The 241,748-nt window shown below is 41.3% G+C and overlaps 3 protein-coding genes and 1 long non-coding RNA gene across 6 annotated transcripts; 3 read left to right on the top strand and 1 right to left on the bottom strand.

Moving 5' to 3' along the window:
• Window positions 1–14,392: 14,392 nt before the first annotated feature.
• On the top strand, window positions 14,393–25,251 carry LOC116423644 (retinal-specific phospholipid-transporting ATPase ABCA4-like). Its single transcript, XM_031968701.1, has 4 exons — window positions 14,393–14,398; window positions 14,816–14,905; window positions 23,123–23,363; window positions 24,780–25,251. Exons 1-4 carry the CDS (start codon window positions 14,393–14,395, stop codon window positions 24,977–24,979), a joined length of 537 nt encoding a protein of 178 aa, XP_031824561.1. The 3' UTR covers window positions 24,980–25,251.
• Window positions 25,252–25,332: 81 nt separating this feature from the next.
• ABCA4 (ATP binding cassette subfamily A member 4) lies at window positions 25,333–144,178 on the top strand. The gene is made up of 41 exons (XM_031967109.1): window positions 25,333–25,646; window positions 26,330–26,527; window positions 47,914–48,119; window positions 48,909–49,085; window positions 52,161–52,383; window positions 59,982–60,203; window positions 62,808–63,012; window positions 65,635–65,700; window positions 69,517–69,606; window positions 70,974–71,148; window positions 74,984–75,115; window positions 75,366–75,505; window positions 76,247–76,384; window positions 77,082–77,275; window positions 78,667–78,748; window positions 81,295–81,500; window positions 83,126–83,174; window positions 83,743–84,008; window positions 85,183–85,307; window positions 86,053–86,151; window positions 88,578–88,764; window positions 90,936–91,030; window positions 92,265–92,297; window positions 93,164–93,269; window positions 93,388–93,462; window positions 93,710–93,879; window positions 95,389–95,566; window positions 101,133–101,248; window positions 102,559–102,706; window positions 109,509–109,632; window positions 112,317–112,446; window positions 113,683–113,827; window positions 116,485–116,547; window positions 118,155–118,261; window positions 119,752–119,893; window positions 121,342–121,476; window positions 123,679–123,782; window positions 123,865–123,957; window positions 125,518–125,767; window positions 126,548–126,634; window positions 143,750–144,178. Exons 1-41 carry the CDS (start codon window positions 25,440–25,442, stop codon window positions 143,849–143,851), a joined length of 5,790 nt encoding a protein of 1,929 aa, XP_031822969.1. The 5' UTR covers window positions 25,333–25,439; the 3' UTR covers window positions 143,852–144,178.
• LOC116423387 lies at window positions 126,932–129,421 on the top strand. The gene is made up of 2 exons (XR_004233983.1): window positions 126,932–127,300; window positions 129,062–129,421. It is a non-coding gene; the product is annotated as an uncharacterized LOC116423387 (long non-coding RNA).
• LOC116423386 (very-long-chain enoyl-CoA reductase-like) lies at window positions 127,533–209,646 on the bottom strand. Of its 3 annotated transcripts, none has more exons than XM_031967107.1 (13): window positions 209,529–209,646; window positions 164,196–164,246; window positions 163,450–163,501; window positions 162,557–162,601; window positions 157,958–158,061; window positions 156,026–156,141; window positions 154,597–154,702; window positions 134,609–134,681; window positions 134,441–134,484; window positions 131,199–131,256; window positions 129,897–129,985; window positions 129,377–129,422; window positions 127,533–129,224 (listed from the first exon to the last, which is right to left on the bottom strand). In XM_031967107.1, the coding sequence occupies exons 3-13, from the start codon at window positions 163,463–163,465 to the stop codon at window positions 129,097–129,099; spliced, it is 825 nt and encodes a 274-aa protein (XP_031822967.1). In that variant the 5' UTR covers window positions 163,466–163,501; window positions 164,196–164,246; window positions 209,529–209,646; the 3' UTR covers window positions 127,533–129,096. The 3 variants fall into 3 exon arrangements, with proteins under 3 accessions (XP_031822967.1, XP_031822966.1, XP_031822968.1); XM_031967106.1 differs by having other exon boundaries at window positions 209,533–209,646; XM_031967108.1 differs by lacking the exons at window positions 134,441–134,484; window positions 134,609–134,681 and having other exon boundaries at window positions 209,533–209,646.
• Between the last annotated feature and the right edge of the window lie 32,102 nt (window positions 209,647–241,748).

The raw sequence follows: 241,748 nt of genomic DNA, 5'->3' as shown, positions 1-241,748 counted from the left end.
CTGACAGCTTGTACAGGGTGGGCAGGTTTCCTAGGTCATGTCCAGGAGAGACTCTGAGCTGGAGCCAAGGGGTATTTAGCATATGTGCCTGTGGGCCAACGGGGAGGTACCCAGTGAACAAGCAGGTGGGAATCAGCATGCCTGAGCTGAATTTCACAGAGGGATTCATGTGTTGGAATTTGGTTGGAGCTTGGTCCCTTGGAGGCCAGGAGTCCTGGTCCCCAAAAGTGCAGTCCCAGCTGCTGGGCTAAGGTAACCCTTTGGCCCAGATTTGTCCCTCTCCCTTGTTTCCAGTGCCTACGGGTTCTCACCTGCACTAAGATGAGAAAAGCCTTTAAATCATAAAGGGGATATACTGTTACTCTCCACAGTTTGCCTACGGTGTCCCAGACCTGATGCTGAAAGACATTGCCTGCAGTGAAGCCCTGCTAAACCGGTTCATCATCTTTGGCCAGCTACAAGGGGCCCAGACTGTCCAGAGAGCCATGTGCCCCCTGTCCCAAGGCAGCCTGCAGTGGGTGGAAGATGCCCTGTATTCCAATGTGGATTTCTTTAAGCTCTTTCAGCTGGTAAGTGAATGGCTTGGCTGGTGCCTCCAGGAGGGGATCATGCCCCAGCTAGGGGCATGGCACCAGCTTTTTTTTTTTAATTTTTTATATTATTATTATAGCTTTTTATTGACAGAGCCCATACCTGGGTAATTTTTTACATCATTTTGCCTTATACTCACTTCTGTTCCGACTTTTCCCCTCCCTCCCTTCACCCCCTCCCCTAGATGGCAATCAGTCCTATACATGTTAAATATATTATAATGTATCCTAGATACAATATATGTATGCAGAACCGAACAGTTCTCTTATATCGCTTTTTGATGGCTCCTGACTGAAGACTCAGAGAATGTCTTGTGCAAGATGATGAGACGAGGTAGCATCACGGACTTATGGGGCAAGAAGAATAAGCCTTGAGAAGTCATTTATCTTATTCTGTCTTTAGCTACATTCTGTAGAAAGCCAAAGCTGCACGAGTGGCTTTACACGTGGGGCAATGGAAAGAATGCTTGATTCAGAGCCGGGGTCTGGGTTCAAATTTTCTCTCTGCCACTCATTCCCTGTGGGACAGTAAAGGTCACTGAATTTTTCTCAGCCTCAGCTTTGTTCTATGTGAATTAAGGGGGTTGGACCAGATGAGACCTGAGGGTCCCTCCCAGCTCTGAATCCAGGATCCTGTGAATAAGACCCTTGAGTTTTATCTGTAGGAAATTCTCTGAAGAAATCCCCTCCCCTTATGCAAGTCAGCCCCTTGTCTGTAACTTGCCACCTTAGAGAGTGGCCTAGTGCCCTTAGACCCTCGGTCACAGAGTCTGTGTCCCAAAGACAGGAGTGGAGCTGCCCTGGGAACCAGGGAGACCTGGCTTGGAGCCTTGGCTGCCAAGACTGACATTATTCCACCATGGTAGGGATAGACAGGCCTCATGAAGCCAAAGAGCTGAGACCTTCCCCACTAACTCTCCTTGTCCTGCCCTTCCCGTTTTTCCTGAGACCTTCCCCACTAACTCTCCTTGTCCTGCCCTTCCCGTTTTTCCTGAGACCTTCCCCACTAACTCTCCTTGTCCTGCCCTTCCTGTTTTATCTAAGTCCATTCTCTGGGGTTGCCTGTCTCCTCAACAGGGGCGAGTGTGCTCCCAGTTCATCGATCCCTTCTCCATCTCGGGTTCCTGAGAGACAATCTTCTTTTTGGCTCTCATCTACGGGGTCCCCCCAAGAAAGGCCCCCCAGAGTACAAACACAAATCAAGTATTGAACATGCTTCCCTGCACTGAAAGAGATTGCTAAGCAATAAAGAATCATAGAGTTGCCATCCATTCTGAGGATCAGAGTCAAAGTTCCTGGGATGTTCTAGATAGCTCTCGTCTTTGTAGGAATTTCCTCCTACCCGTCCCCAGCACAGCCTGATTATGCCAAGTGGGCCCTTTCTTTTTGCAGTCTCTCTGTGGGCTGCTCTTTTCCCTGTGTAGTGCTGTGGGTAGACAGGGGTGGGTTGGGGGGGAGGCAGCGTCCTGCTGCTGCCTCTGCTGTGGCTGGTCCAAAACAGCTGCTGCCTTTCAAGGTCAAAGCCTTATACCGGAGGCAAGGAGATGCAGATGGGAGGTGGCCCTCTCCCAGACACAGGCCTGTGAGGTCACTGATGGGGCCTACTGGGCTAGGGGATATCAGAAAGTCATATTTAAACCTCAAGGAAAGAAGGAAGAGGAAGCCTGAGAGGGAAACATGGTCTTTCTTATATCATGGAGTTTCAGCTCATTAGTCAATCAGTTCTTTGGATGGCAGAGAATAGGGAATGTCTACACTGGCTCTGAAGTGGGGGTCTAGAGGGGCCCCCAACACCCTAAGGGTTGCTAAGAATATTTACTATAGTTTTACTCTTTATTATGTTTTAAGAATAGAAATTCCTTGAGGGTAGGGATTATGTCCCAGCCCAGTGCCTAGAACTGAGAATTTAGTTCAATTGAACTGGATGGATTATGGTGGAATGTTTCCTGGAGAAGCTTTTGAGTGTTTGGATCTTTTGCAGGGCAGGGAGGATGACATTTTTCTTATAAGTTCCCAGAAATGTTCCCCTCTCCTGCCTTAAAAAGCATCCAGTAGAACATGAGGTCCTGTGAGCAGGGGCTGTTTTGTTTTTGGTCTTGTGCATCCCCCACCCCATCTCTAGCCTAATACAGTGCCAGGTCTGTCGTAGGCACTTAATAAAAGCTCTGATTTGAGTTTCATCACAACCCTGGAGCTGAAATTCTTTCCTTTGGGTTACAAACATTCAGCTCATTTCACCAACCATGTCTGAAGTACCTGAACCAGGGTACAAAGCAGGGGCCCCCAAAGAAACAGGTCTCTGCCCTTAAAAGGAGCTGTATTCTGCAACCTTGGGTCCAGAAGGATCCTGGAAGTAGACCACGTCGGGACACAATAACACAAAGGAGCCAGTTTTATTCTATTCTCTCTCAAGAGTTTTTTCCTTGACTCGAGATGGATGATGAGACTGTGGGAGACAGCTTTTCTTTTACTTAGATGGCATAGTGGATGGAACATTGCACATGCAGTCAGACCTGAATTTGAGCCCTACCTCTGACACTTAGTAGCTGTGTGACCATGAGCAAATCGTCAAACCTTTCTCAGCCTCAGTTTCTCCATCCAGAAAATAAGGATAATAATAGTACTCCCCTCCCAGGATTGCTGTAAGAGGCTAGTGAGATCACATATGCCTTGGAAATCTGAAGGTGCTCTATAAATTTCAGCTGTAATAAGAACAAGGACAAGAGCATTAGTGATTATTGTTGATATTATTACTCCTCCCCCTCCCTTTTTCTGGCTCCTGGATTGTGCAAACCAATTTACCAAGATAGCCAGCTTCTGGAAGAAGGAAAGAACAGACCCTTTATTCTCCTGGTGACTCCAGAATGAGTCTTTCCTTTTGAGGAATCTGGGATGGCAGCTTTGTACATTTTGAGCCACGAGTGAGGACCTCTTTATTTCTCCTCAAGGGACCACCATGTCACTTGACAAACAACATGTACCCCAAAGAAACAAAGGCATGGGAGTGAAGAGGAAAGACCAGCAAGACCCAACAGTGGGCAGGGGGCCTTGGCTTGTCCTTGCAGGCCCAGCTGGGTGCTGCCATCAAGGGAAGGGAACCTCTTTCTGGAACAGGGCTGTTATTGCAGCTGGTTGGCGGGCTGCCATGTTTACCCGTCCCCAGAGTCACTCAAGCTTTAGAAGCTGCAAATTCAGAGATCCAGAAATCTGTTTATATATGCTGTTTCTCACACACAAATACAGAAATAGTTTTTATTGAATAACAAAAAGTTAATACTTATTTTAAAAAACTTTTAAGTAAAGAAAATATTGTTAAACTACTGATGGCACCTGCCAGCTTGAGCTCTGGGCCCAGTGCCAGCATCTGAAGCCCAGAATATTAGGGAATTAACTTGCCCCAACCTGGGGTTGAGAACCTCTGAGAGGGACCAGCTTTCCTTCTGGAATGGTCTGGAATGACCCTTCCCCTTCTACATCAGTGAGATTGTCCTTGAAACCTTCTCCTCAAGACTCTCAAGTCCCCGAAGCAAGGAACCATGAGATGATATTCTTGAATCCAGAAGAGACCTTAAAGGTCGTCTTGTCCAACTTCTTCTCTCTGTAGATGGGGAAATGAGGCACATAGTGGGGAAACGTGGAAGAGAAGGTCTCCTGGGCAGAGCAGAGAGAGAATTCTTATCTAAGGATTTCTTGTCCTTCTGGTTTGGCTTAGGTCAGCATGGTTTAGTGGTATCGTCTTTATCATCATTGTTGTTCTTGTAAACTAGCATTTAGATAGCACTTGGAGGCTTCCAAAGCACTTAAAATACGTTATCTCATGGGAACAGAAAAGCTTGAGAATTATCTCCCTTTTACATATGAGAAAACTGAGAGGGGTTAAATGGCTCATCCAGAGTCACAGAGCTAGGGAGAATCTGAGGCAGGATTTGAATTCAAGTCTTTTCTCAGGCACTTTACCTACCAAGGCCACAGGACTCCCGGCTTGTTTGTATCCCAACCCCCAAATTACTTTGTTTTTACTCAGTCCCCCACTTCATTTTGTCTTTGTAGCTCTAGGCCCTCAACTTGACTTGCTCAGGGTCACATGCCTCCTAAGTGACAGAGGCAAGATTTGGATCCAGGTGTTCTTGGCTTCTAGTCTAGCGCTCTGTCTTCTTTCCTACCTAGATTAGGGTTGAAGGTCAGTCATGTGTGTCTGAAAGCAGGAACTCCAGAGTTGGACAAGGAGATGATTCTTGCCCCACCTGAGTTGTTTTCACACCTCATGAAAATGAAAAAAATTTACATATATATATATATATATATATATATATATATATATATATATATATATTTGCTTTAGTTTCAGGTGAGGGTTTTAGAATGATTCCTATCTGATTTGGCCCAGGATCTGCTCCTCCTCTCCCTCCCCTTCCTCCTTCCCCTACCACCCCATCTCCTCCTATTCCCCTTTCCTCCTTCTCATCCTCCTTTTTCTTCCCCCTGGCTCCTTCCTTCCTTCCCTCCTTCTCCCTCCTCCTCCTTCGGACTATTCATCCTGTATTCTCTTGGCTATGGCTGAACAGCTTTGAAATCTTGCTGAGAAGCAAATCAGTCCCTTCTGTGTGGAATGTTTATTTGTGGAAATTCAACAGGGAAACTGAGCTTGGTGCCAAGATCTTTCACACTGCTGGGAAACCTGAATTTCCCCTCCCCTCCCCCCAGTCACTAGGAGCTGATAGAGGGAATCTGGCCTCCCTGGAGGGTTGGCTCATGGTTTCTTCTCCCCACCCCCCACCCCACCTTTTTCAGAAAACTTCTAGTAGAGTGTGGTTCGGACTCCATTCCTTTCCCTAAACCACGCCATGGGTCTAGGTTTGGTTGTTTCTGACTTAATTTTTGCCCTTCTTAGCTGGGGAGGTTATATGTAAAGCAAAGACTGGAGGAGTGGGAACCTTAAAGGGCTGCTACTTTAAATGCTCAGCAATGTCAGTAACCTTCCTCTCCCCATCCTCCCAAATGCTCCGACCTTCTGTTCATCAGAAAGCAAGCTTTGTGGATTATCCCACTAAGAGCAAGTTTCTGCCCTCTGGGAGGTCACTAGAGCTGGTTAAAATTCAACTAGCCATTTGAAGTTGCTGTTAGGAAATGCTTTTGTCAAGGGCAAAAGAAGATCAGAAATCTGTTGGAAATGCCCCCAAATCATCAGCATTTGGAAATGAGGCTCTTTATTGTTTAGCTTTCTTACCTTTTAGCTTCTCTGTATTCTAAACTTCTTACCATTAAGTATAGCTACAGGCTTAAGGAGAGTCCAGAGCTCCAGCTAATGCTTCTGGCATTTTGGAGAAAGCAGAGGAAGCTTTGAATAACCTTTCCTGAGAACTCAAATGTTTCCCATCCCCCTCTTATTGAACCTCTATGTCAAGTTTAGAAGGAGACCTAGAAATGAGGGAGTAGGGAGGTCATTCAAGAGAGGATAGTCTAGTTCAAACAACAGTTTCCAAAAATCACGGCCCTCCTGAGTCTCTCCCTTCTCAAATTATCTTTTATTTACTTCTTTTAAAAATTATTTGCTTTCCATATGGCATGCCTCAGAACAGCATCAGCTCCTTGTTGATTTGCTCCCTTTCACACTAAAATGGTATACTTGCTGATCTCTGTCAATTCAACATCTACCTCCTCCTCTGTGACTTTGCATGTGCTATCTCCTCTCTGCCCAGAATGCTATCCCTCCACCCCTTGACCTCTGGGGATTCCTAATTTCAGGGAATCTAGATGGTACAGTGGGTAGGATACAAGCCCTTTAGTTAGGACTTAAGTTCATACGCAGCATTAGACACGTTCTGTGACCCTGTGCAAGTCACTTAACGAAATTGCTGCCTTCCCTCCCTCCCCCAAAATAAAAAGGAATCCTTAATTTCCTTCTAGAATCAGTTCAAGTGCTACTTCAGATATTCAACAGTTTTTAACTCACAAGGTTATTATGAGGATCAGATTAAGCCGCCTAGGTGAATCAGGTATAGAGCTAGATTCTGGGGAGACAGGTATCTCTTGTTTGGTCATTAATTCTTTCCTTCTTCATAGATCTGATAGGTAACCTATTCCTTGCTCTTGTAATTTGCTCTATGTTCAAATCATGTACCCATGTTGACCTTTTTTTAGTATATGGTATAAGATACTAGTCTTTACCTTGTTTCTGCCGTACTGTTTTCCCTGCAGTTTTTGTCAAATACTGAATTCTTGTCCCCAAAACAGGGGTCTTTGGGTTTATCAAACACTAAATCATATTTTGTACCTAATCAATTCCACTAATCCACCACTCTATTTCCTAGCCAGTACCAAATAGTTTTAGTACAATTTGAAAGCTCTTATGACTAGGATGACTAGGCTTGCTTCATTCACATTTGTTTTCATTAATTCCCTTGATATTCTTGACCTTTTGTTTTTCCAGATTAATTTGGTTACAATTTTTTTCCGGCTCTATACAATTATTTTTGGGTATGGCACTGAATAAATAAATTAGTGTTATTTTTATTATACTGGCTCAGTCTACTCATGAGCAATTATGGGAAACAAACATAAAAATTGAAACAAATTCTACTTGCTTATATTCTAAATGGGGGAAACAGTAAATACATAGACATATACAGATTTTACAGATGATGAAACTGAGGCTGGGAAAACTTTAAGTGATTGCCCAGGGTCATAGCTGGTGTGTGAGATAGGATTTGAACTACGGTTCTTATTGAACCTGCAAGTTGAGCACTTTCTCTACTCTATCATCTAGTTGCCTTTCATGTATAATCTATGTATATGCATATATGCACACAATGTATAGACATGTATATATCCATGAGTGTACAGATATATAGATATAAATAGATATGGATATATGCATTCACACATATGAACTAACTCAGGGAAGAAACGGCATTTGAGCTGAGTTTGAAAGAAGCCAGAGATTTCTTCTGATACTCTGACTTGGAAGGACCTTCTGAGGCCTTCCTACCTGAGGTTATCCAGCTTGTCTGAAGCCCTCCCATGAGGGCACAGTCCTGTCCTCCCAAAGCAGCCCACTGTGGTAAAACTCTCATTGCTAGAAATGTTTCCCCGACACCAGCCCTACACCCATAGGAGATGTGTGCAACCTCCCCAAGACTTGAGTCAGGAGGATGTTTCAGGGATGCAGTGAAAGGAAGAGTAGAAAAGGCGTCTGAGCCCTGGCTTTGAACACTAGCTGGGTCCCTGAGCTCTCTGGGTGGCTTGGAGAGATCTCCCTGGCTCTTAGTCTCCTCACCTGTAAAAGAAAAGGGCTGCACTGGCTGATCTCTGATGCCCTTCTAGCTCTCAGAGCATCCTGTGACCTCCTGACAGCACCCATAATCGGACCCGCAGGCTGGTTCCCACAAGCCCCACATACCAGAACTCAATCTCCACAGAGAGTCAAAGGCCCCTTTGCCCAATTTCATGTGAGAGCATCTTGTGGCCAGTCTGTTCCCAAGCCCGCCCTGGTCAGTCAAAGGGACTCTGTTCGCCCAAGCCTTTAGAAAACAGCTCGTCTCTGTGGCCCCTCCTGGAAGGACAGATTGACCTTTTTGTTGTTGTTGCCCCAGAGTGAAATGACTTAGTCTGAATTCTCTCCTCATGACGCATTTCCCAGCGCTCAGATTGTCCCTGTTTGTTGCCCCCTCATCCCGCAGCCAGTTTCCTCTCTTTTCATCTGACACTTAACTGCTGTCAGGTCCTAACAAACATTCCTCAAATCCACAGTTCTCCCGGTTACCCAGCAACACACTTCCCTCCCGGATAAAGCTGGCTTCCCTGGAACAACAGGTCGGAGCCCAATGCAGTTGTCCACACTGGAGGAGGAGAAAACCATTTGATATCATTTCTTTTTTCTTTTGGGAGGGAAGAGGCAGAGAATTACACCTCTTACAAATCAGCTTAATCCCATCACTTTTGATTTTTACCATCAGCTCAGAAGTGGCCACTTCCCTCTCAGTAATGGCCTGTTTAACTTGGGGTTGCTGCCCAAGAGCCAAGGCATTTGTTTGTCTCAGCCACAAATTCAGCTCCAAAGGCTCAGAACTCCTTCCTACACAAGTAGAGCTTGTTTATTTTTTTAACCTGATTCTTTACCTATAGGTTCCTGTGCTTGAGTGCATGAGAAAATGTATTAGAATTCAGCTCCAACACTGAAGAGTATATTAGAAAGGGTGCTGGATTTAATTGTCAGGCAAGTGCAGTTCAGAGCTTAAGGGAGATCCAGGGCAGCTGGGTGGGGCACTGGGCCTGGAGTCAGGAAGACTTAATTTCCTGAATTGAAATCTGGTTTCTGGCACTGCCTAGCTGAGTGATCCTGGGCAAGTCATGTCACCCTGTTTGCCTCAGTTTCCTTCTCTGTAAAATGAGCTGGAGAAAGCCATGCAAACCACTCCAGTGTCTTTGCCAAGAAAACCCCTATTGGTCACAGAGAGTCAGGTACAAGTGAAAACAACTAAACAACAGTAAGTCCTGAAGACATTTAAGAACTGTGGGACTTTGGGTGAATTGTTTTGATTCTGTAAACCTCAGTTTTCTTTAGGGGCTAAACGGGGTTGATGAACATAAATAATGGAATCTTAGCCCCAGAAAAGAGGGAGGAAATAGGCTCCTTTCTTTCCTTAGGGAGATGAGGTTGGGGGCAATGTGTGCAGAATGTCACTGTTGCAGTTAATACAGTCCCAGTGTCAGCTTCCTTCAACTGTGTTTCTTTGTTACAAAATAAGGCTACATTGGGTGGGGATTGGGATTAGATGGGCTAGTGTTAGCTCTGAAAAGAACCAAGCTGGGACAACAGAGGCACAACTTAGAACTGAATGAGGTATCAGGGCATGGTGCATAAAGGTCTCAGCTGGGAACAAGTCCTCCCTCTCAGACATGGTGACTTTGTGAGAAAGCCACTCAACTTAGTGTTTCCAGACAATCTAAAACGAAGTCCCTTGGAATATATCCATGGAAGGAAGTTTCCAGAGGAGTTTCCCATCCCCACTGAAGGGGGTTCATGAGACTCGAGTACCTGTCTCACAATATGGTTGTAAGAAAAGTGCCTTGTAAATCCTATCAGTAGCCTATTTCCAGAAAACAGCACCAAAATACCTGCCACCCTCGTTTGTCTTCAAAAAACATGTCTCCTGAGAGCTTAAATAGACATTGTCCCAAGGCAGGAGCTGGAGCCAGCCTGCCAGTAAGCACATGTATTGCCTGAGAGCTGGACAGAGACCTGAGCATTTCTCACAGAAGATGAGTAATAACAGGGAAATGATAAAAATGCATCTACTCCCTGTGGCCTGTTTTCATAGCCTTTCTCCTTATGGGGCCTGGATGCCTCCTTTGGGCTAGATAATGTCTGAGAATCCCATCAGTCTCATTTACCTGTGAGCCAGAAGTCTTGGCTCCCGGGAGAGCATTCAAAGAGGGGGAGTTGGATTATCCCCTGACATGCACTTCCAGGCTGGCCCAGTAGCCCCTCCTCACACCATCAGAGCCAGAAAGGGCTTTCGAGGTCACCAAGTCAGTCTCACTCATTTTACAGAGGAGGAGACTGGCCCCCAGGGGAGGGACTTGCCAAGGTGGCAGAGGTGGGCTCCTGCCTCGGGTCTCTGTCTTCAGACCAAGTCCAGCATACTTTTCATGTTACCACAGGGCCCTCTACTTTACCTCTGCCCTCACTAGCCCCAGAAGCATTCTCTTAAGTTCTTGATGAGAAAGATGCTTAGGAACACTAAGGAATTTCTCGCATTACAGGGGAGATGTTTGAAGCTCCTCTTGGTATCGCCATTGGACCATCGATTTGAACTGAAATGGTTCTGGGAGGCATCTACTTGCACACTTCCATTTTACAGATGAGTAAATCGAGGCCCACAGAAGTTGTGACTTGCCTGAGGTCACAGACCCTGGCACATAGGAAGCACTTACTAGATGTTGGTTAAATTGCATTTCCTGGAAGAGGCAGGGAGAGTGATTGATTATCTTTCATTCTGAAAGAGGGTCATGATATCAGGGAGGCAATGCCATGACATGGAAGTGAATTAGATTTAATGAGAGTTCCAGGAAGGAAGTTCCAGAGTTCCTTCCCACTGTAAGGGTAATAATGAGACTGGATGACTGTCAAAATATGGTTGTGTAAGAAAATCCTGGTTCATATCCTAGTAGCTCCTATTTCAAAACTTAGAGCAAAATACCTGCACCACGTTTAGTCTTCAAAAAATGTCGAGGAAGTTAAATAGACATTTTCCTCAAGGATGTAGCTGAGCCAGCTCAATGACAGTGTTCCAATGAAAGGCCTGGAAGGATAGGAGAATGTCCAAGGAGAGGATATCAGAAATGATAAAATGGATGTAACTGTGGCACTCGGTTCCTAGCCTTTCTCCTTAGGAGCTGGATCCTCCTTTGGAACTAGATGATGTCTGAGGATCCTGTCAGTTTCACTTTGCATGTGAGCAGGAAAGTCTGGCTGCCGGAGAATTAAAGGGGGAGTTGGATTATCCCCTGGCATGCACTTCAGGCTGGCAGTAGCCTCTCCAGCATCAGAGCCAAAGGGCCATTGGGGATGTACTCAGTAGTCTACTATTTCAGAGCTTTGGTTATGCTAGTGCAGACGGAACAAGGTGGCAAGGTGGGCTCCTGTTAATCTTGTCTTCAGATCCAATGTCCAGAATACTTACAGTTACCACAGGGCCCCACTTTACCTTCTGCCTTCACCTAAAATCCCTAAAGCATTCTTTAAGTTCTTGATGAGAAGATTTTTTTGAACACTAAATGGAATTTTGGCATTACAGGAGATGTTTGTCTTCCCTTAGTACAACTTCATTGGACCAATGATTTAGAACTTGAAATGGTTCTGGGAGGCATCTACTTCACTTCCACTTTTACAGATAAAAAATCGAGGCCATGTTTGCTTTTTGAAGTAGTCAGACCTTGGCAAATAGGGAAGGACCTTCAGTGCCAATAGGTCGACTGATGAGGTAAAAAGAAAATGGAATGGCCTCATAAGATGGTTTTAGATGTATAAAACCCCAGACTTTCCCACAAAGCCCTAAAGAAGATGCTATTTACCGTATGTCCTATGTCACTGAATGGGGGAAAAAAATCCTTTTTCATTCTATTCCTATTCATTCATTTCAATTGTATCCAACTCTTTGTGACCCTATTTGGAGTTTTCTGGGCAAAGATACTGCAGTGGTTGGCTATTTCCTTCTTCAGCTCATTTTACCGATGAGGAAACTGAGGCAAACAAAGTTAAATGACTTATCCAGGGTCGTAGACCTGGTAAGTGCTGAGGCCAGGCCTTCCTGACTCTATCTAGATCAGGTGCTTTACCCATTTTATCATGTCATTGGCCCAGAGCATCTACCTCCATTTTTTTCCTTAGGTAGTGATCTATGATTGTGGAATACTCTGTACTACTTTTAAATTTTTATGTTTTTATTTTGCTTCAGAATGTGTGTCTATCCGGTTGAATCTATTTAGTTTTTCATTATTATATGGGGACTGTTTGGGGAAAAGAGGAGATGTTAAACCAAGTAAAGGAAGCAGGATGTCCATAAATTTAGATTTTCAATCAAACATGACAGATAATATTTTAATTGAAAAGGTCTCTAAATTTGTTAAATTTTATTTAGGATTGAGTTCATTTTCATAAATTTCCTAAAGGTCCATATGAGGTAGGGAATTTGTAGTCACAGATCATAATTTATGAGATGAGTTTATTCAAGTCAGGTTTTAAATTTGTCTTCCTGGAATACTTGAAGTCTAGAAAGCAAGTTTCGTAGCTCCTACTGAAACTATGTCAGAATTCACCAGAGCTTGCGCCATGCTCTTGGCGCCAAAGGAGCTGTAATGGCATTTGGAATTCTTCTAGGGTGATTCTTCCCTGATATCCTATGCGCAAGAAAAAAGTCAGAAGGAAACATGTGAACCAAAACCCCAGGAAAAAGGGAAGTGATTGAAGGGAAGAGGGTTGACTAATGCAGAGAACTCAGTTGAAGAAGATGGAACAATCTCATGGAAAGTCAGAATGGATGGAGAGAGCCATGGTGTGACAGGATTGGCAGCCTCAATTACATTCATATCCTCTTGTCACAGCTCTCTCTTTTGTCTTCCTCGTAGTCTTGCTGTGCTCTAAAAGCTCCAGGATTGTTTGGTGTGTTTAATGTCACCTGTGAAACTATTTGTGATTGACATGTTCAGTGGGATAACTTGGAATAAGGTCCTTTGATTTTTAACTAGATTAGTAAAGAGGGCTTGATTCTGGAACAAATCTTTAAAAATAGGTTTTGCACATAGGAGGAATGCTTTTTTTTATTTTTGATTTTATGAGAAAGGAAGTGGGTGACTGTGTGTGTGTGTTCTGTGTATATGTAATATTCAAACAATATACTGAAATTATTGCCCTTTCTATCTTAAACTTTCTAACTCTTACTGTGGAGTTGCTAAGAGTATGAAATCTGAGATCCTGGGAAATGGAATTTGTAAATTTCAAAAGTTAAGAGGAAAGTTTTGTTCTGTAAGAAATACAAAGGTGCAGACCAAGAAACTGATTATGGTTTTCCAGATTTGCTAATGAATGACAGAACTCAAGAGATCATTATATATGTCAACAACGATACTGTATGAAGATGTAATCTGATGGAAGTGGATTTCTTTGACAAAAGACCTAATTCAGTTTCAGTTGATCAATGATGGACAGAAGTAGCTACACCAAAGAAAAAAACACTGGGAAATGAATGTAAACTGTTTGCATTTCTGTTTTTCTTCCCGGGTCATTTTTACCTTCTGAATCCAATTCTCCCTGTGCAACAAGAAAACTGTTTGGATCTGCACACATATATTGTATCTAGGATATACTAGGACATATTCAACATATATAGGACTGCTTGCCATTTAGGGAAGGGGGTGGAGGGTGGAGGGAAAATCGGATAGAAGTGAGTGCAAGGATAATGTTGTAAAAAATATTACCTGGCATGGATTCTGTCAATAAAAAGTTACTATAATAATAATAATAATAAAAAGACACTGTTGAGTAAAGGGAATACATAGTTTGATAGCCCTTGGGCATAGTTCCAAATTGCCTCCAGAATGTTGATCCGCTCACAACTCACTAACAATAATATTAGGTTTTTTTGATATATTGGTTAGTTTTGCTCAACTGTGGGGAGGGGGGGAGGATTTCCTTTTTTTTCTCATTATTATATGGGGTGACTTTTGGGGAAAGAGGAAAAGGAAATGTGATTAATATAAAAGCAAAGGATGTCCATAAATATTGATTTTAAAACACCACAAGTATGATGCATTCCAAAATGCATCAAGAAAAGGTCCTGATGTAGTTTGTAATTTAGTCCCTCAAAATTGGAGTTCAGTTTTCATTAAATTTCCTGAAAGGTCCATATGAGGTAGGGAATTTTGTTAGTCACAGTCATGACATTTATGGAGACTGAGTTTGTTCAGTCAGGTTTGGCTTTTGGTCTTCCTGGAATACTTGGAGGTTCCTGTAGCCAAGTCAGGTAGCTCATTGAACTACTGAAGTGGAGAATGCAATCAGAGCTGGGCACTGTGGCACTGGGCAAAGGAGCTTGTTGGCATTTGGGAATCCGTAGGAGTGATTCTTCCCCTGGATAATCACTAGCGGCAGCCGTTCAGACGGATCATGTAACCAGAGAACTCCCAGGACAAAAGAGAGCCAGTGTTGAACAGAGGAAGAGGGGTTGACCTGAATGCAGAGAACTCAGTGGAAGAAAAGATGGGAACAATCTGCAGGAAAGTCAGAGAGGATGGAGAGAGCCATGGAGGTGACCGGATTGGCAGCTCTCCACTCACATTCTTCCTCTGGCTCCCACAGCTGCTCTCTGTTTGTCTTCCTCCAGGAGTCTTGCTTGGTGCCTCTAAACCAGCAGTCAGGATTGCTTTGGTGTGTTTAATGTCACCATGAAACTATTTGTGATTGACTTGCTCAGTGGGATAACCTGGAATAAGGTCCTTTGATTTTCTCAACTAGATTAGAAAAAGAGGGCTGTGATTCTGGAATCAATCTTGTAAAAATAGGCTCTGTGATCAGAAAGCAGGGAGGAAATGTTTTGTTTTATTTTGTTTTTATGAGCATAGGAGAGTGGAGTGACTGTGTGTGTGTGTGTGTGTGTACATACATGTATATATTCAAACACATGTATAACTGAAATTTTCCCCCCTTCCTTTCTTATCACTTATAGCTTCCCACACTCTTAGATGGCAGTTCTCAAGGTATAAATCTGAGATCCTGGGGAAAGGCCTTATCTACTATATCTCCAAAAGTTCAAGAGGTAAGTGGTCTGATGACAGTAATTACAATGCAGACCAAGGAAACATGATTATGGTTTTCCCAGATTTTCCCACACTTAATCCACCAAGTAGTTGATCCCTGAGAGCAACACGACTCCCTGGCCTTCCAGTTTGTAGTGTGACAGTTGATGATCCCTTTTAATAGTCTTAAAATCTTTTTACCTCCCTTTAATTTTTTTTGAATCTCTCTCATTTTACTCATTGAACAAGAATCCTGTGGCTTTTGAGTGCAGTACAAGTGGCCCTAGGACCAGAATATAAGCCTCTTCAGTTGGTGAATGAGTTCCAGGCTGCTAATTCATCTGTGATTCTTCAGTCCTGTTTTTTGTTTTTGATTTTTGAAGATTGTTTTCTTCTCTCACCCAGTCTGGAAATTCAAGGGTGATTCATGGACCAAATGGCTCTGAAATTTTGACCTGCTCTGTGTCAGGCCTGGGCTGGTTTATTTCTCCTTGGAAAAACATGGTGACTTCTTGTTCCCCAAAGGCTCACTATATTGATGCCAGATAGTGTGGATACCCTGTTGGTATCCTGGAAATTCTAAATGCAAGAGATCTACCAGGCTCAGTCTCCCTTATAATGGAAAGTATAGGCAGGTACTACTAGGCATAACATGAAGTCCTATAATGCTGTGACCAAGCCATATTACCACTAAGTCTTGCTCTCCAGGTTGGACATTTTTGTCTGTAGCAATCACCTTTGACATGGACTCCAATCCTGATCCTCTGCTCAGTGACTCTGAATCTAGCAAGTACCTCATCCTTCCCTTCTCCCCCTCAGCCAACAAGGGTTGAAACCCATTTTATCTAGAAGTTTATTCATGATCAAAATAATTCATCTTCTGGTAATTCTTCAAAAGATCAACGAGAGGATGTGGGATGAAATTAAAGACCCCTTCATGCCTTGGTAGAGAATATGAGAATGGCTTTGGCCACAAAAACAAACAATAAAAAAAAGAATTATTTAGGGGAAAAAAGAAAAAAAAATCTTCCATTGACCAACCTTCTAGAGATGAACTTCTTCAAACTCTGTAGTCTGATCTTCTTATCTATAAAGTCCATCACTGAATATATATTTGAAGCCTAACTTTAAATCTGGTCCTACAAGAACTTCTGCTGAGACTGCCTTCTAGAGCTCAGGATATTTCAAATGTTATGCTTAAGCATTAGAGTAGGGCTTCAGTGGAGAATTCATAAAGGACAAATATATATTTAATAATTATATATAAGCTCAAGATCAATCAGAAATCTACCCATCCAGGTCTGAGTTGCTCCCAAGATCAGTAATCATCTGTCTTCTCTTAATTAAAAGCTGACCCACTACTGGGCCCCATCTCCTCTACTGCTGTGACCAGAGGAACTAGAAGAATTTGTAACTAGAATTTTGCCGATTTAGGGTTAATTTCACAAAGGACCCAGAGCTTGCATCAAGAAAGTGGTACATAATTGTGAGCATACTCACAGTTAGGTGTGTGTGGAGAGACTGCCCCATGGGGGCCGGGGATGGATAGAGAAAAGGGAAGGAAGCAAATGCCATTTGGTGGTTTCCTCTTTCAATGAGTTGTTTTTATTAACCAGATATTAAGCTTGGTTGTTTCTAGCACCTAAGTGATGGAGATGCTTTTGGAGTTCATTAAAATTTGGTCCTTGAATCAATACCCTGGCCTTCTAGTTATAGCTCTGCCTATTGTGTTGTTCAGTCATTCAGTCATATCTAGTTCTTCCTGACCCCATAAATCCATGTCTTCCTGACCATAGAAGGTTAGCACTTTCTATACTATCTCTCAAAGTCCATCCCAGTTCATTTTTGTTTTTTTTTTAAGATACTGTCCCAGACCCAAGAATGGCCCATTTTCTGTATTTTGTTTTTAAAAATGTGCCAAGGAAGCTAGCTAACCTTCAGTCCTTCCCCCATTCACTCCCACTTCCCAATCTTCTCAGCCCTGAATATATCAGGTTGTGTTCCCCCAAAACCAGAACAACTTAAAGTTGGATCTTGCCTTTGCAGACTGATTAACCTTTCAATCGAGTCATTCTTTTGTGGGGAAAAATGAGCATAGAGCAGACATAGTAGCTATGCTGGTAGGATGTGGAAATTGAGGACACTGTATTCAACCCATCACCCAGCTCTTTAAGGTATTTTACTTAATCATACTTTGCTTTATCAGGATTCAAGAATTCCAAATTGGTGCCTATCAACATAACAAGCATGGGGCAGATAGTACATAAAGGAATTTAAGGCATATCAACATTTCTCATTCCTGAGTGGTTGTCAGGGGATTGCTTAGATTGTTTAGAATGTAAGGCAAATCTCTGTGTACCCATGTAGAGGACCCAATAGGTAGTAACCATTGCTGATGACTGACCTTGTATGAGTCTCGGATTTGGATAATCACGAGGGAACTCAGAGGACATCTGGATCAATCCGTGTCTGAACCATAGTTAGCTAGCTTTTCTTGAAGATTTCATCTGTGTGAGCCCTTTAGCTGCTCTGGGCCCCAGTTTCCTCGTCTATAAAAAAAGAGGTTTGTCTAGATGGCTTCTGCTCTCCCTTCCAGTTTTCTAATTTTGAGACCATATCTTTGAGCCTCTTCTCCTTTTGGAAAGCACTAACTGTTATGTCGGGATAGCTAGGTGCCCCAGTGGCGAGAGCTCTGGGCCTGCAGTGAGGAAGATCTGAGTTCAAATGTGGCCTCAGTCACTTACTGTGTGATCCTAGGTAAATCCCTTAACCTCTATTTGCTGTAATCCACTGGAGAAGGAAATGGTAAATCACTCCATATCTGTGCCAAGAAAACCCCACAGACATTATGATTCAAGGGGTCACAAAGGCTCCGACTTTACTGAACAACAATAAAGCATTAGGGAAATCTTCCTCTTACCAAGACTTGGTTTATTTCTCTGAAACTTCCCACCCATTTGTCCCAGTTATGCCCTCTGGGACCGGGCAGAACAAGTCTAGTTCCTCTTTTCTAGTGAGAATCTTTCAGCATTTAAATCCAATTCTTATCAAGTCTTCTTGTCAGCTGAAAGGACCCATAGGTGGGTCCGCTTAGGGCAGAACAGGTGAGATGATCAATGACTAATTCATGGAACAGTTGCATCCTGAGTGCCATATTGTTCTGTTGCCCCATATTGAGTTTGCAGTCCATTAGAAGCCCCGAATCTTTTCTAATTGTAACCATCCCTTCCTCCTCTAGCTTGTACTGATGATAGGTTTTTCAACCTCAGTGCAAACTTACCATTCACCCCTGTTAGATTTAATCTGATTCCATTTGGGCTAGTGCTAGAACCTAGGAAGACCTTTGTGAACGTGTCTTCTCTTAACTCCCCATCCCAACTGTGCAAAATCTGCCAGTATGATAAGCCACCATCTCTTCCCTGTTGGTTGTTATGGCCAGGTCCCCAGTATTGCAGGAAGCCGTTCCCTTTGACATGAGTAAGGGGAGCTACATTCCCTCCGCGTTGCCCATCCTGTGTGGTTTTGGCCAAAAGGGCAAATATAATAATGACCATGAGACTAATCCCTCCCAGGGCATTGTGAGATTCACAGTGGTAGAAGGACCCCGGCATCTTCTCTTTGGTGACTGTGACTATTATCACAGGCGTGACTGCTCAGATTCTCTGGAACAGTTGTCATTTTACAGAAGCGAGGGTTGGCATGTGAACCAAGAAGGGGTGACAAGTAAACTTCCCAGAATGTCTATGGAGGACTGATTGCAGACCCACCCCACTGAGTTCCAGTGATAGTTTTAAATCCCCAAATGCTTTTTAACACATGTTGGGAGGTATGTTTGCAAGAAGTATGTCCCTCCTTCCCCAAAGGCTAAGCAAAGGGGGATCCTGGGGCCTCTCAGATAAACCCTGGACATTCTTCTTACTGATGTAGATCTCTCTTCTTCAGATTATGGTGGTTTGTTGTTCTGAAACAGAAGGGGAGAGAGAGGAGAGAAAAAGGGAAGAAGAGAGAGAGTGGGAAAGAAAAAGAGGAAAGGAAGAAGAGGGAAGATGAGGGAAAGAGAAGAGAATGAGAGAGAAAATAAAGAGACAACAGGGGAGGCAGGATGGGAAAAGTTTGGGAGGAGAGAGAAAAGAAAGAGACACATAAAGAACTAACTTTCTGTGGGTCATATGCTAAATTTTATCCTGGAATCTCAGAGAAAAGAATTTCTCAGTAGGGCTGAGAGTTTTCTCCCTCCAGTTTACTTCTTCATTTCCTACAAGTTCTCAGCAAAGCAAAAGAGAAGCCAAAAGTTCACAGTGTATGAGACTGCTTCTCAGGGGGCTGTTCTTTCCAATCTATAAGCTTTGTGCTTAGGTAGCCTGCGCTGGCCAGCACCACCTTTCTTGTGGAGGCTCTTCTCCGTCCTAGAGGAGATATTATAGACTTCTCCCTGTGCTGAGTAGACCAAGAGTCCCCATCAGCTCTCCCATAGCCCACCAGACACATTTCCAGGAAAGACACACAAGGGGAATTGAAGGAAGAGAAGGAGACTATTAATAGATTCTTTAGGTCCAGGAGTGGACACCACTCCTCGCCCACACTCCCGGCTTCCTCCATTCCTCTGGGCACATCAGTCTGTCTTTATTTTTTGTGAAGATCACGTATTTTTAAATCAGCAAGAGTCAGGAATTCAGGTTAGGGGAAAATCGTCAGTCTTTATTCTCAGTGAAGAAGGATGAGGGGAAGAAAATTTGGAGAATGTGGCAGCTGAGTCAAAGCTAGGACCAGCAGCCACATGACCAGCAGCAGGAGTATGGAACCCCGCCCAATTCCTCCCAGCTTCTCTTCCTGTGTCCCTCTGCTCCACCCACCAAAATCGTATTTCCTGTACAAACATCAGACTTGAGGAGAGTGGAGGGACCATTCTTTATTAATCATGTATAAATAGAGTAAGCCCAATTACTATTTAGCCTCACATTTTAATTTAGACAACTCAAACCCCAACCCATTACATCTCCTGCTTTCTTTTATTTTAGAACACAGGTGGTCATACCACCCTGACCAGGGAGGTCAGGCCCCAAGGGAGGTGATCACAGCCTCCCTAACTTCTCAGGAAGGAGGGAAAGACCAAAGGAGGTGATCAAGCCTCCTGATTTCAGGAAAGGCGGGAAAGACCAAAGGAATACACGCCCTCCTGACATCTCAGGAAGGAGATGAAAGCACCAAAGGAAGTTTTAGGGGCCTGGGCTGAAGGGTCTTATTATACAAACCCATCAGCATGGGAGGTATTGCGTTAATTTAAAAAACGAGAGGTATTAGGGAACCTCCCCACAGTCAGTGCAGGCTCGATGGGTGTAACAAACGGAATTGTACACGCAAGTAGCGGAATAGCAAACAATATAAATCAAATGGTGTTGGAAAAGATCATCAGAAGTCTTAGAAGGAGGGTATAAACAACAGTCACACAAACTTTCTTCAGCGGCCAAGAGATGTCCAAACCAATCTATTTCCATTGTTTCAATGTCAGGGAATCCAATGATCCCCTGAGTTTTTTGAAGTCCTGCAAAGTCTTTTTATGTGTTGGGAATCCAAATTCCAGCAGATTTTTGAAGTCCTGTAAAGTCTTATTTATTTCAAGAATCCAATGACCTGAGAGTTTTGTCCTATGTCTCAGAGAATCCAATGATTCCTGAGCGTTTTCAAGTCCTATATCCGAAATCCAATGATTCCTGAGGGTTTTCAAGTCCAGTTAAAGAATCCAATGATTCCTGAGGGTTTTCAAGTCCTACAACAATCTTATCATGTCCAGAGAATCCAATGATTCCTGAGGGTTTTGGTCCAATCTTGATGCCATGAGTCAAATGCCAAACTGCCAGTTTTTAATGGTGAGACAATCAGCAACAGAACCACTCAATATTTCTTGGTCTTCCTTTGTTTCAAGGGTTCCTGTTCTCTCTGGATGGACAAGGGGAATATTGTTGGCACCCATCTGATTGATTCCTTCTCCACCCAAGAACAAGCAAAACCCTCTCCCAAAGCAGTTAGCCTATCTGGTCCTTTCCATTCACCACTTTCTGGGTCCTCACCTGGCGATTATCTAAAGATAGTGGAGCTGCTCACACTGGACAGACCTTCCGGGGTTATAAAACTTTCGCCGGAGCCAGGCATCTTTGTCAAAAATCAAGAAGTTTAATAAAGAGCTGATTTAAAGTTCTCTAGGGTTACCGGGCTCCCCCTTTTTTTTGGAGGAGTGTCTTTACCTGTTTCCTCCATATTTGTCCTTGAGGATTAAAAGATATGCCCGTGGGTGTAAAATTCATACTGTGCACAAAAAGTGTGCAAAATGTTTTAAGTTAAGCAGGACCATTATCTGTTTTATTGTTGTGCACACCCCTGCTTAAAAAACCAAGTACCATTTTAACCCCAAGTGTAAAACGCCTCTTCCGCACAGATAGATGGGGATTTTTTCAACTATGGAGAAAAACTCCGTTTTTTCAAAAGTCCACCTTAGGGGAAGCACTAACTCCGGCTGTTGATCCTCCCACACCAGACATGTAGGTGTCTGTTTTTAACGGCCAATGATGGGCCCCCCCTTAATGACCATCCGATCTGCACCAGTGTTCAAACCAGTCCTTCCAATGGAAGACCATTTTAAGATTGTGAGATGGTCGGCCATTGTAATTGCTGTCCAATAGATTTTGTGATCTGAAATCAGAATCTGGGTGACTATTACCAAACTGCTTATTAGGATTCTGTATGAGTAAACCTGATGCTACTATTTCTCCTGGGTCACACATTGTCTGCCTGTATTGGTGACTGGGATATTATCTACACATTCCCCAGTTTCCCACAGTGTGTGGATAGACACTGTTTTGTACGTACTCTCAGGAGGTAAAATGGTCAAGCCTACTGTGCCTGGAGGCAAGGGATCCATAGGCTGGAGAGGAACAGATTTCACCTCTCCAGGGGGTATCTCAGTTGTCTCAGCTGCATACAACTCTATTCTCCCTAATTGTAATCCCTTTCTCCCATCAGGTTGCTTCCTGGCTGATTGATTGTGTAATCCCTTTCTGCCATCATATGGCTTCCTGGCTGATTGGTCATGTCTGGGTATTGGACTTCTAGGCACTCTCTGGGTGCACCATTGGCTGCCATCATGCCCCAAGTGTTTTTTGCCTGGGGCCCTGGGGCTGGGCCCCTCATTCTGTTTCCCTGAACCTGTCTACATTCTGAGGCCCAATGGAAGCCTCTGTTGCATTTTGGACATGGGGTACCTGGGTCTTGTTCTCCCACCCTGCTTTCTCACTCTGCCTCTACCCACCAAAAATCTTCATTTCCTATACAACACATCAGGACTTGCATGGAGAGTGGGCAGGGACCATTCTTTATCCAATCATGTATATTAATAGAGTATAGCCCAATTACTATTTAGCCTCACGTACTTGGGACCTCAGTGTATCAACTCAAACCCCAGCCCATTACAATTTTTGTTGCCTAAAAAACTATCCTTTGCCTCCATTGTCAGCTCTGACTCTGCTGGCTAATGAAGCAACTTGGTATACAGGACTCAACTTAATGCAGGGGAAGGAAGCTGGGATCTGGAGTCACAAGATTTGGATTCAAATCCATTCCCTGTGTTCTTGGGCTAGTTACTCATTTCCCCAAGTTCATTCTCCTCATCCGTGTAAGGAGGATATTTGGGTTAGATGGAAAATCTGCCCCCTTCCAGCTCCAGAACTATAGTGCTCTTACTCAGGAAGGAACACTGAGCTTAAGAGTTAGGAGGGACTTGCATTTGATTCCTACCTCTGGCCTTACTGCTTGTGTGACCTGTGCAAGTCACTTAACCTCTGCCTCAGTTTCCTCAGCTATAAAATGGGCATAATAATATCTCCCAAAGTGGTTGTGAGGATCACATGAGAAATTATTTTTAAAGAACTTAGCACATAGTAGGTACTTGTTAAATACTTTCTTCTTGCATAGAAAGAGTAAATGAAAAATTGTCATGATACTTGAATTAATTAAAATGTTTAGAGTTACTATGCAAGTTTAGTTGTTGATATTGATTGCTAGGTTTTTAATATGCCCTATTAAATCTTTGTACATTTAAATTATGTAATTGTAACATGTAGATGAATATTGTGATAATTATATAAACATTATTAAATATTATCAAGAATCCATTTCAAAACTGGAAACGACTTATAAATGTCAGTTATTATTTTTACTAATTTGGGGCCATTGTTCTTTCGCAGCTAGCTGTGCGGCCAAGCGTCCAGGACCTGCTGTGGGTAACTAGACCTCTCCTGCAGAACGGGGAGCCAGAGTCAATTAGCCAATTGATGAGGATCCTCTCTGAGCTCCTGTGTGGTTACCCAGAGGGGGGCGGCTCCCGAGTGTTTTCCTTTAACTGGTATGAAGACAACAACTACAAAGCCTTCCTAGGCATAGATCCTTCCAGAAAAGATCCTGTCTATTCTTATGATAAAAGGACAAGTAAGTTTTCTTTTAGGCCTCTGGGTGACTCCTCATCTACCATGTTGGTCAGGCTGTTAGACACTCTAGGCTATGGTTGGGAATCCTGTTTTGGCCTGAATACAGTGACTTCCTCGAGTGACCACAGTCAAATGGCTGCACCTTTGTTGGGCAGGTGGGTGTGGGAAAGAGGGGCCTCTATTTTCCCACTGATGAGAAGATAGCAGTTGTGGAGTTATTTGGACATCAGACACAGACTCAGCCAAGACTTGGTTGAGAAAAACAGAGGGGACATTGGTCTCTGATCTGTTTGAAGTAGGGTTAAATTCTAAATGAAAAATTGGAGGAAAGTGGGAAGCGTGCCAACATTTCAAGCAAAGCTCAGGTTGGAAGGGCCCTGGCAAGTCAGCATGACTGTGGGTGTTTTGACAAGCACAATGCAAGAGAGATGTGTGTGTGCAGCCCTGTCTAACTTTCTAGATGCCAAGGCCCTACTAGGGAACTGTCCCCACCCTTCACTATTTCTTTCTTGGCTCTTGTAACAACAGACTGGCATGAACTAAAAAATAAAGTAAGCAGAGAGAGAGGTGCCAGCTTTACACCAGCCTCGCCACACTGACAACAGTATCGAGTCAAGCCAAGTCAGGAAGCAGTTATTCTGTGCCAGGCGATGTGGAAAATACCGTAGTTATAAGGAAAGGTGAAAAATGCCCCCCAATTATTCTTGCCCTCAAGGAGCCGACCTTCTAATGGAGGAGACCTGGTCCACACAATCAGATCCACACAAGATACACAGGCAGTAGGTAAAAGGCAGCTCAGAGAAGTTTGGAAGGGAGCCACAGAACTGATGGAAAATCAATGATGGCTTCAGTTGTCAGAGTCCTTGTATTATTCCTGGGCTCTGTACCTCCTGTTCTTGGGGGATAATGCCCTTTGCCTCTTGGCCTAATCATCAGCAGTCTTTTCAGTTCTTCTCTTCTAAAGTAAGAAATATATCAGGGGGCAGCTGGGTGGCTCCGTGGATAGAGCACCAGCCTTGAAGTCAGGAGGACCTGAGTGCAAATCTGGTCTCAGACACTTAACACTTCCTGGCTCTGTGACCCTGGGCAAGGCACTTAACCCTGATTGCCTCAGGAGGAAAAAAAGAAAGAAAGAAAATAGAAAGGAAGAAAGAAAGAAAGAAAAAATATAATAGGTAAGCCCCAGCTTTCATCTCTAGTGGGAAAAGTCTTGATTGAGCTGTACTGGGGCATTTGGTTATTTCCTAATGATGAACTTGATATTGTATGAGCCCAGCTTATTAGCTCGGCTTATTTGTTCAGGCCTCCAGTTCTGAGTGAATGGGGCCTGGGGTTTGGACATGATCGTGACTGTGCTTGGTGAAAAGCTTTGGGGCAGAGCCGATACCAGGCCATTAACCGTCTTCTCTCTTTGCAGCATCTTTTTGTAATTCATTGATCCAGAACATGGAAGCAAACCCTTTAACTAAAATAGCCTGGAGGGCAGCAAAGCCCTTGCTGATGGGGAAAATCCTTTTTACTCCGGATTCTCCTGCTGTTCATAAGATATTAAAGCATGTAAGCCTCTTCTCTCTTCAACCCTCATGCCTCCTTGTCTTGGGTCCCTCAAGAGGATAGGCTTTTTTCCTTCTGTTTTTCTGTTCTGTTTCTGGTGGGATGTTTCTTGGCGGGCCGCCTCCAGGACCCCTAGTTGTCCTTGCCACAGTGTACCAGGCTGAGCATCTCCATCAGTGACGGGCTCTCCCAGACGGAGCCCTGTGCTTGCTCTCTGATGGCAGGGCCTGCCATTCCCCCTGTCAGTGAGGTCAGATGGCCATTTGGTCTGCCCTGGCTGCCCGGGCTCAGTGTTGAGAAGGGAAGGGGAGGGACCAGCTCCCTAACAGGGGGAAACCAGAAATTTTCAGGGAGTGCAGTAGACAATGACACTGTCAGCATCTCTGCACAGCAAGAAAGCAGTCGTTTCTGTCAGTGTGGGAGAAATGGTAGCTGCTCTGAGAAACCTCCGCAGATGGAGGAACCTTCAGCTCAGTGAAGAAGAGGAGAAAACTTCTGGGAAAGCCAGGACTGCCCCAACGGGATGTTAGAAAGCACAAAGTGGACTCTTGTGCTCCCTCTTTTTCTCCCCCGCCCTTGCTCCTCTGTCTGTCTGTCCCTCCTTGTCTCTCAGGCCAACTCGACCTTTGAAGAGCTGGCACGTGTTCAGCAGTTCCTCAAGGCTTGGGAAGAAGTGGGGCCCCAGATCTGGCATTTCTTCGACAAGAGCACCCAGATGGCCATGATCCGAGTAGGTGGGGGGAGCTCTGGAGAGAGGGTCTGGGAGGGGAGCAGATAAGGAGGGAAATTGTCTGCATTTCACAAGAAAGGCTTCCTCAGGTTTTAGCATGAAGGCAGAAATATAGCAAGCACAACCCCCCTCTAACGCTGTGATGGTGTGGGATCCAGGGAGTGGGGCAAGGAAGCATGGCGTGGTCAAGCCTCCAAGCATTTATTAAGCACCCACTGTGTGCCAGGCACCGTGCTCAGTGCTGGGGATACAAAGAAAGGAAAAAGATGGGCTGCTCTTGAGGAGCTCCCAGTCTAGTGGGGAGAGAAAAGGAGACAGCCAAGTACAGACAGGAGTCAGAGAGGATAAAGCACTAAGAGAGGTACACTTCTGTGATTCATTGAGACTTGAGGGAAGCTTGGGAAGTCAGGAGGCAGAGACAGAGAGGGAGAGGGCTCTAGGCGTAAGACAGATTCAGGAAGGTCCTTTTGTGTTGTGTGTGATCTTGATTCATATCCCCACTGATAATTTCTACCTACATGACTTTGGCCAAGTCACTCCATTTTTCTGAGCTCCAGTTTCCTCATTGATAAAGTGAGAGTATTAGATTGGAGGACCTCTAAAGTCCCATCTATATCAAAATCTAGGATATAGGGGGAAATGCTATAGAAATTCCCAACATACTTTTCCTGTTTCTTTCTTAGGATACTCTGGAGAATCCAACAGTGAAAAGCTTTGTGAACAGACAGCTTGATGGGGAAGGAATCACAGCTGAAGTCATTCTCAACTTTCTCTCTAATGGGCCTCAGCAGGATCAGCCTAAAGACACGGTACACTTTGGCTGGAGGAATATCTTCAACTTCACAGACCGTACCCTGCGTCTGTTTAATCAGTACATGGAGGTGAGTCCTTGAAGTTCTCCATAATGTACTTACACTAAGGAACAAACACCCTGGAAAGTAGAGAGAAGAGATTCCATTAGCCAACAGCATGGACTTCCAGCTTAGAGATCCATTTTCACTGCAGAAGGAAGGCGTATACTGCTCAATAAAGAGAGGAACCATGGTTCTAGATTTCAAGAGCAATAGACAGAATCCTGGAGTTCAGGTCAGGTAGACCTGGATCATAAACCTGTTTCAGATATTTCTATCTGAATGATAATGGGCAAACCACTTCACACTCAGTGCCTCAGTTTCTTTATATGTAAATGAGGAAGGAAGGAAGGAAGACAGGCAAGCTAGCTTGGTCATTTCATCCTAGAAATGACCTGGTTGTCTGGGGAGGATTAGCATTTGAGAGTGTGCAGGTGACTGCTCTACCCCCCAGCCAGGCATGGACAGGGACTCTAGAGCTGGAGCTGTAAGAGACCTTGGAGACCTCTAGTCCAACCCTCTCCTTTTAGATATGGGGGCTGGGGAAATTGAGGGAATTGCCTAAAGTCACAAATATTGCATCTAAGGTAGGATTTGAACCCAGGACCTAGTGCTCTTTTCATTATTATATAAATATTTTCTTTATATAATCATTGGACCAAGGATATATGTAAAATGCTTTGTAAACCTGAAGGTTTAGTAAATGCTGGCCATATCATTCTTCTTCAGTATTTTTTTAATTGCATTTTGCTGTCTCCCTAAGATAGAAAGAACAGATAGGGACGTAAGTACTCCTCCAGAGGTAGAGAGGAAAGGGACCTTAAAGTCCACTGAGTGCCTGCCCTGATTTTACAAATGAGGAAACTGAGGCAGACAGTGGGTAAGTAAAGTGCTCAGGGACACCCAGATACAAAGTGTGAGGCTCCTGTGCAGGGCTTTTAAGCCTGAAGGCTGGAGAAGAATGCTGGAGCCAGGATTCCTTTGGGTAACAGGCTGCATTCTATGGCCTCTGGTGCCCCTTTCCCTTGAGATTCTGTAACTCTGGAACCGCCTGAAGACACACCCGCAGCTTCTCAGGTGGCTGTTCTGTGGGTGCTCAGGCATCTAATGCCCTTGATGCTTTCCCTGCCAAATGCCTTCTGCAATACTGACTGCTCAGGAGTGCGCTGGAACAGGGTTACTATCTGGCTCTCCAGAAAACCAGGCACACTGGTAAGTTTAATCTGCATTATGAACATGTTCTCCAGGATCTCTCAAGTTAAGATAATGAACAAAACAATACACGTGTGCTGTGATTTGTAGCATTTGCTGATTTTTTAAAGGGTAAATGCTCACATTGAACATTAGACAACCAGCCTTTAAGAGGTCCGAGCTGGCTTCAGAATGCCCCTGTGTATGCCCTACACGACCCTCTCTGTCTTTTCCCACTTACTCTTTCTCTCCAGGAAATAAAAAAATACTCTGAGCCACTGATTAGGTTGCAGTGTCCTGGGCTGGGAAGAAAGGCCTTAAGACTATTCAGAAACAGCTGCAGTGTGGAAGTACTCCATGAGTTTATCCATGTGTTATCGAACAGTTTCTGAGGATTTCTCCTCACCCCCAACAAATTCTCTCCCCAACCAGTGTCGCCGACCAAGGAAGAATCGAGTGGTCAGATCTGCGATAAATAAAGAGGCATAAAATAAACATATCACCAATGTATGTGATATGTTGTATATATAAATATATTTGTTTATTAATTCAGTTTGATCTTTAATTAATTCAATAAGCACATCATGTTCTGCTATATCTTTCTTTCCAAGTTAAACATGTCCAGCTCCTTCAATACATACACAGACACACAGAGGCACACACACACGGGTATTTGAAGCAAGGGAGGACAATTAGAAAATTCATTAGTTACCCTTCTGGTTACTCTTGGGTTTGAAAAGTTATCTTTTTTTGTTTAACTTAGAGGTTATTCCTGGAACATATGAAACCTTGTCTAGAGTTTGCAGTATTTAAAAATTTCACAGTATATTCAGATTACAAAAGTCTTGAATTTCATACCAGGAAGCCAAGATTAAAGAAAACTTTCATATGAAAATATCCACGAACAAGGCATAAAAGCTTACTTTAACCAACTTTCACCTTCCCTGCACCCCCCCCCCCTTTATGACTGAGGGATAAATAGAATATTTGTTTATTAGCTGTTTTTGCCTGCTGTGGACTCAGTTAATATAGAGACCTAGTTAAAACATTGGTTACAAACTTCATAAACCTGTGTACCTTCTTCATTTATTATCTACTTAGTGCGCTCAGCTTCTCAGAGCCGGAGGTTTGGGCTTTGCCGTGTTGTGTTTTGGGACTAGCCTCTCTCCCCAGCCTCGCACACTCTGGGTCATATTCCCACCACCACCCAGTTGGAATGTGCTTAAGGAATGTCAGCTATTTTTAATGTTAGCCTAAGCAAACCTCGATCAGGCAAATAAATCTGTGGGGGGAAAGACCACGCAATGTACCATGAAACCAAGTACAAGGCATTTTGGGATTACACATCGTTAGTTATCTATGTGAGATCTCTCTCCCTGTTAGTGCTTTGGGTCAAAGAGGAAGAAGTGGAGTAGCAGTAGAGAAGTCTGACTCTAAGAATAATAATGATAACTAACATTTATATAGATTGCTAAGATTTGTGAAGCACTTTACAAATATCTCACTTTATCCACACAACAATCTTTTGAGATAGGTGCCATTATTATTTCTATTTTGCAGATAAGGAAACTGAGTCAGGACATTAGGTGACTTAACCAGGATCACACAGCTACCCAAGTGTCTGAAGCAGGATTCCTCTTCAAGTCTCTCTGACTCCCAAGTCCAGCACTATACACTCTTGCCATTTAGATGTCTCAAAAATACAAGTGCTGCCACTGGGAAGGCTCCTTGGCTTTCCCCACACTTAGGTCAAAAGACTTTACAGGAGGCATTTCAAAAACTCTATTCACAATCCAACTCCAGTCTGTCTTTGTGGACATTTCATATCATCCTTCCTCAAGCACTCTCCATTCCAGCAAACTGTCCTCTCACAAAAAGTAAAATTTGCCTTTATACCACATTCCATTTCCTGCCTGTGCACCTCTGTCTCAGCTGACCCACCATACCTGAAATGCTTTCCCTACTAGAATCCTTAATTCCATTCAAGGCTCAGTTTAAGACCCACCTCCAGAAATAATAACTAACATTCATATAGCACTTGAAGGTTCACAAAACCTTCAGAACCCTGGAGATGGGTGCCACTATTATTCCCATTTTACATATGAGAAAACTAAATTTTAGAGGTTAAGTGACTTGCCTAGGGTCACATAGCTCCTGAGAATGTAAAACAGTAGATGAACTTCCACTTTTCTGACTTTTGACTTGGGTACTCTAGCGACTGTGCAATGTATCCCTTCTCAATTGCTGGCATTTTCTCTCTCAAAACTGCTTATTTCCATTTTCATTTTTGTTTTTGTCTTTGCCCAGCACAGTACCTGACACTTAATAAATGCTTGTTGGGTTGAATTGAATTGAAATAAATATGATGGACTAGACCAACAATGTTGTGATGAAGATGTCTTGACTTCACAATGGAGTTTAGTCTTGGCAATGATATTTTCTGCCTCTTGAGACCCAGGCTCAAGTCCCTTCTCAGACACTTATTGGTGATATGACCTGGGGCTAATTTCCTATTACCTCTTAGTGATAAAATGAGAAGGTGGGATGTGATGGTCTTCCCAAAGCACAGATCTGACCAAGTCACCTGCAGCTTCTTATTCAGCAAACTCCCATGGCTTTCTCTCAGCCCCAGGGTCAAATATATAACCCTCTGACATGCAAAGCCCTACATACTTTGTCTCCCTGGCTTTTCTACTAACATCTTATTTCTCCAGCCCTACCCCCTACTCTGTTATCCAGTGACCCCAGCCTCCTGGATTTTCCTGCAGCAGCACATCTATTAACTTTGGACACTGTCTCTGACTTTCCCAGGTCTCAAATTTTCTTCCTCCTCACCTCTGCCTCTTGGCTTCCCCAGCTTCCTTCAAATCCCAGCTAAAATCCCACTTCTACAGGAAGCCTTTGCCAATTCCCCTTAACTCTAGTGTCTTCCCTCTATTGGTTATATCCAATTTATCCTGTACGTAGCTCATTTGAACATGGTTGTCTGCATGTTGTCTCCCTCTGTGAGCTTCTTAAGAGCAGAGCCTGTCTTTTGCCTCTCTTTATATTCCCACAACTTAGCACAGTGCCTGGCCCATAGTAGGTGCTTCATAAATGCTTATTGATTAATTTCTAAGCTTCTTTTCAGCTCTCCATCTATGACCTCAGACTCAGTTTCTTAAATTGTGGGTTCCCCTATGGGGTCTTTTAACTAACTGAATGCAGGGGTTGCAAAATCATGGTTTATTATCACTAAATAATTTGGTTTGTATAACTATTTTATATACCTGTATACCCAGGATCCTGTAAAACTTTTTTGGGTGAAAAGGACTCACAAGTGAAAAAAGTTTAAGAAGCCCCAGTCCAGGAAATGTTTTTATAAAATCACATTGTCTGATGAGCAGGATGCTCTCAGAAAAACTTGGAAAGTCCTCCATGAATTCAAACAAAGTGAAATGTACTGTGTGAAAAGTTAAAGCAATGTTCTGGGATGATCATCTGTGAATGACTTTGCTGTTCTCAGTAACACAATGATCCATGACTATTATAGACTTATGATGAAAAATGTTATCCATACCCAGAGAAAGAACTGATTATGTCTGAATAGAGACTGACATATATTCTCTTTTTTTCTTGAGGATTGTTTTTTTTTTTTTAAAGGGGGGAGATTTGTGTTTTCTTTCACAATATGACTTTTATTGAAATATGTTGCACAACTTCACATGTACTTTTTTAATGGGGGGGGGGGAGTAAAGATAGTGAGGAAGAAAGAGAATCTGGAACTCACAAAGTTTCAAAAACAAATGTAAAAAATTGTTTTAAATGTGGGGAAAAATAAAATATCAGATATAAAAAATATTTTTTTAAAATTACATTGTCAGGGTAGCTAGGTGGCTCAGTGGCCCTGAAGTCAGGAAGACCTGAGTTCAAAAGTGACCTCAGATACTTAACACTTTGTAGCTGTGTGACCCTGGGCAAGTCACTTAACCCCAATTGCCTCGGGGGGGGGGGGAAATTACATTGTCTGGGAAAACCTGACACCCATCCTACATGACTGTCATTATTTTGCATTTGTTACTAGATCTGTCCCTGATGCTAGATTACAACTAGATTTACAGACAAGAACCACATCATGTACTTCTTTTGTATTGTTAATGGTGCCCAGTATATGCACTGCTAGGCTCATTGTAACTTATAAAACCTGTGTCTTCATTGAGCTATTGAAGGATATAAGTGTATCCTGGTGACAAATGGCTACTATTCTGTGACAGTAGCTTTTAAGAAGATCTGCATGAATCTTTCCTTTGACCAAACATCTGGGAAGAACTGGACAGCTTTTGTCCAATAAGAATTTTTGGACAAGAAGCTTTGTCCAAAAGAAGTTTTCTTTTCCTTTTCTTTTCTGAAAATGGACAGAACCTATTTCTTGAGTCTTGTGATGTAATTTGTACTTCATGACCAGGTGACAATGCCTAATGGGAGAAATTTTATTTATTATTCAATATAATTCAACATGTATAGTAGGTTCCCTTAATTCTTCTCTTCTCCAGATTAAATATTCTTCCAATGATATGATCTTGAAACTTTTTAGCCACCTATTATTCTTCCTCCGAAAACTCTTTAGTCCATCAGTGTCCTTTCTCAAATGTGGCACTGAAAAAATGAACATTATATTTCAAATTTGTACTCTGATCAGGGCAAAATACAGAGGGTATCTCCAATTTACCCTGTATACATCATCTTCGTGCCTAATTGTTTTCATTTATCTCTCCAATAAGACTGTGCGTTCCTGAAGAGCTTAGGACAGTTCCTGGCACATAGTAGGTGCTTAATAAATTCTTCTTGATTGACTCATTCACTCACTAGTTCTAAACGTTATATTTCTCTTAGTATCATCTAAAATCCCATTAGTTTTCTTGACTGTTGCCTCTTCTTGAACTTGTAGCCCACTAAAATCTCCAAATTTAAAAAAAAATAAAATAACAAAAAACCTTTCTAGACATGGTTCTTATAGTTGTGTTGATTTTTTTCTACTCAAGTTTGACTTTACATTCATTCCTATTATATGTCATCATAGTCATATTGATCCAAAGGCTTTTCTTAAAAGTGCCTATAGAGATTTAATGTTATATATGTGCTGTTATGTGAAACACATTTCCATATTAGTCACAGTTGCAAAAAAAGAAATAGATCAAAAAGAAAAAAACATAAAAAGAATAAAGTAAGTGAAAAAGAAATGTGCTTCAATCTGCATTCAGAGTCTGTCAGTTCCCTCTGGATGTGGATAGTGTTTTCCTTCTTGAATCCTTAGATCCTTGTTTTACTGAGAAAAGCTGAATCACTCAGAGTTGATCATGATACAATGTTGCTGATATTGTGTACAATGTTTCTTTGGTTTTGCTTATTTCACTTTGGATCCCTTCCTGCAAGTCTTTCCTTGTTTTTCTAAAATCTGCTTGTTCATCATTTCTTATTCCACAATAGTATTCCATTGTATTCATATATCCCAGCTTGTTCAGCAGCTATTCCTGAGTTGGTGGGCATCCCCTCAGTTTCTAATATTTTGCCACCATGTAAAGGGCTGCTATAAATATGTCTGCATATGTGAGTCATTTTCCCTTTTTTATGATCTCTGTCACACAGATCTTGGAATGGTTTTGCTACAACAAACAGTTGGTTGCCCTATCCTTTTTTCCACATTAACCAGTCTGGTAGGTGTGAGCTAGTACCACAGAAATCAGATTTAGAGCTCTTTTTTATATGCCTATAGATAGTTTTGATTTCTTCATCTGAAAACTGCCTGTTTATATTCTTTGACCGTTTATCAATTGGGGAATGATTTGTATTCTTATAAATTTGACTCAGTTCTCTCTCTCTCTCTCTCTCTCTCTCTCTCTCTCTCTCTCTATATATATATATATATATATATATATATATATATTTGCTTTTTTTGCTGAGGCAATTGGGGATAAGTGACTTGCCTAGGGTTATATAGCTGGGAAGTATTAAGTGTCCTGAGGTTAGATTTGAACTCAGGTCTTCCTGACTTTAGGGCTAGTGCTCTATCCACTGCACCACATAGCTGCCCCCCCAGTTCTCAATATATTTGAGAAATGAAGCCTTTATCCAGGACATTTGCTGTAAAGATTGCTTCCCAGCTATCTATTTTTCTCCTAATATTGGTTTTATTAGTTTTGTTTGTGCAAATGCTTTTTTATTTAAAAAATCAAAATTATCTAATAGATTCTGCTTCAGTCTCTTACCTTTTACTCTGTGTGTATCTTTCTGCTTCAAGTGTGTTTCTTATAAACAACATATTGTAGGATTCTAGGTTTTGATCCACTCTCCTTCCATTTTATGAGAGTTCATCCCATTCATATTCACAGTTAGGATTTCTAACTGTATATTTCCCTCAATCCTATTTTTTCCTCCTATTCTCTTTCTCCTTTGGCAAGATTTGTGGCAAGAATGGGTTTATTTACACTAAGAAAAAAAGCTTTCTTAGCAGACAAACTCCCGATTAGGAATTAGCAGAGATGATTGATAGGCCTTCAGTTTCATTGGGTTTGTCCTGGTCCTGAGTTAGAGAGCTGTTTCGCAGAGATTTCCAATTGAATGAGATTACTTATCTGGGAGTTTCCATTAAGAATGTGTGTGGTCCCTCCTAGAGGCTGGGAGGATTGAGATCCAAGAGCATCCTTCCCCCAAAGGTTCCTTTCCAATCCTCCCCCCCCCAGATTAAAGGGGACACAGTTTATATCAGAGCCCCCCCCCAAGATTAAAAGGGAGACAGTTTACCACATTTTCACCCTTTCTTCTTTTCTGCCTTCTCTTTTGTTAGTTCCCCCTCTCCTTTCCCACCTTTACTTAATCTCATCTCCTGCTTTCCTGTCAGGTAACATATTTCTGTATTCAACTCATTGTGTATATCAATCCCACTTTGAGTCAATACTGACCAGAGCAAGAGTCAAATGATGCCCATTGCCCAACTTCCCAAGTTTTACTCCACTGTAATAAGTGCTTTGTGCTTCTTCATGTGAAATAATCTACCCCATTCTATCTCTTCCTTCTTTCTGCAACCAATGTACTCCCCTTTCTCATCCCTTAATTATTTTTTGTCATTCCCTCCAATTTACTTTAAAACTGTACTCTCTCTATGTATATTCCTTTTAATCATACTATTACTGGTACAATTTTTAAGAATTAACAAGTATCTTCCTATACAGGGGTGTAAAAAATTCAGCTCCACAGAATCTCTTATTATTTTTTTTTAACCTTTTTAGGCTTCTTCTAGGTCTTGATATTAGTGATCAAATTGTCCAATTCTGGTCTTCTCCTTGTGAGAACTTGAAATTTTTCCATTTAACTTAATGACCATTCTTTCCCTTGAGACATTATTCTTAATTTTGCTGGGTAGGTGATTGTAGATTGTTGTCCTAGCTCTTTTGCTTTTCAGAATATCACGTTCCTTCACTGGAAGTGAAGTCCTTTAATGTTGCCGCTTCTAAGTCTTGTGTGATCCTGATTGTTGCTTTTCAGTATCTGATTTGTTTCTTTCTGGCCATTTGAAGTATTTTTACCTTGATCTGATAGTTCTGTAATTTGACTGTGATATTCTTTGGAGATTTTATTTTGGACTCTCTTTCCCGAATTTATTTGTGGATTCTTTCAATATCTATTTTGCCTTTTGATTCCAGGATATCAGAGCAGTTTTCCTTGATATTTTCTTGAAAGATGATGTCCAGGTCTTCCTTTTGATTATGGCTTTCAGGTAGTCCAGTGATTCTGACATTGTCTTTCCTGGATCATTTTACCTCATTTGTTGATTTTTTTCGTAATGAAGTATTTTATATTTTTTCCTTTTTTTCTCCCATTCTTTTGAATTTGTTTGATTCTTTATGTCTCACAGTCATTAGCTTGCACTTGCCCAGTTCTAACTTTTAAGGAGTTGTTTTCCTCAGTTAACTTTTATACTTCCTTTTCCATTTGGCTAGTTCTACTTTTTAAGGAGTTGTTTTTTTTAGTGAATTTTTTAATCTCCTTTTCCATTTGGCCAGTTCTATCAAGTGGTTGTTTTCTTTTTCTAAACTATTGACTCCTTTTCATAATTCTTTTATAACACTTTCATTTCTTTTCCCATTTTTTTTTTTGTATCTGTCTTATATAATTTTTAAAGATCATTTTTGAGTTCTTCCGTGACTTTTTTCTGGACTTGAGACCAATTCCCATTTTTTCTTCCAGGTTTTCTTCATAGGTGTTTTGACAGTGTTGTCCTTTTCTGAGTTTGTATCGATCTTCTCTGTTAGATTTGCTATGGTCATACTTTCTTTTCTTTCTTTCTTTTTTTCTCTCATTTTTGGGGGGGTGGGGTGGGGAGAGGCTCTTTTACTTTCTCTTAAATTTAAGCTCTAAAAACAAATTCGTGCTCTACTCCCGGTGTGGAAGGAGCACTGTTTCAAGTTTCTTGGTGCTGGGGCCCAGGGTAATAGAGTGTTTCTGTTTTCCTAGGGCTACAGAGAAACATGTGGCTGGCCTAGGGCTGGTAGCTACTTATTTGCTTAGGCTTGTGTCTATTTGTCTGATGTGTGGGACAGCCTCGACCATGAAAACAATCAGAGACTCTCAGAGTAGAAAAGCAAAAAAGGGTTTATTAAGACCTTTCTTGAGAAAGGGCAATTCCCTTATGACAAGGTGTTTGTCAGTAAAGAAGTGCAAACCACAAACTGAAAAACACAAGATTAAATACCCTTTGACCTTTTCTCCCATTGTCTGGGGGAGTCCAGGCTTATACTCTAAACACAGAAATCTATCCCAGAAACAAAAGAATAAACTGCTTTTAAAAGAAGTACTTAAAAGATAATTAAGAGCTGATGGGAAACAAGAGGAGAAAGTTCATTCAAGACAATGCAACACTTTTTAGCTATAGTTTAACTTGTTATTACAAAATCTCAAGTTATAATTCCTGGAAGCCTCATCCTAAGGAGAGAGTCTTCACTCAGTTTAGTCCATACACTGAGACTATGTTGAAGCAAAGGGAGGCCTGGCCATTGGAGGTTTCCTGTTTGCCTAGGGCAGTTCTCCAAACTGACATCTGCCCATTCCCCTAGCCATGCAGAGGCACATGGGGGTACTTCACAGCACTACGTTTCAGGATCTCCCACTGGATTGCTGAGGTGCGGCTTGCAACTGGGTAGCTGGGACTTCCTATCCTGCATTGTGCTCCCCTTTTATTCAAATGAGATGGATCTTTCTTGCCAATTTTCTAATTTGGGGGGGGCTAAAATATTTTATCACTCCATCTTTTTGCTAGTTTTGCTGGTCCCGAAGTTGTTTTGTGGTTGGTTGGAAGTGAATATGGGAGAGTTATGGCAGTTTACTACTTATCCTGCCATCTTGACTTTCAGAAGCACACTAATTTAAATAATTTTTTAAACAAGAAATTTAACTAAAGGTTTACCTACCCATGTTTACTTAAAGATTCATATGCATATACATACACATACCTCTAAGGGACCCTATGTTAATTTCTAAGAGATCATAATGATTTCTGATAGCAGCAAGCTTTCATTTATCACTTTAAGTTTTGCAAAACATTTTATGCATTCACCTCATTTGATCCTTATGACAACCTGGAAAGTAGTTGCTATTAATGTTCCCTTTTTACATATGGGCAAAGCAAAACTGACAGAACCTAACACTTTGCCCCGGGGTAGTAAATGTCTGAGACAGGATTATACATGCAAGTCTTTTTGACCCTAGGTCCACTACTCTATCCACGTGTCACCTAGCTGACCCATAGAGCATATAGGAACCAGATGTGGTTTCCTGGTTTTCTTTCTCTGTGGATAGCTTGAAAAAACACTGGGCCCTTAAAGTAAACCTAAAACAGCTTCCTGATGAGCGGCTTTAAATTCATATCCTAATTCCTATTGAGATACAAGAAGGGCTTCTGGCTAGAGCTCATGGAATGTTCCTGGGACATATATCAAGAGTAGCCTAGCTCAGCACAGAAGCTAGGCTTTGCCCAAGGAGCTCACTTCCAAACAGAATGCTTTCTCCTTCTTTTAAGTGATTTCTGTTTCCATATTTTACCATCCTCTATCAGATAGTTCTATTGCATAACTTCAGGCCTTTCTTTTCATCCCCAGTGGAATAAAGGTGAGAAAGACTATTGCTTCTTCTATAGGCTTCCATGTTGAGACTGGCTTCTTTGGCTGCTGTCACCAACAATTCAACTGTTTTTGCCTCAGGGTATAGCTCTGGCTTCTACCCACTGTGCTTTTCAAACCAGGAAAAGTATGTGAGGAACAGATGAGGACAGGATACATTCTGAATCTTTTGATTTAAAGAGAAGAAGGTCTATTTTCTGTCATCTATTTGGAATGACGACATGTGTGAAAATTCCCCCTTTTGATAAGTCAGAATTTTTTGTAGTCAATAGGAGGAATTATCAAAACCAATCAATCCAGTAAGACAGTAGGGAGTTGGATGGAGTGTTTTAAGCTTGCTGGGAAAAAGTTAAGTATATATGATATATTTTCAGTGAATATTCTTGTAGAAACATGAGGTTTTTAGAGCTTAGAGAGATCTTAGATATCAGTGTAATAAAAACCTAAATTCCTATACCTCATTGGGGCCAAAGAATAGAATGTGCTTTTGGTTCAAAATAATAATAATAATAAATTATCCTAAAAATCAGCCTTCTGCCTAGGGAGTGGTTTTTTATGGCAGACTCAGATCAAGGTCTGATCTGATCAGATCAAGTTGACAATAGTTGTACTCTTTAAATGTCCAGATATTTAAATGTCCAGGCATTTCATAGGATTCCAGGTAGGATCTAAGATCTAGATATGGAAAGGATCTCAGCGCTCATTTACTCATTTTTAAAATGAGGAAATTGTGACTTAGGGATGTTGAGGTGTGATAAATGAGGGTTGAGAGATCCCCTGACAGCAATGGGATCCCCTTGGCCGGTTCCAGGCTTTGTAAGAGGCCAGGAGGATTTAAGAAAACCCAGGACCACCCTTCCCACCTCTACCCAAGGTCTCAATTTATATTAGGGAGATGAAATAACTTATCCAAGTCCACACTGTTAGTGTAATGCCAGAGAAACTGAGGCAAGATAGAGATTAGAGAGTTATAATATTTTATTTGAAAGGGAGAGATTTACTGGGACCACATGGATCCTAGGCAAAGGATTGGTCCTAGGCAAATTGGGATTACAGAATGGGGAGAGGTACAGGACATTCTAATGATGTCTAAGATAGAAGGTCTTTCTCCTTATCTGGATCATCATGATTGGGGGGGGGGGGTGTTGCAGGATTGACCAGAACAATTAGAAATTGAGGCAGAACAATTCAGGGAAACAGAGGTAGGAGAATTTAGGGAAACTGAGTCAGGACAATTAGGGAAACTGAGTCAAGAGAACTGTGGCATAACATTAGTAAGTAATAAAAGCCAAAATTTACACCCAGTGTTCAAAGTACTTCTAAACATGATCCTTCTCACTAATCCCCAATCAGGATTTCTGGACATTTTTTTTAAAATCCCATATACCAGGTACATGGGGGTCTTTAGGCTTTCACTATTCTAAAACTACAACAAAAATATTGTAAGTTACCTACATATGTGTGTATATATATATGTATGTATGTATTTCATACATACATATACACACACACACACACACATATATATGAAATATAACAAGTTGCTGACATTAGACTATGAGATCCTTGAGGGCAACAACTGTCTTTTGCTTTTCTTTGTATCTCCAGCATTTAGTACAGTGCCTGGCACATAGTAGGTGCTTCATAAGTGCTTGTTGACTGATTATCTGACAGATGGACATTTATAAAATCCCAGCTGGTTAACCCAATTAGCCAGATCCTATTCCAGTTTAGCCTGTTGCTATTTCTAGTAGAAATAACTTTCAAAAATACAGCATCTCTCCAGATTATATGGTTTATAGGAATGATATTATGATTTTTTTTTAAAAAAGGAAACAATTCAATTTCCTTAGATAATAATGATGTTCTTAGCCCATTGTCATTTCAATCTCAGGCACTTCAATTTTCTCATATACTAGGTTTTCTTTTTCCTATCTCTTGGCCAGTTGACAAAGCTTCCTTTGTTTTCTTTCTTTTTATCTCTCAGACTGAGAAAATGGCATGTGGCTGTCTCCCAGACTGGAGAACTCAGGAGTGAGACTGGGGCCCTGGGGGGGTGGGGCAGGAGGGTTAGATGGGGCTGGCTGCAGTCAGAGCCTTGTAGTTTCTCACAGGATGGTTGGAAAGTCCTGACACTAGATAGACCAGGCTAGGGATAGGGTTATTGGGAATAGGGAAAGGAGAGGGAAAAGCTGTTTCCAATGACCAAGTGAGCTTTCAGCTACTCAGATGCATCACGGTTTCATTTATGTGGTTATATTGTCCCCTCTTCCCCTCCCTACTGCCTCCCCCAGGACAAATCTTGTCAGTACCTTCCTGTACCTCTCACTTTCCAGACCAATTCAATGTGTTGAAAGCCTGTCTTCCTTGAGATTTTGTGAGACCTTTGTTCTAGATTAACACTTCCATTATAATCTTGCTCTGGTCAGATCACATCTGCAAGACTGTATGCAGTTCAAGACACCACATTTTATGAGTAATGATAACTAGAAGAGTATCAAGGAAAGGATGACCAGGAGAGTGAGGGGCATGAAAACAATGTCACATGAAGAACATTTGAAGTAACTACAAAGAAAAAACTTAATGGATAGATTTGCACCAGTTTCAAATATGTGAGAAGCTCTCCTATAAAAGCAAAATTAAATTTAAATTAGAGGTTAAAATTAGAGCTGATGGATTAGAGCTATGAGAGGAGAATTTAGGAAAATGGAAGACCTTTCCAACAAGGAGAGCTTTTCTTTTTTTTTTTTTTTTTAATTTTTATTTAATAGCCTTTTATTTACAGGATATATACATGGGTAACTTTACAGCATTAACAATTGCCAAACCTCTTGCCAATTTTTCACCTCTTACCCCCCCACCCCCTCCCCTAGATGGCAGGATGACCAGTAGATGTTAAATATATTAAAATATAACTTAGATACACAATAAGTATACATGACCAAAACATTATTTTGCTGTACAAAAAGAATCAGACTCTGAATTATTGTACAATTAGCTTGTGAAGGAAATAAAAAATGCAGGTGTGCATAAATATAGGGATTGGGAATTCAATGTAATGGTTTTTAGTCATCTCCCAGAGTTCTTTTTCTGGGTATAGCTAGTTCAGTTCATTACTGCTCCATTAGAAATGATTTGGTTGATCTCGTTGCTGAGGATGGCCTGATCCATCAGAACTGGTCATCATCTAGTATTGTTGTTGAAGTATATAATGATCTCCTGGTCCTGCTCATTTCGCTCAGCATCAGTTCGTAAGTCTCTCCAGGCCTTTCTGAAATCATCCTGTTGGTCATTTCTTACAGAACAGTAATATTCCATAATTTTCATATACCACAGTTTATTCAGCCATTCTCCAACTGATGGACATCCATTCAGTTTCCAGTTTCTAGCCACTACAAAAAGGGCTGCCACAAACATTCGTGCACATACAGGTCCCTTTCCCTTCTTTATAATCTCTTTGGGATATAATCCCAGTAGTAACACTGCTGGATCAAAGGGTATGCAGAGTTTGATAACTTTTTGAGCATAGTAAGGAGAGATTTTCAACAACTAAATGGATTGTCTTGTAAGAGAATGAGCTTTCCATCATTTGAAATGTTCAAGGAGAGAGAGGCTAGGTGGCTGCCATTCAGGAGAGTAATAAAGGGGAATGCTGATAGAACATTAGATCCATTAATTGTAAAGATCCTTTTCCACTCAAAAATCCATGTGATATAGTGGGAGAGCTCCCTGGTTCATGAATCAGAAGGCCTAGGTTAAAATCTCCCAGGTGACACTCTCCAGGTGACCTTTGAGAAGTCTTTTCATGTGCCTGGGACTCTTCTTTTTATTTTTCTTTCTTTTTATTTTGTGTTTTTAGATTATACATGTACCTTAATTTTTTACACATTTCCATATGAGTCATATTGAAAGAAATGGGAGACAAATGGGAGAAACCACAAGAAAAAAAAAACAAAAACAAAAGAAAAAAAGGTGAAAATAGTATGCTTCAATCTGTGATCAGTCTCCATAATACTCTTTCTGAATGCAGATGGCATTTTGCACTCAAAGTTTATTTGAATTGCCTTGGATCACTGAGTTTCTGAGAAGAGCCAAGTCTATCACAGTTGATCATCACACAGTCTTACTGCTACTATGTGCAATGTTTTCCTGGTTTTGCTTGATTCATTCAGCATCAGTTCATCTAAATCTTTCTAGGTTCTTCTAAAATCGGTCTGTTCATCATTTCTTATAGAATAATAATATTCCATTACTTTCATATAATTTATTTAGTCATTCCCCAGTTAATGGACATCCCCTCATTTTTCAGTTCATTGCCATTATAAAAAGAGCTGCTACAAACATTGTTGCACATGTGGTTCCTTTTCCCTTTCTTATGATTTCTTTAGGATACAGACCCAGTACTGGCATTGCTGAATCAAAGGGTATACTTTGTGCATAGTTCCAAATTGTTCTCCAGAATGCTTGAATCAATTCCCATTGCCAATAACAATGCATTAATTAGTATCCCAATTTTCTCACCTTCCCTCCAGCATTTATTATTATTATATTTTTCTGTCATATTAGCTAGTCTGGTAGGTGGAAATTAGTACATTACAATTTGTTTTAATTTGCATTTCTCTAATCAATAGTAATTTAGAGCACTTTTTCATAAGAGTATAGATGGCTTTAATTTCCTCATCTGAAACTTGTCTGTTCATATCCATTGACCATTAATTAATTGGGGAATAATTTGTATTCTTATAAATTTGACTCAATCTTCTATATATTTTGAGAAATGAAACTTTCACCAGAAACACTGTCTGAAAAATTGTTTCCTAGCTTTTTGTTTCCCTTCTAATCTTGGCTGCATTGGTTTTGTTGGTGCAAAAGCTTTTTAATTTAATGTAATCAAAATTATCTACTTTGCATTTCATAATGTTCTCTTTTTCTTATTTAGTCATAGATCCTTCCCTTCTCCAAAGATCTGACAGGTCAACTATTCCTTCCTCTCCTAATTTGCTTATAGTATTACCCTATCATCATAATGTACCCATTTTGATCTTATCTTGGTATAGGGTGTGAGATGTTGGTTGATGGTTAGTTTCTGGCATATTACTTTCTGATGTTCTCAATAATTTTTGTCAAATAGTGACTTCTTATTCCAGAAGATGGAGTCTGGGTTTCTCAAACACTAGATTACTATAGTTATTGATTACTGTGTCTTGTGTACCTAACCTATTCCATTGATCTATCATTTCAGTTCTTAGCCCAGTACCAGATAATTTTGAAGACTGCTGCTTTATAATAGAGTTTTAAGTTTGGTACTTCTAGGCCACTATCCTTTTTGGGTTTTTTTTTCCCCATTAATTTCCTTGATATTCTTGACTTTTTCTTTTTCCAGATGAATTTTCTTATTTTTTTTCTAGCTTTAAAAAATGACTCCTTTCTTTATGGGTAAAATAAGAGGTTGGATTAGGTGCTATTTCTCAAATACATGTCATCATTGATAATATTACATAGGCCTGCTTACTCCCATATTTTGCAATAGGATCATAGCCAAAAAGGACATCAAGTCCAATCTCCTTATTTTACAGATAAGGAGACTGAAGCCCAGGGAACTGACTTATCCAGCTTCCCAAGGTACCATCTGAACCCAGATCCTTTTATTCCAGAGTCAGCTCTCTTTCTGCTGTACTGATTTGCCTTTTGGGGTTTCGCAGTTTGGATCCTTCAGAAAATAATGCTCTTGTAGCCCTGCTTTTCTTACTACACCTTCAGGTATATTTTCCCCTCAAAGTGCTGAGGAATACCTGGGCTTCTGAGCCTATTTGCCCTCTCACTTTTGCCAAGTTCATTTTCCTGACTAAGTTCTCATCCTGGCATAATTCTCCAGTATTATGACATCCTGGCCTTTTTTCAGAAATCAGTAGCTTTTCCTGTCTCAAATCTGTGAATTTGGAGTTACACTCCAGGGCTTTCCTCCCTCCCAGGAAAATATTTGCAATCCGTGCAAATCAAACTGGGTATTCAGGTACATGCACCGGCCATCTCATAATCAGTATTAAGCATATAGCCTAACCGCAGGTAATCATCCCGAATACCCATACAGGTATAAAGTACATAGCATTCCCCTGAGAGCTGCACGTTGATGCCATATGCAAAGTACATGGTAATGCAGTCCATTAAAGGTTTTATTATTTGGCTGTACTGGTGATCTGTCTGAAGCCATTATCCTTGGGTGATTATTTGCCAGCCAGGTCTTTGGTGACCCAGAATCTCTCCAGAATCTATAGATTCACCGGCTGGTAGTCTCAGTGCTGGGTCCATAGAGGGCCAGGGCTGTCTCAATGTCTCTAGGCCCTAACGACTTAGTTTCTATAGATGACATCCTGTGGTCTCCCTATGGCTGAAATATTGGGCAGAAAGTGAGTGATGAGCCCTGGATTCAACCCTCTTTCTCCCCCAGTCGTGGCAGAATTCTTCTAGACTCCATTGGGCCTTCTGCTCAGGCTGCACCATGTTTGGGAATCTGCGGGGAAAATTCGTTGGTTGTGTCCTGTCAACTTGTTATCTACAAGAACTCCAGACTTCTCGGTTCCCAGTCAGGATAATGCTTCCTTGACTTGCCCGTTCTCAAATTCTCAATGTTGGTCTGAACAGAAAGTGTTACATGGAGAAATACTTCTCTCCCATAACACCCTGCCTACAATGGTAATTTCATAGCTCCTGCTTGAGTAAGCCTGTGCATGCCAAGTAAAATGGCATATTATCGTCTTAGTGGTTCCCATTTAGTGGTTCAAGAACCCTGGGGGTTTTGTAATGGTGATCCTGGGCAATAGTGTCAAAGTTAAAAAAGAAACAGGGGTCACTGAACTATACATGGGGATTTCTATGGGCCACATAAAGACTTTGAAAAACATTTATTACTTACTATGTCCATATTTTATTGTATTTTTAAAATTTTGTCACATATTTCCTAATTTTTTAATTCATTTTGGGCTATTTTCTGGAGTGTTGTGGGCCACATGTGATCCATGGGTTATGTATTGGACACCTCTTGTCATTTAGTGTTCTCTTGTACAACTCTAATTTATAATCCCTCCAAACAGTTGGGTGTCTAATGGCATGGAAAGCTTGAGAATCTGAGGGTCCTGCTACCTTTTCTTGGCCTGGATCACTTAGATAACTTTATCTCATAGCTACTCTTGCTACCAATCATGAAAGACTAAACTGGGTGGCCACTTTGAGGATTAAGCCAGTGCTACAATACTTCTATTCACCAATGTCACGTACTCTAATGGAAGTCTCCAGCTCTCAAATGCATTTACTTATATTCTTACTTCAGCTCCACAGATGACAATTGTTCCATCTTAGCATGATAGATTCCCAGACCCTATGAACAGGGTATCTACATCCATGCTGGTCTTTGCTGGCCAGTAAGATACATACTGAAGTCATAGTTCTCTAGACTCAATTCTAGATGACAAGACCTTGTCAGTATATGTCAGTGGAAAGCTGTGCATTGTATTGGATGAGCACTAATTCAGACCAATCTTGTACTTTGTATCCAGGATTCAAAGAAAATGAGAGATCGTTACACCATCTTTTTACCTCATTTGATATCTTCAACTAATCAATAAACATTATTATTTTAATATATAATTATATACAAAAATATAAATAAAATAAATATATAATAATAATAATTATAAACATTATTAAGTTTGGGCCAGGAATAGTGCTAGAATTGAGAATACAAAGACAAACAAAGAAATAATTCCTATTCTGGAGGAGATATATTATTTTATTTCAACTTCACAGTCACCTGGTGTATATTCTTCATTTTTCAGATGAAGAAACTGAAGCTAACAAAGGTTAAGTAACTTGATTAAGCTCACACTGCCAATAAGTGTATGAAACAAGATTTGAACACACGTTCTAATGGAGAAGAAAACAAAAATGTAGGCAAGCGAAATATATTTATCCAAAATATTTAAATACCTGGTAGAGCAGGGCACTAGATTTGGGGGAATTAAGAAAGGCTTTGCAAAGAAAATGGCTCTTGAACTTTGTCTTAAAGGAAAAAGAATTCCACGAGGCAGAACTGCGGGGAGAGTGCATTCCAGGCCCTGGGCATGGCGGTGACAGAGAGATAGGAAGTATGGGAGTATGGAGATGGGAGTATTGTGTGTGAGAGCAGAGATAAGGCCGGTTTGGCTGCATCCTAGACTGCGGGATGGGGAGCAGTTGCCAATGAGGCTGGGTCCATGCTGCGAAGGGCTTTAAACACTAAATCAGAAAGTGTCTATTTTGTCATTGAGGTCATGGAAAGGCAGTGGAATTTACTGAGTAGCAGAGTGACATGGTCAGACTTGGTCTTAAGGAAAATCTCTTAGTAGCAGTGTGGAGGATGGACTAGAGTGGGGAGAGGGGAGGAAGGGAGACCAATATGGAGGCTATTGCAATATGCTAGGCAAACTGCAGAAAGGACCAGAATTAATATGGTAACTGCATGAGGAAAGTCAGGCTTGAGTACCTACTGTGTGCCAGGCAGCTACTAAACCCTGGGGATACAAAGAAAGGCCCTGAAGGAGCTCATTGTGTAATAGGGAGGTCAACATGAAAACAATTACCATTCAAGACGCCATATACAAGATCAAGTGGAGATAATCAACAGAGAGAGGAGAGAGTTGAATACAAGAGGGGTTCTGGAGGGGAAAATTGCACTATGTGGCAGAACATTTGATTCTAGCTGATGTAACAGCTTCAGTAGCCTGTCAGCTAGGTACTAGCATTATCTCTAGTTTACAGATGAGGAAATTGAGTTTCAGAGAAATGATTTGTCCAGGGTCACAGAGCCAGTAATTAAGGCAGGAGTCAAACCCAGCTCTTCATAACTTTGAGGGTTCTGCCTCTCTGTTTTCTGACGAGTTTAGTTGTAATTTAGTTGTATCAGTTCTTTCCTATTTAAATGGTTAACTTGTATAAGCCATTTCACCCCGGCCCATCAACACGAATCTTGGAGAGTCTGTGGCTCTTTTCCCCAGAGGGAATAAAGGAATTCATTCAGGGCCCTTCACAGCCTCTAGCAGCTCCTATGAGCACTAATGAGTCAGTAACTTCCTGAGTAAGCATGATATCCTGAGAATAGTGTAACCCAGTCAGGAGCTAGACCTCCTGCCTTCAGGGAGTTTATGTTCTAAGATGGAAACATGGACCCCAATAAGACCCCAATAACCATTAAAACACCACAGTGATAAGGAATTAAGCAATTAAACAAACATAAGTGCACCAAGATATTATGAAGCTCTGTTAAAATAGGTGTTACCTAACTTTTTTTTTTAAGTTATCCATTTTGCTATTGGGAAGGATAGTCTGGTGGGATGCAGCCAAAGGGAAGAACTAGGCTTACTGGACAATTCCAGGTTTCTTCTCTGCCTTCAGTATCTGCCTTGAGTTGGGATGGGAACTCATTTCTGGAACTATTTAGCTCTGTATTTTCTTCCTCCTCTTCCCACTTCCTATTCCAGCTGTTTATATTCTGTATGTTTGTGCTTAGATAAGAATGAGCCACTTCCAGAAATCTTTTTCTTTTTTAATGGAATAATGACAGCATTGCTAAACTAGTCCACAGCACACAATAAAATTCTTCCTAAATTCATGATATAAGTAGGTGAGTTCTATCCGGGGGACCAAGTCTGGCTTTTTTCTAATCTTGAAAGCCCTGTATCCAACATGACCCCAGTCCCTCTCTCCTCCATGCTGGATAGGGAGAGGCCTTAACATTCTTATCACTCAGGGCAATTGCTTATTTGTTCAGCTAGGAACAGCTGCATAAATGTAGTCCTCCCTGAATCTATTGCAACCAGAGAGCAATTCAGCATTTCCAAACATCTTTCCTATTCTTGTTTTAGATGACTCCCACTGCACTTTGGACCTAAACAAACACTGATTTGGGGCTCTCCTTGTATCCTGGTCAGTCTCCACAGGGCAGGAGCTCTTCCCTCCTGCTATTTGAGCGAGGGAGAAGGGAAGATGAGTCCTTGCTCCTTGGAGTTCCTCCAGCTCTCTTAACTTTGTTATTATCTGCAGTGCTTGATCCTGGATAAATTTGAAAGTTATGATGATGAAATCCAGCTCACTCACCGAGCCCTCTCCCTACTGGAACAGAATCGATTTTGGGCTGGAGTAGTGTTCTCTGATATCTCTCCTTGGAACAGCTTACCACCACGCCATGTGAAGTACAAGATCCGCATGGACATAGACGCAGTGGAAAAAACAAATAAGATCAAAGACAGGTGATCCTCTCATCTACTTCCAATGGATTCCCCCACGTGTGGTGATGGTGCCTGCTGTCCCTTGCCCAAGTTAGCGAAGCCTGTGGCCTTCACTACCCACTCCCCTTATGCCAACTGCAATGGGTATATCAAACACAAAAAAACTCAGAATTTGCTGTAACCAAAAGGCTTGTTTTAATGTGAGTTAATATCTAAAAATAGTCAAGACCCATTGCCTTCCTTAGTCCTTAGCACTTGCAACAGATATTTCATTATATATGCTCTATGTGTTGAACCTTTCTTTAAATGACAATGATGACATTCCTGAATGAATGAGAAAGTATTTATTAAGATTTACTATGTGCCAACACTGCACTAAGCCCTTGAGATAAAAGTTGAAATAGCCAGGTAATCCCTTTCTAAGCAACCCTGACTGTAACTGATGATGAGAAGACCTGGAAGTCCTAAGGATATTGCATCAGGACAGATAGCAAGGCCTAGGGCTCCTCCAATTTACCAGAAGGATTACATTTAGTGACTCCCAGCTTCCTTGAGTGAAAGGAATTGTAGGATAGTGACAGCATTGCTAAATCAGTCCACAAAGTACAATGAGTTCTTCCTAAACTCCTGATGTAATTAGGTGAGATCTAAACCCTTTTCATTTCACAACAGAATTTGAAAGTCTCAGGGAAAGAGTTTGAGTTGAGTTTCTAACTGCTAAAATAAGAGCCTCAGGAGAATAGAACATGGCAACACTGTGCACAATCCATCCCACTGAAGCTGGATCTTTTCCACCTTTGTTTTTATCAGATACTGGGATCCTGGTCCAAGAGCTGATCCAGTGGAAGACTTCCGTTACATTTGGGGCGGCTTTGCCTACCTACAGGACATGATTGAACAAGGGATTATAAGGAGCCAGACCCAAGCAGAAGTGCCCATTGGAATCTATCTGCAGCAAATGCCATACCCCTGCTTTGTAGATGACGTGTGAGTCAGAGCCTTCCTTGATCTTCTTCATGATCAGCTAGTTGGGGCAGCTGGGAGGTACCTGTGGTGTCAGGAAGTATGAGCCCCTTTCAGTCTTTGATCTTAGTCAGGGACCAGAGAGAGAATTCCTGGGGGGAGAGGGGAAGAGAGGAGGGAGATGGCCAGGTGGCCAAGCTGGGGAAAATGAGTGATGTTCCATGGAACCATTGTTTCCCTGCTCTGATGGGAAGAACATCAAAGAAAGTAGGATGGAAGAAAGTAAAAGTATTTTTGTCCATTTGATAATCATGGAACCAGAGAATTCTAACAGATCTTAGGAAGAAAGGTGAAAGAAGGAAAAACTAAAACAACAGAAGTTAGATTCACAAAATACATAAGTAGAAAGTCTTAAAGGGTGACCTTGGGGAGAAGGGCCAAGGCTCATGAATTTCAGACTCTCTAGTATATTTGGTCTTTTTAAATACACCAAGCCTTTCTCCACCAAACCAAGGCTCTGCATTGAAATTCAGTCTGGTTTCCAGGAGCTACTGAATCATGCAGCCCCTTCACTAATTAGCTTCAACATGGCGGCTGTTTGATGAAAAGGTGAAGGAATGGGAGAAAGGCCACAGACCACAGAGTCTGTCCTGAGTCAAGAAGACGGGGTTCAAGTTCAGCCTCTGACATCTCCTGGCTACATAGCCCTGGACAGCATAGTTTACCGCCCTGTGACCATGGTCAGCAGTATAAACTCTCTGTGGTCCAGTAGATACTGGTCAGCCTGGCTTGAGAGTTTCCTCACTGGGAATTTTCTACCCAGTGAAAGCACAGGTCTGTTCCAAGGATAGAAGGAAGGCGCGCCTTTAGTTTGTAGGGCAGTCCTTCCCCTGCTAACCCATGCTCACTATTAAAACCCTATCCTTGATGCCAGCAGCCACTCAACAATTGGCCTTATGGTTCTGCTTATGGGGATGAGTTCATTCCTTCTAGCCATGGCAACTGCACTTCCCGAAGGTGGTCGGAGCCAGCACCTGGTGGAGATCCCTAACACACAAGCAGAGATACCTGGAGGGTAGGAAGGAAAGAGCACTGGTCAGGAGTCAGGATTCCAACTCATTTCTGCAGTGACCACCTGTGTGACCCTGGGAAAGACACAATCCCATCTGTGAAACAGGGTCGGACCAAAGGCCAATGAGGTCCCCGCCGGCTCCTGCCCTGCAATCCTATGAAAGTTTCCTGAGCTGTACGTGTTACAGTACTGTGTGGGGCAGGGCAGGAGTGAGCCAAACCCAGGCTGGCATGTGATTCCATCTCTTTCATAGCCCAGTAATTCTTCTTACAAAGGGAGGACTTCAACCCCCAACACCAGCTACCTCTGGTCACATCTGTTGTCCTTCCTGATAGGGAGGAGTGGGAAGGGTTCAGGGGAGGCACTCCCAACTAGACATTTCCGAACCATGTTGGGAGGGAGAGAAGATGGTAGGGAGGTGGAGGCAGTGGGGAGGAACAGTAAGAGGAGGACCCCAATCGTTAAGATGAGGATTGTGAGGGACTCCTTGTGTCAGATCCCTGTGGTACAGGCTTTGTGAGCTTTCTAGAAGACCAACCGGTTTCCCCAGGCAGCCCACAAGAGTTTATTAAGTGCTTACCATGTACTGGGCACTATGATGATGAAACTTTCCCATGTGGGACTGTTACATGATTTAACCATTTTAAATGATAAATAACATCAATTTAGGGTTCTACTAACAAATTGAACACATGTTTTGTCACACATGGAAAACTCACATTGTGTTTTGACTGGAACACTAAATATTACATTGATTCTGGACAACAAATGTAACCTTATTCATTGAGGATTTCCAATAAATAGTTAAAGTGAAGACAACCCTGAATTCAGAATCAGCTACAGTCTTAAAAAAATCTGTCCTAATTAGGCATTTAACATCCAGTCCCCCAGAGAAGTAGGTCTTAATGGGATTCATGGGGAAGATTCCATTTATTCATAGGATGATGAATTTAGAGAAGTGAAGAAGCTTAGAGATCCTTATTTTACACATTAGGAAACAGGCTGAGAGAAGTAGCTTGCCATATTTGAACTTCTTGACTGTATTTTCTGTACTATGTAGATGTCTAAATTCCCTTTAGTAGAAGGTGGAAGGGCCTAAATGCTTTGATTTACCACCAACTTACTCTTTGTTTATATGACTGTCCACTTGGATTCTAGTTGAGAGGGCTTCTCAAATGACCTCAATTTAATTGAGAAGCAATTACTATGTGCAAGACACTGTGCCAGGCACTGGAAATACAAAGATTAAAAAAGTGTTCAGATTTCTTCTTGGGGTAGTAATAGGAAATCATTCTTTGCCCTAACTGCCAGCCCAGATGGACACAGTATGTAGTTGGTCACATTATGTTTGTGAATGTAAATATAAGCTCAAACAGGGATTGGTTTTTTGTATCTTTGTATCTTCAGTGCTTAGCACAATGCTTTGGCCATCTTTTACAATTATAGTGATAGAAAGGATCCTAGAGATCATCTAGTCCCAATGCCTCATTTTACAGATGAGGAGCCTGAGTCACAAAAGTGAATCAGCTTCTTCAAGATCACCGAGTCAGTAAGCAGCAGAATCTGGTCTTCTGGCTTCATACTTCATGTTCTTTCCCACTGGACCCTTTAGCACAAGGGTTCTTAACCTGGACTTGTTTTTTAATTGATAATTGTTTTTTAATATAATCAATTTCTTTTGTAATGCCTTTTATTTTATGCATTTAAAAACATTATTATCACTAGATTGCCAGAGGGGTCCATAATATAAAAAAGTTAAGAGCTCTTATTTTAGCAAGAGTTTAACAAATGCCTATTGAACTGGATGAAATATACTGACCCTAAAGCCAGAAGACCAGCCCATTCCAAAGAAATAGCAACATCTCTGGGAAGAAGTCAATGGGTCGTCCTATAGATAGAGGTGTGATTTCATTCTAGTCATTGCTCTGGAATCCACAAGTGTACTGCATTCCCAATGGTGTTCTTTGTACATTCTCTCCCATGGCCTTGGTCTGTGGGGGGCCTCCTTTCTTCCTTGGTGTCAGCAGCTTTATGATCACTCTGAACCGCTGCTTCCCGGTCTTCATGGTGCTGGCTTGGATCTATTCCGTGTCTATGGTGGTGAAGAGCATCGTGCTGGAGAAGGAGATGAGGCTAAAGGAGAGCTTGAAAAACAGGGGGGTCTCCAATGCTGTAATCTGGTGCACCTGGTTCCTGGACAGCTTCTCTGTCATGGCAATGAGCACGGTCCTTTTAACGACCTTCATCGTGGTAAGGATTAGGAGGGATTCAAATGCTCCACACTTCCCTAGATCCTTCCTTCCCTTCCTTCTATAAATGGGCCTGCCCCATTAGCAATCTCCTTAAAACAAATCTGGGAATACAATGCAGATTGTTCAGCCCCACCAAAGCAGGAAGACTAAGTCACTCCCTTGGGTTCTTCTACCACTCTAGAGACAGACCCCTTTTAACCTATCCAATTAAACTCGGTTTAATTCAATTGAATAAGAATATACAGGAAATATCATGGCATAATGGACAGAGGCATGGACTTAGAGAGATCTGGGTTCAAATCTTGCTCATGATATACACCAGCATGTTTATACACTGACTGTGTAACCCCGAGTAAGCCACTTGTCAGTTTTAGAGGAAGTTCTTTCAGACTATAAATTGCAGAGAAAATACCAACCTGCATCAAAAGACAGTGTTTTCTCATTGGAGATGTTCCCTACATCAGTGAAATCACAAGTTTGGTCCCTCATCTGTCCCTGTTAACCAGCATAGGCAGAAGACTATATGGTAACAAAAAACCAAAACAAAACAAACAAAAAAAAAAAACCTAACCCTGGGTATAGAGAACATGAATTCTGTTACCTGTGTGACCTTGAGCAAATGACTTCATTTCTTTAAAAAGACAAAAAAACTTTCATTACTTACTATTTTTCCCCTTCCCTAACCTCTAGAACCCCAACTCACCTTATAACAACTAAGGAGAGTCAAACAAGTAAAATCAGTCCAGCTGTCCTGTCTGAAAATGTAGGTCTCATCACTCCAGGAAGCAACATGGAGATCATAGATTTAGAGATTGGATGAACAGACCTCTGGAACCATATTTCCCAGGCCCTTCATTTTATAGAGAAGGAAACTGAGGCCCAGGACAATTAAGCTAATTTCCTTGACTTTCACACATGTCAGTACAAGTGGGATTTGAGCTCAAGTACTCTGATCCCAAGAACAGTCTTCTTTTCATCATACTATGTAAGTTGACAGTTTATAATAATTTCGATGGGGAAGAAACTCTAAGGAGTCGCTCATAATTTGGAGGATCAGAAAAGTTCTGTACAAAAAGAGATAGCATCTGACTTGTGACTTGATGGAAGTAGGGATTCTAAAGGTGATGGGAAATAACACTCCAGGCATGGAGCATATTCTGTATAAGAATGTGGTGGCAGGAGAATGCCCTTCATGGAGAAGAGAAATTTGATCAATTGGTGAGGGAATTAGAAGGAATAATGGGAAATAAGTCAAGAAAGCACTAGGCCCCACCCACCCCAAGACAACACCTTGGAGCCTAAGTAGATTAACTAACTGTGCATTCTACAAAATGCCTGACTGGTTAAATAGAACCAAGTTTGGGGCACTTGACTATCCTAAAATCTTCATTTCCAAACATGGAAGAGATAATTGTAAGAAATTCTCTTCTCCTAGGGAATTCCCCAATTACTGGCTTAGTTTGGAATATGGAGAGTGTCCTGTGTGGTGTGATTATCAGGTTCATTTTTATTCTTAATTTCCTACTGAAGACATTTTTCTTTCTAAAGGAGTGATTCCTGTTTTAATGACTAAATATGGATACTTGGAGTTTATCTAAACTAATAATAATAATAATAGCTATTGTTGTTGTTGTTGAAGGCACAGAAAGTGCCCACTTGCCTCTTTTTGTATTCCAAATGTTTAGCAATGTCTGCCACTTAATAGGAGCTTTAATAAATATTTATTGATTGATTAATAATAGCTAACATTTATATTGTATTGTATTGTAAGGCCTACAAAATGCTTTGAATATGTTATGTCATTTGAAACTTACAACTCCTTGAAGTTAGTGCCATTGTTATCCCTGTTTTTCAGATGAGGGAACTGATAGGGAGAAAGTTAAATAACTTGCCCTGGGTGAGTTAGCTACCAAGTGATGCAGCACCCTCTTGCTTTATCCCATGGATACTATCCAGTATAAGAGCCCCTCCAAACAAGATGTTCATAGTGTCTTCGTGTGCCATCTGAGACCACTGGACCACAGACTTATAGGTAGATGACCTCAAGGTCATTATTGCCTTCAGGTCATTGTTAAATCCTCCTTACTAATAAGTAGAGAGGCAGTGGACTCCAAATCCAATTTTAGTTTTGTTATTTTTACATTGACTATGAGGCCAAAGAAAATAATTTGTTTTATTTGACTATACAGGTTTTGGATTTTGTTTTTCTTGCCCTCTCAGTGGATTGAAAGAAAAAGGATATAGCAGAGAGAAAATGCAGACCTGAAAAAAATTTTTTTGAATTAAAAAAAACTTTTTAAGCATTTGTTAAATGCTACTCCAAGCTTGGTCTCAAGCAAAAGTTCTGCAGATGCAAGTATAGTGGATAGAGCACTGGACTTTGGATCAGAAAGATCTGAGTTCAGATCCCACCTCAGACAATTCAAAATAGTATGTGACCTGGGACTAGTTACTCAGTTTCTTGATACCTCAGTTTATTCATCTGTAGAATGAGAAAGGGAGAATGTAGATAGCTTTTTAAAGGACCTTCTAGTCCAAAATCTATGATCCTATGTTCCTGTATTCTCCCTGAGTCATCATATGGAGTCATATGTTGGGTCTCCTGCTAGAAGCCTATCTCACCCCCAATTACTTAAAATTTTATTACTGGGATTGGATCTTATTAATATCAAATTCCTGCTTCTGGTCTTGTGTTAGACTAAACTTGGGAACAGCAGAATAATCATTTGTTTTGGAGCCAGAAGCCTCAGGTTTGAAATCTGGTTCTATCACTTCCTATCTGAGTATTCTTGACCAGCAGCTTCACTTTGCTATACTGAACATTTCTCTGTAAATATCAGGGTTGAACAAAAGTATATCTAAATTTGCTTCCAGCTCGAGAAGCTAGAATCCTAGGCATCCAAGCTAAGAAAAAGACTGAATTCTTTTCTCATAGGGCCAAACTAATCCCATTCCCTTTAATGTTTTGGGTTTTTTTTATTTGTTTTTAAAGGTTGTTTTAAGACATTCCCCCCAGGATTATAATAGAAATCTAGGGAGATAATGGCTTTATTTTAAGTTCTGTAATAAGGTTTTTTAAAAAGCTCATAATTTATTATCACTCAGGCTAGTCTAGCTAGTTAACCAGCTTGAACTAGACTTAAAATTAACATTAAATTAATTTTAAATTAAGGTATAATTAAAGTTAATGCTGCATCAGGCTTGAAATTTCCACGTGATTATGAGACACCCTCTTAGATGAGTAGAGAATCTTGCTTATTTGGGCCTCCCAATAGGGTAGCTCTTGTTCCTTTCTTCCAATCTTTTATTCCACCCTTTCCCCTTTACCCAAATTCTGAGTTTTCTCAGTATAATAAAAGCTTAGTGAATGCTTGTTGACTGACTTAAAAACATTCGAACAAATATCTGAATTGGCATTAAGACTTTGCCCTGGTAGATGCTGATAAACACTAAGATTCCAAAGTTTTGAGGAAGCAAGGTGAAGAAAAGTTCACTAGAAGTTCCTTGCCACACATGCAATGCTCCTTGTGGGAATTGAAATGTCATTTGATTGCAGCCAGAAACAGAGCTTTCCAAGTGGAAATAGCTTTCCTTTGATTGATTCTGCCATCTTTCCCTAACCACTCCCTCCTCAGCTCCAGCAGTCTGGAGGAAGGCAGGAAGCAAGAACAATGGGAATTCCTTTTGGTTATTCCAGCTATTATTAAGAAAAAATAAGTGCTGACATCATTTTAGCAAATGGTATATGGTAAGCTAAATTAGCCAAGGATGGATAGGGAATATCTGCCTTAAACCAGTTAGAACTTTCTTGATATTTTAATTCCCTGGAATCATAAAACTTTGGTTCTCAAATATAACCTTAGATGTTTTTTGGCACTGTGTCTTTATTTGAAGAGTTTTTGCTTTATGTGAAAAATTTCCTTGATATGAGAAAAAGTTCAGAGAAACTGATTTCCCCTAAGCTTAAGAAGTGCCACTGTTCTGTGTTCTATTGTGAAATACAGTGTTTGTGTGTGTGTATACATATGTGTATACACATAAATATTATATATATATATTCATATATATCTTTATATATATATGAAACATGTATATATTTATAAAATATGTGTTATATATATCTCTCTTGAAGGCAGCCAGGTTGTTCAGTTAATAGAGCGCTGGGCCTAGGAATCAATTAGACTCATCTTCCAGAGCTAAAATCTGGCCTCAGATAGCTGTGTGACCCCAAGCAAATCATTTAACTCTGTTTGCCTCATTGAGCTGTTGAAGGAAATGGCCAACCCCCATCCATTATCTTTACCAAGAAAATCCTAAACAGTGTCCTGAGGAGTCAGACGGCTGGAAAATGACTCAAAAGCAATAAATCTATATCTGTACTTACTGTATTTAAAATATTTACATATATAATTTTATTTAAAATATATGAAGATTTAAAATAAACCTAAGACTGTACTTGAGATTTATTTTTGTTGAGATATGTTGAACATCTAAAGCCTGAGGTTCCGTGTCATATTGCCTTTTCTGGTTGGATAGACCATTTTACCAATGGCCCAGTTAGCCAAACTTGCTTCTCACTGTGAAAGGCACCACGCAGGACCAAGACCTCACTCCTTTTTCCTCACCCGTACATCCCATCACTCAGCAATCTGCTGCTCCCATGACTTTTCTCACATCCCCCCTCTTCCCTGGACTCCCAGAGCAGCCTCCGGCTTGGTTTTCCTCTCTCACACCCCTCCCATTCAGTGTCTCCTGTGGCCTGGCCCATAATGCTTTTACCCAGGTGCCATGCTGACCACATTGCCCCCCTGCTCAGGAGGCAGCCCTGGCTTCCTGTCACTTCTAGGGTCAGACGTCAGCTGGCAGTGGGCATTCAGAGCCCTTCACAGGCCATCCTTGCCTTTCCTGGCTCATCCCACGTTTCTCCCCTTCTCCTCATAGATCAGGCCCATGGTCTTTCTTAGACAGTTGCTCATATGACTGCCGCTCTCCCTCCTCCCTGCTGTCTTCCTGCTAGCTCTCACCTTTCCTCTTAAAATCCCTAATTTCCTCCACAACTCGGGGATGGCCCGAAGCCTTTCCTGATTGCCCCCAGCCTCCAGCGCCTTCCCCGGCACATCCCCTGGCATCCCCGCTGTGTCTCCCTGTATGTGCAGACCGCCTTCCACAGTTAGCCCTGTGGGACAAAAGCTGCTTTGGTTCTCCCTTTGTGTCTCTGGCACTAAGCACAGGGCCTGGCACATCCCAGGCGCTATGTAAATGTTGATCACTGACATATTCAAGGCTTTTCTCAATAAATACACCTTTCTGCGGAGTTTGTTTCCCTGAATTTGAGAATTTGATGTGTTTCAAGTGGCTTTCTTCCCCAAAGCAACCTCCTACCCTGGTATTTGAACTTAGAACATTTGTTTATTCAGCGCAGTGATGAGACTAGCATCCTAACCTCCCATGACAAAGGAAGCAAGTGACTGTATCACTGACAGGATCTAGCCAGGGAGATCTCAGTTCAAATCCCACCTCCACGTATACTATGTGACTTCTCTGAGTTTTCTCATCTATAAAATGGAGGAAACGGTAGCAACTGCTTCAGGGGATCAAATGAGATCAAGTGCCTAAAGCACTTTGCAGACCTAAGGAGCCCCATGAAGGAGTTACTGCTACTGCCAGTACTTCCAGGGAAGGATGTTTCTTAACTCCTTCTTCCAAAACGGTCCTGTGTCACTCTTAAACCCCAAAACTCTGGTGGTTCCGGTGTTGCTCCCATAAAAGACTCAACAGCAATCACAAGTTTGTTTCCAGAAGCGTGGCTGTGCAGGTTTTAGGAGACCCAGTTGGACAATCCCTGTCCTCAAGGATGCAGTTAACACTGACCAGTTCCATATCAGTGCTGGGCCAGTGGTTCGTGTCTTGGTAATTGAACTGCTTCTTACTAAGTAACCAAATCCATTATCAAGCATGAAAGATATCAGAATGGCATCCTCATGTTTCAGAGAGCGATTTGGATTATTTGAGCTGGGGAAGGGATAGTGAATCTGTAATAAGAGGATCTCAGTTCAAATCTCTGCTCTGTGACTTACTATCTATGTGACTTTAGATAAGTCACTTAACTCCTCTGAGTGAGCTAAGGTTCTTTTCCAATCTATGATCTGACCAAATTTTAAATGACCTGATTTATCCATTGAGGTACCATGGCATAATGTAGAGTGTTATAAAATATTTAAGAATCTGTATGAACTATGGGAAAGGACTAGATTTGGAGCAAGAAGACTTGGCTTTTAGTCCAGTTCTGATGCTTACCAACTGTGTGATCTTAGATCAATAACTTAACCACTCTAATCCTCAGTTTCCTGACTTGTAAAATGAGGAGAATTACACTTATTCTACTTTCTTCATGGGGTCATTGTGAGGAAACTGATTTGTATGCATTCTAGTATTATGGAAATGCAAATTATTATTTTGTAATATATGACATTAACATGTTATGAAATATTATGTCATATGTTATATAATATAGTTACAACAATTGTTATTATTTAATAAAACCAACAAGCAGATCTATCCTCATTTTACAGATGAAGAAATTCTGGGGGATTTGAGTGACTAGTTCAAGGTCACCAAGATGGGGAGTATCAGAAGCAGGCTGTGACCCTCAGACTTTTGAACTAGTTTTCACTATACTCAACTGCCTCCTGGGTCAAAATAACCTAGTTCACACTAAGATGTCAAAGGAGAATATAGATTTCTTCTTTTGTCCTTTGTTCTTTAAGAGAACCATGGCATCAGGGAGGGATGACATGACATGCAAATGAGTTGTATTTAAGTGAGTTAGGGCTGTGCAAAGTTCATCAGCCTCAATTTTTTCTCCAAAGCTGCCCGAGTCCAGTGGCCAGATATAGATCAGGATGATTGGAGATGGTCCTGGATGCAGTAGAAGGCCTTGGCCTTTTCCAGCTAAAGTCTTTAACTAGTTTCAGTTTGAATGAGGCAATGCCCAGTCACTGAATAAGGCCCGGTAAGAAAGGAACTCCAGAGCTCTGTCCTCCGCACACCCAGCTGCCTCATAGATGGTGGCATTTGTTGAATGGTCCAATTAATGGCTAATAATTTAGGTAACGTATTCCTGAGTTATATATTTCCTTGGATAATAAACTTAGACCTGGAACGGATTTTATTTATTTACTCTTAGGTCTTTTTTGAGACTAGGTCTCCTTATCTGTCAAGCTAAAAGGTCAGCTGTCCCTCCTTGACCCTGTGGATTAGCAGGGAAGCTTTAGCCGGTGGCCCTCCCACCCTGGACTGGTTCACTTCTCCCTAGGGGCAGGAGGGCTCCCTGCTCTGGGGCTCGCTGGGTGGGTGTCAGACTCGGAGGATCCCCAATCACCTCTGGCTGCGCTCGAGTCCAGAACTCCCCACCAAGAGGTCTGGCGGCCTCAGCCTCCGGGAGCAGACACTGTCCTGCTGCCCTGGGGAATCTTCCTTCAGTGGGACAAGGTGTCTTCCTCTAAGGACAGATTCTCCAGTGAGGGCCAAGCCTGGCAGGGTTGGGGTGCTGCTGAGGGCGGGGGCTCACCCACTCTGTGCCGTCTCTGCTTGCAGCAGGGCCAGGTCCTGCACTACAGCAATCCGGCCATCCTCCTGCTGTTCCTCCTGGTGTTCTCTGGGACCACCATCACGCAGTGCTTCCTCTTCAGTGCCTTCTTCTCCAAGGCCAACCTGGCAGCGGCCTGCAGCGGCCTGCTCTACTTCACCCTCTACCTGCCCCACATCCTCTGCTTCGCTTGGCAGGAACACATGACCGCCCAGATAAAGGTGGTGCTGGTGAGTGGCGATGACCCAGCCGTTCTCTGAGAAGGCCCCTTGCCCCGGGGCCCAGAAGTCTCCCCTGAGAGCAGCATGCCCAAGAGAGTGGTTCCCACTTAAAGCTCGCAGCACGAACCAACCAAACAGAAAGGGAAACACCCACATTTAAGGAAGGTGGGGAGGTATGGGAAACCAGGAATACTCTGGGAGGGGAAGTAGAAAAGAGAATGATAGAGAGAGTTCATCCCAGCCTCCTTTCTGGTAGCCTCCTATTCACACTAATTCTATTTACTGACTAGAAGCTAAGTTCTGCTGTTTCTGTGCTGTTGAATCATTGTTGTGTTGAACAACTGAAACCCTATTGTCAGTATTCTTTAAAAATGGTGCCCTGGAACAAAACCCTGATAGCCCTACCCTAGTTTGGCCACTTGGTTTTAGAGAACATAGGGTTAAAAGCCACAAACGGAGAGAGTAGAAATAAATCTCTTGTTTTGAGGCCTTATCCTGACCTGCTAGATCAAACTGAACCAGAAACAATTTGCAAAACTCAGTTCCATTTTGTGGCCCATGGAGCTCATTTAAAAGTCCAGAATGGCCCTTTTCCTTTATTGTTTCCTTTCCCTGATTTAGTGGTGACATACTACTGTGCTCCTGAAGCAAGAGCCCCTAAGTCCCACTGAGTTCCTCAAAACGTTCAAGGCCTTTTAGTAAGTGAGAAACATGTACAATGGCCCTAGATGAGTGGTGATACAGGCCAGGGGCTTAGTGGACCCCTAATTAAAGAGATCCCACTTGCCTTCCAAGTTTCCTGTGTTGAGACCATGGGGAATTCACCCACCTGGCTTGTCTTCCATGCAAACAGCCTGAGCAAATAAACACAGTGGTCTTTAGTCTGAGGGTGGCAAAAGGTGAGCAAACACTTACTATGGGGCTTTCTTTGATGGCCATTTTCCCAAAAAATGTCTCCAGTTTGTACCTGAGGCTGCCACTGCTGTGGCAGTTCTAACAAAGCACACCTGAGCTGCTGTGTAAATTCTGGGCAGTAGGGAACAATATTTCAGTTAGCTCTAAAACAAGTGGAAATGCAGCTCTTGTCCTGGAGAATAAAAAGTGATTTTAAATTGGCACCATTCTTGAAAGAGCAGACTTTTCCACTTTCTTTGACAAACTTGCTGTCCCCTGAATAAAGTTATGGTTCTCATTTCCCTTCCCTCTCTGCTTGGTTATTTTTGTTCTAGAAACATGAAGGGGTTAGAGTGCTGGACCCAGGGTCAGAAAGACTGAAGCTCCATCCCTGCCTCACATTAGCCTTGTGACTCTGGTCAAGTCACTGAATCTCCCTCCATCCCACTTTCCTCATCTGTAAGATGAGTTTATTAATAGCTCCCTCCCTTACCGGAGTGTTGCGAGATCAGATATTTGTAAAGTACTTTGCAAACCATAAAGCACCATTTAGAAGCTATATCTCATAGGCTTGCATGGAGCATGGTCCGGGACACGCCAGGCTGGTCCCGCATGTGCTCCAGCCCATAGTCCAGCTGCCCTCGCGATCCCGCCCTGGGCCAGGGACTCTCTCCCCAGGACACTTCAGTGTAGGGCGTGTGGCCTTCCTTCCTTAGTAGTGGGAACTACGTCTACAACTGGACCGGATAGTCTGTGTTCGACATGATCTGCAGGAGGTAGGAAGGAGGGGCAGTGGTGAAGCAGCCACAGAGCCCCAGGGCCCTGTGTTCCTTCGGTGTGTGTTTGCTGTTGTTTTGGTGTGGGGAGAGGAGGGAAGGAAGTTGGAAGTTCCTGAGAAAATACCAACATGGAAGTTCCTTCTACCGATCAACTGGTCCACAACTTAGCAGTCCTGGGGGGTTGCCTCGAGTAGCAGGAAGGAAAAATGGCTGCCCCAGGACTGCCTGTGCAACGTGAGTCCTGATTCCAAGGCTGGTTGTGTGGGCCGTATGCTGGAGGCTATGCTGTTTCCAGGATTCAGTGCCACAGAGTCAATGTGATGCATGAATTTAGAGCCACAAAAACCATGGAGTCAGTCACTCAAACCATCAGTCAGCCAATGTTGATGGGCCTTTTATGTACCAAGCACAGTGCTAGGCGTTAGGGATGTACTGGTGCAAAGAATGAAGCCATTCTTATTTGTGACAAGTCTGCAGCTAGAAGGAAGCTCAAGCCCAGAGGAATTGGGGACCATGCCCAAAGTCACAATCTGGTAAATATCTGTGCAGGACCAAGAATCCTAAGATTAATAACAGCCGGCCAGCATTTATACAACATTTCAAAGTTTGCAAAGTGCTTTACAAATACCTCATTTTGTCCTCACAATGACCCTGGGAGGCAGGTGCCCTATGCCCATTTTACGATGAGAAATCTGAGGCACAAAGATGAGTGACTTGCCCAGAATCACCTGGCCACTAAATGTCTGAGACTGGATTTAAAGTCGGGTCTTCCCGACCATGGGTTCAACACTCCAGTCACTGATTTCACTAGCTGCTAAATATACAGACCTTCGCCTGGCCATCTTTCTACCCTGCCCACTTGTGTTTGCCATTGTTACATGAAGGATTGTGCTGCAGGTCCTGGGAAGCCTGCCCTAATCTCTGTGACTCTCTTGCCTAGAGCCTGCTGTCTCCTGTGGCCTTTGGGTTTGGCACCGAATATTTGTCTCGCTATGAAGAGCAAGGCATCGGACTCCAGTGGGACAACATTGGCAAGAGCCCCATGGAAGGCGACGAGTTCAGCTTCCAGCTTTCCATCAAAATGATGCTGATTGATGCCATCCTTTATGGCTTCCTGGCCTGGTACTTGGACCAAGTAATTCCAGGTAAGTGAAGATCTCCCTAGATAAAATGTTGTTTCTCGTTTCCTTTGGACACCTGATAAAGCAATCTTCTGAAATTTCCTTTTTTTGCCTCTTTAAAGGAGAACCTCCCAGCCATGCTTCCCTTCAGTTGTTATGAGGGTGGTATTATTTTGTTGTTTCCAGTCACATCTGACTCTTTGTGACCTCCCTTGGGGTCTCTTTGGCAAAGATAGTGGAGTTCTTGGCCATTTCCTTTTCCAGCTCATTTTATAGATGAAGGAACTGAGGCAAAGAGGATTAAGTGACTTGCCCAGGATCACGCAACTTAGAAAGTGTCTGAAGCTGAATTTAAACTCACAAAGAGGGGTCTTTCTGATACCAGGCCCAGTACTCTACCCACAGTGCCACTTAGCCACCTCACTTTAGTGGTATCTTCCTAATGTTCTAATTTATAGAGGTGTTGGCAAAATGGAGATTTCTATCAGCAGTATGTCTGCTCCGTAGGCATTGGACAAGAATCTTATATGAAAGAGAACTAATAGTTAAATTTGTGTCCACCAATGGTCAAATAACTGAGATTCTTTGTACCCTTTCCTTTTTTTTTTTTTTTTTTTTTTTTTCAATTCTGCCCCCATCACTGCAGAAGCAGAAATAGAATATCTTTGTCTCATGATGATCTTACTTCCTTCAGAGCAGACATATTCTGGCTTCTTCCATTTCTCCCTCTTTTCCCTGCCCTTTTCACTGTTCCTCATGTTTCATGGTAAGGTACTCATCAAATGATGCTATCTGGAACAGGAAATCCAAAGGCAAATATAGCCCATGAGAGAGTCATTCTGCCCACTCCCCTGTTAACAGGAGAGAATCTTACAGAATTTTATAGATTCTATAGTCTTAGGAAAGGAAGGACCTTCCGTGGTTAGCTAATTGTTTACTTTCTGCTGATACAAATAGAAAAGTTTTGGGGGGTGGGGAAGACCCATCACAAAGGAGATTTAAGAATGGGCAATGGGTTGTGCTAATTGATCCTGAAGGTCCTGTTTGATTTAGGGACTGTGCAAGGGATATTACTGATAAGAAAATTGAGTTCCAGATAGGTGAAGGGACTTACCATCCATCATAAAGTAGTTAGGAAGGGAATCTGGAGACAGGCTCTTTGTGTTGTTAGCTGGTCTAGTTCAACAGAGGCAAAATTGCCAGATGCCTTAATGGTGGCTAAGAAATAGCCACCATCCTTGGTAAATTTCCTAGAAGGCCTAAGATTCCCAAAGCCCTGCATTTTCCAAAGCCCTGCATATTCTAGCACAATGACATACAATAGACACCTAATAAATGTTGATTGATTCTTCCTACCTACAGCACAACTCTTTTGTCGATGCTGAACAGCACAATGAAAACATTTTTGTTAAAAGTTTTATTTAACTCTTTTTTTTTAATAGCATTTTCCTGCAGATGGAAAAGGCCTACCTTGATTTAAGCGCCATTTAAGTCACCTAGAAAACGAGCTTCAGTGCTTAAATAGTAACTGGATATTTTCCCCATTGATCTCTTGCCTAATTCATTGTGTCTTATTAAAGGATACAGGTCACCAGCAGGAGAGAGTAACTCTGGACTTTAGACTGGGGACTGGTTTCTGTGAATACAAAACTCCTGGTTTTTTGACCATTTTAAAAAAAATCTTAGTATAGAAGAGCCATTGAGATAGAATCAAGGAGCAGCCGTGGATCCTGCTGCAGAGTGAGGACTGCAGGGAGATGCAACTGGCTTTAGAGCATCGTTAATAAGAATAATTAGTATGGGAAGCTACAAGATGGCCCACTTCCTCTCCAGGACAACTGCCTCTTCCGTCTCCTCACTTTCTGACCCACTTTGCCCTGTTTCCTCCCATTTTTCAATATGTATATCCAAGTGGTCTACACATACATGAGGAAGTCCTAGGGGTTTTGTCTCCTTCCCTGGGACATTTTCCCCAGATTCTTTCCTAATTTCCAACCTAATTTATGTGAAAGAGGTTTTTTGAGGGCACCTTTCTTGATTTTTGCCCCTAATGTGTTCTCTGAGTCTTATCTTAGGCACAGAATGGCCTGTTACAGCTTTGATAAGCAGACAGTTCCAGTCTGGCTTCTTTCTCTCCTACGTTCCACTGAGTAGTTCCACAAAGGCAGCAGAATGATTGGCCAGACGACAGATGTCCAACTTTGGGGCGTCCATTCCCGTGGGCATCCTGTGAGCACAGTCTGGGGCTGGAAAGGAGACAATCTCCCCAAGCCCCCTCATTTTACATATGAGAAAACTGAGGTCCCAAGAGGTGGTGACCTGGGCAAGGTCTCATGGGTAGCGTGTAGTTGGGCTGTGATTTAACTGGGGACCTTCCCACTGCACCAAATTGCTCCTGCAGCACCCCAACTTTGAAAACATAAGAAGGCCAAGGTTCTCTTGATGGGAGCCTGCCGAGAGGTCAGTCCTCATGGGAGGCTGTAGTTGGGGTGTGTTATGGCTAGCGAAACTATAAATATCTATAATTACAGTCTGAGATTTACATAGATAAGTCCCAGGCGCTGCAAGAATGTAGTTGGGTGGGGTCCCAGTGAGAACATTTAGTCTACACCTCCTTGTTTATGTGTGTTTGTGTGTATTTTCCAGGGGACTACGGAAAGCCACTTCCTTGGTATTTCCTTCTGCAGGAGTCCTATTGGCTTGGAGGGGAAGGTGAGTCCGAGGGCCTTCTGGAACTCATCCCGCTGTCCCTCCTGCTGGGGGGTGCCCGGGAGGCCCGGCCCTGTCCAGAGCTGCTGCAGGGATTCCAGTGGGAAGCTTTGAACCCAGGCAGCCCATCATTAGCTGTGTGTCATTAGTAAATGAGTCAGTGTGCCCCCTGAGGGCCCTCTGCCGGATTGCAGAGGCATCGGGCATCCCGGTGTGCATGAGAGACCTCCTAGAAGCCCTTTTATTCCTGACGACATGAGGGAGGGAGATGGAGTGACTCAGGGGAAGCCTCAAACAGCAGCCCCTTCCCTACTGCCTTTGATTGTTGAGGCTTTGGGATGGGAGCAAGGGGGGCTACGGAATCCACGGCAGGTCCCCTAAGCAAACGGGACCTTCCGCATCAATTAGCACAACCCACTGCCCATCTTTGACTCTCCTCTGTGGCGGCTCTGTCCCACCCCCCAACCACACGTCTCTCCGGAAAGGAGACAAACATCATTAAGCTTCTCCTCAGTGTCAGGCGCTGCACTAAGCACTTTTCCAGTGTTATCTCATTTGTCCTCACAACAACCCTGTGAGGTGGGTCTTATCATGATCCCTATTTTATGCCAGAGGAAATGGAGGTCAGCAGAGGGCTTGTCCAGGCTCACGCAGCAAGTAAGGGGGGTTGGTGGAACTCAGGTCTACCTGACTAGGCCTGGAGCTCGTCCTCTGTACCACCTCATGCTTCACACGTAGCAAGTGCTTAATACATGCTTTTTCATTCACTGATTCCATTCCAGACTTCTTGAATTGTTATGTGTTATGGATCCCTTTGGCAGCCTAGTAAAAAGACCCTATGGGATGGACCCTTTTCAGAATAATGTTTTTAAATGCATAAAATAGAATACATAGGATTACCCAAGAAACCAACTAGATTGAAATAATATTTTCCACATCCAAGTTTGTGGATCCCCTGAAATCCATCCACTAGTACTCTGGAGCCCCAAGTTGGGACTCCCTGGTTCTAATAGTCTCCTCCTCTCTGCTCCAGTGGACTCTCCCCCTTGTACCCCTTAGCTTCCAATAAGTCTTAGCTTAAATACCACATCCTCCAAGAGCTCCATACCAATCTCTCATATTGCTAGTATCTTCCTTCACATTATTTTGTGTTTACTTTGCATGGATTTTTATACAGGATTAGGCGATATATAGAGTCCTGTACCTACTGTCAGGAGACCTGGATTTGAATCCTAATGATGCCATATACTGCTCATGTGATTATGGCAAGTCACTTTAATCTCTCTGGGTCTCAGTTCCTTCATTTGTAAAATCAGGGAATTTGCCTAGATGGCCTTTAGTTCTACATCTATCTGATCCTGGGTTTTCTCCAGTCTAATGTAAGCTTCTTTATTACATCTTTGTCCTGTATCCCCAGAATTTATACAAGTGCCTTGTATGCAGAGGTAGATTAATAAATGCTCTGTATCCCCAGAGCTTATACAAGTGCTTTGTATGCAGAGGTAGATTAATAAGTGCTTGAGGAAGGTAGGAAGGAAGGAAGAAAGGAAGGAAAGAAGGAAGGGAGGGATAGAAGGAGGGAGAAAAGGAAGGAAAGAAGGGAGGAAGGGAAGGAAAAAGGAAGGGACAGAGGGAAAGAAAGAAGGAAGGAGGAAAGGAAGGAAGGAAAGAAGGAAAGGAGGGAAGGAAAGAAAGAAGGAAGGAAGAACTGAATCTTTCTTTAAAACCTCCTCCTTTTTCCTATGCACCTGGTCTTCATCTTCTCAAACTTTTTAAAGGAACAGGTTGTTCTCCCAAGATGAAGAGGCTTCCAGAGCTTCTAGGGGGTTAATCCTCAGAACAAATATTCTAAGGTCCCTTCCATGTTGACACAAGTACACATAAGGCCCAAAGTGAGGAGAGATAAGGGCATTTGTTCTGCCATGAAGCTTTAGATAAAAGTTCAGCCTTCTCACTGATAGAGGACACCTGGCCAAGGTAGGGTTCTGGAATTCAGGAAGGACACCACCTTCCTCAACCCCACTCCCACCCCCTATCCCCACCTTCTTTCTTTTTGGTTTCTGGGAAGGAAAATAGAGAAAGAAACTTCAGGGACAAGGCTTTAAGCAGGCCTTGTGGGCAAAGGAAATCCTTCCCAGCTAGAAATATGAGAAGTCTTGCCTTCCCCTCCCCCTCTCACTTCCCCTTCCCCCCTCCCAAAGAAGTACTTTTTGGTATTCACTCTGTACTTGGGCTTAGGTTAGCCCCCGACAGGAAGACTCTTTAAAACCTCCATTTTCTCTCTTAGGTCTCACTCTAGGTCTTTTAAAAGGCATACATGATTTTTTTAGAATGACTTAAGCACAGAGCCTTCAGACAGCTTGTTGTTTTCCCATACAGCTTCTTGTATGTATTTTCTTAGTCAATAATTATTTATGAAGAGTTGACCATATTCCAAGCACAGGGATAAGCATTGGGTGTATAAAGGAAGGCAAAAATCAATTCCTGGCCTCAAGGAGGGAACATTCCAAGGAAAAGAATGAATGAATTTTTAAAAGAACCATAGTGAAAAGGTAGGATTCCTTCAGAGATGGGAATCCTTCGTTCAAAAGAGTGGCCTCTGTGAAGGCGGGAGAAATCCTTGTTAGTTAAAGAAGGCAGAGAGCTGGTGTCTGGAGCCTCCTTGTAAACAAGTTGTCCATCCTTTATGACTTAATCAACCACAACTTCACCTCATCATGAAAATTCTAGTCGTGATCCTTCATCTGAAGCTCAATAGCAGAGGACACACAGAGAGGTCCCCGCCAAACACATATGCCCCCCTGCAGTGATCCTGGTTGGGATGCTCAGGAACAACTGGGCTCAGAATTATAGAATTCAGGGGGCTTTAAAATCATTCATCTCCCTCCCCCCATTTTAATAGATGAGGGAACCAAGGCAATCGTTTCCTTTTCCTAAGGAGGAGAAAGGTCTTGGCCAGAGTCACAAAGATAGCAGATGTCAGAGCCAAGATTCCACTTCCTGGGGCAGTGTTTTCCTGTTGCACCCTTTACCCTCCCAATTTCTCAAGGGAATCATCTGCTATGTTAAAATACATAAGACCCAGAGAGTCAATAATGAAACATCCCTCCCCCTTCCAGGTGGAGGATTAGGGGCTACTACAGCAGAATATTCTGTGCAGATTCAGGTGAGGTAATTGAATTGCATGACTTTGTATGAACTATCTGTGTGATAGTGGGGTGGGAAAGAGGGCCCGAGGGGAGGATTTTGTATTCCTCCAAAAGAAATAGCTGTGACATCCAAACAAAAGACACCAGCAAAGCCTAAATTTAAAAATAGCAGAGGAGTCCCAGTGTGGGAAGACCACCTAGACATGCCCCCCACCCACTGTCTTAATGGGGCCTGGTCTGGGGACAAGAGCAGTGAGTATCTGAAGAGCAAACAAACCTTGTCATCAGATCAGAGCTGAAAGCCCCCTCCCGACAGGCTGTTCCGCTTCCTGGCACATCCCAAAGCACTGAAACTGTCTGACTTCAACGAAGCTTGTGTTACCAAGCCCTCTGGGCGGCAGTGACTCCTGGGCACAGATTGCGCAAGGGGCACCCAGAAAGCGCCAGTGGTTTCAGTACGTCACGGCCCGTGCTGAGTCGGGGAGGGGAAGGGGTGGGGGGGGGCGGTCCCCTCAGGGGACCTGATGCTAAGAGCGCTGACTTGGCTGTTTGTGGCTGTTTGTGGCTGCTTCTCACGGAGAACACCTCTGCCTCTCATCTCCTCCCCCGCCCTGCAGCCCTTCCCAGAGCTTAGTGAAAGAGAGTTAACTTGGAGTTTTGGTTCCTGTAGGATGTTCAACCAGAGAAGAAAGGGCCCTGGAAAAGACTGAGCCTGTAACAGAAGAAATGGAAGATCCTGATCACCCCGGGGAGAGACATGGTATAAATGCCAGAGCACGAGTTCTTAAATTTATTTTGTGTCTCAAATCCTTTGGCAGGCTGATGAAATCTGTGGACCCCTTCTCAGAACCATGTTTTTCAATTCATAAAGTAAAATATATAGGATTAGAAAAGAAACAAATTCTATTGAAATTGTGTGTCTATGTGTATGTATAAAATTCACAGACCCACAATTAAGAATCCTTGCCCTAGACCAAGAGAGAAACACAAGCAAAGGAAAGAGGAAGTCTCTGAAAGGTAGAAAAGGCCACAGGGACATGTCTAACTTGGATGAAAGGGGAAATGAATGGTTTTCATTGACAAAAAGTAAAACTGAATTCTTTGGAAAAGCCCAGTAGCATGTGTGTAAAAAAGCATGGGGCAGGGGGAGAAGGAAGGGGGACGCCCAGACATGAGCACATATTTCCTAGAGAAAGCTTCTCCAAAAGTGGGTAATGTGTTTATGCCCTCATAAACGAATCCCAAGCGAGTTGTACAAATATACTGACTTCACTTCCGAGGATTTAACAAGAACAATTAGTTTGGGTCACTGGGCCCTGAGACGGATGTGAGCTATGAGAAAAAGCAGAAACTACAGCCAATGTCCCGACTGTGTGTGCTGGGGGGAGAAGACTACCCAAGAGAGCATTATCCTACTTTAATTGTGGACCAGAAAATCTGGGAGTCCCATCACACTACTCTAAGTTACCTAATGATTCCTACCTGATTGGCCCAGGTTCAGAGTCCCTATTTCCCTACCCAGATTCCCTTCTTTTATGTCAGCATGACATTTGGACTTTCTTTGGAGTGGTCAATTAAGCAGCCTTGAAGTTGGCAAAATCTGGGTTTAACTTCTGTCTTAAACACACAAAGTTTATGTGAATATGAGAAAATTGTTCAAACTAAATGTTTCAGGAATATATATTTAGTGCTAGAAAGTATCTGAGAGGTCATTTAGTCCATTTTATAGGAAAATGTTTTATAATCAGCTCCCCAGATAAAAGAATATACTCATGACAGAACTGTTAAGTTATATATCCTGAATGATTAAGATTTTCTTCATGGTGTTCTTTTAAGTCTACACAGTCAAAATATGTTAAACCCTAAATTCTGAATTAGAATTTTTGAAGTAGAAAGCTTCACCCTAAAAATTTAACAATCAGCTCTCTGGAGTCAATAGAAGCTGGTTCCAGCACACTGCTGCCTATGGAGATCTGGTCTGGTGGGAAGAGCTGTGAGCGAGACCGCTCTTACCCAGCTAGAAAGCAGGGCTGAGGTGGCTCCCCACCAGGGGATCTAAGCTGGAGACGCCATGCTAAGGGACAGGGCAAGACCTAATCGCTCTTTGTCAACCTCTTTTCCTCTAAGATACCTTCTTTGAGAGAGAGCTCCCTGGACTGGTCCCCGGCGTGTGTGTGCAGAATCTGGTGAAGGTCTTTGACTTCCAAAGCAAGCCAGCAGTGGACCGTCTGAACATCACTTTCTACGAGAACCAGATCACCGCCTTCCTTGGGCACAATGGCGCTGGGAAAACTACCACCATGTGTGTACCTGGGGAACCATCCACAGCAGCATCCGCCTTTCCACCTGGGGACGGGGGCGGGGGAGCGCACTCCTTTCCCAGGGACTCCCCTTATGATCCCCACTTCCTTCAGCGCCCGGCTGTTAAATGGTTTCAGTTTTCAGTTGGGGAGAGCTGCATGGTACAGTTGATAAGTGAATTGGGTCTGGAATCTGCAATTCAAACCCAGTCTCAGACACTTTCTATCTGTGTATAAGTCATTTAATTTCTACCTACCTCAGTTTTCTCAACTGTAAAATAGGGTTAATAGTAGTGCCTCCTCCCAGGCTTGTTGTGAGGATCAAATGAGATAATAACTAGAAAATGCTTAACACACTGCCTGGCACACAGTGGGTGCTGAACAGTGTTTGTCCCTCCCCACTGATTCTCCTTTATTTTTGTTGGGGGTCGAGAAAGTAGGGGAGAATGAATCTGAGATTCTATTGGTGCAGAGAACTTCCAGTAAGGAAACCCCCTTCTGCCAATGCAAGCTGGCACCCACTTTCACTCCTCAGAGAGGATCATCTGGGCATCGAGAAGTCATTGGACTTGCCCGGGTTTAGATAGCTACCGTTAGTCTCAGCCCAGACTTCCAGGCAGTTCCTCCCGTGCAGAGACCCACGCTCTGTCCTCCTGCACCAGGATACTGTTGGCTTGACTTCCTCAGAGCAACTTCTGTTATCTCGGAAACTTGCTCTGTCTCCTTAGCAGACAGTGAACTCTCTGAGGGCGACAGCTTTGATTTTGTGCCTTTGACAATCACCTGCTTCATTCGTAGGATTGCAGATTTAGAGTTAGAAGTGAACTCCAGATGATCCAGTTCCCCATTTTACAGGTGAAGAAACTGAGGCAAAGAGCTCCAGATGATCCAGCTCCTTATTTTACGGATAAAAAAGTTGAGGCAGTTATGTGACTAGCCCAGGGCCCCACATCTAATAAATGGCTGAGGCTCCAGGTCCAGCACTCTATCCATTGAACCACCTGGGTACCCCTTCATGACCTCATTTGAGCTTCACACTAAAGGTCCTTTGTAACATAGTGGAGTCCCTTCCTCTCTTTCTAGTCCCTCATCCTTCCCCTCATCCTCTACTTCAACAACACTGGTCTCCTGCTCTGTGCTTCAGCTCTTGTCCCAGAGACAAGCTGACCCTCCTCCCCACGGTGCTCTGTCTCTTCCCCATGTGCTCCCCGACTTCCCTCCGATTTCCTTGCCATCTCCGGGCAGATGCCCCTCTGGCTGGCTCTGCCTTCCCCTCTGGGGACCCTGTTGACTCTCTCTCGGGTCTGCCCCGGACTTCACATCTTGTCTCCCACTGAGCTCTGGGGGGGTGGGGGGGGATGGGGGTGGTGGGGAGGGGAAGGTAAGTGATCCCTGTACCTTTCCTGCAGCCACCAGGGCCAGCCCTTGTAGGAATCACTCTCTCCCAGTGTCCCGTAGTCATGGAGGAGTGAACTACGTTTCCCCCATAAATCACGTTGCTTCCTTCTGGCCTATGGTACAGAGAGGAGAGTCACGGGAGCCCATAGAGTCGGAGCTTTATAAAGGGCAGCTTGGCATGGCCCCGACAGAGCTGGCCCAGGCTTTGGCATGAAGATAACTTGGGTGGGCAAGTCGCTTAGCCAGGAAACCCTCTGGGAGTCTAAGCGCAGAGAAGGGTCCCCCCGAAAGTCACTGAAAACCAGATCAAGACTAGAGCAAAACGGGAAAGGCCCGGTGGGGGGATGGAGGAACTAATGGACTCATGGCCCAGGCTCAGATTCCAGCTGTGCTGCTTTTTTTTTAAACAATCATTGAAGTTCTCAGAGTCTCAGTTTTCTCATCTGTAAAATAGGGGTGATAACTCCCTCCCAGAACTTTGTAAGGTGTATGTGAAGGGAAGCCGTTGCTACAGCAACCAGCCTCTGAGAGGCAGAGGGTGATGTCTATATTTGTTACTATTCTTTATAATGAAAAGCAGTGTGAGGGAGTGAGTAAAGGTTGGACTCAGAGCCCGGAAGACCTGGGTCCAAGTCCTACTTATTAGACATATAACCTTGGGCAGTCTATGTACCCCCTTTGAGCCTCAGCTTTCTCATCTGTAAACTGGGGACAGGAACAGCTCTAGCACCTCCCCATTGGGATCATGGTGAGAATCAAGTGAATCACTAGGTGAAGTGCTTTGTTAACACTAAATCATGTTATGAATGTAGGCTATTATTACGGTCAGATGATAGGTAAATGGCCGTAAGGCCTCACCTTTGTGTAATCGTTTTCGGGGTTTTAGAAATTACTTGGGGTGCACCCTGCCTGGGTTTAAGCATGTTCTTACCGAGCAGACCCTTAGATGGGAACAACTTGGAAAGCAGGACCGTCCCGGGGCACGCGGGAAGGGGCAGGATGGCCCGGAAGAGCCCTTGGGCGTCTCCCGACCAGCTCTCAGGCTCCCGGCCCGGAACCACGTCCCGGGGCAGCCCGGGCTCTGCCGGCCCGGGAGCCCGGAGCCCAGCCTCTGGCGTCCAGCCCCAGATAAGGAAGGAGCCGCACAGGCACACGCCCGGCCCAGGAATGCTCCTGGCGGGCCCAGGACTGTGAGCCCGGGCCGGCCTTGCCTCTCCTGCCCCCTCGTGGCCTCTGCGGGCCCGAGCCCCGGAGCCTCGGATGCAGCCCGTGTGGGGTGGGCTACGGGATCCGCGCCTGCCGCCCCAGGCACGGGCTAAAAAAGGGCAAACGGCCCCTGCTCAGGGAGCCTCTGCTGCTGCTGCGCAAAGCACGGGCAGGTGCCCGGGTGGTTCTGGATCCTGCTGAGCTTGTCCTTGTGCTGGATCCGGACCGGTCTGGGAATTCTGAGCCTAGAAGGAGAGGGGCCTTTCCGGGCACGGACAGCGGGCAGTGCCAGAGGGTCCCCGGGAGATGGCCGGGACAGCGGGCAGGCTGGGGCGGACGGGGCAGGGCGGGAGAGGCGCCTGGCTAGCCCGAAAGCCAGGGGCCCAGTCAGCGCGCAGGTCGGGTGCCCATTGGGTGTCAGATCTGCCCAGGAGCTGGAGGGAAGCTAGGTCCCTCACACACTCTAGGCTGGAATAAGCTGAGTCCTGGGGCAGCGAAGTCAGCTTCTCCAAGAAACCCCAGGGAAGGGCCCGACTAGAGCCCAGATTCTTAGACTTCCCATCCAGTCTTCTTTTCATGTGAACCAGCCCCTTTCTAAAGGAAAAATCTTTTTAAAAAATATCTTCCCTAAAAGTTGATCCAGAGGTACCATGATATTATGGGCAGAATATGAGCCTAGAGTCCGGAAGGTTTGGAAGTTCCACTTCGGATACATATCGGGCATGGCCTTTGGGCTCATAGGACTCTGGACCCCTCACTAAGGCTGAAGTGATAGAAGTGACCTGCCCAGGCTTACACAGGCTGGAAACATCTGTGATAAGGATCTTTCCCCTGCATCCCAATGACTGCTTTTGCTGCTTTACCTAGGAGGGAATTAATAAACTTCATAGCATTACAGGTTTAGCGATAGAAGGGACCTTAAGGCCTACTGAGCCCAACTCCATCATTTTTACAGATGAGGAAACCGAGGCACAGAGTGGCTCAGTGATTTGCCAAGGGCCGTGAGCTAGTAAATACCACAGTCAGCATTTGAACTCAGTTCTCCCTGCCTCCGAATCCCAGTGGAGGGAGATAGATGTGATTATCTGAAGTAGGAGATAAATGCGCACTGTTGGTGGCTGTTTGCAGTCTCTTTTAGTGAGTTCAAATTAGAACAAAGGGAAGATTTCTCCTTGACTTGGTCTGAATGGTTCCCCCTTTCTAGCATGTTTACATGTTGGTCTACTTCTCCAGGTCCATCCTGACTGGGCTGATCCCTCCTACTTCTGGCACGGTACTGATTGGTGGGAAGGACATCGAGACCCACATGGACTCCATCCGGCAGGACCTCGGCATGTGCCCACAGCACAACATCCTGTTCCACTAGTAAGTCCAACCCGAGCAAAGACTGAGCACTCCAGGGCCCATCTTGGGCATCTCTCCTTCCCAAGCGCCATGAAAGCTGTTACTCAGAGGCAGTTAGCCTTGAGGCTCTGGCTGTCCTTCTACAGGAGTCTTAAGTCGTTCACTTGAATAGTTTTTCTAGGGGAGAATTAAGTGGAGGTGACCATGTTTTCCTCAGCGCAGCTCCCTGGCCCCCGAATTCTGAGGCCGTTCCTCCTTTCTGTTCCCACAGTCTCACGGTGGCTGAGCACATCCTGCTATATGCACAGCTGAAGGGGAAGTCCAGGAAGGAGGCGCAGCTGGAGATGGAAACCATGTTGGAAGACACAGGCCTGCACCACAAAAGGAACGAAGAGGCTCAGAATCTGTCAGGTGCACCTTGGTTTTAAGTCGAGGGGGGGCGGGGGGGACAGTCACAGTGTGGGGAGCCTATTAAATGGGATTGGGTTTGAAACAGATGAGCAGCCAGGAACTCAGAAAGTTCCTTAAAGATTTCCTCCTCTTTGGGAAATATCCTGGGAGTAACTCCTCTCCATCAGTTCTCATTGAGGATGAGCGATGGAAAAGATCAGGCAGCCAGGTTCACTCTTCCATCCGTTCATTCATTCAGCCAGCGTTTATGAAGCTCCTACTATGTTACAAGTTAGGTTTTGTTTGTTTTTGGAGTCAAAATGGTGACTTTGATGATTTGAGGAACTCCTCAGGAGTTTCCTCCTTGTAGCAGTGCAGTTCAGCACCCTCAACTTGGTCGGGGACCACCGAGAGATTAGGGATTTGTTCCCAGTCACACAGTCACACAACCGGCACCTGGGAGGTCACACTTGAAACCAGGCCTTTTTGCTCTTGGGATGGCAGAAGAACGCCGCCTCTGCCAGGTTGTCTGATATTTATATGAGTTTGGGCTAAAGTAGGAAGGAGGAGATGGAGGCTATTGGCCAGAGAGAGGGGGGAGGAGGGTTGCTCTTCTTCAGATGACTTGCTCCCGGGAGGCCAGGGTCCCGAATGCCTTTTGTGTTAGATGAGCTTCTCTGGCGAGCTGGGAATAATTCTAAACGTCGAGGGATTGCCCTCCTTCGCAAACATTGTGATGCGAGGGTCTTCTGGCGTCCGCAGGGGGCATGCAGAGGAAGCTGTCAGTGGCCATCGCTTTCGTGGGAGACGCCAAGGTGATCGTTTTGGATGAGCCCACCTCTGGGGTGGATCCCTACTCCAGGCGCTCCATCTGGGATCTGCTCTTGAAGTATCGCTCAGGTAACGGACCTCAGCCAGGGAGCCAGGGGGGCTGTTCTCTGCGTGCCTTACCCCCTCCCCCTGCCCCGCCCTGTGGGGTCAGCTAACTGAATGGAGAGTGGTGAGCAATAGTAAAAGGGTTCTGGATACACAACCAAAAATCAGCTTGAGATCTGGATGATTCCTGATTTCCTGACCATCTGCCACCACATAAGCTTTCCATGTGCTAGTCACTAGTGGTTTAATAGCCCAGAACTCTACTTGCCTCCTTTGCTTAGCGTTTGTCGATCATGCATGTGGGCCCACTTCCCAGAGATTCAGAGAGAAGCATTTTTGCCCGCCACGAGGGCCCACACACACATAAAGTGCCCGGGTGCAGGAGGCGCAGTCGGTGCGTTATTGGGTCCAGTGAACACCGACGAGATGTCACACAGCACTTGGCTGGGCTCCCATAGGTAGGCCCTGGGCCTGCTCTTAGATCTGGATCTCAACCAGATTTCTCCTGGAATCGGCGCCACGGGATGAAGCCCTCCTCTCTCAGTTTGCCTGGCTGGTGTTATACACAGAACATTCACGCCCGTGTCAAATCCAGTACGATCCTTCAGTGTTACCGAAAAGTCCACCTCTGCAAGATCACTGTTAGAGGGAGCTCCCTGAGGAGGAGTCCCTGGGAGGGCGGGGTGGCGGCTGAATGGTGTCTCTTGCTCCTCCCCCCCAGGACGAACCATCATCATGTCCACTCATCACATGGACGAGGCTGACCTCCTGGGGGACCGGATAGCCATCATTTCCCAGGGCAGACTCTACTGCTCAGGGACTCCCCTCTTTCTGAAGAATTGCTTCGGCACAGGTTTCTATCTAACCTTGGTGCGGAAGATGAAGAACATCCAGAGCCACGGGAAAGGCTGCGAGGTACGTTTCTGTCCGGCTCCCTCTGTCCTTCTGGAGAGATTTCAGAGGCCCATGATCTCCCAGAAGGAATGAAATCAATGCAAAACAAGATGTCCGACCTCGGCTCAGTGGGACGCATGTTGGGCGGGAAGTCCAGAGGCCCACCCAGATGCTTGCTTCGGCTGTTTGGCTTTATAACTTTGGCCAAGCCATGGTCCTTCTCTTGGACCTCAGTTTCCTCATCTGTAAAATAAAAAGGTCACACTGGTTGGCCTAAGATGTTATTTCCAGCTCTAAATTATAGTCCAGGAATATGTGTAAGTAGCATATAAAACGTATAGTGTAAAAAATGTATAGGGAATCAATGCAAGGAGTCCCAGTGTGGAAATTCCTCACCAATATAACAGCAATTCCACTGTTATCTAGCTTTGGGGAGCTGCCTGGGACCCTGAGACAATAAGTTGTAATGTTCTGGGCTAGCTTTCTGGGCTTTGGTTTCAGCAGAATAATCACTGCAAGAATAGTCAGGAATAAAGTCCAAAATTTATCTTTATTATCTCCTTCAGAGTCTGTCCCCCCTCCCCTGGGACTGGGCTAGTTTTCTAGGGGACCTTCAGGTGAGTCTTGGTCTCAGTGGAGAAGTGAAGGGGGTAGAAGAGCGACCACATGGTGGGAGATGGAATGTCTCTCTTCCAGGCCTTATTGGTTGTTATATACCCTATTACAATTACATCATTACAGCACACTATGCATATATGAACTAGAGAACCCTTACATCACCATGCTAAGTACTAAGTATATGTAAACTAGAGAACCATTGTTTCATCGATTCCTCTGAGTTAACATCTTGTTTCAAGTATACTTCTCCAGAGTTCTGGCTCTCTACAATAAGTGATTCACTCAAGATCCCCTGAGTGTCTCTCTCCACCCCCCACAACTGGTTTTGTACGGTTGTGTGTATGTGTGTTTTACTAAGTAAAAGAGGCCATTATTTGTTCCATTTTTTATTTTGTCTTAATCACTGAATGGGCATTGCCAAGATCAGGAAAGAAGAAGATTGAAGTCTAGGAGAGGGAATGGCCTGGGAGAATAAACACTGAGGAATGCTGAGCCCAGAGGTCCTGGGGAGGATGAAAAAGGATGAAGGTTGGGAAGGAAATATAAGCCTCGGTGTAGGCAGAGAGAGGATGATGGGGGCTTCCTTCCCTTCCTCCCTACCCTCAGCCCAGTAGCAGCTTCTTCAACGAAATGCCCAGAAATAGCCTTCTGATGGTGAGGAGAGATTTTGTTGTTCACGCTCCTAGTTATGGCAAATAGGTGTTGGGATGGTAACCGAGGAGAACAAGGGCCTGCTGGCCACAGCTAATGAAATGATTGCTCTCTTCTCATTCCCTTTCACTTACCTGTTACAGAAGACCTGCAGCTGTACATCTAAAGGTCCGTCCATCAGCTGCCCAAAGGTTGAAGAGATAACAGCAGAACAAGTATTGGATGGTAAGCAGTGAAAACACTGGTGTGCTGTACCCGGGGCTGCTGTCCTTCTGTCCGTAATATTTGTCATCCCTGCCTCATGTATCCTGCTCAGTAGAACTTTAATGAGAAGAAAAAAATGTTCCCCTCGTACCTCTCGGATCCAGCCAAAGCCAAGTGTTTTCTTCCTCCCCTCCCAAATTAAAAAGATCTTGAGTTCTAGAAATGCCATCTAAGGTCCTGACTCATATGATCAGAGCTCTGGAGCCAGAAAGGAACTTAGAATTTACAAATGAGAGAATTGAGATACTATTAAATGACTTGCCCGGGGTCATCAAGCTAGTCTCTGAATGGGAATTTGAACTCAGGTCTCTCATGACTCTATGTCCAGTGCCCTATCCAGTGGGGCCCACTGCCCAGGTTCTCCTGACGTACTGTTTCTCAAAAATCAGTTCTGCTAATATCCTTGGAATATCCACTTTGCCTGCTACCCTTTCCTAGAGAAGGAGGCATTTGCCTATTGCTCAGAAAGAAAACAAAGAAAGTTCCTAGTTTAGAACAGACTGTCCACCCCCCCCCACCCTGAGATTTAGAAAATATATTTTTTTGAAATCTAGATTATCAAGGGAAAAAAAGGAAAATGTAAATGATGAGTTTTGCTTAATTACTTAGAGAAAGTATTTAAAATCTATTTAAGGGTATGTGCTACCAAATCTTCATACTGCTTTGAAAGAATCTGAGGGGAGTTGGAAATATTTTCTATGGTCATGCCTCTTGATTCTGTTCATTTCACTCTTCATTATTTCATGCAAGTATTGCTGGGTGAAAGAGTATACACAGTTTTATAACTCTTTGAGCATAAATCCACATTGCTCTCCAAAATGGTTGGATCAATTAATTCACAATTCCACCAACAGTGAATTGGTGTCTCCTCAGTTTTTCTATTTCCTTCTTTGAGAGAGACACAATTAAAAGGATTTTCAATGCTGTAGCTATGTATAAGAAGCTGGTAGTCAACATGTTCCTGTCATCCACCTGCCCTCCCACTTCAGAAAGTTCAAAGAGAACATTTTTTCTTATTGCCATCAGGGCAATTTCCCTTGTGAAGCTGAAACCTTAGGTAGACATTTCACTCTTGAATATTTTGTAATATATTCTAATCTGTAGAAATGTTTCAGTTTCTGTCTCTTGTTTTGCATAAATGTTTTTTCATTATAGTTTATTTGTGATGCTGTTTTATATAATGAGCATTTAGTGGGAAAGAATTAGGCTGGTGAGTTTATGTAAAGAGATACCCTTACTCTTAAGGGGTAGGGACCAGAGAAGTAGCTTTTGTTCTGAACCAGACTTGTACCTTTAGACAAGCATTATTTAAGGGGGGCAGATAGATATAAATCTAAACCAATACTTTCTTGGAGACAGGCCATGACCTCTCTTTTCTTCCCCATTAAAAGTAGAAATTGCAGTCTCTCTCGTAGAAGGGGGAGTCAGATTCCAAGGATTTCTATGCATATCACCCTTGAGTCATGTCTAGACATTTAGACATCCCATGTAGGTATACGTGTTATTTAGTCATTTTTCTGTCACGTCTGACTCTTCCTGACCCCATTTGGGATTTTCTTGACAAAGATACTGTAGTAGTTTGCCATTTCCTTCTCCAGCTCATTTTACAGATGAGGAAACTGAGACAAACAGGGTTAAGTGAACTTGCCCAGGGTCACACAACTAGGAAGTGTCTGAGAACAGATTTGAACTCAGGAAGATGAACTCTCCTGACTCTGTGTCCCAGAGATCTATCTACTGTACCACCTAGCTATCCCATAAGGATATGTATCTTATGACAAAAATTATTCTATCCCTGCTTTTGAGTAGTTTTCACTCTATCAGAGGAATATAATCCATAAGATTGCCCTTCTCCCTCCATTTTCATTTCTTGTTACCCATTTTAAAGTTTAAATATGACACGAAGGTTATTTGTGTCTTTGGAGGCAGAGGCCATGTGTATTTTGCTTTCACATTTTTGAGACACAGCATGGTATAATGGCTAGAAGGCTGCCTCTGAGCCTTGAAGAGCTGATTATTGATTGGTTGGTTATTTCAAGGTACCCTTTATGGACATGTTTATCACCCTGCCTCTTGTGGCTTTCATGGAAATAATCAAACCAGTGCAATTTAATATGAGCTTTACACCATGTTCTGGTCCCTACTACTTCACATTTTCAAAAGTTCCAATAATGAGGAGTGAATTAGCTAAAGGATAGAAGGGAGAGGAGGAGAAAAAAAGGTAACAAACTAGAAAACCAGTGTCTGGATATGACGTTCACACGTAAAGCTGTTCCTGTTATCCCCAGGAACTCTAGTATATCTCCTCCCAACCCCTTACTTCACTCTTACTCCTTAGTCCCTCCCCCAACTATTACCTTGTATGTAGTTTATACCTTGTATTTACATCCTGTGGACAAGTTATCTCTCTCCAATAGAGCTTCCTGAAGGCAGGGACAACACTTGTCTTTGTCAGGGCACATAATTATACATTATTGATTGATTGGTCATGTTCTGATTCTTTCCAGGAGATGTAAATGTGTTGATTGAAATGATCCACCATCATGTGCCAGAAGCAAAGCTAGTAGAATGTATTGGCCAAGAGCTTATTTTTCTCCTCCCAAATAAGGATTTCAAGCAGAGGGCCTATGCCAGCCTCTTCAGAGAATTGGAGGAAACACTCCCAGACCTGGGCCTCAGCAGCTTTGGGATTTCTGACACTCCCCTGGAAGAGGTAAAAGAGGCTCTGCTGCAGTTTTTCAGAGTATCTTAAGAGATTCGATGAGATTGTGCATTAGAATTATCTTATCTTGAGGGGTTCTAATTTGATGAGATTCCCCAGTGTACCTGAAGATATTACACACTGTTGCCTATAGGCATCAGAAGGTATTTTCCCCAGAGGCGGGCATGCATCCTGACCCCTTACTGAGAGGACCAGGCAACTCCTATGGTGGGTCCTCAGGAACTAGGACCTGCTGCCAGGTGATTAGTGACTGAGAGTCAGAGGGCAAGGTTTTTTGGAAGAGTTATCCTTGCCCCATGGTCTGTAAAATGGAGCTGGTTGAGATTCTCTCTCACATTCTGTCTCTCCATCTCTATCTTTATCTCTCTATTTCTGTCTGTCTGTCTGTCTCCTCTCTTCTTGTTTTTTTCTGTCTCTCTTTCTGTATGTCTCTCTGTGTTTCTGTCTCTTTTTCTCTCCCTCTCTATTCTATTTGCTCTCTCTCTGTCTTTTTCTTGCACTCTCCTTTTTCCCTTTCTTTCCCCGTAGATTGCAGACCAATTTAAGCTATGGGTAAGAGGGAATCGGGGATTTCTTTTTTTCCCTTTCCCAAGAACAGAAGCCATTGGCAAATACATGCTTACATATAGCCTGAAAGAGCTTGGCTCTTGAAACTAACCTTCTGTTAAGGACAACGAGTATTTTGAAGTTCCTAGGCAGTGCAATCCCAGAATCTTTCTCTAAAATAAAGAAGGAATTCCTGAGCAGTACAAGCTTTGGGAATTTCCTTGTGTATAATGTCAAATTTGAGAGTTTCTAACTTCAAGCAGTCTTGTATTAGTCTCCTAAGAGTTTTCATCAACAGTTTGCTTCTTGGAGATGAAAGAGGCTGGCCAGTGAGGATTGCTCTGTGGGTTTGAGGCAGGAGCTTTGGTCCTTGACAACCCCACTATTACTATGAGTTACTCTGACAATGCAGGTCTGTGGGAAGGGGCTGCTTCTGGAAGCTCCTGGGGAGTCTGTTAATCTATTTGAATGTTTGATGGGCTCCAATATCTATTAATGATTTCAACGAGTACTTTATGTCTTCTGGATATTCTGTAGATGGGGGTGGCAGGCAATAAATAAAGGCTATTCCATACTTGTTATGCATTTAGTGACTTAGCTGTAGTGCACCCCAGGTGGGATTTTATAGCTTGCTTTTATAGAGCATAGGGATGGGCAGATGATTTTCAGTCAGCTAGTCACTGGAGGCAGCCTCAGCCCCTGAACCCAGGCAATATGGCTCCAGTGGATCATGCTCACATTCCATGAAGAAATGTCCATTAGCTTCCATCCAATTATTGCCCTTGCCATCAGGTTGCTTGAGGAACTTATCAAATTGATCTGGGATTCATTTGACTAATCCTTCCTTACACAGGTCTGTGTCTTATCAACATACTAGATTGTAAGCTGGAGGCCAGTGTCTGTCCTTTCTAAATTTTTTATCCTTTAGACATTTTTGTTAACTGATTGAATAAATGAATGAAAAGCTAGAACATATTTTCTCCTACATAAAATGTAAACTTAATGAAACCGAACTATTGGACATATAGATACAAATACCCAACTCACATCCACAATTTTTTTCTTGTCAGATTTTCCTGAGGGTCACAGGAGATTCTGAATCAGGAGCACTGTTTGTAGGTAAGGGGTTCATATGATGAGGTTTGTGTTTTTGTTTTTTTTTTTAACTTAAAGACTCTCTTTCTGTGAGAATCATGTAAGCCAAAGCCTTGGAGAGCCCAGAACACTGGGTTTAACTGTCAAGAATACATTTGGTATTTGCCATTGTATGATTATGGTTATTCAGTGTAAATTTGAACTAATAGGTTCAAATGCCTCCTCTGCTGCTTACTGCTATGTGACCTTAGGCAATCCCCTGGGCCTCAGTTTCTTTGTCTATAAAAAGAAGAAAAATGAAGAGGTTGGACTCTATGGCTAGAGACTTCTATCTCTAAATCTATGATCATGTAATCATCTGCCATTGTTCACAATGGCAAGGAGAGCTGTAGGTAGAAACTGTTGAAACCTACCAACAGACACATGCTTGTTTTCTCTCTGTCTCTCTCTGTCTCTGTCTCTCTCTCCATCTCTGTCTCTCTCTGTTTCTTTCTCTGTCTCTGTGTGTGTGTTTGTGTCTTTGGATGAAAAGTTTTTTTTATCTTATGAGCATTTTTCCAAATGATTCCTTCAATTCAATTTCTAAAATCAGGTGACAGTTATCAGACAGGACCAAGTTTTAGCTTCAGAAACCCCGGTTTGAATAGCAGTGAGAAAACCACAAGAGGATCCCAGACCTTGAACGGCTCCCCAACTCCAGAACCGATCCCTCCTGCTGAGGGCCAGGCCAGCAAGGAGGCGGAGGACGCCGGGATGCCGCTGAACAAGGGTCCTCAGCTGCTCTGTCAGCACGTCCAGGCTTTGCTTATCAAGAGGTTCTACCGTGCTGCCCGGAGCCACAAAGACTTCCTTGCTCAGGTATTCAACCCTTTGGTTTGGGTCAAATGTTCCTTAAGACTTGACACTTATGAATGGTGAGACAGTCCTAAGGTTTGTGATCCCAATCTCTCAATCTTTTTATCGTGACTTACACATCACACACACACCTTCTCATCTATGGGTTCTAGCTCTCTTTCTTCTCTCCTCACCTCTTTTCTTTCTCCTTTCCATCTTTTTCTTTGCTTCTCTTTCCCCTCTCCCTCAATCTCATCTGTAAAATGGGGATAATAATCGCATCAACCTCACAGGGCTTTTGTGAGGATCAAATGATATAACTTGCACAAAAAGCTTAGGGATTATTATTATTCAGTAACACAAACTGGTTTCATTAAAGTCAAACTCAACTAAGTAGTAAAATTAGTGTAATTTATGTTATATAGGCAACTCCCCAAGACTCCATGTTGTAGAATAAGTGCTCATAGATGTTGATAGAAGAATTTTTCTCACCAAGAGTTTCCTACAGCAATAAAAACAACAGATTCAAAACCCCTCAAAAGTGATAGAGTTTACGTTATTATTAAATTATTTAAATATTTGCATTAATTATAATATATATACTATATTAATTATACTTAATCCTCACACTATATTGGGCACATTAGTGCTATTATTATCTCTCTTCTTACCCAAGGGGAAACTGAGGCACAGAGGAATATAAGGTGTGTAAGGTGAAGCAGCTAGGTAGCACTATCATTGAAATGTGGGACCTGGCCTCAGGAAGCACCGAGTTCAAATTCAGCTTCAGATACTTACTGTCCAACCCTGGCAGTCTGCCTCAGTTTCTTCATCTGTGAAAGGGAGACAATAACAGCATCCATCTCCCATAGTTGTTGTGAGATAGCATTTGTAAATTGCCCGGCACATCCTAGGTGCTTAAAAAGTGTCAGCTGGTGTTAAGTGATGACAGTGGGAGGAGTGTCGGGCTTGGGTTCCAAAGACCCGGTCAGAGGGGACCATTTACCAGGTTTCAGAAAAGGCCGTGGGGGGGGGGGGGGGGGGGGGGGGGGGGGGGGGGGGGGGGGGGGACAGGGGGGGGGGGGGGGGGGCGCGGGGGGGGGGGGGGGGGGGGGGGGGGGGGGGGGGGGGGGGGGCGGCTCCAGCCGGGGATTTTGTGCCTGCTCGGGAGGTGACAGACACCTCTGCTGTCCCACAGATTGTGCTCCCAGCCGGCTTTGTGTGTATGGCGTTGCTGCTTGCCATCAGCATCCCCCCCTTTGGAGAGTATCCCGCCTTGCGGCTTCACCCCTGGATTTACGGACAGCAGTACACCTTCTTCAGGTCAGCGGTCCGAGGGTCACGCCAGGTCTTGCTTCTCCCGTTCTTTCCCCGGTCCATGGCCCGTGTTTGGGTGCCACAAGCGTGCCCAGGCTTTGCTAACCGGAGCCACAGGCTAGTCTAAGGCCCTCGACTCACCCGGCCTATTGAAACTAATAGACTCATGACCTTAGACGTCTGAACTTCTGCTTTTACTTCTCAGAAAGTTATAACACAGGCAGTGTCCAGGACCAGGCAAATCCCATAGAAAATGACTGGCAGAGCGGGGTTGAAGCCAAACCTTGACAAGTTCCCCTTTGGCCCCTCCTTGGATGCATTAGGATTTGAGGGTTCCAGATCTGACACTCGTTGGTCTGGCGATCTCGGTCCTTATGGCGCAGTAACAACAGAACGAACAAAATCTCCAGATTGAGAGAAGCAGGAGAGCCGGGTCTGAATCCTGATTCAATACCAAACACCTCCTATTTTCTAGCAGATCTTTCACTCTCTCCCCCTTTGCAAATAGAGGTTGGGTGATTCCTGCTCTCTGGTAGTATTTTGGGGAGGAACAAATGAAATGCCATGTATAGCATGACTTCCAGAGCTGATCGCGTTAGCTGTTGTCACTGTTAATGACTCTGATCCAGCATCAGAGAGAGAGGGCCAGGCTCCCATGGGCTACTTCAAGCCAGCTTCCTCCCCACATGATCCCAGGAACAGCTGCCACAGAATTGCTTCTGGAAAATAAAGCTTTTCCCAATCTGCTTAGCTCTGAACAGCCGGACAACGAGCAGCTGTCCACCCTTACTGAAGTCCTCCTGAACAAACCGGGGTTCGGGAACCGCTGCCTGAGAGACGCGTCGCTCCCGTAAGTCTGAACCCTCTTGTTTCTGGTTTTCTAAATGGAAAAGAGATGGGCAGAAAGTCCCTGGGACCTGGGCTTGTGTAGGAACTTAGCACTGAAAGGCAATCTGGGGAGTGGAACAAGCCCTGCACTCCACAACAGGATCAGGACACCTGGTTCAGCTTCTTCCTGCCGCCGTGACATTGAACAAGGCATTCAGTCTTTTTGGGCTTCAGTCTCCTGTCCTATAAATATCTTTGAACGAAGGCAGAGTTACACTAGATGGTTTTCCAGAGATTGATGGGACCTTCCAGCCCCGAATGGTCTTATGGAAGGTTGTGTGAAACCCCAAAGGGATGGAGACCAAAATCTTCTCTCACCCTGTGGCTCTTTTCAAGGAGCATGAAAGGACATGAAGGGTGGACTACAAGGGAACCAGACTGAGGGGGGCTTCTGTACATAAACTGCTGCCACTCAAACATCAGGGTCGTAGGAATTGGAGAATCACGAGGTCAAGACCCAAATAGTGGGGATAGATCTCAACTCCCCCACTCCCTGAAGGTTCTTTGAGAAGAAACTGGATGACATCATGTCAGGCAAAGCCAGGTCAGAATCCTTTTCTGTGTGCCCTGGATCAGACGGTCACTGGAGTTTCTTCCTGTTCTGTGAAGGGGGCTCCTGGAGGCAAATCTGGGAGCAATCCCCAAACCTCCTCATCATATCCCCATTTTGCAGACTCTTCCACTGAAGCCCAGAGAAATATGCCCAAGACCATGAAAGTAGTGGGAGGAGGGGATATGATAAATATACTAATAATATAATAATAAGTGCTATATTAGTACAAAATGCTTTGGATGGTTAGAAGAAAGAAAAAAGATAAGCTATTAGTTCTTTTTTTCAAGGCTGCTAAGTAGCCAAATAAGCATGTCAGAACTTTATCTTTTTTTTTTTTTTTATGTCTTTCACCTCCTAAAGGGAGAAGGAGGGGGAAAAATGGCCAAAAGGAGAAGATAAAGGGGGGGGGGGAAAGAATCTGGACAATCCAGAAACTGGATAAGATGTCCCAGAAAAATTAGTGAATCACGCAACCCCCAAACAACTCTTACAAAGCATTGCCTAGGCCCTGTGGAGATGAAGAATGGGGTGGTAAAAAATTTAGGACTTTACCTCTGATTGTAATCTTTGAAATGTGATCTCCCTGAGGCAGGCAGGAACTGTTTCATTTGTGCATTTGATATCACAGTATCTAATATAGGTCTGTATATATAGTAGGTACTTACTAAAAATTTGCTATATTGATTAATTTGGTTGTACAAACATAAATGATCCTACAGCTTTCAAACTCATGCATTATTGGGGTTTTCTAATTGAAAACTATCCTTTGTCTAAAAAAGGCAGTACATCTGTTTGTTGAAATCTTATCCATCTATCAAAATCCAAGTCAAATATAGCATTTATATCCTATAGGAGCTATGATTATTAGTATATTTAATCGTGTCCCTTTCTCCCACAATTTTCATGGTCTTGGACACATCTCTGAACCTCAGTGTCAGAATCTACAAAATAGACATAATAATGAGACTCAAGTTACATAATTTGAGATCCTTTGCCAATCCTAAAGTGCTCTATAAAGCAGAGTTGTTATTAGTGAGAGACAGCATGGAGAATGGGATAGAGAACAAACTTTGAAAAGCCAGGTTCATTCCCTGCTTCCAATTTATTCTAGCCATGTGACATTCAGTGCCCCCAAGCAACTCTAAGGCTTAAAGTTAATTATTATTGATCTTCCTTGGCAAAGGAAGTTTCTGTACTGGGAATTCCCAGACAGGAATGAAATACAGGTATCAGGGAAATATCAATAGTCAATAAATACTTATTAAACTGCCTACTATGTGCCAAGCATGATGCTAGATGCTGCTGATACAGTTGTGGAAAATGAAAGACAATTACTGCCCTCAAGAAGTCAATTGAGAGAAGATACCACACTAAAGAAAACTGAAAAAAGGAGGGGAGGAGGTACCTGATGCTGGGATATGATGGAGAAGTTCAGAACAAGGTAGCCAGATGGGAAATGAAGAGATAGTTGGCTGGGTACCTTCCTTAAATAGAGATGATGGGAGAAGCTTTTTGCAATCAGAGGGTAATGAGGATACTGATGAAGCGGGAGTACCAAGGCTGATAAAGTGTTGAGAAATAATGAGGTTCCTGAGAGCATTTTAAAAAATTGTTGTTCTGGTTATAGATCTCTAAAAAGTAAATGTTCAACCCATCTGCGTATTTCAGCATCCCCTGCCCAGCATTGTGGCTTGCACATAGTAGGTGTTTAATAATTGCAAAATTGACTTGAGAGTAGTAATGTAATAGGACGTGCTCCAGTGTTTCATACTGTTTCTGAGTATTTTATGAATATCATAATTGGAATTTAAAATATTCTCTCTTTCCTGATCCAGGAATTATCCCTGTGGCAATTCAACATCCTGGAAGACCCCCTCTGTTTCTCCTAACATGACTCATCTGTTCCAGAATCAGAAATGGACAGCAGACAACCCGTCTCCTGCCTGCAAGTGCAGCACCCAAGAGAAGCTCACAATGCTCCCAGAATGCCCTGAGGGGGCAGGGGGGCTCCTTCCTCCTCAGGTACCAGTCAGCTCTCCTAGAGAGTCTGATCACTGAGCATAGCATCGAGAGAATAAGTACATGATGCGTCCCAGCCAACAGAAGCTGAATAATGGACCATGCTGGACCTTCGTTTCCTTTCATCGAGAGTTACCCAGAGAGAACTATAGGAAGTAATATAGAAAAAGACCTCTGCCGAAAGGCAGAACAAGTACTAAATCTACCCTCCCACTCTATCACTCAGCCAGTATTTCCTGAGGGTTTTACTATGTTATGTTATTCAGCATTCATTATGTATTCAGTATTCCTCATTCACACACTCATTCTCTTTCTCTCTCTAATCATTTATTTACCAATTTATGGTGTCATTCCTATGCCCACATCAACCATGTCACTCCCTGCTCAAGAAGCTTCTGTGACTCCCTATCATAAATTAATATAAAAGAAGCCTAGAAAGCTGTCTGAGGTTGGTGGGTGTGAAATATGATATGAGGTCAGCAAGATTTATTCTCTTAGGCAAGTTTGTACTTATTTGTCAATTAAGTTCAACCCCAAGAAGAAATTACAAGGTATCTCAGAGGCCGGGATGGCCTACCTAGCTCAACAAGGTAGCTATTAAACTGAAATTTGAATCTCATCTGTGACATCTCATGATGAGGAACTGAGGAAGCTGAGGAAGCAGCTCATTTCATTGTTCAACAGCTATTCTTATTAAGACTTGTCCCTGAAGTGAACTGGAAGCTATGTCCCTAAAAATCTATGAAATCGGTGCCCCTGAAATCTAAGCCAAGCAGAAGAGATCTAACCCTCTCAGCAGAGCCATTACTGGGACCTTAATTAGCTCCAAGTACCCAGGGCAGATTGTATTGTGTGGGACTGGTTCAGGAGAAAGATGTCAAATTTGGGGTTAGGGACCTTGGGGTTTGCTTCCTTTGTGACTGAACAAATAACTTCACTCCTCTAGAACTCAATTTCTTCATTTATAAAGTGAAGGGCAAGTGGTTGGGTAAAGTGGCCACTAATGCTCTGCTAGTTCTAAATCTTTCTAAGATTCTGAACTCTCTTTCTAAGAACATTATACTGGGAAATATGGATGGGTAGGGAATATCAGCCCTCTCACTTTTGTTTTAGTGGTGGTGAAGAGCTGTCCTGGCTAATTAGATTATCTCCAAGGTCTCCTTTAGCTCTAATTTTGTTTAAACAATCTACTCTTTAATCCTAAATATACAAATCCAGAATTCTGGATTAGACTCTTAAGTAACAAAGAAGGCAAAGAGGGATGGCTGATTTATCTGAACTACAAAAGGAAGAGTCAACATTAGGGTTACTTAACTCTGTGTGTGTGTGTGTGTGTGTGTGTTGTGAACCTCTTTAATCATCTGGTAAAGATTGTGGCCTCTTTTCAAAATATTGTTTTAAAATGCATAAAATAACATATATACAACTTAAAATAATTATATTGAAATACAATTATTAAAACATCAAATTATCAAGAAACAAGTTCGCCAACCTTGATGAAGTAGCTCTGGCTTAGATCAATCAATGAGCAAGTATTTATTAAACATTACTATATAGTAGACAGTTCACTAGATCCTGAGTACACCGAAAAAAGGATTGATAGTTGTCTACCTTCAAGGAGCTTATATTCTCCTGACAGAACCAAGATAAACATATATTAAATATATAAAAAAACAAAATACACAGTTGTGGGGGTTTTGATAGGGAAAACAGGGATGGGTCAGAGTCCGAACCTATTTGGAATAGACTGTCCCTGAGGTCAGCAACCTTTGGCAAGCAGGGCAGTTAGCAATACCTATGGATATCATTGTCAAGGGAAAAGGAAGTAAAAAGAAGGGGAAAAGGAAAAGAGATGGGGAAAAAAGAAGGGAAAGATTAACAGAAGAGAATTAAGCAATTTAAAGTACATGTTGATGGGACATGTGTACCTTGTTTCTAAAAGCTGATTCTGACAGATTAGGGGGAAAAAATTATTTGCTACTAAATTTGAACCAATGCTCCCCTCTGGTGGCTAAACATACACACTTCAACCTTCACTCACATTTTGCTATGTCACCAAAATTCCACAAGATAATAGAAAGTTTTTTTCCACTAGGTATGAAATTCTTCCGTTAATTAGAGGTAGATTCTAGATTCCAAAATAATTAACGGGGCTTCCTTTCTCATGTCCCCAGAGAGTACAACGAAGCACGGAAATCCTACAGGACCTCACGAACAGGAATATCTCAGACTTCCTGGTAAAAACGTATCCCACGCTTATAAGAAGCAGGTAAGGAGAGATTAATAGGATCCTGTCAAGAGAGGTTGTAAGGATCCCCACTTTAGAATTAAAAGGGACCTTGAGGACTTCTAGCCCAAAGTGCACATGTCTTATATAACCTGATTTTTTTTTTAATAATTATAACTTTTTATTGATAGAACCCATGCCTGGGTAATTTTTTACAACATTATCCCTTGCACTCACTTCTGTTCTGACTTTTCTCCTCCCTCCCTTCACCCCCTCTCCCGGATGGCAAACAATCCTGTACATGTTAAATGTGGCACAGTATATCCTAGATACACTATATATGTGCAGAACTGAACAGTTCTCTTATTGCACAGGGAGAATTGGATTCAGAAGGTATAAATAACCTGGGAAGAAAAACAAAAATGCAAACAGTTTATATTTATTTCCCAGTGTTCTTTCTTTGGGTGTAGCTGCTTCTGTCCATCCTTGATCAAGTGAAACTGAGTTAGATCTTCTCTTTGTCGAAGAAATCCACTTCCATCAGAATACATCCTCATACAGTATTGTTGCTGAAGTGTATAATGATCTCCTGGTTCTGCTCATTTCACTTAGCATGATTTTTTTTCTGTATAAAATTCAGATTTTGCTCTTTACTTGTGGCCAGTTCTTCCACCCAGTCCTCCCCTCCCCCCAGCAGCTACATCCTGTAGAACCATATGCTGTGAATTTTCCATTAGAATGGAAGGTCCTTCAGGGAAGGTGTTTGTGCCAGTCTTGTGTCCCCAGCACCTAGCACATAGCTGACACGTGATAAAATGCTTGTGGTGAATTGTATTTCCGAAACAATCCTGATCTGAGAAGACAGAGTGTACTTTTAATGAGACTTTTCACAAGAACCATCCTTTGCCAGACCATAGATCCTAATTTGGACTATGGGAGGTCAGTCTATTACGTGACTTCTCTTGGCTACTACCACTGGCCAGAGGTTGTTCTTACCTCAGTTCTTGCCCTGCCTGGCACCCTGTTCCTCAGATTCTTAGCTCTGCTCCCCATGCTGGCAATGTTTTCTTAAGAGCCATGCTCTCACATCTATCTCATGATTTTATATTTGGAAAATAATTATTTTACAGTTAAATATTAAATTTAAACCAGAAAATTAAAGGTCCCTGAAAATTAGGTGAGGAGGCTAGGGGCAAAGGATGGGAAAACATAAAGGAGGAGGGTGAAATTAATATTAATACTCTAACTGGTTTCATTACATGATTTTGTTTTGCAGTATGAAAAGCAAATATTGGGTCAATGAACAAAGGTAAGAAACTATTTTTCTCTTCCTTTTTAGAGGAATTTAAATCTCGGAATGGTTCATCCAGAGTAGAGTTCTACCAATCTCATCTGAACTGGAATCTGTAGGTCTTTGCCCTGGCCACCCCTGGTTCTTCTCCTAGCACCTCTGGCCTGTGCCCTTAGTGGGAGTAATTATGCTCTTCATAAACATGGTTGCTGGCCCTTGAGATGTTTCAGAAAATCCTGTGGCTTTTGGCCTAAGGACAGGCGGAGGCTGAGGAATTGGGTAGAGAAGGATCCCTCAGTCTTATTACTTCTTTTTAGCACACTTAGAAATTCCAAAAGCCGGTCAAGTATACCTCAGAATCACAGAACCTTTTGCCAGCCACCTAGCCCAGTCCACATCTGCACAAGAATCCCTGGCAAGTCCTTATTTAGAATTTGCTTAAAGACTTCCAGTTAGGAGACACTCCTTCATTGCCTCCTGAGGCAGCTCATTCCAATTTTTTGAAAATCTAATGATTAAGAAGTTTGTTTCCTGACATTCACCTGCATTTTGTTTTTGTAATTTTCATCCAGTGTTTTCAGTTCTGCTCTCTGAAGACAAGTAGGAAAAAGCCTAATATTTTGTTTTTAAAATGAGGGGGGGGGGGGGGTTGGACTAAATGGCTTATAAAGACTTTCCCAATTCAAAATCTAGCATCTTATGACATCCATGTGACAGTTCTTCAAATACTGGCAGCCAGCTATCATGGTCTGTATCCCCACTCCATTCCCACCCTGTCAAAATTTTCTCTTTATGATAAACATTGCCAGTTCTATCAACCAACACTCCTCTGTCATGGGTTCAAGACCATTGCATCATCCTGAGGATTTCTGTTCCCTGAACAGGTATGGAGGGATTTCCATTGGAGGAAAGCTCCCAGTCTTCTGTATCACTGGGGAAGAGATAGTTGGGTTTTTACGAGACCTTGGTCAATTTATGAATGTGAGCGGGGTAAGTAAATGCCATCTATGACCAAACACGGGGTTTGTGGACTACTTAAAACCCATGAAAAGAAGTCACCAGTGTAACTGAGAAATCCTTCTCTTGCTTGTTTCCTTTGCCACTCTAGGGCCCTGCCACTCAAGAGGCTGCAAAAGAAATGTCCAATTTCCTTAAATATCTGGAAACTGAAAATAACATTAAGGTATCAGAACCGGTCCTAAGGCTTTGAGTTTCATGTGGTCCAATTTTTTTTTTCCTTTTCCAGAAGAAGGAAATTCTTTCTCCCATTGAAATCTGGGGAGGAACATGTAGATTTGCCTCCTTTCCAGTTTTCTTTCCCTTTCACAGATATTTTTACTTTAATTAATGGGGAGGACAAGTTCAGTGTCTCTGTTTCCCTGTATCAGAGGCTCACACCAATGAAGCTGTTGCCCCTTCTCCTTGGCTAGGTGTGGTTCAACAACAAAGGTTGGCATGCAATGGTTGCCTTCCTCAATGTGGCCAACAATGCAATCCTGAGAGCCAGCCTGCCCAAAGACAAGGACCCAGAGGACTTTGGAATCACACTCATAAACCAGCCACTGAACCTCACCAAGGAGCAGCTCTCGGACATCACAGTGTAAGTAAGCTGTCGTTGGGCCATCATCCCCCGGGTGTGACGCTCCCAGCCTTTGCCTCCCTCCCCACTGCCTCTCCTCGTCCCATTTTGGTTAGGTGGGGACAGCCCGGGATGCTGGAACGAGCTCTGGGTCTGGAGCCAGAGGGCCTCCCTGGTCCTCATCTAGAACCTGGGCACCAAGTACCTCTGCAAGCCACTTAACTGACCAATGAGCAAGTTGGACAAAATGACCTCTCATCTCCCAAGAGAATCCCACCTGCAGTGTACTCAGCAAATGGTCATCCAGCCACTGCTTGATACTCTCTTGTGAGAGGGAGCGCACCTCTTCCTGGGGCAGCCAGCCAGCCAATATCAAAATTAAATGACTCTGCCACTTTTTATCTTCTTGGCTCTTAGTTCTTGCCTCTGGGGTCAAACAGAACAAGTCTGATCCCCTTTTCACCTGATTGCCATCTATTTTTAAGGATGATAAGGCTTAAGTTCATGGTTCTAAACTAGGGATCCTTCTTCTTTTTAATGTCGTAGATTCATCTTTGGGAAGCCAGTGAAACCTGTGGATGTTTCTTAGAATATTGTTCTTAAATGCATACAACACAACACAGAAGTTTACAAAGAAAAAACCCACAAGGTTGAAATACATTTATCAAAAATAAAACAAGCAACAAAATTCATGGACCCCAGTTCTGGAGCTAGAAAGGGACCCCAGAAACATCATCTTGAATATTCTTATTTTACAGATGCAGAATGGAACCCCAGAGGAGTTAGGTTACTTGCTTGGGGTCGTCCGAGTAGGAAATGACAGAAGCGGTATTTGATCCCAGGTCCCCTGATTCTCCAGACAGGTCCTTTCTACAGTAGCATCCCCCCAACCCCCATCTCAGCCGTTTCTTATTTGGGCTAAACCTCCTTAGTTCCTTCATCTGGTCTCAGATGGTATAGACTCCAGGCCTTTGAGGGGAAGGGTCTGTCCCAGTTCAGGCCTTCACTTTCTGGCAGTCTCCTGCCAGTTCATCTCCCTGCATCCTCACTGCCGAAAGAAGGTATCGTTCTGACCAGGCAGTCTTCCTGATTGCCATCACCTCCCTTGGGGTCCCCCCTCCGTTTCTTGTCTGCCCCTGGCTGGGGGCATCGCCAGTGGCTCCTTGGCCCGGTGGCACTGACTGGTGCCCTGTAGAAACTCCTGGCTGAACGACAACAACTCCGTTTATGGCCTCCCTTTACTGCCTTTCTGCATGGAGCCCCTTTCCATGTTCAGTGCCTAGAACACCGCCCGGCACACAGTGGGCAATAAATCTTTATTGATTGATAATAAATGACTGATAGATGTTTGCTGATAGAGCCGGTGAATGAAGAAATTCTTTGCAGAGGGACACGGCCAAACTCGTGGCACCCTGGGAGCTCTTGGCCTGAGGCTGCTTGAAAACCACAGCAGAGAATCAGACTTTCTGTCTTCCTGTGGTCCCTCATCACGGCTCCTGCTGTGCCCCCTCCCCTTCTGTGCCTTTGTAGGTTGACCACCTCCATTGATGCCATGGTGGCCATCTGTGTGATCTTTGCCATGTCCTTTGTCCCAGCCAGCTTTGTGCTCTATCTGATTCAGGAGAGGGTGAGCAAAGCCAAGCACCTGCAGTTTGTCAGTGGGGTGAGCCCCACCACCTACTGGGTCACCAACTTCCTCTGGGACATGGTGAGTATCTGCCGGGCGGGCCTCCATCCCCTGTCTCCCACCTGAAGTGGAAGCGTGGAAACACGCCATGGTGCCTGAGAGTGCTATCAGAATTTTCACTCTTTTTGTTGTTGTTAGGTTGCATTTTGTTTTCTTTCTCGTTTTTTTTTTCCTTTTTGATTTGATTTTTCTTGTGCAACACAATAATTGTGGTATTAGGTATAGAAGAATTGCATGTTTAACATATATCAGATTATTTGCCATCTAGGGAAGGGAGTGGAGGGAAAGGAAAGAGAAAGAAATTGAAACACAAAGATTAGCAAGAGTAAATGTTGAAAATTATGTATATATTTTGAAAATAAAAAGCTTTAACAAATAAAAAGAAAGACAAAAAGGGCCCATATGTACAAAATATTTACAGTAGATCTTTTTTCCTACTGGCAAAGAACTAGAAACTGAAGGGGTTCCCATCAGTTGGGAATATGGTTGCATTGTAAGAAATGATGGGAATAATTTTATTTTTATAATAATAGCTTTTTACTTTTCAAAATATATGCAAAGATAACTCAACATTCACCCTTGCAAAACCTTGTGTTCCAAGTTTTTCTTTTTCCTTCTCCACTCTCTTTTCCCCTGGACAACAAGCAATCCAATATAGGTTAAACATGTATAATTCTTCTAAACATTTCCACATTTGTCCTGCTACACAAGAAAAATCAGATCAAAAGGGAGGAAATGAGAAAGAAAAAAAAAAACCAAGCAAGCAAACAACACAACAAAGTTGAAAATGCTTTATTGTAATCCACACTCAATCCCCACAGTCCCTTCTCTGAATGCAGATGGCTCTCTCCATCACAAGACCAGTGGAATTGGTCTGAATCACTTCATTGTTGAAAAGAGCCAAGCCAATGATGGGAATAATTTTAGAGAAACTTAGGAAGACCTGTATGAATTGATATAGAGTGAAATGAGCAGAACCAGGAGAACAGTTTATATAATAATAACAACTACCAAGACCACTCTTAAATACTTAAGAGTTCTGATCAAGTCAATGACCAACAATGATTCCAGAGGATCCACAAGGAAATCTCCTACTCTTTTTGTGATAGAGCTGATTGACCCAAGATCAGAGTCAATAATTGTATTTTTGGACATGACTAATGAAAGGAGTTGTTTTGCTTAACTACGTATATGTGTAACAAGGTTATTTGTTTTTCAGTGGGTGCAAAGGGAGGTGGGAGGGAGAGAGAGAAAATGAACAGCCTCCAAAGAGCCTTTCAGCTCTAAGGTTAAGACCCTATGATTTAACAACAGCCTTATGAATTAAGGTCTACAGGCGGTATTATCCCCATTTTACAGACAAGGAAACTGAGGCTGAGAGAGGGTAACTTGTGATCTCATGGTCATGAAGCAGGGTGTAATATTCAGTCTTTCAAAGCTATTGTGTCACAGAGCAGTATGCAACATTGGTTCAGTTCATACTGACCCACAGAGGCCAGTGAGATATATGGTTGGTAGTCAAGTGGACCCTTGTGAAATTCAGTATCATTTTATTTTGAGGGATGTTTTGGAGCCTATAAGACCTTCATGAAAACAGAGTCCTCTCCCTCTGAGGAAGTCTCTGCATTGTTGGGGCAATAACAGGGTTTTCCCCACCCTGATTATCGCTGCAAAAGGTATGGCAAAGATTGTCTGGACATCTTTTTGCCTATTCCATGCTCTGGGCTCTAATCTAATATCCTCTTGAGTGTGTCTTGAGGGATCCTCAAATCTAGGATCATTACTTCAGAGCAGAAAGGATTTTAGATATCTAGTCTAGGAGTAGCAAGGTGGAGCACTGGATAGAATGCCAGGCCTGGGGTCAGGAAGATTCATCTTCCGGAGTTCAAATCTATTCTCAGACACTTCCAAGCTGTGTGATCCTGAGCAAGTCACTTCACCTTGTTTGCCTCAGTTTCATCATCTGCAAAATGAACTGGAGAGGAAATGTCAAAATATTCCAATATCTTTGCCAAGAAAACCCCAAAGGGATCATGAAGAGTTGAGCATGATTGAAAATGCCCAAACAACAACAAAGTCTAAACTTCTTAATTTTACATTTGAGGAAACTTAGTCCCAGAGATTAAATGACCTGCTCAAGACTGCAGGTCCAATAACTAGCACAGCTGGGATTCTCTGGCTCTGGGTTCAATGCTCATTGCACTGTATTATGCTTGTTAAGGGCCATGATTTTGGCCAGGCAGGTGCAAATTAACCCCTCAGCTCCCCCGCACTGACTAGGGCTGTTTTGAACAAGGAGGGCAAAGCACCGATCTTGAACACTTGGGTTGATTTTGCCCCTGGATGAAATGATACAGGACTCAGCTATGGGGCCTTTGAGCAACAAGAATATAAAAGTGGTTTGAGGGACTTTAAAGTAGAGCTCTTTCAACCTTGGGGAAATTTCTTACAGATTGCTTTTACCTACTTTTATTGTTCTGAACTTCTTTTAACTACATGGGGATATTAGAATATGTTTTTAGCAAAAGGACTATTTGCTTGAACCCGGGGGGAAGGGGGGAGGGTCTGAGTAATCCATTGCACCAAGAGTGCAACCCCAATAATGCTGCCAGTGGTTGATGATGGTTTCAATTTTCATATTTTGACACTTAAGGGACTGTGGTTCCTTAAATGGACAAGGAGAAAAAGAATGTGCCTTCAGCAGCCCTGTTGAAGGTTATGTTCCTGATGTCTTAATGGCATAGTAGGAGATGTAGTTACACCATTCCAACTCTGTCTATCATCATTCTTTGAGTTTCTCCACTCTCTGCTGCCCACAGGGGAAGCAAGCTCAAACACATTTCTGGGAATAACATGAAGCTCTAGGAGCTCCCCTTCAGGTGAACATGTCATTGGCGTGTGTCTACATCAGCCAGGTACCATTAGCCAAAAGAAGTCAGGCAAAAATCAATCAACAGTTCTCAATCTGCAACAAGCCTGTAAGCTCAACTTGTGTTTTTGCTTACTTTTCAGTCGAGCTGTGAACAGATTTTATATTCAAGGCTGACAGTTTACCCATTGTTCATTTTTAGTTCAAGACACGATGGAAAAGTTCCATCCTTTATCTGCATTTTTTTTCATTCAACCCATCAAGAAAGCTGAATGGAAGCCTGATGTTCCAGGCAGAGCCCCCTGAGCCCAATAATAAGAAGAGTTTCTGAAGGGATCACTGTGGCTACCTCACCAAACAAACAAAAAGAATCCCTATTATAACATATCCAATAAGTAAGTAATGAGGAATCTACTATCTCTTGAGGAAGCAATTCTTTGGGACTTTTAGAGAACTCAGATTTCTTTTCAAGCTTCAGGACTAAAATGAAATCTTTTCAATTCCCACCCACTGTTCCTGATTCTACCCTCAAGCTTTCAACAGAATGAGAATTTAGGTGAAATTTGTTGACAGGTAGATTTTTTTTTTACATATTTATGGATTCTTGGAGAGTATCCAAAAAACTATGAAGCATAAGTATGTCAAGTCATTCGCCTAAATCTGAGTTGGAAAAAGGAATGTAAGGTGCACAGGTGGAGGAACTCTACAACCCTGACAGGAGTCAGTGGCAAAAGGACAGATGTGTCTTTCCATAAATCCTTAGAGGTCTCTCATTGTACAGTGGACTTTTGTAAAGAATTGACTCCATAAAAGAGGGAAAGGGACCCACTTATGCAAAAATGTTTGTGGCAGGTTACTTTGTAGTGGCCAGAAACTGGAAACTGAGTGGATGCCCATCAATTGGAAAATGGCTGAATAAATTGTGGTATATGAATGTTATGGAATATTATCATTCTGTAAGAAATGACCAGCAGGAGGATTTCAGAAAGGCCTGGAGAGATTTTCATGAACTGATGCTGAGTGAAATGAGCAGAACCATGAGATCATTGTACACAGCAACAGCAAGATTATACAATGATCAATTCTGATGGACGTGGCTCTTTTCAACAATGAAATGATTCAGGCCAATTCCAATGATCTTGTGATGAGGAGAGCAATCTACACCCAGAGAGAGGAGTGTGGGAAATGAATGTGATGAATCATAGCAATTTCATTTTTTTGTTGTTGTTGTTGTTTGCTTGCATTTTGTTTTCTTTTTCATTTTTCCCCTTTTTGATCTGATTTTTCTTGTGCAGCATGATAATTATATAAATACATCTACATATATTGGATTAACATATATTTTAACATGCTTAACATATATTGGATATATTCAATATATCCATCTAGGGGAAGGGATAGGGGAAGAGAGGCAAAATTTGGAACACAAGGTTTTGCAAAAGTCAGTGTTGAAAAATTATCCAGGCATATGTTTTGAAAATAAAAAGCTTTAATAAAAAAAGAATTGATCCCAATCCTATGTGGCCTGTTTGGCCAAGGAAGTGAAGAGTCCCTCAACAGATAGGGCTTCCATGAGAAAATTTCCTTGTTAATAATACTTTTACCTTTGGTGTTATAATTTTGAAATTATTAGAAAAAGTTCTACCAGGTGCTTTATTTTTCAGCATAAAGCTCTTTTGCTAACAAAATTTCCCTGCCCCCTTCTCCCACAGCCTTCCATAGTGGCTTGGTCTCTGTACTTGGCATTAAGAAAACTTTAGTTAAGGTCTCACCTCCATCACTTACTAGCTGTGTTACCCTAAGCAAGTCACTTAAACTCTCTGTGCTTATCTTCTCATCTATACAATGCAGAGGTTGAAAAAATTGTCAGTCAACAAGTATTTCTTAAGTGTCAGGCACTGTGCTCAGTGTTGAGAAGACAAGTACAAGCAAAAAGGCAGTCTCTGCAGTAAAGGAACTTATGTTCTAAGGAAAGATGACATAAAAGACAACCAAATAGCAAAACGTTTTTGAGGGTGAAAGGAGAAAGAGAATAAATGGGGGGGAAATATACATTTTCTATTTCTCTTTCCATATCTCTCTTTATTTTTAACTTAATTTTTCTTGAGAGTTTTTATTTTCAGTAGAGTGGGAGATCTATGTTGTCTTTCACAACTTGACTTTTATGGAAATGTTTTGTATAACCTCACATGTGGTTTCTTAATTGTGGGTGGGGATGAGGGAAAAAATCTAGCACTCAAAATGTAAATTTTTGTAAATATAAAAAAATTTGTTTTGAATGTCACTGGGGAAAAATATTAAATTGGTAAAAACAAACAAACAAACAAACAAAAAGGAAAGTGAGGGGAGAGGGGGGAGGAAGAAAGGCTGGAGGAGGCAGGGTACAGGGTATGAAAGAGTCTGGAGTTCAGCCTGGTAATGAATGATGCTGGCCTGAGAGCTCTCCTAATGGAGATTCAGGGAGGAGCCACCCAATCAGAGGGAAGGTTCTCAGGAGCCAAGGGTACCAAGGTCTCCTCCAGGTTCTAAATCTTTATGATTCTGTGGTCCCACTCCATCAGGGATTCCAACAATATTATTTCAAGCTCCAGAGTGTTCCATGGCCAAATTAACTTGAGATGCATTGCCTAGTTCAATCCCCTCTCCCAGTTCACCCCCATTTTATAGGTGGTTCAGAAAGTTGAAATGACTTTGCCCTCCTTCTTTCCCTTTAACCAGGTCAATTATGCTGTGAGTGCTGGGATAGTGGTGGGGATCTTTGTTGGATTTCAGAAGCGAGCATACACGTCCCCAAGCAACCTCCCGGCCCTGATTGCCCTGCTCTTCCTCTATGGGTAAGTCACTTGGAACTGACAGGACCTAATGCTAGAAGGAAACCCAGCCTTAAGCAACCAGCGGGCAACAGACCGTCCTTGCCTAGGGGAGGTTCCCAAGTGGGAGCGAAGGAAGAGGAACAGCAGCATTTGTAACAGGCCCAGGCTGCGGGTTTGCTGGCCGGGAGCCCCGAGGACTTCGGGCACTGATTGCTTCTTCAGCCAGACACATCAGGATCTTAGAGCCAGCAGAGACCATAGAGGTCATGATTTCCACTTGTCCATTTAGCTGGTGGGGAACTCTTGTCTAAATGAACCACCGAGAAAACTGCTGCGACCCGGGGAGCAGCCTCTCCCTAACTTCATGCCCCTTTCTGACCTGGATTTCCTCCATCAATATTGACCAGTGATTTTGGCTTAAACATGGACTAAAAATGTTGCAGAAATGCTTGTGTTAACTCAACACCAGAAAAATTACTCTGGAATTATTCCAAGTCAAATAATCCAATTATTCCAATGAACACCTTTCCATCCCTCTCTCCCTTCCTGGCATATGGTAAACTATTAATAAATGTTTGTTGACTTGATGCTGCCCCTCAGGAAAAAAAGCCTCCCAGAAGCCAAATGGGCCCCCCCTTTGTGGGTTCTTTGGATACTCCTCACAAAAAATGAACAAGTAGAAGGGATGTGATGGTAGGACACGGCCTCTGAAGCCAGAGGATCTCGGGTCCAATCCCAGTTCCCCCTATTTGCATGGACTTGGATCCGTCCCTTAGCTTCTGAGGAGGGTCAGAGTTTCCTCCTCTGTAAAATGAAGGAGGTCTACAACCTGTAAGGTCCCTCCTGGCTTAAATTAATACTCTCCTGACCCTGCTATGCCATCAAATGAATGTGTCCCTCTCACAGGAAAACAGGTTGGGGGGAGAGGAGCCTTAGGGAACATCTGGGGACCTGAGGCAGGAGGTAAAGTCATTTGCTGAAGGTTGCCCAGGTAACACACACTGGGGCAAGGATTCGGACCTCTGACCCCACACTCCCCCCTTCCTCGTTGCGTCATCAGCCTCCTGGCTTCTGGAGGTCAGCTTGGTCTCTGGGAGGCCACGAGGAGCTTGTCAGTGTCTGTGGGCTGGGAGAGGCCGCTAACAGGGAAGATGGCGGGGAGAAAGCCAGAAAAGAGGGGAGGCAGGAGCCGGCCCCGGCCTATCTCGCTGCCCCCTCCCAAGCCCTGGCCCCCTCACAGAGTCACGGGAGGGACGTCAGTCTATTGTGGCCATCGTGGGAGGAGAGGAAAACTGAAAGGCTGCTCTGGGGGGTCTGGGGGCTCTCGACAGATGGGCCGTGACCCCGATGATGTACCCCGCCTCGCTGCTGTTTGACGTGCCCAGCACAGCTTACGTGGCCCTGTCCTGTGCCAACCTCTTCATCGGGATCAACAGCACCGCCCTCACGTTTGTCCTGGAGCTGTTCGAGAACAACAGCGTGAGTACCGTCCTCCCATTCTCTCACAGCCTCGGGGGGCCAGGGGCTACCCCCCAGAGAAAGGTCCCTCAGCCCAGAAGCATGTTCCCGCACACTCACCCTTATAAGCGAGGAGGTTTTTGCTTTGTCTTTTTTACTAGCCCTGTCCCACGAGTGCTGAGGGGCCTCTGGTTCAGTGGCCTTCTGCCGGATCATGTGGGAGAAAAAGGGGAGAGTCCTTTAAGTCTCATCTCAATAAGGCGATAGATTTCAAGCTAGAAGGGATAACCCTCCCTTCATTTGATGGATCAAATGAGCTAATATTCATAAAGCACTTAGCATGAGGCCTGGCACATAGTAGGTGCTACATATATATTTATTTTCACTGCTTTGCAGATGAGGAAACTGAGGCTGAGAGAAATGAGGTGACTTCTATGGCATGTGGCTAGCAATAACAATAAGAATATTAATAATGAATATTTATTTGGCAAAATTTGTTAAATTTTGCAAAGTGCCTTATGCAGATTATCTTATTTGTTCATTTTTAACAAACATGTAAGGAAGGTGCTATTATTATTTTCATTTTACAAATGGGAAAAGTGAGGGTGAGAGTAAGTGATTTGCCCAGCGTGAGGCAGGATTTAAACTCGATCCAGCATTCCATCTTCCATCCTAAGCTGCCTTTTTAAAGACTAAGATTATCTTGGAGCTACAGATCCTGAAGTTAATAAGCCATAAATGTCTAAACCCTAGTCTTCCTCAGAGTGTTCTCCTACTTCTGTCCAAAAGATGTTGCTGGAGCTTCATCCTTAGGGGACATACTAATAAATGTGGCATCATCTCAGTTCTGATTTGGGGAGTTCTTGGAGTTTATTCCAGGCCATCTTCAGTTCTCAGTTCTATTCCCAATAGTTCCTAACAACCTTCCTACATGCCTTTTCTTTGCAACAGTTGTTCAAGCTTTGTTCTTTATTAGTTTTTCATGAGACAGGATGCTATCAAAAAAAGCCACAAGTGCCTTCTTCCATCCAGACTCAAGATCCTTTTATGTTTTTAAACCAATTTAATTTTTAAAATTTAACAAAAAACTATTTTCTTGCTACCACATATCCCACCTCTAACTGGAAAAAAGGAAAGAAAGAAAAACAAAATTCTAACAATATGCACAGTCAAGAAAACAAATTACCTCACTGGCCATGTCTAAGAAACCTGCCTTGTTCTGTACTCTGAGTCCATCATCCATCAGGCCTCCTGGAGGAGGAGGTATTTGGGCTAGTCCATGAAAGGTGGGTGTGAGGAGAGAGTTCATCAGGAGGTGGGAACTGTGACTGTTCACTTCATTGATGAGACATCTTTAGTCTTTCTGACTTGCCGAATCAGTTCCCTAAGGTGTTTCTGGTCTCTAGGTCTCAGGGCCAAGGAAGCCTCCCTGGAGCTCTGGAACAAGCATCTTTCTCAGCAGAGTTGGCTTGGGGATCCTTAAGTATCAGCCTTAGAATAACTCCTGGTAGGCCTTCAAGACACGCTCCCAGGCCCCCACCATGTACCAAAGAATAATCCAGGCTCTGGAGCCACCCCAGGTAAGGGCCTCCTGAGACAGACGGAGCTTGTCTGCCCTTGCAGGAGCCCCGGGCAACAAACAACCCCATAGGCCTGGTCAGCCAGGCCCCAGAAGCAGCTGGGAGAGCCCCTGATGGCAGATGACAGCCGCAGGGCCACTGAGTGAGGGCAAGGCTCTGCTCTTCCGGAATGCTGAGGGACCCCTTCCTCGGACACCATAGGGACAGCCTGGCCCTGGGCCTACAGCCTCTCAGGGATGCTCTTCTCAGGGCTGATGCCCGTCAGACGGGCGCAAAGAAAACTCTCCAGGGCGTCCGGGGCGCAGCCTCTCAGACAGCAGGAGGCTCGCTGGCAGGGGACTGAACTGGATGCAAGCACAAATTGATACAGAAAGGCATGGAAAGACTTCCAGGAACTAAAGAGGAGGGAAAGTTAGCAAGAATTAGATAACATACAAAGCAGCTGCAACATCCGAAATGGAAGGAACCCCCAGTACAAAGACAACTGATGGTGGTTGTTGCAAAACTCCAAAGAACAAGCTGGTCCCCAAAGCGGGGCGACCCCCTCACTTCACAAAGTTGGTGGGCCCATGATGCTGGTACATCACATGTCTTATATTGACTGGTTTTGCTGGGATTTTTGTTTTGTTTTTCAAGAAAATTCCTTGTTACAAGAGATGGATTTCTGGGGAAGAAGAAGGAAAAAGGAGGAAACGTAAGCAAAGTAAAAACAAAAATTAGCAACAAATATTGTTCATAAAAAACAAAGGCGTCTCCAGCAAGCATAGCTCATGCTGGGAGCTCAGGACTCAAGGGGTATGAACGATAGAGCCTTGGACAGTTTGGGGACTAAGTTTGGCAGATAAAACATAGGGAGGAAAAATTAAATAGCAAAACAGCTCAGAGAATTGGTGCACAGAACAGTGGCTATGTCGTCAGACCTGGGGTCAGACTTTGACCCCTCAGTCTCTGTGACCTTGGGCAAAAAACCTTCGTTGAAGGGGCCTTAGTTCCCTCATCTGTAAATGAGGGAGTTTGGCTAAATCGAGGCCTCTGGGGATTCCCTCTAGCTCTAGGTCTATGACCATTAGTCTCAAGGCAGTTGGTGACTCGGTGCCCAGCATGCGGCACAGCTTCTGTGGGCCCTGAGGACAGAAAGGTTTGGGGGAGCGGGGAAGGCTTCATGCAGGAGGAGGTACCGGGCTGGCCCATGAGGGGTGGGCTTGAGGAGGGGGCTCTGTGAGCGTGTGTGAGATGGGCGGGTGTGTAACGTGGGGGGGATGGGCCTGTGTGGGTTTGCAGGCACACAACGTGTGCTGGGGCTAGGGTTGTGCGATGGGTGAGATGGCACACGGTGTGTGGTGGGGGATGAAGGGCCGGGAGACAAAGGGCCAGGAGATGACCAGAGAGCGGGGTCCTTGTCACGTTCTTCCGGGGCTCCCAGCCCGGGATCCCATCTAGCCGGGCTGATATTTTTGTATTTATCTGGAGCCATGGGCCCGCAGGCAGCGGCCGGAGTGGTCGGAGGCCCGGCCTCAGGGTCCCGGCCGCCTCCGGCCCTCACGGCCTTCTCCAGGTCACAGAGAGGGGGCCGCGGGCCGGGGGCCTCCCCTCCCCCGCGGGACCCTCGTCAGTCCTGCTCCCGCCACGTCTGACGCACTGGGGCTTTCCCGGGAGCGGTCGGGGGCAGTTCTCCCGGCCCTCCTCCGGCTCCTGTTACACATGAGGCGCGCACCCGAGTCAAGTGACTTGTCCAAGGCCACACGGCGTGGGGGGCGGGGGTGAGCCGAGGGTCTTCCCGGCCGCCCCGGGCAGAGCTGGGGCGCCCAGAAGGAAGCTGGGGCTTCCAAGAAGAAGCCGCAGGGAGCCCTTCACCGGCCGGGCCCCTGGCCGGGACACATCAGCCCGGACGGGGCTCCTGTGCCTGGGCCCCGGCCCCCGCAGCCCCAGCCCGACCGGCAGGGAGCTCGCTTTCTCGGGGCGGCCGCGGAACCCCAGCGCGGCTTTGAAGGCCTGACGGCTGCTGTCGGAAGAGAAAGAAGAGCCCGGGGGCGCCTTGTCACGGCCCGGTGAAGGCGGAGTCCCGAGCCCCAGGCCGGAGTCCCGCCCCGAGCTCGCCAGCTCGTGCCCCGAGCCGGGCCGTCCCCCGCCGCAGAATGTGCGCGCCCCTCCCGGAGCGGGGGCTCTGCAGTGGCCTCCCCTAACCCCACCCCCGCAGGCAGCCCCGGTGGTCTTGCCTGCCCCCCTCCCCGGGTGCCTCCCATTCACGCCCCGGCGGGTCTCGTTTGCCCGGGGCTGCCTGTCCCCCCCCAGCTCCCCGAGGCCGGGCCGCATCCCCTGGCTGCCCTCGGCGAGTGGCGGGCGCTTCGTAACTACTTGTAGACTTAGATCTAGAAACTGAAGTGGTAGACAAACGGAAGTCATCATCATCGGCCAATCAGCGCTCGCTAAGCGCTTACCGTGTGCCGGACACGGTGCTGGTCCCTGGGGTTACAAAACAAAACAAGCCCCTAGTGGAGAGCGGGAGAAACGCAGCAATATCATACGCAGGGTGCAGAAGTGTAGTAATCATATAAGGATGTGAGCCCTGTGATCATGCACAATATATACACAGCGCCAGCAGCTGAAGGGACCAGCAAAAGCCTCATACAGCAAGGGTCATTTGAACTGGGAAAAGTGGGGAATATTGAAGGAAGAGGCAAGTATGGCAGATGTTATCCAGGCAAAGACATGAAGATGGGAGATCAAATCTTTATCAGTTGCTTATCATTATTATTACAATTTAGAAACCAGACTACAAACACATGAACATCGATCAAGCAGCTTCTCAGATGTTTGCCAATGGAGACAATGGAAAAGATGCCTTTTAATTCCGTTTCAAAGTGTTTTAAGCAACCACTATGTGAAAAGTTGTGTACTAAACACTTAAAACAAAGTGTTTCAAAGACAAACTTCAAGACAAAAAGTCTTAAGACAAAAAAGACAAAAGACAACCAAAAACAGACAAAAAAGAACAAAAGACAAAAAACCCAAAAAATAGTTTCTGCCCTTCTCTTTTCTCTTTGTTTTCCTCAATACTGTTTTATTTTTCCAAATATATGTAAAGATAGTTTTTCACATTCATTTTTGTAAGACTTTGTGTTTCAAACTTTTTTCACTTCCTCCCTCCCCTATTCCCTTCCCAAGACAGTAAGCAAACCAATATAAGTTAAACATGGGCAATGCTTTTAAACATATTTCCATATTTGTCATGTTGTGCAAGAAAAATTAGAACAAAAGACAAAAAATCATGAGAAAGAAAAAACAAACAATAAAAAGTGAAAATACTATACTTTGATCCACTTTCAGTCTCTATAGTTCTCTCTCTGGGTTCAGATGGCTCTCTCCATCACAAGTCTATTGGAATTGGCCTGAATTACCTCAGTATTGAAAAGAGCCACATCCATCACAGCTGATCATCACATAATCTTGTTGTATACAATGATCTCCTGGTTCTGCTCACTTCACTTAGCATCAGTTCATTTTAGTCTTTCCAGGCCTCTCTGAAATCGTCCTGCTGGTCATTTCTTATACAACAATAATATTCCATTGCTTCATATGCCATAACTTATTCAGCCATTCCTCAACTGATGGGCATCCACTCAGTTTCCTGCTTCTTGCTACTATGAAAAGGGCTGCCACAAACATTTTGCACATATGGGTCCTTTTCTCCCTTTCATGATCTCTTTGGGATACAGACCTAGTAGTAAGACTGCTGGATCAAAGGGTATGCAGTTTTATAACCATTTGGATAGTTCTAAATTGTTCTTCAGAATGATTGAATCACTTTACAACTCCACCAACAATGCATTAGTGTCTTAGCTAACTCACATCCCCTTCAACATTTGTCATCATCTTTGAGGAAACATTTAAACATAAATAAAAACAAACTACTTTGGATAGTGGAATGAGGAAAGGCCAAGAGGGGGCTTTTGAGTTGAATCTACTCACTTTCTGTGAACAGGCAAGATCTTGATTGACTAGCTGAGTTCCAGCCCCCCAGGGGGCCTGGATGCTAAGGCTTACTGACCTTGCCAAACCCCACCCTGGCATTTTTAAGCTGTGGCACAAATAGTATTATCTTCCACTTCCCAGTTTCTAATTCTTATCCCTTATGAGGCGGTTCAGAGTGGTCCAGACAAGCCCACTGCCCCTCCCTCCCTGGGGAAGGGGCAGCTTCCTGTTAATGCTACATCAACTCTTTGTCTAAAACTTCCATTTGTAGAGTCCCAAGAGCTTTTCAGGCTTTTAGACCTTGGACCAAGGACAATAGAGGCTGCATGTGTAAGTTGTCCCCTTTTGACACCTCTGTTCTTCCCATAACTCCATGAGGAGGCACTGAGATGGCACTTTGGATAGAGCTCTGGGCCTGGAATCAGATCCAGTCTAATCAAGCCACTTAACCTCTGTGTGCCCCAGTTTCCTTATCTGTAAAGAAGGGATAATAACATCACTCACCTCTCAGGGTTATGAGGATCAAAGGAGATGATAAGTATAAAGTGTCTGGCAGATAGTGTGTGTGTATACACACACACACACTCATATACTATATAAATCCTTATTCCCTTCCTTCCCTTTTCATCTCTGTGTATAGTAGTGTCACACTTTGGAAGCAATTCTCTCCCCTTTGTATTACAATCCTCATTGTTGTCAAAAGAAAGGTACTAAAATTTAATCTTCCCTGAACGCTGTCTCTGGGCTGGGGGCTGTTGGACGCTAAATAAACAAAGTAAACAGCTCCTGCTTTCAGGTATTTGGCCCATTTCCCTGCCCCTTCTCTGAGTCTCAAAGACCTGCCTGTATTTTCAGATTTCCCTTGCTGATTTTCTGTATTCTTCAGCTCCTTCCCTGTGGCCTCCCCTGCCTGTAATCACCCCACCTCGTACTGCCAGGCAGCATCTGATGAGACAGGGCTCCTCTTTTCTGTCCAGCCCATCGGGCAGGCTGGCGAAGTGGATGGACATCTGCTCAGAATAAAGCTTTTAAACGCACAAAATAAAATATATAGTTCACAAAGGAAAGAACAGGATTGGGGACGAGCCACCGGCCTTCTCCGGGTGATTTAACAGTGAACACCAGAGGGAAAAGCAAAATATCCATTATTTTTTTTGCCACGTTCTCTCATGGAGAGCCAGTCTGGTGCCCCAGGTCGGGCTGTTCTGTGGACTTTGTTTCTCCCCTGTCCCCATCTGCGTCCTGTGCCTCACTGGGCTCTTGTGTTTCAGGCCTTGCTCACGCTCAGCGCCGTGCTACGAAAGGCACTGCTCATTTTCCCTCACTTCTGCCTGGGCCGGGGGCTCATCGACTTAGCCCTGAACCAAGCCGTGACAGACGTCTACGCTGCCTTTGGTAAGTGACTCTGGGTGGGCTCCTGCCCGGGATGGTGGGCCCCCGTCTGCCGCGGCCATGAGAATGAGGGGCGGCTGGTCGTCCTGGGCAGAGGGAGGGCCCACGCTGGGTGCACCTCACTGTAGTCGCCGTCTGCCTCGGTTTCCTCCTCTGTGGAGAGGAGATAACAGTGCCTGCCTCTCAGAAGGGTTGTGAGGATCCAGTGAGACCATGATTGCAAAACCCTTCGCTTGGTGCAAAGCAGTGCGGTGAAAATTATGGAAGCGTTGGTTATTGATACTATCAATTGTTATTGTTGTTATCTCATACTTGAGCAAGTCAATTAGTATCTCAGTCTCCCAATGGAACATCAGGCCAAGTCTTAAAACAAACAAGTAATAGCAAAGTTTGCTAGCATTTCACCAATATTGTCTCATTTTATCTTCATAACAACCTGGGAAATGAATACTGTGACTGTTCCTGCTTTACATTTGAGGAAACTGAGGCAGACAGATGTTAGGGGGCTTGCCTAGGTCACCCAGGCAGGCGGTTGAGGCCAGATTTGAACTCCCAGGCCCAGTGCTCTCACCAGTTATCTACCTAACTGCCTAGGTACAAAAATGTGTGGTACGAGGTAGAATACGTTAAGGACAAAGGAGAAACAACCATAAAGCTGACATTTATATAATGCTTACTATGTGCCAGGCCCTGTGTTAAATACTTAATTATTATCTCATTTGACCTCATCATGTCCCTGACCAGAAGGTGCTATTATTATCCCCATTTTACAGAGAAGGAAACTGAGGCAAGCAGAGACTTTTTTTTAAATGACTTGTCACAAAGTATCTGAGGCCAGAATTTAATTCCCCCCCTGGCTCAGGCCCCATCCTCTATCCACAAAGCCACCGAGCTGCATAAGTACACAAATAAATATAATAGAAGGAGCACTTCAGATGGTAGGAATCAGGAGAAGTAAGGACTTGGAGGAGCTTTGTAGAAGCTCTCATCTCTTCCCTGAGCAGAGAAGGACCAAATGCAGGTGCAAAGGGACTCTGCAAAGGGACTCTGCGCTGTGCCGAGTCAGAGGGGGGGCTGAGAACCGAGTCAGTGAGGGTTGCCGAGCAGTGACCCCCAAGGGAAACAAGACTCCTCTCTTCTTCACCCTCTCCGGTCATGGAGAGCCCCCTACTATGCGCTAACAGTCTCTTGAGTTGACTTCGGTCTGGTGAGTGCAATAAAAGTGACCCTCGGGAGAGTCTGCTGAGATCGTGAAGGCTACCATTCACCAGGGCTTAAAGTTTCCATCTTGGACTATCTGCTTTGCACAGAGCCTCAGAAAAGGGAGGGATCCGAGGTCTTGTCGTGTAGCCCACTTCTGAAGGACCGGATGGGGTTTAGTTGGAAGAGTTACTTTTAGTCCAATCCAATCAGTGTATATTAAGCATTTACTATGTGCAAAGAAGTGGAGGGTGTTTGTGATCAAGGACCTTGAAGTCAGAAAATTCTGGGTTCAAGACCTGTTCCTTCCCAGGCTGGCCTGGCTGTATGAGCCTCCTTTAGACCTTTAACTTCTCAGTAACAAGAAGAGAAGCTGCAGAAATGTTGCCAGGCTGCTTTGGAAAAGAGAGGGAGCTTCCACCCTGGGAGTTCCTAACACTGACGAGCTCACAGGTCAGTGTGACAGAATACACTGTGTTGTAGGAAGGGATGAGCAGGTGGATTTTAGAAAAACATGGGAGACTGGCATGAAATAAAGAAGAGTGAAACGAGCAGAACCAAGAAACCATCATGTACAGAAACAGCAATATTGTTTGAAGAACAAAACAAGCCATTCTGAGCAATATATTCAAGTGTGTAGTATAGTTTTACATATGTGTGTGTGTGTGTGTGTGTGTGTGTGTGTGTGTGTGTAAAGTGGTGGCCTTCTGTGTTGTGAGGGTAGGGGAGAAGGAAGAAGGGAGACCAAACTTAAAATGTAACAAAAAATTTAAATTAAATTTTAAAAAATTACAGGTCAAGAACACCCCCAACCCTTTCTTCCACCTTCAATCCTCATCTCAAAAAAATAAAATGTACAAGGTACACTGGAGATAGAAAAATAAAATGGAAAACAGTCCCTGACTTCAAAGAGCTTCTATTCTGCTTAAATTAACCTTCCTAAAACACTGGTACGATTCTCCTCTGCTCAAGTAGATTTGGAGGCCTCCATTGCCATTTGGGACAAACTGGAGTAATAAACCAGATTCTCCTCTTCACAATCTAACTCTGCCTTTCCAGAGTGACTAGACATTCCTCCCCTCCCAGCCAGCCATGCTGTTATTTCCTGTACAAACCCTCCCTGGCTGGTCTTGATGCCTTTGTGCACATGTCTGTTGCCCAGGCCTAGAAAGCTCTAGGACTTGGCACCCCAGCTCCCATCACTCCTCGGGTCCAGAGACCCTGCTTCTCTGAGTGAAAGTTACTCCATCCATCCATTCTCAATTACTTTGTTTTTAAATATATTTTTCATTGATCTGTTTGTGTGCACGTTGTCTCCCAGATAGAACGTGAGTTTTTTGAGTGCAGAAAGTGTTTCATTTTGACCTTTGACTTCCCGTTGCTGAAAAACATAAGGGACGCATGGTAGATATTGAATAAATGCCGATTGAACTGAATTGAAGCCATAACTCACGTTGGTCTTTACCCCTCTCCCCATCTTTTCACAGGTGAGGAACATTTTTCGGATCCTTTCCAGTGGGATATCGTTGGAAAGAACCTGGTTGCCATGGCAGTGGAAGGGGGGGTCTATTTCATTTTGAACCTGCTCCTCCAGCACCACGTCTTCCTCACCAGATGGTACTTGATTGAGAAAGGGAGGGGGTGGGGATGTAGTCTCCATGAGTTTGGTCTCCCAGCTCTGGGCCTCTCTCTTCCTAGCTTCCACTTCCTATCGTATCAGTTCTGAGTATAATAAAGTGACAGGTGGGGCATGGGAAACAGAGGGGCCAGTGGAGTACCCCACTCCAGGGACTCCCCCTCCGGCCCTTTTCCCACTTCTCAGTTTGATTCTCCAAACAAGCTTGTTCAGTTTCCCTGACTCCATATTGCTGCCTCAGTCCTTCTCAGAGGACTTCTCTCCGTTGCTGACGGTCAGATCCCTGAGCAAGCAGTGAGGGGGAGATCCAGGGATGGGTGAGGAGGGTGTGTGAGCCCAGGTGAAGGAAGGACACACGATGCTAACTTCCAACCTTCCCCTTAGCTCCCAGAAGTGCTTGTGCCTACTAATTCAGGTTTCTTAAGTACTGCAGGTCTCTGCTGTAAGACACATGGTCCAGCTCCCCAGGCCTCCCAGAGACATATTTTATTGTAATTAGTATTGGTAGTTTGGAGTCCAGCAGAGTAATTAATGCCTAATTAGGTTTCCATTTATTAAATGCTAGGACAGACATAAGATACTCCCAGGGAAGACGTTTTCTCTACCAACTGCTATTGTGAAATGTATAGTCTTAGTTGAAAAGGAGACTTGGACCCCATGTCCCCTCCCCATCCATTCAACCACTTTTTCTCTCATCCAGATGATCGCTATATATGTGTATCTGAATTAAAGTTTTACTGCACTTCTTTTTCATGTATGTCATCCTTTAAAGTGAAACAACAAGATTCGGAGTAGGTTTGGGGGTTTTAATCTATGGTGAATTTATTAAAAATACTGTGGTTTCCTGCCTCCCAAAGTGGTCTTGTGGTTCAAATAAAATAATAATGGATGTAAAATTCCTTTGAAAATTACAATTCTGATGCAGGGTAGTGCTATTAAGATCTCTGGGGCTTTGGAAAATCAAAGATTCCTATGATCTCTGTTCTATTGTATTGTTATTTATTTTATCAAATATTCCCCATTACATTTTAATTCACAAAGGAGGATACCCCTTCTCATCCCTAATTTTAAGATGAGGGAGTTAGGTTAGGGGTTCTCTGCCCTTTCTGACTCTAAATCTGAGTTTCTACAATAATTTCTCCTGTTGTTTTTTTTGTTTTGTTTTGTTTTGTTTGGTTTTTTGGTTTTTTTGAGAATTAACTGTCTGGTTCCTCTAGGATTGCTGACCCTACAAAGCAACCTGTTGCTGAACCTACTAAGCAATTTATGGCTGATGAAGATGACGATGTGGCTGAAGAAAGACAAAGAATTCTTAGAGGAGGCAATAAAACTGATATCTTGAGGCTAAATGAGCTCACCAAGGTAAGAAAGCATGATTCCAAATGAGTTTTTACATGTTTGCTATGTGCAGCAGGCACAATCTCTCATTTACTCTCTTTTTATAGCAGGGACCATATAGTAAAAGTCGCTACCTAGCAATTTTTGCACCTGGGCCAAGGGAAGAGGATCTGAGAAAACGAGGGGAAAAGTTGGTTCACCCAGGGAGGGACTCTAGGAGGAGGAAGCATGCCCTGGGGGGACACCCAACATGTCTGAAAAGGCAGGAAGACACCCCCCCCCACTCCCGTAAAGCTAATACAGGCAAGAATGGGGCCCGGCCAGGAAGGAAGCACAACTTGGGACAGCGTTGTGTGCCCTGCATTTTTACATTTTAGGGGTTTTTTTATTCTGAAATTAACAGATATCAAACCAAACTAACATTTCCGTAGAATCGGATAGGATTGTACGTGAGACTGAGATGTAGATATAGATATGCATATACAAATGTACATATATATGTATACTTTTTTTCTAAAAAATGTATTTGGCCAAATGAACTGTGCATTTCAACTTACAAGATGAGAGCAATGTTACTCACATCTTATGGGCATCCACTTTCCACTCTCAGTCCTTCCATTCCTCACTCAGTATAACAGAGCTCTAGTCTCCTGGTCAATCAGATACCAGCCACCTTTGACCTTTATGTCTTCTCGTGACCTCACAGCCTTGGACATAACTGGAGCTTCTCCCCCTCCCCATCACTACCCCTGACATCCCACAAGATCTCCCATAATTCTTCAGGAGCTCCTCCTTGTACTTATTTTTTTTCAGGGTAGATTTTGCTTTTTAATACTCGCCAACTCTTCAAGCCCCACTGCCGCTCTCTGTGCTGACCATCAGAAGGCTTTCCCTCCTCTTTAACTGCTTTTACAAATTACCCAGCCAAAGTCACAGATGAGCAAGCACCTACTCTTGCTGCGCCTTCGGCCCCTTTTCATTGTGCTAATTCAATTAAACAAATACTTTTAGGCACCTGCTTTGTACAAAGCCTGTGCCAGGTACTATGAGTACAAACTGGGGAGAGTCAACACATACACAGATTAGTAAATGAGGAGGGAAAGGACTAACAAATTAGGGGATATGGGAATGTTTCATGAAGGAAGTCCTTAACCTTTTTGTGTCATGGCCCCTTTGGCAGTCTGGTAAGGCTGGTGAGCTCCAAGACTTGGCTCATGTGTGTGTCTCTTTGTGCATATATAGATCTACAGATCTCTACATAAAGACATTATACACACATATCTATCTATCTCTATTTAACTATACAAATACATAGATAAAAATAGTTATAGAGAGAATTTGAGAGGCAGAAAGAGAACTGGAGGGTGGCTTATGCAAAAAAAAAAATACATGGAGACAGAAGTCCAACTTATTTAAAGAGAATGCATAAAGATAAAATGAAATAAATCTGGGAAAGGTAGTTAGAGCCAAGTTCTGAAGGGCCTTGAATGTCAGACTAAGGAGTTTTTTCCCTAAAAGCAATAGTAAGAGTTCTCCAACAGCAGTCCCACAGTTAGACCTGTGCCAGAGGCAGTCTATTTGCTTTGTGGAGAACGACCTGGAGCAAGGTGAACCTGGTAGCTAAGAGACCGAATAGAAGTCTATGTACTAGTCCAAGTGAAAGATAATGAGAACTAAACTCCTTGGCAGAGGAAATGGAAAGAAGGGGATGGATGCCAACAAGGAAACCAAATGGGCTTCTCTGCTGATTGGTTAGTGGAACACTCCAAGGTTGAGAGCCAGATGATTAAAAGCATGGTAGTACCCAAAGAGATGGAGGGAAGCTTAACAGAAGGGCAAAGGAAGATGATATAGATGTTATTTCTTCTTAGAGTATAAGCACCTTGAGGGTAAGGACTGTTTTAGGGACCTTTTTCTCTGTATTCCCAGCGCTGAACACAGTACTTGAGACATCAGTGCTCAAGAAATGCTTCAATTCTAGACATATTTGAGAGTCTCAGATGCCAAGAGGACATCCAGATGGAGCTGTCCAGCAATTAGACATTAGAGATGAGAGATTGGAATATAGCTCAGTGTAGAGATTTGGGAGTTATCGGCAGGGAGATAATATTGCAGGGAATTGAATATATGGGAGCAGATGTGTTCATCAAGGGAGAGAGTTAGATTTACAGAGTAAGATTCCTTTTCTTCTTGCTCTATACTCTCTCCCTTAATCAAGAGATAGGTTTTAGGAGTAGGGGAAGGGTGTAAGGTGATCCATATGTTGTTTCTTTCCAATGGATTATAAGCACCTTGAGGGTAAGGATTTTTTTTTCATTTTAGGGGAAGTAATATGCATAGATTTTGGTGATAATTCAGGATCATTCTAGATTTAGGTAACTAGAAAGTGCCTTGGATAGTCTCACTTTCTAATCTAGGCCCTACCCTGCATTTTACAAATGAGTAAAGTGAGCCCTAGAGAAATATAAATGATTTGCTCAAAGTCACACAAATAATTGGAACAACCAATGTTCTTTCTTCTCCAATGTGATATTAGAATCTTCTGCATTTCTTGCTGGCTAGAGGAGTTTGGGCTAAGGGTTAAGATGCTGAATATTTTGGCCAGCCTCCTAGCTTGGGGTTCTTGGAGCACTAGACCATCTACCACAATAATAAAAGTAACTTCTCGTGGTTTTTTCCAGATTTATTCGGGCACCACAAGTCCAGCAGTGGACAGGCTGTGTGTCGGGGTTCGCCCAGGAGAGGTCTGTATATACCAGGCTTTGTGTAGAGAGGAAGAATGAAAATTAGTTTGAGCCCAAGAAGTCAGACCCATCAAAAAGGCCAGGCTGAGGCCTTGACATAATATGAACTCGCTGCCTCACCTCCCCATGATCTCTGTGTTGGAGAAGGGTATGCCTGAGCTGTATTTTGAAGGAAAAAGGAATCCTAAAAGGCAGAGATAAGGAATGGTGCATTCTATGCACAGGAGTGACCAATCCAAAGATCCAGAAAGGAAGTGGAGTACTGCATGTGAGGAATAGAAAGAAGTCCAGTTCTGCTGAGCCATAAAATGTGGGAAGAGAGCTATTGTGAGAGGCAGGAAGATAGCTTAAGGCTCGGTGATGAAGAGCCTTAAAAGTCTGTTTTATCCCAGAGGCCACAGGGAGCCCTTCTTAGCTTTTAGGAGCTTGAGATCACTTGACCTCTACCTGAATTTCAGTCAGCAAACACTGACTTTTATGAGTAAGAGGAAAAAAAAAAAAAAAGATGAGGGGAAAAGAAAAGGAACTGGGTAGAAATTGGCTTGTAGCAATTGAAGTAAGCTGGGAAATTATCTCTGGATCCAAAGATCTTTACTTTATTTTATTTTTGTTATTTTAGTCTATTTGCAAAGTTGCTGGCCCATGGTAGGTTATAGATGCTTCCATATTAGAAACAAATTTGGTCTACTTTCAAGGAACCTGCAAAGAAAAGCCTGGCATGTAGACCACCCTGGTGTCATCCTCTGATTAAGCAAGAGCTAGGGACAAAGTCCATCCTGGTTTTTCCTTTCTTTGTAGCTCTGATTTAGCACAAAGCCTGGCACTTAGTAAGTACTTAAATGCCTAATGACTGAATACCTTTGGGTGGATAATAATCATAGTAACTGACATTTGTATAGCAAAGCTTGCAAAGCACTTTTTGAGCTTTATTAGAACAGGCGGATGATTATGTTGTATTATTTGAGCAACAAAGAAAAATCCCTCTGGCTCATATATCATCTATAACATAGACCTCTCAAACTTTTTGAATCATTTATTCATTCAATAGGCTCTTATTAAGTGCATATTATTATATGTAGCCACTGTGCTTTTAGCTTATTTGTTAGCTTTTTAGTTATTTAAGAGATTGAAAACTGCAGCAAAAAGTAAAAACCTGGAACCTGAAATAGGTAATAGCAAGCCATCATCAGTCATTAACACTAAAGCCAGAATTAGGTTATCAATTTAGCTATCAGAGAGGAGAACTCTTTGTGGATGGAACATAGAATAGGGGAAAGGGTCTTCTAAACTTTGAATCTGTCCTTTGGGTCCCAAGTGGGGAGACCCAGTGAAGGGATAATGATAGAAAAGGGACCTATGGAGGACTCTGGATCCTGAGATGGGTTATAAGAATGGAGGAAAAGAACCCATCTGAAGATCAGGAAGGTGCCAAAGTCCCATTTCATCATTTGGTCTGGGTGACCCCAGACCCATCAACCCTGATTGAGGAGACTGTGACTATTGGTGTTACGTTATCAGTGTAGACCCGGAGCTTTCCACATGGGCAGGCAAAAGAGAGAGAATAAAGAAACATTTCTTCTAGCCCAGCTGTTTACCCTGTGTTTTAGTGCTTCGGTCTCCTGGGAGTGAACGGTGCTGGTAAGACGACCACATTCAAGATGCTTACTGGGGACATCCCAGTGACCTCAGGAGACGCCGTCGTGGCAGGGAAGAGGTGAGAGCCTCATTTTGTGGACCTGGCTCCATGGTGCGAACACTGGTCCGCGCCAAAGTAGATGATATAAGGAAGCCATCCTAAGTGTCCTCTGCCAGGCAAACCCCCTGCCCGCCGTTATCGGGCCCAGAGAGGTCATGCTAGGAATAAGTTAGTAGGTCCAGGATCTGAACTCATCTCCTCTACTCCAGTGCCTGATCTTGACTCTAGGTTACAGCTGCTTCTTCTATACCAGGGCTCTCCCTCCGCTAATGAATAAGGGTAAGAAAGCCCATTTCCATCTGCCGTCATGTGGCATCTCTAGCTAGTTCTTGGATCCCTAGAATGTATGAAACTCCCAGTTCATTCTCTGAAGGGTTTTCTTTCTTTAGTAGTTAAATTCATATATGATTTTAGTCTGAGCCTTGAAACCTCAGGGGCTCATTGGTGGGGACCTCAAGGGTGGGGTTATACTTTCTCCCTTGGAGGGCGGCTAGGAGGGGGCTCACGTCCCTGACACCCTCTGGGCTGAGGGCCACCCCATAAAAGAACCAAGTACTGGCACAGTCCTCCCCCCGATAAAGAGGTGCCCCCTCCTGCTCTATCATGGTCAGTCAGACTATTCCCAGAGCCTCCTCTTCCATTCTGAGCATCACATTTCAGGAAGGGCATTGAGAAACCAGGGAACATCCAGAGGAAGCCATCCAGGGCAGTGAAGGGCCTTGCGTCTACGTTACCTGAGGACTGGCTGAAAAAACTGAGGGTTTTTAGCCTGGAGAAAAGAAGCAAAAAGGGATGGTGGTGGTGGTGAGAGAGCTGCCTTCAAGTATTTGAAGGACTTGAAAACATTTGAGGGCTTCATAATAACTAATAACAACTGGCATTTATATACCTCTAAGGTTTGTAGACTGTTTTACAAACATCTCATTTCATTCCCATAACAGTCCTGGGAAGTAAGGACTATTATTTCCATTTCACTGGTGAGGAAACTGAGGCAAACAGAGGTCAAGTGACGTGCCTGGGTCACACATCTAGTTAGTGTCTCTGGTCAGATCTGACAGAGACAGCAGGTGCAGGGCCCTCTCCACTGGACCACCTAGCTGCCTTGCTGCCTAGACTTGCTGAGCTTGGCCCCTGAGTGCAGACCAAGAATGTAAGGGGTCAGACTTAGGTGTGATGGCAGGCATTAGGAGCTGACAATTAGGGCTCTCCCAGAGCAGAACAGGCTGCCTCAACATGAGATGGGTCCCTCCTACAGGGAGTCTTCCAACTCTCACCTTCTGTGATATCTGTTGGGTTCAAAGTCTCAATTTCTGGAATTAATTTAATTTCCAATCAGGGCTCCCCCTTCCTTGATTTCCAAAACTGGGCGTACATTTCTAGCACTTGGGCGAAGGAAGGAAAGGGGCAGTTTGTCTTTGCTCAGATATCCTCATCAAATGCTTAAGTGCTCCACCCACTGCGACCCACTGGCCATTTCTGCATCTAAAGATTCCTCCTCTTTCTTGCAGTATTTTAACCCAAATTTCTGAGGTCCACCAAAATATGGGCTATTGTCCTCAGTTCGATGCTGTCGATGACCTGCTCACAGGTCGAGAACATCTGTATCTCTACGCCCGTCTCCGTGGTGTTCCTACAGAAGATATCAAAAGGGTAAGATTTGCCTCATTCTTGATGTCTGGGGGGAGATAAAGCCCAAATCCATGACTGTGCTTTCCTGCAGAGCAAGATAGGGATTGGTCTATGGCAGTTTCTTCATTCTTCATAGATCGTTGAAAATCTCAAAGTAATATATAATATCATTTATATAATAATTATATTACATAATTACTAGTTGGTACTGCCCCTGCTGCGGCCATAGCTCATTTTCACCATATGTCCTCAAGTCCAGAAACTGCCCGTTTATGGCCATAGGCTCTGGTCACCAAGTGGTCACCAATGGGACCAATGGTCAGGTTTGGTTATTTTCTGGGCTTAAACTCAATAGAACTGAGGCCTTTTGTTTCCGTCATCACACCAGACTAGAGTCTTGAGCCTAGAATGATTTCTTGACTTTATAAAATTGAAGACTCATTCCCTGGATACAGTACCCAGTAACATTCCCCACTCCCTCAGCCTCAGTAATCTGCAGTCTTTAAGCAAGAGACTCCATCTCACTCCCAGCATTTTGTCTGGCTGACCCTCATGCCTAGAATGCTCTCCTTCCTCATCTCTATAACCTGGCTTCCTTCAAATCCCAGAGAAAAATCCCATCTTCTTCAAAAAGCCTTTTGAATTTCCCTCATTGATTATTTCCAGTTTAATCTATTTAACTTGTTTGTACATAGCGCTGTGTTTGTTGTCTCTCTGTTAGACTATGAACTCCCTTTTTTGTATCTCTAATGCTTAGCACAGTACCTGGCAAATGTCAGGTGCTTGCTAAATGCTTATTGATGAATAAATGGTGTAAGCTGAAGAACAAAGTGAGAGAAGGGAACTGACATGAGCATATCCCTTATTTGGGGTCTCTAGGTTTCCCTTGTCACTTGGGGAGGAATGGGAAGGCAAGGAAGAAAGGACATGACAAATCATTTCAAATATCTGAGATAATTGGATACCCTTTAATTTTGGATTAGGATCATTTTTGGCTACTTTGTCTTATTTGAGTTTATTGATCCCCCCAATGCAGCTGATAATAATTCGTACTGCATCCTTACCCCAGCCCAGTACTTTATACTGACTTGGTGTACAGGGTATCCCAAAAGTCTTAATATAGTTGTATGCCATTAAAGCTTCAAACTGTACTAAGACCTTTGGAATAACCTCTATACTTTGTGTTTACTTCTCTATGTACACATTGAATCTGATGAATAAAATGCAATTTTCTTGAAGGCAAAGACTAGAGAGGTTGGGTTATTTGTATAGACTAGAAAAGTTGGGTTATTTGCACTACGTAGATGCTTGTTGAATTGAATTTTACCAAATGCTTGTGTTTTCCCTCTAAGAAAACCTTCTTACACTGTGTATATTTCTTATGTTGTTTGCACATTGTCTCCTACTATGACCTTAGTACTGTCTCAAACATCTAGTAAGTGTTTAATAAATGCTTGTTGATTCCCCAGGTAGCAAACTGGTGCATTCAGAGCCTGGGTCTGTCTCCCTATGCAGACCGACTGGTAGGCAGCTACAGTGGGGGGAATAAGCGGAAGCTTTCCACAGCCATTGCTCTGATTGGCTGCCCTCCTCTGGTGTTGCTGGTAAGAGACACTATGGGAGCAGGGGGAGGGATGAGGTCCCTGTAATATGTAGACCCAATGACCCTTCTCCCATCAAAGTATCATTCAGTTCCAAGAATATTTCAATAACCTGGGCCAATGGGGCTAGAAAACAAGGGGTTCAATTCATCTTTGATGGTTTGTTTAAAAGAAAAACATATAGTTAATGGGCCAGGAATATAAATATGAACATCAAGAGTTCAGGAATATAAGTATAAAATATATTTTGTATAAATATATTTTTATATTATGTATATATCTACACAAATATGGATACCGTATGGCTTAGTGGACAGAGAGCTGGCCTTGGAACTAGCATGAAGCAGATTCAAGTACCCTCTCTGACACAAACTGCTGTGTGACCCTGGGCAAGTCACTTAATTCAGATAATTCTCAGTTGAGAAGGCAAATTTCTAAGAGCAGAAGTTGTAGGGAGGGTATCGATCTTATTGATAGAACTGCCTCACTAGGAAGCAATTCTCTGTACAAGGGAAATCATTAGCCTAGTCCTAAATGATATTTGTATTTATCTATATATATGGTATATATACCCATATATATAGTATTGATATGTGTGTGTACACATGGACATATACATAAAGATATTTGTATTCATTTATATATGTGTGTATATAGTATTGTTTTTTATATATATGTATGCATATATATATATATACATATACATTTATTTGGATTAGTTTAATTTTCAAATTCAACAAAATAACCCAGTTTTCCTCTTTCAGTTTGATTCAAATCTTTATATGAAAATGTAACCCTCACTACATAGGTACAAATGAGTACATCTCTTTGGCTATTTGAGAGAATTTCCCAGGGTGGAAAGGATTATTTTTGTGAAAAGCCTAGTTAAATCACCTTCCCCCCCCAAAAAAAAAAAAAAATGGGTCAGACATAACACTCTTCTGAACTCAGAGACTGCCATATAGGAAGGAGGTGGAGCTTGCTTTCCCTGTGATCTAAGAGTGACAGTAACTCTGGAACCTCTCCTGGGCACTGACCCTCATCTGTAGCCGAGAGAAAGAAAACCCTCACACACAACTCTTGTTATTGCCAGGCAAACAGGAGTTCACTGGTAGCACAGAATCACAGGACCCAAGGGACTAGAGAAGTCTCCTAGAATGTCCCTTGGCTCCAGGGAAATATGACTCACTCTTGCTTTTAAAGGCGGTGCTCTAAAGCTCACACCTATCCTTAAATCCCAGTGTCTCCCCACCACAGGCTTTGCGTTACTTTTTATAGCTTTTATATGTACTTCTATGGGTACATATTTGTTACCCTGATAGAAGCTCCTTGAAGCCAGGGACTATTTCATTTTGCCTTCTTGTATCTCCAGCACTTAGCACAGTGCCTGGCATATAATAGGCTCTTGGTGTGTGATTGATACCATACAATTAAAGGCAGAGACAAGGACTGAACTCGTGATTTTATTGACATAAAGAATACTATCAATGCATTTTAGCACTCTTTCTGCAATTTATAATCCTACATATACCTACAGTACTAATAAATTGGTTATGTGATTTGCCCAGAGTCATATAGCCAGTATATTTCAGAAGCTGAACTTGAACCCAAGTTTTCCTGGCTTTAAAGTTAGCTTTTTATTCACCAAACCATGCTGCATATCTAATATACAGTTAATATTATTATATTAATAATTTTTGACAGCCAGATGGCAAGGCTGGTAGAATGCTGGACCTAGCTAGTCAGGAGGACTTGAATTCAAGGCAGTCTCAGATATTTATTCATCTGTTTCCTCACTTGTAAAATGGGGATAATAATAATAATAGTCCTTATCTCCCAGAGATGTTGCTAGATAACATTTTTAGAGAGTTTTTCAAACCTTAATGCTAATTCTCACTATAAACATTATTATAGTTTCCTGATATATAAAAGGGGATAGGGCTAGATAGCCTCTGGGGTCCCTCGCAGCCCTATGTTGCTCTATTAGAGACTTTTTCTCTTCCTTCTCTTTTCCTGTATCTGAATTAGAGATTTCGTGTCAGTCTGGTTCATTCTTTTTCAGAGACCTAAGTTCTTTGTAGGTTAGAACTCCCCCATAGTCAGGCCAGCTTTTGGCCAGGGGCCACAAGGGGGCTGCAGGGATAAGGCAGATGAGTGACCAGGAAAAGACCAGTTCAGCACAGCCCTTTCCTACCCTCCCTCCAGGATGAGCCCACCACAGGGATGGACCCGCAGGCCAGGCGACTGCTGTGGAACACCATCGTGAGCATCATCTGGCAAGGGAGAGCTGTTGTGCTGACTTCACACAGGTGAGAGCTCTGGCGGCTTGGGGGAGGGACCAGGAGCCTCCACTCAGCCCCTTACCCTGCATCTCTTCCCTTCCCCCACCAGCATGGAAGAATGTGAAGCTTTATGTACCCGGCTGGCCATCATGGTGAAAGGAAGCTTCCAGTGCTTAGGTACCATCCAACACCTCAAGTACAGGTAAGGAAAGCGCCTCTGAGACAGGCTCTCTGGAGCCTGAGGTGCCCAGGTGCAGACAGCTGGAGCAGAGTAGACACACCTGAGGAAGTCTTCTTCCGGTGGTTACAAGTGTGGGGAAGGGCAGGTCTGGCAATGGCACCCAAAAATCCCCCTCTACCTGCAGCCAGGAAAGGGAGGGCCAAAAGCTAGGCTCGGAACACAGTCAGCCAACCAAATCGCCTTGTGGCTGACCGGAATTATCTTGTTTACAAACTTGTTAAATCTCCTCAACTGAAAGTAAACTCTTGGAGGTCATGGTCTGTTTTCTTTCTGTCTGGATCCCCAGCACTAAGCCCAGGGCCTGGCACCTGGTTGGAGCTTAATAGATGCTTGTAGGTTGACTGTAGGACCTTAACATGTAGGTCTGCAGACTGGGATTGAATTTGTATTCCCATGTTAGAGCTTAGAATATTTGCCCAAGACTTGTAGGTAGAGAAAAGAATGATGATGTAGGAGTAGACAGAAAAGTTTGGGAGAGGTTTTTCTTACTGCGCCCTACTTCCTGCTTTGGGAGAGCATCTCTGCCTGCTGGCTTCCTGGCTTTTTTTAAGTCCTGACCAAAATCCTGTCTTCCACGGGAAGCCTTTCCCAACCCCTCCTAACACTGAACAGTCAGAAGTCAGGGGAGCTACATATAGAAAACTGGCCTATTTTCAGTACTGCTGAGAGAACTAGAAAGAGCTGGTCATTTCTTATGACCTTGGTGCAATTCAACACCTATTAAGCGCCTACTATGTACAATGTGTATTTCAAGGGAGACATAAATATGAATGACAGAAACTTCTCTCCTCAGAAAAGCTCCTCGGGAGTAAAAAGTCCAGATCTGTTACTGTCAAATTGCTCAACACTGTACCTCAGTTTCCTTGTCTGTAAAACAATTGAGTTGGACTCCAAGGGCCCTTCTAGCTCAAAATCTATTTGTTCATCTACCATCTATTTATCTAAAGCTGGATAATCTGGTACACACATGGTCTGTGATGTCAGCTTATGCCAGGTAATGGCCTCTGACCCTTTCCTCTGTTCCCCAGTGATAGACTAGTTATGTACGGGAGAGCATGGGCTTATAGCTTTAGAGCCCTCTAGTCCCTTCTCACTTTACAGATAAGGAAACTGAGGCTCAAAGAGATTAAATTACCTTCCATTGTTACCCATGTGATAAATGGCCGAGCCAGGATGAAAACCTGAGAAAAAGTCTCTTCATTGGTAAAAAATGGGTTAAATGGCCCCTGATGTCCCTCCTAAGAATTAGGGACCCATTTTTAACCCATTTTACCAGTGAGGAGACTTAGTCCCAGCAGGGTAAAGGTGGAGGGACCTGGACAAAGTCACACAGGCAGTAAGTGCTGCACATGACGATACACACTGAGGGCTGGCTAGTGGCTAAATATCCCAGCCGGATTTGGGGTCAGTCACCTCCCGCTGCCTACGACTCAGTAGTCTGCCCCTGCTCTTGGTGCGGATGGACGGGCGGCTGTCCCTTTCCTTTCCCGGCGTCACCTTCTCTCCTGCCCTGCACCCTAGGTTTGGGGATGGCTACATCGTCACCATGAAGATCAGGCCCCCCAAGGCGGGTCTGCTTCCAGACCTGAACCCCGCTGAGCAATTCCTACAGGCCAACTTCCCGGACAGCGTCCAGAGGGAGAGACGTCACAACATGCTCCAGTACCGCATCTCCTCCTCCTCGCTGGCCAGGATCTTCCAGCTGCTCATCTCCAACAAGGACAGCCTGTACATCGAGGAGTACTCCGTCACGCAGACCACGCTGGACCAAGTAAGTGTGGGCCGGCCCGGAGAGAGGCTCCCCGCAGAGGGGCCGCTGAGCCGCCAGGCTGGCGTCCCGCACGCGGCTGGCGTCCCGCACGCGGCTGGCGTCCCGCACGCGGGCTGGCGTCCCGCACGCGGCTGGCGTCCCGCACGCGGCTGGCGTCCCGCACGCGGCTGGCGTCCCGCACGCGGCTGGCGTCCCGCACGCGGCTGGCGTCCCGCACGCGGCTGGCGTCCCGCACGCGGCTGGCGTCCCGCACGCGGCTGGCGTCCCGCACGCGGCTGGCGTCCCGCACGCGGCTGGCGTCCCGCACGCGGCTGGCGTCCCGCACGCGGCTGGCGTCCCGCGCGGCCGCCTCAAGGTGATGCGAAGCCGACGAAGTCTGTCTGTTTCCCAGGGAAGGACCAAACTCTCCCCTGGGACCGTGACCCTGGGCCGCCGGTAGCCCCTCCCTCCTAGGGCTGCTCCTCGGCCCAGTCAGGGCTAGACCGCTCGGCTAGTCTGCCGCTGGGACCGGGGCGCGCCCGCCGCCATGAGGCGCAGCGGGGGTGACCGAGTCCGGGAGAGGAAGCGGCTGCGGCAGGTGGGGCCCCACCCGCGCCCCTCTCGCGGGTCACTCACTCCCGGGCCTCCGGGCGCCTCCGTTCCCTGGGGGGGTGGGGGGGCGTACAGCTTCCGGCGCTGTGCCCCCGCCCCCCGGGTCCCGTGACCTAGCGACCCCTGACCCCGCTCGGCCGAGCCGCCTCCTCAGAGCTCCATTCATGCGCCCTCCCTGTGTCTCCCCAGGTCTTTGTCAACTTCGCCAAGCAGCAGACGGAGGAGGACCACCTTCCCCTGCACCCGCGCGCGGCCGGAGCCGCCCCCGACGCCAAGGTAGCCCCAGCTCCCGCCCCCCAGCGCGGGGTGTAGGGCGGCCCGCCTGTGTGCTGGGCCCCGGCGTCCCCCGCGGCGTCGCGAGCCGGCGCCAGGCCTCGCGTCTGCGCGGGCGGAATCCGGACTCGTGCCCCGCGGGGCTCCGCACCCCCGACGGCGGGAAGCGCTCAGGCGCCGGGGTTAGCGAGGCCCTCCCCCCAGGGCCGCCGGCAGACCCGGGCGGGGAGCCCCCCCCCCCCCCGAGGAAGGGCGGGGAGTCCCCTCCCCCCTCCAGGAAGGGCGGGGAGTCCCCTCCCCCCCGGAAGGGCGGGGCCCGGGCCTCTCCTGGCGGCCCTCGCGCCCTCGGGCCGGCGTCCTCCCGATAAATCTGACCCAAGAAGCACTGATTAAGCACTGCCCTTCAAGGATGCGGCGCCGCACGTTAGCACTAAAAGGCAAAAAGGAAAGAGGTGGCGTCTGCCCTCAGAGAAAAACGGTTATTTGGGAGGGGCGAGGCTGCCCAGGCCCTGCCCAAAGGCAGAGATGCTGAAACCCTGCAGTCCTGGGCTGGCCAGCCGTGGGCTCTGGGACCTCGCTCTGACTTAGGATGCTGGGGGTGGGCAGCACATCTGTAGAGCTCTTGACTCTTCTATAGCTTTTTAACCCTTTTAACAACAGTGTCAGGAGGTAAGTGATGCACATATTTCTCCCCTCCCATGAGTCTGATTTTTTGGTACATAGAAAAAAAAATTTGAACTTTTCTGGAAACCAGATGTGCCTTTTTGTATGCAGCAATGGAAGAAGCAAAAAAATCTTGTTTTATGTCTTACATTATGGCAAGAGTTATGAGACTTGACTGACTTTCAGGCCAGTGGCTGTTACTTGTTGTTTTTTCCCCCCATAATGACTTTAAGATTCAAAACATAGCTTTGACTTTATTATGTAGATCATCGTTACAAAGAGTTGCAAAAATCTTTCTGTACAGCACTCATAGTGAAATAAATCAATCACAGAACAAATTAGCAATCATGTTTTCCAATTTGAGATCCTAAAATATTTTTTCCCCTTTAAAATATCTCACAAACTAGGATGGGATTGATTGTTTCTTGCTCAGGTATATAGAAAACCTTCAAAACTTTCCCCTGAACAGATGGCAGAAGATCAACTCCCCGGGAGGTCCTGAGGTTGGCTGACTACCCTCCTAGCTAAGCCGAGCTGACCTGTCCATTCAGGAATGAGAGATCAGTATATCGGTTCACCAAGTACATTTGAAAACCTCGCTGAAAACATGACACTGGAAAACATCCAGAAGGATGAAGATCCTTTGGTTTTATCACCACTTGTTTTATGAAAACAGGTCGAGGGTTGTGTAGATGATCAAGTCAACTAGCAACATTTTAAATGGGTTAATAATTGAATGTCTGTGACTTGGACCCTCCAGAATCATGAGCTGTTCCAATCAGTACCTCAGTCCCATTAGGCTAAATTATCCACTTTCCCCATTAACAGAGTCCTTTCAGATATGGCTTTAGCATTGGTTAATCCATGTGATATTCCCCCTTGTCCTGGATTCATGCCTTTATATTCTTATCCCTAAATTCAAGACATGAAAAAGTTTCTTCTTAGGGTGACTTGTGACTTGACTACATGGTAGATGAGATACATATTCTGTCTAGGTAAGTCCGCACGCCGCCCTGTCCCCCAGCTCAGATAGCTAGGCACTGGCTTATCAATTACACCTCCTACTTCTCTGTTTTCCTTTCACTCAGACCCCATGGGATCTGCCGTAATGGCAGAGGTCCTGGTATTTCTTCATCCGCTGGATAAATAACACTGAGGGCACCTCTGCATGGGTGAGACTAAGAGAATGGCACTGAGTATTGCTCTGAGGCCTGAGCCCGTCAGGACTCAGGCACCCTGTCCTATTTATAATCCCCCGGAGTCTCCCAGGCTGCTCTTGTTACACAAGCCAGCTCTGTAAGAAATGATCAGAATCATCCTGTCCTAAATGGTGGGAGTTTCCGTAGACATGAAGGCTCTGATAACTTTCCTGGGCTTAAAAACAAAAAGAAAACAACCATCTACTGCTACTCCCAAACACAAATAAAAAAACCCTTATGAAAACACATCGAGATGTGTTACCTTTCAATATGCACGGGTATGTGCGTAAAGGAAGGTGCATGTTTATGCAGACACACAAACATAGAATGACAGGGTCTGGAAGCTGGAAAGGACCCTAGAAGGAACCTGCTCCAAGCCTCCCCCCAGGAAAAGAGGATATTCTGTTACCCTGGAGTGCTGACAGACCTCACCCCGTGCCTCAGTTTAGCTGTCTTTAAAAGGATTATTGCCAATTGGTTAACTTTAAACATTGAAGAGTCACCACTTTTTTTTTTTTTGAGGAAACTCAGAAGACCAGGGCTCAAATGTTGGCTTCTTTGCCCCTAGGTCTGCTGAAGTGCCCGTTCATCACCACTTGCTTCCTACAGCAAGAAAGGAATGATTGGCATCCTGAAACTGGGGTAATCCTTGAACTCTCTTACATAAGTGCAGTGTTTGTCCTTTGCCCAGATTGTCATCTGAATGAATCCAACCAGCGTGAACAATCCCACTGTAGCAGCAACAACCAAAAGAAAAAAAAAAAAAAAAAAAGGAAAAAAAGAAAGAAAAGAGAAAAGAAAATCCATGTAATCTGGTGTCAGCTCCCTGGAGGAGTGCAGGGCCACAGCAGGGCCCCATTGGAGAAGAACTGAGCAGACTCACCTGGGACACACTGAGTCATGATGGTGAAACTGATCCAGGCCCCCACCTGTAGTCAAACAGACACAGGACAGCTCTTCACCTAGGCCAGAAGCCAGACCTGCACTCCTAGCAAGCTTCCCAGCCGACATCAGCCCAGGACCTGTTCGCTTTTCAAGCTGAGCTCTGTGGCTCTGATTATTTATGAAATATATGTATCTGCCACAGATAAAATGTCTGCCCTATTGAGAAGGAATGAATCTGACAGGAGGGTCTCAACTATTACAACTTGGTGGCCCATACACTCCTGCTTTCAGTATCACATATTGGCTAGTCCTGGGGAGATCAGGCCCAAGAGCATGGGAGCGAGCCCCTCAGTTGTGAGAGCATGGGAGCGAGCTCCTTAGTTGTGAGAGAGCATGTGAGTGAGCCCCTTAGTTGTGCAGCCTCAGAAGGGCAGTGAATCTGCTCAGAGGCATCCCCACACCCAGCGAGGCCGCCCCTCCCTTCCCTAAGCCCCCACCCCACCCCTTGCCTGACCTACCTCATAGGTGTAGTTAGGGCAGGAGACAAAGAAAAATAGCCAAGTGAAGGGATTCTTGGTGGGGTAGGGGATGCGGCGCGTCTTTGGTCCTAGGGACAAAGAATGGCCATGGCGAGCCCGTGAGTAACATTTTCTTCATCACATCAACAAAACCAATGGCCCAAGCCCTGCTCAGGGCTGTCTGCTGATTTCTGAGGTGTAAATGCTCACACTGAAAATTTACTAACCCTGGCACCCCAAGAAGGAAAACTCCCCAGAGTTTTTTTGTCCAGAGGTGGTCTCCAAAAGAGGCCGCAGGGCCTCCTGTGAAGTTTCGGTCCCACGGACCTCAAACATCCATGGTCACCAGACCCCAGGGAAGGGGGACTCACAGGGAGGGCCTGGGGCCTAGCTTAGTCACAGTGAGTGGGACAAGCCCTTGGTGGTTTACCTCTGTACAGTGCAGATGCTTAATAAATGCTTGTTGATTTGACTCAATCATTGTATTAGAGTTAGAGCTGCCAGGGACCTTCATTTCTCCTTTGCCCCCACCCCCATCTTATAAGGAAGGCAAAGGTAGCACGAGAATCAATGACTTGGCCAGGAACACGTAGCCACTAAGAGCCTGAGCCAGGACCTCTGTGTTCCAGATTCCAAGCCCGTTGCTTTCTGCTCTGCCGTGTTCCCTCCCAAAGGGCTATTTAATTCCTCGTCCGATGGAAGAGCACATTCAGGCATAGATGGGTTGGGCAGTACAAAGCATTAGTGGGAAACTCTCACCTACCGTCCTTCGCTCCTGGCCCCAGATCCAGTCAGTTAGCAAACATCAAGTGCCTGCTGTGAGCTAAGAGCACCAGCAGTGATCCTGGGGCTGAGGGGAGCGGAGTGGCCAGGAGAGATGGGGTAGGTCGCTGGCCCTGACTCCCTGGGCCCTCATTGGCTATCTTCTAACATCTCACACTGGCTGCATAGACTAGGCCACTATGCCAGGGGGCACAGCTCGGGGCTTGGGAGCCTCAGTACGCTTGCCCCCAGATGAAGGGCTGGGAGATACCTTCACTGAGAGCTATGGAGCACACCAATGTCTCTGGAGATGTGCAGAGCCCAGAAGCCAACGGAGGGACCCCTCCCCAGCCCTCGCTCTTGTGGCCATCCAAGCACAGACATGGGTGAGCTAGAGGCGAGATTTTACCATTTCTGAGGGTTTTGTCATTAAATCTCATAAAGAAAAGAGTCTGCTTGGCTTTAAGGTTGTGGGCCTCTTTTTTAAATTACATAAATGCTCAACAATAATAGTAAAACAGAAAATAAATCAGCTCTTACCATTTCCTCTCAGATTATTGAGTTCCACGTGGATTGAAAAGTTTCCAGCTTCACATAACTACATTAAAAGACATAAAAAAGGTGGTGACATAATTTTGCTATATTTACCTTATAATGTGGTGGGGGTTTTTTCTTATTGGACCAAGGATTTCATTGTCCTAAAGAACTTCTGTACCAAAGCAGTTTAGGATACAAATTGATGTGCAGTTTAGTCTGAGATTGTCTGGGGCCCAAGAAGTGACTTGTCCAGTGTCCTACAGCTAGACAATGTCCAAGGTGATACTAGGGTCCGGGACTGCTTGACTCCGGGATCAGCTCTCACCCTTAACACCAGGCTGCCTCTCTCACCTTTGGACATTTGTTCAGAACTGCTTCATAGACTAGAGAAAAAGTTCCTCTGGTCTCCACTTCGAAAGACAAAAGGTCAACTTTCCCTTCTATCCCTTTCAAAAGCAGAGATTTTCATCTGATTTCTCTTAGAGAATCATTAAGAAGCCCTCTCTTCAGGGTGATGTCAAGAGCTGGATTCACAGACCTAACGACACTGACAATCTTCAATTCTGGTAAAAGCCATTAAAGAACATGGGAGTAGGACTAACTAATAACAGCTAACATTTCTCTAGCACTTACTCTGTGCCAAGCATTACTGAAAACAATACCTATGAGATAGATGCTATTATGATTCCCATTTTGCAGATGAGGAAACTAAGGGAAAGAGAATTTAAATGACTTGCCCAGGATCTCACAGCTAGTAAGTCCATGAGGATAGATTTAACTCAGGTCTGATCTGACTCCAGGCCAGGTATCCTATTCTCTGCACTACCTGGCTGCCCTACGAACATGGGGCAGATCTTGCAGCCTGAGGCTGGTGGACCCATTTTAAAAAAAACATTTTGACAACTGCAATTCAACATAATTGGTTTTCTTTATATATTCTATATATTTTATTTTTGCATTTAAAAAATCCTGACCCTAGAGGAGTTTTATAGATCCCTCAAAAGGGATATATATCCCCAAAAGGTTAAGAATTCCTGGTCTTCAAGTTATCTTTCACTATTAAGTTAGTACTACTTGATGGCCCACCACTCCAAAACATCCCAGAAAAGATTCTCAAAGGGAAACTGGACAGCCAATCCATGACACCCTTAACACAATAAAATACATGTATGTGAGGGGTAGTATGGTATAGCAGGAGGAGCATAGCATCTGAAATAAGAGACTGGGCTTCAAATGCCAGGCCATTCCCTATGTCCTGAAAGACCTCGTACAAATCATTGGATGAGCCAGTTTCTACCTCTGTGAAGGAAAGGGTGAAGATTAAATACTATTGTCCCTTCCAACTCTAAACCTATGATCTCATCAATCCACAAGACAAGCAGGGATGACCAAAGGCAAGATTTTATTTTCTAAAGATTGCTGTATCTGTGGATGTCAGATAGAAAAATGGAGGGAAGCACCCATTAGATCTCATGGACCTTCCAACCGGCTCCCAGGAGAGCTCTTTGGATTAACACTAAAGACAGCCATTTATGAGCCATGGAATTCTTTTCTGGTAAAAAGAAGTCGGGAACTGGAAGCATTCTCATCCAGCTCCCGGCCAACTGGAAAGTTATCCATTTTATTATTCATTATGGAACAATCATATTCCAAGATACTCCATGACATTCACAGATTGCTGAGTCATTTCCCCAATAGAACATTCCCTGTTTTAAATGTTTGACTACCACAAAAGCACTTCTATAAATATCTTTGTGCATATTGGTTCTTTTTCCACTTTGATTTTTTTTTTCAGATATAACCCTAGTAGTGGTAAAGCTGGGTTAAAGGGTGTTCATTGTTTGGTAACTTGCTGGGCATAATCTAAATTGCTTTCCAGAATGTCTCAATCAATTCATAGCTCTAACAAGAGAACCCTAATATATCTTTTCTGGCAGCCTTTCCAATATCCAATGTTTTTCTCTTTTATTATCCAATTATTTTTGCCAATCTGATGGATGTGAAGTAGAACTGCAAAATTAATTTAATTTGTATTTCTTTCATTATTAAGGATCTAGAATACTGAGTTAATGTTTTTAAAAATTCAATTTTATTTTATTTTTGGATTCAGATTCCCTCTTCTTTCCCATCCACTTTCCCTTAAAAAATAAGAAACAAAACTACAATCTTCAGCTATGCCTTTGGCCCTTCCCTTCACAAGAGATTGATATCACATAGATTTGATCTAGCACTGGCTATTTCCAGCAATTATTAAGATGACCAAGGTGATCAAATTAAACAATCAAGGTGAGAACTTTCAGGATCACAGAATTTAAAGATTATCAGGGTCTAATCTCTTCATTTTACATGATTCTTTATTTGACAAGCTCTAGATTCTAACTTCAATTGGTCTATTTCTTGGCCCCTAAATGGTCCCTCTCTCCTTCTGCAAAGCACACATAATGAGAAAGTAACAAAAGCTAGAGATTGGAACCCAAGTTGTAAGGATCATAGAAGGGACCTCTAAAGCCATCTAGTCCAATAATCTCATTTTACTTATGAGGAAGCCAAAATCAGGAATGTTGAGTGAGGCAGAGACTCAGGATTTAAATTTGAATTCAGGATTTGAATCCAGATCCTTTGATTTTAAATCCAGGTAGTCTGACACTATTGACCTTAATTTCTAAAGTCCAATTCAAGAACTATCTTTTGCTTTTCTTTTCATTCCCTAGCACATAGCACAATGCCTGGCATGTAACTTAATAAATGTTTGATTGGCCAGCTAACCTTCTCAGAAATTTGTTGTTCTTGTTCAGTCATTTCATTTGGGGTTTTCTTGGCAAAGATACTGGCTGTTTCCTTCTCATTTATAGATGAGGGAACTGAGGCAAACAGGGTTAAGTGACTTGCCCAGGATCACACAGTTAGGAAGTTTCTGAGAATAGATTTGAACTCAGGAAGATTATTTGTCCCAAGATAGCCTTACCAAATAGGAAGAGAGGCAATGTGGTGTGTTGGATGGAGCAATGGACTTGGAATGGCAAGAACTGGATTCTAGTTCTACCTCAGCCATCACTAGATCTGTGATTATACAAAAAGTTTCTGAGCTCTTGAAGCTTCCATTTCCTTATCTGGAAAATGGGGGTGGTAAGACTTGTAGTAAGTAGCTCATAGGATAATTGTGATAAAAGTACTTAATGTACTATATAAATGTGAGTTATTTGAAAATTTAGGAGTCAGAGAAAAGTCCAACATAAAAGACCTACCAGAAAGGTGATCAGAGAAAAATTGATCTGCTTTTGTCCGTAGGCTACACACCAAGAGAATAGACAAGACAAAACAACAAGAAAAAGGAAGAAACAGGAGAGTTAATTGCAAGGCCACCCGAGGGAAATTCAGAAATGATATGAACTGAGGGCCATTTTGTTACTTACAGGGAGGCGTGTAAAGAGGATGATTGATGTAATAAGCAAGCCAAGCAGCAAATCCCCAGTAAAAGAAGCAATTCTGGAAAATAAGTCAGTGTTCTTATTTCAATTTTAGTTTTCAAGTGTCAAAGCCCAGCTACCTTCCTCTACACAAAGAGGATGGTCATGGTCAGTCAACTTCTCCCTGGGAACCCCATCTCAAGTGGTGGCTTCAGACTACCAGGCTGGGAGCATCTCAGAAACCAAGGTTTCAGGTCCCTTATGCTGGTCACTGGACAACATCCATGTGGCCATTCTTGGGCAGGAACGTTAAGGCTGGCGGCTTGGAAGCTGGCTTCTGGGACACAAAAGCTCCCCACCTCTATCTCTGAATGGGTGGGAGCCTTAACCAAACCAGTTAAAGTCCTGGAGTCTGGAAAAGTCATTCCCAGTCGTGGACAGGAAGCCTCACACACTGAGAACCATTTCGTTCAGATTCCTCTTTCCATAGAGGAGAAAACTGAGACTCCACGGAAAAAAGAGAGCGTGTAGCCCATCGGAGTCAGGAGAACTCAGAATCTTGCCTCTGACACATAGGACGGGGTGGGTCATGAGCAAATCACTAAACTCTCAAAGCCTCATCTATAAGTTGGTGATAATGGGCTACAACCTCACAGAAATCCTACGAGGAAAGCCTATTTTATGACTAAAAGTACTATGTAAGTGTAATTGCAAAGTGATTGATGAGTCCCACAAAACAAAGTTGGAAGTTGAACTCAGGTCTTCAGTTATAGCCTCCTTTCCACTAAGAGCACACTGCCTCTTTTCTCCAGGCATGGCAATAAATATCTATTGATGTAAAATAATTTCAGAGACGTAGTATAACCTACTGGAGAATAGGGGCCATGTGTCATTGTTGTGGTTATTAACATAATACATATTAATATGAAACAGCTAGATGATGCTCCCTAGTTGACTTATAGAACTGAATAGAACCGAGTTCAAATCCAGCCTCAGATTCTCACTAGTTGTGTGTGTGTGACTCTGAGCAAGTTATTTGACCTCTGTCTGCCTCAGTTTTCTTGTCTATAAAATGGGGATAAATAAGGAAGGGAATAAGTATTTAGATTGCACCTACTACATCACATGCCAAGCTCCTTACAAATATTACCTTATTTGATACTCACAACAATCCTAGGAGGTAGGTGCTAGTATTATCACCATTTTATCTTTGAGGAAACTTTGGCAGAGATTAAGTAATTTGCCCAGGGTCACACAGCTAGAAAGGGTCTTAGGTCGCATTTGAACTTCGACTAGGTTCAGCACTCTAGCCTGTACATCCAGCTAGCTGCCAGATAGATAGATGTGTGTGTTACATATATATGTAAGTATATATGTGTACATGTTGTCGTTCATCCTTTGTTTTCAAAAAGGACCAGTGACAGAATGTGACATCTTGACTTTCAAGTGAGTTGGATTTAAGTGAGTGACTTATTACACTCACTATAATACATATTACACAATAGATTATCTATTCTATATCTATCGATGTTATCTATTATATATCTATAATATGTAAAATTACCAACCTCCAAGGGTTGTTGTGAGAATAAAGTGAAATATTTCTAAAGCACTTTGCAAATCTTAAAGTACTCTATAAATACTAGCTATTATTATAATTATAATTATATTAATGTCCACAGTGCCTAGCTATATAAATGCATGTATATATATGACAGTCAATATTTACTGAATGAATAAATCATGTGAAAAGATACAGCTCTCTTTAAGAGGCTATTCCAGGATTTAATTGGTTAATCACTTCTAGAACTTGGCCAGCCCCCCCACTAACTATTTCATCAACCTGGTCTGGAATAGGAGTGGGAAGGCTGGGAGATAACAGTGGACTCTTTTACCAAAGCTGTTGCTTCCACTCCCACATTCATATTCTTTTGGGTTTATTAACCCAATTTTTAACATCATGGGGATGGATGGAGGTGCCCAGGAGAGAGCTCGGTAATCCACAGCAGTGAGGTGAGTGAGTGAGTGGTTATGGGTTAAATGGAACTTGGAGTCAGAGGTAAGGTTTAATGAAGCTGGAGTGCTTGCCCAATAAAGTTTCAGCTTGGTAGTCAGCTGTGACTCTTCTTCCTCCCTCACTCTCTCCCCCACCCAGATCCAATCAGCTGTCAATCCTTATTGACCGATTCCACCGCCACACAAATCTCCATCTATCCCTTTTGTCTCCATTCAAGTGCCTGAGACTATTATGAAAGGCTTTTCACCTCCTGCCTGGGTTATTCCAATGGCCTCCTCATTGTTCTCCCTGCTTTCAGTCGCTCCCCTGCCCTAATTCATTCTTCATTCAATCATCAGAATAATCTTCCCAAAACACAAGATATCCTGCTCAAGAAACTTCAGGAAGTCCCTATGACTTCTAGGATAAAATATAAACTCTCCCTTAGGAAGCTTCTTCCATCTGATGCCTACACTACTGACTTCTCCATGTAATTCATGACTTCTTTTCAAGTACTCTATGTTCCAACCCAGCTGGTCTAGTTACCGTTCCAGAACTTGATCTCCTCTGACCACTTCCAAGAAGACATGTGAAATGTAATCCATCCTCACCTTCTCTCAGAATCCTTGGTTCCTCCATTCAGGCACCAACTTCCCCAGGGAACCTTCCAAATCATCCCATTGCCATCACCCTCTCCCTCCTCAAAATATACTCAATTTACTTATCTATTTACTTGAAGAATATAAGCTCACTGAGGGCAGGATCCTAAAATTCAACTGACTCCAGCAAACACCTGTCATTGAATTTAGGATTCTGCATAATCTGGTTATTGTTTGTTTACTTCAGTTGTGACCAACTCTTCCTGACCCCATTTGGGGTTTTCTTGGCAAAGATCCTGAAGTGCTTTGCCATTTCCTTCTCCAGTTCATTTTACAGATAAGGAAGCTGAGGCAAACAGAGTTAAGTGACTTCACCCAGCTAGGAAGTGTCTGAGGCTGGATTTGAAGAGGAGTCTGCCTGACTCTGGGCCCAGCAGTTCATTTATCCACCTTATTATTGCCAACTAGCTACCTGAACAATCTGGGGTTGCCTCCTTTTTCTACTTCATCTTAGACTTAAGAGCTGAAAATGTAATACTCCTCCCATACTCCCATACTCCTCCCTTGGACTACCGTCAAATTGAACTATTCCCCATTCCTCATGCAAGTGCTGAGTTCGGTTCTGTGGGCCTGGAATGCCCTCCCACCATCTCTACCAGTTGAAATCCTACCCATCTTCTGAGGCTTAGTGGGAAGGTCATAGATTTAGAGCAGGAAGCAACCTTGGTCCAGTTCCCTCATTTTATAGGTGAGGAAACTGAGAATGAGCAGTTGAGTGACTTGTCTTACTCCCCAAGTAGCAAGAAGGCAAGCTTGTTCGGCTACACATTAGATTAGGTAGCTTCTAGGATCCCTTTCAATTCTGAATCTGTGATACTAATAAAAAGCAATGTCAAAAAAATTTTCTTAGACTATAGAGAGTTAAAAGTGATATATATTTTAAAAAGCAGCCCAACCATTCTTTAATTTTCAACGAGCTCATGGTCAGTGAATAGCAGACACAGAAAGGATTCTTTCGCTCCCACCTCTGCTATCCTTTTTTTTCTCTCTATTTTTAATGGTTTAAGCTGAGACAGGTGGCAGACTGAGGGCCTGTCACACTAACCCAGGGGCCAACAGGTCTATGGGTCTATTGGGTTACTTGGATCTTTCGTATTTTGAAGAGGAAGGTCTACAGGGTTTCCTATCAGGGAGGGTGGCCATAATACTTTATACAAGTCATCCAACGCTGTCTCTGCAACAGAATCTGTTTGATTTATTATTTGTAAATGCTTTATAAAAGAGATTAATTTTGAACATCAATACAACCCACTCCACTTACATAGTGATTTATATTTGAAATGAATTCATTTCTCTTGATAAAGTATTAAAACAATTTTTCAGATCTTCCTCCAAGTGCTTAGGAGGACTTGCCTATCCATTTATTCTCATTCAGTTTTCCATTTATAGAGTTGTAATTAATCAGCAAGCACTTATCAAGCACTTACTGTATGTGCTAAATGCTGGAGATAGAAAGAAAGAGAAAAACTGTCCTTGATTTCCTGGGGCTCACAGTCCAGTGGGGAAGCAACATGCTACCATTTGTGTACGAACAAGTTAGAGAAGGATCAATTGGAGGCGATCAATGGAAGGAAAGCAACAGCATGAAGGGGAAACAGGCAAGGTTTTCATAGAAATGGGATTTTAGTCGGGAACTGAAGGAAGCCAGGAGACAGAAGGGAGGAGGAGTGAAGAAGGTGGAGGAAGAAAACAACAAAGAGGAAGAAGTAGAGGAAGAGGAGGAAAGAAGGAGGAGGAAGAGGAAGAAAAAAGGAGGAAGAAAAGTGGAGGAAGAGGAAGAAAAGAGAGGAAAGATGAAGGAAGAAGAAAAGGAGGGGGAGCAGGAGAAGAAAGAGGAAGAAAAGAAAGAGAAGGAAAAGGAAGAGGAAAATTGTAGGCATGGGGGATAGCCAGTGAAAATTCCCAGAGTCAGGAGACAGTCTTGTTCAAGAAATAGCAGCATAGAGGCCTATTATTGGATCATGGAATGAAATGGAGGAGTTGGACAAGGGTAGAAAGGTTTAAAAGTCTAGAAAGGTGGAGAGGAGAAAGAAAATTATGAAGGGCTTTAAATGCTAGACAGAAGATTTTAAATTTGATCCTCTTAGTGATAGTAAGCTACTGGAGTTAATTTTATGAGGGAGTGACCTGGTCAGACTTGAGTTTTCAGATTATTTTGACAGCTGAGGGAAGAATAGACTAGAGTAGGGGGCAATTTGAGGTAGAAACATTAACCAGCAGATGTGAGGTATGAGAGCAAGAGCTAAGAGAAGGGCTGGGCAGAGCAGGTAAGTTATTTCTGTTATAATACACGATTTGTCCCTGGGGATCTAAAGTAATTCCACCAAATCTATCCCCATTTTCTCTCTGCCCCCCATTTGCTAGGGACTGTTGATTTTAAAAATGCTTCCTAAATTCCTGCTGGGCAAGGAGTGATTTACTTTGCAATTTTCCTAAAATTCCTCACACCTTTTTCTGTGTAGCCATCTGGTAGTTCACTAGGATGATGGCAGTGTCAGGGGAGGGAAGGGATGTATCTGAAAGCTGTTACAAAGGTTAAAAAATATCAACAGGACTTAGCAACAGATTGGATATGAAGAGCTGAGAGTGAAAGGTCCCAAGTGGCCTTAGGTGGGGAGCCTGTGTGGCTGGGAATATGGTGGCGTCCTATACAACAAAGGCGCCATACTTGGACTTGTGGCCACCCGCAAAGCTCCTGGGGTCCAAACCAAATTAAAATGTTATTGGAAAATTTTTAATAAAATAAACAAAAATATAGTACAATCCAAGAAGTGTTCATTTGTGCTTTTCCTAGGCAATATACTGCCCATAGAAATTCATTTCTATTTTAGTATAGCTCTATAGTAATAGAGAAGTTAGGAAAGGGGAAGAGTTTAGGTAGGAGAGATAATGTATTCAGTTCTGTCTGTGATTTTTAAATGTCTATAGGACATCAGCTCTTGATGTCCAGTAGTGTATGTCCCATTCTTCTGGTTCAAATTCTTGTACTCTGCCTCCTTTTGTATAGATCTTTCCAGACTTCTTTATTTCTTATATCTCTTTCTTACCTTATAATTTCTGACCTTAATTGCCTACAATATTTGACAATATTACAATATGGTCATTATAGTATAGTACTATATATAGTATAGTTTTCAATGTATTTAGCCATTCCTTTGATAAAGGTTTCGAGGTAGACTCCTAACAGTGGAATTATTTAGGTCAAGGGACATGATGTTAAAAAAATAATTTTTATTAAATACTTCCAGATGTTTATGCAAAAAGATGTGCAATGAATTTTATAAGGAGAATTGCAAAGTAAATCACTCCTTGCCCAGCAGGAGTTTAGAAAGCATTCCTAAAACCAACAGTCTCCAGCACATGGGGGCAGATAGAAAATGAAGATGAATCTAGTGGGAGAGACAAATTGTGTGACATAATGGACATAATTTACCTCTTCCCTCCAGCCCTTCCCATAGTTCTTGTTCATAGTTATTTCCCTTTCCTCTCTTCTCTAATTTTTCCTTTCTTTCTCTTAGAACTTCTAGTTGAATCAACAAATGAAGGGAAGTGGTTAAATAAGTGTGTTGATAAATTAATATACTAGAACACTACACCTTAAGTGCCTGCCTACTATGTGTAAAATACAGTACTCAGGCCTGGAGGATATACAAAGATGAAGGAAGGCAACAAACATTTAGTAAGTACCTACTCTACGCTATCCAAAGTTCTCTGTGGGAAATTTCAGAATTTAGGTCAAATGTGACTTATGTGCCAGTCTCCACATACATGTTTTGAAAGATTTCTAGCTCTGCTGCAAGCACTCCAAGTAACAATGCATATATCAAGCACAGGACAGCCTCTCATCCCACACAAAATGTAGAAAATACATAATAAACCCTAGATAGCCTATTATCAGTTGATACCATTCTCCTTCTCCAATGAGGTTTCTTCTCTCTTCCCCTTTGCCCTTTTCTACCATTTCTTTTCCTCCCTTCTAGTTCCCCCTCCTTCCCTGTCACTCTTACTTCTCAAGCCCCAAGTCATGGAATCTTACCCTCTAAGAGAAGGGGAGCCCCTGGGTAGTCCCCGCCTTGAGGTATACCTGTCTCCAGTCCCAAGGCACCCCTTCCATGTGTATAATTGTTCTAAGTTCACACAACTTTGCAATCATACAGGATCACAGAACCCTAAATTTCAAGTTGCAAGGAACCTTAGGGATTGTAGAGTAAGCTCTGGACCAAGGATCAGAAAAACCTGCCTCAGAAAATAACTAGCTCTGTGATCCCAAGAAGTCACAACTTGACTTCCTCGATAGTCTTCATCTGTAAAATGGGAATAATAGCAGCATCTACGTTATCAAGTCATTATGAGGATTGAGAAGACTAAAATTGAATCTCTATCATTTTCTTACTGAGCCTATTCACAAGTCATTGATTTTGTCCCATAACTTCTCAGTTCGAGGCCATTTAGCTCTGGATTTAATTCAGAGATTGAGCTGGCGTATTGAACTGAAAGAAATAGATGTTGTTTTAGTATTGTATATTCAACTCTATTATTTCATTTTGTATTTTATGTTTTTTCCACTTTGTAAATGATCACACTCTGTAACCTGATTCTGTAATAAGACAAATTCTTTTCTTTGTCTCTAAGCAAAGCAGCTTATGAGTTCAGTCATTCAGTCTCCCTCAGTGTGGCTGGAGGGATAGGTTACATCTCTCCCATAAATCCTGCTAATTGAAGCGAAACTCTGCACATGGCCATGATTACCTCAGCCCCACCTGTAAACCAGGGCTGCCAAGGGAGGTTTGCCACGGGGTGTTGCTTCAGTCTCTGAATGGTATCTGAGAACCAGCCCAAGGTGACCTTGTTGCTGTCCTAAGTCACCATCCTGTAGATTTCAGGTGGCCTTATCTTGACCAGGTGCCTCCATCTCCAATGACTGTGACCTCAAAGTGCAGCTGGACCCATCAATTCACAGACATACCTTAGAAACAGAGGGGGTGGACTTGATCCCTCCTATACCTGAGCCTTCCTTCCTTAATGTGACCAATCATCATTTCCTACATCCATGATGTTACCAGTCTCATTACCAATGATGTGATTTTTGTTCTTTTCTTTGTTCTATACTTATCAAAGTGTATTGCACCACCAATTAGGGTCTTTTGGCTACTTGAGGGGGCAAGAGATCTGCTTTATTGACAGGTAGTTTCCCCATTAATAAAACATAACTTTGGGGCAGCTAGGTGGTGCAGTGGATGGAGCACCAGCCCTGAAGTCAGGAAGACCTGAATTCGACTTTGATCTCAGACACTTAACACTTCCTAGCTATGTGACCCTGGGCAAGTCACTTAACTCTAATTTGCCTCAGCAAATAAAATAAAACATAACTTTTCTTGGAGAATTCTGCCTTGACTTACTCTTTTGGTTATAAATTCTGTTGTAACAGGATTAACTGAGATGAAACATAAAGTACTTTGCAAATTCTGAAATGTTGTAATAATGCTGTTTATTTTAGAGAGATCACTACATCCAAACCCAACTCCCCTTATTTTAAAGATGAGAAAACTGAGGCACAGAGAAATGAAATTACTTGCCCAAGATCATACAGCTAGGATTTGCTGATTTGAAGCCAGTTCTTCCTGGTTCCAAACCCTGTTGTATCGACTACATTAGCAGGTAGGTGATACAGTGATAGAGTGTTGAGTCTGGAGTCCAACTATGACCTCAGATACTTCCTGGTTACACGATCTCTCCCTCAGTACATTCATCTGTAAAAACTAAGATTAAAATAGTCACTACTACGGCAGCTAGGTGGCGCAGTGGATAGAGCACCAGCCCTGAAGTCAGGAGGACCCTTCAATTCTGCACTTAGACACTTAGTCACTTAACCCCAACTGCCTCACTGGGAGAAGTGAGAAACAGCTCCTACCTCCCAGGATGGTTGTGAGGATTCAATGAGATGATATTTGTGGGAAAAAAGTGTATTATGAAATAATTTTTACACATTACCTATCACATCCTGGGTGCTAAATTGCTGCTTATTATTACTGCTCTTGTCTCCAATCTTTAGGTTTGATTAGTTGAGTTCACTGAAGGCCCCTTAGTACCTTTCCCCTTCATACTTATTTGGTATTTCAAGATTTTCAAGATTTCAGGATTCACAGAGAGACGGGGAAATAGAAAACAGTAGAACTTTATCCATTCCAGGCTGAATGGGCGAAGCTAAAGAGTTTTCCAAAAGCAGAAAACCTCAGAAAGGACTCTTGTAAGGGGCAGTCAGTTTGGCATAAAAACACACAGCTGGTTTTTTAAGACCTTCCCTTTCCTCTATCGTAAATGTCTTACAGACCCCCTGATAGCCAGGTAACAGCCCCGACGCAGGAAGTGCAGCTGATGGCAACCGGGAACTTTTTAATAGATTGCTTTCTTTTCCAAAATGCAATTTGAGGTAGCCCACAGCATTTCCTAAGCAAACAATGACTCGGGGGTTTTGTTTTGTTTTGTTTTCAGTATCTGTTGCCGTTGCAAGAATTTCCCCAAAAAACAAACTTGCTGGGACAGGAAGAAAACATTCACGTGGTGCTGGCAGTGAGAGAGCCCTCCAGGAAATGAGCCCAAGTAGTTAATGGGCTGAGGAAACCCGAGGCAGTTGGGCAGCCCAGGGCAGTCAGAGAAGGACGGACCTCTGGAAAGAGCTGCCGTCTCAAGTCCTCACCATCTTGTCTCTCTTGAATGGGCACGACTTGAAAGGAAGAACCTTGGTGAAGAGTGTCCAGTCTGGTGAAGGCCACATGAGGGACAGCTGAAGGAACTGGGAGAAGTTTAGCCCAAACAAGAGAAAAGCCCTGGGGGACATGATGAGTACTTTCAAATGAGAGAGGCAGAGATGGTGTGGGAAAGATTCCTTTCTAGATTCCCCCCCACCCTCCTCATTAATGTAATTACCCTTTGACTCACAAATCCTGGTCCCTTTGAATTCCAATAGAAGATCTGGACCTGTCCCTGCCTACCTGGATCTGAGCCAACTTTGGGGCTACACCCAAAAGCCCTTCGAGCTAAATCTCCCATTATAAAAGGGACCCGCTGGGACCCCCCTCTTGGCAGAGGTCCCAAACATGCTAGCCATGTGAGGACCCTCTGTCCAGTCCCCTCCTTATCTCTACCTTCGCCTATACTTTAACCTTGCTTACCCAATAATAAACCTCTTTTATCAATCTAGCTCTCTGGCCAATAAATGCCTTTATTGGGGACTCGTGCTGCTACTAGACCACATTTACCGCCGTATCCTTGCACCGAATCCAAGGGGGTTGCAGGGGGAACTCTGTTTGACTCCCTGTACCCCAAACCTGCCACTAGACCTCAACTAAACCCTCATCTCATTTAGGTACCCCAAATCTAGACCTCAACAGAGAGACAAAAACAGAAACAACAGAGTGATAGAGAGAGGGAGAGAGACAAAGACGGACAGACAGAGACAGAGAAAGAGAGAGACAGACAGAGAGACACAGAGACAAGATCATAGAGCTAGAGATAAAAGAGGTCTCCACCTAATCATCCTATTCTACATAGGAGAAACTAAGTTAAATGGCATAAAAATAGATTTGAACTCCTCTAGAACTCTTTTCATTATATCACGTTGTCTCCCCATAGATCATAGATTTAAAACTGCAGTAGAGATGGACTGGTACAATCTCCACAATTTACAGATGGGTAAACTGAAGCTTAGAGATGCTAATTGATCTGTCCAAGGTCATATAAGGAGTCATACCAGAATCATGACTGGAACACAGGTACTGAGTCCAAACCGATCCCTCTTTCCACTAGAATCTAAGGCCCTTGGATTAGGAATTATTTTATTCAAAGCACTTGTATCTCCAGGACCCAGCACAGTACCTGGCACATAGTAGGCACTTAGTGACAATAGCTGATATTTATATAGCATTTATGTATGTGCTGAATGCTTTACAATTTTTATCTCATTTGATCCTCAGCAACCCCAGGAAGTAGCGTTTTTTACATTTTTTGACATTTTATTTACATTTGCATTTTACAGGTGTGGAAACTGATCAATACTAATTAATAATACAACTCCCTCATTTTACAGATGAGACCACTGAGGCCTGGACTGATAAAATAACTTGCCCGTGATCCCAGAGCCACTGTTAGAGCTGGGATTCAAATGCAAACCCTCTCACTTCTCATTTGTTGCTCTTTAACAATACCACGTGGCCCTTGAGTTAATAAAAGACAAACTTCTTCAGTTTTTAACCCACATGACTTTTAGAAACTAGATGAATGATGTTCCAGTTTCCTCACTATTTATTCTTTTTTGATGGCACTTGTCCTAAATTATGGCTAAGATGATCATCGTAGTCACTTGGACCCCAGCTGACCGGTGAAAATTGGGCTTAAAACAGTTCAAATGTCCCAAAGATCCTTCCCATCAAACCTTATTAAGCACAATGAAGAACTCTCTTTAGTGCTGGAATCGGCTCTAGGGAACCTGGCCCAGGATCCTTTGGAGCAAGGAGGGCTCTTCATTTCCAAAATGTCCCCATGGCACAGAGCCCTGAGCACAGATGGAGTCAAAGAGTGTCGTATTTCATTCGCCAACCCTTTGAAAGAGCAAGGACATGCCAGAGGCAGCCTGTGATCTTACCCAAGGAATGTTCTCCAAATGCAGAGTGCATAGGAATACTTTTTGTTTACTAAATATATATAACATTATGTATAATATTATCTATTAATATATAAAATACATGGAAATATATGCATTTGGTATATTTTATCATAATGTAATATATAATATGAGATATGTTATATATGCATTATATATATTATATAAACTACATTAAGTTCTATGTCATATATAAACCATATATAATTATACAATATATTTGTATTCTATGATATTTATATAAAACATAATTTATATCTTGTCATATATTAGTATATGTTATATCTATTGCAAATTTATAAATATATAAATTATATATTATAGAATAAAAATATGTTGTATTACATAAAAGTTATATTACATAAGCTATATAATTATTATGCTCTGGGTGAATATATACATATATATCTAAAATTTACTTCTGTCTGCACATATCTCCATTCCCCATTTACGGTAAAATATAAGGTCTTTGAGGGCGAGAACTAATTTTTTTAGTCTTGCATCTAGAGTGCTTGCAACTCTGGCACAATGCTGGGTGCAGCAACAAACCCTTCTTGAATTAAATTGAATGACATGGTACAATGCACAATAATAATAATAGATTGCATAAATCCAAGTATCCCATCTAAGGCAGTTTGAATTTCTAAAGCACTACAATGTCTCATCTTCCCCTTCCTGCTGAGCATCATTTACCATCAATTCAGACTTGCAAGACAGTTGATTTGTACCATAATACATAGACCTGGAGTCAAAAAAAGATTCATCTTCCTGAGTTCAAATATAACCTCTTACTAGCTGTGTGACCCTGGCTTAGTCATTCATCCTTATTTCCTTCAATGTCCTCAACTGTAACATGAACTGGAAAGAAAATGGCAACCCTTCTAGTATCTTTGGCAAGAAAAGGTCAAATGAAGAATCAGAGTACTTTAATTCTGAAAAACAGCTATATTTCTTCAATTTCTCCAATCTTACTCTCAAAAATTCTATTTATCCTGTGAGTTAGCATTTCCCCCATTCTTCTCCCTTACCATTCTCACCCACTCAAAGACATCACTAGACATCACTGAAGTAAGGAAAACACATATTTATCTACAGCAAATATGATTGACTTTTTAAGAAACTAACATTCCCATCAACCAATAAGGAAAGTGAGAAGAAAGATTCTGGATGGTAAATGGATCTAAGTGTCACCACATGATTTCTTTATGATCCATGACAAGAGTTTATGTCCATTTCAGCAGACACAAAGTTGGGTCTGTCACATGACTACATTTTCTAATTTCCCTGACCTCATACAGTTTTCATTGTTTCAGATCATAAGCTGTCAATATTCAAGAATTTGGATCTTAGTATGAAGTAAATTTAAAATAGCGAGAGCATATCTCGGGAACTCTGTTCATCACACTCAATTGGGTGCAGAAGTAGGTGGTAGGTAAAAAGTGCTATAAGGAAACTCTTGTCCCCTCCCCGCCATTTTTTCAAAACAATGTGCTATTAATATTAATTTGTAGATTTATGGGGAAAGTAGTCCTAGATCACTAGGAGATATATCTGTTGGCATTGTTCAGGCATGGCTCATTCTAGAAATTTAGATCCCAGAAACAGGAGATTTTCAGTTTGGGGTTCTTGGAACACAATTTCCCTAAATAAAAATTGTACTAGCACTAAATCTACTGAGATTTGAGGATATTTATGAGATGAAAAGAGAGAGAAGCAAAATAAAATGAGAAAAGTGGCAGGAGGGAGAAAGAAAAAGGAAAGGAAAGGAGGGAGAAAAGAAGGAAAGGAAGAAGGAGGAAGAAAGGGAGAAAGTAAGATATGGAGGGAAAAAAGGGAAGGAGGAAGGGTGGAAGGAAGGGAGAGAGGGAGAGAGGGGGAAAGGGAGGAAGGAAGGAAGGAAGGAAGGAAGGAAGGAAGGAAGGAAGGAAGGAAGGAAGGAAGGAAGGAAGGAAGGAAGGAAGGTGGGGGAAGGAAGAGAGAAAGGGAGGAAGGGAGAGAAGGAGGGAGAAAGGAAGGAAGGAAGGGAGGGAAAGAGGAAGGAGGAAAGAAGAGGAAAGAGGGAGGAAGGAACTATTTTAAGTCCCTTGAACCAGCTGAGAAAAAAAGACACAAATTAACGAAAGGGAAATGAGAAGGGGACAGTGTCTGTAACTTGGAACTCCTGTCTACTCTTTGGTGGCTTTCTTGATCTATGATGACCACTTTTAATAGGACCACTCCACACCAGTAGTAAACTGCCTTCATCCCGAGTGCCTCGGCTGATTGGCCAGCTAGGCTCCCGGTGTCAGTGTGTCTGCTTGCTCGGTCCCCATCCCCGCCTCCCGGTGTGTGATGTTCTCCCATTAGAATGTAAGTTTCTCTAGAGCCGGGGCTATCTGGCCGCAGCCATCACTTAGCCCAGTGCCCAGGGCATGGCGAGTACTTCCCAAACGCTTTCTTATCTCTGTGAGGGCGGGAGGAGCAGCAGCCCGAGCATTTCCAGCCAGATGTGTTTCTGCCTGAACTATGAGACCAAGGGCTTAATTTACCGGATCATCAGAATGAGGAAAAAAAAGACCCCGGTCTCCTGGGATATCCCCAATGAGGAGCACCCCAGGAAAATCCGGCAAAGACCCTTTTTTTGTTTTGTTCACACTCTACTTCAGTCTATTCCCGCGTGCTGTAGCAATGAACATCATGTCCAATCACCAAGACTTTGGATCCTCTAGAATACAGCATGGTAAGGCAGAAAGAGCCTTGGATTTGGAGTCAGAGGATGCAAATCCAGACTTCGGCTATTAATTGCTTTTCTGAGTTAGTTTCGTCCTCCATGACCCCCAAAGACCTATTTCAGCTCTACTTCTGTGATTGTATAGACGGTTCCCAGCTTGAGAACAGTCAGAGAATAGAGTTTAATGGGCTCTCTAGTAGTGACCAAAGCTTTCCTACGTTGGGGAGTTGGAAACAGGTTCCATCCTCGCTGTTCCTACACAGGCAGTGGGGCAACAATAAGGCTAAAACTCTAAGTATGATTAAACACAAGTCAATGGATGTAAATTATAACCTTTGGGAATGGGATGGCTGCCGCAATAGCGGTTGGGAAAGAATTATTGTCAAAACTAGGACCACAGGCTAACACCCAGTCAAAGGGGTCCCCAGAGTCCATTAACTTCTGAGTAAGTCTGTCTTTCTCTTATCTCCCTCTCTGTATCTCCTCTGTCTCACTCTTGTCTCTCTATCTCTCCCCTTGTTTCTCCATCTTTCTGTCTCTCTCTGTTGATTTTTGTCTTTCTCCATCTGTCTCTCCTATTTCTCTCTCTCCTTGTCTCTCCATCTCTCCATTTGTCTCTGTATCTCTGTCTCTGGCTCTCTCTCTCTGAAGAAGAATGTTTCTTGGCTTCAAAACTTTTGAAATTCTGCCTCTCACTTAGTTATCATTCTCTCCTCCAATTAGGGCAGCCTTCTGCCAAATGCCTGAGGTTTGAAACCCAGATTACAAGATTGCACTCAGGGAGGGGTTAGGAAATGCAAAGCAGAGTCAATGGACAAATATTTATTAAGCATGAAGTATAATTACTCCCTAAGAGTGCTTTTTCTTTCCTTGGGCCCCACCCTTGACCTCTAGGTCTAGACATCCGATACTTTTTCCTCTAAGTGAAAGAAGACTTGAGAGGAAACCACTAAGCAGAGGTTTTGCCCTTTTTGTTGCAGTAGTAACCAAAAGACCCATCCTTGTAAGTATTACTTTGCCTCTGCAGAAGGTTTGCATTCAAATGCATGAACCCCGTGGGAGACCAGAGACTCCAGGCTGCTGTCTCCCTCCTCTCCAAGACATTAGGAAGCCCCGAGCATGGCAGAGTTAGCTGCCAGTCCAGCAAGACCGCCCTGGCCAGATAATGTGAGGAAAAGACATCAAGTGACTGCAAAGAGATTCTGAAAATGCTGATGCAAAAGGGATAGGGCTCTCAGGCCCCAGGAGGCTTCGGTCGTCAGAGCTCCAGTGAGAGAACATTGAGACAAGGAAACAGACCACAAAGAGCCAGCATGGCTTCATCAAGAACAGGCCAGGCCAGACTAAGCTTCTATGCCAAGGAAACTAGTCTGATAGAGGGAAATGTGAGAGATAATCTATAATTTGGGATTTTCCATTCTTTACTGATTCAGATTTGAGCTGTTCGTACTGGTCCTTCTTGGTACGAACCCAGCATAACTGCTGATCTGAAATATCCTGCAGATAAATTCCAATTAGATTGGATTTCCACCAGCTTCCCCCAGCCTGCCCAGCCCTACAGAAGTGCTACGTTTCAGAGCAACGAACAGCGGAACCGAAGCCCGTGTCAGGGACACCTAGATTCCTTTCCAGCTGATCCTGCAGTTTCAATTATCTTGGTCTCCTTCACAAACATAATCCACAACATAACTGACTCAGGTGAGGCTGGAAGGGCCTGGGAAAACTGACCAGGCAAAGGAAGACTCTTACCCTCTGAGCACCCTGGGCAAAATGATTCAGAAGAAAAGCCTCTCTCTATAGTCTCCAGTGGAGTGGGTATCATCTCAAGAGAATAGTTATTCCTAATTTTAGAGGGGATTTGGAAATCTGGAATGTTACTGTCATCATCATCATTTCTTCTCTTCCTCCTTTTTCTAATTTTTTTCTTCTCTTCTTCCTTCTCCTTTTTTTACTTTTCCTTCCTTTCTTCCTCCTCCTTCTCTTTCAGCTCCTCCTTCTCCTCTTTCTATTCCTCTTTTTCCTCTTTCTACTTCTCCTCCTCTTTCTACTTCTCTACCCCCTCTTTCTCTTTCTACTTCTCCCCCTCCTTTTTATCTTCCTCTTCCTTCTCCTTCTCTTTTTACTTCTCCTCTTTCTCTTTCTACTCCTCCTCCTTTCTACTTTTCCTCCTCTTTCTCTTACTACTTCTCTCCCCCTCCTCTTTCTCCTCCTCTTCCTTCTCCTTTTCCTCTTTCTACTTCTTCTTTCTCTTTCTACTCTTCCTTTCTACTACTTCTCCCTCTCTACCCCTCTTTTTCCTCTTTCTTTTTACTGTTCCCTCCTTTCTTCTTCTCTTTCAACTCCTTCTCTTCTTTTTCTTCTTTCTGCTGTCCCTCCTCCTCCTCTTTCTTCTCCTCCTTTTCCTCTTTCTATTTCTGCTTCTCTTTCTAATCCTTCTCCTCCTCTCTAGTTTTTCTTCTTCTCCTCATTCTACTTCTTGTTCTCCTGGTTCTCTTTCTACACCTCCTTTTTCTATTCCTCCTCTTTCTACTTTTCCTCTTCTCTCTTCTCCTCTTTCTATTTCTACTCTTCTTTCTACTTCTACTCCTACTTCTCCTTTTCTTTCTATTCTATCTCCTCCTCCTCCTCTTCCTCCCAATTTAGGAATTGCTTATATGCATGTATATGCAACTGCTGAAGTCATCTATTAGATCATTTTAATTTCCCTCTGGAATAACCCTCAGCACTACCTGTGTCATTATCAGACTGAATGTATTCCTAATAGATAATAGAGCAAATCAGCTTAGACTGCCAAGAGCAGCCTGAATCAGGATGACTCATCTTTCTGAGTTCAAATCTACCATCAGACACTTCCTAGCTATGTGACTGGGCAAGTTGCTTCACTCTATTTGCCTCAGTTCCCTCATCTGTAAAATGAGATGGAAAGGCAAGCTACTCCAGTGTCTTTGCTAAGAAAACCCCAAATGGGGCCATGAAGAGTTAGACACAACTGAAAAAGACTGAACAACAACCACCAAATTCCTGGGTTTGCTCCGTGGCAGAGATAAGAGGCTGGTGTGAGCCCCGTGGGAATACCCTCTTCCAACAGAGACTGTTGAAAGCCCCCAGTTGCTACATGCTTAATGTGCAATGGCAAACTCAGCTCCCGTGTCTACATGTGAAGCTTCCCCAGCTCCTGGGGGACAGAACAAAGATTTCTAATCTAGGATTCTGGAAACCCCTCCAGAGGGGGAAAGAGAATGGAAGAAGGTCCCTCCAAGTCAAGAAGCAGGACTGTCCCCTCTGTGGGCATGGAGTTCTGCCTCTTTCCCCTGGTCCCAAGCTGGGACTGGGACACCCTGGGGAAAGGGCTGCAGCTGGCTCAGTCTTATTTTTTGGCAACATTTTCTATGCCAGGAACACTAAGTGAGATTAATGGACTTGATAATCAACTCTGGGCTGTGTCAGATTATCAATAGGAAAGGGACAATTTACAAGCTTTGAAATGTTTATGAAGCAGGATTGAAAGTTCATATAGGGCCACTTAACACCCCCTCCCCCAATAATGCTAGAGGCTTCAAGGTCACTTTGGTGCCAACCAAAATCATTTGGAGATCAGAGGTCAGGTTTTCACTCTCATAAGCCCTGGCTACGTGGCTGGACTGCCCTCCCTCCCCCCCCTCCCTCCACACCCCATTCCTCAACACTGAGACCCATGGCTTTCAACCCCATGTTCCACTGGAATTAACTTTGAGTAGTTTTTTAGAGGGGAAGGGCAGTTTCCCCATCTCTCCCAGGCTAGAAGTTCAGGGGCCATCCATCCCATAATATTCAGCTTTAATCTGCCCGCTTTTTCTCACCTGGTCTGATTAACCCCTCCTCAGGCTGCCTGGACGACTCTCCCTCTTGGAAATTTATCATGATGGCGTCAGACTAATGGGGTCAGCCAATCAGCTTAGCCCCCGGCAGCTCAGAACTCCCTCCCTCCCATTATCCATCAGCCTCAGCTCCTAATAGTGGGGGCCATAGGTGTGCACCATCACGCCCGATTTCAGGGTTGTTGTTGATGATGGTGATGTAGTTTTAACCTAGTAGGATTAATGCCAACCATCTAATGTTTTCTTCTACCTCAGTAAAACATACAAGACTTTGTAAGGTCAGAGATTTCAAAGAGGAAGGGGCCTCCACATCCCTCCCTCATTTTACAAATGAGGCTATTGGGGTCCAAGGTGTCAGAGATGAAATGTTAAACATCAACCCAGAATTCTAACTCAGAATCCAAAACTAATATTCTTTTCACGAGATGTTCTGGTTTTCCATCCTCTGCTTTGCCATCCACCCTACAGCTGAACTTTCTTTCATGTCTCTCCAATTTGAGCGGGAGCTTCTTGAAAGCTAGAACCATCCTACTTTTTCCCATTTCTATTCTTAGTAATTAGCATAATGCCCAGTACACAGAAAGTATTTAATAAATGCATTTTCAATCATTTCACTCATTCATGCCCCAGGAATTGTCAAAGGTGGGTTTCAGTATATTCTACTGCCAGATGCACCATACCTCCCATACTGCATCCCAATATATCGTCTAACAAAGGATGCTCAGGTGTAACTAGGTTTGGCCACCAGGAAACCTATCTCCACTGGTTCTGATCACTCCACATCACAGCAAAGCATCTGGACAGAAAGGAGGCCGCTCTCTACTCCCTGGTTTCAACTCTGGCAGAGGCCAGAGGGACTTTATGGTCTTCACAATGGTTGAACTAGGTTCAAGACTGAGGGGCTTGTGAAGAAAGGCAGGAGGCAGGATTGGTTCGGGCCTGGATGCCCAACTGCAACTCTCCCAAGACATGTCAACCAGGAAGATTAAGAGATTCACAAGCCCACCCCGCTTTCTGCTAGTGAAACTCCAAAGGTGTTTCATTAAAAACTTACCATTTAGCATTTTGAAAATTATATTCTCTGAATACAATGTCTTCTATTATTAATAGATTAATTATAACTAATGTATATATCATAGTAATATATTATCGATAATTAATTATATAGTAATAATAATATAACAAATATAATTAATTGTATAGTGATATAATATCTTATATATAATTAATTATATTATAATATGTAATTAATATAAAATTATGATATGCTTTTTTGAAATGGAAATTTATTGTTACATATTTTGAATCCTCCTTTTTGTCCTACTATACATATGAACTTTTCTTTTTTTTCCTATTTTGTATTTAAGTTTAAATACATTTTTTAAAAAAATTGTATTCTTCCCAACCTCTGACCCTTTTTATTTGTGTGACATTGAGAGAGTGATTTCACTTTCCTGGGCCTCAGTTTCCTCATCTGTAAAATGAAGGAATTGATTCAGATGACTTCTAGGATCCTTTCTACCACTAGATCTGCCCACATTCCACCCTCCCCCTCACCTAATCTATTCATTCCACCCAGGATAAAACAAAAGTTTGGAAGGATTTGCCCAAAGCTAGGGAGAAGCTCAAAGATCAAAACCAAGATGAGAATTCAAGTTCCTGCTCCTCCTATGGCCTTGGGACCACTGGGCCACAACCTCCCCTCTAATTAAGAAGAATACCTGAGAGGGAGATACAAAAAAGGGCCAGAACCTACAAGTATCTCCTTGGCGAGAGGATGTCTTAAAAAATACAGCAGTAATTGTGAGATCCATCCAAAGAGCCAAGAGGGGAAGGGAAGGAAAACTGAAGGGATATGATACTTTGCAATGCTTAAAACATCAATAGGAAACTGTACTTGGAATTACAAGGGGGTGAGGTAAGGGTTTGGGTGGGAGGAGGAGGTTATGGAGGCTGAAATAATGTAGTGGGTAAGAAATCTTGTCAAGAGATCAGTGACCCGGACAAGAGGAGTCATTACCATATACGTTACCACAAGCCACAGCGAGGAGGAATGCCCCGGAAGCAGAGCAGGGAGGACCAGAGGCTGCTGCGCCAGCCCTTGAGAGTTTACCTTGAAGATACTCTTCAGAGGCATGGTCCCATGAGAGAACCGATGGACAAAGATGGTCTCAATCAATCGTTTGATGTAGTGGGAAGAATGGCAGATGCATGCCAGACTGGAAAAGACAAGATAAAAGGGTTTTTTAATGATAAATAAAGATAATCCAAATTTATGTATAATGCTTTAAAGTTTGTTAAATGCTTTATATAAATGCTGCAGCTAGAGAGATGGTGGATAATCGAATGTCGGACTTAAAAGGCGAGGATATCTGAGTTACTTAAATATCAGTATGACACTGGGCAAGTCACTTCCCATTTCTCAAGACTCAGTTTTCCCATATATGAAATGGGGATAATAACAGCACCTAATAGAGCTTTTATGGGGCTCAAGTGAAATAATATAGGTAAAAAGCTTTGGTAAAAAGGATTTAAAGCACAATATAAATTATATTATTGTTATTAGTATTTCTCTCATTTGAGTCTCATAAAAACCCTTTGATGTGGACTATAAGTATTGTTATCAACATTTCTACAAACTATATCAAGCTGCCTCTCTGAAATCATAACAAAACTTATAATTCATAAATCATAACAAAATTTAACATTCACAAAGCACTTTAAGGTTTACAAAGAACTTTCCACATTGGAGCCCCAGGTAGACGCTAAATCCTCCTTTCACAGATAAAGAAACTGAGGCAGACAAGAGAGTAAATGACTTACCCCAGATCACACAACAACTAAATGCTAAAGGTGGGATCTGAAGCCAGGCTTTTCTGTTTCTGATTCCAGTACTCCATTCATGGAGCCATGCTAACATTTCCCCCTTTTGAAAGGCAGAGACTGTCTTGCTTTTGTATTTGAATCATCAGAGCTTAGTATAGTGCCTGGCATACAGTAAGGGCTTAATAAGGGTATCTTCATTCGTTTATGCTCCCTCAAGACACAGCTATTGAAAATTATCTTGAGTCAAAGTCAGAAAATTAGTATCATTTCTACTAAACCTTCCTGGCTTCCCAAATAGTTCCCAAAGAACTTTTGTTTTTATGGGTTATGCCTATTAATACTTGCCATTTTTAAAATGAAAAAAAAAAAAACAAAAACAACAGTATCATTATGAAAATAGTTTTGACTACACAGACCCCCTAAAAGGGGTCTTGGGAACCCTCAAGTTCTTCTGAGAACTCCTGAGCTCTAGGATGAATAAATTCTTGCCAAGTGATTTAGTGAGTAGGGTGCGATATCTGGAGTCAGGAAGACTCACCTCAGATATTCATTAGCTGTGTGACCCTAGGCAAGTCCCTTAAATCTATATGTGCCTTTGTTTCTTCATCTGGAAAATGAGAGATCTGGATTCAATAGCCCCCTAAGGTACCATCCAGCTCTAAGTTTATGATCCCATGACCTATGGCTGATTGACTGATATTCCTAATAAGACTCACTTGACCACAGGAAGTCTCCTTGACATGAGTTTTTTTTCCAGGCCATAGACAAAAGGCATTCGGAGGTAAAACAAGAGGTAGACGAAGAGTGAGCCTGCATATTCGATCAAAAACACCTGCAAAAGAAGAGAGAGTTTCATAACACGAGCCCTCTCTTGGTGATCCCATTGCTGATAATTCTCATTTATACGGAGATCACTGTCTTGATGACCAAGAAGGAAAGAGATGAGAAATTCACAAGTATTGGAAAGGTTTCTATTTTTAAGTCAACAAAGTGACCATTTCATCCCCTCTAAAAGATAATGGCCCCCTTTGAATGAATTAAGGCATTTCTAGCCACGAACTCTTCAGAAACATCATGCTTCCATTTAAAGCAGTAATCAGGGCAAAGATCATAAATTCAGCATGAAAGTTATCCTCAAATTAACTTTTTAAGACAAATCAAATTGGAGAGGAGGAGTGGTAGGAAAGAGCCCTCAGAGTGAGAGAGAGACCTTGGACCCTTGATATTTTTGATCCTATGACCTTATGACACAAGACCTTGAAAAGGACCACTTTGAGGAGAATCAGCATGGGATCAAGCCAGTAAAAAGCTCAGATGAGTTATCAGGCAAGAGTGAGGAGGAAAAGGCACACTCTTTGGTTACTATTTTAACAAATTTTGCTAACTTTCCATCAGGTTTAGGTGTTTCTAATGGCCAGGGACACAAGTGCTGCTGGCATCCTCTAAATTTCAGCACCTTGGGACAAAGTTCCATTGATAACCTTAGTTAAGCCTTTGGACAGCTGGGTGGTGTAGTAGATAGAGTGCCATGTCGGAGTCAGAAAGATTCATTTTCCTAAGTTCAAATTTGGCCTCAGACACTAGCTGTGTGACCCTGGGCAAGTCACTTAACCCTATTGGCCTCAGTTTCTCCATCTGTAAAATGAGCTAGAGAGAGAAATGGCAAACCTCTCTACCATCTTTGCCAAGAAAAGTTGGACATAACTGAAAAATGACTGAACGACAACAAGGTAAAGCTTTTGATTCCATTAGCTTTGCCCTATGTTCAAAGGTGGCAGTGATAAAATGTGAGAGCCTTGCTCATAACAGCTCTTATCCTTCAGAAATGCTGGCAGTCCCCTGAAGTTTCTACCACCACAGGGGGAGGGAGGGAGGGAGAGGAAAAAAAAGGGGGGGGAAAGGGGAGGGGGAAGGGGGAGAGGGAGAGACAGAGACAGAGACAAACAGGCAGGCAGAGAGAGAAAGGGAGAGAGAGAGAGAGAGACAAAGAGAAAGATGGAGAGGGAGGGGGGTAGAAAGAGAAAGGGAGGGAGGGAGAGAGAAAGAGAAAGAAAGAAATAGAGAAAGAGAAAGAGAGACAGAGAAAGAAAGATAGAGACAGGGACTGACAGAAACAGAGAGAGACAGAGAGACAGACAGATTCAGAGATAGACAGAGAGGAAGGAAGAGCTTACTGCAGGTGATCCAAGTTTTACTCTGGGAGGAGGAAGAAACTAGAAGAAATTCCAAAGGGGTCCTCAACTTTTCCTGCCTGAGAGAGAAGGGAGCAGAGGCCAGAGGGACTTTATGGTCTTCACACTGGTTGAACTAGGTTCAAGACTGAGGGGCTTGTGAAGAGAGGCAGGAGGCAGGATTGGTTCGGGCCTGGATGCCCAACTGCAACTCTCCTAAGACACGTTAACCAGGAGGATTAAGGGATTCACAAGCCCACCCCGCTTCAAATCACTCGGGGGCAGCAGGGAGAGGCTACTCAGAGATGGGAGCTTGAACCCTGGTCCTCTGGCTCCAGAATCACATCTTCTTATTGGAACAAACCAAATTAAACCCCGGTATCTCCCTCCCTCTATCCCCCTCCCCAGTGCTGCAGCGAGAAAATGGCTAAAACGGAAGCCTTCTCTGAGCATCTCTCCCTCTCCTCACTGACTTACCATGGTCCAGCCGATCTGTGGCCCCAAGTCTTTGAAATAGAGGGTGGCCGTTGTCCCGACCGGGAGTCTTTGCAGGATCTCCTCATTCCTCAAGGCTTTTCCCTCTGAGAAGGAAAGATACTCATGTGGGTGAGGGCAAGAGAAAGGAAATGGACCAGAGAAAGAGCCACAGCCAAAGGCCCATAACGGGCTCTGGAAATGCGCCGGTACATGTTTTATTCATCAGGAACTTTCCCGACTGCCACAGTCTCCTGGTCTGCTGCTTGGAGGAAATTTTGTCAATACTCGCACTAGAAATGTCACTCAGAGGAAGCTAGCTGGATCCCTGTACCTGGAGTCAGAAGACCCGAGTTCAAATCCAGTTTCAGATACTTACTAACCATATACCCTAGGCAATAACAATAGCTAACATTTATATATAATATACTATGTATCAGGCATTGTGCCAAGCACTTTACAATTATTATCTAGTTAGATCTTCACAATCCTGCTACAGTTATTTGCATTTTATAGATGAGGAAACTGAGGCAAACAGAATTTTAATGACTTGCCCAGGGTCACCCAACTAAGTAAATGTCTGAGTCCAGATTTGAATTTAGGGATTCCTGACTTCAGCTCGGGCATTTTATCCACTTTGCCTCCTAAATTGTTTAACCCATCTGCCTAAGTTTCATCATCTATAAAATAACTATTTCTGCCTCCCTGAGTTGTTGTGAGAATAAACTGAGATATTATTTATAAAGCATTTTGCAAATTTTATAGAACATAAAATGATAGCTATTATCATTATTATTGCTATGAAGAAGAAAGAGGAAGAGGAGGAAGAGAGAAGGAAAAGGAAGAAGAGGAGAGAAGGAAAGGAGGAGGAAGATGAGGAGGAGAACAAGTAGGAGGAGGAGGAGAACAAGTAGGAAGAGGAAGAGGAGAAGTGGGAGGAGGAGGAGGAAAAGGAAAAGGAGAAGGAAGAGAACAAGAATGAGAAGGAGGAAAAGAAGAAAAAAATTTAATTTTCATTCACGACTACAAGAGCAAGCATAGAATCCCTAGATGCAATTATCAAAATCCATCTATGTCACCCTGAACTTGGAAAGAATCTTCATCCACGATTTTATTTTTTTTTTATTTGGGGGACTTTATTTCTCTATCTTGCCCAGGTTATAAATTCAGTTACCATTCATGGGCCTGTGCCTGCTATTGATAAGTACAGGAGCTTTGGCCTGGTCCATTTCTAACATGGGCTGGTCTGCCCCTTCCTTCCTTCCTTCCTTCTTTCCTTCCTTCCTTCCTTCCTTGCTTCCTTGCTTCTTTCCTTCTTTCCTTCCTTTCTGCCTGCCTTCTACAATCAGGATTAAGTACGTGATAACCTTGCCCAGGGTCACACAGCTAGTAAGTGTTTGAGGCCACATTTGAATTCAGGTCCTCCTGATCCCAGGAATGGTGCTTTGTAAATTGTATTACCTAGCTGCCCTCGTGAGCTACCCTTTCTTAGATAGCCTGCTGATCCCCTGCTCCAACGGTCCCTACTGAGGCTGGACTTGGTGAGGACATCTTTTAGCTTTAGCCTGACTACAGTTTAGGACTCCTCAGTTCAAGCAATCCATTAGCCTCTGTCTCTTCAATAATAGTAATTTGGGCATGAGCCATTGTGGGGAGCCGGCACTAATCTACAGCCACATAAGGCCAACCTTGAATAGGTTGAATCTCCTAATCACATTATACCAAAGACTTCCTGAATAGGAATCTCCTAATCACATCCTAACTTTGAATAGGCAGATATCTAGGCATCCCCTAATCACATCATAGAGCTTCCTGCCACCAGAAACATCTGAGCAGCTCATCCTTGGGTGGGATACCAACCCTTTGTCTAGGACCCCCACCCTGTACTGTGTTTGAACAACCCTGCCTTCTTTTCTACTGCTATACATATCTGTACTATTGCACCCATTAAAATGAGGCTTGATCAGATGGATTTGCCTTGCCTCCATTTTGCTCGTCCCCTCTCTCTTGCCCTTATCTCTTTTCTTCCAGGGTCCACACACTCTTGCCGAGGCAAGCCATCACTCCTGACCCTGACTTTTCTGAAAGACTTTCACTGAAGAGCTCATCCCCTTCTAAGATAACCCTTTCCACTTTGGTATCATTCTAATTGTTAGGAGGTCTTTCCCAACATAGAGCTGTAATGTGCTTCCCATCATCCTCCCTGGTTCCCTTCTTCCACATGACAATCTTCAAATCCTTGAAGATGACAATCCTGGGCTTCCCTAAGTCTCTTCCAGGTTAACTATTCTCAGTTCCTTTGACTGTTACTTTATAGCATGAGCTCCAGGCCTTTCATTATCCTGGGTGCCCAACCTCTGGGCATTTTCTAGTTTATCAGTTTATCAGTTTTTAAAGTGTCAGTGCCCAGAACTAGGTGTGGCCTGGTGAGAACAAAGTACCATGAGACTATCCTCTCCCTGGCTCTAGTCTGTCTTAATGACCCCGGAGATTATATTAACTTTTTTTGGCTCCCCTATCTCATGTTGACAAGTATTGGGCTCAAAGTCCATTGGATTCCCAGATTTTTTTTTTCAACTAAATTGTTGCCTAACCATGTTTCCTTTGTGGAATTGTGTCCTTTCAGTAACTGGCTTTTAATGAAGTTATCATTGGATTTTTCATCTCTGTACTTTTCTATGTGCTGTCCCTCAAACCTGAAATATTCCCCCTCCTCCTCTCTGCCGGTTGAAACCCCTAGCTACATTGAAAGAAACAGCTCAAAGCATACCTCCATTAAGAAGTTTTTGCCAATTAGCTTGTTATTAGTTTTTCCTCCAACCTTTAAAATTACTGTGCATTTATTTTCCATATAATTTGCATTTACTTAACTCTATATATGTTGGTTTTCTCCCATAATAATTATAACTAAGATCTGTATATCAATTTAAGGTTTGCTAAGTTCTTTACATATATTATCTAATTTGATCCGCACAAAATTCAAAGTAGTTGCTATTATCTCATTTGTTTCCTTCAGTTGGGGAAAGAGACTGAGAAAGGTTCAGGATCACATAGCAAATCAATTTCTAAGATAAGATCTGAACTCAAGTCTCATGACTTCACGGGTGGGGAAGGAAAGAAATAAGCATTTATGAAAAATCTACTACATGGGGGCAGTTTAGGTGTTTTTACTGACCATGAATACAAGTGTTGCTAGCACCCTCTAAATTTCAGCACCTTGGGACAAAGTTCCAGTTGACAAGCCCTAGTTAAGCCATTCAGTAGCTAGGTGATACAGTAGATAGAGTCTCAGGCCTTGAGTCAAGAAGATTCAAATTCCTGAATCAAAGCTGGCCTCAGATACTTACTAGCTATGTGGCCCTGGGCAAGTTACTTAATCTTGTTTGCCTCAATTTCCTCATCTGCAAAATAAGCAAACTTCTTCAGTATCTGCTAAGGAAACTCCAAATGGTGTCATGCATGGGACACAACTGAAAAATAACTACAAACAAGCACCTACTGTATATTAGACAGTGTTACAGATACTGTTTTACACGTATGATCTCATTTGATCCTCACAATAATCCTGCAAAGTATTATCTCCACATTATAGTTAGGAATCTGAGGTAACTTGCCCAAAATCACACAGCTTGTGTGTGAGGTCACTTTTGAATGCAAGATTTCCCAACTTCAAGCCCAAATCTCTACCCTCTGCACTACCAAGCTGCCTCTGAAAGCAGTGTGCTAGCCACCATGCCAACTAGCTGCCTAATAGACCATAAGTTCCTTGAGGACAGGGACTGTTTTACTTTTGTCTTTGCCTCTTCAGCACCTAGAACAGGGTCTGACAAATAATAGACCTTTTGTAAGTGTTTACAGAATTGAATTCGATACCCAGGTGCCTGCTTTTTCAGCAGAATTGGCTTCCAATGCAAGTGTAAATTGAGCCTGAAAGATACCATAGAGACCATTCCTTCCTTTCAGAATATAATGATAACAATAAAATATAGTTATATGATGATGATGATTATCTTATCTAATGCATATGACACATTCCAGGCACTATGCTAAGAGCTTTACAACTATTATCTTATCTGTTATTAGATCTTTTTAAATTACAAGACTGGAGGCAGATCTTCAATGGATATGGAGAAGAAACCAACATTTACCATGGCGATTATCAGCATCCATTAAAAGGAAATCTTTGAGGGCAAAGATTGTTTCTGTCTTTCTTTGTCTCCCACATTGCCATATATTAAATACTTCATAGCTTCTTGTTGACTTGATTGATTTTAGAAATAAATTAACTGAAATTCAGAGAAGCTATGACTGGTCTATTGTCATGAGACTAGTAAGTACAGGAAGCAGGATTTAAATCCTAGTCTCTTCTGCCTCCTAAGTCCATAAAACCACTGATATCTTGGAAAGATGGTGAAGGGAAAGACTAGAGACCCACACTCATTCCATTAAGCATCATCCCTACTAAGCAAGCACTGAACCTGTTGCCACCACCAGAGCTAGCACTTTGTTCACATGAAGAACTCTTCTGAAGCTCATGGTGTGGGCTTTTGCCCTCCCTTCCCAAATGCTTCCCAAAATGATGTTTGATTGGCTGATACTTACTGGGATCTAGTCTCATTGACTGTCTTGCTGGATACCATTGAGGATCTGAAAGGGAACCAATAATAAGAAATATCAAACATATACATAAACAAATATATGCAAAATAAAGACAAAGTAATGGAAGAGTAAGAGGCATTAGCAGCTGTGAAGCTGGCAAAAACTTTGGTAAGAAGCATTTAATTTGAGTTTTGAAGGGCATGGCACAGTGATAGAGCAATAGTCCCAAAGTCAAGAATATCTGAGTTCAAATCTGGCCTCAGACAGTTGATATTTCCTAGCTGTGTGACTTTGGCAAGTCATTAACTCCAACTGTCTCAGCAAAAATTAAATAAGTAAATAAAACATAGTTTTTTAAAAAGAGTATATTCAATATGAGAATTAGACCAGTAGTGCTTGAAACTCACATTAGGCTCAAATAAAATTAAAGTACCATTATAGCTGACTTAAATAATTGTTTGTAGATGTATAAATAAAAAAGAAAATCATTTTGAGACACACTACCACTTAGAATTTGTTACTTTCAAAGTTTGTTTCTAAATTAGGTAGGTCTTTCTCTTAAACAGGGATAGGGGATATCCAGCCTAAGGGCCATATATGAGCCACAAAATCATTTGCTAAGGCAACCACAAGCTGAAAGCTAAGCACAACCACCTTCTGCTGCTTGAATTTTATAAGTTGCTAATTTTGTATGGCCTACAAATGATGTTTATATATCTACAATCTACATCTATAGATATAGAAATAAGCTCCAAATGGCCCATGGCAGGAAAAAAGGTTCCCCACTCCTGCTCTAAACAAATCAATAAAATTATCATTTTCATCAGGATGGAGACAGTTGTAATGAATGGTTTGTCTATGCTTAGTTTACTTCAGAAAATATACATAGTACTTACAAAATTTATGGAACATCAATCTGATGTCATTGATTGAGGCATGTGGTTCAACCTAGGAATCAGAAGTATTTGCAATTAGTAAATTAACCAAGAGATGTCTTTTAATTAAGACACACATAGTCAGTTTCCTGCAACATGACTCAAATCTAAAGACTTGGATATTTTCCAAGATTGGTAATGGAAAAGGATGATTTTCCTCCCTGGGGGATTCAAATTAATCAAATGATTCAGATTCTTTAAGGTATAAAGTTGGCTCAAGTGAATCCCCCCAGGATTTAATCTAGAGGCAAAAATGTGGCTGATTAGGAAGGCTAAAAGACTTGTTTGTATCTATTGCAATTGATATCTCTATAACACAAGTGGAGTTCTTGGCTGGAACTAAGTAGATAAAACTGGCTCTTCAGAAAGATGAGTTTTACAGGAAACAAAGCTTTTTAAAGAAGTATAAAATACAGAGCCATAACCATAATGAGATAACTGGGACTTTGTCTCTGAACATCAACAATCTAGAAAAATATTCTTCCTCTCTGCAGGGGGTTCTTCTAGGGCCATGGGAATCCAGCCCCTCTCCTGCTGGTCTACCAGCCTTCCCCTTACTACCCATCCCCTACCCCAGTCTGTCCTTGGAGACCAAACTCTATGAATACCCTGCCCCCACTTGAATTTTTCTCAAGATTCAGAATTCTTAATCACAGATTTGATGAAGTGACATTTTAGTGACATTTTCATGGATTCATTGTATTTACCTTATCCAGGAAGCATAGTTGTTTCTTTGTCTTGTAGTCAAGGATTTCCACCTGTGGGGGAGGGAGAAAACAAAAAGAACCCCACTTATTATCAGCACCTTGCTAATTATGTCACCCACTCAACCTGTCAAATATATGAAAACTTGTCTTAGGAACTCTTCATATATGCTTTGAGGTGGAGTAGTAATAAGTAAAAAGCCATGTAGGGCAATATGGAGTGCCACCTGGCAAGACAAAAATCCTCATTTGGTTCTACATAGAGTCTGTGTGTGTGTGTTCCCACATGCAAGGTACTAAAAAAAAAACAGAAAAAAATTTCTGCTATTTCTTCTATAGTCTTCCATACCTCTATGTACCTGTTTGGTTTTTTAGGTGTTCATTGGAACTCTAGAAAGTCATTCAAATCTCATGCATACCAATCCACTCCCTACCCACATTCTATCAATGTAGTAGGGTTAATATATCTACTTTAAAAATTCCCAATAGCTCAAAGCCCTTGGAATGCCTTCTCTCTTCCACTTAGTCAGATCTTACTGGTTTTTCAGCCACTTTCTTTAGGAAATGAAAGATCTTGCAAAGGTGAATTAACTCTTCTGTTGGGCATTGAAAAGTCCTTCACTATTGAAAAAGTATGTACTAAGTGCCTGGTACGTGCGAGGCACTGTCCTAGGTGCTGAAAATTATATGGAAGCAAAAGTAGAACCAGGTCCTGCCCCAATCTATCTTCACAGTCTCATTGTATATGACTTCCTTTCTTGCACTCAGTTTAGTCAAACTAGCCTTCTTCCTATTCTTTATACAAGACATATAGCAAGGTGTTCCTATCTCCTGTATGTTTGTATTTACTATACTTCATTCCTAGAATGCACACCTTCCTACACTTCTACTTCAAAGCCTCTCAAGTCTCTTTCAAGACTCACTTCAAGAGAAGTTAAATGACTTGGGTAGGACCACATAATTCCTAAATGTCAGGACTGGAATTAGACCCCAGATCTCCTAATTCTGAAACCAGGACTCTTCCTCCTTGTCATCCTTCCTTGAGGATGGAAACTATGCTATTTCATAATGTCATCGATTTAGAGATAAAAGAAATTTCAGAGATCATCACATCTAACTGCCTCATTTTTCAGATAAGGAAACTCCCCTGTCTTTCTTACGCAGAATCTCCAGAACTGGCTGTCCCTTGTATTCAGTTCCTCCACAGTGCCTTACGCAGAAGATTTTTTTAAATAAACATTCAATGAATTAGAACTTATTGAATTGGATTGGACTGAATTGAATTTGATTGAATATTCTGAGGCAACATGAATCCTGCTAAGAACAAATAGTCCTAGACCACCCTCTTCACATGCCTCCAGATTCTGGGATTCTATCCAGTGCCATAAGGCACATTCTCAGTCACCCTGGCAAAGCCAAACTGCTAGAAATCTATTTACAGCCAAAAGCTGAAGTTGCTCACCTATGCATTCACCTGAAGAGCAATACAAAATGGCCTCCCTTAGCTTCCCACCATTCAGGCTTGTCTCACAGCTGCTGCCTCCGCCTCCTCTGTCCTTGCTAGATTCTGAGACATGTGTTTTGGTTCATTAACCCCAATCCTGCCGGCAAAATAGCCTAGGTTGGTAGCCGCAGAATTGGACTTCCTGTTTTCAAGGGATCTGACAAAACACTACTATCACTATGACTTTTAATAGGTGGCCTGAAGGAATATCCGAGAATGAGGGCAGCCAATGTCCTAGGCTCTAGGGCTGACGTTACAAGTTGTGGGAGAAGGGGGGCTGTCTATTTCAGAGGTGTCAAACTCAGACTATAAAACTCCCAGTGTGCAGGAATCAAATTAAGATGTAATTGGGAAATGTTTAACAAAATGGAAATACAACATATTGTACAGCAACTGACTTAAACTTGTAAATTTATTTTAATATGTGATCCTCAGGGATCTCGTTTCATTGAGTGTAACAGTACTGGCCTTCATGGCATGATTTCTGAGAGGGAAGGGGTGATTTATGCCTGAAATTCCACAATTAAAATTTCATTTCTTTTGCTTAAGCCAAAGAGAAGTAAATTATTTATATTCTGCTGTGATGCTGTTGAAGCAAGAACAACAGAATGAAGTTCAGAAAGTCCAAGATCTATTTCCTATCCTGCTATTCCTTTTCTATATGACCTCCAGCAGGGTGTTCAACTTCTCTGGACATCAGTTTACTGATCTATAAAACGAGTGGATAGTGCTAATGACTTTAATAATAATAATAGCTAGCATCTATAAAGCACTTTAGTGTTTACAAAGCACTTATATCCTTTGATCTTCACAACAACCCTATGAGGTAGATACTATGACTATCCCCATTTTGCAGATAAGGAAACTGAGGCTGAGGGAGTTTAAGTCACTTGGCCAGGATCACAAAACTAAAAAGTGTATGAGGCAGGATTTCACTTGTGTCATCTAGTACTCGGTATATCATGTCATTTAGCCGTCTTTAAAATTACCCCAAAGATGAACTAATCCATCATATACATGAATAGGAAGACTTTCCATGTGAATAGATGTGACTGCCCAACTTCTGCCTAACAATTCCTAATACAAGAAGACCCAGAGAAGTATAGTGAAAAGAGCAGTGTCTCTGGAGTCATGGAATCTGTATTCAAATCCTCGCACTAATGCTTAACCTCTGTGGTTAAATATTCACCAGTATCCTCCTGTGTCTATCAAAGTCAATAATATTAGACCTGGCCCATGGATCCAGCTCATCAAGATCTTTGGGAATTCTTCTTTCATTCTCAAAGAAGACCAATAACATCACAAATGTGATATCTTAATTTTCTCATGAACTGGATTTGAATGAAGCAGATCAGAGCAAAATTGATGACCCTGCTCTCTCCTCCACTGTCATGTAGTTTTAAAATTGTCCCTTTCAGGTATGTGTCACCTGAAAATCAACTTAGCCTTCATGGAACTAATTTCTAAAAATATTAAACAGAGAAGAGTCAAAAACAGGTACTACACTTAAAGGTTTCCCTCTAGTATGACATTAATTATATGATCACTCTTTTTGAGGTTTGGGAACTTAATCGTTTCTGAATCCAACTAATTCTAATGCAGTCTAGCCCATATCTTTCCAACTTTTCCACAAGCCTATCATGAGAGAGTAGAAAAAAATGACTGGCCGAAATCCACACTTACTGTCTGCAGCATTGCCTGATCAATGGCAGTTTTAAAACAAGATAGAGTAAGTCTGACATGACTATGACCTCTTCTTGAAAAAGCCATGCTTGTCCTTCCCAATTGATGCTTCCTTTCTAAATGTTTATAATACAATCCCTTTTATTTTCAGTTTTTTGCAAGAAGCCAGAATCAAACCCATTGGTCCACAAGATGAAGACCCTAGCCCTCTTCCACATTTGAAAAGTCAGGAGAATATTTGTCTGGCTCCAGTTCTACCATACTTCCTTCATTCTCCACAATTTTTAAGAGGTCACTGTAATAGCTCGGCAGTCACATCTAATCGGTTTTTCAGGCCTTGGAAATGTAGTTTATCTGGGTTTGACATGAGCCTTGAATTCATTGTTAAAATAATAATAATAACCACTATTAACAATAGTATTATTTCCTGGATCTAGTGACTTACAACAGTGTTAAAATGCACACACTATTCATTCATCTTGTGTTCTAATTTACTGTTAGCCATTTTTATTCTATCCTTCCCAGGCTCAAGATCACTCTTCATACACAAAACAAAAAAGCATATGAATTAAACATTTTTGTTTCCTTCCATTAATCCATCTTCTACAAGTAGTCCTATCTCATTCATTTTTTTTCCCTTAGTTTCAATATAGTTTTAAAGGGTCTTTTGTTGAAACTGTCCATTAGCCTCAGTTGTTTCAATGTGATTTTTCTAAAATGGTGCCAATCTTTTGTTTTTATCTTATCTGCCCCCTTTTTTCTGTCTTCTATACATTTTTTAAAACTCTAAGTTGGTCAATGAGTTACCTGTGTATTCACATCAGTCTCTTCGATAAGTCCTCCTTTCTTCTTCATTAGAATAGTTGTTCTGTCGACAGAATTTGCCTCATAAGAAATTCCCATCCTTTGGGGGATATAATTTCCCTCCAAACCTTAAGATTTGAACCCTAGATTTTCTCTGAATTTTTTGAAATTTGTTTTTTCTAAAACTAGTACATATTTTAGACTATGTCTTGCTTTCCTCTTATCTGTCCTGAGCTCTAAGATGGAAGGATCACTTCCTTTTTAGGTTCCAATTGTTTCTACTTCAACAATTTCTTTGTTGATCAAAAATCAGATCTAGAGCTCTAACCTTTGGAATAATGAAGAAGTCCCTTGTAGCTCTATATGGGGTTATTAAAATCTTCCCAAGAGTTCCTGAAAGACATTGTAGTGGTGATCAAAAGCCAGCCTCAGAACCAGGATAACCTAAGCTTAAAGGTCTGCCTCTGACACTTACTAGCTTTTCAACCTCTCACTGCTTATAAGCAACACTAAGCTGTAGAGAAAAAGTTGACTTCCCTCTAGTAGCAGGAATTTCCTCAGCAGGAAGGTCCAGATCCTAGTGAAATCACAGTACCTGTCTCTAACTCTTTCTTGAAAATAGATTTTATGCTATCCATACCCAGAGAAAGAACTAATTATGTCTAAATACAGATAGAAGCATATTTTAAAACTTTATTTTTCTTGAGATTTTTTTTTTGGGGGGGGGAGTTGAAGAAATTCATATTTTTTTTCACAACATGACTTCATGAGAGCCTTCTCAATAAGAGGGTGGGGAGGGAGGAAGGGAGAGAATTTAGAACTCAAAGTTTTACAAACAGATGTTTAAAATTGTTTTACATATAACTGAGGAAAAATAAAATAATAAATATGGAAAAAGGGAGAAAAGAAAATACATTTGAATTTTGTAGGTAATTAGGGGATGTTTCCTCTGAGATTCCTTATAGTTATAAAGATTTAAAGATATTATAGGATATGTGATGCTATAAACTCAAGGACACTGGTGAAGGAGGGCATACATAATAGCTAGTATGTCTATAGCATTTCAATTTCTATAGCATACAATGGGCTTTATATACATCCCAAGGTCATAAAAACAAGAGCTTTGAGAGACACCAAAGTGTCACGATTTTGCTCGGATCTGGAAGTATCATTTATCAGTCACCATCTCGATTTCAGAAGATCCACTGAAGATGAGCACTCACCTATTACCCATGCAGTCTAATTGCTGTTGTCACATAAAAATGAGCTGGATTCTGCTTGCAGTGGAAAGGGGGTTAGGGGCCACTCACTCCCTATGTGACTTCAGCCCACTCATTAAACCTCCTTGATCTTCCTCATGAAAATGATGGGGTTGAAGTAGATTTTCTCTAAAGCTGCTCTTCAGCTTAAATCCATGATCCAAAGTTCAACCCTGGAATAAGGTCCTTTGAATAAGGAAGCGAGATACATCATGGGGTGGGGATTTTGTATTTAATTTGTAAAACAGGGTCTCTTGGAAAACATAAAGGATTGTTTGTTAGTTTTGAGGGGCAGACAGCAGCATAGCTCTCATAGTTGGGAGGAAAAAAAGAGTGAGATCATTTCTGGTCTTTCTCATTTGTCCTCATTGAACTGATGTCACATGGAGAGCCCCTCTGGCATCACTAATAGGATGTTTGTGCTCAAATCATCTGTTAGGCTACATGACAGTGACTGCATCATTACCTCGGATTGTTTTCATCTGTCATATTAATTGTGGTTCATACAACCTGACTTGGAGTTAATGTTGGTTTTACCCTTCATAATATGGTGTCAACTAACTAAAAATAGCAGACAACACATTGTAAAAAGAGTAGACTTTGAGAATGAGGTGATTTATTTACAGTGTGGTGTTTCCTTCCTTCCTGTGTCCTAAATGTCCCTTTTTTCATTTGTTCTGTTTCGCATTAACCTGGGCCCTTGAATTCAGCCCAGAACAAGATTAAGGTAGTTCTCTTTCCATTCGATACCACTCAAGTGACATAGTCTCCTCTTGTCAGATGGTCATTAAAAATTTCCTAATCTTCCCCTCCTTCTAATCATCCTTTAAGAAACTAGTAAGGGTGGCCAATTAGGTGGCACAGTAGCTAAAGCACTGGCCCTGGAGTCAAGAGGCCTTGAGTTCAAATCCAGCCTCAGATATGTAATAGCTGTGTGACCCTGCGCAAATCACTTAATCCCAATTGCCACAAGAAAATAGAAAGAAAAAATCCTCTTTTATATTTTTATAGCAGCAAATAACTGGTAACAAAGTTGATGCTCATGGATTGTGAGAACGGCAAAACTGGAAGATGAATGTATTGGAATATTACTGTGTTGTAAAAATGAAGAATATGAGAAGTCAAAGAGTCATGGAAAAGGCTTATAGTAATTGATGCACAATGAAGTAAGCAGAATCCAAGTAAGAGAAATCCAAAGCAAAGGCTTATAGGAATTGATATACAGTAAAATAAGCAGAACCCCAAAAGCAATATATGCAATGACTGCAATAATGTAAATGAAAAGAATAGTAATAGCAACAACCAAAATGATGGGCATTGAGAATGGGCTTAGCGTGACTCTGAAGAAAACAGATGAGAATATACCTCCCCCACTTGTAGAAGTAGAAGCTATGGGGAGGAAGGAAGGGAGGAGGACTGTATAAGTGATGTGCCCACATAACCATCATATGAGTCAAAAGAAGGACAGGAACTAATGTTTTTGTTGGTTAATATATTTCTTAGTTTTATGGAACTGATTCCCCTCCTTTTTTAATTTTTGTTATAAGCAAAGGCTTGTAACAAAGAAAAGCAAAAGGTTATATTGGAAAGTGTAGGTAAAGTAAAAACAGAAGATATCAATTAAAAATTTTAAAGAAATGACAGCTGCTTGGTCTCACTATACCCTTCCTGTGTTTAGCTAGACCTTAACCTCCTTGAAATTCAGTCTCAGCCTTGCCCCTCACAAAAAATTAGGGCCAAGAACACCAACACAGCTAGGACAATAACTGAGAAATCCAATTTTCAAAATCCTCCTTTCTCCACTGCTTTTGAAAACCTGTGTCCCTATATGGTAGATGGAAATCCAAAGTCATTCCTTCTAGAACCACAGAACCAGAACTTCCTCTGACGGGAACAGGATGCTCTCCAAACATGCACGAGGTTTGGGAGTCATCCCTCAGCTGGACACAGGACATTAGCCACACTCTCAGCCAAGAACACCATGATCTGGATTTTCAGCAAAGATTTCTGACAGCAGATTATCTTCCCTAAGCAGAAACATCAAAGAACCAACTGATTTATCTTTTTTTTCTACTATTCATTTTTTGGCACCAGGCTTGTGAGGACTATGGATTCTCGATGTCTTTAGCCATACGGGAATTATGAAGGAATAGAAAGAAAGTAGGAAAAGCTTTGCAGGAGAGATACCCTCCCTCCAGTATTTTGCTGGTGAAGGAAATGGAAAGTAGGAGGTGGCACAGTGGAAAGAACACTGGCTGTAGAGTCAGAAGTCCTGGGTTCAAATCACTCCTTATTATCAACTATAATCTTGAGTAAGTCACTTAATTCCTCAAAGTTTGCTTATCTACAAAATGAGATAGGGCTAATTAGTCTTCAATCTAGAAGCCTAAGAAACTTTGATCTGCACAAATCTACTAGGGAAGGAGGATACCTATTTTACAAGCTGGGTTCCACTCAGCTGATCTTTCTTTGGCATTAACCTTGATTGGAATCAAACAAGTATTTATCCAGTGTCTACAATGTTCCAGGCACTGAACTAAGCACTGGAGAAACAAAGCAAAAATAAGTCCTGCTGTCAAGTAGAATGTGGTTTTTTTTTAATTTGTTTTTATGGAGGAAATACCTGCAAATTAATACCTACAAACTAAATACAAAGTGGATGGAAAGCAGCCTGAGAAGGGAAGGCATTTGGATGGTTGTTCTTTGCTCTCAAAAAAGATCAAAATAATATCATTATCTTAGGGTCAAATTATAGTGTGTTTGGTAGTGACTGGAAAGCTGGGAAGGCTTCCCATACTGGATACAAATAGTCCACAAGAACATTTGGAGCAGTGATGTCTAAATTTGCACATCTCACTTTTCTTTTGAGCTACTGCACTTCTGAGAGCCCAGCACCCTCTCTGATGAGGGCATGTCATGTTGGGCAGTTCCTGTGCCAGTGTCTCCCATGCCATAGAATCAATTCCAAAGTTCTTCAGAGAGACCTTGAGAGTACCCTCGTATCACATCTTCTGACCTCCAAGTGAGCTTTTGTCTTGTGTTTCCTCCTTAAAATAGTTATTTAGGTAAATATATGTTTGACATACAAACAGCGTGGCCAGCCCATTGGAGCTGTGCTCTCTGCAGTAGAGTTTGAATACTTGGCGGTTTAGTTTGAGAAAGGACCTAAGTATCCGGTATCTTATTCTGCCAGGTAAATCTTCCTGAGACAATTTAAATGGAAGTGATTCAGTTTCCTGGTATGGCCCTGGTATACCATCCAGTTTTCACAAGGATACAACAATAATGTCAGTTCAATGTCTCTGGGGACCTTCAGTTTGATAGGCAGCTTAATACCTCTTCTCTCTCACATTTTTCTCCACAGCCACCCAAATGCTGAGTTAGCCATGACAATTTGTGCATCATCCCTGGAAAATATACTACTTAGCTAAGTGCAATTATCTACAATATTCAAAATTTCTCCATTTGCTGTAACCATTGGTTCCATATATGGATGGTGTGGTGGGTTGGTGGAGAATCTGTTTTCTTGATGTTAATTAACTGTTAATCCAAGATTAGCACAAGCAGCAGAGAATAGATTCATATTCAGCTGCATCTCAATCTCAGAGGCTACACTGACTGTATAACCATCCGCAAACAAAAAGTCACATACCAACTCTCCCTTCACTTTAGTCTTGGCTTGTAGCTTTTCCAAGTTAAATAGCTTACCATCAGTGTAGTAGCTGACCTTAACACTATTTTCATCCTCATCAAATGTGACCAACAACGTTGCTGAAATCATAATGCTAAAAAGCATGGGAGCAAGCACACAGCCCTGATTCACTCCATTTTTAGCAGCTGGGAAAGTATAAGAGCATTTTGTCATGCTATCCTGAAACTAAAGTACAACTCTGACTAACTTCTCCAGACAAGTAAATTTTACAGTGATTTTCATCTTGCATTATTGAATTCCCAGGTCATAGTAATTAGGTCTCCTTAAAAGTTCTAGGGATTGGGAGGCTATCTTTCCAATACTGATAAGCTCCCCTTGCACACCAGACCTAATAATTAAACAATATAACAACATACCACTGTTTTCAAGCTACATTTAAAGATACTCATATCATTCATATGGACACACAAAATTTACACATACATAACATGCAAAGACACATACACACACATACAAATATATATATATATAATATGTATAAAATATCTTACATACATTTAAAAACATCTTTCTGAGATGAGGATCTCTAGGCTTCCCCAGTCTGCCATAGGCAGACACAGAAAAGATTAAGAACCCCTATTGTAGAATGAATAGCATGGACTAGGTGGTCTCTGAGGAATCTTCCAATACTGAGATTTTGTCATACATTGATCCTGTTGGGGAAAGGCTAATATAATGATTAGTTTTGTAAACATATGTACATATATTTACATGTGTAAAATATATATAACATACACATATATAGACATATATATCAAAAACCAATGCTACATATTTTACAAAACCAACATTATATAGGTGTATATACATATATATATATATATATATATATATATATATATATGCATTCAGCTAAAAGAATAAAAGATGCTAATGCTTTAGTCCAAAAATGGTTAGCTCAGGGAAATATAAATTGTTCCCTCCTATTTTGTAGAAACCCCAAGCAGCTGGGGCAGGTTGAGGTATTCTAAAGGTGAGGAGGGAAGGGAAGATAGAAAAACTATCCTGATCCTCCATTCAGCCCAGAGCCGGGAACTCCCCACTCAAGGACACTGACTTGAGCAATGAAGGACATCCAGGACATCCTCACTCAGCTTTTAGAAGACTTTTAGGTTGCTCTGCCCTCCCTGGAATTCATCGACAATGCCTGACCCAGTATATTTATCATAGGAAAAGTAGGACCAGGGCACAGATTCCCAAAGGTTACTGGATAATCAGAGACAGGGTTAAACAGGACATCAGAGGCCATCTAGTCTTACCCTCTCATTTTATAGATGAGGAAACAGTGACTTGTGCAAGGTCCCCATAGCTAGGAAGTCTCAGAATTCTGATTCTGATCAGGATTTGAGTCAAGGTCCTTAAAGTCAGTGCTCTTTTCAGAGTTCAGATATTGTCTCCCCAACTCTTCCTCAAAAAAAAAAAAAAAAAAAAAAGGAAGGGAAAAGGGGAAAGGGAAGAGAAAAAAAGGTTAGGGAAGGGAAGAAGGCAAGGGAAGGGAAGGGAGGGAAGGGGAAGAGAGGAGAGGAAAGGGGAGAGCAATTAAGGCAGCTGCTCTTACATCTGTTATGCTTGTATCTGGCACCTTTTTGCTTAATCATGAAGAAAATCACTATCAAGTGAATTTTTAATCTCACAAAAGTCTGTTTTTGTTTGCTTTCTCTGCAGTAATCAGAACCTGTGCTGCTCCTTTCATCCCCAGCAGGGGTTACACCCATAGAGAACTGAGTGATTTTCCAGATGGCTCCTAGGTTTTTACCAGTTACCTTTTCATTGTGTTTTCAATGACTGATGTCCCCTCATAGTGACATAAAATCAAGGGGGAAAAAAGAAGAGAGGAAAATGGGAGTGTTACCATTACCAAGCCAAAATAAATCAATTAAATCCCCTTCTGACTTTTGTTTGTCTCTTCCTTTTGTAATAGGGCATGCAATCAGTTTAAGATTATTATTACTATTAATACTAAAAATCATATAAATTATATTAGGAGAAAATGCATGGTCTAATAGCTAACCTTTGAGTCAGGAAGACAAGTCCAAATATTGCCTTTCCTATATACTGAATATATACATTCAGCTAAAAGAATAAAAGATGCTAATGCTTTAGTCCAAAAATGTTTAGCTCAGGGAAATATCCATTGTTCCCTCCTGTTTTGTAGAAACCCTAAGCAGCTGGGGCAGGTTGAGCTAAACATTTTCTTCCATCTTCCATCTTCCATCTCCATTGGTGAGTAGAGGAGAGAGGAGTATTTCCTTATATGTATCTATATCTAATATCTATAATATTCCCTATTCCAAAGAAATTACAAGTTTTATCCCTATACCAATAATAATAGCATTTGTGTAATATTTTAACATCAAATAATCCCTTTTCAAGCATCATCCCATTTGCTCATTGTCACAATCCTGTCTAGTAGGTGCCGCTATCATCTCCCATTTACAGATAAGGAAATGAGCCTTAAAGTTAAATAGCTGGCCCATGATCACATACCTAGCATGTGTCAAATGAGAACGTTTTGAGGATGGGTGAGACATAAGTATGTTTGTAGGAATCAAGAGAAGGAGTCAGTAAGTGGCGCTTGAGGTGGATATCGAAGGTTGAAAGAAGGCAATAGCATAGGGGCAATTTTCTAAAAAAATGAGGAGCAGATCAAATCAAGAGTGCACACAGAGGAGTTAACCTTAGCAAAGAAAAGATCCAACCCTTCACAAATGTGGCAGAGGAAAAAGTAGGAGAAGATATCTGAGTGATGTGAGATGTTGAGGGAATGAAAAGGAGGAGGGGGAAATGGTCTTGATTTTTTTCCACTAAGGTGAAGATTTAATACCTCACTTCTACTTCACTGCATAAAAATTTTCATGTAGCCCTTTCCACTTTTGCCCTGAGGGAGTAAGTGAAAGAACTACAATAATGATGCTAATTAGAATTTATCTAAAGCCTTTTGTAAAGTGCTTTATAAATATTAACTTTTTACAGTCAACAAATATAGCAACCTAGTCTTTGACAAACCCAAAGATCCCAGCTTTTGGGATAAGAACTTACTGTTTGATAAAAATTGCTGGGAAAATTGGAAACTAATATGGCAGAAACTAGGCATTGATCCATACTTAACGCCGTACACCAAGATAAGGTCAAAATGGGTTCATGACCTAGGCATAAAGAATGAAATTATTAATAAATTAGAGGAACATAGGATAGTTTACCTCTCAGACCTGTGGAAGGGGAAGGTTTTTATGACCAAAGCAGAACTAGAGATCATTACTGATCACAAAATAGAAAATTTCGATTATACCAAACTGAAAAGTTTTTGTACAAACAAAACTAATGCAGACAAGATTAGAAGGGAAGCAATAAACTGGGAAAATATTTTTACAGTCAAAGGTTCTGATAAAGGCCTCATTTCCAAAATATATAGAGAATTAACTCTAATTTATAAAAAATCAAGCCATTCTCTAATTGAAAAATGGTCAAAGGATATGAACAGACAATTCTCAGATGAAGAAATTGAAACTATTTCTAGTCATATGAAAAGATGCTCCAAGTCATTATTAATCAGAGAAATGCAAATTAAGACAACTCTAAGATACTACTACACACCTGTCAGATTGGCTAAGATGACAGGAAAAAATAATGATGATTGTTGGAGGGGATGTGGGAAAACTGGGACATTGATTCATTGTTGGTGGAGTTGTGAACGAATCCAACCATTTTGGAGAGTAGTTTGGAACTATGCTCAAAAAGTTATCAAACTGTGCATACCCTTTGATCCAGCAGTGTTACTACTGGGATTATATCCCAAAGAGATTATAAAAAAGGGAAAGGGACCTGTATGTGCACGAATGTTTGTGGCAGCCCTTTTTGTAGTGGCTAGAAACTGGAAACTGAATGGATTTCCATCAGTTGGAGAATGGCTGAATAAATTGTGGTATATGAAAATTATGGAATATTACTGTTCTGTAAGAAATGACCAACAGGATGATTTCAGAAAGGCCTGGAGAGACTTACACGAACTGATGCTGAGTGAAATGAGAAGGACCAGGAGATCATTATATACTTCAACAACAATACTAGATGATGACCAGTTCTGATGGATCAGGCCATCCTCAGCAACGAGATCAACCAAATCATTTCTAATGGAGCAGTAATGAACTGAACTAGCTATACCCAGAAAAAGAACTCTGGGAGATGACTAAAAACCATTACATTGAATTCCCAATCCCTATATTTATGCACACCTGCATCTTTGATTTCCTTCACAAGCTAATCGTACAATAATTCAGAGTCTGATTCTTTTTGTACAGCAAAATAATGTTTTGGTCATGTATACTTATTGTGTATCTAAGTCATATTTTAATATATTTAACATCTACTGGTCATCCTGCCATTTAGGAGAAGGGGTGGGGGGGGGGTAAGAGGTGAAAAATTGGAACAAGAGGTTTGGCAATTGTTAATGCTGTAAAGTTACCCATGTATATATCCTGTAAATAAAAGGCTATTAAATAAAAAAAAAAAAAAATTAACTTTTTAGTCTCACAACAGCACTGGAACACAGGTATTATTATCATCCTCATCTTATACATGAGGCAGACAGAAATTAAGCGACTTGCCTAAGATCATACTTGCTCTAGGATGGTCTGAAGTTGGATTTCAACTGCCTAACCCAAAGACCAGCACTCTTACAACTATACCAACTTGCCTCTCTCAGCCCCTGCTTTTGCTGGAGGTAGTTCAAGATTCCAGGCACTGGTGATTCAGTCAAGTGGTTTCAACCAGACAATCTTCAAGGTCAAATACAGGGGAAAGGAGAGAGGATGAGAAATACTTAAGAGATTACTTCTATTAGTAGACTAATTTTTCAGCAATTTTCAAGTAAAATTATTAGGTTAGGAGGTTGTCATTTCTTGATTTTTCTCCTAACCAGACTTTAGAGATAACCAACATTTCCTATATCTTAAATTAGAAATGAGGGCATAACCAATCATACTGGCGAGAGAGATTTAAAAACAGGCCCAAAACTAATTGCCCTCAGTGAGTCCATGGCAACAGGACCAAATGACCTTCATTTCTAGATCAATATAAGAACTTCCTTTATGACTGGTGAGCCCATCATTAGTAAGCACTGAAGAATTGCAGAGAATGAGAAAGGTGTAATAAAACCAGAGACAAAGAAATAGCCTGATTTTCAAAATAAGGGAGAAGGTGAATTCTATCAGCTCTATTGGATCAGGGAGCTTGTTCAGTTATTCTTGGGAAAAGTTGTGAAGGTATTAATAAATGTGTCATTTGTGAACTCTTAGAGAAGGAAGTAGTCATCATTAAGAGACAACATGGATCTATTGAAAGTCAGAATGGTGGAATGGATGGAGCTGACCTTGGAATTAGGAAGATTTGATTCAAGTCCTATCTCTGATATCTATCAGCTGTGTCACCTTAGACAAAGAATTTAACATCTCAGTAGACCCAGGCAGCTCTCTTAGACTGAAATTGTAGAACTGGCACCAATCTGCTTTGGGGGAGGAAATTTTCATACTGGAAGTCCTAATGACTTGCCCATAGTCTAACAGGTGGTAAGTGGCAAAGCTGGGATTTGAACCTTTGACTCCAATTGACTTTCCACTACACTACAATTGACTAGACCTGTATATCTGGGAAGGAAAGAGAAAAGCACTTCTAGAGTTCAGCATTTGTTCTGTCTTATTTGCCAGGGGATTGTAGAATTAAACCAAGATGTGAAAATAACCTTCTAGGATCAAGGAAGGAACCACATTGTCATATGAAATGGAATCATGTTCTACTAACTAGCTCCTGACTGACTAGGATCTAACCTGCTCTTACCCCCCAAAAAACTCTATGTTGAACTGGGACATGTTTATGATATAAAGAAAGGTGAGATGAGCAAAGTGTGAATGGAATAAAGAATCTTCCAAAAAAAGTCAGGCTGGAAGAATAACTAAAATGGCCATAGTCCTTGATCCAGATAGACAAAAAGAAAGGCCTTAGATTCACTAAAATATCACTTTTTATGGTAGTAAAGAACTGGAAACGAAACCCATCTATTAGGGAATGACTGATCAAATGGTGGTACATGAATGTAATGAAATAATATTTTGTAAGAAATTGTGAATATATAAGTACCAAAAAGCACAGGAAGATCTGTATAAACTATTACAAAGTAATCTAAGCAGAAGCAGGAAAACTATATATACAATAATGTAAATTGAAAGAACAACAAAATGGAAATAATATTACAAAATTATAAGGTGTAAACTTAGTCCTAAATATAAGATCTGAGAAGATGACTTCCCCAACTTCTTTGTAGAAAAGTGACACCATGGGTGTGGAATATCATATATAATTATCAGCTCTTTTTCCAAGAAGTTAGTTAGTTTTGCTGAATTTTATCTTCTTTCTATTCTCTATTACAAGAGGCTATCAGGGTAATATGAGGGGAAACCTACAATGGCAAACATAGATAATATTGAGAATAAAAATATCAACAAAATTATTTTAAAAACATGTCAGGCTTTAGCTGATCCTGATGAAGAGTCTGGCATTGGATGAGAGGGTATTCTGGACAAGGAAAGCGGGAACAATAATAAAGACAGCAGGTTCAGAGCTATAACTAGCAATTTTCATGACCAGGGCTAGAAACATAAATGCATACACAGCAAATGAGATGAAGCTCACCTTAAAATCAGGTTTTGAATGAATTCAGATATGGCAAGGAAGACAGACTTCAGACTACATTATTCACAGAGATCCCAGGACATTACAAGGATCACTGCAGGAAAACACCCACTAAGACCAGGACTTATATCCTGGTGGGGTGTGGGTCAAATGACTACAAGGATTATTAGACAGATAATGTGTGGTTGAACCCTCCCCTCCCCAAAGTATAAACCCCAATAAGGTAATTCTTCATTTCTTTTCTCTCCTTGAACTGCTTAATGTCCCCAAATCTATCTTCTATCTTTTAAAAAATATTTACCTTGTATTTATGAAAAATTATAAAAATAAGTATATTTTAGTCTGACTATAGTTAATAGGTTTGCAGTTGGGAAGAAAGAATTAAAGGGGTAAATACTAAATAAGGAGGAGAAGTAAATTTAAAAACTTAGGTATCTTCCAGAATGCTATCACTGCTGAGAGTTCGGTGCTAGAATTTAAAATCATTTTTGTTACAACTTTGCAAAGAAGAAAGACAATGTATATACCAGGGAAACCATCAAGGCAATGATACAGTAGTAGGGTAAGGGGAGCAAGTATAAATAAAAGTAATTGAACAACCTTACCTCACTCTTTCATTACCGCTACATTTATATGGATATGTACATTTAGATGTATATGGGACAGGTAGCCCCAAAGAAAGTCATTTTTAAGTGCAAGAACTGTTTCACTTGTGTTATTCTCAGCATTGAACACAATGCCTGGCATGTAGTTGGTGATTAATAAATGTTTGTTGATTGATTGAATAACATATTTCTACAGCACATTAAGGTTTATAAAGCTCTTTCTTCACAATAATTCTTTGAGATACACTGGGAATTAGAGATGGGGAATAGTCTAATCGATGATTCCTGTGGTTTCATCACTGCAGGGAACGTTTGGTATAGAAATTCCATGCACTAATTCAGACCAGCAATTCTTCTCTGGCCTAGCTAGCCTTAGAGAGTTTTCTAGGGGGTAGGAAGAAGGCACTAAGAGGTTATAAGATTTGCCTGTGATCAAACAGCTAGACAGTGGTTCTCAAACTCTTTTTCTCAGTATCTTTATGGTATTAACAACTATTGAAAATACGTTCAAAGAGTTTTTGTTTATATGGGTTACATAATAGATATTTATTATAAATAGGAAAAAAAACTAATTTTGAATTTGTAGACCCTCTGAATGGATTTCAGAGACCCTCCAGGATTCACTACACCACACTTTGAGAACCACTGAGCTAGATGCACCAGAAAAAAAGTCTTTCTGACTTATGAGGGATAGGGAGTACAAATCTTATTATCCATATTTTGTAGATTTTCAAGATGACATTGCATAGTGGACTGTCCAGGTTCAAAGTTATTCCACCAGCATGCTTCTGGCATTGGTATGTACCAGAGGAATTACAATCATTCCCATTTTTCAGAATAGACAAATGAGATCCAGGGACCATCAGTACTCAAGAGAAAGCAAACCCTCTTGTTTCTTATTAATTTCTTGAATGGATATAACTGCTTTTTATGTGATGAACCATTAAGCAGCCCAGGCTCCTTCTATACCATGAAGAGAACTTCATTACATTAAACATCATATTGTCTGTGCATTATTTAAACCAGTTATGCTTTTCTCTTTTCTTATTCTGGGCCTTTGTAGGTCATAGTCACTGCTTCTATAAACATCTGGGCTTAGGAAAAACCCTTTAGTTCTGGTCCCTCCCCTTGCCCTCCAAAAACTGTTTGGAATTTTTTCCGAAGGAAGTAGGAAATCAACACTCAAACAATCGGATTAAGGTCTGGGGCACCTTGTCCTTAAGATAAAGGAAGTTACAACATTATAATGAGTCATTAAGAGAGGGAAGAGAGAGAAAAAAAAAACTATGAGAGGGAAATCAGCCAATAAAATTAAAAAAATTTTTCATCCAAGGTTGAGAGATTTTTAGAAGAAAAACAACCCCATAGTAAACCAGTATTAGATAATTTGTAAATAACCAATATTATATAATTGGTAAATGTGTAACTTACCCTCTATCTCTTAAATCATTCACTGTACAAATGGCACAGAATTTGGATTCTATGAGGTTACAGAGAAGGGTTTTTAAATAAATTTTTCTTGTGAAATTATACAAATAGCATTAACACGGTGTGCCCTTACTCTCTTCTTTGTAGAAGTGCAACTATGGATATAAATCATTGCATATACTGTCAGGTTTAGTCAATGAATTACTTAGTTTTGCTTAATTGTCTTTTCTTTCTTTTTTTTTAAACAACTCTCTCTCTCTCTCTCTCTCTCTCTCTGGCAATTGGGGTTAAATGGCTTGCTTATGGCCACACAGCTAGGAAGTGTTAAGTGTCAGAGGTCAAAGTTCAACTCAGGTCCTCCTGACTTAAGGGCTAGTGCTCTCTCCACTACCCCGACAATTCTCTTTTACAAGAGATTTAAAAAACCCTTTTACAAGGGATGTCTATATAAGTTGAATGAAGGGGATGTAAAAAACAAAAAATATAAATAGTTTTAAAGATATACACATGCTCTTTTGTGGAAACAAAAACAGAAGTTCAAAATGAAGGTAGAGAAAATACTCCCTGAGAGAATTTGAGTCTTGTGAGAAGTGATTTTTTTTTTATCAGTGATCTTTATCATTTTATATCAAAATCTTCTAATGTTCAGTTTCTCTCTATCAAAGTCAACCCTTATACAGGGCAAGATTCTGGGGTCACATTCCTTGTTCTAGTGTATCCTTGTGCTTCATGATTGTTATTAAGATGACTTATTCTCATGGACTAAAACTAGAGAACAAGAAAGAAAAAGGAGGAGGAGGAGGAAGAGGAGGAGGAAGAAGAGGAGGAGGAGGAAGAGAAGGAGGAAGAGGAGAAGGAGAAGGAGGAGGAGAAAGAGAAGGCAGAGGAGGAGGAGGAAGAGAAGGCAGAGGAGGAAGAGGAAGCAGAGGAGGAGAAGAAGGAAGAGGAAGCAGAGGAGGAGGAAGAGAAGGAGGAGGAGGAGAAGAAGAAGAAATCATAAGATTTAGGGCTTGAAGGGATTGTAAAAGCTCTCAAGGTTATTCTACAGATGAAAAGATTAAATCCCAGAGAGATTAAGTGGCTATTGGAAAAGCAGTGTGAATGAAGAGCAAACTTCAGAGTGAGAATGACACAAAGAATTTCTCAGACACATACAGTATGGTCCTCTATAAGTCATTTAAACTTCCAGTGTCTCCATACATCTTTCTCACTATAAATTGAAGAGAAAATGCCAATCTAGTCTGACAGTGGGAGTTTCCTTATGGGAGAGTTGTCTATTCCAAGGAAATCATAGGTCCCTGTCCTTATCCTAATAATCATAACAGTAATAATAATAACAATAATAAAAATATTAAATAGATAACAATAACCTGGAAAAATGCAGGAGAACAAAAGTTTGGAAGGATACATGGGAACAAATAGGACATTTTTGTTACTATCTTGTGAAAGCTAATCTAAACTTTTAAAACATTGTAAATAACATATAGTTATGGTTTCAGGACAATCATTTTTATTTTTGTTTGCATATGTGAATGTTTATTTGGGTTAAGAAGAGAGATGTCCTGGAACTAGTGCTAATCAATTCTAACATTTTAATGTTAAGGAAATGGAGCCAAGATAATGGAGTGTGTGGGAACCATTATGGAGAAAGTCTTCTCCATAAACATCTTTAAACAGATCTAAATGCACCACATCAAATCCGGATGGGGAAATCCAGAAAAAGTCACAAGACTTTTGACCATACCAGTTCAATATAAGAAGTCTGAGGACACTGGAGATGTAGTCAGTTCAGAAATGGGCACTACTGAGTAGAACACTGGGAAAGGCTACTTTGGACAAGAAGAATTCCCTGGTCTACAGGGCTACTGTAAGGCAGAGAGGTATAAACTATCTATGATACCTAGTTTCAGGTCACAGAGCCCAGGGAAGACTGAGAAGGTATGGCACTGCCAGATAAGGAGAGCCCAGGGCAGAGTATGGAGAAGCAGAAAATTCAAAAGCCAGCAGCAACAGTGCCACTCAATCCTCCGTTGCAGAGCACAGTCTCATTTCTAGCATCTAGTGCAGCCAGCAGAGGAATCACCAGGGCAGAAATCTTAGATTAGAGGGAATTCTACAATTTTGCCAGTAGGAACTAGCAGAGCTTTCTAGCTGGCTGATAAGGGCAGAGCCCAGCAACACCATTTATCCTTCTCAGACCCAAACTCAGGTCAGGAACTTTCAGAGGTCCAACCAGAGGAGCAGCAATCAAATATTGTCTTGGATCAAATTACCTTGCAATGCTGAAAGCAGGTTCTGAAAATGAAATGATCCTCAGATCCTAGAATTACATGATATTGAATACCCCAAGAAAGCAACAGGATCACCTCCTACCTTTCCTTTAGAAGTGCAGCAAAGCATACCCCTAACATCAAATCTGATGTCAGGGACCAAGGTGGAAAAACAAGCAAACAAAAAAAGAAACCCACTATAAAGAGCTACTGTAGTGTCAGGGAAGCTCCAAAAGAAGAAATGACTCCAAAACATCTACAGCAAAAATAAAACTTGGGCACAAACTCAACTAGAATACTCAGAAGAGATGAAGCGAGAGTTATTTTTTAAAGAGTTTTAAATGTTTTGTAAATAAAATGAGAGAACTTGAGTCAAAATTTGGAAAAGAACTGAGAGTTATAAAAGAAAGAAAATTAACAGCTTGATTAAAAAAAAGAGATACAAAAGCTTGCCCAAATCACAAACACCACAATGGACCAAACAGAAGTCATTGAGTCTATGAGATGATAAGAAACATTAAATTCAAAAGACTGAAAACAGAAGAAATTTTAAAGCAAATTAACAGAGTGAAGACAAAAAAATTAAGAATCATTAGACTATCTAAACTTTAAGATTAAAAAAATAGCTTACATATCCTATTTCAAGAAATTTGAAAATAAAACTGCCCAGATTTCTTGGTGCCAAGCGGTAGAAATAGAAAAAATTCCCTCCTGAAAAAGAAAAAAAAATTTCAAAATGAAAGCTCCCAGGAACATCACAACCAAAATTCAGTTTCAAAGTCAAAAAAAAAAAAATGCAAACAGCCAGAAAGAAAGAATCAAACATTGAAGAAACACAAGTCAGGATCATGCATGATTTAGAAGCCACAATTATAAAAGAACAAAAAACTTGGAATACAATATCCCAGAAGACAGAAGGTATGGGCTTACAATAAAGAATAACTTGCCCAGCAAAAATGAATATAAGACTACAGAAGAAAAAAAAATAGATCTTTGATGCAATAGAGGTCTTTCAAACATTTCTGATTTAAAAAAAAAATCAGAGTTGTGTTGAAAGTTTGAAATTTAAGCAAAGAGGTAAAGAGAAACAAAAAAATAGGCATGAATGAACAATGTAAAGACCTAAAAAGCAACAAAATATTTTATTCTAATATGAAGAGATAATAAATGGGTCTCCTCTGAATTCTGTCATCATCATGGTTTACTGTTAAGGACCATGCCTAAGTGCACTGTAAGAGGAAGGTCAATTCTCTGAGAGCCTCCACAGCTGTGAACATCTGAAGGAGCTGCAAAGCAGCCTTTACTGACACAGGTGCTGCTTGTGGACTGGGAATGAAATAAATTGGAGGCAGAGGGAAGTACAAAGGGAGTACAGATAGCCAAGGCCTGGAAATGGTTCTGTTATGCTTTGATGATCTTTAAAAAAAAGAATGAAATGAGGAATTCACAGGAGAAAGAAAAGGGAAAAGAAAATTAGGGAAAATTATTTCACATGACCAAAATGTGCAAGTAGACATCTATATAAACAAGAAAGAGGGTTAGGAAAACCAGCTAATATTTGAACCTCACTTTCATTTGATCTGGTCCAGTAAGAAATAAAATCTCTCTCTCTCTCTCTCTCTCTCTCTCTCTCACACACACACACACACACACACACACACACAAACAAACATACACACACAAAACTGGGTGAAAAAATACATTTCATTGAACAGAGAAATAGGAGGGAAAGGAAGAAGAGGAGAAGGGAAAATTAGAGGGAGGGTAAATTAAAGAAGGGATTGGTCCTGGGCAATATAAACTCTAAAGATGGACAAAAATTCATAATTCTTTGAAGTGACAAACTATGAGAATCTTAAGGAATGCCCATAAATTGGACACTAGAGGAACAAAATTTTGTTACATAAATAAATGTGATGGAATATTATTTTACTGATCTTTTAGCATAATCACAAACCAGGATTCCAGTGGATTAATGATGAAACATACTACCCATTTTATGTTAGAAATGTAAAGGACTCAGAATGCAGAATGAAACAATATTCCTTTGGATATAGCCAATATGGAGATTTGTTTTAATTGACCATACATGTTGATAATGGGGTGCTTTTATTGTACTCTCCCTTAAGGTAGAAGGAGGAGTAGAAGGGAGAATGCTTTAACTATATATATATATATATATATATATATATATATATATCTTGGAAATCAGCCTTTGGAAAAGTCCCCCAACTGAGTTCATTCTAAAATACAACTCAGCAAATGAGTAAGTATAAATCTGCTTTTTCGAAATCATTAAAAAGAGACAGTTGGAAAGTCTTTATGGAGCTGCCCAGGGAAATGTAAGCTCCTGATTCACATTACCTGCCAGGAAACTTCTGTCTCTTAGTCTTTACTGTTCTTTACAATCACAAGGATTATGAAATGTAAAATATTATCCATGAAAGTCACAAATGCTTCAATTATATATGATATATGATCAGGGATATATATCAGTGGAATGCCAAAAATAGTTTATAGGCTTTTGAGGCAGTGAGGTGACAAAATGGATAGAGCATAGGACTCAGAGTCAGGAGTAACTTGAATTTTAATCTTGCCTCAGACACTTATTAGCCTTGTGACCCTGGGAAATTTCCATAAAGCCTTTCAACGTCTGTTTCCTCATCTGTAAAATGGGAATAATCCCACCTCAAAGGACTATTGTGAGAATCAAATGAATTAACATGTCTAAAGTGCTTTGCAAACCCCTTAAAGCCCTATATAAACACACACACACACAAAGACATACACACTTATGTATGTATATATATATATATATATATATATATATATATATATATATATATATAATTTTTAGATTAAAGGATATAGATACCAGACTTCAACTCCTTCATTTTATGAATGAGTAAACTAAAACCTGGAAATTGTAAACAAGTTCTCATTGATGGCAAAACATGTGGCAGAACTAGGATTCAAAGCCAGGTTCTCTAATTGCAAAGCTAATATATTTTCACTATAAAGTGTACCCATTTATATATCATCAGTAAAAATTATGATAGAGACTTTGCTATTGAAAGGGCTTAATTTTGATGAATAGCTAACCTAAAAAAGGTTTGAGGCAAAAGGTAGGACATGGTTTCCATCTTCAGGTATTTAAAGGATTGTATGTTGGAGTAGTAATATTCTTATGCTGCTTAGTTCCAGGAACAATGAAAAGTTGTAAAGAGGCTAGGTTGGATTCAGAGAATTATCTCTGTACAATCAGAGCTATCCAAATGTATAATGGCAGAAAGGGGATCCCTCTAATTTGGGATTTTTAAGTGGAATCTATGAAATCACTGTTGTTCAATTGTTTCAATCCTTTCTGACTTCCCAATCCCGTTTGATGTTTTCTTGACAATACTACTAGAGTAGTTTGCTATTACCTTTTCCAGCTCATTTTGTAGATGAGGAAACAGGCAAAGAGGAGTAAGTGAATATGAGGCAAGATTAAAATTTAGGCCTTCTTGAATTCAGGCCTGGGAGTTCTATTCACTGTACCACTTAGCTACCCCACTGAAGATATAATAGAAACCTATTTGATTAGGTCTGGGTTGTGCCAGATGGGCTCTAATGTCCTTCCAACTCTGAGATTTTTCAATTCTACATGATAAATGGGCAATTACATGACACAGTGGATAGAGCACCTGCCCTGGAGTCAGGAGAACTTGAGTTTGAATGCAGCTGCAGAAACTTAACACTTACTAGCTGTGTGATCCTGGGCAAGTCACTTAATTATAAATACTTCACCCCAAAAAAAATTGTACATGAAGGAAATAAAAAAGAAATTGGACATGTAGGTCTCATTCCATTCTTTCCACCCAAACAATAAACAGCCCCATGTCTAAAATTAGCTTTTAAGAAATAAGACCATTGCTCAGTATTTACTATCTATCGACCCATCCTTACAACAAAATGCCATTATTAACTCACAAAGAAAAGAGAAAGACTTGTGAGGGAATGAAGGAAGTGGTTTTGTTTTCAGTGATGATTTAGAAATGGGGTTGTTTCATTAAAGTAGGAGAATAGCTAGCTTTTATTAGTTTGCATAGAATGGTAGTTTAATGATTTAAAAATGCTTTACATTTCAGGTAATTTTTTGCCATAAGAGAAAAAAAAATCTTATTTATAATTAACATGCTTTCCAGTACTGTATTCTCATGTACTTTACCTAGTAATATGCAATCCAGCTGAAGATCAAATTAAAAGAGTTAAAATCTGACTTCAGACATTTATTAATTCTGTGATCCTGAGCAAGTCACTGAACCCTGTCTACCTCAGTTTCCTCATCTGTAAAATGAGCTGGAGAAGAGGTCTACATTCTACTGGGCCTGTAATAAAGATAACAGCAGTTGGAATGAGGAATGGGGAACAGATGAAAAAGCAATATTGTGGGCATTTGATATGATTTATGTCTTCATTAGCCTTTTCTCTAAACCATATTGAAGCCCAGGTTGGGTCACATAGCTGCATTTCCAAATTAATCATTTCCCTTTTTTTTGAACCATGTTGGTTTGTGTTAGCAGAAGATAGTTTTTTTTTTTTTTAAAGAAGACTATCATAATTATATGTTGTTGCTTTTTAAAAAAAAAAAAAAAACAATCCTGATTTCTATTGAAGGATATAATTTGTTTTCAACGCAATATAAAACATCGTGGCTCAACAACACTGTCACTTGTAAAATTACTATTTCTCTGCCAAGTTTAATAACCTACTAATCACTATGTAAAGAGGCAGAATTCAGTTAAATATATACACTGACATTTTACATGTTAAAAAATGTATATAAGATCAGTATTCCCCTTGTTTACATAAGAAAAAGAAAAGGACATTCTTTTCCTTTGCAAATCCTTTTTCCTAAGACATGACTCTGAATGATCTCCCAGAGATTTTTTCCCCTTTACAATATTAGACAATATACTCAGAAAAAAAGATTCTCCCATCCACTTCACTGTGTGTTTTGGGATTTCCTCATGTAACCTCATGAAAAAGACTTTGCAGTTGCTCATTTGACATCATCTATTTGTATCTGTGTTATTAGTACAAATCTTCTGGGGAGAATACTCAATAGGATGGTTTTGCTCCTTTAACATTTATTTTGGGAAATTAACTATAGGCTAATGGAACCTGAGAAGTCCTCCAATGCCCTGAAAGATTTATTTGTGCTTCACAAAAAAAAAATCACCACCTCCTTACAGGTGCCCCATTTAAATCACACTTTATTTAAAGCCATAACCCTATTTTGCTCTGTTTAAACCATAAGTAGTCATAGCTTATATATCATAAGATTTAGAAAACAGGAAAGGATTTTAAGGTCATTTAGCCTAACTCTCTCATTTTACAGATAAGAAACAGGGGCCTAAAGATTTAAGAGATTAAAGTCATACAAGTGATAAAGTAGAAGCCAAGATTTGAACCCCTACATCTAGCCCTTTTTTTCACCACAGTGAAACAATCTTTGGATCATTAAATTATAAAGCTATCTTTTTATTCATCTCTGCTTAACTCCCTTAGGATGTTTTTCCAAACCTCCTTCCTCCTCAAGCACCTAACCTCTGTCATCACCTTCTTTCTTAGCACATGACCTTGCCTCCTTACTGTACCAAAAAAGACTGAAGTGATCCATCAGGAGCTTACTCATCTCCTATCTTGCACATCTCTCTCTGTCTTCACCTATTCTCTCCTCCTTTGAAATAGTCTTAGATAATGAGATGACTTTCCTTCACGCCAAGGATAACTCTTCCTTGATCCCATATCCTCTGGAAGCTCATTCCATCAATCATTTCCCAATCTCTCATCTTCAATTTCTTCATATCCTGGTTATGGTTACCTTTTCTTTCAGCTCTGGAACATGTGTCCTGAAACCCCTCTGTCTTGAGTGTTGAGTGCCTCACATGGTCCACTATATTTAGACCATGGTTCACCTTACACCCTGACCTACTTCTTTTGTACTCCACCCCCATCCCTTTCTATCTCTGGAACCATAATCAAATCAATACTGTTTTTGCTATATATGAGAGTTTTGTGAATCTACTGATTCCAGTTACGATATCTGTGATTTTCCAAATTGAAATATTCCTCCCTAATCACCTCTCCCATACATATGGAGCATCCTCTACTATTAGAATGTAAGTTCTTTGGGGGCAGGGTTTGTTATATCTTTTTTATACATCTTGTATCCCCTATGACTATCCTAATAGGCCTTGGTACATGATAAGCACTTAATAAATATTTTTTTCATTCATTCATTGTCCTTTCTACCAGTTCTTTCCCCATTATCTACAAACAAGCTCCTCTATCCTAAAACAATCATCTCTCTAAACTTACAGGGAATACCCTTAATCACTCAAAGGACATTTTATGTTAATAGTCAGTTTTATCAGTAATTTCCCCCTAAGGCTTATGATGAAGGGAAGTTCCCAGTGCTACCTATACAAATGTGTAGCCAGGATCAAGTTATAACTACTTCTATGTTAATAGTCAACTTTATCAGTAAATTTCCCCCCTAATGTATATGATGAAGGGAAGGGAAGTTCCCAGCTACACAAATGTAGAGCCAGGATTCAGTTATAACTGCTTCAAGCCATCAATACCTTGCTTAGAAGAGGATGGTTTTGAACTGTCAGTAAAATGGAGCAACAATTGAGTATAATGGGTGATGGGTAGGTGTTCTGTTGGAGACAAACCCAGTGACTTGGCAAACAAAGAGGTCATTGGTGACTCTGGAGAAGAAAGTTTCAATGGAGAGGTGGAGGGTATTTATGAAGTGAAAAGATGAAAGAATTCAACTCATTCTCCCCATACCTAATTAGTTGATCACATATCCAGTGCAGTCAAACCATACACCCATCCCCATCCCCACCAAGTGTAAGGTTTTCCTAAGGGAGAAATCACAATAATAATTTTTTATGTATACATATTTATACAATTATCCTGATGCACAAGAAAAATTGGATCAAGAAGGGAAAAAAAACTGAGAAAGAAAACAAAATGCAATCAAACAACAACAGAAAGAGTGAAATGCTATGTTGTGGTCCACACTCAGTTTCTGAGTGTAGGTGGCTCTTTTCATCACAAGATCATTAGAACTGATCTGAATAATCTCACTGTTGGAAAGAGCCATGTCCATCAGAATTGATCATAGAATAGTCTTGTTGTTGTTGTGTATAAGGATTTCCTGGTTCTGCTCATTTCACTTAGCATCAGTTCATGTAAGTCTCCCCAGACCGCTCCAAAATCATCTTGCTGATTGTTTTTTATAGAACAATAATATTCCATAACATTCATATACCATAATTTATTCACCCACTCTCCATTGATGGGCATCCACTCAATTTCCAGTTTCTTACCGCTACAAAGAGGGCTGCCACAAACACTTTTGCACATGTGGTTCCTTTCTCTTCGTTAAGGTCTTTGGGATACAAACCCAGTAGAAACACTGCTGGATCAAAAGGTATGCACAGTCTGATAACTTTTTGAGCCTAGTTCCAAATAACAATAATTTTTTAAAAGTCATGTAGAAAGTTTTCTAGAATTGACTTTCCCCTTTTCTTCTAGAGGAAGAAAAAGAAACCAGACAGAGAAATCATGTCACCTTAGATCACAGAATCTTAGTTTGAGCTAGAAGAGAACTTGGACATCATCTAATCCAAATCAATCATTTTACAAATGAGGAAACTGAAACCCAGAAAGGTTAAATATTTTGTTTAAAACCACACAAGTATTAAGTGATAAGGACAAAATTTGAACCCTGATCTACTGGCTCTGTAGACTCTTCCCACTGTACCTCAAAAGATTGGTTTGTAAGGAAGGAACAAGGAGTCCAGGCATCTGTGACCCTTTGGTGGGAGGTCACTGAAGCCTGGCCAGGGAGGGAATGGGAGTGCTAAGGACACCGAGACGATGACCTAAAAGCCCAGTCTGGCTTGGAACCTAAAAAAATCCACAGCCTTTTTTTGGAGAAGAGCCCAAGGTCCCATGCAGCTGTCCAGTAACAGGGATTCCAGCCTTCTCTCTCCTCTCAAACTGTAAGTGTCCTTGATGGAATCTTAATTGCTACCCCAATCTCATTAATACTGTCCATCTCTCATCCACCTCATTAGAACAAAAATACCTTTTACTTTTTCCATGATACCTTATCTGAAATAAATCCAATCACGAGGGCTTTTTCCATGTGTATCATTATCTGAAATTGTCCAAATTTATGCAAAATCTGATCTGAGAGAATCCGATTTTCATGCTCTGCCCAATTCTCCTGTTTCCCCCTCCACCCCCCACCCCCGCTTTCCCTTCTCCATATACTCCCTTACCTCACTCTGCTGGGATACCCCTCTTAAGGAGAAGGCTAGCAAGGTACATCATCCTTACCCTCAATAAATGTTTTTCCTTGACTTTTAGATGGTTTGAGTCTGTGAATTTATTCCAGACAGCTTTCATGACTTGTATCTAGTCCTCCTTGTTGACAACTTACAACAAAACAACCTTCTATACTCCTGAAAGTAGAAACCACCAGCAAAACCTTGGAAAATGGTGTCCAACCGAACGCTAGGCTCAGCATCCCATCTTTAGAATATCAATAGCTTGCAGCTGCTGAACAGGGAGGAGTCCACAACTGCAACCTTCCAAAAGCTTCAGTTCTAATTCAATTTACATGAAGCCTAGGGAGCAAATTGTAGCAAACTTCTCTGGATGTTTGCTCCTAGGAAGAGCTCACTGACAGTGAACTTGACCTACCTTAGAGTGACCTTTTTTTAATGAAATAGAAGGGAGGCCACCTGATCCTTTTCTACTTTTTTTTTGGTTCCATTTTCCCCTGAATTAATCCCATTTTTGTTGTTCAGTCATTTTCCTCTTCACAACTCCATTTGGGGTTTTCTTGATAAAAAATACTGAAGTAGTTTCCTATTTCCTTCTCCAGCTCATTTTACTCATGAGGAAACTGAGGTAAACAGGATTAAGTGACCTGTCCAAGGTAAGTGTCTGAAGCTGGATCTGAACTCAGGAAGATGAATCTTCATCCATAGCATGTTGCTTCCTATTCTTCTAATAACATGAGCACTGAAGATTAGGGACTTACAAGAATAAAGAGAAAGGTCATTTTCAAATAAGAATTACTTTAAGTCCTAGGAGGGGAAACCACCAGTTCATTCTCAGTCTTGAAGACAAGATGGAGACATTCAAAAAGTCAATGGGAGTTTTCTAATTTCAATTAAAAAAATAAACATTTATTAGACATTTATTTACTATATACAAGGTACTTGTGGGAGGCACTGGGAATGAAGATGGAAAGTGACATGAAGATTAGGTCTGTAGCCCTAGAAAGCACCAAGGAGATCACCTTTCCACTCTCACCGCCACCCTCTTGGTTCACTAATCTCTTACCAAGGCCATTACTAAAACCTCTTAATTGCTTATGGTTGCATCCATTTGTTAATCCACATAGTAATTTTCTCAAGGAAAGATCAAGACTTTACACTCTCTAGCTCAAAAAACTTCAATGGCTCCCTATTGCTTCCAGGATAAAATACAAAAGCCTTGAACTGGAATTGTAGAGGTAGAGAGGACTTACATATTTTACTTCTGGCATGCATGAGTGAGTCCATCTTCCAATTAGCCTTCATTTCCGTGCAGAACAAGCAGTCACTTCTACCATACTGTATTTCTCTATTTGTTGTCATTCTGCCGTTTCCTTCATGTGATAGCCATAGATCAAAACAAAATTGCCTCGCTGTGCTTTTCCAAGGCCAATAACAGATAAGCAAGCCTCTGCCTCTTCTTCAAGGTCATCTGAAGATCCACACTGACTGTCCTCTTCTTTTCCCCTGCTTTCTTCACCCAAGATATTGATAGGAAATTGTTTGTATTCTAAGTTCATTTAGCTGAAAGTGGGACATTGTCAGTCAACTGCCTTGGTTTGTAATAATAATAATAAAGCTTCTCCATATGATCTGTACCCCAAATTGTGTGCTGTGGTCCTTCTTGTTGTTGTTTGGCTGTTCTTGTCAATTTTCAGTCGTGTCTAATTTTTTCTGATCTCATTTGAGGTTTTCTTGGCAAAGGTACTGGAATGGTTAGCCATTTCCTTCTCCAGCTCATTTTACAGATAAGAAAACTGAGGCAAAAGGGTCACACAGCCAGTGTTTAAGACCGGATTTGAACTCAGAAAAATGAGATTTCCTGACTCTAGACCCAATGCTCTATCCTAGTGCTGTGGTCATTCTATCACGGCAGTTTTTAAGCCCCAACCTAAAGGAGAATGTTCATTTAGAAAAATCCCTGATGTGGAGTCACAATCCCTTGGGAAAGATGGCAAAACATTTCCACTCCAAGCCATGTCTGAACATGAATGAATTCTGCAGCATCCTCCTTCCCTCCTTCCTCCTTCTGAAGTACCCCAGTGAAGGGTGGCAGCTTCCATGTTTTGTAGGAAGAAGCAGCAGTGAACCTAGAGGCAGAGGATAAGTTGGCATCCTAGTTCTGCCAGCTACCAGGGTGACTCTGGGGCCATGACAACCTTCTGAGATGTAGTTTCCTCATCTGTAAAGTCATGGAGTCTTATTAGATGATCTCTACAAGTCCTTTCAACTTTCCATCCTATTGACTTCTTATAAGTTCCCAAAGTTGACCACCCCACGCAGTTCTGATTGTTGGAAAATCATTATTTACACAGAGATAAAATTTGTTTCCCTAGAACTTTCACCCAGTGATAACCAAGAATATCCCAGTTAGAGAAAAAGACATGAAACAGGGGCTGCACAGATCAAGCCCTCCCTGTGGCCTCCAACCCACTACATGGGTGTGTGGGTTCTATGCATTCTGGAGATGACTGATATTTCCTACTACCAAAAGGCATTACATCCCCCCTCCCCATCCTCCAACCTCCCAGAACCACCCAACCTGCTTCAAGTTCAGCTCTCATGACCATCATCCAGGGGAGTGACTCCTGTGGAAAAGAAGAGACTCTCACCAAAAAATGCTAAATAGCTGCTCCATCCAGAGAAGACCCAAGATTCGGAGGATCTAAATCTTTGTTCTGCTACATATCACCTGGGTGACTTTGTAATCTCTAGATTTCCTCATAGGGTCTCCAGGGTTCCTTCTAGCTCTGTGATCCTATACTTTCCATGACCACTAGCAGAAGGATATATAAGAACTTTCTCTCTCTCTCTCTCTCTCTCTCTCTCTCTCTCTCTCTCTCTCTGTATGTGTGTGTGTGTAGGGGGACCAAGGGACGTTTCCCATTTCTCAGAACTGCAAATTCCTTCGTGTCCTGATGTTTGTGACTCAACCTCCCAGCCCTAGCTATAACTTCCTGATGACTTGAGTCTTATCAGTATGTACTGTGAGTCTTTTGTACAAAAATATTTATAGCAGCTCTTTTTGTTGAAGTAAAGAACTGGAAACAAAGGGGATGCCTATTAGATGGAGAATGGCTGTGCAAATTATGGTATTATGAATGTAATGGAATATTAAAGTGCCATAAAAATGAAAGCGGCCAGTTTTTGAAGGATCCGGGGAGACTTATATAAACTGTTAAAGAGTAAATGAGCAAATCCTGGACCACAATTTCTATAATTACAACAACACTAGAGAAAAATAACTTTAAAAGATTGAAGAGTTCTGATGACGCCCTAGCAAGGTATAAGTCCAGAAGTTCAATGATAAAGGCTGCAACCCACTTCTTAACAGAGAGAGGGTAAATTCAAAGTGCAGAAAGAGATAGACATTTTTGGACATGGTCACTGTGTGGATTATATTTATTTGTTAAAAGGATTAAAATCCTCCCCTCAATAAAAGGAGGAGAGGGAGAAAGGAATTGGTGATAGCATGTTGAGAAAGGAAGAAAAGAAAGAAAAGAAGGTGAGATACACAAAACAGAAAGTTCAAAAGGAAACAGACAAGCAGAACACTTTTGAAGATAACATTTTGAATTTGTGACATACTTTTTAAAAAAACAAACTATTCCAGACATTCAAGTTTCACCTATTATCCTTTTCTTTTTCATTTTACTTTGTACATGGAAATCTTTGTTGAATTCAGCACTTAAAAACAATTAAATATTTTTAAAAGAAAGGACAGCTTACTTAGTTCTTCTCTCATTAGAGGCCAGGTGCCCCTAGGATCAAACCCAGACTAGACTGTGTTCATGGATCCAAAACAGTGGATCCAGTGTTGCAGCCTCTTGGACCTAGAAGTGGTTATTATTATTAGATCTTTCTTTGATCTGTTAAGAGGCTATTACATTATCCTTATCTTCCTCAGCAGTGATACTTTATTTAGCACCCATGAAATGGACTCCACTAAACTTGGTGTTGGCTAAATTTTAGAGCATTTGACATGTGTTCTAAAGTATGTTTATTTAAAAAGAAAAAAGAAACTAAAGTTCTAGTTTTTATGAGTACAAATAGATTTGGAATTTTAAAAAAATTATTGCTGAAAAGTTTTTTGGGGACACCAGATTTCTAGAACCAATTTATAAAATTACAAGCATGCATTAAATGGGTACTATGTTATAAGCACTGCACAAGATTTTAGAGAAACAAATGCCAAGAATAAGATGATCTCCTCTTTTCAGGAGTTGACAGGTAAAGAAAGCTTGAGGCAGTGGAAAATGCAGGGGATGGGGGTCAGAGAATCTGAATTTGAATCCTTGTTGTGACTGTTATATTGGGCAAGTTACATCACTTCTCCAGGTCTCAGATTCCTCATCTATAAAATGAAGGGATTTGACTAGACCTGCAATATTTCTGGTTCTACGATCTGAATTTGCAACTTCATTCTGCTCCTTACTTAAATGGAGGATTTTGGATATGGGTATCATGACATAATTTTAGGTTTAATCCTGCATTATTCACATTTTCTCCATCATTTTTTCTAATTTTTGACAATCAAAAAAATAAATAAATCAAGCCCTGATTTGTAGCACTTGCTGATTTCCAAAGTACAAATGTCCAACACTGAAATTTAACAATGGGATCTCTAGAACTTAAATGAACTGATGCTAACACTCCCCTACCTTGGCAAGCTATATAACTACTTTAGATTCCATTTTTCTCACCTATAAAATGGAGTCAAACTAGATGATGCTGTAGAGTCTCTTCCAGATCTAAATCCTAAGATTCTAGCTTTTCTTCCTCATTTATATTACTCCCGTTCATGTGTTCTACATTCCAGCTGATGGGTCATCAACTCAACTGTCATCTAGATTTATATTTTATCACTGGACTTGGATGATTGGAGGAGATTTGTATAGCATAGCCTCACTTCAATCCAGTTCCTGAGCAAGTCAAAACCTTGTCCTTGTAATGTCATTGATCTTCTTTGAGAACAAAGGATAAATAACAACTTTAGCCAAAGTGGATGACTAGCTGTTCTCTAAACCCTAAAAGTGCAATGGACTTCTTACCTACGTGCAACTTCATGCTCCTATTTGTAGGTCTGGGAAATACTTTTCTCATCGCTGTATTTCAGAATCTGTATATTCCTCAACCTAGTTCACATCATATCTCTTCCTTAAAAACTTCTTATAGATATCCTTAAATTACTGAATGAGTGTTGCTTCAGACAAACTGAGACAAAGACTTTAGCTTAAAAAGGACATGGTCTCCCACTACATCCAGGGCCATGGCCAGTTGTCCAGACCTCTGTCTTGCCACTGGAGTCTGGAGGAGAGCATGAGGCTGGTGACTTTGCATAACTCTGCCTCCCTTAAATCCTATTCACTTGCAAGTCAAGATATCATCCCAGTAGTGCATGGGTCCTCTTCAAGAAAAAAGGATGAATGACAAAACCTTCCTTGATTCCACCCAGCTTGAAGTGCTCTCTCCTAACTAGGATTTCTGCATCTCTCTTTTGCATATATAATACCCTAATTTGTATTATATTTATTGGGGCTGATGTCATATCTTTCCCCACCTCTGTCACCCTCTAGCAGATTGTAACGTCCTTGAGAACAGATTCTCATTTTTCATCTTTGTATCACCAGCGCCTAGTCCAGCACATGGTAGTGCTTAATAAATGCTTCTTGATAATGAATATGTAAATACATTTAGAAGAATTGTCCATGTTTAACCTATAGGGATTGGTTGCTGTCTATGGGAGAAGACTGAGGGAGGGAGGGAGAAAAATTTGGAATACAAGGTTTTGCAAAGGTGAATGTTGAAAACTATATTTGCATGTTTTGGGGGAAATAACTCTTAAAAATTAAAAAACAAAGATAGTCACAGCAAAATAAATAAATGCTTATTGCTTGGTTTTTCAGGTTCCTTGAGGTATGACCTGATTGTACTTTTAGATCCAGGGACACTGGTCTTTTGACTGTTCCATGAACAAGACATTGCATCTCTCTGCTCCAAGAATTCTCTCTGGCATGCTTTTGTTCCTCCATTCTGACTACTGACCTCCTTGGCTTCCTTTAAGTCCCAACTAAAATCCCATCTTTTACTAGAAACCTTCCCCAATCCCTCAATTCTAGTGTTTTCCCTCTGATAATTAGTTCCTATGGGTTCTATATAGAACTTGTTTTGTACATATTTTTTACATGTTGTCTTCTCCATTAGATTGTGAGCTCTTTGAGGTTAAACACTATCTTTTGTCTCCTTCTGTATTCCCAGCTTAAGCCTGGTTCTTGACACATAGTAGTTGACTAACTGACTTAATGAATGAATGAACTTTTAGGTAACATATGGATGGGAATATAACAGAAAAAGTCACATGGAGAGGTCATTTCCCTTCTCTGGACCTCAGTTTTCTCTTCTATAAAATGTTAAGGGTTTTTTTTTTTTGTCATTTTCAACTTTTCCTGACCCCCTTTGGGATTTTCTTGTCAGAGATATTAAAATGGTTTGCCATTTCCTTCTCCATTTCATTTTACAGAAAAGGAAACTGAGGCACAGACTCAGAGTAACAGTACTAATAAAAATCTGAGGCCAAATCTGAATTTAGGAAGAAGTATCTTCTGACTTCAGGCCAGCGCTCTATCCACTTTATCACCTAGCTGCCCTCCGTATATGAGGGACTTAGAATAGATGGGCTCCAAGGTACTTAATATCTTCCCAATACTAGCCCTCAGGAGAGGGTCACTCCAAAAGCAAATTAACACAATATCAGCATACTTCCCTCACTTAGGTGGGAACTTATGCCCAGTTGTATTCCCAACAAATAGAAAACCCTCTACCACTATAGTAGTCTAAGCTTAACAACTTCAAAAATTAAATTTTGTCTTCCCCCATTCAGCTGCACCAGTTTGAACCCTTTCTTTTGCTGGGGGCATTTCCAAAGTAACTTCCATTCAGTGTCAAAAGGGTTTTCTCTGAAGGAATTAAGTTTCATAGTCACCTCCCCCTGTTCTTTTCCCCCTTCCCACAAGGAGTTCTACTGGAGACTCCATGGGAAGCCTATCACAGAGCAATTACAATCAAACTGAACAATGAGCACCACACATTCCTATACAAAACCCTGGGATCATCAATCAATATTTGATAATCCAACTTCCATTTCTAAAATAATAAAGAAAAATGCTATAATGACATGAGGAGGTGTCCCATATTCCTCAATCCCATTTAATACAATTGACAAGACACTCTATGATCTATTATTGTTACCAAGTGAGAAAGCCACTTTGAGTTATAAAATTAATCAAAGATCTAAATTAAGTGTGAACAATTCCTAGATACCTCTACTGAATAAATCAGTCAATTAAAGGTGTGAACTAAATGTTAAAAAGTAACTGGTCACATGGAAGTAAATAGAGTGCTGAGTCTAGATTCAGGATGGCTCATCCTCCTAAATTCAAATCTGACCTCAGACTCTTAACTAGTTGGGTGATCCTGGATAAATCACTTAATCCTGTTTGCCTCAGTTTCCTTATCTGTAAAATGAGCTGGAGCAGGAAATGGCAAACCACTCCACTATCTTTGCCAAGAAAACCCCAAATGGGGTCACACAACTGAAAAATTTTTAAATGACAATAAATAAATGATCACATAGGAAATGCCCCATGAGTGATGAGAGAAGAAGTCATGTCTCGTGGGGCTTAGATAAATCAGTAAGCCAATTCTAAATCTAGCATTCCAATAACAGGCCAGTCTAGTGTTAAATCAACTCTAGTCAAGACCCTGAGAAGCGGGTCCTTGGAAAGCATAGGATCTAGATCTTTTCCCTGCCCCCCTCTATTGACCATAGGATAACTAGATGAACTTCAAAATGTCCGAAGATTTTAATTTCTCACAGTACCTTGTCCCTAAAACAGCCAATGGCATCAGTATCTGTAGCAGTGCCAGAGAACGAACAATAACCCACCCACTAAGGAAAAGCAGGTTCAGGATTCCATAAGGCATGGATCACTGGAGCCTAGCAGAGAACTTAGACAAACCAAAGGAGAACTTCATGAGGAATTCACAAAGGAAGAATACTGCCAGATACCAAAGTATCTGTTACCTCTTTAATTATATTTGGCTATGATTGAATTCATTCTCCCCAGGGATCTTGCATGTGCAAAAGGAGATTTTGTCCCATGTTATATGGGAACATATGGTCTGGCTTATAGCTACTTATTTACTAAATACCCCTTTTTAAAACCTAATTCTGGGAGGATTGATCATCATTAGGAAGCATACAGGAACAAAATGGTAATTCCTAAATGAACAGCTTAGATCCCAAAACTCCTCAGGGTTAACTGATGGGAAGAGTTATTAATTGCCTTTTGCATAGCCAGCCTCCTTTTTATAATGGGAGTTGAGATAGTGAAGGGGGTGGGGAAGAGGTGGAGTGCCACATGGCTATTCTAAATGACTTTTCTTATTTACAAGAGATACTTAGTAGTAGATATCAGTGGAGAAAGGGAGGTAGGAGGTCTCCAAATCAATCAACCAATCAATGAGCATTTTTGAAGTCTCTGTACTAGGTACTGTATTGGGCACCAAGAATACAAAGACAAAATTAATTAGATTTTTGGGATTACAAAGCCTGATGGACCATAGAAATCTATCCTAGCAGTGCTTTCAACATGTAAATTAGAGCAGTCTGTTGAACTATTCAAACATTAAGGAAAATACAATACAAATTTCTACAGTACAAAATCCTGGAAATTGAAAGATAGAAAGAACATTAGAAATAAACAATCTAGTCCATTTAATATTGGATTTTATAAACAAGGAAATTTGGGTCTGGAGAAGTGAGGAAGTTTATCCAAGGCTAAATTATTACTGGAATCCAGGTCTCTTTATTTTTATTTCAATGCACAGTATGAATTGATGTCACTCACAGTGCTTGAAACCCAGTAGGTATTTAATAAATGTTTGACTACAGACTCAACATAATTGGAATGCCAACTATAGCCCCTGTTGCCTAGACCACCATGGACAATCAAACAACAATTAAAAGGTAGGCAGATGTGAGGCAATCTAGTTCAATGGAAAGAGATTAGGAGAAACCTGAGTCAAATCCTACTTTCTACATTATTACCAGAATGTGGGCAGAGGATGGATGGGGCTTTGTCCTAGAGCAGTGATTCTCAAAGTATGATCCAAAGAATCCTGGAGGTCTTTGAAACCCTTTCAGAGAGTTTAGAAATTCAAAATTAATTTTTATTTCTATTTTGTAAATATCTATAAATATAACCTACATAAACAAAAACTGTTTGGACATAATAGATTTTATTGAGATATTGAGAACAAAAGTTTGGGAACCAGTATCTTAAGAGTGTTGATATGAGATGATGACCAGTTCTGATGGATCAGGCTATCCTCAGCAACGAGATCAACCAAATCATTTCTAATGGAGCAGTAATGAACTGAACTAGCTATGCCCAGAAAAAGAACTCTGGGAGATGACTAAAAACCATTACATTGAATTCCCAATCCCTATATTTATGCACACATGCATTTTTGATTTCCTTCACAAGCTAATTGTACAATAATTCAGAGTCTGATTCTTTTTGTACAGCAAAATAATGTTTTGGTCATGTATACTTATTGTGTATCTAAGTTATATTTTAATATATTTAACATCTACTGGTCATCCTGCCATCTAGGGGAGGGGGTGGGGGGGGGTAAGAGGTGAAAAATTGGAACAAGAGGTTTGGCAATTGTTAATCCTGTAAAGTTACCCATGTATATATCCTGTAAATAAAAGGCTATTAAATTAAAAAAAAAAAAAGAGTGTTGATATGGTGGATTGAGGAGGGAGCACACATGCACTTCCTCATTGTAATAACTTCCTTCAGCTTTTTTCCAGAAATGTGTCTTCCAAAAATATCCCTCCTGACCTCACTTATAGGGTGTCTTGATACCCCTTGACCAGGATCTGCTTTCTCCCTTAGCCACTGCAGCAGCAAAGCAATAAATTCTTTGAGGGACAAGCCTTACCCCTCCAACCCCACCCCACAATGGACTGTACTCTTAATTCCCATGCTCTTCCCCATCCTAAAAATACTGTAGGTGCAATTTTAATTGAGTGACTACTGACCAGTGTAGTCTCAGTTTCCTCATTTGTAAAATGTGAATATGATAACCCTATGGTACCGACTTTACAGGGTTGTTGTGGAACTCAAATGAGGTAATTATGGAAACCTTAGAGAGTTATAAAAAGGTCAGTTGATAAGACTAATACTTTGACTCATAAAAAAAGAAACAGTGAAAATGTGAAAAAACAATCTATAATTAACTAGCATCTCTCTCTTAGCCTCAGTTTGACCATCTGTCAAAGATGTTCTGCTTTGTTCTGTCTAAAACAGTGTTTTCAAGGAACCTATTAATGAAATAAATTGGCAAGGGTGTACATGTGCCCATATGTGTGTACATACAGTACAGATGTTCTTCCTTCACTCTGAGATAAATATTCATGGTTAAGCAGGAACACTATGTGAGCCATGTAACTACAGTGATTAAAATAAATGTGTGTTGTGAATGCTGAGAGCTTATTCCTGAAGCTAGAACAGACACTTTATCCTGCATTCCTCCAGTTTGAATTCTTTCTAGCACTTCCCAGCCACTTTTTTTGTGATAACACTAAAGTTAAGATAAAATGATGAATGGTCTGTAACCATCTCCAGTCCCCACAATGTTGCCCTATTTTAATAACCCACTTAGTTTCTATTTCTCCCTCAAGGAAAAGAACTTTGGGACACCTAAGACAGTGTCCTTTATCTGTAGGTATCTGGACAAACACTTTGGCAACAGTTGTCATGACATCAGTGCTGTTTATAACACAAAGAAGGTCCCTTTACCAGAAGTTCCAGGGGAAAAGATGAGACCAGTTTCCAGATGACAATACCCGTAGGGCTAATCTTTTATAACAAGTTAGAATAGAAAATCGCATGTTGTGACTACTCAGATTTTTCATAATGGTGAGCTGGTTGCCAGCCAGCTGTGACTCAAACCTAGCATCCCACCCTACTACTTTTTTCCCCGATCTAGCACATACTTCCTCCTGATCACTACTCTTCAGAATCTCTCTGATATTAATTAATTCAGGTGCCACTTCCAGTTCTCCTCTTCTCAAATTAACTTATATTTATTTAACTAGGTCACTGTTATCATGCCCCCAGGTTAATTGAAATTCTGACAGGTAGGAAAATGTCTTGGGTGTTTCCAGTGCCTAGTACTTTGCTTTCCTGAATGTGTGAGTGTCAATAAACATTTACTAAGTCAATCACTAAGCTGTTTGCACATAGTAGGTGCTTAATATATTGAGCTTGTTTGAAGGAAACTCTGCTAAGGCTTTGGCTTCCATTTTAATGTCTCAGCACTCTGAACTTCTTTCTATCCCTCCTCTTGATGTCTTGGAACAGGCTATTCCCCATGCCTGAAATGCACTGCTTTCTGTCTCTGAGAATCCCCTAACTCCCTTCAAATTTCATTTGGGTGCCACTTTCTACATGAGACCTTTCCAGATTTACCATCGCTGCTAATACTTCCTCCCACTAAAAAATAACTTAGCATTTATTTGATATATACTTCTGTATGCACATGTTGTTTCCCTTTACATTATATCAACTCCCTGAGAGTAAAATTTATTTTCGCTTTTGTTTCTCATGCCTCAAATTTACTATAATACCAGGTTACATCGTAGTTGGTTAACAAATGCTTAGTGATGGATTGAGTAGACAAATGACAAAACAAATAATGATTCACAGGAAGTATACGCCTAAGAAAAGTAAGGAGATTCTATTAGGGACCTTTTGCTGCCCTTGGTGAATTCAAATCACCTGGTGTAGGTCAACGATATTCTTGGGTATTGAAAGAACTGGAAAATGTGATTGTTGAGCCATGGTCGGTGATATTTGAAAGACCATGGAGAATGGGAAAAGTATTAAAAGACTAGTAAAGGTCAAATATCCCCACTTTTGAAGGATACAATAGAATAAAATCAAATAGAATAGAAGATACTACAAATTCTAGGTCAGTGAGCTTGACTTCAAATGCTAAGAAAACTCTATAGCAGATCATTAGAAAGATACATAGTGAACATTTAGAAAAAGAAGTAGGAATGCCAAAGAGCCAACATAGCTTCAAGAACCAATCACATCAAACTAAATTTAGCTCCTTTATTGACCAGTTTCTTAAACTGTGGTTTAAGACCCAATATATATTTAAGACCCAATATATATAAGACCCAATCTTATAACTGAATGCGGGGGCTGTAAAACTATGATTTATTATCAATAAATGTTTGATTTATATACCTATTTAATGTACATGTGTGTGTGTGTGTGTATACAGGGTAGCACAAAAATTTCTCAGTCAAAAAAGTTTAAGAAGCCTTGCTTTATTGACAAGGTTATTAAACTGATAGATCAAGGAATAGTACTTATTTATCAATGATGTCAAATTCAAATAGAAATGGGGACCAATAAAACATACATAAGGAACTTTGTTGGTATGTACTGACTTAGAAAGCCATATATTATCTACATTTTATTGGACTTTTATTGATTTTGTTAAATTTTCCCAATTACATTTTAATCTTGATCAGGCCATACTCAGGAGTGCTGTAGGCCATATTTAACACTTCTAGCATAGATAGCAGATCTAAAGTTTAGCAAAGCATTTCATAAAGTATTTCATTTTATTCTTGCAGAAAATATGGGGAGATATGGATTCAACAATAATATAATTAGATGGATCCAGGAAAGGTTGGATAGCAAAGCTCAAAAAGTTGCCATTCATGCTTCAATGTCTATTTGGCAGGAAATCTCCAGTAGAATGTCCTAAGGATCTGTGTTTGACCCTGTGCTACTTAATAATTTTATCAATGACTTAAGATAGTTGTTATGCTCATCAAATTGGCATATGACATTAGGAAGGATGGTTAAGGCATTGGATGACAAAGTCAAGCTCTAAAAAGATTTTTTGACAGGCTGTAAGAGGTAGAATATAATAAGACAAAAATTATCAGAGATAAATGTAAAGTCCTGAACAGCTTCAAAAGGTCAGTCTCTTAAATACAAAATGAGGAAAGCATGGTTAGACTATAGTTTGTCTGAAAAAGATGTAGATGTTTTAATGGATTGCAAGTTCAATATGAGTCAGCATTATGATATGACAGCCAAAATAAGCTCATCTTGGGCTGCAAGAATAGGTGGAATAATTATTATTCCAGGAATAAGGAGGTAATAATCCCTATGACTCTACCCCGATCAGACCACAGGTGGAATACCTCAACAAGCATTTGTTAAGCCCTTATCATTTACTGGGAACACAGATATCTGCAAAAAGAAAGTTCCTGTCCTTAAGAAACTTACATTCTAATTGAGAAAGATAACACATAAAAGGAAAATGAAAGGGAGTTAGGGGAAGGAGATGAAGGGATTTGGGGATATTGTAAGGAGAATGTTTTGTACTCTTGGATAACAGTGTAGAAATGTAATTGAGGGCATTCAAGAAAGGTGAAGGACTCTGTTATATGAAGACTAGATGAAGGATTTGGGGATGGTTAGCCTGGGAAAAACTCAGATGATATGGCAACTGTTTTTAAACATTTAGAAGGCTACCAAGTGGAAGAGGAATTAGTCTTTTAATGTTTGTTCCCATAGGGCAGAATCAAGGGCAATGAGTAGAAGCAAAATGAAGTTTGATGTCAGGACTTAGCCATTAAAGCTGTGGGAAAGGAAAAATGGACTTCCTCTGGAGGTAATAAGTTGCCCCTCACTGGAGATCTTCCAGCACAGTGTAGGAAGGTAACCACTTCTCCAGGCTGTTGTAGTGGGGAGTGAGGAGTATGGGTTGAACCAGATGGTCTCTGGGGTCTCAGCTGTGATTTTTAAAAAACTCATATTGATTTCTGTGTAATAAATAAAGCTCCTCAGACTATATGTCCCAGAGCTTAAAATATGATTCTTCCTTCTTATGACTCCTTTTTGCTCCCAAATCCAAAGCAATCTAAAGCTGATTTTAAAAGTAATTGAACATTATTAGAGGCCAACAAACCTAACCACTATTTAGACTGCTGGATCTGCCCATTAGTGACTGCTAGTTTTAGCAATAGCAGCTGCTCTAATGTCACATTCACTGAATTGGTTGTGATGATTAGGGAGTGAATGGTTGCTTTTGTCTCCTGAATTATTGACTTAAAATATGCTTTTAATGACATAAAATTGCAGTTCAGCCTCCAGAATAAGCACATGTACAATTCAAGTACAATACAGCCTATAAGAAACACACTGTCTCTGGCAATTAGTACATTTGCCAAGACTAACACATTGTGAATTGTCCACAAAATGTAACAGTCTGAGATTATTGTCCTTTAAAATAAAGTGCTGAGTGCCCAATTCTTTGGCTTTGGGGTGTAATATTCATCTGGTCTATGGCTAGAGAATTCTAATTAGCAGAGGGATGCCGTTACTCACCATGCTGTCCCTCCTACCCCATCACTGGAGTCTATAAAGATATAGAGAGATAACTAAAGGTCTTGACAGGTACATAAATGGTTTACTTCCTTAAATGACTTCCCACCCCAATTTGCACGCCCCTCATGTATTTTCTCAACTATTATGCAGGTTTTTCCTTCTTTCCATCATCATTCTCTGCTGTTCACATGTGAAAAAAACTGGCAGTGACTGAAATTAAAATTATTCTATGGCAATTAAAAGGAACCTGGCCCTATTCTCCACTGTTATTCAGAGATTCTCCTCCCTCCCCACTTTTCCCTATAAACCCACCAAATGAAATCACAGCTAAATTAAGCCGTAAGAGAAATGAATACATAAGGAAATGAACTAAATAAAAATTAAGTAACTTCATTATGTAAGACCAGCTAACTTTTACAAAGTAGAATGAGTTTACCTATATCCATTATCTCATTTGAACCTCATAATAACAACTTTGAGGTATCATCACCCCTTTACAAATAGGGAAAGACTCAGATTAAGTGACTTGCAGACTCTTTTTTTAGTGGAGCTTAAATTACAGACTCAAGACTATAACTGAAGTTTTTAAGTTCACCACACTATCCTACCTCCCTAGAGAAAGCAAATTGCTCTTGCTTCTTATAACTAGTCAATACTAACACAAAGACTATTTCATCATAAGAAAATCATAATAAAATTTGTGGGTGAGGATCACCTCTTGTCTTTTGTACCATGCAGCACTTAGCACAGTACTAGACTCAGAGTATGTAAAGTGGAACATAGGAACCAATCCTTGATTTCAACAGTGTTGGAGACTCCCATTATGGCAAGTCTTGTCAACATACAGATTGACATCTCTGTATTTTATAGTCTTAAAGAATTGCCTGAGAGTACTGAGAGTTTAATGATTCACTCTTGGTCATATTGCTAATATGTGTCAGAAGAAACCCTTGAATTCAGGTCTTTCTTAATTCAAGCCAGGAGCCTATTTTGTCTTTAAGGCACTCAGTATATACTTAGTAAAAACACTGAGAATGGGGAGATTCTCGTGATTTTATATACAAAGAGAGAATTTTCCTTTCCTAATATAAAACTAACATCTTTTCAAATTCTTTGCAGGATCTCATGAGTTTGAAAAGCTAGATTCTATCAGACAAACTAGCTCACAGTTTTCTTCTGGATTCCTCCAGAAGTGTGTCCCTTTTAAAAACTTCATTTGCCTTCCATTCCAAACTGTTTGGATACTTCCTTCTATGTAACTTTCCTTCCCACAATTTGGAATGGTTCTCGGTCTCTGGTGTTTATAAAGAACTATGTTTTTCGGGATAGATGATACATGACAATTTATATATAAACAATTCTGTCGCTAGATGAAAGAAATCTTTGGCAGCTGGTAAAGTGAGGAGGGGAGATGTCATCACCGTGAAGAAATAGCTCGGGAGTTCAACACAACTTGAGCTGGTTGTAAGGGGTTGTAAACCATTTAGGGGTGCATAATGTGCCTGACGATGACTTTTTAAAATTCCCTTTATATACAAGGCAAGGCGTGCTACGTTTAATGTGAGCCTTATTCCATGCCCTCTCCCAAGAATTCTCAGAGTTGTTTTGATGATATACAGGATTGCTGATGACGTCCACGTCTCCCCTCCTTTCCCTTTGTCTGATCTCTGACATTCAGGTAAAGGGCAAGAAGGAAGGTAAGGGCTCAGAATATCAGGAAGGCCAGCTATGGATTTGGAGTGCTGGGGTAGATGGACACTGTTCTCCTTTCAGTGATATCCGGCGTCCCCAAAACTTGACCCCAAGTCAAACCCACCACGTCAGGACGCAGACACACTTACGACACTTCGAAGGGTCCCACTGAGTTAGCAGCCAGCCTGGCAGGGGGGAGCAGTGGTGGGCAACTTCACCCTTCCCCTTCTGGGCCACTACCACCTCCATATGAGTGCCCCTCAAGGAGAGGGCGTTTGCTGCTGTTGGATTTCCCTCCCTCCCCGCCATCCTTCTTGAGGCTTTTCCCATATGGGACCATGAGAATAATTGCAAGTGTACTGTTCCGTGGGAGAAATGGTAGTTAAGTTGAGAAGTCTCCAATCTCTCTCTGGCCCTAGCTCCAATGCAGAGAAGCTGAGGAGGGCTGCCGTCACCTCCGCTGATGCTCTCAGCCGGAACCTCGGCGTGGAGAGGGCATCTGAGACCCTAGGACAGCGAGACCCCCCAGGTCTCGGTGGCAAGGTCTCGGGCTGGGCTTCAGCCGAATCCCCCTCCCCGATGGCGTCCATGTACATCGTCCCTCCCCAGACAGTTCCCAACTTTGCTCCCCCGTCCCCCCGGGAAGACTGTCCCCGTGCTTCCCTCCGGCTCTGACGCTTCTGGCTAGTGGAAGTCCCGGGGTGGGCGGGATGGGGATTTACTGCCCGCCCAAGAACCAAGACTACAGTACTGTCAGAACCCCCGGATGTCCTGCTCAAAACTTGAAAAAGAGTAGTATCATGCACGCACCCACCTCGAAGAAAGTCACTCGGCTGCTCATCTTGGCTGCCTGCGGCCGCTCCGCTCACTAGCTGGGGCTGTGCCCGGCTCAGGCTCCCCAGGCTAGAGCCTAGACGCCAAGGCTTCCTTTCCCTCCCTCCTCCCTCCCCCTCCTCCGCCCCCTCCCCCAGCAGAGAGGCGCCGCACTTAGTTTGGAGCCCCTTACCCCCCTCCTCCCTCTCTTGTCACCTCTCCAGCCTGGGCTCTGGGGCGCTCTGCAACCAATCAGGAAACGAACCCCTTCCCCTTTCTCCCTCCCTCCTCCCTTCCCTCCCCCCTCCATCTCCTCCATCCCCAACTGCAAAGCTAAGCCGGGGGTGGATAGCGGCGCCTGCATCTCTGCTCCCAGCCCGGGCCAGCAGGCGGGGAGAACTGCCCAGCCCCTATCCATCACCAACACGCCCGCCGGGGCTGCAGCTCCAGGCTAGATCAGGATGCGCTGGGGGTAGGGAGGCAAGGAGGCGGGGGAGTAGGGATCTAGCCCTAGGCTGGGGGGGAGGGGTGGCGCGTCCCCTTACGTTTGCATCTAGGGGTTGCTGTTCCCTCCTCGGGTGACCAGTGCAGTCCTGGAAAGCAGTTGCTGAGACTTTCTTTGGTACCAACGCTGAAGCGCTGGAAAAAGAAAGTCACGGAGCGGCGCCTCCCCCCCCCCCCCCTTCTCCCTTCTCCCCCTCCCTTTCTTTCTCCTTTCTTCCCTCCCTCCTTCTTCCAGGCAAACCTCAGTAACGTCAGTGAGGAGCCAAGAGCTGACTGCGCTCCTGCTCCAGCTGGCTGCTGACGACATAGATGTCTATCAGTGGCAACCAGGGCCCTGTCCTCGGATGCTTCTCTTCAAAGCGTTCCCGGGATTGCTCTTATTGTCCCGTGGTGGAAATACTGGCTCCTTCTTTTCTCTGCCTGATTAGGACATAGCTCAGAGCCCTTGGGCATAAGAAACATGTGCCAGGCAGAAGGCTGTCTCCCACTTAAGGGACAGAGTGATGAAGGAAGGGTGAGGGAGGAAGAGGGAGCTCATTTCTCCTACCCAACTTGGAAATCCTGAAGGTGAAGAGGCTAGAATAGAAACCCTGTGACTTTTCCCAAGGGCAGCACTCTTGTGCCTGGGTCTCACTATGCCCTCTGCCCAGACCAGAGGGCCTGGACCGAGAAACCTCAGTCCAAATAAGTCAAAGGCTCAGGGGAGGAATGAGAAAAGTAAAGGTGCTTCCATCCCCAAGTTAGCATGTAGTTCAGTTTGCCTTCCCTGAAGGTCTCCCTAGTTCAGGAAATAAATGGTTTGAACTTTGCACAACCTCATAGAAGGGGACCACCCACAAGCCGGCTCATTATTGCTGGATGGTAGGGTGAGAATTAAATGACTTTGTCTTCCAAATGTGAAGAAATGAACATGAAAATAGCTTTCACAATCTGAAGGTACTACTTGGGTGTAATAGCTTATTGCTAAGAGATGATCTGCTGCAAAGTGAGGGGGTGGGCTTCTTGGGAGTTTCATGTGTGAGACTGGGGTTCTTAACTTTTTGTCATGAACTCCTTTGGCAGTCTGGTGAAGCCCATGATGGTTTCAAAATAATGTGTGTGTGGTTTTTAAAATCACAATAAAATAAAATGCTAAATTTCATTTTAGAGGTGGGGGGGGTGGAGATGTATTTTTTTCCCTATACAAGTTCAAAGATCCTCTGAAATCTGAAGACCTCCATGGTAAGAATTCCTGGTGTAGAATAAAATTCATGCTGTCCAGCTTCTGCTATTACTGATTCTAGTCATATGTATACCTGTAATTTTGAAGGACAGCCAGCAGGCTCTTCCACACTGCTTACCTATGAAAAAACATTCTTTGGTTTGTAGCCATATCCCATTGTTTACAGAGGCCATAGCTATAGGATATTCGTCACCTGGAAGCTCAAGATGTCCCTGACTTGAGAAAAAAAGTATAGCCTTATGAAATGCAGCAGGTGTAAAGCACAAAGAAATGCTAAGATAAAGGAGAAAACAAAAAGAGGGGGAAAAATGGAGATAGAGATAAAGATACATAGATAGATGGAATTATAATTATTTGTTATCTATGTACATAATTTGGATAAAAGAAGGCATTAGAATAAGATGCAAGTCTCAGGAGAATATATTATATTGTGTACTTAGATAGATATGGGAATTATAAGATTATAATTATAAAAGGGAATTGTAATCATTTGTTTTCTATCTATAGAATTTGGATAAAAAGAGGGCATTACAATAAGATACAAGTCTCTGGAGAATGTATTATATTGTGTACTTATATGAGTATATATGATCTCACCCTATAGAATAAAAACTTTCTAAAGACAAGGATTGTTTCATTTTTGTCTTTGTATCTCTAGTACCTGATACAGTGCTTGGTATACAATGGTCACTTAATAAATGCTCATCGATTGAATGTGGTAGTGAGATGTGATCTTGGGTAATACCATGCAAGAGCAATAGTGGTTGGCCACAAACGGAACATTCTAGAACACTGTGACATCTCAAGAATGGATGTGATGTTGAGGAAAAGAGCAGAAAAGAATATGATAACAGGGATTTCTCCTTAAAATAAGGCTATAATAATTCTCAGATACACTAGAACAGTTTCTCTGCTCTCTTCCACAGACAATAGAAGAATATTTTGGTATTGTTGTTCAGTTTTTTTCAATCATGTCCAACTCTTCTTGACTCTATTTGGCGTTTTCTTGGCAAAGATACTGGAGTGATTGGCTATTTCCTTCTCCACCTTACTTTGCAGATGAGGAAACTGAGACAAGCAGGTTTAAGTGTTGCTTAGGGTTACGTAGCTAAGGAGTATCTGAGACCAGATTTGAACTCAGGAAGATGAATCTTCCAGACTCCAAAATGGTACTTTATCTACAGGACTACTTAGTAGACAACATATCATTTTCTTAAAAAACAAACAAACAAACAAACAAAAAAAACTAAAAGCAGCTACTTGGGGCAGTGGAAACAGCATCAGCCCTGAAGTCAAGAGGACCTAAATTCAAAACTGGCCTCAGACACTTACCACTTCCTGGCTGTGAGACCCTGGCAAGTCATTTAACTCCAATTGCCTCAGGAAAAAAGTTATTGATGTTTTTTGCTTTTACATGACATTTATTTTCTTTTTTTTTTATCATAGCTTTTCATTTACAAAACATATGCATAGGTAATTTTTCAACACTGACCTTTGAAAAACCTTCTGTTCCAAATTTTCCCCTCCTTACCCCCACCCCTTCCCCTAAATGGTAGGTATTCCAATAGATTAAAATATATGTTGAATCCAATATATGTATACATATCCATACAGTTATCTTGCTGAACAAGAAAAATTGGATCTAGAAAAAAAAAACAAAAAACCCTGAGAAGGAAAAAAAAATGCAAGCAAACAACAACAGAAAGAGTGAAAATGCGCACTCTGGTCCACAGTCAGTTCCCACAGTCTTCTCCCTAGGTATAGATGGCTCTCTTCATTGCTGAACAATTGGAACTGGTCTGAATCAATTCATTATCTAAGAGAGCCACGTCCATCATCATATAGTCTTGTTGTTATGGCATTTATTTTCAAATGTACTTTCTCCCTCTTACCTATCCACTGAATCCCTCCTTGTTTTTTTTTTTTTTTTTAAAGCTTTGTTTTTTGTTTTTAACAATTCAGCTAGACAATTATCACATAGTCAACATTCTGCACTCATAGCTCTCCACTTCTCCAGTAAAAGAAAAGAGATACATTTTTTTTATCTTTTCTCTGGGAACAAGCTTGGTCTGTATAATTGCACAGAATTCATTTCATTTTACTGTTTCCATTTATACTAATATGTCATTTTTGGAGGATCTGAGTTATTCATTCCTCGGAGTCTTGTTTAGGGAAGGGAGTGGTAAAGGAAGCTGGTTCTACCTGTCTGTCTCTTGGGACTGCAGATTATCTTTGTTCAAAAGCCTTCTCATAGGAGATGGCTACACTCCAGGCTGCCTTAGTGACTGCTATTGCCATTCGTTTAAGATTACAGAGTTAATGCCAGTCTTTAACTTGAATTTCACTATGACTCTGCAGAATACATGCTCCTGTAGAAGTTTAATGTTGAGCAATCAGTAGATGGTATAAAAGTCATTTTGTGAAGCACGGTGATATGAAGAAGAGGTTAGTATGTTCAACCCTTCAGGGTCACATATAGAAAGTTATGCTTCAGGTCCAATTTTGACTATTGGAAGAATTAAAATAAAGCTTCAGAATTAGGGCTTGAGTATATACACCATCTCTTTATTTTGTTAACTAGGTAAAAGCTGTTGATGACTATGAGTTAGTCCTTGACATACTTACTAAGTCAGAATCTAGCATTGTATTTGGATTGACTCCCATGGTTCATGGAGAGTATGCTGAGACTATAGTCAAGAAGATTACAGTTCCCCTAACCCCAGATAATAGTTGCGAACCTCTAACTGCCTCAGTTTCCTTAACTAGAAAATAACACCTTCCTCTCTTCTTTCTTTCCTTCCTTCTTTCTTTCTTTCCATTGACTCAAGAAGGAAGGAAATGAAATTGTGATGACACAAACATAAATAATTCATTTTTTTTAAATGGAGGTTATTTAAAAAGATGATTAAAAAGAACTGGATTCAGAAGGTAAAAATAACCTGGGAAGAAAAACAAAAATGCAAGTAGTCCACATTCATTTCCCAGTGTTCCTTCTCTGGGTATAGCTGATTCTGTCCATCATTGATCAGTTGGATCAATGGGGGCAGCTAGATGGTGCAGTGGATAGCACACCAGCCCTGAAGTCAGGAAGAACTGAGTTCAAATTTGATATTAAGTTATTTACTTAACACTTACTAGCTGTGAGATCCTGAGCAATTCACACTAAATGCCTCATCAAAAAAAAAAAAAAAAAAAAAAGAAAGAAAGAAAGAAAGAAAAAGAGCAAAATAAGCAAAAAGCTGATAGGGTTGCATGGAGAAGTCAATGACAAATTCAAACTTTAAAAAAGCATTTATAGAAAATAGAATCAAGTCAGAGAAATGCAAATGAAGACAACTCTGAGATACCACTACACACCTGTCAGATTGGCTAAGATGACAGAAAACGATAATGACCAATGTGGGAGGGGATGTGGAAAAACTGGGACATTGATACTTTGTTGGAAGAATTGGGAATGGGTCCAACCATTCTGGAGAGCAATCTAGAATTGTGCCCAAAAAATTATCAAACTGTGCATACTCTTTGATCCAGCAGTACTGGGATTATATCCCAAAGAGATACTAAAGAAGGGAAAGGGACCTGTATGTGCCAAAGTGTTTGTGGCTGCCCTCTTTGTAGTGGTTAAAACTGGAAAATGAATGGATGACCATCAATTGGAGAATGGCTGAATAAGTTATGTTATATAAATGCTATGAAATATTTTTGTTCTATATATATATAAGGGTGATCAGCAGGATGAATACAGAGAGGCTTGGAGAGACTAACATGAACTGATGCTGAATGAAATGAGCAGAACCAGGAAATCATTAAACACTTCAACAACAATACTGTATGAGGATGTATTCTGATGGAAGTGGATATCTTCGACAAAGAGAAGATCTAATTCAGTTCCAATTGATCAATGATGGACAGAATCAGCTATACCCAGAGAAGGAACATTGGGAAATGAATGTGGACTACTTGCATTTTTGTTTTTCTTCCAAGGTTATTTTTACCTTCTGAATTCAGTTCTTCCTGTGCAACAAGAGAACTGTTCGGTTCTGCACACATATATTGTATCTAGGATATAGTATAACATATTTAACATGTATAAGACTGCCTGCCATCTAGGGAAGGGGGTGGAGAGAGGGAAGGGAAAAGTAGGAACAGAGATGAGTGCAAGGGATAATATTGTAAAAAATTACCTAGCCATATGTTTTGTCAATAAAAAGTTATAATAAAATTTTTTAAAAAAAGAAAATAGAATCAAGGATTGATAACAAAGAATTAATATCAAAGAGTAGCAGGGTTCTTGTACACCAAAGTATATGAATGTTATGGAACTTTATTGTTCTGTAAGAAACGATCAATTAAGATGATTTTAGAAGGGCCTGGAGAGACTTACATGAATTGATGTTGAATGAAGTGAATAGAACCAAGAGAAGATTGTACCTGACCACAAGAAGATTATGCGATGATCATTTCTGATGGATGTGGCTCTTTTCAACAATGAGGTGATTCATTTCCAATAGAAATGTGATGGATAGAGTCATCTGCATTCAGAAAGAGAACTGTGGGAATTGAATATGGTATTTTCACTTTTTGTTGTTATTTGCTTTCTTTTTTTCTCATTTTTTTCCCCTTTTGATCTGGTTTTTCTTGTGCAGCATGATAAATGTGTAAATATGTATAGAAGAATTCCACACATTTAACATATATTGGATTGTTTGCTCTCTAGGGGGTGTGGGGAAGGGAGGGATAAGGGTTTGGAGCACAGGGTTTTGCAAGGGTGAATATTTTAGGCTGTCTGCATGTATTTTGAAAATGGAAGATTATTATAGTCTATTAAAATATTTTTCTGTGCCTATTAAATTTTTTAAGTGATAATACAGGATAAGTGCATCTAGCTGTACTCCTTGAGTTCAAATTATTGGGGGAAAAAAAACCTGGCAGGTGTGATTGATTGTTCATTGACTGAAGGCTATCTTTGTTTGGGGTTTTGAAAGTATTTTTTCATTGATCTGTGCCTTCCACTACTCCTCTCCTCCACTGGGCAAATTGAAAAAATAAACTAAAAAGCAAGTCCAAAAGGTAAATTCATATATAATTCAATCCATATCTATAGTAAGGCAAAAAAAAGAATCCCACATTAAACACAAAGTTGTATGTCTCTTTCTATATTTTAAGTCCATTATCTCTCTGAATGATGTTTCAACTTATTCTTTTTGACTTGTGGCTTATTATTGTGTTGGTCAGCATTCTAAATTCTTTAAAAGTTGTTGGAATTGTTTTTGAAAAAATACAGAAAACAGGAAAATTGACACAGGATTGGAGATAGGAAACAATGGAAATGAGTAGAGTTGACATTCTATACACTAGCAGCTTTGATTTCAATTCTTTGCAAATTTCTAGGATGTATCCAATCAGAAAGTTTGGTTTGGAATTCAGACTCTGGCTTTGTCATTGAACTTGGACAATCCCCTCCTAATTCACTTTTCTCTCATTTCCCACATCAATAAAGTGAGGAGGTTGAACTTCATGCCCTCTAAGGTTCCTTCTGGCTTTAGGGCTAGGATAGTGTTGTACATAGAGAGCTGTTGGGTTGAAGTCCTTCTTCTGATACATGTTGGCTATATGACCCTGAGCAAGCCTCTTAATGTTTGAAACAATTCTCTAAGCCTATATAGAGAAGGTGCTGAGCTGCATCGGTTAAGGGAATTTTCTCATCCAAGGAGTTGCCTAAACCAATAAAAATCACAAATCCATTCTCTTTCCTCTTTTATTAAAGAAATAGTAACTATAAAATTCAGTAGTAATCACTGAGAGTTAGCATAATTTAATCATGCCAGATTAATCTTACTTTCTTTTTAAAATAAATTATGAGATCAGAAATCTTCTATAGATATAGCTTATCCATATTTTAACAAAGCATTTGATAAAGTTTCTCAGGTTATTTTTGTAAATAAAATAACAAGATGTAGATTTCACCAGTGGTATAGCCCACCCAGCTTACTCCTAAGAGAAGCCAGAACCATGTTGAAATGTAACTTGGAATTATTTAGCAAATTAAATAAAAATATAATAAAACAGATAATATCACATTTTAAAACTAATCTATATGTGGTCCAGAGGGTTCTTTGTCTATGGAGAAGTTCTCCTCCTTTTCTATTTGACACAACTGCTGAAGATAGAGCTCATTTGTATTTTAACAAACGATTTTACAGAGTCTCTCCCTCTTTCTTTGTGAATAAAATGGCCAGATGTAGATTAAGTAGTAATGCATTTAGGCAGATGCATATCTAGTTAAATGACTGGATCTAAAAACTAGTCAGTCATTAAACAACCAATGCCAATCAAGGGAGAAGTTTCTACTTTAAGAATCCAGGAATCAATCCTTGCCTTTCTGCTGTTCAATATTTTTAAATCAACGATATGAATGAAAGCATAAGTAGTGTGACTGTCAGAATTGTAGACAGCACAAAATTTGGGGTTGTCGGCCACCACGTCAGTTGCCCATTTGAAGGGCTGTCATGAGAAGAGAAATTAACCTTGCTCAACCTGGTACCAGAGGACAAAGCAATAAATTGAAATAGCAGAGAGATAAAATATTGGTGCAATGGCTAATGTTCTGGGTCTAGAGTCAAGATGACATCAGTTCAAATTTGACATTACATATTACTACCTAGTCAAGTAACTTAACCTCTGTTTGTCTCAATTGCCTCAGTGGGAATAACATTAACATTTAAATTCCAGGATTGTCATGAGGATCAAGTGAGATAATATCATAAAGTACCTAGCATGGTGTCTGGCATATAGTAGGAACTTAATAAATGTTCTAATAATTAGAGCTGCCTTGACATGAGATGTACTGCTGGTCATTAGGAAAACTTTAGCTTGAATCCTCTCTCAGGTGTTATGTGTAATCTTGGACAAGTTATCTCTACCTGCCTTGGTTTACTTATCTGTAAAATTTGCATAATAATAGCACTTACTTAATAGGTTTATTTTGAGTATCAAAAAAATAATATTTGTAAAGTATATATAAATGTTAGATGGTGTTAATAGGGTCTTCATTACTAAAAAGTATTCAAGCAGGGGTTAAGTTGTAATGGGCTGAAGCTCGAGTTGATGCACTGAGGTCCCAAGCATGTGAGGCTAAATAGTAATTGGACCATACTCTATTAATATATATTCTTGGAGAAAGAATGGCCCCCACCCACTCTTTGTGCAAGTCCTGATGTGTTATAGAGGAAATGATGATTTTGGTGGGTGGAGGCAGAGGGGTGGAGACAGAAGCAGAAAGAGACTGCTGGCTGGCGTCTTGTTGCAGCTGCTCACATTGCTAATTCCCCTTCACCTCAAAAAGAATAAAGATTGAAGATTTTCCCTTAACCTGAATTCCTGACTCCGGCTGATTTTAAAATACGCGGTCATTAAATGTAATGACCACTTGCCATGTCATTACCACTTTTTCCCTTGCTCATAGAGAAAGGTCTATTAGTAGAGAGTCTTAAATATCTAGGAGTCATATTAGATTACAGTTTTCCTTTAATTACAAGAGTATCTTATGAAAACATACTTTGTAGAGTGAATCCTGTTCATTAAAGGAATTAGGTGACCTTTGAGGTCTCTTCCAACCCTATGATTAAATGATCCCCAACAAATCCCTTGTTCAATATCCATCTAGTAAGTCTTCCTCCCTCCATTCTTTCCAACCTATATATCATACTATTTCTAAAATAATCTTTCTTATATATATGTTAGCAAGACCTAATATTCATAAGTAGGAGGTTAATAGAACACAGATGGCCAATTTCAATGTTGCTGGAAGAGAGGTGAGGGTGGAAATGGAGGTAAAGGGATGATTTGTATAGATCACTAGTGGTATGATGGGAATGGGAAGGTGTTGAAATGAATTAGCAGCTTAAGCAAAAATAAAGGTATTCAAAAGACATTTACCTAAAGTCATAAAGGGAGAATTAAAGTTAGGATGGAGAGAATCATGGAATCATAGTATCATAGATTTAGAAATGGAAGAAACCTCAGAAATCATCTAATCCATCTTCTGGAGAGACGTTTTTACAGGCTCACTACAAATTCAAAATCTCTAATTATCAAACAGGTTCTTTCAAATCATTACACTATATTTGTCTGATATTAATTAAGATGTTATGCTCTCTTCCCTGGCACTTCCTTTTCTCCTTGATCTCTCTCTCTGAGTTACCACCTTTACTTCCCTGAAAAACCTTAAGCCTGTATTTCCCCTGTAAAAAGATTTGCTTATGATGAAGAAATTTGCTAAGTTCTTCTCAGGACTAAGCCCAGTATGAGTTACTCTCTCTCCCCTTCATAGTGCCTTCCCTTTAATGGCATCTTTCTCCTTACTATAGCTAACTTGGTTAGTTTGCTAAACTCCTCTATAGTTCTAACCTGCCCGTTAATGGCACATCCCAGATCTCATGGCATATTCCTTTAATGGATTCTTCCAAATTCCTTTCCTTTTAACTATATGCTGTGCCAGCTTTTTCATATTTGCTGTTCCTGGGCTCTGTTTTACCTTTATTTATATCTGTAAGCTGTCTTTTTTGTCTGTAATCTCTTCTAAATAAACTTTCCTTTCGGCAAAGAGAAAAAAAGATATTATGCTCTCATGAGGATCAAAATAGATTCATTCCAGTACTATTAATATAGATCTTAGTCAACTTAATTTATCTAGGACCAAATTACATAGAAAGCAAAGAGAAATTTATGACCAAAAACTATTCTCTGATAGATAAAAGGTCAGTATGAACAATTAGTTCTTAAAAGAATTACAAACCATTTTTGTTTTTCTTCCCAGGTTGTTTTTACCTTCTTTCTAAATCTGATTTTTCTTATGCAACACGATAACTGTATAAATATGTATACATATATTGTATTTAACATATATTTTAATATGTTTAACATGTATGGGACTGCCTGCCATCTAGGGGAGGGAGTGGAGGGAAGGAGGGAAAAAGTTGGAACAGAAGTGTTTACAAGGGTCAATGTTGAAAAATTACCCATGCATATGTTTTGTCAATAAAAAGCTATAATAATAATAAAAAAATTAAAGAAAGAATTGCAAACCATTAGCAATCATATAAAGAATGTTCTAAATCAATAATAAAGGAAATGCACAGCAAAGCAGTCTTGAGGTTTTATTTCATTAATTGATTTAATTAATAAAAGAATAAATAAAAATTAATAAAAAGGACAAAAGATGGGCATAGTCAACTTGGAAGAGCTGTGGGTTATTAGTATAGCCACAAACTATATTCTGGTCCTCCTAACTCCAGTGCCAGTGCTCTATCCACTGTGCCATCTAGCTGCCCCACTTTGTTGCTGTTGTTTTGTAGGCAATTGGGGTTAAGTGACTTGCTCAGGGTCACACAGCTAGGAAATGTTAAGTGCCGGAGATCACATCTGAACTCAGGTCCACTTGACTAGTTCAAACATTCTGGAAAGCAATTTGAAATTCTATAAAGTAACTAAAATGTGTATGCCCTTTGACCCAGAGATTTCACTTTATAGACATATACCTAAATGAGGTCAACGACAAAAAGAAAAAAAACAAAATATATAGTAGCACTTTTTTGTGGTAGCAAAGAACTAGATACAAAGTAAATATCCGTCAAACATCAATGGCTAAATAAGTCATGGCATAAAAATGTAATGGGATGGCACTCTGTGAGAAACAATGAATTTGATGAACACAGAAAAGCATTGTAAGACTTATATGAATTAATAAAAAGTAGAGTAAGCAAAACCAAGAAAATAATATACACCATGATTATAATAACAATGTAAAATGAACAGAACAACAGTAACAACAAATCATAACTGAAGGCTACAGAATAACAGCCACCAAAATTACAGTAATAATATGCAAAGAAGAAATATGAGAACACATTTGCCTCTGTTTCTTGCAAAAGATAGAGGACTGCGGATGTGGAACATTACATAAAATATAAGACTTTGAAAATATGTTGTCAGGTTTTACAGAATGGTGTTTTTTTCATCCTCTTTTTAAAATTCCTTATTATAAGTATTAGGAGCAGTTAGTTGACTCAGGAGACAGAATGCCAGGCCTACAATCAGGTAGACCTAAGTTCAAATGTGATCTCAGATACTTACTAGCTATGGGATCCTGAGTAAATCACTTAACCTTGTTTGCCTCAGTTTACTCATCTGTAAAAATGAGCTGGAGAAAGAAATGACAAATCATTTTAGTATCTCTTCTAAGAAAAGCCCAAATGAACTCACGAAGAGTAGGACAAACTGAAATGAATGAACAACAATAAGTGTTGGCTGTATGGGAAGGATTGGGGAAGGTATACAGTAGAATATATAACTGATGTAAAAAAAAATCAATGCAAATTTATCTATTAAAAATTTCTCTGGGACTCAATTTACTCAGCTGAAGAATTAGGACTGGATAAAAAAGGGTTTTTTTTTTTTGTTGTTGTTGTTGTTGTTTTTTTTTTTTGGTGGGGCTTAATCTTATCTGAAAAATGGAAAAAGTGGAAGTTAGGAAACATTTATTAAGAACCTATCACATCCAGAGCATTGTTAGATACTGGGAGCAATAGGAGTTGAGATAAGACATGGCCCTTGCCCACATAGAACAGTTTGGCACCAGGAATGACACAGATAACTATAATCAGTGATTTACAATGCTATTCATCATGATAGAGGCACAGCTGAAAACAGCAAAAAATTGCCACCTCAGCTATTAGACTGGGCAAGAGTTTTCAGACAGATAATGGATAATTTGGAGACCCTTTGGAATTGGGATGTATTATGTCTATTCAATTTCTCTGTCGCTCTTTTCTCTGCAGTCCTGCCTATCCATAAACCAAGACTTGGTTTATATTTCTCAATTGAATTCTCTTAATTGAACTCCAAGTCTCATGTATAAACACTACCCTGTGGTTTAACTCCTAGAATAAGGCAATAAGGTTTATGAGGGCAGGATTAGAGTGATAGAAAGAAAGAAAGAAAGAAAGAAAGAAAGAAAGAAAGAGAGAAAGAAAGAAAGAAAGAAAGAAAAAGAAAGAAAGAGAGAAAGAAAGAAAGAAAGAAAGAAAGAAAGAAAGAAAGAAAGAAAGAAAGAAAGAAAGAAAGAAAGAAAGAAAGAAAGAAAGAAAAAGAAAGAAAGAAAGAAAGAAAGAAAAAGAAATATAGATAGATGGGTAGATAGATAGATAGATAGATGGGTAGATAGATAGATAAACAGACAGACAGAACTTCAGGAGGTGATACCATGACATCCAAATGAGTTGAATTGAAGTGAGGAAGGGCTGTGCAAGATCACCTGCCTCATTTTCTCCTTCGGAGTCATTTAGGTCCAGTGACAAGATATAGAGACATAGATAAGTAGATAGATGATGGAAAGAGGATAGGTAGGTAGAGAGATGATATGAAGATAAAAAGATAGCTATAAAGATAGATATTTGCATGTATATAGAGAGAGATCATATAGATGTAGAAATGTAGAAATCCTTATGTAGAGATGAATATATATGCATATTTATATATACTGATATAAAGATATAGACATAGCTACAGATGATATAGATATAGATACTGATATAGATATTGAATGTATTCCTTCCACATTTCTACATTTCATAATCCTTCTCTTTTTCAAAACTCAGATTAGGGACTATCTCTACCATAAAGTCTTCTCTGATTTCACCAGATGAGAGTGTTTTACTGTAGGGGTAAATACTTAACAAATGACTCAACACACTCTTCAGTTTAGTCTTCATCATTAACATTTTCTTCATCATTTTCTTAAATCTAGACAATCAACAAAACAATAAATCAAACCTTGATTTGTAGTATTTGGGCAGCCAGGGTATCAAGGCTCACACTGAAAATTTAGCAATTGGTTTTCCCAATTCAGTTCAAGTTGTCACCAATAGTACACCAGTGGTCCTTCCTACTCGAATGTTCCTATATTGCCTTATTTGAATCTCTCCTTTGCCTCATCACACCCTGCCATCATCACTGCATAGCTGACTAATTCTCCCACATAACAATAGTAGACATTTTCTCAGGAGTCAGAAGTCTTGGGTTCAAATCTTTCCTCTGATGCTTGCCACTTGTGTTATTTTAGACAAATCATTTAACTTATGTGGGTCTCAGTTTCCTTATCTATAAAAGGAAGAATTGGATTAGATGGCCTCTGAAATTTCATCTAGATCTATAAATGGTATAATTGAATTTTTAAAATAATCTAGTATCTAACACAGTCCCTGACACATAATAGACAATCAACAAACAAAATCGATCAATAAACAGTACTTACTACAGTCTGTACTAAGTGCTGAAGGTCTACAAAACATTCCCTGTTTTCATGGAAGGATTCATAAAAAGGAGATGGAAAGCATTTAATAAACATTATTATTATTATTTGAATTGAATTATTCTTCTCTTGTATCTCTCATCCAGTTGCAGTCTAATGGAAGGGCATGGACAGAGTTGAGCAGAAAAGAAAAGCGGGGATAGGGAGAAGCTGTGATCTGCAATGTTGCAGAATCTCCAAATTGATGAATAGCCAATTAGAATGTATAGTTTGATTACAAAGCCACCTACAATTCTTTTTGGAAATAAGTGAGTCATACATTGTAAACCACATTGGTTACTGCTCTGAAGAAAAAAGACCTCAATAGAACAAAGTTTGTCATTGTTGCTATTGATAATTCTTTAACAGGAAACTTTACTTTTCCCATGGAAGCATTATTGATTTTGCATCCCCTTAGCTTCTGAACAATCATAGCATCTTATTTCTAAGAAACAGGCATTTTTTTCATTGTCTTCTGGGATCTCAAATATCCCATGATGCAATGTTACTTTTTTATGAGTTTTTTTTTTTAACTTTATAGCACAGCAAAGTAAAAATCACTAGATGCATTGGTATTGGAAAGATAAGGTCAAGACTCAAATTTCCTAACTTTTTCCCTAAATGGATAAGCATAGCAGTATCAGACAGAGTTGTGCAAATACTCATGGTGTTCTTGTCCAAAGTTGTAACAAGACCAGGTACAGATGCTTAAGGGATTTGTCTCCTGGGCTCCTTCATCTATTTCTTAGACTATAGTTCCTTGTGATGGAGAAAGTCATCAGCATCCAGAGAGAGGATTAGGGAACTGAATGTAGATCACCAACTTAGTATTTTCTTTTTTGTTGTTCTTGTTTTCTTGGGGTTTTTTTTTCTCTCATTTTTCTCTTTTTGACCTGATTTTTCTTGTGCATCATGATGAACGTGGAAATATGTTTAGAAGAAATGCACATGTTTAACCTATATTGGATTACTTGCTGTCTGGGGGAGGGAGGAGGGAGGGAGAAAAATTTAGAACACAAAGTTTTGCAAGGATAATATTGAAAACTATTTTTGCATGTATTTTGAAAAATAAAAACCTATTATTATACAAAAAAAAATCATTACAAAGACAAAAAAACCTATAGTTCCTGATGTCTAAAATGAAAGAAGATAAAATTGCAGTTCTTACCACAAGGGAAGAGAATATATGTAACATGTCATAGGGGAATTTGAAATGTTTCCCTGTAGGAAAAGGGGCAGCATTTCTAGGTTATCTCATACCAGCTCTTTGGGTAGTCTCTTCCGTGAATTGATTGGTGGGTGAGCTAATGAACTTTTACCTAAACTACTATACATATCCATCACCCCCAGACCATGTTTCATATCTCGTCCAACTATCTAATTCATAGTTGATGTTTTTTTTTGTTTTCATTCATTTGCTCTTCAGTTACTTTATTAGAGAAAAACAATTTTGAAAGTCTATCATTGTAGGCAGCTAGATGGTGCAATCACTGGGCCTCAGGTCAAGAAGATCCGAGTTCAAATGTGAACAGGCAAGTCACATTTTTTGTCTGTTTTGGTTTTTGCAGAGGAAATTGTGGTTGTGACTTGTCAGGATCATACAACTAGGAAGTGTTACATGTTAAGCATCTGAGATTAAATTTGAACTCGGGTCCTTCTGACTTCAGGGTTGGTACTCTATCCACTGTGCCATCTAGCTGCCCTGGCAAGTCACTTTTAATCTCTATTGGCTTCAGTTTCTCAACATTAATGAGCTGAAATAGAAAGGACAAACCACTCCAGTATCTTTGCCAAAACAAACAAACAACAATAACAAGAACAACAACGACAAAAACCAATAAGCTCACAAAGAGTTAAATATGACTGAAAAGCAATTGAACATCTAATGCCTGAATTAAAAAAAAAAAAAAAAAACAACTATTTTGAGGTAAGATTGGTAAAAGAGAAAATGAAGCTAATATCTATATAATATATATGCACAATAATAATGATAATGTTTGCTAACATTTATATAGTGCTTACTATGTTCCAGGCAATGTGCTAAAGTGTTTAAGATTATCTCACTTGGTTCTCACAACCACCTTGAGAAATAGGTGCTATTATTATCTTTATCTTATAGGTAAATAAACTGAGGCAAACAGGTTAAGTGACTTGCTTTAAATCACAGTCACAAAGCTAGCAAGTGTTGGAGGTGGAATTTGATCTTAGGTATTCTTGACTCCAACCTTGGCACTCTAGCCATAGTGCTAATGAACATTGACAGTGGACTAGGAAATCTGGGGAAGAATCCAGGTCTTGTACTCAAGAAGCTTACCTTTGAGAAACAAAACAGAGTTTTTTTGAAACAGGTTAATATTTTGGGTAATATATAACATCAGCTTTATAAGGAAGTTTTCCAAATTTCAACCTTCAATCTCTCTCTCTCTCTCTCTCTCTCTCTCTCTCTCTCTCTCTCTCTCCTTTCCTCCCTCTCTCCCTCTGTCTGTATCTGTCTATCTGTATCTCTCCCCTTCCTTCCTTCCCTCCCTCTGTCTCTGACTCTCTCTCTGTCTCTGTCTGTCTGTCTTTTTCAATCTTTGTCTTTGTCTCTATGTCTTTCTCAGTCTTTGTCTCTGTCTCATCTCTCTATCTCTGTCCCTGTGTATCTCTCTCTGTCTCTCTCTCTAATATGTGATGTGATGTGATGTGATGTGTGTGTGACCGTCCTCCTTCAGTAAGTCACTTCCCCTCTTTCCTTCAGTTTCCTGATCTGTAAAATTAAGTGGTTGGACTAGGTGACCTAAGAGGTCCAATTCTAAATCTGTGATCCTAGGATTTTTCCCTTCTTCACAGAGGTAAAGTATCATCACTGTATAACATTGCACGTGATGTCAAACTGTGTTGGTCTGGAGGAACTGTTGGATTTTTTCTTTTTTTAAACAATGGATGACTCACTGGATAGGGGGAGGAGAGAATGATAATGTTCAGTACCAAAGGTGATGCAAAAATAAAACATATCAGTAAAAAAAATATGAGAGGGGACTGATCCTGATTTTATCCTTGCTGTGAGCACTCTCATGAGTGAACTTTTTCCCCTTCTAAAATTCAGGTCTGCATTTTAGAGTTTGAAATAGCTTCTTAGGGCACTCACTAAGAGACTAAGTGACTTCCCCAGAGACAGACTCAAAGCTAGAATGTTTCTGAAGTAGGATTTGAGTGCAGGTCTTCTTAACTTAGACTAGTTCTGTAAACATTATACCGTATTAAATCTAGTAAAAAAAAATTGCATATATTTTAAAATTATTCTCACTGTTTATCAGCTGAACAAAAGGCTTTTAGAGCATAAGTATTTTAAATGACTTGCCTTCAAAAGGGGGTTTGAAGGAATTAAGAAAACTCTTCCACTTGTACTGGCAACTGTAGACAACAGCTAACAATTTAGATGCCAAGAATAATTAAGGACTACTGTTCAAAGGGAAAGAAAAATCGTTCCTCTAAATTAATAGTAAGCAACTTAATGAAAGCTTAAAGTTGGACCAGCTGGGTAATCAGATTTTAATAGCTAGTGCAGTATTAAGCAAATTTTTAATAAACTGAAAGGAAATTTCTTTTTTTTTTCATTATATAATAATTCCCACTGGACTAAGGCTAGCCCTAATAATCTAGCATACTAAAAAGTTTCATAAGGAATAAAGTTAAGCAATCTGTTATCATAACAATCAATTACTAGGATTTATTTCTCAGAAAAAAAAATTGTTTAAAAGTGTGAATTGGACTAAATGATCTCTCAATTCCCTTATAATACTGAAATCCTATGAGCCCAGAAAAGATGGGAAGTATTTGCCTTACCAACCTATTACTCCTTTTTTCTACTCATTGATTCACCCAATAAAATAATCTTCCTTATGAACATGAATTGCCCAGAACATCAAAGCAGGAGAGTAGATGGAAGACCAGCCTTTGAATAAGTCCTAACTCTGACATATACTAGTTAGGTTGCCTTAAGAAAGACATCTAATTTCTTAGAGTCCCAGACAAATCTCTAAGACATGAGGTAAAGAATTACCAAGTTGATTTCAATTCTGGTCTCAGACACTTAACACTTCCTAGCTGTGTGACCCTGGCCAAATCACTTAACTCCAATTGCCTCAGCAAAAAAAAAAAAAAAAAATTACCAAGTTGCTGATATGAATGAGTGAAGGGATCTTGATACTAATGAAATCTTAGAACCACACCTAAAGGGTTTTTAACACTTGATAGTAATAGTTAGCATTTAGAAATCATTTTATAGCATTTATATAACATTTTAATTTTGGTAAAATGCTTTACAAATATTATCTCATTTTAATCTCACAATAATCTATGATAAAAATAGGTATTATTATTATCCCTATTTTAAAGATGGGGAAACTAAGGAAAACAGGGATTAAGTGACTTGTCCAGGGTCACACAATTAGTGCATGTCTGAGACAAAATCAAAACTTGTGTTTTCCTGACTCCAAGTTTGGTGCTCTATCAGCTAGACCACCTAGCTATATCATTCCTCCATTCGATAAACTCAGCTCTTTCCAACTCTGAGGCCAGCTTTATAATCAATATGACTTGCTGTCCCCTCACATCTTTAAAAGGACATTCTTTTCTGAAATGTATTAAATATGTGCCTTTGTGCTGAAATTAAATTTTAAGTTATATAAACTGTGTAAAATTGGGGGGGGGGGAAGAGAAATCAATCATTATCCATGCACCTCTTATATATTCAATGATAATGATGATAATATATACCAATATCAAAGCTTCATTCCATGGTCATTTAGTGCCAAAGCAATTTTTTCTATTTACTATAAAATAATATAGTCTTAATTTTTTCTTTTAAAAGCTACTCCTCTTGTTTTATCATCAAACTAATTTCCAAATGTCTTCTCTCTCTTCTACCCAGAGAGTCTTCCCTTGGGACAAATATTAATTTAAAAAAAAGAACTCAGCTGAATATGATAGCATGTGTAACTTTGAACAACCTTATTATTCCACTTCTTCAATGAAGAGAGGGAAGTATATTTTCTCATCTTTTACCAGCTCCCATGTTGGTCATTACTAGATAGCACTTAGTTTGGCTTTCTTGATCTTTCCCTTTATTTTATTGAAGTTATTGAATGTATGATTTTCCTGTTCTGCTTACTTCAGTCTGCAACAATTCATATAACTTCCCATGCCTCCCTTAATTCTTCATATTCATCATTTCTTACAATGCAGTAATCCATGGACCCCAATTCATTCAGCCATTTCACAATCAACTCCTTTGATTCCAGGTTTTTTGCTACCAAAGTGTCATTATGAATACTTCTGCATATATGGTGCCTTTCTTTTTTGTCTTTGACCTCTTTCTTCTTCCCTCCCTTTTGAGATATAAACGGGACAATGAAATATCTGGACCAAATGAAATAAACATTTTAGTCACTTTTCTAGCATATTTCCAAATTTCTTTCCAAAGTGGATAGACTAAATTCACAGCTGTACAAGCAATGTGATAATATGCTTGCCTTTCTGTAGTTCCTCCATCATCGACTATTTCTGCAATGTCGTCTTTGTACTCTGTCCCATTGGTTTTCAGCCAATATAGCAATTGGATAGATAGCCTTCCTGTTTTGCCAAGTATGGAGGGTGTATCTAATAATCTCCATTTGGAATTTGAGGGGGAACAGGACTGCAAGAGAGGTAAAGCCTGGCTTTCAGTAATACTTTTATCTGTGCTTAAGCCAACCCCTTTGAAGGACAGTTTGTCTAGTCACTGTCTCCACTGTCGTTCTGCCGACAGGACATGTGACAACTGCCTAGGACTTGTAAGATATCTTGAACTAAAACCAAAAAGTCAATGAAAGCTGATTAGGTTTGCATATGTGGAAAGAAAAACTGAAAAAAAAAAAAAAAAAGTATTCAAGCTGACTTGATAAGGACACACAAGTGGTAAGCACCAGAAGTGAGATCTAAACCCAATTCTCTCTCCACTATACTTATTTGTTTATGTCACTTACAAATCAATGGGTCTTGAGCAATTTCTTCCAGCTGTACTGAGCACTGGGCTAAAACATAGCCTTTGCCTTCAAGATACATATAATTTCACTGAAACAAGACTAATGTACTTTAAGTAACATAAAGAATCTATTATAGAAGGCAGGACATATACCATTAGGTGCTAAAGTGTGGACAAGTACAGATGGCTAAGTTTCATACCAAAAATAATTATGAAAATCATCATAACCTATGCACAATATCTGTTACAAAAGAGAATTCTTCAATAAACTCCAGAAGACCTTCCACATTAAATCATCATATACTTTAAGATCACTTATCAGGAATAAAGATTGAAAGCTAAAGACTTAGAAACTTCACAAAAACTTCTGCCATATACATTATAAGTATTTTCTTCAAGAAAGCAATCAGAAGGTGTTAGACATGTGGTGCACCAATTATCATCTGGACAATTTTATTTTTTAAGGATTTGTTTTTTTCAGTGAATTTTTGTGTTTCCTTTTCCAATCTGTTGACTCTTTTTTTATAATTCTCCTGCAAAACCCTCATTTCTTTTCCAAATTTTTCTTTTACTTACTTGATTTTAAAATCCTTCTTGAGTTCTTCCAAGACAACTTTTTGAACTTGAGACCACTTCATATTTGCCTTTGAGGTTTTTACATGTAGGCATTTTGCCACTGCTATTCTGCTATTCTCTTCTGGGTTTGTGTTCTAATCTTCCCTGTCTCCATAGCAGTTTTCTATGATCAGGGCTCTTCTTGCTTTTTTTGCTCATTTTAAAAAGTTGAGCTCTACTTCTAAGACACAGAGGACATTGTCCTAAGTTTCTTTAGCTGGGGGACATGGGTCTCATCACTGGCTTTTAGCACAAGGTGCTAACTGAGGTGCTGGCAGCTTGTCCATTGAGCTGGATTGGCCAGACGTAATTACAAGTATTGTGCAGGATTCTAAGGTTCATAATTTGCCTTCTATACTGAAGCTAGAAGCCTCACAGTTGATCTGCTGTACCACTGACATGCTGAACTAGGACAGAGGAGTTTGGTTGTTGATCTGTGCTGTGTCTAAGAGTCTCTTGCTGCTTGTTCACACTGTGCCTACCAGAAGCCACACTCCCTTTTTATTCAACTGATACAAACCTTTCCTAATGTTTTTCTAAGTTATCCTAAGTTGTAAAACTGTTTCACTCCATATTTTTGTGGGTTCTACCTTTCCAGAATCCATTTAGAGGCTTGATTTAATGTTGTTTCCAAGGGAAACTGGGGAGAGTTCAGGCAAGTTCCTGGTTTCTCTCTGTCATCTTTGCTCCACCCCAGCAGCAAATAACATCACAAAAAATAAAGTTAATTATTTTTGTCAGGCAAAAATAACTCCTTAGTAATGATGAAATTATTCTTGAATGTACAGTCAGACTACCAACCTATTAAAGCAAAATTAAAAATTAATACATAGCCAGAAGAAATAACAAAAATGAGGAAAAGATATGACACTTACTTAAAATTAGAACCTAATATATTTGAACAAATTATTGACAATGAAAAATGTGTTTTAGATGGAACAAAGGACAGTTACCAACTGCATTATTTTATAGAGAAGCTATAAACTATGAAAAATTAACTGTTGCAAAAAGACCAAAAGAACCTAAAAAGTGCCTCATTAAGCAAACAACTTTTTTGCAAGCATGGAGACCAAGAAGCCAAAGACAACAACAGTTTAAAATACAGCCTTATTTGTAGTTTCAGAAAAAAAAAAGCAATGGGAGATAGTAATATCACTTTATAGAACTAAGAAACATGGAGAGTCAAATCAGTTTAAAGAAAGTTTGATGAGAATCAATTAGCAAAAACATCCTGAAAGCATTTAAGGATGGAACTGGAAATACAACAAAGACATGAAAAAAGGGAAATAATTTGCAAAGATTTTTGGTCCAAAGTATTTTCACCATCAAGGTAAGTAGAACCAGTCTTAACGTCTTAAGTCTTAGATGTTCTGTTAGAGATTAAAATATCACTAAAGAATCCTAGAGAGGAAATGGGTAACAATGGTGATGATGTTACTATTTTTCATGAAGATTCATAAGAACATCACAGAAGGGGTGAGGAGGTTTGAGCATGCCATGAATCTTGATATTATCTGAACCAGTAAAAGGAAGATTGAGCACATAAAGAACACATAAGCACATAAAGAAAATCACATTAAACACCACAGGGAAACATAGAGGGATAGTAAAAGAGTAAGAAGTTGTATAAAAGAGAGGATAGTCATGGAAGGAATTGTAGAGTGCAGGAACTCTGAAAAGGTATACTTAAGACTCAGTATGATTGGTTCAATCCTGCAAGATATTAAGTCAGTGGAATTGATGAGATAATTGGTTCCCTAGTGATATAATGATTGGCTTATACTTAGTATGATGAGTTGATTTAATTGTAATAAATTAGGGATAAACTCAGCCACAGAAGAGAAGACTTGACCAGCCTCATGGTGGCTATTCTGTCTTCATCACTTCTTCACTAAGACCAAGGATTGGAGCTGCTCCCGAGATCCTCCAGAGACACTTTTTTTAGTCTGGACACTATATTTTAATCCACCCTGACGTGAGGGCTCTAGAAAGCAATGGTAGGCTTTGTCACCCCAACTTGGGGGTTCTAGAGAGCAGGACATTACATTTGGATGTGCAGACTGCTGACTGGCTGGCTGGCTGGATAGGAGCAGAGACTGAGATGTGCAGACAGCTGTTGCAGACTGGGAGACTAACGGAGACAATAAAGACTTTGGACTTTATCCCTGATTATGCTCGTGGTGATTAGAAATTCTGCTGAGACAAAAGCTGATCCGAAGGCCCTCCAGAAAGCTAGCCCAGACATTACAAGGAATAGTCACAAGCAAAACAAACTCTTACTTTGGAGGGTTGCACTTAAATTGTATGAGAATCTTTTAAGAAAGTAGTCAAAAAAAGATTAACTGATTTTATAAAAATGATTTTCTAAATGTTAACCAAAAGTTAAACGATTAATGTTCTGTTTTATGAAGCAAAGTGCTAACTGAACTTTCATTAGAGTTCAGTAATTTATGTTTTATCTCACTGGAATTTTATACATTTGAGAATACTATGAACAACTTGAATAAGAGAGATTTTCAAAGGCATGGGTTAGCCCTACTAGTGTTTAGACCTTGGTAGGCAGAAATATTTAGAATTTGTTAAATCTAAAACAACCTAAATTGATTTTGATATGACTGTACCTAAAATGTAGGATTTTCTTCCAGTTTCACAATTAGTTTAGTCACCTATAATCAAGAAAAGAAATATCAAGCAGAAGAGGCAGCATGTGATTTGATAGACAACGATCTCATTGCAATGTGTATGTGGCCACTAGAGAGGGAAAAGAGATTCCATGATAGAAATCTAAAGGAGGTCCAGCAGAATCTCAAATGATATTTTAGAAAAATGGAAAAAAAGAGATTGTTTCTCCTTTTAAAGCCTGAACAAATGGCTCCTTCTTACCTTTCCTGTCTTTTTAACCTTATTCCTTTTCAATGGTTCATTTACCATCCCGGGTCATTAATCTCCTTTATCATACAAAACTTTTTTTTTTTTTTTTGCAATGTTGTTTCTCCCTATTAGATGAGCTCTTGAAAACAGAAATTGTTTTATCTTTGTGTTATCAGTGCTTAGCACAATGCATGGCATGTAGGGTTTTAATACATATTTGTTGACTTGGCTTTTTTTGGCTCCATAGACTTCTTTGACTCCCTTTCCCTCCCTTTTATGGAAACCAAGAAACTAATTAATAGCTTCTAGTCACACTTAAGCCCTTTTATGAAGGACTCCAATCCACTATCAGCCTCTCCTTCTTCCTTCAATATATCTGCTTATCTAATCCTCCCCTTGAGGTATGCCTTTTCTAGGTGTGCAAAGTCCTATACCAACAACAAAGCCAGAGGCGATTGGAGAAAGATAACAAGTAGAATGTCCTTATCTTCATTCTTTAGGAGACTCCACTTCAGTAGTACTATCCTTTATCCCTCACATCTCACTCTCTGCTTTAGATGCTTCAGTATTTTAATTGGTGATGAGAAAAGGTGCTATTTTAACAGTGTCCCCAATTCTAAATCTGTGCTAAGAATTTTAGATATCTTTATTGGTTGAAAAGGCAAAAGCCCTGGACTGGCTTCTCATTAGTTTTGCAAGTTAATCATCCCTGGCAAACATGGAGGTGATGGTGTGAGGTGAATGTTAGAGAAGGGCAGGGGGACATTTATAGGGCTTCATTATATAGGTATATAAGACTTTATAAAATAGGAGAGGGAATTGAGGGAAGATCACACAATGAACCTTCTATAGGAAAATAAAAAACAAGTAAAAATATTGCTCTGTATTAAGTGCTCATGTGTACTATAAAAATACAAGTATCTTTTTTTTATTTGATATCTTTCTATATAGGGGAATTCTTTTGCAGATACATCATGATATATGATAAACACTCAAAAAAAGACTGAACAGTCACTTATTGGAATTATAGTTCCCTACAAACCCCTTTACCCCATACAATCTAGCATTAAAAATTGTCGCAAGCAGCTAAGTAGAAACAGTCCAAGCCCTCAAAGATCTCTCTAAATGTCCCTTGACCCTTGGTCCATGTAATCCTAAATAATTGCATCACTTTAGACTACTTCCTTGCCTCTAAAGGGGCTCTCTGTGCTCTGGTCCACACTTCCTGCTGTGTTTATCTCAACACTTCCTATTAGCTGAGTGATTTCCTTGATAAGGCCACTTGGATGCTTGACCTTCCTCAGCAGCTACTGATTCTTTTATCGACACCTTTCCTAATTGTTATTCTGCTTTTGATATTTTGGCCTTGCCTTTTAATAAAATTTATGTCTTCTAAACTATCCTCAATCAGATTTCAGATGATCTTCAGAAGGAATATCCACTCATATCTCAGCCTCTCGAAGGGCCACTTTCCCCCTTATTTCTTTCTTATCTAGCTTTAATTACTGAATGGGCAGTTTCTTCAAACAGACCTGTTAAAGACTTTAGCTTAAAAAAAGCCAAGTTGTCTCACTGCATTCAGGGCCATCCCCAGTCATCCTGATCTACATCTGGCTATTGGACCCAGAGGGCTCTGGAGGAGAGAATGAAGCTGTTGACTTTGCACAGCACTCTCTCAATTCAATCCAATTCACTTGCATGTCATAGCATCACCTCCCTGATGTCATGATCATCTTCAAAAAGGAAGAACAAACAACCTTATAAAATATATATCTGTCTGCTCTTCCCTGTTAGATTCTTACTCATGTTCTGTAAATCTAAAGAAAAAATTATAAAATTAAAATGTACTTTGTGATTAAACTTTTTTCATGAAAAAAACAAAACATTTGGCAATGTAAATGTAGATTAATTTATTAATTTTTCATTGTTCTTTCCCATTGGAGATAATAATATTCATTATTTAGGGATGAAACATTTTATAACATATAAGTATATATAAAGATTATATGTTTTACATATATATATATTAAGAAAGAGTTATTCAGAAGCAATACGTGCCTAATTTAGGTTTTTCCCTAAATTTTATATAGATAGGTATCTATATCTATGGAGAGAGATAAAGAAGAGAGAGAGAGAGAGAGAGAGAGAGAGAGAGAGAGAGAGAGAGAGAGAGAGAGATTTCATAGTACTGTTTGACTGGGTTTTTTCCCTTCTTGAGTCCTTATCACTATGGAAACAGAATAGGAGAGCAAAAATCCTAAGAAGTAATTATCTTGTTTGTCTCCCCTTGACTTCTTGCTCTGCCCTATTTTCTATTTTGTCTTGAGCTAAGAGAATCTTATCAGGAAGTGTAGCCTGATTTCTCATTCCTCTGTCTCTTGTGTAAATGCTATATATCTATGTCACCAGTTTCTATGCTTGAAATGGAACACAATGAATTAAACTGTATTTTGACTTTGGGCATGATGGAAAACATTACTGTTTGTTAATATTTGATGTTGGGGCTGAAATGAGAAAGCACAACGGGAGAGAACATGGAAAGGAGATTCTTGGATTCAAATACTGCCTTTGACACTAAATGGCTGTATCTGCTCTGTAACTCAATTTCTGCTGATGTTAAAGCAGCTACAATAACATCTGTAGTATCTGCCTCATGGGATTGTAGTGGGGATCAAAGGAGATACTGTATTAAAGCACTTTCCAAATGACTAATCACAATTCCAGAGTCTATATAATGATACCCATGGGATGTCTCCTGGCTGAGAGGTGATAGATTCAAGGTGAAGAATAAGATGTGAGTTTTTTTAATGTCCAATAAAGTGTTTACTGATTAAGTCAATTTTATTATTATTTTTTCAATTGGAGGGAGGGAAGTTGGGAAAGAGCAAGAAAATAAGCACATATTAGCACCTCCTTTGATCCAGGCACTGTGCTTAGTGATTTACAAATATTATTTCATTTGATCCTCACTAGAACACTGAGAGGAAGATGGCATTATTACTCCCATCCTGAGACTGAGAAACTAAGAAAGATGTTTAAATGACTTGCTAGGGTCATTCAACTAGCATGTGAGGTTGGATTAGGACTCAGGTCCGTCTGACACCATGATCAGTGTTCTTTCCATGGGCCATCTAGCTGCCAGATTAAGAGGAAGGGAAAAATGGATTTTATTGTTCATTGATAAAATAAAATTTAATTTGGGAATGCAAAAATAAATAAAGCATTTTGAAAACCTTATAATGATATGACAATGTCAATTATTAACTCTGATGGGAGCCCTGATTAATTCGTGCTTGAGTTACTGCCATAGACATAAGCAGCTAGGTGGGTCAGTGGTTAGAACACTGTATTTAAGGGTCAGAAGACATGAGTTCAAATGCAATTCAGACACTAGCTGTGTGATTCTGGACAAGTTAACATTTGTCTGACTCAGTTTCTTCACAAATAAAATCAGAGTGATGATATAACCTTATCTCTTGGGTCAAAAAACTCTTAGTATATAGCTTGTTTCATGAATTCACTCGTGATTTTAATGCCCTTACCCTTGGCATCCTTACAGATGTCCTGGGGAATTAAGCAAAAAGGTACAGGTTAATTCTTGGAAAGATTTCAAGGTATCAATGAATTTTAATGGGAAGAAAAAAAGTTCAGCTTTGTTTTCACTAACTTTTCAGTGAAATTTAGCTTTTCCCTCAACTATTCAAAAACATCATTCAGAGAAAAGCTCTTGGGTATGGCATCAGTCAAAATGAAGCCCGTTAAAAAGCTGGTTTAAAAAGGCCAATGTCTCCAATGCATCCGGGCCCATCTCCAGTCATCCTGATCTATATCTGGAGGGGAAAGTAAGAAAAGTAATCTTCCACAGCCCTTCCTCATATCAATCCAATTCACTTGTATGTCCTGGTAACACCTCCCTGATGTCGTTGTCCTTTCACAAAGGACAGATAATAACCATGGATTGCCAGACTGCCCAAGGGGCCCAAGATGCACAAAAAGATTAAGAATTCTAAACTAGAGGGGTCAACATGATAGAATGAGAGGAACTTTGGATCAGGTACCAGAAGTTTCAAATTCTAAATATGACTGTCACTTTCTATTAATTTGACTTTGGACAAAGCATTTTACTTCATTACTCATTTGTTCAGCTACCATACCAACATAAGAGTGGTGAAAGACTTAAACTGAAAGCTGAGTGATGATAGAAAGGAGAAAATATATTCCCTCCCTTCCTTGAATAGCAGAACTGTTCAACCACTATTATTTGCCCTCTCATTCTGATTCATTTCAAAATACTCCCAAAATAAATATTCCTTCTTTTACTCTGGGAAATTGTATCAAAGAATATGTAACTCCAAGTTCATAGACAGCAGAGGTGATCTGGTAAAACACATTTTCTCTAAAAATGTTTCTTTCTCCCCCCAACTATATTTCCAATAAGGGAATCCAAAAAAAATTAAAAAAAAAAATACTTGTGACTAATGCTGTTTATAAAGAGGAAGTCAGCTTCAAAAACAATGAAAAGTAAACCTACTTTCCCTAATCCTAAAGGAAAAAGTTTTAAGCTTCCAAGAGAGGGCTCTTCCCAGAAAAGGAGATACTTTCTAGGGGTCTATGGTCAAGGTTGTGTGTGGTTCCAGCAATATAATATCTTTTTCAATTGGCCCAAATAGCTTTAACACCAGATTTTGGCCCCTTTCTTTGTAGCCAGAGTTACCTCAATATCCATTCAGAGTAGCCTCAAGATCTATATGGTCTCTTTCTTTCCAGCTCTGGAAATCTCTACCAGAATTTCTGGTCAAGAGGGTTGCTTTTCATATATAATTTCTGCCAAACAATCCTTTAAATGTCACCTGGGGAATTTGCTTGTCTAATCATTGCTTCCCTCTCTAATTCACTCAAGAAAATTATTTTCAAACCCTATAAATAAATGATAAAGCATTCGTTAAGCATTTAAGTGCCAGGAACAGTGCAAAGCACTAGCTAGAAAGTCCTTTCTGGAGCTTACTTTCTAATGGGAAAAGACGACAAATAAAGGGGATCAAGAAATGAAGTGGGTTACACACCTGTCAGATTGGCTAAGATGACAGGAAAAAATAATGATGATTGTTGGAGGGGATGTGGGAAAACTGGGACATTGATTCATTGTTGGTGGAGTTGTGAACGAATCCAACCATTTTGGAGAGTAGTTTGGAACTATGCTCAAAAAGTTATCAAACTGTGCATAGCCTTTGATCCAGCAGTGTTACTACTGGGATTATATCCCAAAGAGATTATAAAGAAGGGAAAGGGACCTGTATGTGCACGAATGTTTGTGGCAGCCCTTTTTGTAGTGGCTAGAAACTGGAAACTGAATGGATGTCCATCAGTTGGAGAATGGCTGAATAAATTGTGGTATATGAAAATTATGGAATATTACTGTTCTGTAAGAAATGACCAACAGGATGATTTCAGAAAGGCCTGGAGAGACTTACACGAACTGATGCTAAGTGAAATGAGCAGGACCAGGAGATCATTATATACTTCAACAACAATACTAGATGATGACCAGTCCTGATAGATCAGGCCATCCTCAGCAACGAGATCAACCAAATCATTTCTAATGGAGCAGTAATGAACTGAACTAGCTATACCCAGAAAAAGAACTCTGGGAGATGACTAAAAACCATTACATTGAATTCCCAGTCCCTATATTTATGCACACCTGCATCTTTGATTTCCTTCACAAGCTAATTGTACAATAATTCAGAGTCTGATTCTTTTTGTACAGCAAAATAATGTTGTGGTCATGTATACTTATTGTGTATCTAAGTTATATTTTAATATATTTAACATCTACTGGTCATCCTGCCATTTAGGGAGGGTGGGGGTAAGAGGTGAAAAATTGGAACAAGAGGTTTGGCAACTGTTAATGCTGTAAAGTTACCCATGTATATATCCTGTAAATTAAAGGCTATTAAATAAAAAAAAAAAAAAAAAAAGAAATGAAGTGGGTGGGGAGATAAGGCAATATGGCTTGAAAGATTGTTGGGAAATGAAAACCTGATTCATGCAAGATAAGGTAAAAATTCACATATGAAAACCCAGAGTTTATTATCTTCATTTTACAGATGAAGAAACTGGTCCTCCCCCCAAAAGGGAAGTGATTTACCCAGGATCACATAAGTAGTATCAGAATCTGGATGTGAACCTCAACTTTCTAATTTCAAATTCCATATACTTGCCCTTGCAGCACACTCATTCTCTAAGAAGGTGGAATTACAGTAACTGAGTTAGGAAGTGAGGCTTTCCTTTTTTGTGCACACAATTCCAGACATAGGTTGTTTGTTGGGGTTTTTTTTAATTTAATGGGCTTCCTTTAAATACCAATTTGTGGAGGAGGTAGGTGGAGCAAGTGGCAAGAATTAGAGATACCCAAACAGTTCATGAGTTGATTTTGAAAGAATGACTCTCTCAAAGAAAATAAATCAATAAACAAATGTTTATTAAGGGCCTATCTATTATGTACTCTTGTAAGCACAGATACAAAAAGAGGGAGGTACAAAAAGAGGGGGTAAAGTCTCTATCCTCAAGGAGCTTACAATCTTGGGGTAGGGGAGACAACTGCAAACAAATATATACAACAAAAACTATATACAAAATATAGATGAAACATTAACAGAGGAAAGGCACTGGAATTAAGAGGGGTGGGGAAGACTTCCTGTAGAAGGTGGGATTTTAGTTGGGACTTAAAGTGAATCAGAGAGGTCAACAATCAGAACTGAGGGAGAGTTCCAGGAATAGGGGAAGCCAGAAAAAATGCTGGAGTACTCTCACACTCAAAGGCATTGAGATTGTTTTGGGGGTTTACCAATGTTCAGCACTGATGATAGTAAAGTACTTCTCTATCTCAGTGTTCTTTTTTCTTTAGGTAATTGTGCTGGATCCAGACCCTCCTCAAAGCAAAAGTCTTTTTCTTTCTTTGGGGAGGTGGGGGAGGAGTGATAAAGGAAGGGAGACAACTGGAATATCATACTATTGATTACTAATGAACTTACAGGCATTAACATCCCTCAGATCTTTTTTAGACAAACTGCAATCTAACCTTGTGTTTTTCTCATCTTCTGCTTTTGAAGGTGATTTTTTTAAAATCATGTAAAATTTTACATTTCTCCAATATGAATTTTATCTTATTACATTAGGCCCAATTTTCTAGTTTGTTGAGATCCTTTTGAATCCTGACCCTCAGCTTTGTGTCATTTGCAATTTTGTCATAAACTTAATTATTAACAAACATAAACATTTCCACCTACAAAGAAAAAAAAGTTGTTATGGAATTGCAAATTTGTCATATAGTTGGCTTTTGAAAATCACATGTTAAATTTAGTAAGTTAATCATAAAATTGAGAGACTGTGTGGAAGTAATAGTAAACTGGCCTCAATATGGAAAATCTGGATTGAAGACCTCTAATTATAAAGGCTTTGTGACATTGAGCAAGCCTCTTAACTAGTGCCTCAAGCACTATAAATTGAAGAAAAAGTGTACATCTGCACCGGGAGAAGTTCCTTACCAAAACCATCCATGAAATCACAGGTACAGTCTAGAAAAAGGTACAAAACTACTCTATTTGTGTACTTTCTGGATTTCCTCTTTCTTTAGTTTTAAATGCATTTTTAATGTTGTATCAATCCTCCTTTCCTTTTAAAGCGTTTTTGTATCTCTATCATTTTCCACTGATGCATACCCCCCATACCCACAGCTAGATACAATTCCTCCCTCTCCCTTGTGACAAAATATAACCAATGAGTTAATCAATAAGCATTTATTTTTTAATTTATTTATTTTTATTTAATAGCCTTTTATTTACAGGATTTATACATGGGTAACTTTACAGCATTGACAATTGCCAAACCTCTTGTTCCAATTTTTCACCTCTTACCACCCCCCCACCCCCTCCCCTAGATGGCAGGATGACCAGTAGATGTTAAATATATTAAAATATAACTTAGATACACAATAAGTATACATGACCAAAACATTATTTTGCTGTACAAAAGAATCAGACTCTGAATTATTGTACAATTAGCTTGTGAAGGAAATCAAAATGCATGTGTGCATAAATATAGGGATTGGGAATTTAATGTAATGGTTTTTAGTCATCTCCAGAGTTATTTTTCTCATGAGCTAGCTCAGTTCATTACTGCTCCATTAGAAATGATTTGGTTGATCTCTGTTGAGGATGGCCTGGTCCATCAGAACTGGTCATCATCTAGTATTGTTGTTGAAGTATATAACGATCTCCTGGTCCTGCTATTTCACTCAGCATCAGTCTGTAAGTCTCTCCAGGCCTTTCTGAAGTCATCCTGTTGGTCATTTCTTACAGAACAGTAATATTCCATAATTTTCATATACCACAATTTATTCAGCCATTTTCCAACTGATGGACATCCATTCAGTTTCCAGTTTCTAGCACTACGAAAAGGGCTGCCACAAACATTCGTGTACATACAGGTCCTTCCTTCTTTTATAATCTCTTTGGGATATAATCCCAGTAGTAACACTGTTGGATCAAAGGGTATGCACAGTTTGATAACTTTTTGAGCATAGTTCCAAACTACTTCCAAAATGGTTGGATTGCCACAACTCCACCAACAATGCATCAATGTCCCAGT

This window comes from Sarcophilus harrisii, chromosome 4 (assembly GCF_902635505.1).
Source record: "Sarcophilus harrisii chromosome 4, mSarHar1.11, whole genome shotgun sequence".
NCBI classification, from domain to species: domain Eukaryota; kingdom Metazoa; phylum Chordata; class Mammalia; order Dasyuromorphia; family Dasyuridae; genus Sarcophilus; species Sarcophilus harrisii.
Note: the sequence above shows the minus strand (reverse complement) of the source record. Positions and strands in the feature narration are given on the sequence as shown.

Excerpts from the sequence above, each read along its gene's own strand:
- LOC116423386 (XM_031967106.1), bottom strand. The coding sequence starts at position 209,559 with ATGAGCAGCCGAGTGACTTTCTTCGAG. Across the intron at positions 129,423-129,896 it reads GCCCTAACTACACCTATGAG|GTGGGGGCCTGGATCAGTTT; the intron begins GTAGGTCAGGCA and ends GTTTGACTACAG. Across the intron at positions 129,225-129,376 it reads CATGACTCAGTGTGTCCCAG|TGGGATTGTTCACGCTGGTT; the intron begins GTGAGTCTGCTC and ends TTGCTGCTACAG.
- LOC116423644 (XM_031968701.1), top strand. Across the intron at positions 14,906-23,122 it reads TATCTCCAAAAGTTCAAGAG|CTAGCTGTGCGGCCAAGCGT; the intron begins GTAAGTGGTCTG and ends GTTCTTTCGCAG. Across the intron at positions 23,364-24,779 it reads TTCTTATGATAAAAGGACAA|CATCTTTTTGTAATTCATTG; the intron begins GTAAGTTTTCTT and ends CTCTCTTTGCAG.
- ABCA4 (XM_031967109.1), top strand. The coding sequence starts at position 25,440 with ATGTTAGAAAGCACAAAGTGGACTCTTGTGCTCCCTCTTTTTCTCCCC. Across the intron at positions 84,009-85,182 it reads ACAAAGACTTCCTTGCTCAG|ATTGTGCTCCCAGCCGGCTT; the intron begins GTATTCAACCCT and ends GCTGTCCCACAG. Across the intron at positions 119,894-121,341 it reads CTACAGAAGATATCAAAAGG|GTAGCAAACTGGTGCATTCA; the intron begins GTAAGATTTGCC and ends TTGATTCCCCAG.